The sequence below is a fragment of the Ptychodera flava genome, chromosome 7 (assembly GCF_041260155.1).
Source record: "Ptychodera flava strain L36383 chromosome 7, AS_Pfla_20210202, whole genome shotgun sequence".
Classification (NCBI taxonomy): domain Eukaryota; kingdom Metazoa; phylum Hemichordata; class Enteropneusta; family Ptychoderidae; genus Ptychodera; species Ptychodera flava.
Genome location: NC_091934.1, coordinates 7,130,203 through 7,337,722, shown reverse-complemented (window position 1 = coordinate 7,337,722; position 207,520 = coordinate 7,130,203). Strand labels below are relative to the sequence as shown.

The 207,520-nt window shown below is 37.1% G+C and overlaps 4 protein-coding genes and 1 long non-coding RNA gene across 9 annotated transcripts; 1 reads left to right on the top strand and 4 right to left on the bottom strand.

Moving 5' to 3' along the window:
* Window positions 1-12,854: 12,854 nt before the first annotated feature.
* Window positions 12,855-18,274, bottom strand: LOC139136677 (sulfotransferase 1C4-like). Its single transcript, XM_070704462.1, has 7 exons — window positions 18,041-18,274; window positions 16,096-16,219; window positions 15,129-15,234; window positions 14,173-14,302; window positions 13,679-13,773; window positions 13,348-13,507; window positions 12,855-12,985 (listed from the first exon to the last, which is right to left on the bottom strand). The coding sequence occupies exons 1-7, from the start codon at window positions 18,204-18,206 to the stop codon at window positions 12,879-12,881; spliced, it is 888 nt and encodes a 295-aa protein (XP_070560563.1). The 5' UTR covers window positions 18,207-18,274; the 3' UTR covers window positions 12,855-12,878.
* Window positions 18,275-27,227: 8,953 nt separating this feature from the next.
* On the bottom strand, window positions 27,228-30,376 carry LOC139136676 (sulfotransferase 1C2-like). The gene is made up of 3 exons (XM_070704461.1): window positions 30,227-30,376; window positions 29,910-30,069; window positions 27,228-28,981 (listed from the first exon to the last, which is right to left on the bottom strand). The coding sequence occupies exons 1-3, from the start codon at window positions 30,368-30,370 to the stop codon at window positions 28,872-28,874; spliced, it is 414 nt and encodes a 137-aa protein (XP_070560562.1). The 5' UTR covers window positions 30,371-30,376; the 3' UTR covers window positions 27,228-28,871.
* A 25,297-nt stretch (window positions 30,377-55,673) lies between these two features.
* LOC139136675 (sulfotransferase 1C4-like) lies at window positions 55,674-60,660 on the bottom strand. The gene is made up of 7 exons (XM_070704460.1): window positions 60,243-60,660; window positions 59,712-59,835; window positions 59,009-59,114; window positions 58,079-58,211; window positions 57,501-57,595; window positions 57,178-57,337; window positions 55,674-56,278 (listed from the first exon to the last, which is right to left on the bottom strand). Exons 1-7 carry the CDS (start codon window positions 60,406-60,408, stop codon window positions 56,169-56,171), a joined length of 894 nt encoding a protein of 297 aa, XP_070560561.1. The 5' UTR covers window positions 60,409-60,660; the 3' UTR covers window positions 55,674-56,168.
* Window positions 60,661-72,282: 11,622 nt separating this feature from the next.
* LOC139136673 (protein polyglycylase TTLL10-like) lies at window positions 72,283-184,026 on the top strand. Of its 5 annotated transcripts, none has more exons than XM_070704458.1 (14): window positions 72,283-72,407; window positions 72,758-72,946; window positions 129,203-129,353; window positions 149,085-149,291; window positions 152,510-152,699; window positions 153,428-154,050; window positions 164,856-165,051; window positions 168,695-168,813; window positions 175,178-175,387; window positions 176,168-176,354; window positions 176,848-177,019; window positions 177,423-177,563; window positions 177,871-178,081; window positions 178,784-184,026. In XM_070704458.1, exons 2-14 carry the CDS (start codon window positions 72,758-72,760, stop codon window positions 179,101-179,103), a joined length of 2,916 nt encoding a protein of 971 aa, XP_070560559.1. In that variant the 5' UTR covers window positions 72,283-72,407; the 3' UTR covers window positions 179,104-184,026. The 5 variants fall into 5 exon arrangements, with proteins under 5 accessions (XP_070560559.1, XP_070560558.1, XP_070560557.1 ...); XM_070704457.1 differs by lacking the exon at window positions 168,695-168,813 and adding an exon at window positions 168,314-168,432; XM_070704456.1 differs by having other exon boundaries at window positions 72,397-72,583.
* Window positions 184,027-188,083: 4,057 nt separating this feature from the next.
* On the bottom strand, window positions 188,084-192,619 carry LOC139136672 (uncharacterized). The gene is made up of 2 exons (XR_011553223.1): window positions 192,103-192,619; window positions 188,084-190,375 (listed from the first exon to the last, which is right to left on the bottom strand). It is a non-coding gene; the product is annotated as an uncharacterized lncRNA (long non-coding RNA).
* Window positions 192,620-207,520: the final 14,901 nt, after the last annotated feature.

Sequence of the window (207,520 nt, the reverse complement as noted above, 5' to 3'; positions counted from 1 at the left end):
CGCCCCGGTCACCGCCGTGGCACAAAGGCTACGGGCTGCAGCGAAGCCCTGAGTACTTGGTCTCAGTCAGTGACCTTGCTGCATGCTGCCTAGTAGTACAACAGGCTGCCAATACCTGTGTCGAAGAGGAGTATCTTAAAGATATCTGTGAACTGTCACTTTATTGAAATAATATAGCTGTGCGAGCTTATGGGCTCAGCCCTGAGTGTGACATTAACACGATCGCATTTTCTCTGTTCTTGTCAAAAGCTAAACCGTTTGTTGCTATGCATAGGTATAAGTATCATAGTCGACTACGTACGTCGGGTAATTCGCAGGAAAGAACTCAAGGAAGGGTGTCCTGTCATAGTGGTTGACTGACTCGGAGTATGTAGTGTCCCCCTTGTTCATAATCAGTTGTGTCAATTCTATTGTCCAAAACGTGCCTGGAAAAAAGAGAAATAAGCTGATATCTTCAAATGTTACGCATTGGCACTGCTCGTCCAGACACGCTTGACCTAATCGACCTTCACTTGCCGAATACATTCTTCTCACGCACATATCTTTACCCGCCTGTAAATACGAAAAAAATGAATTTTTCAAGACCAGAATTGTTCCCTTTCCCTTGAATTATCCAAAGTGTAAATGATGGCAAGTGACCTGACAAACTGACCCGTCGATTTAAAGCTGAAGGAAGACGTTTGCTGTATGAGCCTCTGCGTATTGGCACGTCATAACAATGCCTAAGAAGACAAAATGCAACCAGTAGCAAACAACTCACGTTGCACAGGGTCATTGAGCGGATTGTATGTCAGCTACCAAGCAGTGGTAACGCTCTGGTAATAATGGCTTAGGCCTACACCACTGGCATGCCATGACAACATGTAAAGATTTATCATATTTAAAGACGGGGAAAGACATAGGGTTTGATACTATAACAGACGGCAAAATGACGCGTCCAAAATCGTAGTATATTACGCACACATATTGGAGCTTGATTTACATCAAGATTTGGAATATTCGTATATGTGTTTTCCATCTGAGTAACACGACCTGGAGACAGACCTATTCACTCGCTAGTCATCCACTGTGACCTCAATCAGTTACACTCAAATTTCCTTTACGCGAAGTTTTGAATACTGCACTGTAAAGTTAAGTGTTCTAGTATGGAAAGCCATAGCTGTCTTATGATGTATGAGAACTATATGTCACCCCAATTAAACATTACACGATGCAGATATGACATTATGTGATGTGGTTATAGCATTATGTGATGAGGTTATACAATTATGTTGTGAGGTTATAGCCTTGTGTGATGATGACATGCAATTGTGTGATGAGGACATGCCGTTATGTGGTGACATTATAGCCTTATGTGATGAGGTTATAACCTTATGTGATGAGGACATGCCATTGTGTGATGAGGACATGCCATTATGTGATGAGGTTATGCAATTATGTGATGAGGTTAGCCAATCATGTGATGCAGACAATTCATTTCACTGTGTTGTTATTTCATTATGTATGCCAGACAAGCCATTACGCTGTGGTGTTGTATCTTTACGATGTTGACACTGGCCATTACGTTATGGTGACTCTTCATTATGATGTGATGTTACTTCTTTATGATGTGAGGAGGGCGCTATTTACTTGTCATTGAGGGCGCTCAATTTCTAAGTACTAAGTAAAATGGTGGACGTCGACGTATCACGTTCTCTCACGGTCCCTCCACAAAACACAAAACGGAGACATACTAAGAACAGCGAATTTGTCAAGTTTCCTCCCCAGATTTCAGGAGGAAAGTGAGTATTCTTCCAACGACACAACGCAACTGGCTCTGGTACTACCAGTGCCAGTGTTACTGCAAGTACAAGCCGCATCCGCAGGGAGCGATCATTTCTGTTTTCGCGTCATCATAGTCCAGCGGAACGCAGGTGAAATCGAGGAATTCGTGCAAAGACATGTAAAAGGACATGGACTGGACAGTTTGTCCACGTTTGTCTGTCTTGCTGACCGTGACGCCAATCAATAGCGTCCTATCTTCCGAGATAAAACACACTAACTCGAGCTGGGTTGGGACACAGATTAGCCCTGCGTACAGGTCTGTGTGTTCCCGGCGTTATACGGCCTCCACCACCGTATAACGCCGGGAACAAAGAGACCTGTACGCAGGGCTAGGACACAGGTATGTGGAGTTGCCGTCCGGGGTTGCCGTGTAGTATACCCTTTCTATGTGTACTATACGGCAAGTACTCCACGTACCTGTGGGTTGGGACTGAAACGACTAACTTTAGACAGCGAGTGTAAAAGTAGATATTTGATGGACACCTTGATGTCTGATGCTGGGTTTCCGTTGTTGAATATAAATTTTCATCATTTGTGAGGAGAAAGAAAAACTTTATATATATATATATATATATATATATATATATATATATATATATATATATATATATATATAAACAACATGAAGTGTAGAAACAACATGAAGTGTAGGTTGAACTTGATTGGTTGAAAAAAAACCCCAATATGTATAGCAGAGTGAACTGTTGACAGTTCAGAATTTCTTATGTCACAGTGCATTTGTATGTTGTATAGCTTGCTTTAGGTAGGGCTTGGGAGTAGGCAGTTGTGAGATTTTTTAAGGCAACACCAGTTTCATGCTAATAAGGTCAATAATATTCTTGGTTTAAAATTGAAAGCAAATTAAGGACAGACAGAATCAAGCTGAAATATAGAACAACAATTGTGTTTGGTGCCTTGTGATGATGTTTCGAATCATTTTGACCCCTTCGAAAATTGAGTTGTCAGATGTGAATTTGAATCCCATCCAAATGTCAAGATCTGATATGAATATTACTTGTATATGCCTGTTATCAGTAAATGTGTCTAAATTGTCATCACCAGTACGGTTAGTTATGGTTTGGGCAGTGGCGAGGAAAAATGTCCAAATTTTTGTACTTGATTGAGGTTTTCACTCAAAGTTGGAACACAAGCTTGCAAGGTCTTGCTATTGATTTTATCAGATAGATATGCAAAATGTTGTATTTAGTAAAGATTCAAATACTCAAAGCACCCATTTTGATTCAGCCAAACTTGTGTTATTTGCTCTCATATCAGATTTGTGAGACAAGCTTTTAAAACCCAATTAGTGTATTTTGAAATAAATTTAAATTGTTCAGTCTATAAAAACAAAAATTGTTACTTTTAAGGTGTTATACATCAATAGTCAGGTACCTAACCACTCAGCTAAAAGCAATTAGCATTTTTTACTTTTTCTTTGATGATTTCATCACTGAAGGTTTGTTTTGTTTCAGGAATATCATCAGTAAAATACCAGTAAGAGTAATGAGAGTAATTCCATTGACAACAGCTGATTAATTCCAAAACTTTCACACTTCAAATGTATTTCCACCATACATAGTGAACTTTTGTTCTAAAATCTCTGGACAAAAGTCTACATCTACTTTGCACTTTTGAAATGAAGTCTGTCTATAATAGGCTGTCATAGTGGTGATTTCTCTAAGAAAGTGTTTTTGTGGGTCATTTGTCAAGAATAGCTTGGTTACATAATCGGCTGGCAAATGTGCTGTCTCTGTAAGTTGCTATGTTCAGTGGAGTTCCACCTTTTTACTAAGTTTAATAAACGTGTTATACTAACATACTGGTTTTCACTGTGATATGTTTATCGTTGACATTATATAAAGTAAATGTTGTTTGTATTGATGTCTGTGAGTTGAATGCTGCTACGGTAAGGCCACTATTAAACACGGAAGTGACATATTGTGACCATACATTTATACACAGACTTTTTAAAATATGTAGGACAAGACCAAATGACTGTCATACATGCAGTAAACTGTGAAAGTTTCTATGAATGACCTAACTTTGCAACAGTGCTAGTAAGTAGGCAACATAGGGCATTAAATCCCACTGGGTGGAAATGTAAAATTTAGGCCACTTCACTTTCTTGCTTCTGATCACAAATATTGAATAGAGTATAAATCTTTTTTCTAGAAACTGAAAACATACCTTTGAATGAACGCTGTCAAAAAGTGTACTGAGATTCTTATTACAAAACTGAGCGGAGTTGTTATCTTATGATTTTTACATGATTAAGGATATGTGACTTGATCATCAACAGAACCTTTACAGCTTCAATAATCATGATAATTCAGTACTCTAAGTAACACAAATTTGTGCTTAAATTTCAAGCATTACAAATGTACAAACACTGATTTGGTGCTAAATTTCTATTTGATGGATTCACGGCAAAGGGAAATATCAACATGTAGGAGATAGTATACAACAACCGTCACGTAGTCTTAAAGCAGAGGTTCAAAAAAGGTTGACTTTTGGCTCACATGGTCACACCACCTGAGCTGTTGTTGTAGCGCTTTCTGTCTGTCTGTCTGTCTGTCTGTGAATATGATATTTCAAGAAAGGCTGAACAGATTTCAACCAAATTTGGTACAGTGGTTTAAGGTTCCAAGACAAGAAATTTGACCTTTTTAATCTAACAATTCTCTAACGGTTAATAAGCTCAGAACCCCTGTAAAGTATACATTTTCTGAAAGCTTAGATATACGGGAACATTTTGGTAACCACAGTGTCTCCATTGTTTACATAACTATCACGTGACACGGTAATTTGCATAACCTTTCAAAAAACAGTTTTCCCTATGTTTTGTCTCAATGCTTCAAAATATCTGACTCAAACTTGCTGGAATGCAAGCTGTCACAACGCTCTTCCAAAAAGTGTCTCAGATTTTTTATATCTTGCTTAGTTTTTTTGGAGCACAATTTTAAAGAAATCAACTACGCTTAAATTCACTGCTCTGGAAGTTTTTCTGGCATAAAAATTGTTTCAGAAGGTTTAAAAAAAATCTGAGACACACTTTTGAAGACCCTTAGGACAGCTTGCACTCACACAAATTTCAGCCGCATATCTCAAAGCATTGAAACAAAACATAGGGAAAATCGATTTTTGAAAGGTTATGCAAATTACCTGTCACGTGATAGTTATGTAAACAATGGTGACACTATGGTAACCAAACTGTTCCCCTATATCTAGGCTTTCCGAAAATATACAATTTACAGGGGTTCTGATCTTGTTAAACACTAGAGAATTGTTGGTTTAAAATGGTCAATTTCTTGTCTTAGAACCTTAAATATCAAATGGAAGGAACTGACTATATTTTGATGGGCGTGGCTTGAATATTAATGAAGTATCACATTTTTAATTTCTGTTGCATGGTTTTCTATGGGAAGCATGGTAACCGTAGGGTCATACACCAAGATTTACTGCACCAAATACCATGAAACTTACCATATAAGCTATTTTCTCAATAGTGTGAGATAGTCTGATAAGCACCATATCAATTGAATGCGAATTTGCATTTAATGAACTTTTGTAATCAGTGACAGTTTTAAAACTACCGCATCAAACTTTAAGTAACATTGTACAGATATTAATATGAAAGACATCTGATTGAAGAGTGAGACATTTAGCAGTAACATATCAATTAACAGCTAATTTGCACATTTAACAAATGTAAAGGGACAAAGTCACTCTTTTTCGACCTATTTTCGACATCAAAAATCCATTTAATACTTTCCAAAATTCATAGATGATCTAAGTAATGATTATGCATGCCTTGAAGGATACCGAAAAAGATCTTCTTGCTCTTTACACCAATGTTCAATGTCTGTGTAGTCTGCGCAAATTGAATCAACTGCCATGTTTGATTTCCAGCATTTTACGAAGCACGCATGCATGTGCGTGTGGAGCATGGTTGCCATCATCACGATATTCTGCGTACGCTTTGGGTAAGTGGTCACCAAGATGTTCAGATATTGTCAAACAGTACTTTTGTACAGATGTGATTTCAAAGTGCGAAACACGAAGTTGACCTTGAATGCAAGTGGAGCGAACGATTTAGCCGAGCACAGCGTAGCCCCATTAGGCAAGAACTCACAGGCATGCGAAAAAAAGTTCTTGATTTTATGGTACAGACCGATTTTTCCTTTGGCGATAGTTTCATTCATTGTGTCTACGACCTTGATAGAAGTTGTGCATGGTCACCCATTCATTCAGCATCTTTCAACATGTCAAACAACATAAATAGTGTCTTGTATCGTACAAAATTAATGAAAAAAAATGGTAGAAAAAGAGCGACTTTGTTCCTTTAAGCAATATAGCACTGTAAATCAAGAAGCCCTGCTCCAAACTTCATTAAACCTACTGGAGATATTGTTGTCCACATATTAAACTATCAAGAGACTTCACAGTTTTTAATTGCCAAACAGTTAATTTGCATATTTAATAAATGTTCTAAAGTGATATAGAACTTACATTATTGTACCAGAGACGATAAAATGTGGCACAGAATTTGATCCTACAGAAAAGCTCATATTGTAAGATATTTAGCAGTTCCATGTTAATGTTAATTAAAAGCTAATTTGCATATAGAACAAATTAGCACATTTAGTGTAATATAATGCCATACCCTTCTCACATAATGCTGTAACCTCATCACATAATGACATGTCCTCATCACATGATAGCGAAACCTAATCACATAATTATGTGTCCTCATAATATAATGCTGTAACCTCATAACATAATGGCATGTCCTCATCACAAAATGGTATAACATCATCACGTAATTCTACAACCTCATTACATAGTGACATATGTCCTCATCACATAATGACATGTCCTCATCACATAATGGCATAACATCATCTTATAATGGCTTGTCCTCATCACATAATGGCATAACCTCATCACATAATGACATGTCCTCATCACATAATGCCATAACCTCATCACATAATGGCATGTCCTCATCACATAATGCTGTAACCTCATAACATAATGGCATGTCCTCATCACATAATGCTATAACCTCATCACATAATGCTATAACCTCATCACATTATGGTATAACATCATCACATAATGCTTCAACCTCATCACATAATGACATGTCCTCATCACATAATGCTATAACCTCATCACATAATGGTATAACATCATCACATAATGCTTCAACCTCATCACATAATGACATGTCCTCATCACATAACGGCATAACCTCATCACATAATGGCATTACATCATCTCATAATGGCTTGTCCTCATCACATAATGGTATAATCTCATCACATAATACTATTACCTCATCACATAATGGTATGTCCTCATCACATAATGCTATAACTTCATCACATAATGGCATAACATCATCTCTAATGGCATGTCCGCATCACATAATGATATCATACATTATAAGACAGCTATGGCTTTCCATATTCAAGGATAGAACACCAATTAAACGCCTTTTTGTAACACTTTTTGAACGCCTCCAGACGTTCAGAAATTTAACACTACGTGTTCAACCAACGTTCAATTTTTGAACACACGTGTGCAGATTTTGAACGCTACGTGTTCATCAGAAATTATATTGAACACCATGGTGTTCCATATCTGAACACACGTTGCACAGGAAATGCGTTCAAAAATTGAACGCTTTTACGCGTTCAAAGGGCTGTAACACTGTTTGAACGCATGGACGCCGTTCAACGATAAGTGTGTTAAAGGCTAGAACACATGATGCGCGCTTGTTGAACACCTTTAATTTTGGGCGTTCACGGGGTGTTCAAGCCTTGAAATAACATTACAGACCATTGATATTCAGTAAAATTATTTTATTCTAAAAATACACAAAACATTTCGAGAGTAAAATACAATAATTTACTGTAAAATGGGTAATTAACATTGCAACTTTGTATGTAAAGTTTGTCAGACGAAAAAACCAACAGTGTTAACACCTTCCTATCAAAAACATAAGCAATAAAAATCACCATATTGTGGATTACGTTATATTCATACTTGTTTAAAACGTACAAAAATCATCTGAAAAAGCTCAAAATTTGGCTTATTTATTGTCTTGAAAAGACGTATATGTATGAAATGCATACTCCATTTTTGTAAGATGGTTTCTTAAAGACATTTCCTCTTATATAGACAATAGTAAATTTTGAAGAAAAAAGAAGTTAGTCAAGGCTTCTCTGGTGCACATGGTATATAGTTGTCCACACTTAAGTAAACACAGCATGTCAAGTTTTCAAAGTGTCACAGTAAGGCCAACATGCAGAAAGTGGGGAAAGTGGGTCCTTGGCTAGGTAAAACCTATTTTCTTGTCCAACAAAGTCCTTCATAAACAAAAAGGTTTGTTTGTTTGTAATATATTTAAATAAACCCTGAAATAAATGGGTGACATTTCAAAAATATACTTCTCAGAAATTTAAAACATATTCGTAAGACCTTTCAAATTCTGGTGTACCCTGCTATTAATTTTTATACAATTTTTTTACCAAAATGGTAAAAATCACCCTTAAAATGAAAACAATGTACATTTCATCATAACTTGAATATATCACATTTTGGTAATCCCTAATGTCTTAAAAATGTCTGAAATGTCTTTAATGTCCTAGAAATACACAGTTGCAAATTTCTGCATAATTGAACAATCTGAAATAGACTATCAGTAGAGATCTACGTCCTAAATATCAAAGCTGTTCGATTAGCAGTTTTAAAAAAGATTTTTTAAAGATTGTTTGACCAACAATGACAAAAATTGCCATGAAATATAAAAATTTGAATATTTCATCACAACTAGCACAAATTTAAAGAAGGTCATTTTTAGGGACATGTTTACCAAATATTGAAGACGTCAGTAAAAGAGAAGAAGATTTTTGCCAAAAAATAGCAAAATTAGCCTCAAAAATATACATTTGCATATTTCATCATAATTTGAACATATCTGATTAGGGTAATCTCTTGGGACCTGTTATCCAAATATTAAAGGATTCGTACAGGCTGTTTTGAAGAAAAACCTTTGGATGTACAAATTTGAGGACAATGCTACACATCCACCTATTTAGTTGACAGCAAAGCTAAAAACCAGTTGCTAAGTACAAGAGACGTGTTGAGCTACAATACAAAATAATTTACGGTTTGGTAGCAGGCTATGATCAACTAAATGTTACAAGGGCATAAGCTTTCAAAGTACGTGAAGTCTCCTTCATCAGATGCAAGGGGGATGAAAAATTGAAGCAGAAAGTGACAGAAAATTCAGAGTGAAAATTTCAGAAAATCAGTAATTCAGAGTGGACATTTTTACTCTGAATGGTCTGTCGCTTTCAGCTTTAATTTAAATAAGGAAGACTACACGTCTGTGAAAGCTTATTCTCCGGCATTATTTAGTTGATCATAGCATGCTACCAAAGCTTAGATTAATTCAGAACAAAAATACAGAAATTTATCAAAATTCAGTTACTGACCCTTGGAAGTTTAAATCTACATTAGAGATGAACTGAGGTTCTCAAGCTTGTTTCCAGACAGCTATCTGTACACTCAACTTCTTCGTTATCTGTACCACCAGCTTCTATAACAACTCTTCGATTTTCAGTTAAATCCAACTTTTTACATCCTGAAAAAATGCAACAATAGGTAATATGGCGAGATGAAACTTTAAATGAAAGACAAGGTGCTGATTAGGTTAAAGAAAAGGGGAGACTTTCATATACAGTGCCTCTCTCGAATACTGTTACAAAATATTTGCTGCTTCTTGTCATGAACTGATTAAAATTAAAAAGCCAAACTCTCATATGCTGAAACAATACATTGTATACTCTACGATGTTTAACTGATGTTTTACATGCGATTGTGTCTACTAAAAGACATGTGTTAGCTGTGATTACGCAGCGGTACTATGCAAGGCGTATCGATCGCGCTCAGGTCAAGGGTTATCGCTTCAGTTGTGTTGCGATGACCCTCGACCCGAGTGAGATCGATCGATAGGCCATGGCTAAAATTACCACTGCGTAGTCACAGCTAGTTGTTGGTATAGCAGCCACTGAAAGAAAAAAGGTTTCTTCACGTAGTTAAGCTATTTCAAGGTACAATACAATTAATTTCAAAGGACGATAATATAGATGCTTAAAAAAATCTAATACCTTTCACTATATTGGAGAGGAAACTTACCCTTTCTGGTCTTGCTTCCGCACGATCACGACTTCAGGGTGCTCTTTCAAGAAAAATGTCGCAACTTCCGTTTTGATGCATCATGGGATAGGAAAAGACACCAAACTTGAACACCAAGTGTTAACAAGTAGAACGCCTCTTGCACGCCGATGTTAAAATTAAAACGTTCATGGTGGTTTTCTGATTTTCTTTTCTAATTTTTAAACTTTCAACCCGTAATAAACGTGTAAAATTATTTTGTATACTTCCTTATTTAGAAAAAACATGCTTTCAGCAATTATAGGCCGTAAATATTTTTCACTTAGTGTGAAATTCGGTTACACCAAAATCCGTGTACTTTTGCCGGACAGCGAGGCAGTAGTAAATTTAATATACCCATTGTAAAGAAAAAAACACAAAAGACTTAATTGTTTCACAGTATTGTAAAATTTCTGTGATGCTGAGTTTTTGAACACTTGAAGGAGATCGTTGTTAACACATAGTGTTCAGGTTTAGAACATCATTGTTAATATTATGAACACTAGTGTTAACAATATGAACACTAGCCGTTCAAATTTGAACACCGACATGTACATTTTGAACGCGTAAAGACGCGTCTAGCGTCCGCTATTTTTACAGTGTGAACCTCTGTTTTACCAAATACCATTCAATCGCATCAATTTCGAGTTTTGGGTATAGACCATGGGAGTTACCCCGAGGGTCTATTGGTGGAGGTATACGGCCAAAGGTGGCGAATCTTGACTCAGGCCCATTTTAGACAAATTTGCATCGTATAGCCGTCGGGTGAATGATGAGTGCGACCGCTCACAATTATTCATGGAACGAAAAATAGGGCAAGCAGAACGAAGTGGACATATTGCAATGGATTAATCAACAAGTGTCAGACTTGCACTGATGTTTCCATCATCCAATTTGCATTACCCTCATTTTAGATGTAGACCAAATTTGCTGAAATGATGACCTAAAGTACGCCTCGTCTATCTATTGCTCCGACAAATTGGTGAAACGTAGTTTTAATACTCGGACGATTGACTTCCTCCCACTATATGGCACAATGTACAGATATTCCTGACAGCTCAGACCTGACAAATCAGTAATAAAATGAAGGAATTGAATAAACATGCCCTCAAGTATACTTTCAAGTACATTTCTTTTCTACTGCGACGAGTGGTCGACTTTGAACGGGCCCGCCATTTCAAATGCAATCCACTTCCATTTCCACTTCTCGGTCTAGTGGAAATGTTACAAACTTTACATGACTTCTGATGTGTACATATCAGGCCTTACACGAGCAACTTACCAGATTTTGGAAATGACACAACAAAACAATCATCCGGCTTGATCGGGTAGAGATCAGGTCTTTCAAGCGTTTCCTTTCGAACGAAGTCCGCAAGATACACATCTTTGAAAGTAAAATGCCCAGGTACTCGGTGGTAGTCGGAATTCAGCTTGAAAAAGTCGGCCATCTTGCCACAACTTGGGAACTTATGCGTGGAGTGTAGTGTTGTCGGCGCTGCAATACTTTGGGCTCAGCTCTCCTGTACTGCGCATAGGTGGCATCTGTTCATCGGAAAACCGCGTATCTTCAACAGTACTTTACAGGACAAAATCAATCGTGTCGTTTGACGGCGCAAAGTTTGGGTCTATGTACTGCTTCTTTTGTAACACGTGTTGCAAAAACACATATTTCAAATATGCATCTTCGGTTATTCCCAAAAAATACGCAAACTTTTCCTGAGGGAGCTAGAAAAAGAGATAGCCATCGGGAGCCCGGAAAAATAGAGTGGTTGAGTCGAGTAATTGAGTCACTGTCCACTGCCCTACATCTACTTCTCTCATGGTCTTAAGACATTTTCGTTTTGAAATATGAAGCTACTTTGAGTATGCGTGGTTTTCAAAGGGCAGTGTAACCAAAATCACCTTACCGCTCGTCACATAATGAAACCAGGCAATTGAACAATCAGGCGGGAAATAGCTTCCAACCCTTTCCGAACAGACTTCATACTTGGCGCGCAAAATAGAGATTGCCTTAGAAAGTGGTCATGGTACACCATGAGTTCTGGGGACTTGGTGGTCGGAGCGAAAAAAATACGAAGAGGAAAACTTGTTAAAGAAAATATTTGTACGACTAGAAAAGTTAAATGTGAGGAAAAATAATGTAATCTTAAACTGTTTTAGACTGAAAATATCCGTCGCTTGTGGGGGTTTGGCTCTCTACGCTCCCCGTAGAGAGAGCTCTCGAGCGATGGATCTTTCATTCTAAGACCGTTAGAATTTACTGTCGTGAAACTAAGTAATTGTACATCTTAATTATGACAAACTCTATCATTATGATAATATGATTACATTCCATATATTATCACTATCCACGATCGCAATTTAATTTTTTGGACAAAATGTATTTCTATGGTTAATACTTGGCTCAAACCAATTTCCTGTGAGAACTGAACTGTCACGTGGAAGGAAAACAGTCATTGTGAAACTCTACAGCAATTATAAAAAACAACAGCGCCTGAACACGATTAGCCCAACTTTTCACATGGAAATAATCTGATTAGTTGTCACAGAAACAACCGGTTATCAGTAGCTTGGAACAAAGATTTATTGTCTATCGCTATCACAGTAAAAAAAATGGACGTTTCTTAGTGACAACCTTGGTTCACCTATATTGTTGCCAGTGGCCAATCCTCTTGTGATGTTTTGAATTTGCTTTGCTTTGTCTGATATTTCTGAACAACTGGTTTTTGGTGAGATTCTCAGTGAAATTGTAATTTTGAATAACTGACATCATGCAATTCGATTTATTTATTTATTTTTTTTTTTATTTATTTATATCAAAAATATTATCACCATTCAAATGACAAACCAGAATCTTTCATTCTCTCTTCGTATATTTTGTCAAATGCTTCACTTTCAGCAACGGTGAAATGATTTCTCCAATCGCCCTTTTGCCCTGCAACAGCAGCAAAATACATTCAATTAAAATATAAGACAAACTTTGTGTGTTTGTACAATGCCATGTGATATAGCTGACATTTATTTCGATTACAGGAAAGATAGAACACGAAAGAATTGGAATCAAGTGAGGGGTTTAAAACTGAGGGAACGTAGGTTTGTAAATTTCAATATTTTGATGCAATGTGAGAGAGATATGCGACAGGTAAACAATAAAGATTACTCTTACATGTATTTAAGATCCGACTTTATTATGCTATTATCCAAAACGATGCTCATGTAAGAATTTTTTGGCAATTAGTCCGTAAAAATTCATCGAAATCGTTTGCCTTGTTGTAATACATCAAAGTATTTACTAACCTTTCCTGATGAACTCGTGTCCTTCAATCTCCTCAAAGTTGACAACCTTGTTAGCCTTCATCTTGTCAAAGGAGCAGTAGTCGGTGATCCTATCGATGACGTCATCACTAAGATCATAGTTCAAGTAATTCGCAATCTTCATTGTTGCTGCCCTAGGGTTCTATAAGGAATATAATTAAACCAATGATAACATTCTGATTCGTCAATTAATTCTGTTCAGACCTTACCACAACAAATAAGTATGTTATCAATATTATAACAATTTGTTTTCCTCATTTATTTTAGTTAATGCCAAATTCTTATAATGTACAGAATCTTATTTACTTCATACCTTTATCATGTCTTCATACTTTAGAAACAGCACATTATTGTCTTTTATATATTTCCACCAATCTAGCACAAAATCAAACCAATCACCATGAACCACTGAAAATGTAAAATATATGACACGGCTGTAATAAAAACGATGGTATAGACAAAGAACAACAAACATCAAAATATGAACTTAGTTTATCTCCACAGTATATCATATATCTTTCCCATTTCATCAAAGATTACTTGTAGACTTTCCCATGCTTAGGTGACAATACACACTCATTCTCACCCATGTGTAGACCTACAATGGTGCAGATAGCAGGAGAGAGAGAGAGAGAGAGAGAGAGAGAGAGAGAGAGAGAGAGAGAGAGAGAGAGAGAGGTCTGTCTAGGTAGATGAAAACATACGTAAGCACACATGGACTGATTGGTAGGTAGGTAGTTATTGGTAAATAGATAGATAGGTAAATAGATAATGGACTGATAAAAATATACACGAGTAAATATTTACCTTTTTTGTTCATAAACATTTTAAGAAAATCTGAAAACTGTCCTTTATAATCGCCATACTCAGGAACCGTTTGATAAAAATGATAATATGATACAGCAACATCTTTCGGGTTCCGTGCAACAAAGATCATCTGAAAATGTAAGCATCGGAGTTCAGTGACAAGATTATTCTGTGCAATGACAGTAAGCATACTTGATCATTTTCCACTTACAAACATTCGGTGCATTAGACTGTGATCTACATACCACGATATTCAAATACACATTGCTTGAGGGAGTTTGTTGCCCTTATACAGTGAAAACATCCATCCACTCATCCATCCTTACGTCTGTCCGTCCATCTTTAAATCCATTCATTCGCCTATCAAGATACACGCACAAAACACATACATACCTACATACCTACATACCTACATACATACATACATACATACATACATACATACATACATACATACATACATACATACATCCATCCACATCCATCCATCCATCCATCCATACATATATACATACATACATACATACATACATACATACATACATACATACATACATACATACATACATGCATGCATGCATGCATGCATGCATGCATGCATGCAGGCAGGCAGGCAGGCAGGCAGGCAGACAGACAGACAGACAGACAGACACACACACACACACACACACATACATACATACATACATACATACATACATACATACATACATACATACATACATACATACATACATACATACATACATACATACATACATACATACATACATACATACATACATAAGTGTTAGTCAAATAATCATATGATGAATATGAAATAAATCACCGCAAATCAAAACAATGTCTACTCGTTGCATGCCAAATTAGGAATGGATTTGGATTTTTCTGGGAATTTATTTAAGAGGTATTTTCGGAAGGTTTAATATAATATTCATCATAAGAAGAGAATTTACCTTGCATCCCATTTCAAGAGCTTGAGGAGGGAAGAGATGAAGTGGAAGTTGACTTTTCAATAGACGTGGAGATTTCAAACCTTCCATCAGTTTCAGTCCATCCCATCTTTCAGTTGTTAAAAGTAAGAACTACAAAGTGTCAGTGACAATGTATTGCCAAGGAAGTAAATCATACAATGAACATTAGTATCATCATTAAGGTGAGGCGGTCGTTAGAGTTCAGTATTCTTTGCAAGTCACAGCCAAACTTTTACACATCTGAGCTGTTATGAACGACGTAAAGATGATTTAGAGTGAATTAACCATTTAAGCGCTGTAACTTTTCCCACCAAAATTATATAGTGTAACAGTTGATCAATTTTCTGAATTTTTCTGTAATTCGTTTGACAATTTAGGGCCAAGTGAACATCACATTTTATTTGCTCCAGATTTTTATCAAAATTGTAGCAAAATTTAGAAAGAAGTTGACCCATGTATATTTTGATATAGGTCACAAAAATTGACTTTGGCGCTCAAAGAATTAATTACGGGTTGAATTCTGTGACTGTTTTCCAGAACCATTTAAATCAACACAACCTAATATGAAACATAGCTTTAGCTTCTCTACCACACATTGCACTCCAGAATGATTGACATTTTATTTTCAAAGATTCTTAATTTCCGAATACAGAAAACTAAACGATAAGTGCGAGACTACTGCAAACTGTCGAATAGATTCAATAACCAGAAGTTATGGTTGTTGATAGCTAATCCGAGATAGTCTGCCAGGCGAAGAATCGCCAGTCACAGTGATCTGCAAACGGTATTCATGTGTTCATATAGTCCAGTAGGTGGTGTACAGTACGATAAAAACTCAATATAAATCCATGGCAAATAAAAGCATGAAAAAATCATGGTTTGCGTTCTCCAAAGAGCAATAAAACGCTGGTTAGCTGTTTGTTGAGATGAAGGAAATTCGCCTACTTACTGAGGAAACTTTGGATAATAGTATTCAATGTAAGGTACTCTGTCGAAGTGATGAGCAGACTCCGTATGCGAAGTATCACCTTTGTTCATAATCAGCTGTGCCAATTCCAATGTCCATGTCGTTCCTGTAAGATACACGAACGATGCCGAGTGAAGTGTTTGGATATCACATATCAGAGTTTATAACACGCCACATGCTCATTCCATGTCGCGATTCGCTAGAATACGTCACATGACGAGAAAATAGATACGTCTAGTCTCCGCCGGATCGACAAAAATGACGTCAGATAGTATTTTTTGAAAAGTTGTTTCCCTAGTAAAATAGTTCTGACCGAATTTGGAAAAGCGCCCGGTCACGTGACCGTATTGTCGTCTGCAGCTTTGCAACAATGGCGGGTGACTAAAACGTGATGTGCGTCTGGTATAGGTGATGACACATTCTCTAAAACTGATTTTTTGACATTTTCCAACATTCCAACAGCGCAGGAACTTGAACAGCTTATCGACGGAAAAGATTAAAGTGCGACTAAGGATGTCGCTTAGAATATTTTTGAAAGAAAGTGGTACCACGTACAACTGAAACCGCTGTGGAAACATCGCCCAGTAAACTTGTCACAATGGATTGTTGCCGTGCAAAATATAAAAACACATTAAAAAATATATAACAATACGACATGAGCATGTGGTGTGTTATAAAACACCTATAGCCTGGTCTTTATTCGGGCTATAGCCTACGGCCTCGGGGAATAGCGATGTGTTTCTGGTAATACACGGCCCCTCAGGGTAATAGACGGGCGCTATAGCCCTCATATCCAGGCCATAGGTGTCTAGTAGACAATGTCTTTTTGGAATTCCGTTCATTAAGAAATCTCTCAAGAAAAAATGTTAGACTACAATATAATGTATTTAGAAAATTGATGTCCTTGACTACATTGCTTCGGTCGTCCACGCATATTTTGGACCAACAATGCTTGATTGTAATGCTTAAAGTTTGTGATATTTCAAGTCTTTGATCTTGACCTGTATAATGGCCAAATTTAACTAGCACTGCCCCGGTTTAAGTTGGGTCTGTGCTGTGTTTTGTACAATCAACCTTTTCTCTATGAACCGTCGCCATAGCAGGCTTCAACGATCATACAATAAAATGGTCAATGCGATAAGAATTTGTCAACAGCAAAGCCACCATTATGTCAACAAATTGTGTGAGTAGAAATAATGTCATGCTCAACTTCAAACTGTAGTTCCCATTCTCTGGTTTTCACATCAACCATCGACTATTTACGTGATGCTGTCCTTTATTTGTCCTCCTTTCAAAGTTATTTCCAGTCAATGAAAGTGCTTCAGTACCAACAAAGCTGTTTGTGCAAAGAGCCGGTCGAGGGGTATTTTACAATGCCACGTCGTTAATTATTGACATGTGGCCTAGATTTTTCCCTCACCTTTTGGCTTTTGACATATTTTACAATTTCATGTATTTAGCAAATTGATGTCCTTGACTACATTGCTTCGGTCGACCACGCATATTTTGGACCAACAATGCTTGATTGTAATGCTTAAAATTGGTGATATTTCAATTCTTTCATCTTGACATGTGTAATGCCCGGATGCAAACTGTTCGTTCCTGTATATTTAGAGCTTTGCATGTGCTACTATGTGCCTGTTTATCCATGCATTTAAAAAGTACGTTCAACTCCTTTGGATTTAGTACAACATGCATGGAATAAGGACACACCTGTAAACAATAGTAATGCTCTTCTGTAACTTTCCTTTCGTAACTTGTCCAGTGTAGACGTCATAATAATTGGCCATTTGACCTTACGCAATGTCAAGAATGGAATGAAGTACACAATAGTTGTTTATCCGATTTCGAGTTGTCACGGTGCTGTCTGAGGGGAAGTGCCCGAGATTTGACAGTGCATACCGACTGCCGATGAAAATGTACTTACCTGATTTCGGGTAAGACACAACAAAACAGTCATCAGGCTTGATTTTGAAGATATCCGGCCTTTCAAGTACTTCCTTTCTGACGTAACTGGCGTAATATACACCTTTAAATGTGTATTCACCGGGCACTCGATAATAGTCTGAATATAGCTTGAAAAAATCCGCCATGTTGGCCAAACTCTGTGACAAGCATCGCCCCGGGTTAAGTTGGGTCAATGCTGTGTTTTGTACTATCAACCTTTTCACTATGAACCGTCGCCATTGCCGGTTTCAACGATCATACAATAAAATGGTCAATGCGATAAGAATTTGTCAACAGCAAAGCCACCATTATGTCAACAAATTGTGTGAGTAGAAATAATGTCATGCTCAACTTCAAGCTGTAGTTGCCATTCTCTGGTTTTTACATTAGTCATCGACTATTTACATGATGCTGTCCTTTATTTGTCCCCCTTTCAAAGTTATTTCCAGTCAATGAAAGTGCTTCAGTACCAACAAAGCTGTTTGTGCAAAGAGCCGTTCGAGGGGAATTTTACAATGCCACGTCGTTAATTATTGACATGTGGCCTAGATTTTTCCCTCACCTTTTGGCTTTTGACATATTTTGCAATCTCATGTATTTAGCAAATTGATGTCATTGACTACATTGCTTCGGTCGTCCACGCATATTTTGGACCAACAATGCTTGATTGTAATGCTTAAAGTTGGTGATATTTCAATTCTTTCATCTTGACCTGTATAATGCCCTGATGCAAAGTGTTCGTTCCTGTATATTTAGAGCTCTGCATGCGCTACTATGTGCCTCTTTATCCATGCATTTAAAAAGTACGTTCAACTCCTTTGGATTTAGTACAACATGCATGAAATTAAGACACACCTGTAACCAATAGTTATGCTCTTCTGTAACTTTCCTTTTATTACCTTTCGAGTGTAGACGTCATGATAAATTGCCATTTGACCTTACGCAATGTCAAGAATGGAATGAAGTACACAATGGTTGTTTAACCGATTTCGAGTTGTCATGGTGCAGTCTGAGGGGAAGTGCCCGAGATTTGACAGTGCATACTGACTGCCGATGAAAATATACTTACCTGATTTCGGATAAGACACAACAAAACAGTCATCAGGCTTGCGTAATATACACCTTTAAATGTGTATTCGCCGGACACTCGATAATAGTCTTGATTTAGCTTGAAAAAATCCGCCATGTTAATCAAATTTAACTAGCACTGCCCCGGGTTAAGTTGGGTCAATGCCTTGTTTTGTACTATCAACCTTTTCTCTATGAACCGTCGCCATTGCCCAATAGGGGTGGGCCAGTGTGTTTTTGAATTTCGACACAGGCTCATCATTGCCTAAAATGCATCATTCAGTTGCATTTTTCGGCGCGCCCTTTGGGCGCGTAACTTTAATAATCAGACATATTTTTCAGTACGCCTAACTTTAACATATCAGGCATACATATATCAGAAATATCTGTATGTTCAATATTTTTCTGCGTGCTCTTCGAGCGCATTACTTAAATATATTAGACATTTTTCAGCAAGCCGTTCCTGTGCATGACTTTAATATACAAGACATATATATCAGAGATATCAGGATGTTTCATATTTTTCTCCGCGCCCTTCGGGCGCCATACTTTAATAAATCAGAGATATCTGCCAGAGATATCTTGATGTTTGCTAAGTGAAAGTGTACTGTTATGAAATCTGCATTTCATATGAAAGCATGACAAATTCCTGATACTTTTCTGTTCTCTCTATGACAATTCAGTATGAGAAAGCAACATGCACAAATATTTCACAATATATATTTGATACAGTGACTTATTTAAGAGATAGAAAAATGACAAGATATCTTTCGTTCTCATTGATGCAAATGTTTTCCTTTGTGTCTCAGGTTTTCTGTAGAATGATGCTTTTCATGACCAAAATAACAGTTAAAAGGGCAGTTTTTGTCATTATTAGCTGTGATTTTATGGTTTCAATGTTACAAGAAAAGGTCATCTCACACACTGCACACATCATATTTGGCTAAAACGCCTCTCTATGGCTCCTCAGGAGATTTAATTGGATGGCTGGCAAGTCTCAACACCCATCCAAGTTTTTGATTTACTGCTTTTTCCTCTTTGATATTAATGATTGACATCCATTTCTGTACAACAATTCAGGACATCTGGTTAAGCATAGAAAGTGTGAAATACATTCACAGCTCATTCAAAATGTACTGTATTCAAACTTTAAGATTGACACTTTGAAATTCCTATCTTACAACTGACATGTCAACAATTTCATTAAAACACAGAATGACTGTTAAAATATAAATGTATGTAAAATAAATATATATATATATATATATATATATATATATATATATATATATATATATATATATATATATATATATATCGTTTATGTCCACCTTTTACCTTTTGTTTTACAGTTGTCGCATGCAAGGGGGTCATCCTGTTTTTAAAATTTGGAATAGGGGTCACCCTGTTTTCAAAATTTGAAATGGGGTCAGCCACTTTTTGAAGTTGGCAAAAAAAAATCCACCGCCCCCAGGCTGAAGAAACTGACCCGTCCCTAAGATATTGCTCTAGAATTTCCTTGTCCCAACCACATTCTACTCTGCACAGTTTCTGAAGAATGGACATGCTGGTAGAAGAAATGGTGCTGCCAGCCCTAATGGGTCATACACTAAAGCAACTGATGACAACATACCTCGACGTGTTTCCGCCTTTGTTTCATTGTGCACCCTGAAGCTCAAAGTATCCTCTGCCACATTCCATTCAACATCAAGAGCTCAGTCTATTGGCATATCTTCAAAGACTACATTCATCACTGATGGTGCTCGCTCAGCTGCCGGAATTGAAGCTAGTACATCCTTTCAATTTGAAATCCATTTTGTTAAATGAAAACCTCCTTTGGATAAGAGTGTCGTTACTTGTGTGACAAAACGCTTGGCAATATCAACTGAAACTACAGATTTCAAATAATCATCCACATAGAAATTTCTGTAGACTGAATCGATGGCATCTGTTTCAAATTTACTTCTATTGTCATCTGCTGTTTTCTGTAAGGCATAAGTCGAACAGCAGGGTGATGATGTTGCACCAAACAAATGAACGAGCATTTGATGATCAACAGGTTCTTTCGACAGATCTCCATTAGGCCATCAAAGAAATCTGAGTGCATTACAATCTCGAGGATCCACGTGGACTTGATGAAGCATCTGTTTGATGTCCGCCACCAAGGTAACAGGATCTTGCCAGAATCATAATAACACACCAAAAAGTGAATTTGTCAAGTCTGGACCTTGTAAAAGTTGATCGTTGAGAGACGTACCTTCATACTGAGCAGCACAATCGAAAACCACACTCACTTTGTCTGGTTTTTGAGGATGAAATACTCGGTGATGTGGTAAGTACCAGAGTGGTCCCTCACTCGCAACATTTCCTTCTTCAGGCATTTGTCTTGCATGTCTTTGTGTGATGTAGTCTTCTATTGTAGCACTGTATTCTTTAGAAGAACAGGATCTTTGAGTAGTCGTCTCTTCAACAGATTTAGACGCTTTTCTGCAATGTGTCTGTTCTGCGGCAAAGTGGGAGAGTCAAATTTTCAATGAAGCTTTATCTGATAATAACCATTTAGCAGGCAAACTGAACGATCCATAATTGCTTTTGCTCTGCGGTCTTCAAGTGACATGCATTCCTTTGTCTCAACAAGAGATTCGCTGATATCTGCATTATACATCTTGTGTAGTTGTAATCTGATAGATTCCATGCACTTGATAGGAGAATCGCAATTTATGGCTTGGTCTGTGTTGATGAAGTGGATATTAACATTGTCATCTTTATTACCATTAAGTGGCCCAAGCAAAGTCAACCAAGTATAGTGCGCACAGCATAAGGTTGTTTTCGTTTACCACGTCTTTCCTCAAGAACCCAATGAGCCTCGGGGACATCATTGCTGATGAGAATTGTCACTTCCTTGTCCTGTAACTCTTGCAAGTCGATACCATTCAAATGAGACCATTCTTGTGTATCCTTTACGGTTGGAATACTATTTGATGTAATGGGAAGATTGTCAGTTGTCCAAACCTTATTGAGATGTGTGATGTGTTTAAAGCTTGTACGTCCAACTGAACCTCACGACCATGCCTTTTCCTTTCAGTATCTGGAGTTGATAACGTGTAACTAATTGATTTACCTTCGAGGCTAAGTCTGTCCGCCAGAGATCCGAGGCAAACTGTAGTGTCTGAACCACTATCAAGAAAAGCGTTTGTTTGAATTTGAGGTCCGCCATTTGACCCACTAACTCTAACGGGAACAACTTGGAGACTGATACGAGGTTGGTCTATTCTGATCGCTCTACAATTAGATGTATTTCTGGCCCCATTGTAAGGTTCAGATGTCTTTACATTTTCTTTCTCTGCATTCTGATGACTAGAAGTAGGTGTTGAAGAAATGCTACCTTGAGGTGCTTTATTTAGTTGGCTCAATGTGTGCAACAGTGGATGATGGCGTCTTCCGCAGCCAGTAACAGGACAAAATATACCACTTTTACAATTTCTGGCAAAGTGAGGTGGACTGGCTTCCAGACAACAATCACAGAGTCTATGTTTCCGCACAAAGCCCTTTTCATCATCATACGACCTACCAGCAAATTGTCGACATGTCATCAACTTGTGTTGCCCTCTGCAGAAGAGACAGGTTATTTCACTGTTGGATTGCGACTTTGGTATCTCGAACGTTCCTTTCTTTGTTTCACGATCACTGCCCTTTGTAATCAAAGTGGTTGCCTTTGCTGTTGAGGTCAAAGTCTTAATTCTGGACTTTGTTTCTTTGTCATCAGGTTTGGAGCCGACAGGTTTTCCAAATATAGTATTTGCAATAGCAGCTATAGTTTCCAGGAATTGCGTCAAATGAATAAATTCCTGTTCAACACCAGAGCAAACCAACTTTCCGGCTTCTTTGGCCCATTCTGCTTGCAAATATGTCGGAAGACGTTTCACAATTTTCTCAAGCGTGTCCATAGAATTAATATCAGCTGTATATTTCATTTGGATTGAACACAAATGGCAATTCGGGCCAATTGCAGCAATTTTCCTGTTTCTGACGCCTTAATTTAAGATCCTTTGACAACTTTATCTATTGTTGCGTGAACAATGGTGTTTCTGACCAAAGTTGCGATACAGAATTTTTCTGGCTTCAGAATAACATTGTTCGGGAGGCAAAATTACACAGTTTTTAATCGCTTCTTTAGCTGGACCCGTGCAATGTTGGATAAGGTAGGCTAATCTTACACTGTTATCATTCACCATTCGTTCGATATTTACTTCAAAGTGCTTAATAAAGATGGAATACAACACAGGATCACCGTCAAATAATAACAACTCCCGCTTAGGCATATTCAAACTTGATACGAGTGCTTGAGTAGTTTCGTTTTGTTGCCGAATTATATTCTGTAATATTTCATACTGATGATCTTGAAATGGGAACTGTTGAACAGTTGGCTCAATGCCCTCAAAAGGTTGTTGCCTTACACCATCAATCCTTGGGTGCCATTCTGCTGCATCTGGATTCAGTGCAGTAATGTGACATTCTGACGTCTTTTCCGTATCCAATCTACGTTCAAACCCATGACTCTCTTCAGATTTCGGCATGACTGTTTGCATTTTTGATGCAGTGACTGGTGGACCCACAGATGGCACAGGGGGTTACAACCATGAAAAGATTGAAAATACCTGTTAACGGAGTCACTTTGGGTAGTCATCTTCATTTTCATCGGCATTTTAGAACCACTCACGGACCAATTTCCCGCTTCGGCTAGTTCAGCGTCCATTTCTGCATGCTGTAAACTTTGTTGAGCCGCCAAAATCTTCAATGCTGACTCGTGTTTATCTCTTTCCTTTTGCATTTCCGATTTCTTTTCTTCAAGTTCTATTTCTTTAAGCCGGGTTTTCAGTTCTTGTTCTTTCTTGATTCTGTGCAATTCAAGCTGGGCCTCAAATATCTTTTTCTTAGCTATCCATGATGCGTTACTCCTATTTGATGCTACTACAGAACGACATTCATTCTAAGAAGACTGCTTATTACTGTCGGCATGATCACACTGCAATTTCTTACCAGAGTCCACAGAGATTCTACTTGATTTCGTTCTGTGAGAGTGTTGTGAATGTTTAGAAGTCTCTGACCTGGAACGACCTGCTGGATCAAAAACTGTGTTACCATTCGGGCTGTCACCGATAAAACCACCCTTCGGTATATCTGTTTTACTGGAACCATCTGCTAGTGGCCCTAAATCTTGTGGTGAACCCGATAGCGAAATCCTATGAAGTGAAACCCAGTTTTGAAGGCGATGGTCTAAACATTCCTTTCTTTTGACTTCTAATTCATAATCCATATCAACATTTTCTCGTTCAGAAGGGTGAAGAAGCTGCTGACTTTCATTGTACGCATTTTTGTACGAGGTAAAAAGTCTATCCAGAAGCTTTCTTTTGTTCATAACCTGTTTGGTTTCCCAAACAATACTTTCAATGTTGTGTAATACATTTGTTTTACCTCGCATCTCTTTCAGTTTAGAGGTGTGGGGATCTACATACCAGTCATATTTATCAGATATTTTTGTTATTCAAAAAAGCATTTTTGTATCATATCGGGTAGTAGTTATCACGCTCATACTGTCCCTTTATTTAAGGAACTTAAAATTCTTTATGTGTATAAACAATTCAAGCTTCAGGTCGCAATTTTCGTTTACAATGTTCTACATAATAAACTTCCCATGAATTTCAAACCATACTTTTCCCCAAATGATCATATGTACAGTACTCGGTCCAAAGACAAAAATGTTCTCCACCCCCTAAAGTCCGAAGCAATTTAGGACAAACTTCTATCAAATTTGTGGTACTGTAGAATGGAACAGCATTCCAGAGGATCTTAAAAACATCACTTCCAGATTAAGATTCAAACGAGAGCTTAAAAATTATTTATTGGAGTAACTCCAATACAACGGTTGTAGTTTTGTTGATTTAGTAACTCAGACCGTACATTAACTTCCTGTAATATCTGTCACTGTGATATATCGGAATAGTCACCATTTTTAAAAACTGTACAGTTTGGGGCTGACCTCGATTAGTGCCTAGGGCAACTATTTTTCAGTCCTTTTCTCATTGTAACGCTTTAATGTTTACTAAATTATTTTCTTTTTTTCGAATAGAGAATATGAGAAATAAATTATTATTATTATCATTAATTACAGGTGTATGAATACAATATGCTTCTAAATGTCGGACGTAAACTTATTTTCACTTAGAGATTCCCGTATGTTCTTTACAAATGTTCTGTAGCCAAAGTAACTGTTTTCTTCCTGTGCATTTTGTGGAAAATTTACAGATAGATTGTTAAATAAAAATATCACACTGATGACAGACCTTCTTTGCTGAACCGAAGATTACCACATTATTTAAAACTGAAGAAATGATTAAACTTACAGGTCATGATTGTTAAGAGAGGTTAATTTTCTGGGACATCTTTTACAGTGTACACTAAATTTCATCACACATATCACCGAAGATAATTGTGAAAGAAGCCAGCAAGGTAGCATGCCAGTGAAAATCATATTGTCCTTTCCCATAAAACGTCTATAGTTAATGCTCATCTGTTTTTCATCAGCTGATTATCTTTCTGACCGCCAGTGAATGGCTTTGTCACACAGTCAATCATGCAGGTATCACAATGACTTGCACATGTACTATCCCCAATACAACAATATCATCGATCGAACATCAGAATATTATGAAAATACTCTTGGATTGAGAAAATAAAGCTCTCTGTGGAGAAAGACAAGCTAAAGAGTGAATAACTTCTTTGTTTTGGATGAATCTGAAATTCTCCCGTCTATGGTAATTGTCGTCACTTGCTGCAGGTCTGGAAAACACGTCCACTGGCACTAGTAGCTAACAGTAGAATTACTCATGCCTGACTGTTCCTCCTAAATTTCGTCATTTGGCCAAATATATGATAAATTTAACTTCAATTTGAATGGGATACCTTATAAAGTGTACTGTAAAAATACTATTGTCAATAAGTACCATTATAAGTGTATTTCTAGTGTGGGATTGTATGGCTGATGATATGCTGAGATCGGAAGTGGACCCATAATGCACAGAGATGAGGTTTCGATATCAACCAAATCGTTTAAAAATTTTCAAAAATCTCTCATTCGAAAATTATATTTTACAATCCTATTAAGAAAGTTGGTAAATATACATATGCGATTAAATTTTGTAACGTTTAAATTACGGGGGGGGGGGTTGGACTCAAACCTTCCTCCGCGCCGAGGGGTTCAGAGCTAAAAGGGATCTTTCGCATGCTAAATTCTTTACCTTCACATGGTAAAAATATTAAGAATTTACAAGGCCAGCGTTTACGATTGCCCTTCTCGTTCAATACAGGTCTTTCAGGTTGACCGTTTACACTTGCTTGTTCATCACACATGTTTTCTTCTAAAGAATACACATAATTTGTTGATAAGCCAGACATAAACGTTGCCGACTCGTTTTATCTTTGTGTGTGAGTGGTCAATTTGTATGTGTGTGTGTGCAGTCAATCGCCTTTCTGTTTACGTGAAAGAGGTCATAAACTTGCACCCTGTGTTCTGGCAATTAGTGTTCGGTGTCTGCCAAGACCATATAACCCCTGGTATGTTTTTCTCGCAATTTTGAGATACCTCATTAAGGCCCAAAAGATGTTTTTCTACCCAGTGGTTAGAAAATGAGTCGGCAACTTTAATGTCTGGCTTATCAATACATTTTGTGTGTACTTAGAAGAAAATGTGTGTGATGAACATACAAGTATAAAAAGTAAACCTGAAAGACCTATATGTTATATGATTCACACTGACTGATGCAGTTATTTTTCACCGTACCGGTAGTTATGGAGTTATATCAGTGGCTCCGGAGCTCCATTATATTAGCTCATAGCAATTTGAGTTCAGCGGGCTCTGATATCTGAGGCCCTCGAGAAATTGAATTCTACAGTCACGGGTTTTGTTGATAGTTGCACCTGAGAAGGCTGTGTTACTTCTAAGGATGACGTATTTGGAAGCTGATAGCATTCCAAAGATTTATAAAGCTATATATGGTAATAGTTCTCTTGCCTTTGTGCTTGCAGTGCATGTTACGTTTGTATAAATTGCTATGCGCAAACTCAATCAATCTTTATTTTTGAATATAATGTCTACTGATGACTGGAAAAACAATAGGAATAAAAATATTTCACTATATAACCATGTTCAGGACTTGTAAGAGCTTTGGTGCGTGCTATTCAAGCCAAGGGCCGTAACATACGTCATTTAAATAACCAAACGAGAGCACTTATGCATGGAGCGAGGCCACGGAGCTTTCCAGATCATCTACGGTTGGCCTTCAAGTCGAACCTTCTTTATCGAGGTTGTTGTCATTGACTACAATATGGCTTCTTCGATACTTACAAGCTTGACGGGAATATGTACGAATTTCATGCACAGCTAGAAAGTACGTCATTTAGTTTTTGCTTTCTGCTACACTTTCCTGCGACGAAGGAGCCGTGCTCTTGGTGTAGTGTGCCTGTGTACTTAACAACGTGTTTGAGTTCTTGTATCATAAAATATTCGATATAATATTGGACATAATTCTAATTCACACGACTATCCAAATGCCAATAAAAGAATAAAAATAATCATGTTTAATTGTAGCTAGTTCTTCTTAGAGGTTTTCAGTAAATGAGGGATGCAGAATATCTAATTGTCGCATGAAGAAGTGCATGACTTTACATTAAAAAATTTCAACTGGCAGTCAATTATAATAACCTTAGGGCTTTCTTTTTCATCGCCATACGCCCACAATAACGTAGTCATTGATAAGTCAAGCGTGATGCAATACAGATCCTTACAGTCTAACCAACAGGTAAAGACGTTTTCACATTGGCAAATGCAGTATTTAGTTTTGGTGTTGTAAAACGTCTTCCATCTCCCAACGCTCATACATATACTTAAAGATGCTAGATGGTATACTAGTATATTACAGGGCTGGAAATACAACTTTACTGTCAAATTTACACAGGACACAAAACTAGTGAATTAAAAATCAGAGTATCAGTGACTCAAGCTAGAGTACAATTAAGCTTATGCACCTTCTTTAATGATTACGCCTTCTTTTAATGTAATCGTGTTCGACTGTTTTGGAAAACATTTTACCGTATTTAATCATGTTCAAGAATCTCATTATTCATGTTGAATCTGCAGTACTGAACACTCTGTAGCTAGTACAAAATGTAGTAGTGGCAACAGGATAAGAAATAGGGCAAAATGCCAGGCTATCGACCCACAAAAGCCTCCGTAGACTGCAAACCCTAGCCTGAATTAAAATTACAACATTGATTAGTATGGTTTGTGAACATAGTCAAAATTGGAACAGTAGTCTGAATAAGCTTTCTGGTTAAAACGTAGTTAAATATTATGCATTTAGTTTATCTCCAGAAACAACTTTCCTCCACTATATGTAAAAATAAAGATATGCTTATTATGTCAATGTATACTTAATCTTCACCTTCTTGGTGACTTATTATACGAGTCCAATTGATTATCTGATACTGCTATCTCGATCATAAAATGACACAAAATATATTTATATAGGAATAGCAAAAGACCTTTTAAATGGTTATTGAATTGCAAAATAGTGATAAGTGTACACAACGTAAATGAAATATGAATCGCGATAAAATATTTCAGTATTCAAGTCAACTTGATATCATATTCCTCCGCCAACATGCTATTTTTGAATCTCATTGTATTACTCCCAGTCAAATGATAACCCAGAATCCTTCATTCTTTCGTTGTACACTTCGTCAAATGCTTCATTTTCAGCCACAGTGAAATAATTTTTCCAATCGCCTGTTGCACCTGAAAGAGACGGCGAAATTGTCCAGAATCAAAACGTTAGATTCACTGAAGAGCAGGAAAGTTTTCTTTCTGTATTACAACCATTTGCTTTTTAGTGTATCGAAAAAGAGATAAGAAAAACAGTTAAATCGATGCGGTCAACGACTTTTTAATTACATTTTATGAGGAAAGACTGCAGTACAGTTCACTGTCAGCTAGGAGGAGGTAATATGAGTCGATCATAGAGGATTCAAGTCCGTCTGCAAAAGTTAAAACATTGTCGAGCAGGAGGTCAGAGTCGTCAAAACTATACCACCTGATCCACACACGCACCGGCACCGCCTAGCTGATAATTACACCTGAATATGATGACTCCGGGCAAAATATATGTTCAAAACTCAAAATAGATAAATGGATGATAAATTCTCACCAAAAACAACCAACAAACTACCCAAATAAACAAACAACTAAATAGCTTGAGAGATTAGTCGACTGAAACATGTGACGTTACAAAGTACAGTACGATGGCGAAGTCAACACATATTGAAAACTATGATGGGATAGAGTACATTTTGCACAGTGGTGCGAAGTCAGTGCAAATTTATCCTGGTGAAACAAAAACATGCGTAACTAAAATCGGTGCCTACATAGAATGGTGTATTATATCAAACGTGACTGAGAAAGAAAGGACTCGGGAAATTTGCCTGAAAAAAACAAATTAAAGTGTTACTTTACGCCGATATCCTTGTAAACACTCCGAAAAATAGTGTACACTGCTCTCACACTGTACTTTCATACTGACAACGACTGAGGATTATATGGTCATGCCGTTGGAATTACTAAAAAGTACTTTAAATAAGCAAGTATACAAGAAGTCTAAGTTGTATGTGTCTTCAAGTGGTACCTTTTATAATCTTCTCGCAAAATATATATTGTTAGACAGGTTTACCTTTCCTTAGGAATGGTCTTCCTTTAACTTCTTCCAAGTCCATGACTTTGCTTGCCTTCATTTTAGCGAATGAACAACGCTCTGTTATCTTATCTATGACGTCATCACTAAGGTCACAGGTCAAGTACTCCGCAATCTTTACTGTTGCATCTCTTGGGTTCTGTGACCATTTCAAGAAAATCAAAGAAGATGATGACAATCGTCTTTAACATTGCAATCAGGAGATTTCTGCTTGAAATTGAACTATTTTGTCAAGGTTTCTTTTGTGTTCTTTATCCGCCTATGCGGTTACCTTATGTCACGTTGCAAGGTCTTACCTTCTTCATATCTTCGTACTTTAAAAACAGACCATTAATTCCTTTCACGTATTTCCACCAACCGAGTGTATGGTCAAACCAATCACCGAATACAACTAACAAAATCAAACGTAGGGAAATGGAGGTAAGTGAGATGTTATTCATACATTTACATATATTTACGTACCTTTACATACATACATACACACATACATACATACATACATACATACATACATACATACATACATACATACATACATACATACATACATACATACATACATAACACACACACATACACACACACACATACATACATACATACATACATACATACATACATACATACATACATACATACATACATACATACATACACACATACACACACACATACACACACACACATACATACACACACACATACATACATACATACATACATACATACATACATACATACATACATGAAACTCATTTGCTGTTTGATTGCAGTATAACCACTTTGTGTGACAGGTTTCCCCCCCCCCCCGCTTAATTTGGAGATATATCCGTGAGTTTGTAAACTATCACGCTAGATTGACAATGCCCTGTTTTATGATTGTGTTCAGTGCTTATGTTTCCTATTAAATGCATGTTACGGTGTGCTCATTGTACATATAGCCACAGAATGTGTAATGTCTCACACGGGATTTCTAAATTTATATTTTTAGATTCATTTGTAGAACACCAGTACCATTTACCTTTACCATTCATGAACAATTTCAGATAATCTGAAAAATCTCCCTTGTAGTCACCGTATAAAGAAGGCAGAGCTTTGTAGAAATTGTAAAACGAATAAGCAGTATCCTTTGGATTCCGGGCAACAAAAGTGAACTGAAAATATAATCAAAGTCACAGAGATAATTTCATCATTTTCCTGACTAAAGATATTTTTAGAGTGGGGTTTGGTCGAGCAGTTCTGTCTCTTGAGGTGCCGCCAACGAAGCTGTTCGTGCAAAAAGGTGTTCGTGCGAAGTTTTTCAGCGGGCGGGCAAATTTCAAAACTAATCAGCGGGCGGGGAGAAAATATCAATATTTACTGTGGGCGGGGAAGAAATGTCATTACTTCCAGTGGGCGGGGAGAATTTTTTGACAGTGTGCACCAGAACATACTAAGAGGGAGGGGAAAGCGGCGTGCTTAATATAACTTGAGGAGAAATTAAGCGCCTAACTTCGAGGGGAGCAATGTTCCAAGGTATACTGCTAACTGCTCGCATGGTTTTGTGTTGATCTGGGTTGCCTAGTGGGCATCTAGTTGGCAATGGGGAATTTCAGTAGTGGGGAGAGGGCAGCGGGGAGCTTGAATTGTTGTGGGGAGTGGGGAGCGGGCAGACCGTTGATACGGAGGGCAGTGGGCATCAAAATTCAGTGGGAGGGCACATTTTCATTGTATACCAGTGCGAGGGCAGTTACGAACAGCTCTCACTTTCCCCTCCAAATTTTAGGCCAGGGTCAAAAATAAGAAAAATCGGTATATCAGCCTTCAAAACATGTTTTGTGATGATTTTGAGAAATTCATGAAATTTACCAGTTGGCGAGCACTTCTGTCTCTTGCCTTTCCGCAAGGTGACTGGATGCCGAATGTTGTGAGTTCAGGTGCCACCAACTAAGCTACTCGTGCAAAAAGGTGTTCGTGCGCAGTTATTCAGCAGGCGGGCAAATTTTTAAACTAATCAGCGGGCGGAGAGAAAAAAATCAATATCTACTGTGGGCAGGGAAGAAGTTTCATTATTTTCCGTGGGCGGGGAGAAAATTTTTAACAGTGGGTACCGGAAAATACGTGGAAGGAGGGGAAAGTCTTAGTTGATGATAGAACTTGAGGGAAGATTAAGCGCTTAAGGTAGACAATGTTCCAAGGTATACTGAAGCTGCTGGCAGTGTTTCGTGTTGGTTTGGGTTTCCAAACGGGCATCTAGTAGGCAAAGGGGAGTTTAAGTAGCGGGGAGAGGGCAGTGGGGAGCTTGAATTGTTGTGGGGAGTGGGGAGCAGGCAGACCACATATACTGGAGGGTAGTGGGCATCAAATTCAGAGGGGTGGCACATTTTCCGTGTATGCTTATTTACAAAAATATGCACAAGAGAGATATCTGTAAGATTTTTTTCTTGTTTTCGTTAAAAGTGAAGTATTGCACTTGTCAGTTTAAGGTTACCTTGCATCCCATATGGAGAGCTTGAGGCGGGAAGAGATGTATAGGTAAGTGACTTTTCAGAAGACGAGGAGATTCCTTGCTTTGCATTGCTTTAATTCCGTCAAATCTGTAAGTCACGGACAAATTTAAGTCAGAAATCCCACTGGAAAAATACTAGAGGTTAATGGATTACTATTACAGTAAACCGTAGATTATCCGAACAACTAGGGGGACTGGCTTTTTGCTCGGTTGTGCAATCAGTTAAGATATGCGATCTTGAGGCGGGGTCATAATTAGGTCAAGTCTCTATTTACGTACACACGGCACATAGTCACACATCACCTTCTCAGACATCGTGCGTGCACATAGACACTACTCATGCATAAAATGCTCAAACTTTGTTCTACATTTTAATTTTTCTTTAATAATTGTATTGAATAAACCACCGGCAAGACAGGTCTGCATACATCGCCATACTATCTCATAACATTTAAACATTTCATAATTTTTAAAATAACTCCACGTATGCACAATAGTTATGCGTGTCAATCAATCCAGAAATGTGAAGATTGATTGAAGTGAGGTGTTGAATCAAGGAATTAATCAATAATCTGGTGAAGCTTGTCAAATCTAAATTACAAATTACAGGCAAAAGTGTCTCTGAAATGATTAGTTTTGGAGAGAGAGAGAGAGAGAGAGAGAGAGAGAGAGAGAGAGAGAACACTCAATGCTGAAAAGCAGGAATGTACACATAACAATGTGTAATGACAACAACAAAGTCCAAGAATTCCAATTCAGAGGTGCAAATTTTCTCATTTCTTTTCATTTCACTTTAATATCCCTTGATAAGATCAATGTAACGATTATATCATGATGTTCAAAATGTGCATTTATTATTTTACCGAGTATTGTAATATGAATAGATCACAGATGCAGTAATATGAATAGATCACGGATGCAATTTCATTTAAACTGACATTAAATGTTCATGGCAAGAGTAAAAGTCTACAGAAAAGTGGACAAATATTCATTGATTCAAGTGTGCGCATGATGTACACCACTGTTAAATTATAATATGACAGCGCGTACTCTCATCCTTTTAAGGTACTACACGCCTCGAAAGTGAAAGACTTATGCTATCGCGCAAACTTTCCTAAAACAATCTTTCAAACATATTACCAGAATAAAAATCGGTGTAAATTTGGGAACTAGAGGAACAAATTACTCAAAATTTACAGATATTTGAAATGGATAATGGCTGCCATCACTGCATTAATTCTATGGTAAAAAAAGTTAAGATTAGTTAAGATTTTCTATTTTCGAAAAACTAAGACGGTAAAATATTTCCTTGCATCAAGAGCTTTAAAGAGAGCCCCAAAAAGTGGTAGATGAGAAACGAACTGTAAAAGTTTGAAAGTCCGAATATCTGTCCCCAAGGAGCATTGAACCTTAAGGTAAGATATTCGGACTCTCAAACGTTATCAATTCGTTTCTGATCTACCACTTGCGGGGTTCATGTTAAAATTCTTTGTGTCAGAAAACTTTTCACCCTTTTAGTTTTCCGAAAATGGAAATCTTAGTTAATTTGTCCCCTCTAGTACCAACTGTTGAATGATGACCCCTGATTTTTATTCTTGATTTGTTAAGAGAATGGTTCATAGTTTCACTGAGGAAAGTTCTAGCAAAAGTGTATGTCTTTCCCTTTCGAGGCGCAAACTACCTTGAACAATTGAACACTTCGCTGTTTTTATCCTTGTTCGGCTACTTACTCTGGGTTACGCTTAGACTGCAACTCAATGAAGGGTATCCTGTCAAAAATGGTCTCTGAATCAGAGTATGTGGTGTCGCCTTTGTCCATAATCAGCTCTGTCAATGCCAATGTCCACATAGTGCCTGGAAGGAAATAACAATTTTACTATAACCCAAACGGGATTCGAACCCCCACACACTCACGGCAACATCGCCTAGCTGCTAGGACTCACACAAAACCAGCCGGCCACTGCTTCCAACCCAAAAGAGAAGAACGATTAACACGACGTTTTTTCTTCATATAGACACGCTTGACCACAATTTACCTTATATGAATACACTCTTTTCGAGTACACGGCGCCAAACACTCCAGCAAATCGGGCTGATGTGCAGCGTCTCGTAAGCTGTTATCCAAGTGGGTGGCTGAATTTTGCCGTTATAATTGAATAATACATATGGACTCCATAAGTTGCAGTGAATAGTGACAATTGACCAATCTGACATAACCTTCCGAACACGCTGAACATCAGCAGAGCAAAGCAGCTGCACTGCCTCCGCTGAAATATTCGTTGTGCAGAATGTTACACGTAACATTTTGAACAGCTTTATAATATTTAGTGCAGAAGAAAGTACACCGCTAATGGTAAGATATTAACAGTATGGACGTCTTCATTTTGGCACACTATCAACAACGGGCAAAAGTCAATATAAACAATTGGCAGAATCAGGGTTGCATGGCCCAGTTGCATGGTCACTCCTCTATCCTTCACACAGGACATAGACCGCTCTATTGCCCAGGGGAGAACACAATCTCGAAGTGGGAACAGGTGTGTATATGTAGTTCAACGTACACAAAGCACAAAGTCTACGATTTGGTTTTTTGATAATGAAGTCAAATGGTCAGCCAAAGTTGGTTCTGTTGTACCAAAGTTTCTCCAGTACAAAATAAGGTGGGTTCAAAAGTACACAATTTACCAAAATTTTCAACGGTCAAAAAGCTAGTTGACACGAAACAATGGGTCACAATCACCATGAATGTCAGGATACCCTTCTATTAGCAGTGTTTTAGCAGCTTTTAGCAGTAAGTGGTAGAGGCACTTTTATTACACCTCACGTATTATTCAGGTACTGTGATTGGCTGAGTCTCACTCACGTGATATAGAACAAAAAGTGATAGAACATGGCTTAGGTGATATAGCCCTGTCGCGTGCAGTGATATAGCCCGCTACCACGTTATGGAATACCGCCCGTACTTTCTGCACGTACCACATCGTCGCGTACATTTGCTTGGTATTTTCTGTAAAGCAATGACTTTTGGAAAGGCACAAGAAATTAGCTCGACCTGAAGTACACGACGAAGTTTAGTACATTAAACGAGAAAAGCTTGAACAACACTGTGTTTGTTTTTAGACGTCAACTTCATGTAGCATTGCGATCGAGCAACAAATAGAACGTTTCACTGTGGCAAGTCTCGCTCGACACTTGACCGCATTCTGAGCAAATTTTCGAAAACAAGTGTTTGTTCGGTGTAATAAAATTAATATTATATAGGGCTCAGCCCTTGGTGTCGCGCCAGGGGTTAAGATTGGCAATGTTATTTGTATTGATTCATGATGAAATGTAATTAATTGTTACTTCATAAACGTTTATATGACAACTATGCCCAGTTTCCCTCTGATGAAAGCAGTTCACGTACGTACACGACGTCAAACCCTGCAGCAGAGCAGATATAGATTTTCTGTAACGTGTAAAAATTTTGGACAAAAATGGCAATTTTACAATGATAACAGCCTATTGCGTTAAAACAAGGGACGTATTATGCAATCATTATCATTGCAATGGTAACCGCACTGCCCACCTTCCACTTGCAAGCTGAAAACACGGTCCCTCGTGCTGAAAACTACAGCGTTCCGTCTAAAAACTGGCAATTTTGAATCTAATTATTGACACAGGGGGCGCTTTTCTAAAATTAAATCCCAGCATTCTTTGCGTATGCCCCCGTTCATATGCACGACAGTTTTCTCCCTTTATCTATATTAACGATATTTTGTATCGGCGACAAGGTGCATAATAACATTTACTGGCTAATAAAAGAGGTATATTTTATAAATGGCATGTTATATAATGGTAATTTGTTTCGTATTTGTTTATTTACGAGTACTCAAAAAAAAAACATGGCGGCGCCCGTGAAAGAAGGGTACACTTCCGGTTACTCGCATAGTATATTATGAATAAGCGCATGCGTAGTCAGTAAGCCGCTGGCGCGACTAATAACACATGAGAGCTAGGGCAAGATCACGATTTTTTGCCTGCCCTCGGGCTGGTGCTCATGACGGTAATATTGATGATACCCTCGCCTTCGGCTCGGGCATCATCAATATTACCGTCATGAGCACCATCCCTTGGGCGGGAAACAAATCGTGATCTTGCCCTTGCTGGCGTGTGTTATTATTTAATTACATCATCAGACTGATGATTTGATTCTGACATTCTAACATTTTTACATTATCATAGAAGAAACAAGACTGATAGAGAAAGATTCTTCGACGTATTTTACGAAACCTCTGTTTGTCTCAAATGTCTTGTTTCAACCTTTTTTATTAGGAAACACACAACCAGCACCAAACTCCGCACAGAGAATGTAGCGCGGCGTAGATAGTTAAAGTCTAGCTGGGGAGTCTCAGCAGGAACCACACTACATTTGGTGGGGGCGTGCGGTCAACGACTCGAATACCCTCTAGCTTGGTAAGGGGTGGACCATTTGATATCCTGGGGGTGTGGAAGATTTAAGAGGTTGCTTTTTTTTTGGTACCTGATCCACTATTCAATTTTTTTTTCACTCTCTGATTACTGGTAATTTTTTTTCTCGCACTCCTCATTTAGATATTTATTTTTCCCAAAAATATACAGTCAACTACTGTGTGGGGTGTGAAATGTTGATGCACGCGACAAAGGTTAACCAAAAGTTGGAATATAAATTCATAAATGTGTGTGTATATATATATGTTTATATATATTATACACGCGACAAAGGTAAACCAAACGTTGGAATATAAATTCATAAATGTGTATATATATATATATATATATATATATACTATATATAATATATATATATATATATGTTTATAATTTTTGGGTTACATTTTAAACATTCGGTCATTCTGTACGTTAATGAAATTGTTGTCATGTCAGTCGTAAAATAGGAACTTAAAAGTGTCAATTCTAAACTTTGAATACAGTATTTTGAATGAGCTGTAAATGTATTCCGCACTTTTTATACATAACCAGATGTCCAAAACTGTTATAAGAAAAATGTGATTGTGAAATACTAGTGCATGTTGCTTTCTAATGCTGAATTGTCAAAGAGAAAACAGAAAAGTATAAGGAGCTTGTCATGCTTTTCATTATGAACTGCAGATTTCAAAATGTTTAGTACACTTTGCAAAACAGACTTTCAATTTACAGACATCAAGATATTTCTAACGTAAGCTTATATCTCTGTTATATTAGAGTACTGCGCCTGAATCAAATATGGTCTGCCCCTAAGAATTATCCACGCCGCACTGCTGCCACATCGTGTTTCAATCTCTGTGTGGAGATTGAACCCCGGGGGGGTACTTCCATTACTTGCCAATATGTATACGTGCCGCCCAATGGGGTGGGTATTTCAGCAACTTGGTCTAAAATGGGGGTATCAATTCACAGTAAACCAGGGTCTAAAATGGGGTCGAATTTTGAGTGCCACACAAGAACAAATTCCAACCATCAGTTCCCGTCTTCAAAGCACAGGATTTGAGCTGCACTCAGTAAGCATCGATATCTTTGTGTGGCAGGGGAACCATTAAGAGACCCCCTGGCTTTAGCCAAAATAAATGTAGACTTTGTTTTAAAACACTGTCACTAATTGGTCAGAATTCCATATATGGAAGAATTTTGCCCAATAGAAAATATCGAAACAAAGTGGCTCTACTACTACTCTCGTAACAGTCGGACCATGGGAAAACTAGCAGTGCCTTATTGAAGTACGGCGTGGCTGCTTGTAGTTTGGAATTTAAAAACCACAAGTTAGACTGTAACTGCAGAAAGTGATAATTTCAGAAGCTGGACAAAACTTTGGTGAGGGTGAAAGATAATTTCTTTCACTCAATTTTTTAGATTTCCAAAAATGTTTTTGGGAAATCATGGCTTGGCCAGCAACAATATAGCCGTAAATGCAGTATAGTGGTAAGCTCTGCCGGTAGCTCGGTCGCGCAAATGCTTGCTTTTTACCCGATTACGTTTTTTGCAAATTTTGACACTATGACTTTTGACCTGGGTCAAGGTCATAAGGTCTAAAATGGGGTCCTAAAATAACGAGATTTTAGGTCTAAAATGGGCCCCGGGTTTTTACGTGCGGCCCGCACACCCCTACCGCTCCTCAGACCAGGTATCGCCCCCCCCGGGGATTGAACCAGCACCTAACTTATTCAACGGGAGTAAAGCTCATTGGCCTTGATGTGAATCAGTAAATTATCCACGCCGCACTGCTGCCACACCGCGTTTCAAACTCTGTGTGTAGATTGAACCAGCAATTAGGGACTGGTCAGTTTCTTCAGCCTGGGGGGGCGGTGGATTCATGGGGGGGTCACCCTGTTTTGACTTTGGTGATAGGGGGGTCACCATGTTTTTGAAATGCCCAATAGGGGGGGTCAGTGTGTTTTTGAATTTGACACAGGCTCATCATTGCCTAAAATGCTAGTGTCGGCCACAAATTCATCATTCGTTGTATTTTTCGGCGCGCCCTTCGGGCGCGTGACTTTAATAATCAGTCATATTTTCAGCTCACCCCACTTTAACATATCAAGCATACATACATCAGAGATACTGTACGTTCCATATTTTTCAGTGTGCTCTACAAGCTCATTACTTTAATATATCAGACATTTTTCAGCATGCCCTTCAGGTGCATGACTTTAATATACAAGGCATATATATCAGAGATATCAGGATGTTTCATATTTTTCGGCGCGCCCTTCGGGCGCCATACTTCAATAAATCAGAGATATCTTGATGTTTGCTAAGTGAAAGTGTACCGTTATGAAAGTCTGCATTTCATATGAAAAGGATGACAAATTCCTGATACTTTTCTGTTCTCTCTATGAGAATTCAGTATGAGAAAGCAACATGCACAAATATTTCACAATATATATTTGCTACAGTGACTTATTTTAGAGATAGAAAAATGACAAGATATCTTTCCTTCTCATTAATGCAACTATTTTCCTTTTGTCACAGGTTTTCTGTAGAAAGATGCTTTTTTATGAACAAAATTAACAGTTAAAAAAGGCAGTTTTTGTCATTATTAGCTGTGCTTCTATGGTTTCAATGTTACAAGAAAAGGTCCTCTCAGACACTGTACACATCAGATTTGGCTAAAAAAGCTCTCTATGGCTCCTCAGGAGATTTAATTGGATGGTTGGCAAGTCTTAACACCCATCAAAGTCTTTGATTCACTGCTTTTTCCTCTTTGATATTAATGATTGACATCCATTTCTGTACAACAGTTCAGGACATCTGGTTAAGCATAGAAAGTGTGAGATACATTCACAGCTCATTCAAATACAGCTCATTCAAAATGTACTGTATTCAAACTTTAAGATCGACACTTTGAAATTCCTATCTTACAACTGACATGTCAACAATTTCATTAAAATATAGCATGACTATTTAAAATATAAATATATGTAAAATGTAAAATATATATATATATATATATATATATATATATATATATATATATATATATATATATATATTATATATATATATATATATATATATATATATATATATATAATTTATGTCCACCTTTTTTTTTACCTATGTCGCGCCAGGGGGGGGGGTTCACCCTGTTTTCGAAATTTGGAATAGGGGGGTCACCCTGTTTTCAAAATTTGGAATAGGGGGGTCAGCCACTTTTTGACGTTGGCAAAAAATAATCCACCGCCCCCCCCCAGGCCGAAGAAATGACCAGTCCCTTAACTTACTCAAACGGAGCGAAGCTCATTTGACCTGATATGAAACAGTAAATATTGACCCTTTTCTCCACATGTAGTTTCAATATATAGTCACTTATTACAAACACTTAACAGTCGTTTGGTTTCCTTCCCTTGCGTAGACTCTGTCACTTTATCTGTTCCTGTATTCTTAAGTAAGGGATGGACCATTAGACCTTGGGAGGGGGGTGGTCACAATGAAATTGTGAAAATTTTTTTTTTACTATTGTAAATTTCTGAAATTTTTTTTCCAATTGAGATTAGCTGTGCAAATTTTTTTTTCAGAGTAAATTTTCAGATTTATAATTTTTTTTCAGTTCGTCGCTGTCTGAAGATAAAGAGGGCAAAGATGTGGTGCCAAGCACCACAAGCGGCCACGCAAGCGGTCACGGGGGGGGGAGGTCAGGAGAGGGGTGTCCCCCTGCTGCTGTTGGAGCTTTTGAAAAATAGAGATTAAAATGGTGTTATTTGGTGGCACTTGGGGAGTATTTTTGCGGGGGAGGTCAGGAGGGGGTGTCCCCCTCCTGCCGTTGGAGCTTTTGAGAAGTAGAGATAAAAATGGTGTTATTTGGTGGCACTTGAGGAGTTTTTTTGCGGGGGGGGGGGGGTCAGGAGGGGGGTATCCCCCCTCCTGCTGTTGGAGCTTTTGAAAAATAGAGATAAAAATGGTGTTATTTGGTGGCACTTTAGGAGCATTTTTTTCGGATTACACATCTTCCTCTGAAACATGGTCTTCTTGCTCCTCAGTAGCTTCCTATAGTTTTGAAAATTGACTATTTTGGTTTCCTGGCTTCCCTTTCTACTGCGTGGTGAAATGGCTACATTCACCCCACCAAAACATGCATATCTCATGATTTACAATTGATTTTGACAAGCTGAGAAGCTAAATAAGTTAAATAATATAGTTAAATTTGCATATTTGTGTTTTTAGAGCAATTGTTGCCCTTTTTTGATCAAAACATCTATTTCTCTGTAGCAGCATGTCAAAATTGATTGGATGTGTATAGATGTGTTGAAATTTCAATATTTGTCTTTTTAGGGCAATTTATGCCATTCATGGTCAAAAAATCTGTATTCTCTGAAAGGGCTTGTCCAATTTCTTTGAAATTTGCTACACAAAAACGATTATTCATGCAGATTTATTCAGTATTTGCTATCAAGAAACTTTCAAAGTTCAACCCTTTTGTGTGTTTTTGTGTTGGGATTTGTTGGATAGATGGCATTCTACGTAGTGTATTGTTGAATGTTAAAAGTTGTGTTGCTGTTGTTTTTGAAGCTGTTTTTTGAGAAAAAAGAATTGAAAATGCCTTTTAAAAGCAAAATAATACATAATGACTTGATATGTTGTTTTATCATTATTGACGTGTTTCTACTTGTTCACCCATTCTTGCATTCATCATTGCAATAAAATGCTGTGAAAAAAATGAAACTGATGTGGCCTGCATCTGTTTACCTTGATCTTAAAAGGCAAATACAACTTTCTATCTTGACAACCATACCATAGTTTCAATGTTTTACCTAGTGTACCTGCTTGGTTTGTACGCAGGAAACAAGTAGAAAACAGGTTCTATAATTTCATAATTTTCAAGTGATCAGAATACAAAAGTCCTGAAAAGATAAGATAATCACAACTTCCAGATAAGGGATACAGTCACTCTAAATGTATAAATTAAAATTAAAATGTGCCGGGAGGATGTACTATAAAATACAGAAAGTTGCTTTCTGTCGGAAAAATAAAAAAAAAATCAAAATTTTAAAGACTTTTGCAGATTTTTTTTTAAGCCTTTGTCTTCTTATTTATTTTTTTTTTATTTTGCAAACTAGTTTGAAGATTTTTTTTCCTAACTTTCTGCTCTGAAAATTTTTTTTTCTGTTTTGACCACCCCCCCAAGATCTAATGGTCCGTCCCTAAAGAATCAAGAGATTGTAAGTTTGTTAAAATGTTGTCCTTTGTACGGTCAGCACACGTAGCAATTGTACGTCTCATCCGGTCATACATGTACACTACGCGATTGACTTACCAGATTTTGGATATGACACTACAAAACAATCATCCGACCGGATTTGATAGAGCTCTGGTCTTTCAAGTGTTTCCTTGCTGACGTAGTCTGCAAGATACACATCTTTGAACGTAAAATACCCAGGTACTCGGTAGAAGTCTTCATTCAGCTTGAAAAAGTCGGCCATGTTGCCACAATTGAGGAGAGACTGCGCATTCAGTATATTTAAAATGGGGTCATGTCTAGTTTACGTGTACGTGACATCTGTTCGTCAGGAGATTGCATGACTTTAATTAGGTTAACAGCACCAAAACTCAATTAGGCTGTTTGATGAACGTTTCAGTCTTTTTAGTGCTTCTTTTCTAGCACGAGTTGTGCAATGTGTACTAGCTGGTTTGTTGCAAGTGACCTGAATTGACCATTGGAAGTGCAACATTTTATACTGAACAATCATGACCTGACAAAAAGATAGCCAATGGGAAGCCCAAATAATCCTGTTCAAGTGATTGACCCTCCTTTGTTATTTCAGATCATTAAAATACCTGCTCTTCTTCTTCTGTCATGGTCTAATTACGCTTCTTATCTGGATATGTTAAGCTATGTTTCGTATAAGTGGTTCTTCTATGGGCAATGTAACCAAAACGAAATACTCAGCATCTCACGGCCTAAGGCTTAGGCCCATTTTAGGCTGCGTTCACAAATAACGATTAGGGTGGGGTGGGTGCTGGAGGAATCGCGATTGAAATCTTATTTTTTTCAGATCCCCTCTATACCCTAAAACATTTTCAAATGCCCCCCTCTATATGATCAAAATTTTTCAAGTCTCCCCCCCCCCACTATCACAAGCACGCATAGGCCTATTTGTAAAGGATGTGCGCTCAGACAAAATAAACATGTATTACGTCATTCTGCTCACAGATGTTCAGCATTACCTGTTATTAGTACTTTGTAAAGTCATATTTCTAAGGCAAGTTCTCAAATTGATTCATTTTTAAACGCATCAGTGAACTTTTTGGATTTGTCAGTCTACGCCAACTTGAGTTAATCCACATCTGGCAGGTCAATTGCTCCTGCCGAAGAGCACACAAAATGACAATCATGAGAGAGTATGCAAATTGTGAATAATGGCTAGTTGCCATATTGAAAAAAAAATTGAGCACAGTGACCAACCAAAACTTTGTTTCAAAAGTACAAGATACAAATGAATTAGATGCTACTCAAAATTGCCAATTTTGGAAGGTTAAAATATGCCATCAAATAAATGTTTTAATCTCTGAAATTTTGGGTGTAATTATGGCAAATTTGGTTAAAAGATAAATAATTCCGTTTAGTTACATATTTTTTCATTTAGTTTTTACTGATCAAAGTTTTACTTTTGTATTATTTTATGACGTGAATATGAAAATTTAGAAAATTGAACATGGTGACCCCATCTTTTTTTCTTTAATATTATTCTCATATGCCAGAAAGTCTCCTGGTCTTCTATGTGTTGCTCTCTAGCCTAATCTTGTGTACAAGTATGTTTCACTGTCATAAGCGTCATTTGACACAAACTCTTCAACTATCATGTACATCAGGGTCAGAACTCTATCACTGCTCAGGTATGCAGTGGCAGTGACACTGCAGTAGCGGGGCAGTATCTGATAGTGACACTGCCCGTAGGCAGTAGCTGTATTAACTTTGATAATTTTGACAATATTTTTGTTCAGTTTATACAACTGCGTTCCTGTTCTACTCCCGACAGCATGTTGAACTGTCAAATATTCAGCTTGCTATCACAACCGTGTGTATGTGTACCATGCATTTGTATCACTGACAACTGGCTGTCGCTGATTAAATTATCACCTAATACATATTTATATATACAGGCTTTGTCGACAAACTAATAGTGTGTGTTGATTATGCTGTAGGGAGACAGCAAGAAACTGTAGTTGATATATTACATAGAAATATTGCAAAAATCATCAACAGTTGCAGCTTCTGCCCTGTTACTAGGCTCGTTTGGTTTTTATGACAAATCACACGTTTAGATTTTTTCGAGATAAAAGTCATGAAATGTGACAAAATGGTTCTAGATTTTGTTAAATGATTACTAACATTACAAAAATTGGATGACATAAAAATGGTATTCATTTTCATTGAATTACCTACAAAAACTTGGAATTGGAAAATGTAAAACATAAAAGGGAACCAAAAAATGTTCAAGTTCCCCCCCCCCTACAGGCAGAGCAAAATTTTCAAGTCCCCCCCTCTACTACCCAAAAATTTTCGATACCCCCCTCTGAATTCCTCTAGCCTAACCATTTTTTGGGAACGAAGCCTTGCGTACAAAGTTTCAGATAGACAGTTGACAGGAACATGGTGATTATATGAACTTTTAGTTCTAAAAGGAAATTTGAACCATTAACTAATTTATAAACATAATGCGTATTCTTAAACACCCTGCACCACAAATAGTAAGTAAAGTAAAGTAAAGTAAGCCTTTTTGAAATCGTATCCCAGTTGGGATCTTGATCATAAAAGTACAATAAAGGTTTTGCAAAAACAACAATGAAAGAGTATATATAATATATATATAAATATAAATATCTATACATGAGGTCAACATATAAAAGGTTCATAAATAGTTTACTTTGTCTTTTCATTTTGTCTTTTGTCATTTTGTCATAGTATCTCCATTTACAGCTCTTCATATAGGCTCAAACACAGACCCGACCACACTTCACGACCTCGAGAGTGTCTATGAGAAGCCTGACACAACTACCGTCGTTCGAACATTGTGAATATTAAGACTCTTCTAAATCTTTAGTTGACCAGTTCGTATATATGATCGTTGAAGTCATACTATTGCCAATATTTGAGTGTGATATTTTGGCTTTTTGAAATAAACTGGGGAGGGGATCTTTTACACGGATGTACAACATTATTGAAAATCCTCTAAAGGGTCTTACACACGAGCAGGGTCTTATAATCGAACGAGTACGGTAGATGTCGTTGATCTCTTGTCTGGGTTTCATCATAGACAGTGGAGGGAAACACCGCTAAATATAGTGCGGGACAGACATCGTGTCATAATCTCTTGTTGTCATAATCTCAGTGAATTTCCTTACAAATGGTAGATTGAGTAATTTTAATCATGTGAGTCACATCCCGCCTTTGTTTTCTCACCTGTAAACGTAAAGTGCAATATTTAGATAAAGGGGGTATTTTGGCTTACGGTTTCTTAGGTATTGGAGCTGTGACAAATGTCATATCGTTATTGAAATAAGACCTCTAAAAGTTATAAGATGTCCCATCACCTTGATGTCTTTGTTATTTTGAGAAAGGGTCTTACCTAATTGCTCGGGATTTGGATATTTAACCACGCGGCTTTCTTTCCGAAAAAAATCTCTGTCATTTCCTACTAGTTCAGAAGAAGTTTCTCAGTAAAATTACTCTCATGAGTTTAGCAATGTTTCATTAGAGAGTGCATGTGAAAGTATAAAAAACTGGTGTATCCGTCGAGCAATGAAGAGCAAAAATTAGGTGTTTTATGAAGCGCTTGAAAACGCCAGGCAAGATGTCATGCATAACAATGAGAAGAGGTTATGTGTCATTCTGGTCTTGTGCATGCTTCTTCTAAGTGCTGGCGATGTCCAAGCAAACGCAGGGTCGAAGACCAATGCTACAACAAGCTGAACAGCCACAGTCAAGGAGAGACAATCTCATTCTCTATGGCATAGAGGAGATTACAGGACGTGAAACATGGGAAGAATCTGAAGAGAAAGGAAAAGCTGGTGAGAAAAAGGAACTAGGGATTCAAGATAACATATAAATAGAGAGAGGAGCGAGCTCATAGACTGGAAACCGAGTCTTCACCTCCTCCAATTAATGCTAAATTTTCGAGATTGAACAACACTAAATGGTTCTCCAGACATATGACTGAAGCAAAGAAACTCACAAAGCGACTCAAATTTGGGTTTCGGAAAACTTCACGTACATAGTAATGACACTAAGAAAGAAACTTAAACCATTGCTTTACGATGCGAAGAGAAAAGATAAGACATTTATACTGTCGTACGGCAAGTTAATGATTGAAGGTGAAGTTATCGTGTATTATTTAGAACGCGGTGAATTTTTGAAAATTAATAAATAGGGTTCTGGCAAAGGCCCCAATTTACGTCAACACGATGATAGGTCGAAAGGTTCTAAAACGATTATATCAGAATTCAAGACTGTCAATTGTTTAATGCGGAACGTGAAAAGTTTATCAACTAAATGGAATAACCATGAATTTATAGAGTACATTCGAGGTTTTGGTGTCATAGCTTTGGTTCGAACCTTTGCTAATGAATCACAAGTTTTTGCACTTGATGGTTATTGTAGTCACTCAGTAAGCAGACAACCTACACAAATAAGGGTAAGGTAATCAGATGCCATTGTGGTTTTCCTTAAAAATGTCTTACTAACTTTATACAACATTCAGCATTGTCAAAAGACTATATCCTGTGTTGACAACTTGATTTTCCAAACGATGAGGAGCTGATAGGAATCCTTCACATACGCACCTACTGGCTCACCTTACTCAATAGATTATGTTTACTGAAATGTACAGTGACATACTAAGTTAGAAGCTATTGAAATGCTAAATTTATGTTGATGGACGATTTAGCGCCCCATGACCGAGTCGAACGATTTCATTAGCACTGACACTGGAATGTATGTGTAGGTTGGCGAATATTACAACATGAATTTAGATATCTATGATCGTCGTAATTGTGGTAAAGAATAACATGATTTTGGTTACAATTTACTTAATTTGTGTAAAGCATTGTCTGTGGATGTGTGAACGGTCGCAAAACTTCAAACAGGGAGGGACATTATACGTGTATTACCCAAAATAGTTCTGTTCTCATACAAGGCAGAATTTATCCAGAACCTATTCAAACAGAAAAAGGTCTCTGTAGCTAGAACTTTCAGCCTAACATTTAGATACATAAACGATGTTATTTTAATGAATAACTCCAAATCCAGTGACTATCTCACTATGATTTATCCTCCAGAAATGGAGATTAAAGAAACTACAAAAATAGCCTCTTCTGCTTCATATCTGGATATTTTCCTTGAAACGCTGTTTTGCAGGTATCGCAAGCTGGAAGATAAATACAATATCTCTCTACGACAAATGATCGCTTATGGCATTAGTGACGTTGGACCTTAGTTCGTGACCACTACCTATTTGACTTACAGATTGATAAATGGCCGGTGCCACATGTGGGGCAGGATGCGCCTACTATTTTCGAAACACCTGACATCACTTCTTTGCCTTTTGCCGAGAGGTCCATATATCTTACTTTCATGAATTTGACTTTGTTGTGTGCACCGGTGCTTTACTGTCTGTTCTGTGCTGTTTTGTGTCTATGTTTACAACTATTGCATTACGAATTTTGACCTAGTGTTATCGGATTATGGATGGGTATGATTGCGATTATGTATATTTGGGACGGAAACTATCATCAAGGGTTATCTTGTCGAGAGCTGTGGAACAGCTGGCGGACAAGGCAAGAAAGCTCTACATGCGTTAAGGTAGCATGCAAATCGTAAATGAAAGACCTAATCTTTTGCTGAAAGTTTCCTCAAGGAATCCTTAAATTGTGCTCTTTTAAAACCACGAATAAAGTTGAGGGGTCACCTTGCAAATTCTGGTGCTAGAGATCAAATTACCCAAGATTTACCGATATTTGAAATCAAAATGGCCGCCATCCCTGTGTTAACTCTATGGAGCAAAAATAAAATGTTCGATTTTCGTAAAACTAAGACAGTGAAACGTTTCTTACACCAAGAGCTTTAAAATGAACCCCACAAGTGGTAGATTAGTAGGGTTTGGTAGTCAGAATATTTCTCCCCGGGGCGCAATCTACCTTAATGAAACATTTTAAGAAACCAGACCCCATACCTATTCACTTAAGTTAAGAAATACAAGGCTTACATTAAGTTCAGGGGTCTCCGAGCGTCAAACGACTTACGCTTTCTTTCTCTATCATATAAATTTGTATTTAACAGTGCCAAAATGAATGTATTTTCGTTGGCCATTCCCACGGCAATCACATGACGCAATTAACTGCAACACAATTGCTTTCAACATAGACAGCAGAAAAATTGTCCCTCAGTCTAACTATCTATAGCTTAAGTGAAACATATAATATAGGCTAGGTGATGTTAGGCGGCACACCTTTCACTCTGTACAAATAACTATTCAACTAAGCTTTGTTATACTTTCGTGGCTGTATAATGGCTACCACAATATTTCTGAAAAAGCCAATTTACAAATGTATGTCCAAAGCAAAGAAAACAATCATATGTTCTAATGGCCAGACCGATCCACATTTAATTAACTTCACACTTTTTTCTGCATTTCACACTTTTCAAAAAATAGTCAATTTCATTGGGAAAAATCTTTTAAAATGTATCGATGGCTCCACCTAGAGTACAGTTAAACTTATGCAATTTATTTGATGATGACACCTTTTTTAAATGTAATCATGCTCTTATGTTTTTGAAACCATTTACCGTATTTTAGCATGTTCACGAATTCATCATTCATATGGAATCTGCAGTAATGAACACTATGTCGCTAATATGAAATGTAATGGGGCACCAGCGTAAGTATGGGAAACATGATGCAGGCTATCGACCAACAAAAACCTCTGTAGACTATAAAATCTGCTCTGAATCGTATTCACAGACTCTAATGGAATGTTTAATTACTCGAATAATGCAAACAACGTTCTCGGTCCACATTTCAACATTGATTAGTATGGTTTGTGGACATTGTCAAATTAGAACAGTAGTCTCAGTTAGCTTTCGGAATAAAAAGTAGTTGAATCATATGCATTTTATTATCATCCGGGAAGAACTTCCCTCCATTATATGAAGAAATACAGATATGATCATCTTTTCAACATTTACTTAATCTTCTCCTTCTTGGTGACTAATTATAGGAGTCAAACTAATTATCTGATACAACTATCCTTAATCATAATATGGCATGAAATATATTTATATGAGAATATTTAAAAGCTTTGTTAATGGTTACTGCATTGTAAACCGTGATAAGTGTACATAAAGTAAATGAAATATGAATCGCGATAATATATTTCAGTATTTAGTCAGCTGGATATAATATTCCTCCGCCAACATGTTTTTGTTGAATCTCATTTTATAACACCCAGTCAAATGATAACCCAGAATCCTTCATTCTTTCGTGGTACACTTCGTCAAATGCTTCATCTTCAGCCACAGTAAGATAGTTTTTCCAATCGCCTGTTGCGCCTGAAAGAGACGACGAAATCGTCCTGAATCGAAACAGTTAAGATTCACAGTAACAGTAGGAAAGTTTCTTTCTGTATCTTTTGCATATTTAAAATATCGATGTTCACGCTTGCCTGTGTATTTTGATTTCTGAAATTCATGGCTGAGAAATTAACAGTTCAAGTTCGATTTAAAATACTACGTTAATCGTTGTTTTCATATGACTTTGGAACGTTTATTATTTACGTTGTCTGTAACAATAATATATGTTTTATTTAATGGTAGAGGTCAATTATATTCTTCATTCGATCAAATTTTGAATATGATGACTCAGGGTAAAATATATGTACAAAACTCAAAATAGATGAACGGATGATCTTTTCTCACCAAAAACAAGCAACCAACCAAACAAACAAACAACGAATGAGTATGAAAGATTGGTCGACTAAAACATATTACGTTACAATGTACAGTACAGTAAAACAAAAAAAATTAAATTTTGTTGGATGCAACTGTATGAATGAGGGACAAAACTATTTTTGACGAACTTCCTAATTTTGACAGTGTAATTTAATTTTAGTGAACACAATTCTTATTACGAGAACAACACTAATTCTGATGGGCGCAACTCTAACTTTGGCTTAAAAAACTCTCTAATTTTTGCGGGTACAACTCTGACATACCATCCTAATTTTATTTTCAAGGAGAGCACTTTTAATTCTTCAAACAAATATTCTTTTGTAAGTAATCTTTTAATATTTTGTAAGAAGTTATGCTTTATAACTATTAATGTTTAATATTTAAAGCAATGTTTCCTTTTGTATTTTAGAAGAGTAAGTATTAAATACTGAAAAAACAAAAATTTATTTCTGAAGACTGACCATTTAATCCATGACGATATTTTTTTGTTTTTTGAAGAGCAAAACTTTTAATAGCTATATTAAAAGCTGTGTGATTTATTCACAACACACTCCTAATACTTTTAAAATATTCATTTCAGAGAAGAAAAAGGTTAATTTTCAAAAGCTAACTTTTAGGTTGGTTCGTGACTGGAGCCAAAGTGAAAGGTCACACGTTCACGTCGCTCTGAGAAAAAACACTTTCTCTCGACTTATATCTCAGCTACCGACTTCGAAATTCAACTGAGTAATCGTATTTGCGATGGGTCTAGACGTTTGTGCATGGAGAATAAAGATCGGTTGTTTCATTCAGCCGAAAAAAATTGGAGAAATGTTTCCATCGAGTTCTACTGCCCGACAACAAGTTAAACCTATGCAAATGAGCTGGTGTACCGCCTCATAGCATGCTGTTTGGTTTGTACTTTCACTGTGGTTGGTGCGAACTTATTGACATACATCGATCTCTACTTTCTGTGGTTAGAGGACACTGGAAGACTGATACTTACAACCTAACTCAATCAATTAATCAATTAATCAATTAATTAATTGGTTAATTAATTGAATACTTAATCAATTAATAATTTATTTATTTATTTATTTATTTATTTTTTATTTATTTATTTATTTATTTATTTATTTATTTATTTATTTATTTATTTATTTATTTATTAATAAGGACAAATATTATTTACGGTGAATTTGAAAGTTGGAATAGACAGAGATACCGTAAAAGATTCGGAAGGGGATACACATCATGTCATTGAGTTAGTGCTTGTCTCGGTGCCGATCTATGGCCAAGAATAAAATCTTCTTATTAACATCTATTTCAAAAACATGTACAAGAGAGATATCTTTAAGATTTTTGTTCTTAAATCCGTCAAAAGTGAAGTACTGCACTTATCATTGTTAGGTTACCTTGCATCCCATATGAAGAGATTGAGGCGGGAAAAGAATGATGTATATGTAGGTGACTTTTCAGAAGACGAGGAGATTCCTTGCTTTGCATCGCTTTGAATCCATCAATTCTGTAAGTCATGGACAAAATTCATGTTAGAAATCCCACTGAAAAATACTAGAAAAGCCTAATAAGTGCCAAATCAAGACCGTGAGGCACACAGTGAATGGATTACCATTATTTAATAAAACACATGCAAGACAGGTCTGCATAATGCTCCATACTATCTCAGAACATTAAAACATTCTATAATTTCAATATCACTCCTCGTATGCACAGTATGAGTGTCACTCAAAGACAATACATTTCTTCTTGAATATGAATCCAGAAATGGGTAGATTGATTGAAGTGAGGTGTTTAATCAATGCAATTCATAAATATTCTGTGAGTCCTGTGACAAATCACATACAACATTGTCTTTGAAAATTGTGCAAGCATTGCAATCAAAGGTACTAATTTTTCTCATTTCTTTTCAGTACACTTGAATTTCAGTTGATGTGATCATCGTATGGATTATATCATGCTATACCTTTATGATTTCACCAAATATTGTAATTCATATTAAAAGTAGATCACCGATGCCATAGTGTTTAAACTGAAATTAAATTTACATAGTAATTGGTAGTAAAATTGGGAGAGTAGACACATACACATTAATTCACGTTTGCGCATGACATACAAATTATAGGATGACAGGCTGTACTCTGACCCTTTCAAATAATTAAACCCTTTGCTGTTTGTTCGGCTACGTACTTTGGTAATTTCGGATGCTTGAACTCAATGAAGGGTATCCTTTCCAAATGGTTCTTAGTTTCAGAGTATGAGGTGTCGCATTTGTTCATAATCAGCTGTGTCAATTCCTAATGTCCATGTAGTGCCTGGAAGGAACATAGAACTATTAACATTATAACTTTACCCTGATGTGTAACATCCAATAGGCAATAGTCACCTAGACACCTAGACACGGCTGACCGAGGGCAATTTACCTGATATGAATGCATTCTGTTCGAGTAAACGACACCTTTCCTGAAGCACGGGCGTGATTTTTCGGCCAGGACATGAACTTTTCTATACAAGCAGTTTGAATACATGACACGGTCTCTGTTACCGAACTCTTAACTGTCCGTTGACATCATTCACTTTCGTCAACTTGGTCACATTGTCTGTTCCTGTATACTGTAAAGCGTCAAGTCATTATACCCAAAACTCACCTTCCGTTAGCAAAGTTTGTTGAATTGTTGTCCTTGTGTAAGGTCAGCACACTTACGTATTATCCTGTCATAGGCGATTGACTTACCAGATTTTGGGTATGACACCACAAAACAATCATCCGACCGGATTTGATAGAGCTCTGGTCTTTCAAGTGTTTCCTTTCTGACGTAGTCTGCTAGATACACATCTTTGAATGTAAAATGCCCAGGTACTCGATAGTAGTCTTCATTCAGCTTGAAAAAGTCGGCCATATTGCCACAATTAAGGAAAAACTGTGCATTCAGTATTGTTGGCGCTGTTACGAATGGGGTCATGTCATTTATGTTACTTCTCGACCTGTCCATGACATCTGTGCATCAGGCGTTTGATGGTCTTTAATTAGGGTAACAACACCAAAACTCAATTAGGCAGCTTGATGAAAGTCTTTTGAGTGCTTCCTTTCAAGCACAAGTTGGGCAATATGCATATTAATATGTGTCCCAGCTGGTGTGTTGCAAGTGACCTGAGTTGACCCTTGGATGTGTTTCATAGGATAATCATGAACAGGCAATGGTAAGCCTGAATAATCCGGTTCAAGTGGTTGACCCTTCGTTGTTATTTCAGACCATATCAACTGCCACTCTTCTTCTCCCAAGGTCTAATTACGCTTCTGGATATGTAAAGCTATGTGTGGTATAAGTGGTTCTTCTTCGGGCAGTGTAACCAAACTGAAATTTCTTACCATTAGTTCAGGTTTTCATCTAGTAATTCACAGCGTTTGACCCATTATACTACATGCACTAAGTTTCAAATAGACAATCGACAGCAAACATTGTCGATTATATAAACTTTTAGTTGGATGTCGATGATCTCTTTTCTCGATTTCATCATAGACAGTACAGGGGGGAACACCGCTAATTATGGTAGAGCACCGCCATCATCTGTTGTCATAATCTCAGTGAATTTACTTACAAATAGTGGATTGAATAATTTTCATCATATGAGTCTCATCCTGCTTTTGTTTTCTCATCAGTAAACGTAAAAGTGCAATATCCGGATGAAAGGGGTCTTTTAGCTTATGGCTCCTGAGGTATTGGAGCTGACAAATGTTTTTTTTTTTTTCCGTTACTGAAAAAAATTATAAGATGTCCCGTCACCTTGATGTCTTTAATATTTGATACTTAAGGTGATGCTGGTTGTTCAGTTGGCCTAGCTTCTTAAACTTTTTTCATTTTGTTTGCTGATGATCTCGTTTGAATGTCATACAATATAACTGGACTATAACAATTACTCTCGAAACTAAATTGTACAGTAAAATAAGACCAAAGCTGTTTATGTTAGGAATGGTGGAACACCTCAAAGTTATGAAAAATGGTTCTATGGAAACAAACGTTAAAGAAAGTGTTCCATGCTGTGTATATTTGGAGTTGAAAATATCACCAAGGGTTATCTTGTCGAGAGCTGTGGAACTGCTGGCTGACAAGGCAACAAAATCTGTACATGAGTTAAGGTAGTATGCGCCTCGAAAATGAAAGACTAAACTTTGCTTAATTTTTCCTAAAGGCATCTTTCAACCACTCTCTTTCAAAATCTCGAATAAAATTTGGAGGTAACTGTACAAATTCTTGTAATAGAGAAACAAATTATCCAAGATTTACTGATATCTGAAATTATAATGGCCGCCACCCACTTATTAACTCTATGGAGAAAAAGAAACTTCAATTTTCGAAAAACTATGACGGTGAAAGGTTTTTTACACGAAGAACTTTAAAATTAATCCCTAAAAGTGGTAATTTTTAACTTAAGTAAATAGGTATGGTGTCTGGTTTCTTAAAATGTATCAATAAGGTAGAATGATTTGATTTACTTTGATTTTATTAGGGAAATATTCAGGAAAACGATAAAATACAAAATGTTAAAGTAAATACACAAAAATACAAAATGAAATGACACCAAGCACAATAAAAAATGTTACAATAAAAGAAACGCCACTGAATATTACTTGCCGAGGATTGCACAAAAAGTTAAAAACTTATTTCCATTGCGGTCCTAAAAAGAAAACACAAAAATCACATTAAGACAGTGTCACTCCGCTTATCAATTAAATTACAGAATAGAACCACCGGACAAACAAACTGTACACGACAAATGGAGCAGGGTGCAGGTACCTTAGCCATCCAATTTTGTGTACAGATAGTATTTGACCTTCTTTTTAAAAACTTAAGAACAATGGCTAGAGTTGTGATTACTCAAAGGAATGTTATTCCATAACTTAGCTCCTGTAATCTGAAACGAATGTTGACAATGAGAACTAAAGGCTGGTAAACGAACAGAATATGAGCTTGATCTGGTATTATACGTAAGGCAGTTCGTTGTCAAATTGGAATGTTCAGAGAGATAACGGGGTGCAGTATTATTGTCGCTTTATAAACGTGATTCAGTTTTAACAGCTGTACTCTTTGTTCAACGGGCAGCTATCCAATCATTTTAAAATAATGGGTCGAAACATGTATTCGCAGAGGTAAATTTAGAACGAATCTGACCAATTTATTTTGTGAATATTGTAAACTCGATTTCGTATGCTTAGTTAAACTGGCAAACCAAAATGAACATGCATAGTCGTAATGGCATTGAATAAGAGAGGAAACTAATAATTTTCTGATATCTGAGTCTAAATATTGAGATTTCCGATAGAGGAATTTAAGTCTGGCCTCGGGTACATATATTCTGACCCCCAAACTTTACAATTCTTTTCTGATCTATGTCAAAGGCAACTTTACACAATCATCTGTTCTAGTGGCCAGATTGACCCAGGTTTGATTCATTTCAGACTTTTTTCTGCATTTCTCACTTTTCAAAAAACTAGTGAATTTCAACGGGGAAAATCATAAACAATGCATCGATGGCTCCACCTAGAGTACAATTAAGCTTGTGTATTTTCCTTTATGATTACGCATTCTTGTAAATGTAATCGTGTTCGAATTTTTTGAAACCATTTTGCCTTATTTAACCATGTTCACGGATTTCATCATTCATATGGAATCTGCAGTACTGAACACTCTGTCGCTAATACGAAATGTAATGGGGGGCACCAAGGTAAGAATGAGAAACATGGTGCATGTAATCGACCCACACAAGCCACTGTAGACAATAAATTCTGCTCTGAATCGTATTCACAGACTTTAAAGGAATGTTTAATGACATGAATTATGTACGAAAGATTTTTGATACATATTCATAATGCAAACACGGTTTCTTAGGTTCAAATTACAACATTGATTAGTAAGGTTTGTGAACATTGTCAAAATTAGAAGAGTAGTCTTTGTAAGTGTTTTGAATGAAACGTAGTTAAATAATGTGCATTTTAGTTTATCTCCAGCAACAACATCCCTCCATGTAAAAACAAAATTCTCCTTCTTTGTGACTAATTATAGGAGTCAAATTAATCATCTGATACTTCTATCCTTAATCATAATATGACATAAAATATATTTATATAGGAATTATTCCTATATAAATATATTTTATGTCATATTGTTAATGGTTATCCATTGCAAAAAAGTGGTAAGTGTACACAAAGTAAATGAAATATGAATCGCGATGCAATTAAATATTTCAGTTTTCAAGTCAGTGGGTTATCATACATGCTATTGTTAAATCTGATTTATTACTCCCAGTCAAATGATAACCCAGAATCCTTCATTCTTTCGTTGTACACTTCGTCAAATGCTTCATCTTCAGCCACAGTAAAATAGTTTTTCCAATCGCCTGTTGCACCTGAAAAATATGGCAAAATCGTGCTGAATCAAAAGGTTAAATTCACTGAAGAGTAGGAAAACTTTATTTCTGCGTTTGCATATTTAAATATCGATGTTCACGCCCGCCTATGTATTTTGATATCTTAAATTCATGGGAGAGTGGTTTACAGTTAAAGTATGATTTAAAAACTACGGTAATCGTTGTTTTTATATGACTTGAGGACGTACATATCGAATATATTTTCTATTCGATCAAGTTTTGAATATGACGCCTCTGGCAAGATATATACAAAACTCAAAATAGATGAATGGATGATCTTTTCTCACCAAAAACAACCAATCAACCAAACAAACAAACATCGAAATAGCATGAAAGATTGGTCGACTGAAACATATTACATCACAAAGTACAGTACGATGGCGAAACCAAAATATACAGAAACTATGAGACTACATTTTGCACGATGGAATTCAAAGCACATTTAAATCCAATATTCTTCAAACATAATAAGATACACATGAAATATAAAACAAGCATGTATAAGTTAAATCAGTAATCAGTGCAAATTAATCATAAATAAAAAAATATGTGACTAAAATCAGTGCCTCCATAATATGGTTTATTATCGAATGATCGAACGTGACTGAGTAAGAAAGGACACGAGAAATTTGAATGAAAATCTAAATTAAGCTGTTATTTCCAAAGAACAACAAGGCCCGCCGATACCCTTGTAAACACGAAATCTTGTACACTTGTCTCACATTGTACTTTCACTCTGATATCGACTTTGAATAATATATTCATGCGTTTGTATTACTTTAAATAAGCAAGTGAACTAGAACGTCAAAGTTGTGTGTGTCTTCAAGTGGTACCTTTTATGATCTTCTTGCAAAATATATATTGTTAGATAGCTTTACCTTTCCTTAGGAATGGTCTTCCTTTAATTTCTTCAAAGTTGATGAATTTGCTTGCCTTCATTTTAGCAAATGAACAGTACTCTGTTATCTTATCTATGACGTCATCACCAAGGTCATAGTTTAAGTACTTCGCAATCTTTACTGTTGCATCTCTTGGGTTCTGTGACAATTTCAATAAATCAAAGAAGATAATGAAAATCATCTTTAACATTGCAATCTGTAGACCTCTTTGCGAAGTTGAACTACTTTGTCTAGGCTTCCTTTGTGTCCTTTATCCGCCTTTATACGCTGTTACCTTATGGTTAATTAATGCAAGGTCTTACCTTTTTCATATCTTCGTACTTCAAAAACAGGGCATTATTTCCGTTCAAGTATTTCCACCAACCAAGTGTAAAGTCAAACCAATCACCGTAGACAACTTACAATATCAAATGCAGGGAAATAGAGGTAAGTTGTATGTTATACACATATTTACAGACAGACAGACAGACAAACATATAGATGGACGGACAGACAGACGGACAGAAGGGCAGATATACATACGCAGACACAAACACACACACCCATACATACAAACATCCATCCATCCATCCATCCATCCATCCATCCATCCATCCATCCATCCATCCATCCATCCATCCATACATACATACATACGTTAATGCAGCTGTTTGATCGCGGTATGACCCCCTTGTGTGACAGGTTCTCCCTTAATATGGAGAAATATCCGTGTCTCCAAGCTGCATTGACAATGCTCTGTTTTATGATTGTGTTTATGTATAGACGATAGAGTTTCTCTTCTGTCTATGTCGTTATATGGCCACAGAATGTGTAATGTCTAACACCGGACTTGCTAACTTTATATTTTACGATTCGTGTATAGAATGTAAGTAATATTTACCTTTACCGTTCATGAACAATTTCAGATAATTGGAAAAATCTCCCTTGTAGTCACCATACAAAGAAGGCATTGCCTGGTAGAAATTGTAATACGAAGTTACAGTATCCTTTGGGTTCCGGACAACAAAAATGAACTGAAAACATAATCAGAATGATAGTGAGAATTTCACCATTTTAGTGACTAAAGACATTCTTTGAATGTCGACTATTGTGTTACTGCGCTCTTTTTGGTAGTGTCAAGTAAGATGTATATTAATACTGAAAGAAGCTCATTGCCTATAAAGATCTGTCCACAGTAAGAATATCGTCAAATCTTGCATTTAACAAAATAAGAAGGGCTCATATCATTCATGGTCAATTTCAAAAGTTGGAATGGGCAGAGATAACGTAAAAGATTCGGAAGGAGACACACACTATGTCATTGAATTGGTGCTTCATCGTCGCATCACCAAACTATGTCCAAGAATAAGATCCTCTTATTTACATTTATTTACAAACAAATGTACAAGAGAGAGATATCTGTAAGGTAGTGTGCGCCTCGAAAGGCTTAAACTTTTGCTCAAATTTTCTTCAATGAAACTTTCGGTCATTCTCTCACCAAAGCAAGAATAAAAATCACGGATCACAGTGCAAAATTTGGTACTAGAGAGGAAAATTACCTTAGATTTTCCGATATTTATTAGTCAAAATTGTCGCCATCCCTAAGTTTACTTTATGGGAGGGAAATAAAACTTTCGATTTTCGATAAAACTAAGACGTTAAAACGTTTTCTTACACCCAGAGCTTCAAAACGAACCCCAACAAGTGGTAGATCAGTAAGAAGTGTAAAAATATGAGAGTGGGAAAGTTTGTCCCCGTGGCGCATCCTATCTTAAGATTTTCTCCTGGGTTCCTTTAAAGTGAAGTATTGCACTTGTCAGTGCAAAGTTACCTTGCATCCCATATGAAGAGCCTGAGACGGGAAAAGATGTATAGGTAAGTGACTTTTCAGAAGACGTGGAGATTCCTTGATTTGCATCGCTTTAACTCCGTCCATTCTGTAAATAGTGGGCGAATGTAAGTTAGAAATTCCAAGTAAAAAATAAATAAGTGCCACATCTAGACCGTCAGGCACACGGTAAATGGTTTACCATTATTTAAAGCTCCATAAGCTGTATCTTTTGGCTATTTTTCAGAACTTTTTTGTGGTTTCCCTTCACTTTCTGCATTGAATCCCTAAACTGTAATTTAATGCCAAGTATTTAGCATATCAACACAACCTATATGAGTATGATCTACATTGTTATTGCTGAAAATTGTATGCAAGTCCGGACTAGAATTCATTTATAAACTATAAACAATGATCACTACACACATACAAGCTGTGTTGACAATAAGAATACTCAAAATTTCAGCATGACAAACGGATTAGGGTCAGACACGGTAGTTGTTATACAGAAGCAGAATACTGAAAACTTGCCACAAGTTACAGCTTATGACCCTTTAAACTGACACTAACTGTACGAAAGTAGACATATATGCATTGATTCACGTTTGCACATGATATACACCACTGTTAAATTATGAGACGACAGGGCGTACTCTGACCCTTTCAAATAATTAAACCCTTGGCTATTTGTTCGACTAGTACGTACTTTGGGAATTTCGGAAGTTTGAACTCAATGAAGGGCATCCTGTCGAAATGGTTCTCAGATTCAGTGTATGTGGTGTCGCCGTTGTTCATAATCAGCTGTGTCAATTCTAATGTCCACGTAGTGCCTGAAAGGAAAATAGAAACTATTAACATTACTTTTTCCTGATGTATATAACATCAAGTAGGCAATATTCACCTAGACTCGCTTGACCGACAGCAATTTACCTCATACAGGAAATTCTTTCCGAGTACACGGCGCCTCACCTGAAGTACGGGCGTGACCTCGACATGAAACAATAAGCACTGAACTTTTCTTTACAGGTAGTTTGAATGGAAGAATGCATAGCTTCTTTTACCAAACTATTAGCTGTCGGTTGACATCGTTCCCTTTTGCCTACTTGGTCACTTTGTCTTTTACTGTATACTTTAAGTTAAATTCAGTAAAGAGTCGAGTAATTGTTCCCAGAATTCACCTTAAGTTTTATAAGGTCAGCACACTTATGTATCATCCCGTCATAGGCAATTGACTTACCAGATTTTGGATATGACACCACAAAACAATCATCCGACTTGATTTGGAAGAGCTCTGGTCTTTCAAGTGTCTCCTTTCTGATGAATTCTGCAAGATACACATCTTTGAAAGTAAAATTCCCAGGTACCCGGTAGTACTCTTCATTCAGCTTGAAAAAGTCTGCCATATTGCCACGATTGAGGACACAGTGCTGCTGCGCATTCAAGATATGATGGCGCTGTAACGAATGGGATTATGTCGTGTTTTTACTTGTTGACGTGTACGTGACATCCGTTCATATCCTTAATTAGGTCAACAATCGTACACCAAAACTCAAATTAGACTGTTTGTTGAAAGGTTCAGTCTTTCGGGTGCTTCCTTTCTAGCACGAGCCATGCAATATGTATTTTAATATATGTACTATCTGGTTTGTCGCAAATGACCTGAACTGACCCGTGGAAGTGTCTTACATTGAACGGCCATGAACTGACGAGTGGCTGACCCTTCGTTGTCATTCAGATCAGTGCCCCTCCTCTTCTTCTTTCATAGTCTAATTACGCTTCTGGATATTAAAAGCTACATTGGGTATAAGTGGTTCTTCCGTTCCGTGGGCAGTGTAACCAAACTAAAATTACTTACTAGTAGTCGTAGTGCAGGTCTTTATTCAGCAATTCAACGTCTTCGGCCCATTATACTACATTTACAAAATCCCAAACAGACAATCGACAGGAAACATTGTCGATTATATAAACTTTTAGTTAGATGTCGTTGATCTCTCCTCTCCGTTTCAACATAGACAGTAGAGGGGGTAACACCGCTAATTATCGTGCACTGACATCATCTGTTGTCATAATCTCGGTGAATTTCCTTAGAAATGGTGAATTGAATAATTTTAATCACGTGAGTCATATCCTGCCTTTGTTTTCTCACATGTAAACGTCAAAAATTGGTATTTTGGTTTATGGCTTCTTAGGTATTGCAGCTGACATATGCCAGAGTCTTATCGTTATTGAAAGAGGACCGTCTAAAAGTTATAAGATGTCCTATCGCCTTGATGTCTTTGGTCATTTTGAGAAACAGCCTTGCATAAATGCTTGAGGTTTGGATATTCATTGTCCCCGAGGCTGTTTTTTCAGAGAATTATCTCTCATTTTCTACTATTTAAGAAGAATTTTTTCCGTAAAACTACTCTCATGAGTTTAGCAATGTTTCATTAGAGAGTGCATGTGAATGTATAAAAAGATGGGAGTTTCCGTCGAGCAATGGAGAGCAATATTTAGGTGTTTTTGCATCGCCGGAAAGCGCCAGGCAAGGTGTCATGCATAAGATGAGGCTACGTATCATTATTCCTGAGGCTGGTCTTGTGAATGCTACTTCTAAGTGCTGGCGACGTTGAAACAACCCCCGGGCCGAAGGCCAATATGGTCAGACTATGGAACCGTCTATTATCAATGCCACATGATAGGATAACTTAACAGGTTTTCTTATGGGAATATAGGCTCAATTCAAAAAATTGGGCTCAGGATATTTTGAAATTATTAACAGAATTCTAGAAATTGGCTTACAAGTAGTTTTCATAACATCGAGACATGTAATCTTGTACTCGTCAAAGAAAAACTAAGAAACTTCTATAATAATTGGGAAATTAAGGTGAAAGATAAACCCAAGTTATAAACATACATTACATTCAAAAAACATTATGGTCTGGAAAATTACTTAACATGTAATTTATCACGTTGTAAAAGATCACTTTTAGCTCAGTTCAGACTCGGTATTCTTCCTTTAAAAATTGAAACAGGTAGATTTTTCAGATATAGATAGGGAGGAAAGAATATGCGATTTCTGTAAAGACGCAGTTGCAGATGAGATGCATTTTCTTTTTCACTGTGGATTGTATCGTGAACTTCGAGAGTTTTCGTTTTCAAAAGCAAGGAAATATTCCCACATTTTGACATAAGAGGCGACAACGAAAATCTATAGCTTTCATTTAAAGTCATGCCTGTAGACCTAGCAAACTTGGTAAGTACTGTTTTTGTGAGAGAAGGGAATTTATGTATAATGTTTAAGTATGTTTATGCTTATTTATTCATACCTTAAAGAACTGTATTAATCCAGTGTATTGTAAGCCCTAGGGGATGGGTGTGGCAATATACGTCCACACATGAGACTTACATAACATAACATAACATAATCAATGCTACAACACACAGACCAGCCACAAGACAAAGAATGAAAGCGTTGTGAAATCAGTGTTGATACACCGGAAACATCCACTCCAATGTTATTAAACTCAGATGTAGAGTACGGCGACGTCTATACTTACGGTTTTCTCTTGCTGTCGCCTCTCACTACATCTGACCAACTCCCATGGAAGGTCGCGTTCAAATCTCGTACTCTGGCCATGCAGAACAGCCGACCTATCAGAAGGCGCCTTACAGAGAACAATAAGTAGGGGAGTCGGTCTTACAGTCGATGACTGTGTGCTCGCTGTCGTCGAAATGTCATCTGGGCGTTTATAATAAACTTACGGTGATGACGGTGGCATCGAATACGATGGATATTTTTTATTTATTTTCATTTATTTATTTTGCATAAAATAGTAAATAAAACACTATAAAACAATACTAACACAGATTAACAATAGCAAATTATAACAACTCACAATTAAAAGCTATATGTGCATAACGCCACTGCGGTCCAAAATAATACAAAACGTCAAATGACAGAGAACAAAACACACGCATCATTAACAATAAACAGAGAACAAAATAATACAAGAAAGGATACCAAAGCACGGGACAAAGCTAACAGAACTCATTGTTGGATCTTGCGACAAGAACACACAATTTGAGACAACATTCCTGATGTTACATGGTAAATTATTCCAGAGTTGTGATGTTGAATAATGAAACTCATTTTGAAAGACTTTAGCTCAAAATGGTATATAGACAATCCACGACGAGTGTTATAGCTATGAACATTTTGTCTCATGATTACAGTTGAAGACAAATAAGACGGTCCCTGATCATGAATTACCTTAGGCATCAAGTTTACTTTTAAATATGCAACTCTCTGTTCAACTGAAAGCCAACCTAATTTAAATGAGTGACATCATTGTGCGCACGGGGATGCAAATCCAAAACAAATCTGATAATTTTGTTTTGTGTCGTTTGTAAGCGTTGGTTAAAAGTTTGCCAGTGTCAAAATCAAGCAAATTACGTTTACGGTAAAGGAATTTGAGCGAAGAATTCGCTTTCTGGATAACACGTCTGGCCATATTGTCACCATCCAGTCTTTGATCTAAATCAGCCCCCAGATAACTAACAACGTCTTTGGCAAACAATACTAGTATTACTACAGGTGATATTTTGTTTAGAACAGCTTCTTTATTTGTGGCTTGACCCAAAAAGAATCGACTCGGTCTTACCAAGGTGCAAAGATATTATATTGTCGATCAACAATTCGTTTAAACTTTGCAATTCTAGGCTCAAACTAACCTGAATTTGTCTATGATTGTTTCCAGAGACAAGTAATGTAGCATCATTAGCATACAATGAAAGATGACCATTGACAGCCGAACACATGTCATTGACATATATTGAAAATAGTAGAGGACCCATATTTGCCGGAAGCTGTTGGTAATTTTTCGACCATGGAGTGGGAAACATTGCAAAAAAATTATTGAATTTATCAGCAACTCTCTGACCATCAGAACATACTCCTTCATCTGTGACCAAGCCAATATTTGCTAAAAACAGTCTTTCACTGGCATCCCCAAGATTTTCAAGTTTTTCCAAAGTTCTGCATTATTCTTCCCAGAATCGTTGATTTCTGATTTAAAGTGGTCTAATTTTGCATTGTTCACGAGTCAAGCAATTTTGTTCCTCAACGCCTGCTTATTGAAGCAGAGATGTATCACCTGTTGATTTCACTCTCTGAAGGATATCATTCCTTTCTCTGATACCATCCAATATCTCACTAGTAATCCATGGCATGGCTCTCTGTTTAACCCTGATCTCTTTGACAGGAGCAATTTTATCGATCACATCTAAAAACAAGGACATAAAGTTGTTCAAAGCTTCGTCACAAGAAACCAAACGATTCCTTTGAGCATTGGTGTGAATCGTTCAATAGAATAACCTTCCATCGATCTTATCTTTACCGAATTATGAGAACCAATCTGACCTTCACACACTTTTTCTTGTACAATGCGTAACACAGTGGTCACTGATACAATATTCAAAACACCAGATTGGCAAATCTTATCCTTATCCGTGGTCAAAGTAAGATCGATGATTGTGGAACTCCCGGTAGTGACTCGAGTAAAGTCTGTAATAAATTGTTCCGAATCGAAAATGTGTAAACTTCCTGAAAAGAAACCCATCATTTCATTTGTCGACATTACAATTGAAATCGCCTATTATAATTGATTCCCATACTCGAATTCCATCAACTGACGTTCCATCAACGTTATTTTCTAAACAATTGAAAAAGTTATTATATTTCGGAGGTCTGTAACACATGCCAATCAAAACTGGCTTTGATTTTGGTAAATACAGGTCAATCCAAATTGCCTCAATATTTCATTTGCCAGATCTAATCTTTGATTGAAAGCATGAGTGGACTCAATGTACAAACATACACCGATCTCTTCTTTGGACAACATATCCAGGTATATCAACCTCATTATCCGATACTGAATCATCTAACCACTGACTCCAACTATTGCCGCTTTAGTTTTGTGGGCTAAAATGTGTACTTCCCCCAATTTTGACAACAATCTACGAGCATTGATGTGAATGGTATGTAAACCCCGTTTGTTGAAGCAGTCGTGTTCGTAAGACTCTTCTGCACTGCTGAAATAATTTTGAATAGTTATATCATGATCAACGTCAGTATTCAAAATTTGGTCAACTATGGGGGGGTTTTCGTTCTCAAAGAATGAATCGATGAATGGTGGAGTGAACAAAGTGATCATGTTCATTGGTCATTTGGATTGTCGTATAATGTAGCATATATACAGCAAGTGAAATGTTCTGACATCTAATGTGAAACACTTTCTCACAGAAAAAAACCACAATAACCCATACTGATTTGATTTAAGTGGTTTACAACAGTCGCCGCATGGGAATTTAGTTTGTTTTGCGTACCTCATCCTGTCCCTAATGAGGCAATGCTGTTGGATTATGGATATTAAAATAACAGAGTTAACATTGTGCATGTCTATAACGCAAAATGAACATACGAACATCTATGAAGTGTCGAATCAAAGAAACTGACAGGCTTAAATCTGTTTTCAGGGTCCATGATTACATATATGGTGGATTGTTTATGAAAGCGCATGGTTGATAGCATCTTAGATCCATAGAACAAAGAATTTTGGGATAATTTGTATCTCTCGCTCGTACCAAGTTTACACGATGGGCCCTGATTTTATCCTTGATTTTAGGAAATGGTCTGAAGTTTCCTTTCGAGAAGTTCGAGAAAAATTTTAGTCTTTTAAATTAAAGACGAGTCCTACCAATACTAACAATACTAGAAACCCTCACATCTCTTTTGGAGAAGTTTAGTGATTCGTATCGGCTTGCACGCAAAGTTCATCACAATACTGACTCTGAAAACTTGTGCGCATGCTCTGCGAGAATCAAGTGTGAGTCACTTATATAGTATTGAGGCTAATAATGCTTGTACGTACTGTTTTTCGGTCTATCCTAGCCCTGCGTACAGGTCTGTGTGTTCCCGGCGTTACACGGCCTCCACCATAGCCCTGCAACGGTTCATAGAGGTAACTGGCGAGATTCGAAATGGCGACCTCTATGGGTAAACAACTTTTCGAGTACGTTATGTTTCGGAAAACGAGCGGTTTTGGATGTTAGGAGAAGTTAATCGCATCATTTCTGGGGTCGGTTAGGAGGTAAAAGTAGGCATGGAAAGGATTTTTCCGCGATAGAGCAGAATTTCGGCCAAAAAGACCGTTTTTTCGTTGCGGTCCGGATCCGGACCGCAACGAAAAAACAATCGCCAGTTATCTCCATAGACCGTTGCAGGGCTGTGGTGGAGGCCGTATAACGCCAGGAATACACAGACCTGTACGCAGGGCTAGGTCTATCCATGCTATCAAGAACATCACCGAACGAAAAGCAGTACATATTATACCTCGGTATTGAGGGCGCACTTTGAAGAGGCCGACTGAGTGGCTCTGCCGTTGCTCGACACGAGCACTAGTACTCTCATCAATGTCTCTCCACACCTACAGGTCTTTGAAGTTGCTAATGTGGTATAAGAAAAGTGAATGGAAGGTATGACACGGTTTTAATCTTTTACCTTATTCTACACTGAACCACAGACAAGGAGAAACTTTTCTGTGACTGAACACTCCCGGCACCTGTGTCCACACCGGGCACTCATAAGCAAATACACGCCAAAGCATCAGGAAAGACGGGGCTGTGACTTAGCGGTTGAAAGAGATGTGCCTGTCACAAACACGAATCATCGTTGTGCGTGAGTCCGACAAAGTGCGAATGAAAGGTCAAGATGCTGTATTCGTCAAGGTACGCAGTGTGAAAGGATAAGTTTATAGCTGAAAAAAATTCAAATTTTACCTGAAACACTTTTCATGCATGACCAAAAATCAACGTCATTGGTGATTTACTCCAGGCTCTATGGAATGCTGCTTTGCCTTGGAGTTGTAGAAAAAGAAATGCAGGGGAATATTGATTTGCGTCCATTAGAATGATTCTACACCATCCAGGGGCGTTTTCGATGTTTATGACACTGACACTATTTTCGTCCCCAAATACTTGTCTTTTTGTCAGATATTAGTTCGGCAGGGAGGTGTAATATTAGTTTGTCAAGAACACAAATGAAAATAATCGATCACGTTTAACAACGATACGGTAGATACTTGCAGAATGTGGGTTCATGGCAAAACGTTCTCGGTGTTAGAGCGCCATCTAGTTGTCATTCAAACTTTAATCAAGGCGTGACCATGGAGCAGGGTACGTTGGCTTACACTAACCCAGCAATTCCATATGGCACGAGTTTCGCCATGTGCATCAGTAATCGGTTGTTCTGCTTAATCCTGGGAAATAAAAGTAGTCACGTGATGTCACGTATACAGTCTCGTGCGTGATTGGACTCATTCCTTAGAAAACTGAGTAACTTCAATGGATCAGCACTTGTAGTTGGGAAACGGCTACAGTCTGCCTTTTTGCATTGATGTGAAACGTTGCGTTTTTATCTGTCATTTTGGGCTTAATCTTGCGAGCCCATTCGCCAACTGTTTTCAGCATTGAAAAGAATCCGCCGCTTCCGAACAATGCACCTACTACCACATCAACGTCCCTAAATTTTATTTTAATTCGTAAGAATTTGTCTAACAGTTATTTCTAGACATAAATTATCTGATGATGTCAAAGCTATTTAATGTTTCCCCTTTTTCATCATATCTGAAAAATAAACGTTGCTATGTCGGTTTTTAATATTATCGGCTTTTTTGAATGCCACAATTGACTATAAGCAAACACGATGTCATAAATTGAATATATATTACTGGTAACATACTGGTAACATATTGCGAATTATCATTTGCATAGATTGTGTTTCTGTTATCTTTAATAACCATAACTATAGGCTACTTATTTGTCATAGATACCCCTCTCCGTTTAGAAAATGCATACAATCACGTCGACATAACGAACCGGTTTTGACAGATCAAATTCGTCAATCGAAGAAGTCGCGGAGACGCGAATAAACCCCAACTAACGTTGTATGTGTATAAAGTTGTAGTGTCAGGCATTTGGTTTTCAAAGCCCTATTTATATTCGACGATGATAGCAAATTACACGACTTATTGCGACTACTATTCTAGTACTGGAAGAAAAGAAACGTCCATTAAAACGTACATCTATGCAATCGTTGTGCGCGAGCACATCTTTCTTAACTACGGCAACAGTTTGTTGACGTGGAAGTCACGTTTCGCCTAGAAACTGTTTGTTGGGTGCAACACATAGTTTGTCCCGATGTCGGCAGCGAACTGACCGTTTGACTTGGCGTATCAATTTCACAAACTCCGAGGTCAAGGCTTGGCTGTCGGCATTTTTTGTCGATGATGATAGTGACGACGATCATGCGGAATGTGTACCTTACGGGACAGACCTAAACTTGGATTCTCTATGTGGCGAGAGCAATTAATAACCGGGTGACGTGTTCTCGATGAGGCACTAATTGTTGCAAGCAAGTTTTGTCTTCCGCTCCATTGACAGTTGGACGCAGCAACGAATCACTGTGTCCCTACTTTTCACCTGTTGATTTTCCCTTGTTTAAGAATCAGTGCCGAAAAATCTGCTGTATCAACTGATCTTTCTGAATTTTTTCACATTCTATTGACATATTTGCTTTTTAACCAAATTACAGTTGATAAAAGCTATATCGCGACAGCGATGGCGCAAGATATATATATCAGAGATTTGATGTTTGAAACCACTACATTTTCAACATATTTTCAGCACTGAACAATTGCTTTCAAGAATGATGACGGAATTATAAGGCTTACATTAAGTTCAGGGGTCTCCGAACGACAAACACTTTACGCTTTGTTTCGCTATCTGATAAATTTGTGGTTTCGTTCGCCATTGACTCGGTCATCACATGATGTAAGTAGCCTCAGCACAATTGCTTTCAACATAGACGGCAGAAAAATGGTCCCTTACCGTAACTATCTATAGATTTCTGTGCATTGCTTCAGTGAAACATATATAGGGGGCCTATATATATATAGGCTAGATGATATTTGGCGGCCCATCTTTCACTCTGTACAAGGCACTATTTAAAGAAAATTTTGTTATTAATACATTTGACAAAGCAAATATACAAATGCATGTTCAAAGCAAAAGAAAACGATCATCTGTTCAAATGGCCAGACCGATCCGGGTTTGGTCCATTTCATCAGATTTTCTGCATTTACACTTTTCTTAGTTTCTTTCTTTCGTTTTATTTTAGTAATGCTGTTTATTGTCCATTTTGCACAAGCCATAGAAGTGGTGGCAAGGAAGCTACATGTATTGTGAGTCACAACCTGTGTCGACAAAAAATAAAAAACGTGAACATGAAACACAATTCAGTATATATGTCAGAAACGAAAACATTAATACAAAAAAACGTACATATGCTTTATGTTCTTTGTAAGAAACTAAATGCTGCTACTCAATGAATGTATAAAGGGGAAAATCAGGACAAAAGGAATCTTTCAATCGAACTCTGAAAAAACAAAAACATCGAAAGAAAAAATACTGACCGACCTATTTAAGCTCAAAACAATCTTGCCTGTCGAACAGAATTTTTCCTCCGCCTAAACTCATATATTTCGAGTTTATTTTGCATTTGAAAGGATTTAGATTGTTTTTCACATGTTGAACTTTGTGCTGCCAAGTTGTATTGTTAGTTTGAAATGTATGTACACTGCGATCTGCGATAGTAGTTTTTATTGGAAGGAAACGATGTATAGTCGGAGTGGATATCATGATCGTGAAACGCGGCATTGAATAAGCCTTTCCAATACCTTACTATCAGCAGCGAGCGACACGAGGCCTATGACATGGTGGACGCCTAAGCTTATATGCTATAAGTAGTCGTAGGTCTACAGTCTCGTTTACTCGACCCAGCTTGAAAAATTCAACGTTGTAAACAAATGCACAACGAAATAATATACCTAAAAATATCTACCTGATTACCTGATTGATTCAGTGTGAGCTTTTTATGGCAAAGGTAGTAATGGTATAAAAACACCCCTGATGAAAAAATTTAAATAAGGTCCCGTGATTAAAGCGTTGGCATAGGCTTTTGTCTATATCGACGCTGTCGCCTAGGTGATGAAGTAACAGACGTGTCTGCATGAAATGTTGCCTCGAGACCGTAGATACTAGGAAGTAAAATATCTAACCAAGGTCGCGCCTCGTGGTGTCACAAAATGGCAACCTTTGTGCAGGCTTAGACTATACAGCAACTGTACTTTGTTACATGTGTTACCGCACGGGGACTCTAGGTCTTTGTTTGTTTGTTTGTTTGTTTGTTTGTTCGCGTGGTCGTGTGTGTTTTGCTACATACGATTTGTTCATATGTAACAACAGATTTAATAAAGAATTTTATTTCTGTTCGTGTTTGTTTATGAATAAAAAGCTGTTTTTGTAGTATATTTAAGAAATGATATTTAAAATCAATAGCGCTGATTGCAAATGACGTCATTTTTTCTCTCATTAGGGCCTAACATGCATAAATAAATATATTGTCCGCATTTTCCGCATAAACGACGAAAATAAAACCTGCGAGTGTTAGAATGGCTATTTAGCGGCACACTTATTCGTATGAATTGATGACTGAGACTACAAGTTGCGACAAGGGGCCTACAACGACAAAATTTGTCCGAATTTCAGCATATTTGTCCGAAAGTCGCGCGCGTGCAGCTATGTTTAGTAACAAACCCGAAATCGCGATCAACGCTATTCAATCCCACAAATGAAATTAAAAGCAGACCCTTGCTTTGCTTCAAATTAAGGCCTAAGCACTGACATGTGCAACACTCTTCCAAAATTCAACTCCCATAAGTGTGCCAGTATTTCGAAAGAGTTGGGGACACTGTAGGCCTAGCCTATAGTGTTTACTCTTCATTGCAAAGGAAGGGTCTACTTTATTTCACTTGTGGGATTGCATGCCTATCAGATATTTTATCAAGTATCGTTTCTTGAAAATTCTTGTAAAGAGGCATAAACAAACAAAGACAAACAAGCGTCGACAGAAGAAGCTTACAACTCTTTTTTAACCTAATAGCCTAGCCCTTGGACTTCGGCTACACTGAACAAATCATATGTAGAGCTAACTAAATAAATTAACACACGCGCAAACAAACAAACAAAGAGGCTAAGTCCCTGTGGTATTAGGGCCTACTGAGGCCCCGGAGGAGATCATTGCAGGCCCTTATAGGATTAGGCCTTGAATAGGGCCTAAAGCTAACTACTTTTATTCACAGTAGGCCTAAGGATACTCTGAAACAGAAGATGACGTAATTAGGCTACAGTTAGAACTTACAGAAAATCCTAAATATCTCGAGATCCCTTCATTCATTGTCCTTTCGTTCATATTCACACATGACGGATGTTTTTAGGATAATTTAATTCCGATAGGAGTAGGCCTAGCCTATAGTTCTGAGTTGCATGGTGACTTTGGTGCTGTTGGCAGAAAACTTGCATCAGTGCAATAGACCATAGTCACCTGTGGTCTATCTGCGTCTACGCACCCCATAAGCTTAGACGTGTAGGCTATACCTAGGGCCTATATGCCTATGGGGTGCATAGACGCGGAGCGGAATAGACCACAGGTGACTGTGAATAGACCTACCTTAGTTGCTCTAGATGCTTGATGGGTAGGAGGGGGTACCCCCAATATTTTCATACGAGCTAGGTGTGGGGTAGGCCTACAACACAAGTTGAAACTATAGGCCTAAGCTTATGTAGGCCTATCCATGAATATTCCAAAAGTATGACCCAGTGTTAAGGATTTTCTTGACATCTGTTTTGTTTTTGTTTGTTTTGTTTTTTTTTTGGGGGGGGCGTTTTGTACCGTTTATTCAACTGCTTGCGAAGATTTTCCTAAAGCACGGCATATGTTTAGATTTTTACTTGATGAAAAATTGACCTATGTTTAGGATTTTTTTTGTTAAAAAGTTAAAGAGATGCATTCAGGCGGCACTCCCTCCCTCCTACTCTACTCTAAGCTTACTGTGTGCCCCTGTAACCGAAGCCGGTGAACGCGTGTAGGCCCTAGGCCTACAGTTCTTCTACTGGTTTAGTTTTAAATTAATTCGGCCTTTAGTGCATTTATTGTTCTTGTTTTACCCTTTGAAATATCGGTTTATAGGCAGGCCCTGCCGGGGATGACGCGTGACGTTATTTTCTCGTTATTCAGCGTACCTGTTGCCTAGGAAACGCTTCCTGCAATATTACTTGGTCACCTGACAAAGGTGAAAGGTTATACGCAAGCGCAATATTAACCAGAGTATCGACGTTTTTAACTTGTCTGTTATTGGCTGATAGTCAATAGATTTGTTAAGCTGCACCAATCGTGAAAAGCGTAACGAAACCGTTGTTTCGAATTCTCCTAGGCTCCATTCAAAACAACGGCCAAACAGTGCAGGTATTTGAGATATTAGGATATTCAGCACATTTATTAATCACTTTAGCTTCCTTTCGTTTCCACGTATTCTTGTGAGGGAGTGCCTTCCTCCTGCAAGCGATGGACACAGGAGTTTGGACTATGGAATGGTGAAGCTGACAGAATCAAATTCCCCAAGCTGCCGTCTGCAGCTGCAGGTATTACGATGTAGTGCGCTGATATGATGTCAAAAGTCAGTGTGAAAAAGCGCCAGCATTGGTTTACCGAAACCCACTTTTGCTGCATTTTAGTTGATAAAAGGTTGACCACACTGTTTTTCCCTCGTAAAATGTGTCCGTGTCTTATCGCTCCCTCGTTCTTTCCTTTCAAAGATGGCGGATGACAGGTTAATTATGAGGGCCGAACAGTGTTGGCAAGATACGTCGTACCCGCCGGTAGCGAAATCCAAGGCGGAAGTCTTTGAGGTCGATTTCAGCGACGGGAAGAATGAGAAGAACCGAAGAAATGGCAAGAAAGCGAATCTACAGGAAGCATTTTTAAAGTTCAAGAAGGAGAGACAGGCAAGTTTTGTGTTATTAAATGTCAGTACGTCCTCGTGTTTTCCCCTGTGCAGCTGGTGTACATGTGCTAAAAGTTTTATGACAGGTTCCATTCAACTACGATGCTACATATTTTATGAGTTGTCTTTGCCAGCAAGGTTTCATTTGCCTGTAGCATGGGGTACAGTACACCTCCATGCCTGTAGAGTGTCTTAACTTGTACACTCGCTGTGTTTCACGTTTGTATTGTAATGCCCGTGCAAGCCGCAATTGATTACAGCATGTGCTACATCCGTGATGTTTGTTACTGCTGTGTGCCGGGGGTCTCCATAGGTAAGTCATGTTTTGATGTTAAAGTTCATTGCCTTCCGCTCGCGCTCTTCACCGAGTAGGGGTGACTTTCCCCGCTTACTTATCGAGGGGAATGGGCGGACACTGAAACACGCCAGTCGTTGAGTTCGGCAACTGCTCAGCTGTTCAGAGCACCGCGAAGACTGCAGTGCTGCGTCATGATTGGCAAACAGAGCACAGGGAAAGCGTATGGTACGTGTGTTTGCTTTCCAGTGAGTTGTCAAACCGTAACAAAGGGAAGAAATACGAACACATTAAAGTGAAAAAGACTGGTTCGAGATTTTCGGGTTTGCTGACATTAATGAAATAACATTGTGCAATTGTTGCATTAAGAAATTGGATACTCCTTGGTGATGAGGTCCATTGTAGAGCTGAAAATTAACAGACCGTCATCGAAGTCCCTGAAGCTTTTTTCCATTTACTCCGAAAAGGCCTATTTTGTTCTTGCCTACAAGCAGTGCAAACCGTGATAATAGGATTGATGATGAAACGAGAAGCGACACAAAAAACTTGATATGTTACCATCTACACAAATATTGCACTTAATGCAGACTCTAATATAATCAAATTCCCCTTGCAGGCCATAATTTTTTTGCTTTGATCATGTATGTCTTTTCCTTGTTTATCAGTTGACATTTTCAAGTCAACGATTTTGCCAACAGGTCTGTAGCTCATCTATATAAGATAAAGTAAGAAATCTCTGGGGTGACCGTGTAGTAATGTCTGTCTCTACTTGACAATGCATATTCGTGTGTAATAACTTGGGAGTGCTTTTTTGGGAGAGTGAATGTATGTCTGTGGAAAAGATATTGCTAAGATTTTAGGTCTCTTTATTATCCATTTTATTTCTATACCACTACTGGTATATGGATTTCAGTGTTGAAACATGAGTAAGGGTCACTAATTAACTTCAAATTGTTAAATTGCAGACACTCTGATGATTTGAATTCTACGGGTACGGTAATAATGTTTAAATTGATTTCTGCAATTGGTACATTTGTAGTGTTGCGTGTGCCAATCACTTATCTACGCCATCCGAAGTCTGATTGTCATATTGATGTTTTGTAGTAAAATTTGCTATATTTTTCAACATCAGAACCACACACACACTTGAAATTTAAACCCTTGGTTGAGTCTGTAATCATGGTTATTCTGTACAACAGTCACTCCCCAATTCCGTGTAAACAGATCATCGGCAATCACCATTTGATTATTAATGATGGTTTTGGGCCATACCAAGGTGGTGGTGAAAAGGTTTATGAGAGACTTTCAAAACTCTGAGTCCGCAGGTACATGCTACCTGGCGGCCGCAGAAAATGCTACACAAATGAAAATGCACAGTAGATGTATAAACATTCATGTTGTAACTATGATAAAGTAAATGAGCTAAAAAAAAGAGAGTTTCTCGTCTTCGAGTGGAATACAAATCAGAAACAGAATCGAAAATCATCTGAAATTTCATGAAAGTAGGGCTGCGTATGATGAAACAGTGCCTATACAAATTAGGCTTTACCATTTCCACTTTCTGTACAGTACTTTGATAGTAATCAGCTCACACTGATTAGGAAAAAATGCTTCCATCATCATCTTTAGCCTTTGGCCTTGGTAAATCTGTAATCTTGACAGAATGTTCACTGATGATTTTGTCTTTCAAGTGCGGCATGAACCAACCACTGAAAATTGAAGCCGTGAAATTGCACAGTGTACTTGAACTGTCTGGTATATTTAAGAATCAGAATTTAGGGAGTAACATTCCATATTTTAAATTCCAAGAACCATTTAAATGTATACCATGTTTGCTTTTCAAAATGGTCATGGTTTTATGGGAAAAGGCCATTTGAAAATAACCATTATTTGATTTAAATGAGATTATCGCAGTTTGTATAATCTAGAATAGGAATTTGCTTTTAACCCGAGTCTTCTGTGAAAATATGTTGATACATGATATAAAATTCATATCAAAATTTTTGTCACCAAGTTGAACACATGGCATATTTTAATTTATTGAAGGTATGAACAAATTGAATTTTATTTTCTGTTATGCTGTGATTAACTTCAGAGATTTGTGATTGTAAGGGTAGTTTTTGTGCATTTTTAGCTTTGATTCGAACAAATGTTCATCAAAACGTCAATTCCATCCTCAGTTTAGGGTTTGAAATTTATAATGAAGGAATTAATTAATTATAAAATAGTTCTGACAAGCTCTCTCACAGCTATCGGTATTCATCTGTTGAGGTCAGAAAACTATGAAAAAGCTAATTACTCTGTATTTACTTATCTGTCTACTTTACATATTTACAGAAACCTATACGCAAATAGTATCACTGAGGAAAAATTAGTCAGTATGTGCATTGGGCACTCAGTTATGTTTTATCTATTCACCTAATCAAACATGTCTTAGGTTATTGTACTAGCAATGCTGGCAGGTGAATACAGGCACAGTGTAATGACACACACATATTGCTTGATCGGCAGATAGAAATTTGCATAGACAAGTTGAAAGGGTGATAATTGGCGTGTGCGGTGGACTGACATGCTAGATCTGTTTTCAATGATTACACAGGCTACATAAATGACCCTAGTAACACTGCTGTGATGTACTCTATGCAAAGCCGGATCATCATGGCTCTCAGCTATCATCACCCGAAGAATTCAGAATAGAACGAGTTACAAATGCTGCATATATACATTTGTAATGATTTCTGAGGGAGAAAAATCAGTTAACAAATGAAAGCCACCTGAATTCTTTGTATTGAATTTATGAAATATGGATTTTTTTCTTCAATCCAGCAAGATGGAGTAGTGTGTGTTAGATGAAATACTCAGTGATTGCTTGTTTAATGTCTCTTTGAGTCATTGTACTGTTTGATTGATTTTAAACCACTCTGGATTTGCAGGAATTTCTCACAGAATGTCTTCGGAAAGTTCCAGTGTCGTTAAGATTACTCTGTATTGGCTTGGTGGTAAGATAATTCACAGACATAAGAAAGGAGAATAGAATTTTGAAAGGCTTAAGATAATCAGTGGTGCAGTATGATTACCATGTATAGATTGCTACCAACTTCTCTGCTTGAGGTGGACACAAAATTTGTCATAGAAAAATCTAAAAATTTTATAAAATACAAATTGGATCTACTTTAATCATGTAAAATTTTACTGCTGTAATGTACTTATAATATCCCCAGTGATTGTATAATTTGTAACATTAACCCTTTGAGCACCAAAGCCAATTTTTTGTCGCCTTTACAAAATATATACCCCTGGCAAATTTTTTCAGATATTTGCCAAAATTTTGATAAAAAACTGTAGCAATTGAAATGTGATTTCTATTTGCTCCAAAATTATCAAAACAAATACAGAAAAATTCATAAAAATTGGTAAAATGTTGCACTAAAATTTTGGTGGGAAAAATTACAGCACTCAAAGGGTTAAGGTGTTCTGTCAACGACAGATTCAGTACGGTTTCTGACATCACCACAGCCTTAAATATAATATGCCTAACTGTTGACTGTAAGCCTGCAATATTGATGCCATGTGTAACGGTACTACATCATGTCCATTGATAGAAGCAGTTAGGTCAACATTGCTGAAAGAACTATATGGTACTAGAGAATAATCAACCCCCTGCTTCTTTTGATATGTACAACAGATGTTGATAATGAATTTTCTGTTTTCAAATGTGTTTCAGCATTGTGCATGTCCTACTAAGGTGTGGTTTAGTTCTGTTCAAAACAGAGTTCAAAGTTCAGTCAGAATGTGAAATAATTAGCAAGAATGGATTTGTTTCCCTGTAAACATTGGCAGCTTTTTCCACAGACACAAATCATGGTGAAAATGAGCAAAGTTGGTTTTCTGTAAGTTTTATCAGTAACTAATGCAATGCAGCATACATAAGACCTTAAAACTGAAAGAAGGTTCTGGCAGAAGAAAATTTTGTTCATCGATAAAAGTCCGATATATACCATTTACGATGTATAATTTATATAAAATATGCTACTTTGTCACTAAAAATATGGAATATAGATCAAATCTGAAGTGCCCAAAACCAGGGTCCCTACACAAAAACATGGAGGACTGTGCTAAAATAAAGTTTCATTGATGTGACGGAATTTTTACGCTTCAAGCATTACCAACACACAAATGTATGTCGTGCTTGTTTATTCACACACATCAGTGCTTATGTGTACATATTCTTAGTGTGAAGAAAATTCCCAAATGTAGATCAATCGAGAAATAAGTGTATCATTTCTGTTGTTTTTCTCCAGGGTCTATGTTCTGAGTAACATTGATTTCTGTAGAGTATACACTGGTAAGCAATAAACTTGGGAAAGAGACATAGCCTACTCAGTGAATGAGTTGCTGTGTTCTGTCAACTCTGTGCTGAAATTATTCAAACATGGTCCGATAAAATGTTCACTGGAGGAAACAAAAACCAAACAGTACCCCACCTTTATAAAACTGAAGTGAGCTAATAAAAAAAATCAAAAAAAGATTTATGACTTTGCTCAGTGTGTTTTGTTTATCATCACCATACTCTCAGGAACCGTGAATCTATCAGGTACATAGAGCTTGTTACCTAGGCTACCATTCATGACATCATTATGGAATGAAATTCAAGCCCTGTTAAAGTTTGACCCATTTCCCCAATTCCTGATAATTACCGTGATAGCGTTCATCGGCATAGCGATGATACTAAGATGATCATCATGCAGTAAACTAACACCCAGCTGCCACATTTTCATCGTTAGAAACAAAATGTACCTGTACATGCGTGACACGTACATGATACGTACATGCATTTTCTTAATTAGCCAGAGGAATGCTTCAATGAGCTAAATATAAAATAATGAAAAAGCTGTGTTTCAGGTTGGATTCAGTTTACAGGACTTGCCTGGTTTAAACTTTTCATCACCTGTAGGCTGAAAATATACAGTACCCTTTCCAAAAGGAAATACTCATATACCATATCAGATCATGTTTTAGAAAGCTGTAGTTTTGATTTCAGCTTTAACTCGAACCAAACAGGATTAGCCCCTTGGTTGTTCCTGCCTGCCCATATCCTGTTAAACCAGTTTGTACCGCGTGGTCCAATGTTTCGTTGCAGTGCAGTGATGGGTGGATACCAGTTTCAGTTGGAAATCGCTGTGTTTACTCTGCATGCAACTGATACTAAGGATGTGAGTGATAGAAACTGAGCAAACACAAAGGTAGTGTTTCCCTTCCTGCCAGAGGAAGTCCCTCATAGCACCAGAGGTATCCCATAATTCATTCTGATTTGTAAGGCATGATACAGGGGAATCTCCCATGTGTGGTCAAACTCCTCCACTTGTTAAGTGAATTCTAAAGAGCATTTTTTTGAAAATATTTTCATTTCCAATTTTAAATTTGGAAAATTATGCTTGTTTGCATGAGGCAATTGAGCAATTTTGTTAATTATCACAGTACATCCACACCTTGTGAACTACAATGTGGCCAATTGTAGTGAATAGTTTACAGGAAAATGTTCAATCTAGCCATATAGATTTTTTCCTGTGGTTTAATAGCAAAAGATATTTACAGTGGTAACTGTTCAACTGAGGATGACCACCTTTCTAGGTTATAACTTAAAAGCCTCATAAAAAATATGGCATTTTTTGGATAATTAATATAATTCCAATATCTAAATGTACTTTCATTAAATATCGTGAGAATTTTTGTGTCCAAATTTTACAGTGGAAAACAGTTGGATATACCAAACCTTCAAGTGACAGGAAGGTTGACCCTTATACACCCCTACCAGTTGGATGAACCCATTAGTTTGTATTGTTGATGTTGGGCTCCCTAACAGGGAAAATAGGGGTGTAGCAGGTACTACATGCGTAAGTGTCACAAACAGCTGGTGCTCTCACATCTACTGTATCAAAAGCTTATACCAGCTAACACATAATGTATTGGTGTATGTGTAATGTATATCAGAGCTAAAATGCATACAAATACAGTAGTTTATCAAAATGTTCCAAGTGTCTGATAAGGCTGTGTATCAGATATGCCTTAAAAAGATTGGCATCGGATAAAAAATACATCATATAATCTGAGCTTGAATTTCCATGCTGCGGATTTTAATTTCAGATAGATTCTGTTTAACATTCATTTTTCAGCAGAGTTCAAATCTTGGAATAAAGCCCTGGTTAGTACTCAAAGATGAAAGTTTCAAATTAATATGTTAGGGTTTCAGGCAAAAACTTGTGGATTAAGGTTTTTCATCCAATGTTAAATCTTGGATGTTGTCCACAAAGCATGCAACATAAACATGTGCTGTCAATGTCTAGAGATACCTTTCATTTGGAGTTGTATTTGAATTTGATGATAAACAATGCCACATTTTTTTTTTCTTTGTTCGAAACAGTTTTTGCCAATTTTAGCTGTCTGAACAAAAGTATTATGTAGAGTCAAACAAAACAGATCAGACTGATGGCAAGACAATAATAAAAGATTTATGAATAGTGTTTTGCCTTTTAAAATCAGCATTTTGAACCCACATGGGAATGCATAATTCTGTCTGATATATGTGATTGAAAACATACAATGGTGTCTCTTATAGCTCAGCAATTTGAATCTTGCAGGGGTGTGAGGGGGTGCATCATACAGTTACAGTATTATCACTGCACATTTTTTATCAACTTGTACAAATTTAATTCAGCTAATAAACACTTTTGTAATATTTCAATCAGGACTGCTTCATGTTCTAATGAAGGAATTTTATTCACATTCGTATAAACTCTAGTTTCTTGTCAAGAAACAATTTGAGAGTTATACTGTTCTCCTGAAACTTCCACAAATTTTCAAATGTTTTTCAATTTGCCACAAGTACAAGACTTATAGTATGCCCATCATAGATAAATTTTGTACATCATGAAGTTCTCGGTTCATAAATGTAAAATATTTGAATTGTACACATGTACTTGTACGTTTTCACTATGGTGTGAGTGCAAATTGGAAATGCTGACTGTGAGCCTCTGTAATGACAGATTTCTGTCAGAACTGGATTTTCCATGTTTTTGTTTGAATTTGCTGTTCTCAAGTCAGAGCTGGAATTTCACCCAAAATGCTGGAACAACAAAGTAAGAAGGAATCAGAAGCTATGAGTTAGAAATTACTATTATCAAAGGAGTGCGCCATGTTATTTTGTCGGGTGTCACGGATAAAGATCTCTCCTTTCTGATCCTTTAGCACTGAAATATTGTAAGTCGAGTTTGAACAATCACATCTTTGTTTGGTTCAAAAGGATTAACTACATTTATTTAAAGACTGTCCTGAGACTTAACCCTTCATCACGGTATTAGGGCTGGTAATTAATGGTAGTCCCAGGTCCCAGGACAACCAAACTATGCCATGGGACTACTAATTTGTGGAAATGGTTGTCCCATGGGACTTCCACTTATTCACATGTGTCATGGAATGAAGCTGCAGAGTACAGATGATTAGGGTGTGTTGGCTCTAAGCTAGCTAGCAGGCTTTTCCAAACAACCTCGGCGACCTTGTCTAAACCCGGTGAAATTTGAACAATGATGCTCAATTGATCATCAGCCGTAAGTTTTGCATGCTAAATCTTCTGTTGCCATTCAGGATGATAAATGGTGTATACCTTGTTGCCTGGTGTTTGCTTTGCACTGTGTGAGGCACAGTTTTATGTAACGTTCTGGTTTGCCAGTGTGTTCAGTTCTGGTTTGCCAGTGTGTTCATGTTGCCTGGCTGACTGTATGAAAATTAAATTACATAAGAGATGATGTTAAAGTATATTTGCCAGATTTGAAGAAATGCATGTCGTAACCATATGATTTAAACTTTGCCATATGGGTAGGATAAAAGTAGACTACCATGTTTTCTTGGGACAACTAATTCTCAGAAATGGTTATCTACATGGACTAGTACCACATAATCATAATGAAATGGTTAATTTTTAGCCCTAACCATGGTTTGACCCAAATCCATAGTCAGCACTGGTGGATGTGGATCTGTGTCAGGGAATTGGGAACTGAAAGGGATGTAACCATCTTTTCTGAGTATCAAAAATTGTATGCAAAATTACAACTGAAAATATGGGAACTCTTTGGTCTCTATAATGCTTTTGACAGTATAATTTACCATTTAACAGGTGTATGGTTGGCTCAGCTCTGGTTAGACAAAATTCAATACCTCTGTTCAAGAGAGAAAGAACGTATCAAGTGACATAAGTTTTTTCCCCTGAATTTTCAGGTTATTATTAAACACACCATATTTTATTACACAGTGTCAATAGTGTGGTGCAAGTTGAGACATTTATGTGCACATGCAACAAATAAAAAACTGAATCTAAGTAATGAAAAGTAGAATTTATTTCCATCGGAAGAGAATGATATAGGCTTTCTACATGCCTGTACACACACTAGAGATTTATGATATGATTATGGGGTTTTTTTTTGCAAATAGAAAGAGATTTTCTTGTGATTTAAGAGACCCAAGATGTGGAGAACACTCATGGCATATTTGTATTTGTTACAGCATGATTTTCATAAAAAAATTACAATACGAGCAAATTTACTCAAACACCATGAATACTTAGTGAAACAACTTCTGTGATCATGGAAGTACTAGTATGATTGTTTCAGATCAACTGACCAGATATTCCATTAGCATCATAAATTTATGATGAAGACCTGGTTACGATTTGCTCAGAAAAGAAATTTCTTGAATAACAAAAAAGTAAAATGCAAGCCTCAACTGAAGTTGATATATCTTTTGCTGAAATTGGAAAATGGTGTTTTGTCCCCATGGAAAAGAAAGGTTATCTACCATATTTATAGTGCTCTTGTTTGATTTTCAAGTACTAACTTTATGAAATTTTGGTGCTATGGCATTTTCCATCTTTCCTTGGCATGTAATACAACCAATTATTGGGCAGTCATTGTATTGCGGTGGTCTAATAGTGGTTCCTCAAAACCACCCATTTTCAACACAATGAAATTAAAAAGGAGAAAGAAAATGTATACGTGTACCAATGATCTCCAGAAAGAAATTCTAAATTTGAAATTTATGACAAATCCATGATGTCAATTAACAATCAAAGAATTATTCAAGAGTTGCAATCAGTCATCAGGGATGTTCAGATTCAAACATATAATGAGGTGAGACAGTGTGGAAATCTGTAAAATTGGGCTTTCAGTCCTATACGACAAGCCAGCTGGTTTTTCTTTAAGTTCTGAATGTGAGGATGGCATTTTACCTGCTGATGAAAAGGGCAAAAACTTGTTGATGAGTTGGAAATTGAGCAATTTATTTGACGTCGCTGGGTTGTCATGTTGTCAATTATGCATGATAGTGGCTTTTGTGTATACACGGGGACAGCGTTGAAGACGTGTAATTTCTGCCGCAAATTGCGCGACAATCTTGACTGATAATTTGGCCGCTAGTTTAGGGCTTCTGTATGCAGTGGTGCTCAGCGGATGTGAAACACACACACACACACACACACAAAACACTAATCTGAATAGAGCTTGTAGGTTGAGGAAGAAATGAAAATCAGATGTGAAAACTGATGGATTACAGCCAAGCAGAGAATAGTAAAGCCATCGCAACTGGCTTGATAAGCTTAAGAAATCAAGTTATTCAGATTTGAAAAAAAAAAATAGAATATTGAATCAGTACGGAACGCCTCTGCTCTGGTGAGAACGTAAAATGCATGCAATTGCAATCTGAAATTGGATGAATGACAAGCAAGGTTTATCACAACGCAGAGATTTGGTGAATCTTTCCCTGCACTGAATTCTGTCTCACCCGGCAAAGTCTCCCAATCTCATTAGCTTTCCCTGGTTACCCAGCAAGGGAAGCCAAGTGGATATTTTACGCGAACGAAAAGGCTTCATTATTTGTTGGTTACGGCTTCATCAGCCGCAGTAAATCTCGCAAGCCATCAACTGAAGTGTAATTCCACATTGTCATTTCAACCAGCCCTCTGTGTGGATTACGAGCATAGCTTAGAATGTCAGCGTTTGCCAAAGTCTCGCTTAGACAGCCTGTCACAAGAAAATATTAAGTGAGCTACAATATTAAAGTAAGCACATCGCTTCCAGTGTTATATTATTTCACGTTTTCATTCATGTATTAAACATACTAAAGTCCTGTGCAAGGTTTTTTAAATTGACTTCAGATATATCATTGTTTCTGACTTGGTGCTATTCTTTTTGTTTATCTCACAGAGTTGAGAAAAATGCATTTTTTTTCTTCTTTCAGTTGAATGAAGTCAGCCTTGAATTAATAACCATGCCAGTATTGATTGCATGTGAGATGAATTTCCAATAAATTACTCCGTATATGGATCCCGGGTGATGGAGAAAAGGAGTCCAAACAAAGGGTTGCCATACTCCAATCACTAAATGTGACCCCACAGTATTGACATTGAAAACATCCAGCCTTAATAGCATCTCATTAGGCACACGTTTCATACAATCTTACCATTTTTTGTGTGACAGTGATAAGTTCTGGCAAGTGCGGGGGACTGTTGCCATGGCCACCGGTATACAATGGGACCTGCTAACATCCAAGAGCCATTAGAGCTACCTTTCAGTTCTGCATGAACAGCGGATAAGAAACGGTCAGTTGCCATGGCAGCATGTCAACAAACCTTGTTCCTGGCAAAGAAACACACCTAAGCCTGCTAAGTAGAGAATAAACCTCATTTCTTGCTAAAGAAGTGGCATTTTTCTCATTGTTACTGTGCAAAGGTTCACAAAAGCATGTGGTTTTTTTATGAAGCAAATGAAACTGCCACAATAAACAAAAAACCCATAGCTGATGCCTTCATGGCTTGCATATTAATATCCACACCTTTTTTCATACATTTCAACCATTATAAACACACACCCCCTGAAGTAATACAGCTTTTAGCTAATTTCCATTTCTATTTTCAATTGATCATTTGTCGGAGCAATTTTTTTTTCTCCTGAGTTCCCTTCCATCAGCTATACCCTCATAGCAGAATATGAACAGTTGAGTTTTCTGACTAACTGTCCCTTGGAAATCACTCTAAGTGAAGGAATCCTAGAGCAATGGATGCGTGAATGTCAAAGTCTTTTTGTAGTTGTGATTTCTATGGCTAGTTCTCTCAACTCATTTTGAGCTGTTTTTCCTTTTATATCTGAAATCATCAAATTTTAATTTAGACACAATAGTAAATGCTTTACTGTTCAAACAGTAATAAAATATCATGTTCACTGTTTGTGAAGGTTAAAACTCTTGTTTTGTGTAGGTAGTGAAAATATGCCATGGGGCACTGCGGTAAGCATGAATCCTTGTTGATTGGTTTCAAATTTGAAAATTATTGAAATAGAATTTGACAAAAATTACTAATATTGAAATTGAATTTTTCCCAACATTGACTGAAATTAACAGCAAGCAGCCTGCCAAAACCCGCAGATTTGCAATAAATTGAGGCATACTCCGTTTTTGTCATCTCCCTCAATCACAGCAACGCGATATTAAAACATGACAGATGACAACATAATGCACAAAACAATATTAATACAAATCTACAGAGCATACATTTTAATTTATAAATGCTTTTAGTACGTCTATGCAAGGGTCCATCCATTAAACCTTGGATCCAAAATGATAAATAAATGTTAGATATTCAGTCCATAAATATCAGCAAGTCAGTTTTTCATATTCATCAATTTGTTCTGTTCATAGATGTGTGTTATTTAGAGGTTTCGATTGTTTCATCTGGCCAAACATGACCTCATATTTCACCAATCAGCGTCAAAAAAGAGGTCGGGAAAAATTCAATCAGTGTGTGGATACAATATAGAATTGATGTCATAAAGCTGAATGCATAATTTGAATCAAGCTTCAAGGCAAATGTTATATTGGTAATATGCTTAAATTGTCACACTAAAACCATTTGTATAATTTCATCAGATGAACGTATATATTGAATGTGGTGTATTGTGTGCTTTATTTGTAATATATTCCACAACATTTTAATGGGGTGGTTCTGCCCTTTTTTCACACAGGAAGATCACAAGTATATGTAATTAGCTGAGTTGTGTCTATCACTGCAGTTGATGTGGTAAATCCTTTGAGTGCTGTATTTTCCCACCGAAATTTTAGTGCAACATTTTACAAATTTTTATAAATTTTTCTGTAATATTGTTGATAATTTTGGATCAAAATCTCAGGTGAAATTTCTGTTCAAAAGTGACTTTCACAGATTTTTATAGACCATTACCACAGTCTGAGCTTTGTGGCCAGGTACATTGTAAGCTCAGTTAGCTGGCATGGTTTTGCAAAAAAAATGCGGACCAAGCTTATAGCACACCATTTCTACTGTTTTGAAGGTAGCACATTGAAATTTCATCAATCAGATATTTGACAAAAACTTATCAAAAAAGCATGAATTTGAAGAAAAGCAGGAAAATGACAAATGGAAACAGAATATCTCTTTGAAATGTACAGGTACTGCCAATGGCATTTTATTGTCAGCCAGGCAACATCCAGAATCAACGTTGTTGCATAAGTACATGTATGCAATATGTGTGGTATATTTTTGAGTAAAATTTTCTATTTCTCAACTGAGAATTAGCATCATTTGAAATTCAAAGTATTATGAGCCTTACAACCAAACTTATAAACTTTTCAGAACTATTCAGATTTTCTTCCAGGATAATTTCAACCATTCTCTTTCAACACCAAGAATAAAAATTAGGGATAGCCACATAAATGTTGGTAGTAGAAAAATATATGTCAGCACTTGAAATTCAAAATGGCAGCCATCCCTGTGTTGACTATTGGAAAATTGAATTTCGATTTTCACGAAGGATGATGGTGACAATTTCATTTATGTTGAGAGTATCAAAAAGAGCTCACACAAGTGGTAGACCGGTAGAGTAATGTGAAAATTATTTAATAAGTCTGAATGTATGTCCCTGAGGTGCAGTCTACCCTAAGACATGAATTCTACAGGTATGATGATTTTTATCAATATTTCCATTACAGTACACATATATGTACAGGACCAGCAAATCAGGAAACGGGAAACTCTAGTTCGAGAAATCTGAATTTTTTGAACTGTTTCTAAATTTGCACATGTGCTGCACTTGTTACTATCATGTGGTAGTGAACACAAATTCAATTTAGAAGAAATGAAATACTGTTATGGATTTGTATGATTGCGATTATTTTATTATGCATGCATGAACAGTATGTCCATGCACCTTGTATCATCATATACAAAGTGAAGTTATGGATGAATTCTGACCAACATACTGGTATGCTCAACTGATGAAGTACCGTATGCATTCCATCAATTACAGCTGTAATATGCAAATTGCATATTGAATTAAGTCAATCTAATCACGCCTTTTCATTATTTCACTGTGATGCTTGTTAATGATTAATCGTTCTAATTACCGTAAACTTTGGTAGAAAACATAATTAACGAAAGTTATCATGTGAAATAGTCGTTTATTGAATGTCAACTTGACACTATGGTGAGAATTTTGATTTCAAACTTCATGACAGATACATTTAAGCATACAGTGTTAGATAATGACCTCTGCCCCTTTTCCTCTGACAGAAGTGACCTTTTAAAGCGCAGGTTACACTTTTCATGTTCAACTTTTTCCCAGCGGGTCAGAGGGTAACATGATGTCAAGATTGTGTGTTGCAAATTGATTTTGGAAAAGTCGTTTGCTACGGAGAGTCAGAGCTTTCGTCAGAAAGGCCGAGGGATCCTTTCTGGTTTTGAGGGAATACTTTGCAAAAACGAAGAGAAGGCTGTTTGATATTTCCTAATGATAGGCTTACAGTGTTGCCTTTAGATTGGGATTAGCGATCTGTGGTGATGCATAGTAGCTTGGTTTGGTGCCCATCAGGTCAAGAGGCCAAGTTACAAAATGAGCAGCGGAGAGAGAGCTGCGTATCATAAATATGTAGATGTATGGCAAGCATCGCTGACAGCGACGGCTCATTTCCATTGGTACTGCCGAGGTCCCTACAATAGGGCTTCGTGTAATTGGAGTAACAGACAGCTTTCACACACAGATGAAGTGATTGGGTCGGATCCAATCTGCCGGAATGCTGCCGGTCATTTAGCCGGTGGCACTTCCATGGAAGATGAGCAAATAAATGGGAAAATACGGGAGCTGTCACTTGCAGTCTTTCACGGATGCTGGCTTGTTAAAAATACCTGCTTGCATCCATAGACGTTTCAATTCTTAGCTTATTCAGAAACCTGCCAGTTGATTCTGAAAGACAGGACAAAAACAACATGCACAAAGAAATTTGATGTTTTGCTTTCCAACAATTTTTCGAAATGGAAAGAGGACAGCTCTATACAGTCAGTAATTATACTGAAGTTACCTTTCACAATGTTTTTTCACAGAAGTTTATGAATGTAGGACATTCCCGTAACTGAAATTACAACTACTCAAGCAGTTATTGGTTCGGTATAAATGCACATATATAGGAATTGCTTCTTGCTAGTTGTAGCCGTCTATTAAAGTTTCAATAATTGAATGTAACTTTAAGATTACGTAAGATTTACTTGTCTTAAAGCGCAGTGGTCGTCGCGCTGCGCATCCTCCTGAGGGGGTCCCCCTCTGTTGTAAACAAATCCAAGAACGCCGCACATGTTACGGCTTGATTGTAATGTTTGCGATATTGCCGCTTGTTAAAATGGCGGCTGATCTGTCACAAGCGTACCAACTAACCAAATGTAACACGCAATAAAAGGTCAATTAATCTTAGTTGAATATCTGCTGAATATTGAACAATAATTGCACGCTGGATTGAGATCACATTTGCTCATGATTTTCTTGAATCAGTTGAATGGGGCTCGGCTACTTTTATCGCTCGAGCCATAGAGCTAGACGTACGCATGTATACGCCAACAGACTATCAACGACCGGGCTCTAGTTTTCGACATCGCAAGCAAGGACGAGAGCTTTCATTTCAAGAGGCCTGACAGGAGTACAAAGACAACAACCCAAACTACAGAAATCTACAGCTCGCAGAGCAATGCCCGCTGCAGCAAGAAGCATCTCTGCATCTGTTCCGTTCCGTGGTCTGTATGAACGTCCGTGTCAAACCGGTAACCGGGTATATGGCGCGCTACACTCGGCTGTGGAGAATCCAACTCAACACAATGTTTACCCCGTTTGGGGGTGCAAACGAGAATTCCGAGTACAGGTATCAAGTCAAGCGAAGGACCTTTCATAGGTCTTCTTGTTATGTGGGGGTTATCTCACTTGAAAGAGGATTCAGACCTACCCGGCAATCAGGAGGTACAACAACGAAGTTTGCCCAGCACCGCTAGGCCTACACCCAGTAGCGGTTGGATCACTGCCATGACCGTGCACAGGACCGGGGCACAGGATCTCTCGATACGTCTATGCACGGTGTAGCCGTGCAATTTCCTGCCAAATGCCGCGAAAACCCGCTCGTTTTGTCTATTGTTTCCTGTCATTTTAGTATTTCTTACCACGTAATACTAGGAGAAGTAAGACATGGTGATCAACAGTTGGTTGTGGGCCAAGTCGTCGCGGGCCGGTACGTTGTGGGACCGGATTCTCTATATCCGTGTATACGTCAACGCGGTGACCGTCTCCCAACAACATCTCCCGTGTCCTGCTCTGGCTTACCGATCATGGTCTTGAGTGTAACTTTTGTGTTAGGCATTGTGCTTGTTGCTGGTCTACATATATAGGCAATGTTGATCATTTTAGTTATGTATTTTCACTATACTGTACATAGCATTGTGTACAACCAGCGTGATCGCGCGCGATCAAAGCTTTTTGTTCACTGTGTCTGCGTGCAGTAAACTCAGCGACATAATGTGCTGAGTGTAGTGTCCCAATGTTCGTAGCTCTACACGAGTTTATAGATAGAAATACACCACTGAAGTTCGTTTCCGATCTTAATATTTTACTATGTTTAGTCTTACAAAGGCCTTAACAAAGTGGGGGACGGACTGCTCCCATCTCACTCCTATTGAAGTTGAGAAGACTTATGTTTACAAAAATTTATGTTTATCAACAAAAAAATCACGCACATGCAGCGCGACGACCACTGCGCTTTAAATAATATCAAAATCAGTTTACCCAGCCTGTGCTGTGCTTAACTTTGATGTACACATCAGTGAGAATTGAAAACAAAAACTTGAACATGTTCACTCAATTCTTCACATCCCCAGGTTCCAATGTATCGGTCCAACCATACACTGTCGGAAGAAACCAAAGTAGCAGTATCAGTGGCAGTGAGGTGTGGTTGTGTGGGGGGGAGTCGGGTCATGGGGTTAATAAAAGAAAAGAGCTTCAACTCCAAAACATTTATGTATCAAACAGAAGTTACATTTTATGTCTGCAAAGTCGGCAACTTTTGACATAAAATTTTGGTGAAACCAACCTCCTCTGAATAAAAATGGGAAATATGACAAGGGATGAAATATCGAACTTGGAATTAAAATGTACATGATGGTTGTGATGCTACACTGCAGAAAAATGTTTTGGGAATGCAAATGGGACATACAACATGGCTTAATCACCCAGGTGTTAGAAGATAAGGCAATCATGAACAATAGAAGAGACAGGGAAAAAGACCATTAGAAATGAGATGACCCAGCAATGCCATCTGAACATCACTTGAGGAGATGCTAGAGATTATCTTAATTCAGTTTTGAATGGGATGCAGTGACGTCACCCCCGTGCCGTAAATCATTACCCTATAAAATCACAAAACCTGAGACTTCTTCCCTGTCTCTCGTCTTTTTTTTTTTACATCACATGTTACATTCTCATTTGGCGGTTCTGAGCCAGTGACTTGCCTGTCAGGCAATTTCTGAAAAGCTGTAATTGTCGCGGTACATTGCGTGAATAAAAAGTAATTGGCCGTAATGGTACTCCAGGGCCAAATGCACATTTTTCATTTGCTTTCTTGCAAGGAGGACTCAAATCATAGGAAGGATAGTGTTAGCTCTACTGCTGCGGTGCCCACGGATATTGATTTTTATGGAAACAAAGCTTGTGTTTCAATGCTCCGACCGAATTATCAGAAAAAAAAGAGTCTGTTTTGCTTTAGAAGTCAATTTAGAATTTCCTGCCTATTCAGGTTCAAAGGAGTTGTGTTTGTCTTTCAATTGGACTAGTTTATCCCCTGTATTCATAATTTCTCTTTTCAAAGTTCCTATACTATTGCATTTTATTTTTCATTTCACACAGTAGCTGCTGGCCCATTTTAACGATCTGTTCAAGCAGCTGAGTGTCAAAGAAATTGTGCAGTTGAGACACAGGATATGCATGCTGTATATTAAAATAGAAATTGTTCCTTTCAGGGGTAAACATATGTCTTTCAGAGGCAAAATTTGAAATATTTCTATACCCATGTGACAGTGCCCTGCGACTTTTTGAAGTGATGTACCAGCGAATTCTGACTTTTTAAGAACACATGAACGAGTATGTGTGGACAAGAGTGTGTGAAAAGTGTCTTTTTTGAGTTTAGATAAAAACAAAGAAACAGTGAGTAGTACAGTAAAGAAAGCAATGAAGATGACGGTGGTGGTGGTGGTTGTGATGATGATAATAATAATGATGATGAGGAGGAGGAGGAGGAGGAGGAGAAGAAAGAGAATAATCTACATTTTGTTAAGACAAACAGATAAACAAAAAATACGGATAGTAAACAAGTAATGATACAGCTTCTAACAATGGCAATGTATTATTCAGACATTCAAATTTTGCTGAAGAGTCAAGTACAGGTATGTTTCTGTAAGACAGCATCAGTAAGCCCTCTAACTTTTTAATTTTTTGACATTTTTTGAAGCAACTTTGATATTTCTTGAAGTTTTTTTTCAGTCTGCTGTGGAGGTAAACCATGTATTAGAATAAGAGTCAGAGAGCACATTTTAAGTGTGGCTGGCATGTAAAATGGACAAAAAACAGTTATAGCTTTAACTAGTTCAATCCCAATTCATTGACATCAAAGTGTTTGGGCCGAACCACAGTGGTGAAAAGGTTGTCTGACTGTGAATAAATCACTGGTTCAAATTATCTGAAGGCATGTCATGTTTGGATTCCCACTTTATCCAAATGTGATTGGAAATTCAAACAAACCATAAACTTCAGTAAAATTCTAATTTTTGGTGAATATTATCAGCCATATTCAGGAAGTTTGATTTTATAGGCTTCACAATGTCAGCAGTAAAATGATGAATTTAGGATCTATATATGAACATATGCATGCACTTTTAGCATCATGTACTTGTTAGGTTTAAAGCCAAAGTAGCTGCGAATGTGTGATAAACCAACCTCAAAATATCCTCAGTTTTCCAAGAGTTTTCTTTGAATAAGACCCATTAAAGACTGAAAAAGTGTATAACACTGTCATAAGTGTCGGAAGTGGCATGTAAATTCAAACGTTTTACCATCATTTTAGATTTCTCGCCATTTTCAAAAATTAATCACGTGACTGGGAAAATAAAGATTATGACAACAAAATGTCGGCCATCATGTAAATGGCATCATGCTTGTTTCTTGTATGATCATGATGTGTGTGTGCACAAAATACTGCAATTTTTGTACTTTTCCATGGGGGCGCCATTTTACAAGTGTGGCACCTGTTAACCTGTTAAAACAGAAGGCATGGTCCAAATCAGCAATCAGTGATACTTCTATACATGTCCTTCAGTTAGCACATTTACACAAACCAACTTTGGTTTGAAAATAAAATCATGAATTTCAATAATGCAAAAAATTTGCAGCTATTATGCCTTTATGACTTAGTATCATTTTTATCACAACTGGAAGTTGTGATATAGAGGTGGTTTCAACCGGTGTTTGATGTCGTCCATTTCCGTAAACGACAAAAAGTCAAAACTGCTGAACAGACTGCGTTGATATTTGATACCGATACATAGACTGGTTCCAAGGTTCCAATTCGGAAAAATGGAGCCAAACGGAGCGCCGGTTAGATAGTTTTGGGAAATTTCTAACCCCCCTTTTTATCTAATTGATTTTAGGGGTCCTTCATATATATGTAGTTTTGGAATGTACACCAATCCTGCATTGTGGACGTTTTTGTTTTATGATTGTGAACAGAAATGAGGTTTTGATGAATGTTAGAAATATGCAGGATGGCTGATTCGAAGTATAAGAGATTTCTATGGTCTTTGGGGCATCAAAAGCATTAAAAAAAACATATTTCATAGTTTAGATTCTCACTTTTGAGATGACCCTAGGCATTTGTTAAGTAAACATCCTTGAGTCAATATACAGACTTTGACTTCCAGAGATTAAGTATCCACAACCTCACATGTTACAGTCTTTCACTACAATGGTATGGCCCAAACCCATTGTTATCAATGGAGAGTGTGGACCTGTCTACAGGAAATCGAGGTGAACAGGTTAGACAATGACGTTACAAGTTGTAGGTTAGTTATCAAGGTAGCACCAGCATACAGTCCTGAGCATCTGTCCATGTGTTCTCACAGCAAATTACAGGGAAAAAAATTATTTGAGAAGTTTCTCTCCTTTAAATAGAAGTATATTACAATTTAAACCTGTCATGGATAGATTGCTCTCAAATGATCTGAAACACAGTTATTGCCCATTAGCAACAAATCTATAGCAAGATTTATGTAAAGTTCAAGAACTTACACAAGGTATTAGGCAAAAGATGACCATGACTTTGCTACTTTTCAACATTTATTTCAATCAGATTTCCCCAGCTTAGTGTATAATTTTGTAATCTTAATTACTGTCAACTTAGCTTTACTAACTTATTCATACCTCATTATTCTTACACTACTGTTATACCTTATAACCCACAAATTTCAAGAGATGCATATATAATTGTCACTTGACAAACAATTTACAAATATGTCTTCTGCTTTTTCTCCATATACATATACATGTCTCTTTTCTCATAAAAATGAGCTTAAAATCGCAATGTGAAAAATAGTCTTTCAGCTATATGTTGCTCATTGACTTCGTGGTCTGTCTAATTCACAGTGAGTGTGGTTGTTGATAAATGCCGATAATACTAGGCGGTCATTATGTCCAAGCGCCTTTGGCGGTATTTTTTAACATAATGACCATAGGTCATTATCACATCTGGAAGTTGTGATATAGGGTTAGCTTCAACCGGTGGTGGACAGTGTCCATTTTCCGTAAATGACAAAAAGTCAAAAACCGCTGAACAGACTGCATTGATATTTGGTAGAGATATTCAGACTAATTCCAAGGTTCCGATTCTGAAAAATGGAGCCAAACGGAGCAGCGGTTAGATAGTTTTGGGAAATTTCTAACCCCCCTTTAACTAATTGATTTTAGGGGGTCTTTCATATATGTAGTTTTGGAATGTACACCAATCCTGCATTGTGGACTATTTAATGAGTTGTGGAACAGAAATGAGGTTTTGATGAATGTTACAAATATGCAGGATGGCTGATTCAAAGTATCAGAGATTTTCATGCGCTTTTGGTAATAAAATTGATAAAAAACAACATATTTAACGTTTTAGATTTCTCACATTTGTTATGACCCTTAACATTACAGACTTGATGACATAACTAGCTGCTGGACCTGTTTACTGCGGCGCATTGATTTAAAGACAAAGATCGTTTTATTTTGTAATAAGGATGTGTGATTTCGTAAAACATAGTCTATTAGCCTGGAAATGTGATTTGTGCGAATATTGCTTACCCCACTGACAAACAGTGTGGTTTGAAAATGGCTGGAATTCGCTACTTCAGGACTTTGTTTTCTGTGTGCATTTACTGACAAACTCCAAACCCGCAGACCTACCCATTCAGTATTTCATGTACAGGTGTACCCAGAGATAGAGTAATTTCACAATGTGCCAGTTGTGATCAAGTGCCATTGGCGCTATTTTTTTCAGTTGACAAGTTGGTGTTAAATTTGTTGACAAGTTGGTGTTAAATTTGTTGACAAGTTGGTGTTAAATTTGTTGACAAGTTGGTGTTAAATTTGCCAAGTAGGAAAAGACAAGCTGTCTGTCACAACTGTTATCAATTCAGAGGTCTACCAAAATTGCTCGGTACATCTTGATGTTTATGAAAATTGGACTCAGTGTCCTGAATAATCTCATTTATTGACCATTCAATGATTTTTTTTTTTTATATTTCAAATGCAAACGTTATTGCTCAGAAACTGGTTGTGTGTCATTGTGAAAAAATTTGGTATTTTTTTCCTTTTCAAACTGAATTAGATTTCAAAGGGAGGATAATCGCAGCATTACATCTTCTTTTGGATTCAAATTCTTTCAATTACCATGTGCAAACATATACCGCTGACTAGTTTCCCTGAATTGAAATCTGACTCTGACTTGAAAGATTCCTTTGATGCTTGGCTTTATCAGATATTTGTCATTTGTTACTGATTGCTCCAATCCATTTATGGCCATTGTGTTTTGCCTTTTTTTTCCTGTTTATTCAGTGAAATAAATTTTCCCAGTCATTTTTATGGCTTGCTTTCATCCTTCATCTGAATACTTCTGTGATGAATCGGGTTTCATTACAATCCCCGTCGTTGCTCCGAGCTATCTGCCTTGATGGAGTTCATTTATGAGCGTTTACTCCATCCGCTGTTTCTCCTTTCTAAACGTTGATTTTGGAGTTCAGTTTCCATAAATGTTACATGCCTGTTCAGGTGACCGCATTCTTAAGAGGACGCAGTCAACAGCCCACATCAACCATGGCTGTAGGCTGAGAAAGACATTCTAGTATTTCTACATGCATCAGATGTCGCCCCCGAAAATAAATTCACCTTTTACAGTCATTAAGAAGCACGATATAACTACCCTCCAGATGTTCCTTTTGTTAGTTGCTGCCATGGCAACAATTCCAGAGGAAATCTGTCGCCACGACGGTTTAGAGTGTCACATTTCTGTTGTGCTGGAAATTGAGGGGTCAAATGAAATCATTTAGCAATGAGCTATCACATGTCTACAGACTTTTCTGTTGTTGAGATCTTGAAATCCTGTTGGTGGGTGGTACTAGGATAAACTTTGATACTGAGAAAGCTGACCAATCCTGTGATTAATCATGCTTTGACAAGATTCATGCTCTGTGGTGTGCCAAGTTAGTACTCTGGTTCATAGTCTATGAGATCAAAGTTTTCACATACTCTGTCATGGTTAGGTATGAGTATACAGGATGTTGGCTTCTACCAATGCAATTATTTTTGTAATACGTCACACCGTTTGAATAGCAACAGTCACTTCATGTACAAGACAGATGTGGAAATATTCTCACTAGCGTGTGCATGCTTGTTATCCATAGGATGTGATGCACACCTTTAGTTGACAAATTTTCATGCGATGTGTGCATGAACATTACTTGAAAGAAGTGCATGTAGCATGATACAAGCATTCTGTAACTACCGGTAATCTAGTAGGGTACAGTGTACTGATAAACTTTTATATGAATACGATTAAAGTAATCCACAAATATGAATTTGATGCAGAATCATAATTCCTGATTGAAAAGGGGTTCACAGGTCCCAACCTGATCCTCAAATCGCTCCCCGCGTTGACCTCACGGCAGTAAGTCCATCCTGGTCGACAAAGTTGTCAATCATCAACAATTACTAAGTCCCACCCATCAATTGCCAGTGTCCAATCTCCTGCCACATGTACTCCCAATAGCCGCCAATCATTGGCCATTATGTGTTACTCTGTATCACAGAGAAAAGTGAGAAGACATCAGCCATGCCTCATGACACTTCTATGGTATCTTGCTGTCAAATTTGTTTTGGCCTCAGGTAATTTTTTTTCCCACGTTTCCAAATGCGTATAATGGTTTCATATTCTGCCAGAGTACACCATTGTATCATTTTGAAACATTATGACAACAAAAAAATTGACAGTTACATGGACTTGATCCAATTATAATGCTATTTCATTTCTGTTCAAAGGGAGTATGGTTTCTTATGACAATTGTTCTGCAATCTTTGGGAAGTGAGTGATTGCATGGGGGTTTTGGGATGGGGGGCTGTTTCAACTCTCTGATTTCTCATTGGAAGAAGTTACTTGCTGGATCATGGCTACATGTATGATAGCATATAGCATATTGGTATTTTTGAATGAATCCCTTTACTGGTATACCATTACTGTACTGTTTGTACAAAAGCTGTGTTAGCAATAGCACCTTGGGAACTTACAGGTTTCTAAATGAATGGAATTCCAACAGCTGTTGTCAGAGTCGGCTACTACATGTAGGTGTCAATTTATGATAAACCAGCAGGTTGGTTACTGGGTGTGTGGCAAATCAGTGTCATCGTCTGAGAACAATTCTGTCCAATTTGCTCCCAGCTAAGACACTTTGATGAGAACACAGAGACAGCTCTGTGCATGCTAATTGTATGGTATTTGTGAAATGTCAATAGAGAAGCTACATGTATGGTGTCACTGGTGCATTGTGCCACACCGAAGCGAAATGATTCGGATAACACGTAATTGCTAAATTTTTACTAGAAATACATCTTTTGCACTAAATTCTGAGTCCATAACACCAGTACGCCTTTGTTTGTAATTTTCCAGAAAATTTATGCAAAGAATATCTAGTGACATTTATAAGTGAATATCTCCTCTGTAAATCCCATAGCCTGCACATACCACGCTACCAGTATTCCTGTACCAGCGTCAAGACAAAGTTTTGACACTTGAAAATTGTAAGTGGCACTTTGTACACAAATATTTTCCTTGAATTGACGGACATGCTCTGTTGAGAATCTCAGAGTGCCAACTTAACATTTCAAAAGCAGCGCACCACCAATTAGAAGAAGCAATACTGCAAAATATGGCATATCACCTTGTCACATGACATTGGAGACCCAATCAGATTGGAGCTACCAAACCACATGAGGCGGGATTGACCAACTGTGTCTGACATGTGCACAAAAGTAAATTACTCTTTTGAAAGTAAACTGGATTATAGTAGACGTGAAAACCGCTTTCACTCTGCTATTGTCCATGGTGGGATTTGATGTGTTTTGTACGACCAGTGGAGCATGAATGGGCAACGTGCTTTATTCTGCAGCGGCACTGGGTTCTCATAACAAAATACTTTCCCATCAGTAACCTTAAAAATCAGAGAGGCTTTACCGGTTCAGTACAGGGAAGTAATAAACGTTTATAACCGCTGTGATTTAAAAAGCAGCCTTTGAACTGTCTTTCTTTTCATGTATGAACTTTTTTTCTGAAGTTTCTTTTGTTTCTTCAGGACTCATTAAAGTCAGTTACCTCATTTTAACTGGTAGCTGATCTGTCTGACTCTCAGTTTGGCTTTTTATTGAAATTTTTCACAACCTTTGTACAATGTCATCCACAGCTGTTGGTGGTTCATTGACAGCAATACAAAATACATGCAACTACCTGCATCTTGTATGTGGTACGCGTACTGTACAGTGTTATATCACAGCACAGATGTATCCTTGCCGTCAATGGTTATCTTCCCTTTTCTTGAACTGTTTGTGGCATAATAGGTAATTCCAGCAGTTTGATTAATTCCCACCGGTTCCATACTCTATAAAATCCCTTTACCCCAGTTTCCCAGTTTCCTCTGTAAAAGTTTAAACACCAGATACCGGTAGACACTGGAAGTGTGGTAGTCACAAGGTGTTAACATCTGGCAGGATGCATATATGTGCTGTGGGTGTTTATTTAGAGGGACAGGTTTTTAACCAGCTTTATCTCTGAGCAAATTGATAAACTCTGCACAACTTGCAAAACAAAGGACTAAAATCACACGAACAGTCAATATCAATAACCACTGATATAAGAACCAGGGATTGAGGACTGCCCCTTTATTACCCTTTATACTGATGCATACATGCAGGCAACACATGTAGCAACTGAAACGATAGCAACTGTACATCAGTGTACATAAATATTTTCAGTAGTTCATAATTTCACACAGGGAAGTAAAAAATACCCCAATAGTAGACCCACCAATATATGTCAGTAAAAATTCATTTCATTGTTCTTGTAAAGAGGTGCAAGCACGACTTCCAGTAGATCTGTACCCATCCAATGGTCACTCATCAGTACATGCTGTGCCTGACCAGCGTCTGTTCTTTATTCAAAGTGTCAGTAGACTAGTCCTCACAAAGCCCAGAGTAGCCAATGACCTTGCCAGTCCGTCCTAACCCAGATCATCCTCAATGACAGTCTGCGGTTTGCCTAGTGCCAAAAGAAATGGGTGTTGGCCCTTCCGATGTGCTCACAATACCGGTATTATGCTCAGGTACTTGAGGTGAAAATCGGAAAACAAACATGGCCGCCAGCTGTCACACTTAACTCTCGGTTTTAACAAATGCAACAAGAGCTTGTACTGATTTTGTGGTAAGTGAATATGTAAACAGAAAATGATTGAAAAAATTGTGGAAATAAATATACTGATCTTTGCCACTTCTGTAAACTAAGTTACCAGAAAAAAATTATATAGCCTTCAGAATCAGTACACTTGATTGACCATGTAATAGTAAAAGTAAATTGGATTGCAAAGCTGTAGTACAATATTTATTTGGATTTCTCATGTTAAATGGTGTATCTTATTAGGAAATAAAGCAAACTGCACTCTCTTCTATTTAACTTTCATCATGTGAGATTTAATGAGTTTTACTTCATTTGCACCAATGGAATTTTGTGAACTTTGAATTGAGAAATTTGTGTCTTTGTTTCTTTACGAGAAGCAGACATCAAAGTCGATTTGCAAAACTTACACATCACTGTTATCTTATGCATTTTATTTCCACCCGTGTTTGTTTTAATACAGTCAAGGGTAAAACAATTTGAAGAGCACTTTTCTATTAAGTGAAAAGGTGACCAGTGCATTTATTATATAAACTCTTTCTAAAGTCATAAATATTTTTTGTTCTGTTTTTTGGCTCTTTAGTGAGAAAATCAGAGTGTTTCAAAATTTGCATTGAGGGCATTTACAATTTGTAGTGGTGGTTTTCAATTACGATTTCCAATCTGCGCCATAGTTGCATATTTTTCCTTAAATATGACAAAACAAGTATTCTGCTTCTGATATCATACAATGATGAAGGCAGACATGCACCTTGAAAATTATTATTTTCTCTGGATGTATAGTAAGAAAATCTAAGGTTTAAGTTGTGTTGTATTCAGTGTATTTAGTATGCAATCTTATTGTGATATTTCTCAACTGGCAGACATCAGCGGGAGATCTGGAGTCACGTCGACTATCATGCTGTAAGATTTAACAGTGGAATAGCGCCATTCAGAGTAAAATGGAATTTTCGTTTACATGGTCAACTTTGTACACAAATAAGACATACAGATGTTTATACACCTTTACAATCTCAATGGCTTTATGCTCTAAATCTGCAGAGATAAAAAAAAGGGCTTTAATCAGTTTCATTGTGTTCATCTCTACGGAAACATGTCTAGTTGTTTGTTTCTGTTGTCATGGAAACAGGTTTAATATTTGGAAGTATGAGGTAATTGTTTGCCTTAGCGTCTCGCTTCTGCTTTTTTATGTCATAATAGGGACAAAAGTCGAGTGAATGGCATGGTCTATGCTGAGACAATGCCTTGTGTTTGACAGCTGTGATGTGTTGGGCTTTTCTTTCCATGAGCGGACGCCGCAGATAAAGCTGTTAGACCAGCTAGGATGTGAATCAAGCCGTTGCTGTGGTGTAGATCAGTGCCGTTGGAGCGTCTGACCGGCTCTTTGTCTGCAAAATAGCCGGGCTAGGACCAGGAACATGTCAGCTAACGATGCAAAGTTCAGGTCGGGAGAATCAACTGCTTTGAGCCGAGACAAGAGAGAGTGTCAACACCCATTTCACAAGTGTTGAAGAGCGTGTCGCCTGAGGGAGGAATTGTTTAGTTCCCCTTAGTAGAGTGGTGAACGCCCTTTACTCCCACCTATGGCCTTAGCACTTCTAACCACTGGACTAAAGCATTCACCGATAAAAACTTAAATGAGCCGGGTGATAACAAAAGGCCGGGTCCGAATGCAGAAAAGAAAGCCATTGGTGCAGGGACAAGTTAGGAGTGTCGGCAGCTGTGTGCGATGTGTTTATCGTCCAAAACTTTGTGCTGGTATGGTAACGATGTCAGGGTGTGTGCTAACCTGAATGAATGACCCAGGCTTTTAATAGTTCAGATGGAAGCCGACTGTCAGACGCGTTGCTGCGGTGCTAATCGTGTGACGCCCTGAACCATGCTGCCGCATTGCCGTCACTGGTAAAAAGAAACTGAATTTAGTGTCAAAAAGACTTTTATGATGTCATCCGTGAGAGCTGGCATGTGCTGTCATTCAGGTACATGTATTGAGTCTTACATATCAGGGTTAAGTCGCAGTGTTTCCAGTGGACAGAGGTCTGGATTTGGGGGTTTTTTGTGTGACCTCCTACCCTTCTTCTTTAACAAGTGTTAATCAGATAGTTGAGTGGTCCATTTGCCTTTATTCACGTTTGCTGTACTTCTGAACATATAACTATTGCACCTAGCTTTTACACAGGATTATCAAGCGATACTCACTTAATATTCAATCAAAGGCATAAATATTCAAACCCTTGCCTGTAGTTCTTCTTTTGGATATGCTGGAGTCAGCCTCAAAGTGTGGATTTTTTGTCGTTTTGGTTTCTGTGAAAGGCTGTATATGAATTGTTCAGTTTGTTTCAAGACGTTTTTGCTTTTGTGTTTTGTGTTTTTACAACGCTGTGTTTATGGGTGGTCACCAGACACAATGAACAGGGTCAGACCAGGAGAAAAGATATTTTTGTCAGCGTTTGGGTGGAGACACCTGAGGGCAATGTCCTTGTAATGACACAGTCACGTAAAATTTTATGTCTTTTTTTTTTCGCTTTGTAGAATGCCGGTTCATCATTTTTCATTCTATTAATAATTCATAAATTTACAAATATTGATTGTCTCCAGAGCTAGTCTGAATGGCAGTGGCGTTTTATACAGAATGCTGTCAAATGTACCTGAAATGTCTGGATATACAGTGGACTATATCCTTTATTAGCACAAGCGGTAATATTCAACGATGAGGTAATGAAACATTTTGATGGATAGTGTTGTCTGGAGTGTGAACCACTGTGAATACATCATCCTGGTTACAGGTGAATGTTTAGTTAACAATACCAGATGCACACACAGTTGCTAGGGTAAATTTCTCAAAGATGTCACACTTGAACCAATATTCCAAGGTATACCTAACCCAGTTTTTAAATTTTTCCAACCTCAAATGTCATATTTGAACCAACACTTAGAGGTATATCCAACCCAGATTTGGAATTTTTACCTTTAATATATCAAGAACATGCTGTACATGTAGTTCCCACAGTACCATATATATAGGGACTCTGCTCTTAAAGTTTACAGCGAAGTTTTTATTCAGTTTTCAAGAAATATTTTCTGGGTGACCTAATGTGTCCTGATCCATATCCAGAAAATGTCTTTTCTACAGGAGTTTTTGCTGGAAGTACATGTACTACTGTTCCAGTATGGTATTTTAAATTTTGTACATTCAGTCCAAATGTAAACCCTTTGAGCGCTGCAATTTTTCCCACCAAAATTATGCTGTGCAACATTTTGCCGATTTTGTGAATTTTTCTGTAATTTTTTTGACAATTTTGGATCAAATTAACATCCCATTTTATTGGCTTGAGATTTTTATCAAAATTTTAGCAAAACTTAGAAAAAAATTGACTGGTGTATATTTGGATATAGGGACAAAAATTGACTTTGGCGCTCAAAGGGTTAATGACAGAACAACTTAGGCTTGCAGGTCTCAGAATCCCGAAAACTCTGGCAGAACTTTTCCAAGGTTTTATCTGATTTTTGTATTCTTTTTGGTTCATGCATACACTCTGAATCCCAAATATCAACATTTTGCTCTCAAAAGCAACACCTGTACACTGTTTATGTGGACATTGGTGAAATATTAGGGCCTTAAGATAGAGAGAGATGATAGACATGAAATATTCTGATCGATCAGGTGAGAACAAATGTAGTGTAGTCTGCTCACCAAGGAGATAGAATGAAATCATTTGCATATTGTGTTTAGTGATGCACCGATACTACAGAGTTGGGCAAGCATAATTTTACAAATAGGAATACAATATAACAGACATATCTGCATTCTGGTAAAAACATGAAAGTTTTCCAGGTGTTTTAGAACCACCATAGATGTTATGGTTGTCACCATGATACCTGTAGACATGGCATATTCTTAATGCCAAATTAATATGCAGCTAATAAATTAATTAAATATGAAATTTTATCAAGGTAGTCACAAGGAACTATCATTTTTTTAATCTGACAACCAATATAAGCGATTACATGTATAAGATCTCTTTACAGTATTTGAGAAGAGAAACTTTGCTGCAGAAGGCTCTAATGGAAGTGAGAATATGAAATTGAAAATTCAAATTTTCTCTGCAAGTATCAGGTCTTAAAATAATTAATGTATGGATCAGATGAAGTCTGGGAGCGTGGGTTGCAAACAAACTCTCAGTCACAGATGAGAAAGCAGAAACGTCTTTTAATATTTCAAGAGCTGAAGATTGGCTGGCAGGCATAGCAAAATAGCATTTTGTTATGAGGTACCTGTGATCGCAAGTATCTCTGAAAATGTTCCAACTCACTGTAGTAATCTAGTCTGATGCAACATGGAGTGAGACACTAGATATGAAAATATTATGCCGTGTCTGAAATTATGCCATTTGTTTTTCCTCGGGAGTATGGTAATCGATCTGTAAAATTTTAATGATTTTATTGGCATTTAAATGCAGCGGTGTTGGTTTGGTATTGTTCCGTTAATGTGGTTGTATCTCTCCCGAACATCAAAGACATCGCAGTATGACGTGGTTTGTGGATCATTAATTTAATTCTATTTGTGGTGGAATGAAAATGATGACTTTTTTTGTTGCCCAGGTAATAACAAAAGTGGAAAATTGATTGCTCGAAGAAAGATAAATATTGGAACATGATATAGGGCCTGATAAGCTGATATTGAAAGTATCCGTGCGCGAATCATGCAAAATTATTCCATCAAGCATCTGAATGTGGATATCATTAGGCTCAATGTCATGGATTTTTTATTACCAATTAGATGCTGATACAGAAATAGCTCATCATACTATCCTATTAGGGTTGGATTTCCAAATGAATGTCGCAGTTTGAAGGTCAACCAATGGGGAGATTTCTTTCAATAGGTCAGCCAATGGGGAGCCTTCTTTCATCCAGTTTATCTGACTCGGCTTTCTTTCGGCACTTTTTGAAATGATGGACAGAGAGTATGTGCATAGGAATTTTTGATAATGGATTTTTCCTTGCTGTTTTTTCATGCCTGTGGAGAAAGCAAAATATATTTAAGTGCTCTGAGTAAAAGCCAAAATGATAGCTTAATGCCCCACAGGAAATGATCACAAATGGACGTTTTATAGTGTTAAATGTTGTGTGCGAGCATTTGGCAACCTTGACTTGCAGCAGGCCACACTGAAACCAAGACGAGACTGTGATATAAATTAATAGGGAGATGCTAACGGTGTCATTAGTGAGGGCTAACAGTCAAGTAGTGTGTGTGTGTGAGTATATTGCTAGCTCTGCTTCTGAGACGATATCTTCTATTAGATCTGGAGTTTTTTTGTCTGATCAGCTCTGCTGTGTGATATTGGCATGACGGTCTGGTTATATTGCTCCCATGACATGTTGGACATTCCGTGGTGAGTCAAGGATCATTTCTTACGACTGCCCGAGCCAGCACGATGGACTATTTTAGTGAGTATAGCGCAAATTTGTTTTCACTGAAACACATAAAATACGGCTATCACCAGCATTTATGTGTCTGCTTTCTAGAAGGCTTCCAAAATATCATTTCTCTTGATATGAATGGAAAATAATTGAAATTTATGACGCTGAGTCAACCATAGGGAGTAAATTTCTGTTTTGTTTTATCGGTGGCAACTCTCCGTGTAATTTTATTTTTTACGTGTTGTGAATAGATGTGATTTGTGATAGGAAAATATTGTTACAGTAGTTTTTTCTGTCCGACGCTGAAACGCTTCTTTGACTTTAATTTCGACTTTACTCAGCTGCTTTATCCAATGTAAAATCATATTTGCTGGTTACATTTGTAAACTTTGGCCAAGATTTTTCAATCAAATGCCATGTAGCCTTAATAAGGAATTTATATGGCACACAACTGTCTGATGATAGAACCCACAGTTTTGTTGAAGAGAACCAAAACTAACAGTGTATGAAAGATTTCAAGTTTATGTAAATTTTTGAGAAAACATATCTTTTGATAAAGAATTGCCATGATGACATGCCTGTTTTAACAGGGATTACCTTTTTATTACATACCTCACTACGGGAAACCAGTCCTTGGCATTTAAAACCTGGTGACATATCTTTTTATCTCAGTGATATGTTTATTTCATATTGTTACTGCCCCTGGGGCATGATAGCACCGTGGCCTGTAAAACTTCTGTACGGCGGCATGGACTCAAAGGCCACTCATTTGTGACGTGTCTATGTGATCTGTGCATGGGTGTGTTCCCAGGTTACAATCAGCAGCTCACATTTTATACTTCCCTACTGTACTTTTCAATGTAAGCGATATTTCTACAGTAATGGTGCCTAGAAGACACCATTGACTGGGGACGATGAAACAACGTGATTAGTCTTCAGGAAGTCCGTTAATCTACCGATTCGTTTCCATTGCAAAGTACCTGATCGGCGACAATTTACTTTCTTCTTCTAGCAGAACCAAAGAAAAATTTAAATTTTTGTCAGAGGCGACTGTTTACTTCATTTTTTCTCCCCTTGATGAGGAATGTAAGCTGTTTTTTTCCTAGACATGAATGAAGTATTTTGTTCATGGTTGGTGTGTGGGCGTATACTGAATGCAGCACAAAAGTGGGTGTTGGTGTGTTGTCCAGCACATGGGGATAGCAAGTGGCGTTCTCTCGTCCCTGGATTTGCAGTAATTCTCCGCTTTTGAACGGTTGGTATGCAAAGAGCAGGTACACCCAATGGGTGTTTACGATGACCACTTCAGAACCGGGTTTCTAAGCTCCACTTAGAAACCTGAGGCTTGGTTCACTGATGTGGCATTCCTCAGACACATACATCTACAGAGACGGCTTCATCTCCCAGTTATTCATTAATTCTGTTTGTATTCATTTATTCATGAGGCGCAAACATGTCCACTTTTGATTGGCTGATATGATTTTGAAATTGATACCTCTGAACTCAAACTAGGTCGTGTCTTTCATGTTGCTCTTGAATTATTCATGACCGTTAAATTATGGGATATTCACTTTTGATTTTGAATTTTGATTTGTCATGCTCCACTTTTTCAATTTCACTTGCAATACATGATTGATCAGTACATTGGTTAATCAGTAATCAATATACCATACCGGTATATTGGGTTTTTTTCCAGAAGGGTTCTCATCTAAAAAGTTACTCAAAGTATGGCGATAAGGATTGTTAGGTGATAGAAACATTAATGGAAGAGGTAACTTGTAGGGTTTGTTGAAACTTTGTCAAATTGCAGCTGACTTTATTTACAAATGGTACTTTTTATAAAATTTATTTCAAATTTTGATTAGTTTTTTTGGCTGTTTTTATGATAACTATTCTGTCACAAACCAGTTTGTCAAAATATATATGCTGTCAAGTTTCTGTTTGATATGACTTGATTTTCAAGACAGTCTGACACAGAATACTGTTATGTGAGCGTTCTTTCAGTCCATCAAACTTTCATTCATATATAAATCATAGTAAAGAAATTGCTCTTTCTTCATTATTTTCTGAAGGTTGTACTTAACTTACAGTTCTGTGTATCTAGCATCAGTATGGTCAATGTTTTGTCAGCTTTCCACACACTCAATCTTTCTAAACCAAAGCCTTTTTATTTTTCAAACTTCAAAATTAATGTTTCAATCATAGAAATATTCCATCTCTTGTAATCCTTGCAGATGTCATTGTCAAAATGACCCCTGTATTTAACCATTAGTGCAAAGCCGATTCTCTGGCGTCATAGGTCAGTCTGAGCTTCGCAGTACATTGACATTTCAAAATTGGGTCCCTAACTCAACTTTAACCTTTATATTTTCATCCTCTGTAGCTGACACTGCTCAGTGGTCCAGTGTTTTCTCTGTTCCACTTTCAAGGCTGTATTCCTTTTCTGAGACTTTGATGCTAAGAGGACAGAGTGGTATGTGTTACAAGACCATCTGCGTAGCAGTTTTGGTGGAGGCATGCAAATCTGGAAATTAAGATGGCACTGTAGTCATCATGGAAAAAATGTTCAAACTTCAAAAAATATTTTCAATCTTTTCTTGAAATCTTGAAACTTCCCCATAAGGAGAGATAGAGTTGGTTCAATACACTGTGGTGTGTCTGTCATGACAAAAAGCTATACAACAGAATACATGGGAGCTGGAGACTAATCTAGCTCTTTCCTATTATCAGACTATTACATCAGGGTTTCTGACTCGGCAGGTCACAAGTGATCAGTGCTATGTATGATAACATAACACACACAATAATACATCGAGAGTGCCAGATTTCTCCTACTCTCATTTACATTTTGATAATCACTATTTATGATTTGGTTGTGGCTTCAGCATATACCGCGCACCATTGGCAAATAATCCTGCCCACAGATCTAATCTGTAACATTAATCACACACACAAGATATCAAATTTAATTTATCCCATCATAGAATGCATGAAAATTGATCTTGATATTTTTTTCTGCTTCGCCATGGAAACACCAATCGATGTTCACACGTGTTAAATTGGATGGGTTTTTCCTATCAATAGTGCATTGTGGGAAGAGTTATGAAGTAAGCAGAGCACAAAGACTATGCATAGAAATTTATAAGTAACTATCTGGAGGAGGAAATGATATCACTCATATTTTGTCTCGGGAAAGACACTTATCAGTCAGCTAGAGATAAATATTCATATATGATGAATGACTCACAGTTGGGTAGCAATTCAGATCTCGGCAATTCTCAGCAATTTCACAGCGGGAGAAAGAAGATCACTTATTCACCAATGTATTGATCAGTTGTTAGTTTTCTCTAGTCCTTTACATGGGTGATCCACATCAGTTTATATTTGCAGGTTTATAATAATAATCAGACAGAGTCAGAAACTGGACGGTGTAGGTTCACTGTTTTGTCCTGTGATTCCACTACTTTTTGCTTTAAGGAAATCTTTTGTAGGGCATTAGATTATCATGCTTACGATAAAAAGGACCTGCACAGTACTTTACACCAGATTTTTGATTCACTTTGTGTTTCTTAAGGCTGTCTGTTTCCCATTCAGAGTGAGGTTTACATAGATTTAGTGTGGTAATACATGTAGAAATGCCGGAGCCATGGAAATCAGAGGACCTATGAGAAACATACAGATGTAGATCATTTCATTTGTAGACAGTTCCTTGGTAATTCACCATCAGTAATCAAGCAGACAAGGTACACGCAAGCAGTGAGTTCACTAAGCTAATTTGACATGCCATCGGCTCATCAGTATTGTCTTTCACATAGAAACCTTTTTCATATGATGTGCATTGTTGCGGGGCTCAGGCAAAGAAACTTCAGAAAAGCCTACTTTGCTTCAAAGAGTTTGAAATCTTGAACGTCAGAAGGTCACTGTCTGTAATGCATGCTTGTTTGTAGCTCAGTCCATGGAGGTACTAGACCTCCATGCTAGGTTATAGAGCTACCGTTTGTTTGCCATATCTCCTCATAGTGTTAATGGAGGGGGTTTGAGTTCATACAGTATGATAGACTACATATTGCAAAGATACAGAGATCAGTAAGTAGATACAAACGAAAGATATACTGTAGAACCATATGCTGACAGCCAAAAAATTTCACTTGGAACTAAATAGCAAAGAGACAGCCAGATACCAAGTACCGAGCTTAGCACATGTATTGATATACACGGTCAAGAAAAGTTAGCACAAGGTCGAGGTACATGGTTTAGTTTCTGAGATTTGGATCTTTTTGACTCAAGTGCATGCTTATAATGACAATAATAACCTAGCTGATAGGTACATGCTGACCATTGTATATCTGTTTGGGGATTAGTGGAGCAAAGATAACATATGGACCTCACTGACCAAACAAAGATAGAGTATCTGCAGCTGGTCAGTGGCTGTAGACGTGATTTGTCCCCAGATGAGGATCGTATCAAAGCAGTAGTTATTGGTGACATCGTAGAGGTGTACATGTACTGTACCTCCTCAATTCCATCATAGAAAACACAACTGTGTGGTTATTTTGTAATGGTCAACTTATGTAATGAGTAGCTCAAAAATGAAGGAGTATTGCCTGTAAAGCTTTCTTGACAGGTCTATCGATTTCACAACATGCAGGAGAAACATGGAAGAATTTTATACTTTTCTCTCTCATTTGGATGTGAAGATAGACAATTGCAATCGCAGCATATGTAAGGACCCTGACCAAAATGAAAAACTCAGTGTAGTATTACAGAAAAGTAGGATATTGACTAAGGTTAAATGACAGTACATCATAGTCAAATTAACAATTGTGAGATATAGAGATAGGCCTATTTCATAAATTCTAGCCGCAGGCAAACACTATTGAACAGAAAAACCGTTTCTGATCACTGTCAAATATTAAAGATATAAACACCGATTCTTTCACAAACATCTCAAAAAACCTAATGGATTTAGATTTTTAGGATAAATTAAAATTTTTCAGAAAATGAAATGGTAGGATAAAATTTAGTCGGCCATCTTTGAACATAAAAATTGAACAAGATAGGAGAAAGCATGAGATACATCTAGGAAAGTTGATATGAATGTGTGTAGATCGGTGACTACTGAATTGCAATCCTGCAACCCAAGGGCAGAAGTTAAAAAAGCTATTTTGATCTGAGTAAACCTCGCATAGTTACTCAGGCAAGTATTGCCAGCAGTTCGGTGGCTTTGAAGTGATCTGCAAACATATCTTATTCATGGCAAATACATGCTCTGACTTATGACCATTTATTAACAAATACTGTTGATGTCCACACTTGCTCCGCCAATTTGTTCAGGTTATCAATAGTGCACTCTAATTTTTCAAGGGTGGATTTCAAGTTTAATTTAGATTAAAATTGATTGGAATTTTCAAATAAATGTTTCGTCGTTGGGCTTTTCGTGTGGTGTAAAATGTGAACTGTGTTCATGGTTTATATTTACGGGTACAGCTGAAAAGTTAGCGATGTGTGTATACGTGCATTTCAGTGTTGACCAATACAAGGGTGATATCGTGCAAGCTGAGGCCACCACCATATACCATCTGTAGCAGGTGTATACAGCAATGGTGAAAGACAGATAGCAAATTTTAGATTTATTAAATACGTGATTTGGGGATGAAATTGACACCAGAGTAATGAAAGTGCCACATTTCTTGACATCGTTCACCAGTTGTTTTTGTGTACCTATCTAACTCTTTGCATTTACTTTATTTTTAATTGAATTTTCAATCAGATTCTGTAGAAACAATTTGTTTGTTCAGTCTCGTCAGGAATATGCCTCTTTGAACAGTACAATGTACCGGTACGAGTGGGAAGACAACGGCCGGCATTTTTGTCGCCAGGAACCAACACAATGGTTTCAATATTTTTCGACCTCATGTGGCTCAAATGGCACTTACGGTATATGTAGCCAACAAGTATCATCAGTCAACAGTGAATAGTATTCTTGCTTAAAAGTGACAATTATGCAAAGAAAAAAATTTTCAATAAAAGCAAAAAAATAATGAGACACCAAAAGGAGGATAGTGATCAGTGTTTTGATGTCGATATTTATAGGATGACATTTAATGCAATTTCACCGGAAAAAAAAATCTATTGAGATATTGAAAGATGTTGTGTTCGATGCGTAATTACGTCTCAGAATTGCTTGTGATGATTTGATAGATTACCATGGAAACAGACCTGTAGAGATAAAAGTAATCAGAGTGGGGTGATCTGAGGATTGAGAAAACGATACCATCAATGTCTTCTTTGAAAGCACGGTGATATTTGGTTTTGTTTGTTGAATTTCTTCATTACCATGGTACTACCCTCACTACAGACTCTTCTCTTTGAGGCTGGCTGTTTGGGGAATATTACGCCGTGGAAATGCAATAATTGAGGTATTACGTTTCATCGCTTTTTTTTTCTTCTTCTTGAGAGCACATTGAAAAGGATCGGTGATTGTGTTGAGTTCTGTAGCTACTGTCTTGTTTGCACACATGCAATGCAAGCACTTTGTGCAGATGAATGGTCGCCGGAACATGTACTCCTGAGAAAGTTGATACATTCTTCGGGTATCAGATTGTCAAGAACGAGGAAAATATTAAACCTGTAGGGTAGGTGGGGTACGGTGTGGTAGTCGCACTGTTTTACCATCATTCATATTGTGGCGTCATTGATGTTTGATGAGGATGAGTCCAATACATGTAGGTAAAGAGCAAATTAAATGATCTGATATTTAAGTGTGGTACAAATGTCGTTTCTGTTTTCTGTTTGCATAATCATTCTCTGTGAAATTACCTTTAGACATCTTTGGAAGAGCATTGCTTGAGACAAGAACGTATTCCCCAAAATCCACGAAAATTGTTTTTTTTTTCTTTTTGCCCTATATGCATAGATTTAATGAAAGCCGTTTGCAAAGTACAAGTGGCACCCAGTTTGTCCGGTGATTCACGTCTATTGATTTGACCTTTGTATGGACTCTGAGAATGTAAGTGGGGAGGTAAGAATATTGTCTGCTATGAATTGCCTTGTGAGTAGTTGTATAAAATGGTGCTTGAAAATTTATGAATGGAAGTTCAAAACAGGCACTATGGGCGTGCCCGTTGCCACCTAGGTTGATCAACAAACTGTTTTTCATAGCTTTTTTTCATTCAGCTGTGTGGCGTGCGCGTTGGTATAGTTGGCATAGAGAAGACTGGATTGTGAGGCCAGTGTTAGCAAAATAGCAGAGTTGAAGGTAAAGTTCAAGTCAAGGATGAGAAGTTCAGCTATGGGAATATTTAGGTACACACCATATGCAAATTGCTTGCTAAGGACGCATGTATCCACAGCATGGTATTACAACCGCATTGAGGTCAAACTCGGCAAAGGTTGTTTCCATGCAACATAACACAGTTTGATTTGTCCTGTTGCATTTTCTACAATTTTCACATGAAAGAAGTAGATGTGTAGATGTTTAAACTAATGTCTGAACTGTCTTGTCATGTAACATTTGTGGGACACTTTTTACTGGTATAATCTGTAGAATCTTACCATTAATGTGGATATTTCCAAAAATTTATGATCAAATATTCTCAGATGTAACCTGGTAGCAGTATTTAACATTGAAATTTAGGGATGTGTATATTGTACTGCATGTTGATGATGGGTATGTGCCTAGGGAACGGACATATAGTAGTGTAAGGGCAATGGCCGTTCTGGTTGTGAGATTTGCGGAAGTACACATTAACCTTACATGTATTCGTGAAATCATCGGCAGGATACAGAACACATTGTCAGGATCCTAACACTCATTGTTTGCCAAGCTAAAAGCATCTTAAAGCAATGGTGAGCAGCAACTGAAGATTCTATCAGATTATCTGTGAAACAAAACCGTCTTTGGCTCAAGCTGTATAATGCTTTTATAAAACCAATTCATCCCTAATGAGACCATGATAACCTAAATGAGGACGTGTGTCCTAACATAATCATCACTTTCATCCTTCGATGGACTTGAAAAGCCAACTGCCTTGTTAAGGTGCCTTTGCTGAGCAACCACTGTGGTGGGGAAGGGGCGTGAGGGAGCAATTTGGGTGGCTGTAGATTCCTCTTTTGTGTGGAACCAAGCATTTGGAAAATTCCATTGTAGTCCTATCTGCATTGTGTTCCCTTGTTGAGGTCACTGGGTGGGGTTGTGTGCAATGCAACGCTTTGACGTCATCACCACTGCATCCCAAGCTTTGCTTATTTCAGTGATGGGCGTCGGCAGGTTCTTCTATCACTCGCAGGTCGGTCAGCTCTTCAATGCTGACCCGGTCAGCGTGAAGGGGAACTTCTCCAAATCAGAACCCATCACCGTCCCGTCTGTATTACCTCTGAAGAGAAGCACAATACAGTCACCGGGTCCGTGCATTTCTGCAAGTACGGTCACATGTTATCCGTCCGCGGTACCAGTCACAGATACCATGGACTGGATAGAATCAGCTTGCTGCTCATCAGTGTCATTTCTGATACTGTAACCTTGAACTACTCCAGAGTGTTGGTACATGTATCGACAGTTTTCCGGGAAGCAAGACGATTGGTAAAAGTGACCGGTATGTGTAGATGGAACATGACTGAACAGCTCCGAAGATATTTCAAAGCAAAGTCGATAGCCTGTAATGGATCCTCGGAATGAACACTAATACCATTTTATGAACAGAGTGTTTCATCCCTGTTGTGCATTCTTTATATTTGTAATTTTGATTATTTTAATACGATTCGTGGTTCCCTGTTCATGATTTTGTAATTTTAACAAAGCATATTGAATTGCGTATCACAGCATAGATGCGATTTTTGATGCCGCGCTTCCATATTGGATCTAGAGAAGAGGTGTGATCCTATAGATCTGCACATGCTCTTAGGTGGTTGAATGACCCACGGTCCTGAATAATTTTGAAGATCGGGGTACAGAGTATGCAATTCTGCATACGTAGATGTGTCCTGTCCTCGACAGTTCACCGGTCATGCCCAAACCATTCACTCAACAAGTGGCGGCAAAACTGTTCTGTCCTGAAAAAAAATCTTTTGAAGGATGCAATTATATTAGGGTGGAGTCACAAAGTGTGATCTTCCCTGTGTTGTGGAGTGCCTTTATGCATTGTGGGTTGTTTTGTCAGCCCCTTAACGGTGTCTGCATGTCAGTGCTTGACCAGACCTGATATACAAGTGTGTTCTTGTGCATGGAGACCGTTAACAAAGGTGCAGTCTCGGAGTGAGGGATCTGATGTCTGTCTTACATTATGCAGGAGAGGTATAAAAAGTACTGAAGAATCTGAATTGTTCATTGTGATATTCGGTGGGTTGCAGAGAGGATATCGCGTGCTGTCTGTCGGTTATTTTAATTCAGGATGAGTCACATGTATTAACGTGGCATTACTCACTGCGTGGCGTCTCGGCTGCAGACAACTGTGCAGGGTTCGGTGGAAAAACTGCATGAAATTTGGTGTATCGGATAATTTTGTGATCAAATCTCCACTAAGCATTCATTTGTATGAGTTTTGAAACTGACACCAAAACAGGAAAAAAATTGCGGTTACACCAACCATCATAATACAGGACAAGCTATTTGCGACGGGATGGCGTGATGAAACAGGCGTTGGCCAAGATATGAAAAATCTGCGATCAACAGCACATCAGAAAATGGAAGTCAAGAAACCAGCAGGTGGGAACACAGCAACCAGGTGAGACTACGGCAACCAGAGAGACTGGGGCAGTGAACTCTCTGGTTCTGATGACATTGACCTCTTGGGCATGAACTTTGACCTGTGAAGATTTCTTGGGTTGATGTGGTGTGAATTCAATTGACATCTTACTCGACAGCATTAGACTTGTTATGCATTCTCTAATACTGTCTGGTAATGATGTTAATAGGTTTCACCATCTCATCAATTATTAACAACTACTGACCTCCACTACTAACCAGTGATAACCAGACACAACTGCTCATCCAACCCATCTACTACTAACACATGCGTGTGTGTGTGTGCAACCAATCTCAACTTCACTGTGATGCAAAGAAGATTGTAGGATTAGTGCATCTGGATGTGTTTCTCATCGAAGAGATTAACCAACTAATGAATTGTGTTTACTTATTTGCAGAGTTCTACAACTTTCACAGTGATTGGCTAAAAAATGAAACATTTTGAAATAAAAAGTGAAGGTCCTAGGGTTTGGATTAAGTCTGACAATGGAACGGATAAGCTGTACGGTATAACACATGAGGATTTCAATAACATTTCTGTAGATGCAAACTCACAACCTATCTTTTTATTCTGGAGCCAAAAGTCAGCATCTAAAACCACATGACTTCATCCCTACATACTGTAAAACTATGGTTCAATAGCCTGGCTGAGTTGTCACAATTCCGAATCTGACCCCTTCTAAGTCTGATGCTTAAGTCAATGTTTGACTTCATACTTGAGACCTTTTTGAAAGGGACATTATTCCATCAAAGAAATGGATTACCCTTACTGACTTTCATGATGTGTGTACATGTATGATTAATGAATTCGTCAATGTAACATGAGGTTTAATATGAGTTTCTTTCAAACAGATGGATAAGCGCCAGTCTGTATTAGCACCAAATCAGCTTTGCCCTTTTCTTTTTCTGCCGGCTTCAAAGAAGGTGAAATAAGAGATGGTTAAATTCATCGAGCACTTCTTGAAAAAAGCATTGATTATGGAAGACCGCTGCAGGCATTGATTTAGAAGATGAAGATAGAAAAATGGAACGTACAGGGAATGGTTTTGTCTTGGGATGGAAAGGCATTAAAGTGTTGAAACTTACACCATCTTTGACAGCTAGGTTGTTATATGCCACACTTTAAAAATCCCAAAGTCATTAATTTCCATGCTGCTGGCAATTTTCTGCTTCTAGAAAGCTTCTTCATTTGGAGACTGTTTGTGAGGTTGACAGTCTCACTCTTTGTCAGTATCTGTCTGGAATTTATTACCATGACTTAAAAGGATGATTTTTCTCCTGAGCTCGTGTGTAGATTATAAAAGCAGACAATTAGGGTGGCTTCCCCTCGTCTGATGGTCGACGAGAGTAATGACTTTGATGCTACTTCCAATGGTTGATGCTCTGTGTCAATCATTAATCACGTCCATTTTTTCTCTCTGTGTGTTTGGTTCATTTCAAGCCATGCTAGTCTGTGTGTAATTTTCTGTTCCTTAGGTCCCCTTGTTTTCAGATATGTCAGTGATCAATGTGCACGAGCTGACACTTTGACTTATGATCCTGCGAATGTTAGCCTTCAGCTTCAGAAGATTGGTGGAAATGATGGTGATTGGTCAAGTAGTTTAGAAAGTTGGCGGATGCAATTTCCGTCCAGTAATGACAAATTTTTTTGCTGGTTGATTGAAAAGGATGTGGTAGGGTTAATGTTGTGTTTCTGCCTCGTGCGTATCTTGAAGTAGTTTCCGGTCGTTCCTCAGTAATGTTCAGTTTGTCTCACTTTGACATGTAAGTTTGCTATCCTGTTGCAATTCCATGTATGATCCCCTCACATATAACACGTTACATGCCGTGTATGGCACGAGTACGATGTAAGCCTGCAGACACAATAATATGAGAGTTGATGATTCAATACCCAGTCGATCAAAATCATGGTATTTGTTTCCCAGTATTGAATATTCTGTTCTGAAGGTATCAGCAAGACATTCAAAAGTGCGCAAGGCATTTCATGCGTTTATGCTGATGTCAGAATCCACAGTAAAAACCAGCTGCTACAGACGATATATTCTGTACTGTCTCTGTACAGGGTTCAAATAAAGAGAACACAGATACATGTATTGTGTATGTATCACTGCTTCTACAGGATCTTGTAATGTTGTTTGTATTCTGTTGATAAATATTCTGTTGATTTTACTAATAAAAGTGAAAATGAACAAGCGGACTTAATATCTGTTTTTGTGTTGTCACTGTCTCCTCAAGATTGAGTTGCCAGATTACAATTGTAATCTAGTCAGTAAATCTAGTTTTACAAAGGGAAGAAACGGTAATTTCTTAAAGTGTAAGATTGAATCTCTGATTGATTTTCCTGTTTGTGTAAATGTATATCAAATAGTGTGTATATACACCAGCATGTGTGTACCATTGTCAGTGACTCCATGTCTCAGACACTGCATGTGTGTGAAATAACAGTGCTGCTCACAAAGTGACTAATTATGTTAAGTTGAGATGACGATTTTCTGTATAGGTAGTAACAGTAACTTTAAGTTGTGCAATGTCTTTCCAGAAACAGTATTCAGAGTAAAATGGATGATATGAATCTGTATGAGACCACTACATTACTTTATTACATCTATCCTAGCTCAGAGCCATAATTGCAGTTGGTGTTGATGTCGGTCTGGTCACCATTGTCGTAAGTTGTCCACACAAATTAGTTTCACTTGTACTTTTAATGTATTTGGAAAAGATATGGACGGACATTTTCATAAGGAATTTTCCTTATAGAACCATAGAATAAGATGCTCCTTTCTGCAAGTCCTATCTACAGTAGAGATATTCTGTTTCACTCTGTTTGGTCTGACCTATTATTTTCAAAAGACCAGCAAGAAAAATTGGGATAACAGCTTACATTGAAAATGGCAGACCTGTTCTCATTAGTATTTTGTTGGTCTATAATGCCAGTATTCTACATTCAGTATCTTCTGTGATGGTAGACTATGCCAGCTGCAACCATATTTTATTGGTGTAGCATATTGTATGGAATCAATGTACTATCTATACATTGCAATATTGCATAATTTATCATTTGACAACGATTTTGCTTTTTGTATAATGTCTTGAAAACCAAGTATCAGTTGATCAGTGTTCACAGAACAGGCCAAAGGAATTTTTTCTGACCTACAAATTGCTTCTTTCTTCCCTTTTTCTGCAAGTATGTTTCAAAGTGGGAACTATTGGCTAGACAGAGAAGTTTCTTTACGCTCGGCGTGCTTTGACCAGAATGATTTCTTTTGTGAGAAATTCAATGTCTTCTCTTGGATGAAATAAACTGGAAGCTCTGTATACAACTCGTGTGTTGTTTGTTTAGCAAGTGTCATTGAGAAGTGATGACAGAACGAATGAGTTCACACTTTGAAAGGCTGTAAGACAATGTGTATGTTCACAGAGGGGCAAATAAGCAGTGTGGATATGGCGATATGCAAATTAGATGGAAAATCCAAGATGGCGGATACTGCACATGCCTCGTGTAGATACCAGTTACATTGGATGGTGCATAGTGAAGAAAACTCCTGTGATGGTGTGTGTTTAGTACACTATAAAAAGATCATGCTCCCTTCTCCATTAATGGTGATCTTAATGCCATCAATATGCACAGCACGATGGTATAGCTGGACCCGAATAGATATTGCAGGGCGTTAACAAGAAGTATGGACCACTCCACACAATAGAACCCATGCAGCTGGAGACTGACACTCACTCAATAAAAAAAGAAGAAAAATACTGGGAGCTGGCTGTTCAAATTAAACACTGATGTAATTAATAGATCTTTCCATATTCTCCATCAAACAAAAGACTCTTTCATTCTGAAGATACTGAGATGCTGTTCATTGTAGCTGGGCATGATCAAACTGAGGAAAAATATCAGTTCATTATTTGCTAAGGCATGTCCATACCCGGGCTCTTTGTGTTGAGAGTGGTGTTAATTCAGTCAACTCTCTAAAGAGAAAAAAAAAACATGATTGCCAGCACTCATTATAGCAGACATGTAATAAATTAGTCTGTGGACATTATTGAGTTTCTTGAGCAGAAAAAGATTCTCAAGTGGGTTTTTTTGTGTTGGCAGTGTTTACTTGGCATGGCATAGCAGATCAATATCCTAAATCTTATTTGTACCAAGTGGTATGTGGACATGCTGACATTTTAGTTGAGCTGAATTTTGTCTGTATCACAAAGATAAAATCATAATTTCCAAACCATTTTGAATACCAACACAATGAAAAAAATAAAATATATGACACATTTGTTTGGCAAATTGCATTAAATAGTTTCACAAACAAATGTTAAGCATAACTGTTGTCTGTGTGTTTGTATTTGTCTGTCGGTCTGTCTGTCTGTCTGTCTGTATGTATGTATGTATGTATGTATGTATGTATGTATTTAGTAAACATGGAGCATTTACCTGCTTCTTTCAAACAAAACCTAGCTTATGACAATCTCATCTTTCTTCTCACACACAAATGTTGGCAAGCCCCCTATAATATTTGCAAACCATGTTTAGGCCATGTTGATTCTACCTACCAACTCTTGTCACACTCTATCATGATAATTTTGAACAGCAAATGTTATTAGATACTAGATCAGCATCTATTGAGTTAATCAAGTCTATAACCAATAAGGAAAACCCCGCCAGTACATCGGATCACAGCATGTATTCCCATCCACAAACTTTACACCCACCTCTTAAAAAGCGTTACTAAAAAGTAACAGGTAGTGATCTCTGCGACAAAATGGTATAGTTTCATTAAAAAGATCTGATGTTTCATTATCAGGACCCCATGTAGCTTTTCCTTGTGACATATTATTTTATTAAATGAAGCAGCCGCTTGTACACCACATGGGCTTAAAGCATTCAATGATATTGAGTTGGGAGCATAAAATGAAGGGAAATCTTTACTAATCTATGGGCTATGGTACAAACAAGTCTGCTGAGATACCGAGTAGGAATATTGGGACAGGTATGGAAAATAGAACAGGAATGGTAGAATAGGCCCTCAGTCCCTTTAGACAGGAATAGGGAGTCAGAATGGGAATCAGTTCAAATACAGATCTCAGACTGCCCACATGTAGGCGATTTGAAAACGCATCCCATACTTCAAAAAAGGAGTTGTCCCCATGACAACACAACATAAACAATTTTGGAAAGTCAGTTCACTGTTTAAAGGTATCCTTATGTGAAAGTAGCATGAACGCCAACTCAACAGCGACGGTTCATTATCTAGAGGAATTTACAGTGTGGATAAAATGCTGTTGCAGTGGTACCGCCAAAACAATTTTCTCTACTCTTTATAAACTAACGCTGCAATAAAAAACGGAAGAAGTATTCAAGTGTCAGAATGCGAGATAAGCCTTGGGAGATATTTTTACAATCATTTGTTTGCATTGTAGGTGGAGGAAACAAAAATACATGACATATTCTTTCAAGGTCTATTCAAGGTTTATTGAAAGACCATGTCATGTACCTCACAAAAACACACTGCTGAAAAAAGGTTGAAGCTATAAAAAGTACTCATAGCTCTCAGTGGTGCTGTGTAGTCTGTTTGACTTTTCTTCCTTCAACCCATCCATAGGCAAACCATGGTATGACCCTAGTGTTTTCTTAGGCAGTGTTGGACCTCTTCACGTGGAATAGGGGGTTAGTGGGTACAAAATACTGACATGAACAGCCAGGAAAAGAGCTCTGTGTCTTTACATCCAGTACAATCCTCAATAATGGCATACACAACTTCAGTGTTACTTAAAAGTAACCAACGCCTGGATGAAAACTCAAAATGTGCAAGTTTCATAAATGCATTTCATCAGAGATATATATCTAGCATGTGGAAACTACACCCTTCCTCTCCCCTGTTTAATTGTAAAGAGGCCCAGTTTTGCTATGTACAGGAACCAGTGAGAGTAGAGAGTGGAGTATGTAATTGTGAGTAAAAATGGTTGGACTGAACCGGATTGAAAGAAATGATCTGAACCAGAAGGAAGATATGGCCTCTGTTAAATACATGTTATACTGCTGTGCCAAATGTGGCTACATGAGTTATGTAAAACCAATATATTAGTTTCTTCAAATACAGTAAATAATTCAATATATGAAGAATAAAGAATAGATGAAACAAAAATAATTCAAAGATGTTTCCTAATTAATTATTTATCATTGCGAAAGAATTCATCTGATGCACTCATGCCTGTGCACACTCACATACATATTAATTCTTCCTACCAGGCTCCGTAGAAAAATCATAGATTGAAATAATTACAACTTGGGAGAAAGAGGATTATACTATGATATTTTCACACACCTACCAGAAAGAAAAATTGGTGAGAAAAACGATAATTGAAAGTTGACAGATCAGGTCATGTATGGTTATTTGAATGTCTTGTTCTCTAATTACCCTGAAATAAAATGCAATGTGCTTCAAGGATGAAAGATGCAATGACCTGATATGATAAAGGCTGATGCAGACTATATTGGTTGTGATATTTAGCCGACACAATTAGCGGAATACACGTGTACCTGCATATGTAGCATGCAAAAGAGGGAATTAAATATTTATCACTGATATACCAACTGACCTGGAAAAAGTTACTGAAATAGACAACTGAGTAGATTTCATCACATTGGAAATCAATAGGGAAATCAAACAAATTTGAACAAAATGCAATGAAAAGAACATTTTGGGAACATGTAGCGATCTGTTCAAAGGGCAAACACTGGACATCTGTTTTCTTGGCTTATTGAATGTGAAAAGATAGTTTAAGTGTTTTATACATGGGAGAGACCTATAGATTTCTGTGTAAGCCAATAATTGAGATGGGCTGAGCCCTCCGAAGCAAACATCATAAACGGCAGTACATTGTGATGAAGGTTTTCAATGGGGTAGACGCCAACCTGGTCTGTGGAATACATGTATGGCTGGATGGCATAAAGGAAAGAGTGAATGACCTAGAAAATGAGAGCTCTGTGAGTGATCTAGTGTCAAAATGTGGAACTCCACCCAAGGGAATAACCTCTCTCTGAACCAAACAGGTGATTGACCAACCAATTTAATATATATCAATGATTTTATGTTAGCCCTTTGAGCACTAAAGTCAGTTTTTATCACTTTTATAAAATGTACTCCTCTCAATTTTTTTCAGATTTTTTGCCAAAATTTTGATAAAAAATTGTAGTCAGTGAAATTTTATGTCCAGTTGGTCCAAAATTATCAAAAAAATTACAGAAAACTTCATAAAAATTTGTAAAATGTTGCACTCAAATTTTAGTGGGCAAAAATTACAGCACTCAAAGGGTTAATTGTCTCTTTCCTCACTTAATATAATTATTAGAATTGATGAAGCTGTTTATAGATAAACATGATATCAATTTTAAATTATACGGCCTGTCAAATCACAAATGATGCTTGCTTGCTGAAAGAAAAAAGGGAAAATCTATGAACCGAATAACTCATGCAATTGAAATGACCTGAAATCAGAAATTCAAATCTATAATTTTCTTGTAAAACAAAATAAAAAATAATTTTCTGGAAGTTTAATGTTCATGGGCTGTAAGATTTTCCATTTTTCAATAGACTGTTGAATTGAGATAAATGTATAGGCAAACAAGATGGTTGAGGTAATCGGAAAGCTCAACAGGTGGCAGTGTTAATCGTACATGAGATTTGTATATGCAGTATTTGTTCTAAAAATTATTTGCTGTGGGTGAAACAACAGTTTATTTTCCTAAAGAGACTCGATTTAATGAGAAATCTACATTAAGTCACTGCTCAACAGGTCAAGACTGGCTAATGGCAGATTTGAAGTTTAGAAAGTCGATTACAACCCTGCTATTGTTTGCCTGTTACGACAAAACGCCCAAGCAGCAAATGGTGATTGAAAATATCATAGGTAGACACTGCCTACAGGCAAAGAAACTATTCTTTGATGTTGGCAATTTTGATCTGGGATATAGTGAGTGTGGTATTAACAGTTTGAATGAGGTACATTGATGCAAGGGATCTACAGACCAAGGATCAATTTGTTGAGGACTAGGAAAGCGCTCTGACGACAATGGATATGCTTTTCGTTCACTCCCACGGAGAGGCCTATGACTTCAACCGTTCCTGAGCTCTTTGCGGCTTTGATGGTCTTGCGTAGATGTAATTAGCATGATGCTTTGTTCAGTCAGGGCCGCCATCATAACTTACGCAGTTCTAGATTGATGACTTCTTTGTTGTCGAAACCATTTCTGCGTTAGCCTAGTTTTTTTTACGAGGCTCGCAGAAACGTCATCAAATGGCATTTTCATTACAGGACACAAAAGCGTGCGTCATCCCATGCAGCTGGGACAGAAATTCACATTTTATGGCCATCTTATTTTTCTTTGAGTGAGATGATAAAACCCGAACAAATTGGAATTATTTCTGCTTTCTAAAAAGAAAAAAAAAGCCAATTACTCCTTGGCAGGAACTGTTGGTGGCATATTAAGGGAATGTTGTGCAGGATTTATAAGCTGAAGGCGATATCATGGGAGTTTTCTCAGAGTACAGACAGAGATTGGCTTCCTCTGACTTGGTATAGCTAGAGGCTAGCATAGGGCTAGCTTGGCATATAGGGTGGTTACTGATCTTCTAATCTGCATTATCACTGACACCTAAATGATACTAGGCTAGTACCTCATTTGCACGTAATTAGGTTAACAATATTACCAAAGTATCAAACCAAACAAGAAGGCATCTACTGTATCGTAATTGGTTTTGAGAATGAAGCAACTGGTTGACTCAATTCCAACTCCTTTGCATTTCTTCAGACAACAATTTCGGTACAGTCCCTCAATTATAGCTTGTGTGGTGGAAAGACTGTATAAGGCTAATAGCAGACTTCCATGCTATTGCATGCAGATGGTCCCCTACATCTGACTGGCTCGCATCAACCTTTCTTTTGAAGTTAAAGTTTGGTTTGTACCAGTTCCGCTCTTTCATTAAATTACTCCTTTTCTGGACACTTGGAGTCTTCAATACTATTTGTCTTTGTTTTTCATTAGTTTCAAAAATATTACTTTTGGTGCTTTTTTGAAACCGTGCTATGTTGATCAACATTTCATTCCACTAAGCATAGCTCTATGGCTTGGCTTAAAAGCCCCTTTGTGCATGCTGGGAGGTTTATCTGAGTGAAAAATATAAAAAAGTGAAAGAAAAGAAAGCAGTAAATCAACACAAACTAAGAAAAAAGGCATGTTCAAATAGATTGAAGATGTAGATTTGGATACTTTGTTTTAGCTTACTCCATTTCAATTGGTGTGATGACACAGCTTATAATAATCAGTGAAAATGAGTTTTAGTCAACAAAAGTGCCTAGAAATTCCAGTGTTGCAATGAAACCTTGAAATTACTGGTGCCGTTCTCTTGTGAAAATTAAGCTATGGAACCAAAATGCAGAAGGTACTTGAATTTTTGTTGTTAAAATTTATTTCTTGGATATAATAAGATGAACAAGGATATGGAGATTTTGAAATTAGAGTGTTTTTCACCTGAGTGTGCCGATTTCAAAAATACATTAAAACAGAAAGAAAACATGAGTGTGCCGATTTCAAAAATACATTAAAACAGAAAGAAACATGTTGGAATGAAGTCAGAAAAAATAGTTACAAGAGCTCACTAGAAAAAAAGATGAGTATTTAGGTCACAAAAATGTGTCTAGAAAAATTAGCACCAACAGTCTGTCAGTTCTCAACAGCTGTGGTACCTGTCTAGGATATGTAATTTTAACTGTTACTGATGTACACCCAAAATAGCAATACAATGTGACAACTGACCAGAAAATTTGTTTGTACTGCAAGGGCTTTATCACCAGTAGAGGTGTGTTTGGCAAGGATAAATGTTGACATAGGTCACTCAGTGTGGACTGGAAAGATAAAAAAATCATAGTTTAATGCAAAATTTTTGATATATTGATACTGTGTGTCCTGAATTGACCCCGACTTCACATGATCATCCACTGTATATGGTAATACAATTCACACGACAGATGTGCAAATCTAGAATGCCAAAGGTCTATGACCACCTCTTTAACCTGGGTGTGTGAGTTTGTCCATGTTTCAGACAGATAAGTGTATTTTCATGTCCTTGTGCACTTGAACAGAGAGAAATTTCACAATAAAATGAAATTTTGTTAACTTTTATGGAAATTGAACACAGTAAAAACAGACGAATCACAAACTCAAATAAAACAGACCAAAGTTACATCTTGTCTTCCTTCAAAACAACTTTGATTTGATCAAATACAGAATGAAGTGTGAAGGTCAAGTGTTCAATGAAACGGTGCTTAAAGACTGCTTATCAGATACTAGACTTATTGTTAAATCCCAGGGAATTGGCCCTAGGGATTAAGTTTGTCCTAGCTGATAATTGGATTATTGGAGTGTGCCAGGGTTTTATCCTCTATCTAAATTGCAATCTGGTAAACAAATTTCCTGCCTGGTTAATCTGATAGATGTAAGGTAGACCTTTCGGGAAAGTGCTGTTCAAAGTATCAGGGTTGGTCAGTGGATTGGTTGGTGATGGTCCTGCAATACAGTACATTACTGTGTACAGTCCAGGCACCAACCAGCTACAAATGCCACTAAAAGTGGTCTTCAGTATAAAAGAAAAAATATATAACATGACTGAATTAGTTTCAGAAACTGGTTTCAGAGAAATCCTTGCATCAAATATAACACTATCAATTTAAACAAAACAACACTACACACCTTATCTAGAATTTGACTTTTACTGAGGAGTTCACGCGTACTTTTCCGCAGACAGGGTTAGCCAAGCCATTTCCGGCACAGGGCCATGCAGACGAGCCCAAAGCTTTAAAATACACCTATACAATACATAATGTAATGTATATTCAGGATACTTTATAACTAAATAGACCAACAATCTGAAAAGTACTGATGACCTATAGCACACTCCTCAACTTGTAATTTAAATGTTTCAGAATATATAATTTTGAATAATTATCATTAAAAGTTTCATATATTTTTGAAGTGAAACAGATAAAAAGCATAGATCAACAAATATTACATGGTACCTGATGTCAAATAACACAACCAGCATTTTCTGAAATAAAGTTCTGTCGTTCAAAGTTCTGACCAATGTTGTAATTTCTTTCTGTAAGGGAATATGGAACCAGCAACTTTCTGTGGACCGAGACATTTTATTGGAATCGGCCTAAAAGCAGCCTTGGTTAGGGAGTTAATTTATGCTCCATGCCCACTTTAGCAATTCAAGTGAGACAGAAACAGCCTTTGCAAATTGTGTGGGCGGTACTGTCCCCATCATCAATGTCAGTCTGGTATTGTTAGCAATGCTTGCAGCTGGAGGCTCACCTCACAATAGATGCCCAGGTCAGGTGAGATGTTCTTTTCAGTTGGTACTAAGCTGGTAGGTGACCTATGCAAAACATGACACCGACAATCACCAGTGGCTTAGGGGGTGTCGGGGGATTCGGTTGGCCAACAAAACTATGCCAGGCCCACCCTTGTTGTACAGTGACCACGCATTGCATTATGAATGCAGTGTCTGCTTGCTGTGTCACCATTGAGGAAGCCAGTTCAATGTTCCAAGGGCCAGACCCAATTTCTGAGTCTTGAAATAGCCTCAATGAGTCACTATTTCTCATTACAGATGTTTTTCAGAAATGTATGGTAGATTGGTAATAATTCTTCTCCCATATCCTGAAAAAACAAATAACTTCATTGTAAGATCTAAATTAATTATAATAACTTTTAAAAACATTTCAATGAAACAATTTATTACTATTTCCATATCAAAATAAAGTACCTGGTTTTATAAATGAGGTTGGAAGTTGACTGATTGTGATATCATTTTCTTGATGAAAATTTGCAAAACTCTGCCTGTTTTGAAGTTTTTCTAATCAATTTCAAAGAACATAAAAAGGAAAATAAAAACGATACTTTAGGATTAATGATAACATTTTCAGCTATCTTCATATTTGATCTATATAACCCAGAAGCATTTACTGGTTATCCCTGAACAAAACAATGGCTTTGTTTTATCATGATAAGGAAAGCCATCCCTTTCAGATATAACAGCTGGTATTAGAAATGTTATCTAGGAAATGTATCACAGTTGACAAATGTAATATTCAGTGTTGTGTCTTCTCAGCGTAGTTAATGATGGTTGAATCTTTCAATGCAATCAATCAATCATTCTGTATGGTAAAGTTGTCATGTTTTTTGCCGCAGTAATGAATTATTTTTTTCCTCTGGAATTGGTACCATTGAGCAGCAAGATAACGGCAGTGCTTTAAATTTGAAAGGCACTATGCCTTTCACAGCAATGTGTACTTCTCCATAACATGTTCATATGAATTTAACAGCATGTGTACTGCCCTCTCACATGTTCATATGAATTTAACAGAATTGATACTGGTCTCATCACATGTTCAAATGAATTTAACAGCATGTGTACTGCCCTCTCACATGTTCATATGAATTTAACAGAATTGATACTGCTCTATTACATGATGTTCATATGAATTTCACAGAATGTGTACTTCTCCATCACATGTTCATATGAATTTCACAGAATTGATACTGCTCCATCACATGTTCATATGAATTTCACAGAATGTGTACTGCCCTCTCACATGTTCATATGAATTTAACAGAATTGATACTGCTCTATTACATGATGTTCATATGAATTTCACAGAATTGATACTGGTCCATAACATGTTCATATGAATTTCACAGAATGTGTACTTCTCCATCACATGTTCATATGAATTTCACAGAATTGATACTGCCCTCTCACATGTTCATATGAATTTCACAGAATTGATACTGGTCCATCACATGTTCATATGAATTTCACAGAATGTGTACTGCTCCATTACATGTTCATATGAATTTCACAGAATTGATACTGCTCCATAACATGTTCATATGAATTTAACAGCATGTGTACTGCCCTCTCACATGTTCATATGAATTTAACAGAATTGATACTGCTCTATTACATGATGTTCATATGAATTTCACAGAATGTGTACTGCCCTCTCACATGTTCATATGAATTTCACAGAATGTGATACTGGTCCATCACATGTTCATATGAATTTCACAGAATGCGTACTGCTCATTACATGTTCATATGAATTTCACAGAATTGGAACTGCTCCATCACATGTTTATATGAATTTCACAGTCCGTGTATCCCTGCTAACTGCCAGTGAATCTGCTCAGGCAACACAAATGTCCATTTTAGCATTTCTTTTTTTCTGTTAATTGTCTTTTTTGATATTGTCACGCTGAGGGATTGATTTCATCTGTCTGTTGATCTAAAAACATGATGGCAAGTAAAAGCAGACACAACTCATCAAAAATTTATATGAACTGGCACAAATATGCTATTTGATGATAGTTTTTCTTCATCGCTTATTCACATGTCTCATACTGACTTTACAGCTTATGGAAGACTTTTTTCCAAGAATTTCAGGTACCACTACACCTGTATCCAAGCACACGTGGGTGTAAATACGTATATCTGACTTTCAAAATGAAAAAAGCATGTCTGTTTCTTTCAGGGTGTTCTCTTTTGATCGTAAATTTATATTTAGAAGCTTAGAGTTTTAGCTGTTTAAACATCATCTATGATTTCAAGAGTAATCAATTCTGGCAAGTTTTTCATCGGAAATATCGCAGGAAAGGAGCAAGACATCAAGTCTGTAGAAGTTTCCGTTAAAAACCACTCCGTCTATTTTCCTGTTTAAAAGTTCCCTGAGCTACATGTACCCCTTGTTGAGTAAAGGGGGTCTACTGAAGACTGGCTTTGAAAGTCATTATGTCTTTAATAACATTTTCATACACTGGTAACAAACCAACCACTCCAAGAAAATAAAAGTAACATCAGGTCCAGGTGCAGAAATACCAGTAGTCAGAAACAGTTAATGCACAATTGTTACTTAAGACTGATGAAGATTTGAATAGAATGTGAATTTGTGGACCTCTAAAATTGAATCAAGTCTGTGTTGATATACATTTTTTATGTAGACACACTTGCTTGACAGGCACAAACTAGAAATTCAAAGATTGTGTTTTATTAATGATAACTTTTGGTAAAAACTGCTGTTGATTTAATATGTGATACAAACATTCATTTTGTGACAGAAACCAACTGTAATGCACAGTTTCTTTTTGAGGAAATTTAAAATGGAAGTATGGACAATCAAAGGTAAAAGGGTAAAAGCCCTGCAGAGGAATCCATTACACAGTGTACTATTTGATCTTTATCTGATATGTTTGATAATAAGAACAATAAAAAACTTATGTGGTTTCATGTATTATGCTTTCCAGTGGCTAATCAATCTTTCTGTGGAACTTGAACAAACAAAGTGTTTGGAAACAGAGCACTTAACCTTTGACCCCCACGGTGTCAATCGGTGAAACGCCCGGTTGGATGAAACTATGCGTAGGATAAGCCCTTCCCATTTCGTGTCTAGAAAGCTGGGTAATGGCTATAAGCTGATGTGACGTCAACATATCACATTGTTAATGGAAGCTCTACAGAATTTTGAACCTCTCCCTGGAACTATTTGGTGATGATAATTGTTGATGTACATCAACTGCAATTAGGAATATTATTGACTTTTATGGTTCTTTTTACATTACCTATAACAAAAATAATATTTCAATGGTTTTAATGGTAAAATGAAATTTAATTTGCACATGATTTGTACATACCGGGTGACTGTATAATACATGTGAGTAAATTTTGACAAAATATACGATCTGACCCTCTGAATTTCTGTGCATTTGGTCACGTCACCAAAATTCAAGTACAATCAAACAGGTGGCATCATCCATTATCTTCAGTGATGGGGTATTTATCGTTACAAGTACATTTTAATAAATTAGGCCATTTCATTTGTCAATTCATAGTTTTGCCTCCATGCGCGTAGGTTTGTAGAGTTTTTCAGGGTAGAAACAATTTTTTTACCGAATTGTCCATCATTTGCTACATTTGAGATAAAATACTTCTTTGTAACAGTCATAATACAACAAGTTCACCATGTGGTAATAAAAAATGATACACTCTACAAGCATGTGGTCAGAAATGTTTGAGAAATATCAGACATACCGTATGAGAAAATTTATCAAATAAGGGAAGATTGCTTTTATGTTCAATGTTTTGTGTGTATTTTTTCACCATGCGCTGCGCACCCACCTACCTACCTTTGGAATTTACAGTGGACACACATCAAAGTATAGACTTTGGCCTTGAGGAGAAAGCTGACTTCCAATTCCTTAACCGCCTCAAGAGATTTACAATCATGTACAATGTCATGAGCATATGCCAGATCTGCATTGCCAGCAAAGCTTCTGACGTGAGATCCATTATTTGTACATTTGCCAACAGAAAGAATACAGAACAGAACAGCTGATGAAGGAGAGGGCTTTATCATTAAAGCTGGACACAGAGAGGATGTGGACATTGAGAATGAAGTTTCTAGATACTGCCAAGCAATACTTTGGCGTTCCCTACGCACGGAGATACCATGCGCCTGGAAGTGAGTATATCCCGTATTAAATTTATTCCCAAATTCTCTCCGGAATTGAGTCATTCCAGAACTGAATTTTGGTGACGGTCTTTAGACATTCAGCGTGTATGGGCCTTGGGTAATTGTACAGATGTTACTGCGTCGAATGAAAACTGAGTGAACGGAAAATCCACCCAAACATTTTCCCAACTCAGTTGCCATCACGGTGAAAATAAACCAGGGATGAGAATACCTTGGTCCCAGTTTGATCAAAAGGTTTGTACATTGTTCATAGGCATGCCATTGTGGTGGTCCTGACAACAACTTGAAGTGAATCAGACCTGATTAAATTGTTTCGATACCATAAAGAAGTATGCAGCACCTGTATAGCCACAGGAAGATCATTGGCTTTACTTTGCTATTAATCCTGGCAGGCCGTCAAATACAAAATAGATTTGCCCATCCCTGAAAGCAAGATGGAAAGTGCAGATCAGTATCTTAATACAAGTTATAATGAATAAGATGTTTCCTGGTTGAGCTGAATGAGACATCTCAAGTAATACATCAATTGTAGCTTGTACAGCGCTGGTCAAACCTCATTTGATAATTGTCTGCGAAAAAACATGAGTATGACTGGACACAGACATGGAGGTGTCATCATTGGTTTCCACTCACCATTATTTTTTGCACCTGCTTGAATCAGTGTTACAAATTCAGGAATGTGGCAAATTTTGGTAACAGGTGGCAAAAATAGAATAAGCAGTTACAAGTGTCAAAACTCGGAGTATTGGAAATGTCATTTTGGCTAACTCACAAGGTTGATTGTTGTAGCCATCTTTCCTGTCTCAAAATCTCTAGGGAAAGTTCATGTTGATTTTCTGTTTCTCTTAATTTTGTGCAAAATGTCCTTATTTTTTCACTCAACTTATAATTTTCACAGCCGGCAAAGTTTAGCTGACAGCCACTTCTTTCTGCTGGCTGCTGGCTATTCTCTACATCCCTGACAAATCAAAGACTGAAAGAAATATTGCCTCCAATAGCCCTGATTGCAAATGACATCATTTTTTCTCTCATTAATATGCATAAATAAATGTTTGTCTGCATTTTCCGCATAAATGACGAAAAATAAAAACTGCTAGTGTTACAATGGCTACTAAAAGTTACACTAACTTGTATGAATTTGTGGCTCAGACTACAAGCTGCAACAAAGCCGCGCATGCAACAACAAAATTTGTCCGAATTTTACGCAGCGTTGTCTGAAGTCACGCGCGTGCAGCTATATTTAGTAAAAACACCTGAAATTGTGATCAATGCTATTTTGAAGACTTAACTGCAAATTATCAATTGAGATCGTCAAAGTAGTCTATTGAGCATCCAGGCATTGACCAGCATTGTTTTAATTTTCACCAATATCAAGAACACATCATAATGATGGAAAAAGTATGAATATTATCACTAGTTTGTAACATCCTAGGGCCTGGACAGATATACCGGTACATAATTGTAGAACAGACGAGTTGGCAGTGAGAGGTACAGTACTGGTATATCTACATTTGCTATTACTTTGAATCTGGCACATTCAGATTGAGGTTGATAGATAGATACCGGTAGATACCTGTATTGATACAGTGCTTATATCCATCATGAATGTAACAGAAAGCTCTCTGAGAGAGTGCAGGTTTTAGGTTTTTATATTTAAAGATTTTAACAGTTGGTTCAAAACAAATCGATCAGTCAATAGAACTGATACTTAGGCTGTGAAACGTCAATTGAAAAATTATCAACAGAAAAGGAAAAAATTATCAGTGAATTTGATAAAAACATTTGCTAGAATAATGATTCATAACGGTGAAATTATGCCATTCATGTTTGCAAGTTTAATTTAAATGTATGATGTGGTAGCTGCTCCAATGCCAGACTCAATTTCAAAGCACCCAGCGTGAAATCTCCGTATATCGGTACTTTTGTCTCAATTTTCTAATTATTGAATGGCGTCTGTGTTATATTGCTCGCAATATTTCAGTCTCCAGCGCAGTGGCAAAAGATAATAAAGTATAGAGTATACAGGGCCTTCGTCTCATCAGTTTTATCAGTTCAGAGCTTGGAAGCTCTTGCTGGGAAGAGAGTGTGTTTCATTGTTGTCATGGTTACTGCAAACTGACAGGCCAAGACACCGTCTCTCTTTCTTTCACAATATGCAGGCTTTGGTTCTCTCTCCTTTCTCGTTTAGAAATGTCAATCAAACCCACTGTATTCATTAAGTGTATAGAATTTTCTTTTCTTCACAAGGGTGCATTCGACTGTTAAGGAGTAAGATAATAGAGCCTGCAGACACTCAACATGACAAATATCAAGGGGTAACTAACAGATCTCTTCATAATCTACGGAGAAAAAAAAGAGACTGAAGTAGAAGTGTGGTTTGCAGGTCTCAGTGTGCGTCTTAATTACAAATCAGATCTCCCATTGTGTTGTCTATGGTTGTATTCCTACTGAGAAGATGACCATCAGAGATGTCAAATGTGGGATAAATGTTCTCCTTTTTTCAAGGGAAGTGTTGCATATGTACCTGGTTACTGTTGAGGTCTGTTTCTTTCATGTACAGGTTGAAGCTTTCTTTCCCTCTATGTACCCTAACCAACCTTTTCACCGCCATGGTTTTGCCCAAACCCAATTTTATCAGTGGTGATTGCGGACCTGTTTACAGGGACTTGGGGTGAACAGGTTGAAAATGATGGGGTTGCCCGGTATACCAACAATGGTGAAAGGATTTATACAGCAAGTTATTGGGGCTGATGTAAAGCGTCTCGGAAACTGTTATCCAAAGGGGTGGCTGAATCTCACCGTTATAATTGAATAATACAAATAGACTCCCTAAGTTGCTGTGAATGGTGACAATCGACCAATCAGATATAACCTTCCGAGCACGCTACACATCAGCAGTGATATTGAGGAAAGAAGTGTGACATTATGATGATAAAGCATCATGTCTGATGCTGATCTGCGGTAGATCTCTAAATGAGAATTTTAGCTTCACAATATCCAATAATTTCGTTCACACAGGCATATTGAGTATTAAAATTGTAACATGTTTGAGGAAACTACTTTATTTAGCACTGAAAAATATTGAGAAATAAATTGCACAATTCTTAATTTCATGAATGATAACATTCTGTGTACATTAATTAAATATTTACTATTGAACATTTCTTGTCATTTTCATGTTTCATGTGATAGTAATCTGGAAATTACCAACTCGTACTGATTTGTGGGAATAAAACCTGTACCAATATTTTCCAACATTCTACGAGTGTGAGCACCCTAGAACATATTTCTTTTCAAAGGTCTGTATACCTTTTTTGTTCTCCTGTTTGGCAATTACATTTCAACATGAATTTTATGTTGCTTCATAGTACTTTCGTCCATAAAGCAAGCCCACACATGTCCATTATTGCATCAGGGATGTTGAGCCAGTTGTAATGAGGGCATTGTGGAAATTATATGTTACAGCTAGAGTATAATGCTTCTGATTTTTGTCCATCGTTTTTGTGTAATCAAGATCTTTCACCAACTCCTTGTAACCTATTCACCCCTGAATTCACTGTGAACAAGTCCACAGTTACCATTGAAAACAAGATGAATTTGGGCCAAACCATGTGGTGAGAGGGTTCAAGAATTGGTGCATTATTCCACAATAGTTGTAATACAGTTGAGACTCTCCATAATGTACAGTAGAAATCTCCTCAGTGCTTTTTTCTAGTTGATAGTAAAATTTCATGAAATGACCTTCGATCTGAGACTTAAAGTTTGTTATTGTTGATGTCATGGTTACCTTTGCTAATAACATCAAATTGGCGGTGAAAATACCCCATCATTAACAGGAATTCCCAAGCAGTTTCACCTCACAAAGTAAGTTTCATTTCCTGTTGGCCGTTTCAAATAGCGACATCACTTATGGGAAAGAGATCCCTTCAGGACAAAAACAGAATCCTGCAGGAATTGTCAAGTCTCATTGCCAGCACATTTGCATGTAAACAGTCTTTGACACATGGGAGTGGCCTTTTGTGTAGAAGACTTATGAGCTCGAAGCATATTGTCTCTGGTAATTTCAAGTACATTATAGCAACAGAATACACAAACAGAACATATCTAAAGATCAATTCTTCTGTAATTGCTACTTTTTAAATCAGAAAAATTACTTCTTTTTCATCCAAGCATGGTATTGAAAATATTCCGAGGAAGTCTTTGGTTGGCACGATGGGCTCTTTTATTTTGGCATTACAACTGCTTGCACTATGTCAACATCATTTATATGTCTGTGAAAACTATTTTTGATGGAGATCATTGTTTCTTTCAGATGTTGATTTCAAATTTTAGATCTAAGGTAATAAGAAAGGATTTTCTACAATGTCATGTAATGGTGAGAGTTTATCAACAATTTAATAACTGGTTGTTGTAAGCTGGGCGAGAGACTGTGTCATTTTTAACTCCTGGCATGTCTGTCTATGCTGTCTGCGGAATTCATGAAAACAGAAATGTCAATCAGAAATTTAGCTGGTGATCTGTACCCAGCCATGTAATACTCTATAATGTGTTTTTATAATATTTGCTGGGTAGTGGTGAACTACAAAAGATTATACTCCTTGAAGTCAATTTCCACAAAACTATGATATTATGGTAGATCATACCGAGAAACTGATACAGAAAGACTCTAACTTTTGCTCAATCTTTCCTCAGTGAGACTTTCAACCACTTTCTTTCAAAACCAGAATAAATACCACGGAGCACCATGCACATTTGGATGTCAAATTACCCAATATTCATCAATGCTTGAAATTCAAAATGGCCACCACACTAGTAACTCTATGGGGAAAAACAAATTTTCTAATTTCACAAAAGTAGCCAGTGAAAACTATCGCTTTCAAGGAAATCTTCAAAATGAGCCCCACAATTGGTGGACCAGAATAACTTTGTAAAAGTTTGAGAGTCTGAAAATCTGTCCCTGAGGCACTTTCTTCCTAAAAATAAAAAAAATTTCATCAACACTTCAGCCTGACTCTCAACTCCAGATACATTGTGAGAAACCAGTGAATACTAAGCTGAGAACACTTCACTCAACAAGTCTACGTTTTGACCAAGATGTATTATGAATGACAGCGGAGCAATTTGAAAACGTATATGAATTATGAAATGTATAGCAACACGCAACACAGCAATCTCACGTTACTCCTTTGCTTTCCTGAGTTTATTAATAACTCAAAATGTTACACTTCATACCACTTAACGATAAAATGTTCCATTGAAATGTAAAAAAAAGGAATTCTGTGAAAAAACCCTCACTCGCACTGTAATCTATTGAAAATGAAAGAAAGGAAAATCCCACTTTAATCTAAAACAGTTCGTTAATATTTTATGTTTGCTGTGTTTGTTTAAACCATGAAATGGGTTTGAATGCGCGCACATGAAAGGTTTATAGCTTTTCAGTTCCAGTTACTGCCTGTTATGGCAACCATTTACTCATCCGAAAATTGTAGAAATGAATTATTCACATCATTTCAATGAAAAATCAACAAAATGGTGATGTTTCCATCCCCACCCATTATATTTCTGTCAATTTGTGCATTATTTGGAATTCTATTATCATTTTAGTTTCTTTGAAGAAGCTGATCAATATAAAGATGGATAAAACATGTCACCTGTTCCAAATAGAGGAAGACAGACGACAAAAATTGCATAACGTTATGGTATCTTTCAGAAATGTGCCATATGGTTTATGCTAATGAGCTAGTAGCAGCTCTACTGCACAGCAAACTTTAGTGTGAAGTGTGGCTAGGTATTTTTCACTCCTAATTGACAAGTTCAATGATTTCAAGGTTGATGTTGGAGTTGATTTTACATTATTTTGACATTCAGGAAAACACCCAACAAGTTTTGTCCTCCTGATTGTTACATGTATGTTGGTATGCATGTGAACTCACAGCATTTGGAGCATAGTCTAACGCATTGACCACAATGTCATCCAGTTATTTGAGCACATGTTTTGCCAAAACCATGTCATTTCCGACATCCAAAGTAAAAAACTGCTTTTAATGTGATGTGTTACATTTGGGTCACTGACTGATAAGTCCAAGCAACACAGCTCTGCTGTTTGATGATGAAAAATGCTGGGTGATAAATTTGCTGAGATTTGAAGCTGTCACCCCTGACTTAGCCCTGATTACGTTTTCATTTCGTTTTATTACGCAGCCGGAGGGCAATGATTTGTCTGTGTGCATTTAATAAAGTCAAATCTTGCCTGTGTAAGCTTGACAAACAGCCCGTGTTTGATCAGCTCTGGAGAACATTAGGTTTGAGTTTGTAATGAAACGTGACTGTGCATAATTTTGGGGCCAGTATCACTGCACAGTGATGGAGCGTTATGCCCACTGAGATCCAAACTTTGAGCCTGATTTCTCACACCGCATAGATGGTTGATTGAACAATTAACACAATAAGTGACACTGTCAGCCTATGTTTTTTGATACATGGTATCTTGAGATTTTCTACTGCTACGAGTGAACACTTGTTGATTCCGTCACAGACCGGAGTCTGACTGAAGTATAGTTCTTGAGTGTGTTATGGGATCAACGGATTGTTCTTGCAAGTATTAAAGCTGAAGAACCCAAGCGATACTGGGATAATCCTCTCTGTTGAAACTTCACGGCAGTTGTCAAAGTGACTTTGTTACGTTATTTTTCTTTCATTTTAAGAGTGATTAGCTTTGTTCTACTGATTTTAACCATAAAGTAATGATCAGAGTCATTGGATGGTCAGAACCCCACTTTTGCAGATGTAGTATGTATTGGTAAAATTTCTGACCTATGGTAGTATTACCAGATATGATGTCATCAATACATTTCATGATGTGATAGCAGGGCTTGTGTTGACATTTTAAAAATGATCAATCATGATAAATTAAGTGAGAGGAGTAAAAAATTTACATTTTGTAGAAAGAAAATTAAATTTTAAGTTAAGTCAGTACGCACTTTGAAAGTTGAAAACTTAAATTTGTGCTCAAACCTTCCTCAATGAAACTTTCAGCCACTCTCTCACCAAATCAAGAATAAAAATCAGGGGTCACAATGCAAAGTTTAGTACTAAAGAAACAAATTACCTAACATTTACCGATATTTGAAATTTAAAATGGCTGCCATCCCTGTGTTAACTCTATGGGGAAAGATATAAAATATTTGATTTTTGAAAAACTTTGACTATGAAAATTTTTATTACACCAAGAGCTTTTGAAATGAACCCCACAAGTGGTAGATCAGAAAAGAATAAAAATCTTATGGAGTCCGAATATCTGTCCCTGAGGCAAATTCTACCTTAGTGATAAAGTACTGCTACCATTTGCCCTTTAACTTTTTGATAATTATTTACCCCTGTCGCATAGCATGACTTGTGGCTGACACCATAAAAAAACACTGTTGAAACAATTTTTGAAAACTCCAGTTAATACATTTTCACCTAAAATCATAGAAGACTGATTGATAGAATCTTGGGTACGCACAAGATAGTACACAGATTGTGTATTCCTAGGGAATCACCAGCAAGAGTGAAAACAAGGATTATGAGGAAGTAACTGCATTGTTCATGGAGAAATGTAGAGTATAATGTAAGATACGTTTTAGGGAAATGTTTACTGACTTGCTGCGCTGGCAGGGTAGCAATTTTAGAGCTATTTCCTAATCCATCACAGATCACCTGATCAAGGCACGCGTCCTGAAGGCTTTTCATTAGACAAGTCTGGTGTACCATAGGTACCAATTTTGCGGTGCTCGCACAATGCCCCAGAGGTCTCACATTGTTAACAGCAGATGGAGCAGAGAATTTCAGGAGAGATTGGTCTTTCTCTCCGGCTGCTGTGATCATTTTTAGCTGTACTGCTGCACGTTGTAGGAGTCCTTCACCTTTGTGTTTTGAAACGCTGGTCATATTTTTCAACAAGCTGTTACAAAAGTACACAGTACACAGGTACTTACTTTGTGCCATATTCATATGAAAATCATTGTCCTTTTTGTACCTAAAAAAGACAGGTCACAATTTCCTATTGAATTTACTTGTACTTTAGGAATTCGCCATCCAAATATCAACGGCAACTAAATTTTGGTTTCATCTGTTATCCATTCAATGCTCAAAAATAGACTTGGTATAAATACAGACACTTATTCATTGAACATTAAAATGACACAAAAATATTGCTAGTTGTGTTGAACATGAATTTTGTAATATATTTTGAGATGTTATGAGTAGAAATTTGAAAATCAACAAAAGGATTAACCTATGTCAACCCTATTCCCTTGTAAATGTTACCAACTAACCGTGTTCAACAAAGGGTCATGTGAAATCCTAACGGTGATAGGGATTTACTTTTGAGAAGTGTGAAACAGAGAATAATGTTTTGTCACAGTATACGGAAGTACATGGTTACATGTGAATTGTAACTTCCTTGATTGTTTTTTTACCATAAGAAAAATTTCAGACTGAAAAATTGCAAGCTGACTCTTCGCTAGTTTAAATACATACTAGGATTAATGGTACTGTACAACAAGTGTATGACATATGGTCTGGCTGGTGGGAAATTGATTTTTTGACTGGTGGGCAGTTGGAAAAAAAACATGAGCTGAAGATTTTCCAAGTTTCTGTGTCACTGTTACCAATTTGAGAAGTTTGCCATTTCACAGATGTTGCCAGCTAACCCACTCACCACCCACACACACTGTAGTCAAGTCAGATCATACAATATCAGATTATGGGCAAATCTGAACCAGGAGTTCAATTGTTAATGTGTCCAATTAAGTCTGCCAGGCTGTTCTGCATGCAGTCGTATCTTCATGTCTAGCAGCTAGCTCTCCATCAAACACTGAACACAGCCAAGTCATTCAGTGTCACTTTGTAATTTTATTTATTGCCAAGCATCCTTCAACATGTTCCCTTCAGGCAGTGATTCAAACTGCCCTTTTGAGAGAGATGAAAGTCAAAAAAGACCCCAAAAAATGTAAAAGAAAGTGAACGAGAAAAAAAAAATGACAGAAAAAATGAAAGAGAGAGAGAAGGAAAGTTTATTATGTCTTTGTAATTGCGCATCAATTTATGGCATGTTAGTACTTTTCCATGAAATTGAAAAGCTTTAGTTTCTTTGTAACATGCACCTTTCCTTGTGAAATCAGTGACCCTTTGCAAAACAAGTCAAAAAGGCTGACAAATTGGCCCATGCCAGCACTCTGCAGCGGTAATGAGGGCCCTAGCTACTGAGATCTGTTAGAAGCCAGAGTCGTGTCTCGTCATGCAGAACACATTAACAAGGCAGAGCACATCTGATCCTAGTCTGCTAGTCTGTATCGGGAAGTACTAGCGTTCTCATATAGCCTCACAAATGGAGCATTTTTCTTTTGCTCAGGTCATAATGCATTTTTCTTGATTGCCAAGCTATATACTAGTGAGTTTATGGTGGCCTAAAATATTATAAACTGGCAATGGAGGGAGAAATTGGAGACCGCAGATTGTGATTGCTTTTGAAAGCAAGAGAATTTCTGATCTCACCTCAAAGCAAGGCTAAAGCCGGTCAGGGATGTATGGGACAGTAAAATTAGCACAAACCGCAATATTTGTGACATCAAGTACTTATACAGCCCTGACCAATAATAACAAAATCTGAGTGGGCAGGATGGTCATGTCAATATTATAAAAAATACACTACCTCCTTTCTTGTGTAGTATTCTAGTCATGATATCTACATACCATTGTTGTCCACATCAGTCCACTGATATGCACCTCCATTGCCCTTTGGTTAGATCCAACCACACCATTGAAGGCAAATGGTTTCTATGGACTTTCATTTTTGAAGGGTAGAAAAGGTGGTGTCAATCACTGGAGATGAGTGTAAGATTTGGCAGCATGATTCAAGAGATACGAACAGAATTCGTCTATACAACATCAAACTGCAAAAATGAGTCCAGGAATTTTGTATTTCATGTGGCACACTGGTATAGTAGCAATCTTATAAAAAAGATAACAACAAATATTAGACAATAGTGCAAGGGGTAATCAGTCGTTTTGATAACAAACTACGGCATTGTGAATCTAATAGCACACACTGCTGGGGTGTTGCAAATTTGAACAGAAATGTGCTGTTTCCACTCAGAAATATTCTGTTTTATTCACCATGTTAGTTTAACATTTCCAAAGTGTCCCCCAGTATTTTTGTAAATTTATTGTGTCAGAAAAGAATGAATGATTAATAGCAAAATTCACTGAAGTCCATGAATGGATACATAGATGGAAAGTGTGTAACAGAATACACAAATACACTGTAAAAGGTAATGGACTTAAAAACAGCTGTGAATAAATAACCTTGTTTCATCTAACGCTGTTATTTTTACAGTAAAATAGAAATCTATTATGTTAAGCACAGAAAATCTCTGGAGTTTTTCAGATGGCAATGAATTGAAAAGAATAGATGCATATACTCATGTGATTCGGTTGCAAGTTTTTCTATGACAAATATTAAAAATGTAGTACCGAAAAGATCTCGCTGATATTGAAAGGTTGAAGATTTACAGGAAAAGAATTGAGGTGTTGAGTTGCTGTCAACTGTGTAGGAGTAGAAGTCATGCACCATCTATTGAGATTAGCATTGCGTATTCAGACCACGTTACTTGTACATCAAATATTGACTTACTCTGTGGCAGGTGGCAGATTTTTTATCGCTTGGCATTTCATATTCTTCCTGCTAGACATCTGACAGGCCTTACCGGTTCCTGATTGTGAACATTCAGAAAATCCTACTTTCACTTCATATGAAAGGGATTATCTATCATAAACCGTGCTCAATCACCTTTCTTAATCTAGCCAAAGAACTGCTGATTGCCAGATTCAATTCTCGTTATTCTCTGCAATCTTTTTGTGATTTTCCCAAATTTACTGGATGCAGTCCCCACGTTATCCATTCGTAGCTTGCAGAAATAGTGTCACTTATTTGCTTTGAGATTTTTGCCCATGTCCTGTTCCTAGATTGGTAAGAAATATGATATCTATTATGCATAGATATGATATTGTAGTCATTATTAGAATTTTGGATTTTAACAACTATTGCCAAAAGATCAACGTGATATGAAAAACATGTTCTTTTGAATTTATTAGATTAGATACAAATGGGACATAGACCCTCGTATTTCATTCCCTGTGGTGGGATAAATCGTAAAATTTCTTTCTCAAAACAATCCAAATATTCCTAGTTAACTGCACCTTCAGAACACCCAACACGAACCATATATTACCCTTTTAAGATATACGGTAGCTTGTACCTCAGAAGTTGTTTGAAGTTATACCGGTTTATCAACGTGTCAAGAAATACCCAACATAGGTAAGACTGGTTACTGACTTGTCTGTTGCCTTAAGAAAATCAGTTTGATAGTTATCTATCCTATACCTCTACCTCAGTTTCAAAATCACTTCATTTGTGAACAATTTGGTTTTCAAATGCTGCTAAATTGAATCTGATGTTCAGTGAGTGTACAAATCACGAAATAATCACTTATTTTCTACCGATGTTTTCAAGTGAATTAAGATTAATTCACTCTACTCAGGTTACATGTAGAACATTGCAATGCTGCAGGATAAATGAATTGTAAGTGTCAGCAATGGTGATTGGCAGATACCAATAAATGTTCTCTGGCTACTGAGTGATCCAGCCAATAGACACCACTGAGAAGTATGCACATGCAGGATAAATTAATCGTAAGTGTCAGCAATGGTGATTGGCAGATACCAATATATGTTCTCTGGCTACTGAGTGATCCAGCCAATAGACACCACTGAGAAGTGCACATGCAGGATAAATGAATTGTAAGTGTCAGCAATGGTGATTGGCAGATACCAATAAATGTTCTCTGGCTACTGAGTGATCCAGCCAATAGACACCACTGAGAAGTATGCAACATGCAGGATAAATGAATTGTTAAGTGTGAGCTATGGTGATTGGCAGATACCAATTAATGTTTTCTGACTACTGAGTGATCCAGCCAATAGACACCACTGAGAAGTATGCACATGCAGGAAAAATGAATTGTTAAGTGTGAGCTATGGTGATTGGCAGATACCAATTAATGTTTTCTGACTACTGAGTGATCCAGCCAATAGACACCACTGAGAAGTATGCACATGCAGGATAAATGAATTGTTAAGTGTGAGCTATGGTGATTGGCAGATACCAATTAATGTTTTCTGACTACTGAGTGATCCAGCCAATACCATTGAGAAGTACACAGATGCAGGATATTTTTGGGCAGGTCCCTTTATCACAATAAATTCTAATTGATTCCATTGTATACAATGGTTTAATATGGGCAGTAAATTGAAAGATAGGGATGACGAAATTCTAGTAATAATTTATACTTTGATCAGTGATAGTATTTGTTGTTAAAATGTCCAAGACTTTAGGATAACCTTTTGAAAAGTATCTATATGTCAATAGATACCTTGGTTAGGTCATGATACAGTTTCAAATACTGCTGAATAACACAAATAAATATGCAATACTTGTTTTTCCCCGTTCTATCAGGGAGCAGCCATATTCTTGCAGGGGCTTCATAATTGTTGCTCACTTTACGGTATGATGGCTAGTGTTCAGGCTAGTGTACAGTACAGGTGGCATCTGTTTGAAGACCAAAACTTTTCAATCAATGGAATTTCAAATTGATGACAAGAATTGTAAAGATCACTGTTGCCATCCATCTTATGATAAACCCTGACACCGTAGTTTTCAATTGCTTGAGTGCATGGCATTGATTTCAAGGAAAGTTCTGATAAAAATTAGGTTAATAAACTTGGTGAGGATGTTAATCAATTTCAGCAGGTGATTTTTGATTTGTCGTTTGTTTTACAAATCTCATGAAGACATTATATTAAACATTTTCCTTGGTGAATAGGGATTTGATAACCTATTTTGATTTCAACATTCATGGCAGACCAAAGCCAATCAGTGTTGGGTACACTCCGTGTGCAGCTTTTACCATTATGACTGTAGGGTAAGGCAGTCAGGATCATTGGACTAATCAGATAGAATTTGTGTAAGCGAAAGTAAGTGATCCTAAATGAAAGATTGATGTGAAAATGGTAAATTGAACTTTTGGTGAAGCTTCCCTTTGTAGCAGTCATGCATTTCAAACTACATCTCGGGGTTCAAAGACTTCAGACGCCCTATGGGTTACCTTTCTACGACTGTATACTATTTTTGGAATATAAAAGAGAGTAAAAAGCTGAGTTAATGTGCTACTGAGTCCAGGTGGCTTTCTTTTTTCTTCAGAATATTTCAAAAAAAGTGTTTCATGAATCAAAGTGCTTGTAAATAATTCAGATACAATTATTCAGTAGTGGACGTACGGCTGCAATTTTCTTTTTTATTTGAACCAATGAGGGCCATTCTGGGAAAAATTTTGTTTCTCAAACAAGTTGGCTGAAAATCTGACATGAAACATCAAGTGAAAATTTTTCTAAGTTTAGTGTCACTTTTATTGAATTTATTTAATAATACCATTGAACTTCACAATGGGTCTTCAGGTGAAGTGTAAAAAAACTCTCTTTCTTTCAAGTCTACCAATTGTTTTTTTGAAATTTTGTTTAAAATAGACATGTTAGTTGGTGCAATGTGTATTTGGGTGAGGAACACTGAATAGATGTGTCCCTTTCAGATACTGATAGATCAGACATTAATCCCGGACATAATTTTTTTTCTTTTCACTTCAATATTAAATATTAAGTTTCACGTCAGAGAAAGAACATAAAACTGATTAAATCACACAGAATAAGCAGATAGATCATTGTAATGTAGAAACACATATCGAGAGATTTTATTTCATAACTACACCTGGATGATAATTTAGATACCTAAGCATCAACAATTGTCACCCCAGGATACTGGAATATATGTTTAATCGCTTTACCCCCTCTGTTTGGTCTAGTTATTCTTTTCAATTCATCAGTAGGGCATGTTTATTCTGATTTAGGGGAGTACAGGATTGTGAAATGATATTTTATGGATATACCGGTACAGGAGAGAATTCCAAATGCCAAGACAAAATCAAATCCGACGGGTATTCATGATTTGCCTGTATCTGGCCATTTTTCACTTTCCCTTTTCTCCAAAACAATAATTTGCTTTTGTCTGGCCAAACAAATTGCTGAAATAGATAATTATCGAATAAAGAATGGGTCGTTACTTCCACTGAACTTTTCACAGTGACTGCGATGCACCGTAAATGTTAAAAGAACATGGTAGATTGCCTCCATCATCCCGCGGTACCTCAGAGGGATTACCTACTCCCTAGATATGGACCAAATTAATGATATTGCCAAAGTAGACGACATTTACACAGCAAGACTACATCATCATGGTGCTAAATTCTCTTTTATCTGGTACAGTAAACCACTGTCCTTAACTGTGTTCTATACAACATATACCATAATTTGTAAGCGTTATCGTAGTACCACTGGGCATGTGTCTGAGTCAATTTAACTCTGTTGCTGAATATATGAGATATGAAATGCATAACTAGTGCTAATTTCATTTCTTTACCGTCAGAACTTGGGATTTTTTTTGAAGGGAGATTTTGTAAATAAGGAAATAAGTTTGGACATGGGATAATCTTAACAAGCTTCAAATGGCTTTTGTGGACTGAAATTAATGGCCTTGGAGTCCAATATATGGACATCAGGGCCTTTGAGACTCTGTGACTAAAGGCCATAAAAATTCATATCCGGTCCATAAAGATTTTATCATACACTGCTAGTAAACCCCAAGCGTATTTGAAGCCCCACAGAATTAGGGTTTATGAAGCTGAGGAGAAATATTAGAAGAGAAACTGTAACCTTATCACCATTTTGATTCAAAAAAACTACCTGACAGGCAAAGCTGACGTATTACCTCACCTGGCAAAACTGTGGATGAATTTTGAATATCGTAGTGTTTTTATATCAAATCAAACACTTTAATAGCACGTCAGACCAGAATAAAAGAAGTTCACTGATCTGCTTAAGGGATTTCATTCAGGCAAAGATTTTAGAATTTGGTTGTGATAATGGAAAATTGTACATCAAGCCCAAGTACTTCTCCCATACCATTGTATATATGGGGATGTTTGTTCCGAAATTTACACTCTGCTCGTGTCATACGAAAAAAGTAAAACAAATTTACAAATCTCAAAAGAAACTGGCATGTATCAGTTTGCCTGTAATTGAGTTTAGCAATGTACATGACAGTACAAAATGTGATCCTCAGAGAAAGCTCTGAATTGTACCCTGCTAACCCTTTTGAATGGCCAGTTTTGGTTTTTGCCCAGTGATCTTCCTCAGTAAAGTTGAACCTGTGCATCGGGAGATGGGGGTGACGAGGTCAAATGTTGGAAAATCGGACATACTGTAATTTAATTTTCATGGCTTTGAAAGTGACTTGCTGCAAAGAATTACTGTTGAGGTAAACACTACATTAACTCAGACATATTCACTTTAATGCTAAAAAACCACCTGTCGGTCCCAGAAAATGGTTTCCTCTGTGAAATTTTATTTGTGCAATCACTTTTAATGGACGTTTATCTCAACTGCATTTGTCAGGAATGAGTTACCATGCAGAAATGATGATCATCAGCATTGCCATGGTAACACCATCTATTTGTGATTGGTTGAGTGATCAATAAACTCAGAACAATCCAAGTGCATTGTGGGAAATGTCTACCTCACAATGGAAACTTCATAGTGCTTGTCAAGAAGATGCAGTTCTTGGAAATTTATTTTTGCTCTGAGTTTTTAATTTCTTTTGAACCCACTTACGTGTTTCTGTACCCAGAGACATACAAAGTGCACAATTGCAATATTGCCTATGACAAGTGTTTCCCAGAAGTCAAAGACACCCATCTGGAGAGACCGGAATCCAATTATCATTATTAACTTATTTCATTTCTCAGAATGTCATAAAATGATATCAGGTCCCCTGTCAGTGTGGCTGTTTTCAAATTCAATTGAATTGGAAGGCAAAACAAATGTGACAGCCTTGTAGTGGGGCATATGATCATGTAGTTTGAATATAATGGAGAAATGGATTTGGCCCGTAGGTCTCCCCCTCTGATAGTCTGTTCTGCATATCATTGAAGAGTCAAACCAGAGTGATTAAATTTTGAAGAGAAGTTTGCACAGGCTACAGAAAAGAAACGAAATTAATCCAAGCATTGGGAACTGTCTACATCTTGCAAGCTGGCAGCTTAAGCAATGATTTTATGTCAAATTTTTTGAGAAAGAGTTGTTAAAAGTAAACCAAGAAACTCAACGCATTGTACTGAAGCTGTGAAACGTTTTGTGTCAACAGTTTCTGGTAGAATGTTATCAATTTTAACCATGATTTCTTTGTAGGGTCTTGGTATAATTTTGCAATGTGGTTAGATAAGTATGATAATTCCATTGCCAATTTTACTACTCTTCATATGCTGTGTATTGTTTTTTGCATACAGGATTTCAAATGTACCTGATTCGAACACTCTAATATGTTCAGGAACTCAAGATGTCACCAATTCTGTAATCTGAATACTAACATTTCTATCACAAATTTCAATATTGTGTTACTTCCTATTAACTAGATACCGTATTTTGTTTGCCTTGACGTTAATTGTGCAACTAAAAATTGTGATGCATCTTCAAATGCAAGCCCTAGCAGCTACAAACTGAGACAGTTTTTGCAGTTTTTTTTTTGTTTGATGCATCAATTTCACTTTCTCCGTCTACTTTGCAGAACATGGCAAATATTAAAATTCAACTAGTGAAGACAACTTTATGTAAACCAAAGTTTACTGGATGTGCAATGAGACTGCTGATAATTATATGTTAGTCTTTATAGAAATTCCATTGTCAATAACAAATTATACACTTGGCAGTATTCAACACTATACATATTGACAATGACAGGTCAAATTTTGGGTAATTTCCAAATTCTCCGTTCCCCATTGAGAATTAAAACTGAGAAACTGAAGTAGAAACATGAAAATGTAAAGTTTGAGGGTTATATAGAAAAAACAAACCTGTCAAGCTTACTGTAACTGTGGGCGTAAGGTTACGTGAGAAATCTAGCACTTCCTGGAAAAATCATGTGGATTCCTCAAATTGAATTATTTTTGATCAGGCAGGATAGAAAGAGTTTGGATTTGAATGCACTCTAGAGTTTTACAAAGAGATGTGGGAACTGAATTATTTATCTACAGCCAGTCTTCTCCATCTGTTGTAAGGGTCTTCTCCTGGGAAGGGAGACCATTGCTTTTAACAGGAAACGACAGAATAAGAGAATTTACGTGTCAATGCTGATTTAGTCAGTGCCTCATGAAATTCAGGTAACTGCATACTGACATGTCCGCGATTTCTGAGTACTGCACCCAGCTAAGCCCTTGAGAGAAATAGTTCTGATATTTTTGCAAGGATAGATTGCAATGTAGATAGGTACCTGAGCTGGACAGTGGTGTTGCATCTGTGTACGCGAGATTTGGATAGGAAAATGTGTTCATTTCCGAGAATTTGCCGATTTAGTATGTACATATAGTATATGCAAATGATACTACTCCGTCTTGATTTCAATGAATACGAATTCAATATATTGTTATGAATCTCATCGCAGTAATGTTTAGATAGTGAGGACATATGCTCCTCGATGGTCCATGAATACATAATATTTTCTTATGAATTCAGTAACAGTTGGACGATACGGATATGCTCCCTGAGACCTCTAAATTTGAATGTAGTGTGGAATCTGGTTAGGATCACATGGAAATGATGTGGTTATTTCCTAAAACAGGATGTGTTTGTAGCTGATTTTGTTTTAAATGTCACCCACCCAGCAATGACTAGAGCTGTTAGTTGTATTACCATATCCCAAAATATTTTGAATGACGATATTACGGAGTCATGCAATTCAAATGGCAGTGATGGTATACTCCCTCAGAAGGCCTGAGTCTGACATTTCCCATGAAGCCTTGATAACTCAGGCATAACTTGTATTACATCTCTACCACCATAGTCTTGGTAGAGTTGTATACCTTGTACCACTACTACCATTCTAAAAGTTTACAATGTGAAATAACAGTATTGTACAAAAAGGTATCTTCCAAGCCATAAGAAGTCAGACTGTCTTCAAAGTTCTCCAATTCATTAGCCCTTTCACCCCCAGTTCCCTGTATACAGGTCCAACTTTACCATAGAAAACAATTGATTTGGGACAAACCAGGTGGTGAAAGGGTTAAACAGAGATCATCTTCCTGAGATAAGTCTACATTTGCAAAATAGAAATCCATTTTGAAATCGACAACTTCAACTGCAGTAAATTATGCCTATACTGCCTGTAATATCCACAGAATACCTTTCACATAGGATATCACCATGGTTCTTTTTACATTACCCAGTCACTGTGTTTGGAGATCACTGCCTGGGGCCAAGGTGAACGTGTTCATTACTTTCCCATTCACAGTCTTTGTGGTATTCTATCCCAGAATTCATCACTGTTACAGTGACATTTACGCGCACAAGTCAAACATCCCCGAAGTAGCGGCAAAGCCACAAACTGAGTCTGAGTCATCAAGTGTAGCATCAAGTTTTAATGAAGCGCTTCAGATCGATGTCTACCAATGATTTAACATTAAAAACAGAAATGGAACTTTCACAATGACAAGTGCTCAATATTCAGATTATTCCTTTTTGATGGAAGAAGAAAGGATGACATCTTTGCAGCTGGTGCACCCTGGGATTGAAAGGTTGTGATTTTAAGTGCAATGCCAAATTAGATACTGATATATATAGCTCAAGTGTATGCGACCTTAAAAAACATTGAGCATGTATCTCCTTCAAGTTGTTACTCATTTTCTCTGATGGAAGGCATAAATGAGAAGCTTGAGAGAATGGAGGAAAATCATTTATTCTCTTTGAATGACCCTTGGAGTTTCACTCTGCATATACCGGTATACCGGGTATATCCATACACCAGTGTGGTTCAAGAGGCATTCATTTGGGCGTATTAACATGCATGTACCGATGGATCGTCAGTACATCTCTACAGAGTTTTGTTGGACAGTATTTACATGCCCCCTCCCGATGCAAATACATGATAAACATAGGCGACTACTGTATTTCTTTACACTTAGTAGGTTTCAAGTGTGTTTTGAATCTTGCCTCATACCGTATGTGAAGATGCTTCTGGATTTCTTTAATTACAACTGAACACAGTACTTGTAAATGTTTATCAATTTTCTCATGATTACTGCAAGGGAACTATTGCAATTACTTAACACATCAGTCTGTTTTACTTTTACCTTATCCTGCACTGAACCACCAAAAACAAGGGTGTAACTGTACCGGTACGTCCAATCAATGTGCATACGGCTAAACACTACAGTTACTGTACGTTGCACATTTGGCCAGGTGGTATATTTTAGTATGCAAATTCAACTCTTGGTTTCTTAGAGACAGTGTACTGGTATTTGTTATTATGCTAATAAGTATCCATGGCTCAATCAAACTAAAATCTCCAAACATACATTATCATCCTCATCATTAATTGAAAACTTGTTTCAGATCTTTAATTTTGAAAATACATACTGCACAAGAATAATTGCCATGGACAATTTGATATGATACAAAAATAACATGAACTAAATTCCCTATTACAAGTTTCCTATATGTTTTTTCCTGTCTTCTGTACAGCACCAGATTATGATGCCCCTTTCTTCCTTGACTGCTGTGGTCTGACAAGACGAGTGCTCCGAGACTTGAAGGAGGACTTTGGCTTTGTCGTTGGTCCATGGAATCAGGCCTACCAATATGACACGTTGCCAATCACCATAGAAAAAGAAGAAGACATGAAGCCCGGTGACTTGGTCTTCATATCAGCAGTATTTTTCAATCCAAAAGGTGAGAAATCCAACACTCTACTCATTTATATGGATGCTGTGTCTTCCAGGCTCTAAATCTTATCAGTGGCTGCCAATTACGGCCGTATATTCTTCAACCTCAGTGAATTTCCCCTATTTTTTGTCTGTAAATTATCAGCTTGGTTTTGTGTGTCAGTTTATTCAGGATTCTCAGGGAAGGTAGATGTGGGTGTAGATTGTGATCAGTTTGTGTCACTATTGAGGCCTGGTTGTCTTTTCAATGATGAGCTATTGTCAGGTCCAATTTGTTTGACATTATCTTGTGAGTTGTACTCTGTGAGTCCTGATAATGTGACCAGATTGTCTCTCAGAATCAATGCACTTAGAAAACCTCTGTATTCAAGGGTATTTGCAAGCTTGTCAAAGCAAAAAACAAGCCATCGGTACAATTGTGAGCACTGCCTCTGAATACTAAAATCACACATTTCTTACTAAATGGCTACTTAGCAATAACTTTTGATAATACTTTCACAATTTTATAGAATTTTTGTCTTGAATATCTGCAGGTTCTCGTTCTACTCGCCAAAGTATACTGAAACACCTATTTTGCTTGTCCGCTCATGTACCGGTATGTGTATACCGGTACATGAAAAATGCCCTGTTAATATCATCAACATTTGAACTCTAGTCTGTACCAGAATTCACTTGTCAACAGTAACGATGCAGTCTGTACAGTACATGTACAGGCTGGTTTGACAAGCTCAATACCTCAATACCGTACCTCAACATGCTTCACGGAGTAGAATAAGAAACTGTAATTGACAACAAAATCAGAGAAAAAAAATCATCCAATTTACAGCTGTATAAAGTTGTACAAACATTTATCCCTGTCACAAGCAATAGAAAAAATAGAAAGGCAGATATTTATGTTCAAGAATTTGACATCATCTTATGGCTGCATGCACTATCTGAACTCCTGCCAAGAAAATAAAATTGAGAAAATGCAGATGAATAATGTATGTTTGCTTTTTCCAGCTGACTCTAAACAAAATTTAACACAGAAACAAGTGATGACAGAGACTTTAATTTTCTCAGTACATTGCAAATCTGTCTGCATGATTCAGTCTACGTGGGCAGGCTTGTAATCCTGAGAAGAGATAATTTCCTTTTTCAATACTTTTGTTGGATAATATATTGACTGCCGGCTCTTAGTTTATTAAAACATGTTGAAACAATTGTGTGGCATTTGTGAACACAGCCTTGAAGCAAAGGGCCAGCTCTTTAATTTACTGTACCATATGTGTACACAAAATTATGAGTCAAGACAAAAATTCATTGATCAACAATATTGAATATAGGGTACATCTAAAGGTTTGTTTACAAGTTGAGTACTGGGTATTTCAACACGTGTTTGTGGGAAATAGACCAAGAAATTAGAGTCTTTACATAAACAGAATAGATGCAGCCATAGATACAGCTGTACTGGCTAAGTACTGGTGATTAAACATTATGTATGGTACATCTTGTGGATTTTTCATATAATCTATCGATCCTCGTTCACTCATTCATCCATTCATTTATTCATTCTTTCTTTCCTACACTCATTCATTTATTTTGTTTATTCATTCACTCATTTATTCATTAATTAAATAGGAAATTTCCATTCATTCATTTTTGCGCACCATTTTTGAAAAATGTCTAAAACTGATTTCATAAATCTGCATTGGTAGTGACATACCATTTTTTGCGTCATCAATTTGTCTGCTAGTCAAACCGAAAGCCCCCTAGATCTAGGTTTTCTCAGCATTTTGTAGTCTGACAAAAACTCAAACGTTACACACATTTGTATAGGAGATTTAGCATTGTAAATCTTCACTATAGGAGGCTTAGCGTTGTAAATCTTCAATTCCAGACAAGACATAAGCACTAGCATTCTCTCCACTTCTATCTTCTATTTGACCTAAGGGTGTGCTATCATTTCTCAGTACCTGCCTGTTGCAGAGCCTTAGTGTGGGCATCAATCATATTTTGACAAAACATGTGCATTTCAATATGACACTATACCCTGGGCTACATATACATCAGAAATACATTATGCAGACAAGTTCTATTACTTGTCAGAGCTGTCTATACTTTTCTATGGACCGTTTTAATACCTCTTTAAGCTGTCAGTTTCAAGTGGTAATACAGTAATGTATTACAGAAATTAAGTTTTTCATGACCACAGCTTACAGACATATGATGTTAACAACATATTATACTACGAGTATGAAAAGCCTTACATCAATCAATGTTCAATTTTGACATATTTTATTCCTAGTTTTACAAATTTGTGAACAGCCTTGCTTGAATGTCGCACCTCAAACTGAGCCATAATTCCATGTTTGTAATTCAGATGTTTAATTAGTTTCTTTGGTTCCCATGCAGTTCTTTCACAAAGAGTAGTGGCGATAACGTGTTTGATAAGGAAAAATTCAAAACTGTGCAGTGTATACATTTATACATATAGTGTGACATTAAACAGTCTTCTTTGTCAAATTCTACGCACTCTTTAAATTCTCAGACAACCAAAATGATAAAATGTTTGTATATGCTACAATGATCTGCTGTGCTGGTAAACCATCTAACCACTGTATCCTCTATTTTGTAGTCAACCAAAATGATAAATGTTTGCATATGTTACAATGATCTGCTGTGCTGGTAAACCATCTAACCACTGTATCCTCTATTTTGTAGTCAATCACATCTCCACAGCTCAACAAATATAACCCCTCAATATATAAACAATTGTTTACAATATCAGCAAAGCATAAATGAAAAAAAATCAAAAATTGTTTATTGTTGTCACAGAGATCACATTGCAAAGTATAAAAAATTCATATTTTAATTCTGACTTGAATTTGTCACCAGATTGCTTAAGAAAGTAATAATTTCAAACAGTAGCTTTCTTATTTACAAGAAACTTTAAACCCATGATTCTTTTACCAGCAACTTTATTGAGTTGCAATAAGATGATGAATCGTGCCACGGTACATGTCAACTCCAAGAAATATTGCTATGGAGATTTTCTAGGATTCATATTGTCAACGACTCCTTCTGAAAGCCTTGTAAATTACAAATTTCCATTTTGAAATTGTTTAACATTGTCATTTTCAATTATTTAAAGGTATATTTGACTCATTAATCAAAACGACTTTGATGGATTTGTGTAATAGATTATATTTGTCATTAAGTTCTTCCATTTTTGTATATGTACAGCTCGCAAACAGCGTCACAATATGGTTCACGTTGAGATCTGGGCAGGAGATGACATAAAGACAGTGGGTGCAAGATGGCAGAAGGGGCATGTACAAGTGTTTGATTCCTACAAATTTGTGTCCAAGAGCTACCATAGTATGGTATATCACTTCAAATCCATCGATACTTGGCTGCAAGGCATCTGCAAAAGGTAAAAGTCCTCAACAATGCAACTTCTCAACTCATTGTTCACTTTTGCTTTACTATACTGCGTTGGCTGTCAGAAATCTGAAAATAGGTCTTTACAATTTCAGCTTCCTTTTTCGTTGCAATTCAGCTTTTTTCTTAGACATCCCTGTTGGCCGGGGCTTCCATTGTACTTTATTTCATCATCTGTGCACCAAGTCACACTTCTTGATTTTGTTGTTGACAGAATGCAGTATAGTTGCTAAACTTTACAAGGTTATATATGTGTGTATGCAATTTGGTCAGTAGGTGCTTGTACATGTAGATTCTGCGCGACTGACACCTTTGAAAAGATAATATACTGGTTAAATGTATTAATGTTGCTCTCAGTTTGTTTTAATAAACAAAATACAAATAAATACAGCCTGTGCAGGTATGTATGGCATAATGGTTAATACGTGGATATAAACTTTGATAAGGTATTCATTAGATTTTAATTTAAAAAACTAATTAATAGTAGCTTCTTGAAAGTAAAAGAAATCAAGTCAGCTTGTTATGGAGGTACCTTTAAGTGGTATTCACATAATAAAATGGCTTTGAAATTCCCAGATACGAAAACCTTCCCTACCAATGGTACATGTCTTAGCTCTGTCAATTCTCACTTAGAAGTTTAGTATTACAATCGCAAAATATTTATCATAACATAGAATGATCAAAATGTGATGCGTTCATGCATTTTTTTGCCCACTCCAGTTACTGCCCGGAGCATCCATGGCGCAAGTCCAAATATGAACCTGGAAAGAAGTCAGTTTTTGCTCTGGAGGATTCAGACATAGAGGAAGACGAAGCGGCAGAAGATTTTGATGATGGGGATTACGTGGGAGATAACGCCACAGAGTATTGTCATGACAACAAGGAGGACATCTCAGGGAACTCCAGAACTTTCTTATCAGGTGAAGTAAGAAGTGATGCAGGTGACTTGATTGACATGACGACACAGAGTCATGAAGGGGATGTTGTAAATGAAGTTTTAATGCATGAGCAAAATAACGAGGTGCCGGGAGTCCTCTCCACGTCTGAAGATGACACAGGCAAACACAATAAAAGGACTGGAGACAGCGTTGAGGAGGACGCTGTGTGCATCAATGAGACCGAAGACGATGACAATTCCTTCAGTGACAACTGCTCAATCTGCGAGATGGGCACCAGCGATGATGAAGATAGGGACGTTGATTGTTGCTGCGGCAACGGCGGCGAGGATGAATACGTCATTGATAGTTACTATGGTGAGATAGAGGATGAGAGTGAAGATGATGATGAACCGTGTGACGGGGACGACAAACAAACAAGTAAAGGGTCTTCAATAGGCGGCAGGGGTTAGTATATTGCATCTTATTCAGTTTGCAAACCATGCTGAGATATTTTACACGAAATTTTTTGTTTGGGATATTCTTTTGCCTTTTTCACATTATCACATCCACATTTTTCAATCTGTAAAATCTGAACTTTAAGCAGAACTCTGCGTAGATTTTGCACCCACCTGGAGATGCTGAAACAATAGAGAGAGACATGCCTGACAGACAGATAGATATGAATAGCAAAAGCACTGATGCAATAAACGTATTTTCCACATCACTCACTGATAGCAATACAGAAATTTATTTTTGATGCAGCTATTAATGCTGAAAAGTTGAGGAGGAAAACAAAAGATTAATGCTCCGATGATTCCTGCCCTTATCATAAATAACAAAAGTGGATAAAGAAGCTTACTCACAGACAATCACAAATTGCACTTCTTATCATCCTGTGTCAAGTTCTTATCAAAGCCGAGTTGAAGTTTCCATTACAAGTTTACAGATAAGTCCTCTCACAAGGGAATTGCAAACAGGCTTTGTCTTAAGTGTGAGGAGATAACCACATTAGCGTATAATGTGTCAGGGGAGAGTTTTTTGGATGCTCAAATTTTCAACATACTTTTCTGATCAGCTGTTTGAGCGAAGTCATTTTGAAGACTGTAGGGTTTTCACTCTCTCTCTTTGAGCCATAGAATGTGACTGTGGCAGCCATTTTGTATTTTCAAAAATTTGAAAATTTTAGGTATAAAATGTTCCTCTTGTCTCAAATCTTTTCACTTTGATTTCTGTTTTTTATACTAGAGGGCGTGGTTGACAATGAGTTAAAGTCACCTTGTAGAAAGTTTTGGCAAAACTTTAAAACGTCCTGTTTTGAGGCGTGTGACTTGTCCCATACTTTAAACCATATCATCAGTTGTTTTGTGTCGACGCACAAGTTCAAGTTGTTCAAAATTTTCCATTATTGACACTGCAGAGTCACTTGCATGTAATGAAAGTTTCAATGGCTTGATGTGGTCAGAAAACTATAGTTAGTAGTAGTGTGAGCATGTTGGCTCTGAAGATACTGTATGCCTGTGCAGGATTTTCTTAGTCTTTTAGTTATGCCTCTGCAATGGCAGTCAATACGGTATACCTTTTCAATCTACCAAACTGTTCAGCAAATCGTTTGCTTTGAAAGAGAAAGACTGTGCAATATTTGGCAAATTGTAAAAAACTTGCCATGACATCGAAAAGTGGAGAACATTTTTACCCTGGCAGGGAAAATATTTTTGTAAAGTATTGTATTTCATGGCATGCGTCATAGGTGGACTAAGGATGTTGGAAACATCTTTTTAGAAAGATGCAATATTCTTCTTGTGAAAGGATATCATCCTTGGTGATGATTGACAACATCATCTTTACAAAAGAGAAAATTGTCATTACTACTTAGATGAAGTCATTAGTCCAGAAACTACAGGTGCAATTTCATAAATAATCCCTCATCGGAGAACCAGATTAGTGAGAGATCTAGACAGACAACCCTCTCTGAAGCAAATTTCAGGGTTTTTTTGGCGAGAGAAAGAATAAAAATTATAAAAATAAGGGGAAGCTGAGATGATGCGTGCGTTTGGAAAGGAAATGAAGACCGTCGGGATGGAATTGACAGATTTGCTCAAAGCTGATTGATGACTGCGGCTTTGAGTCGTGATTCTCTGTGTAATTCATTATTGTGTGAAGAGATTATAATCAACTATGGGATTACAGAAAAGTTTAATAAAAGGAACAGCCTGACGTCCGTATCCTGCAACTACTAAATGAAGCCGTGGTTTCTTTTTGCTTTCTGCAGCCATTTGGGAACTGATTCCATCGGTGTTATTTCTCACTTTTCCTTAACACCAGGGTCTGGTTTCTGATGCATATCACATTTGCATATAATTTCACCACCACAAAATATTTACACAATGTTGGACTTCTGTTGAAGGGAAAATGAATTTTCTTCGAAAAGGTGAATATTCCGTGAATACTTAATTAAGACTGTGGAGACATGTCTAACATGATTGACTACAGAGAGGGCTGTTTTTATCTCTTAATTCTTCATGAACAGTAATTCACAGTGAACAGCTCAAGATAATTTGTGTAAATTCTTTTCCCTGTTGATTTAAGAGATAGACAACCATTTAAAGAGATTTTGCTCAAACTCCAATCATTTTTGTCACAAATGTGGCCAGACCACATCCAGTTAGTGATGACGTTCAGTGCCAAGATGAGCTTACAAAAATCAATTCTAACTCTAAATCAAATTATTTTTGTACATGTTTCTTTCATTATTTTTCCCATATAACAGTGAATTTGAAAGATAGTAATAAATGCTCAACGTGTTTTTTTGGCAAGGAGGACTATTGTTGCCCCCTCCCCATCCCCCCCCTGCAAAGGTCAAAAGCTCAAAGACACAATTTGGAGGACGCTTCAAAACTTGCTTTCTCCTGAAAAACTCTCACTTCTAATTTCCTCACAAAGAGAATAGTACTCTCTTGTCTCCTCCAGTAACTGTCCAAATCAAATTTCCCGGAGCAAACTTCACTCACCTTGTTACGACCAAATCAAATTTCCTCCGAGGCACGTCCTCGCTTACATCTTCAGGAAATAGAATCTTCATCCCATGTCTCACTTGGCAAAACGGAAGTCAGAATTCCTGTGTTACGGTAGACTTAAGTAGCTATTTCAGTCTTAGCCTTGCATGCTCAGTCTTTGTCGCATATTGCTTTCTTGATAGCCAGGAGATAGATGCTATGTCATGGCTAATTAGTGGGACATTTTTATGTAAAATTGTACTTTTTAAACTGAACGCTTCAATTAGATCTAATACAGAGCTAATTACGTCCAATCTAGACCTGAGCACCTTATTATTGACACAAAAAGAATTTAACTCAAGTGAAGAAACCAAAACAAGCTGATAATGATTGAATTTCTTATGGAAAATAGAAGTGACCTATGAATAGTTTCTTCTTGTGTCTTTGAGCTGTCGTATATACCTGAATGTACTGAAAAATAGTGGCAAAAGTTGATATAAATATCATTGAACACTAGTACAAATTAATACCAGTAGACAGACTTCACATCACTGCCAATGATTTATCTTTGTGTTCAATTTATGTTGATACATGATAACATTTTTCGGAGCTTGTGAGTGTAAATTTTCTGATTAGTGTACCTGTCCTGACAAACTACATAATGTCTGCCTTGTTTATCATTTGTAATCATATTTAATCTGATAATCTCCAAACATCATTTCTCAGTATTCTCTGAATAGTAGCACCCTATGAATGGCTCTCAATAGTGAAAATACGCTACTTCCAAGATGCTTTCTCATAAACACAAGCTGGTCTCCTGAGAGACAATCTAATGAATGGCTGAATTGAAAACTCCCAGCTCTTCTTGTACAAATAAAGCTAATAAAAACACCTTATTCAACCGTTGAATATGTTTAGAAAAACTAATGTTGCAAAGGCATCATCAAATAAACCTTTTTTTGCTGTATTTTTTTTTTGATATTGTGAATAAAAATTTGAGTAGGACATACCGGTACAAACATACCGCTTTGAGTGAAAGAGGATATTTGTTTTGCAGTGACTATATCCTCTGACAGAACAATAGACTTGATTGTGTGTGTGTGAAATTAATTCTTGGAATTAGGTTCAGCTACTAGTAATTCCATTCAGGATTGTGTATTTTCAGCTTGCTAAAGCAATAATTAGAAAACTTGATGAGGAATTTGATTGCAAGAAATTCTGATTACAAGAAAACTATGAGGGTTGTGGAAATTCATCGACAAATTGTACGGCAACTGATGGAACAAACATCTATTAATCTACAGTGTTTTTGTTGTGTACATCTTTGAAATTGAAATGTAGGAACTGGAGAGAGACAATTTCTTGAACAGCTAAAACCGAAGGTTAGTACAGAGACAGCAATAAACCATGATGATGTCATCATAAACTTAGATTTGTTGGAAATATTGATATTGTACAGTGTTTAATATGAGTACCTGGAGGAATTTTAAAGATCAAAAATGATGCCTAGTCTTTTTACATGAATGTGACATTTGTTGTAATAGAATAGATGAAACGTGGAATTTGAATGGGCAGTCGTAAAAACAAATTACAGGATAACTGAGTATAGAAATAAGTTGATTTTGACATTTATCTATAGACATTTTTGTTTGAACTGCTATCACATAATTTCGCTTTGCTTGTTTGAAATGAACTATACAATAGCCAGTGAGTATCATCTATTTTCCAGCAGATCCACTGATTTTAGATCAGTAGAAACAGCAGAATATGATAAACAATTTTTGAAGTTTTAATAATATCATACCGGTATATGAAATTTGCGCAAGTGGACAAAGCGAAATATATTGCAAAATGTGTGTCATATATGACAACACTGTTAATCTTCACAACATATCAGGGGAAAGTGAATTACTTTGTGTTTGTCTTTCTTAAATCAGGATTAAAAATTGCAAGCTCATTTGATATAGTTTTTGATATGATGAAAGAAAATCACCCTTAGGCCAGAGCATCTTGATATTAGGAGAAAATAAATCCGAGATATTTCTAGAGATGCACCTTATGCCTATGTTCCGTTACAGGGTATTGTAAAACACCAAATGTTAACAGAAGGTGTCATTTGAAAATGTATGTGTACCGTGTAGTCTTATTTTGTTTGTCCTGCTATGACAGTGGATCTGTACATCCAATTGGTAATCGTGTGTATTGAAAGTGACACAGATGGACATGAGAAGTTGATGATCTTCCTCTATTGTTATTGAAAAATAATTCTGCTTTCAATATTACCGTGGCAACTCCTTCCATGCCATGCTGTCAAGTGAAGTGAGATGGTTGGGGCTAAAGAAATTGATTAAAATGAGGTCTTTTGTGAAAAAGTTTTGTGAAAAATGGGACGTTGAAATGATGTGAAATGTTGAAAATGAGTTTGCGTAGTACGTGTCGGTTGTCTGTTACAGAGCATTGAAAAGCTGTAAGACTTTGACAGGAATCATCTGGGCCGCGTATTCAAATTGTGATGTACGGCTATTATTGAACTGGGCTGTTTTTGATAGGCTACGTCAAGCTGCATTGGGGCTTGCACAAAATGCATACAGGCGCAGACATCAATAAACCACTCAGAGTGATAAGAAGGGGACTTGACAGTTTTCACATTGGAAATGTCAAAAGTTAGCCGAACACGCTAATGCGCAAATCTAATTTGGCACGTGGTGAAATTCTGCCTGGTGTCACATGCTATATGTTTACAATGGCAGCGGCTTAGCCTGACACCGCTTGTGTCTTATCAAGTGGTTTTCCACAAAAGTGCCAGGATATTGCCCTGGGGGAAAGTGAATTTCGAAATGTGTATCCTTATAATTGGTAGAATTAAAATAAAATTACTGGTAATTTTCATGGTGAAATTACTGGCTCGACTTGATCACTTCAAATCTTAACCACGAATACCATACTACCGGTACATGTATGATATTGTTGATAATATACCGGTAGCTACGTATTCTTATTCTTTAAAGTCAAATTTTTCTCTTACAAAAAATGCAACTCTTATTCAAAATTCATTTGTTTCCAAAACATCAGTACTTCATAGTCTTCATGTATCTTTTTCTTTCACAATATTGAAACCACTGTGTTCTGAAAAAGATTGATAAAGATTCACCTCAGTAGCTTACGTAAATATCATTATTTGTATGCTCCTAATGAACACATATCAGATGGACTACCTTAAATTTCCAAGAAAGTAAAAAGCATGTTATCTTCACAGACTGCTGGATAATACTCTTGAAGTCCCTAATGAAATCAACTGTACTTTTTAATGTTATTACATGCATTGTCGTCTTGGATACCATAATTCTGTCAATTTCCGTATTGTATTTGCATATCATTAGGTATAGTTTGCAAAAAAATACTAATGGGAAGATGACAGAAACCAGTTGAATTGAAACCTTAGTGTCCACACTTGAAGTGAGATATTTGACAGGTTATTGTTGTGGATTTGAAGTACCAATTATCATTAACTGTTAATATTTTGTTTTCAATTACACACTGATAATGGCTGAATCCCACAACTCAATCAATCCACTTGTACAGAGGATGGTAAATGTGATACACTTGATGCTCTTCAACACACTTGAAATATGAAAGTCAAAAATTTTTAAAGAGCACATTGCCATTCTAGAAAGTTAATGAGATATGTTCCAAAGCTACAAAATAAAATACAATTTGTAAAGTGAAGTTATATGATTGATATAATTGAAAATGGAAGAAAAAGGAATTTTCTCATCAATTCATGTTTTTAAACATTTTGGTTTTTACAAATTTGCATTTTGAAACTGTAAATTTGCATAATATTATAAGTGATCACAGATTATGTATCAATTGAACTTGTTAACTTGCAGAGTGTATCCAACCTCCTGTGTTGTCTATGGTTTTCTATGCCTGCTGTAATGACACGTATCAATATACTATATAGTATCAGAAATACCCATATCAGTTTCTGTATATTTCTGTTAAATTTTGATACTTATAGCTGAAAACTTCCCCCACAATGTTTCTTTCTCAACTCAGCATCAGTCTTATCATTGGCCAGCATTTTATCATTGGCCAGCCTTTTTTCATCGGCCAGCATTTTAACTCGACAACACAGAGCAGTATCTTTGATAGATGCAAATAGCATTTTTCCCTGAGACATGTCAGTTGCAACGCTGTCTTGACAGCAAGATTTATGGTGCAATAATCATTGGAAAATTCACATCTCTTAATGCCCAGATTTTTATCGAATTTGAAATGGCTTCCCTCAGAGCCAGCTGTATTTGAAGAGGACAGATTGTTCATGTACAAGGGTTTTACTCTAATCTTTCTTTAAGGGTATACCCGATCCTACTTCTCTGATGAAACCATAAACTTTGTATAGTATATATCAAGGGCAAATACGTCAGTTCTTTTCCAGTTTAAACTTTTATTTTGTTTGTTGTTTTGTTGATGTTCTGTACGTAACCCAAAGCTAATCATCTTGAGAGTTAGTTTGCTGTGAACATCATTTCCACTCGCAGAGATCAAAACCATCATGTCACAGATGACGATGGTTACTGCAGAAGCAAGAGTGACATGGTAGTGAGAAAAATTTGTGTTTTATCACTACATTTACCAGACTGTTTCACTTATCCTAGATTCTTTCAACGTTTATTTGTAGTTGTCAGAGGAGAATATGCATTACCCTGGTAGTGCATTTTTTATACAATTTTAATTTCCTCAGTAGAAATACTGTAATTTTCCACTACTGTAACAGTGGATTGACAGAATAGAAGATATGTAAATGACCGCATACATAATGAAAGACTCTGATTACCTAGAACTGCTGGTTTTGGTTGGGTTACAATACAAAAAGTGCTGTTCTCACAGTCACATCTATGCTGGAGTTTGAATCCACTGTCCTTCAATCACAGCCTTGTCACTCTTTCCACTGGGTCAAGCAAGATACCTTTTTAAATCCACAGGGTTTCAATGTACACTCCTGGAAATTCCTTGAAAGTCCTTGAATTTTAAAGCCTCCTGGAAAGCTGTTGAAAAGTTCTTGGAAATGAAATTGAGTACTGGAAAGTCCTGGAAAATTGATAATCCACCCACAGTTTTCAGAAATGACAAGATTATCAGTCATGGTATCGTAAAAACTATATCTAAAATGTTTTGCATTAATAATGATACCGGTACCTGGAAAATGGTATTTAGGACCTCGAAAAGTCCTTGAAAATTGCTGAAAAAGTCCTTGAATATTTGATAAATGACTTTTGAGTGTATGGACCCTGAAGCCATTAAAAAATTCTTTTTAGAATTTTCTAATGGTGCAAAGTTAATCATCAGAACATTGTTAAGAATATGTAAACTGCTTCTCATTATGTAGCGTATCAAAGCTAAAGATCACTTCCTTAATCTTTTACATTTATTTATTCATTCATTGAAAGCTCCTACTTGTAAGAATGTAAAACTTTTCTGTAATCCTGTAACCTCATACTGAGAGACAAAGTCAGATATGTTTACAATTAATGTAAAAGGTTTCCATCAAATGTACAAAATGTCGAATATATTTTCTTGATAAATGGATTCATTAATGGAATGTGTATCAAAGAACATTGTTTGAATATGCAAATTAACCTCTAGTTATTCTCAGAGAAGAATATCTATGGGCCTAAAATCCTGCACGATTTAAAATTACAGACATAAAACTTTTTTGATTTTCAACAGAAATATACCTTATGATATGCAGTAAAATCTATTCATGAATCAGCACTAACAATCTTTGCATGTCATGATCTATTTCTATCCAAAATGGAAGCTGTATCCTATCGGAGTGTTTAGCTCCATAAAGCTCTATTTCTGTGTTCTCAAGTGTAATGTATGACGCAGAGCAGTTGACACATATGATTCAATTTATCAAATATTGTAAGAAGACATAATGCAAGCTTATAAGTATCATTTGAAATATGTTTTGTACATTGTATGACATGGTAATATTCCCACATCAGGGAAGGCAAAGAGCCTGCTAATGAAATGTCAGAATTATTGATTATTTCATTAGGAGGCTTGGAAGGTCAGCCAAGTTTCCATTAGTGACCCTTGAGTCATTAAAGTATAGGATAAAGCCCGAGTACGAGGGCTCTTCTGGTATATAAAGTCCAAGCCAACGATAAAATGTCGAGGCCGCAGGCCGAGACATTTTATCGTAGGGTTGGACTTTATATACCAGAAGAGCCCGAGGACGAGGGTTTTATCCGACTTAAAAAACTATCGCCCCTAACTGATATATTTTCGTTTTCAATGTGTTTACGTCAACCGTCCCTTTGTCAATGTAACATGTTTGGGATATGAATTAAAACTTTTATTTGTTAAATAGCCTTCCAATGTAATGGAACATCCTATAAATGCCCTAGGGCACATACATAAATGCCCTAGGGCACAGCAGATTTTGGTTGCAGCTGGTTTCCGCTGTGTTACCAAATTTGAATATTAAAACGTACCAGATGTCTATAGAATATGACATGTTCACTTTTGATTGGACAGTACTTTACTACGGCGCTGTCATTCGTTTCTGGAATTTGGTGACCAAGGCTTTATGAGTAAATAAAACACCCTGAATTGAGCACTCTGATTGGTCAATCAACAGTAGATAGATTTTAAGTTGCTGCATAAGACACACTTTATGATGAAGGACTGTAACATTGGGAACGGTTCATGCAGACTACATGCTTTTTACCCCTAAATAAATGAGTAGAAATCATACTGTGAGTGTGAAAGAAGAAAAGCCATGTTGAATGTCATCTACAGTTCTCTGTGTGGTTGATGCTTTATCAAATCGGCTTGCATTGATTGGCTGGTTTTTAATAATCATTTGCAGTGCCAAGGTGACTGTGTAAATTATATATATATATATATATATATATATATATATATATATATATATATATATATATATATATATATATATATATATATATATATATATATATATATATAATATTCACATACACTGTATGTGTATATATGTATATTATATATATATATATATATTATATATATATATATATATATATATATATATACACACACTCACACACACTTTATGTATTTATGCATACAAGTATATAATACACATGTAAGAGAAGGATGCATAGACAGTTAGATATAGATAGACAGATATATAATATAGATACCTATAGATACAGCTGTAGATAGATAAAAAGCGAGAGCTGCCATTAGCTTATTCATACATAAACTATTTCTTCATTGACAATCATGCCAGTAATCATGTCATTTCCTATTTATCCACACTATGTGTTCAAGTTTAGCCAGTGGTCTGTATGCCTTTCACAACATACATGTATAAAGACACTGTACCAATCTGATAATATAAGCAAGACTGACCTCTCAGATTTCAAAATAGTCCAAAAACGTACCCTAAGAGTCCAAAAATGTTGTCGTAAGAGAATTACACACATCACTGTCAAGAACATACAGGAATTCCTGGTTTGGTTATCCAAAAGAAATTTGTCAATTCTGTTTTGTGAGCTTTTGATAAATCATTCTTGACAACAGATGTAATAAACAAGGTCTGTATGTAAACTCCTCAAAATATTTTCCAGAAAGTTGCTCATCTATTCCGACCATGGACATCTTTTCAGAAATGATGTCAGCTTACGTCTGATCAGCTTGACATCTCTTATGAGATTACAGCCAATTAGGCGAAGCATTTAGCCAACTGTGCTTTTCCATTCCACGCATTGGTTTGACTCAAGTTTCACTAAACTGTGTAGACAACTGCCTCGGGGAAAAACTTACTGTGCATTGAGTCATGTCTCTCTGTCTGCATTCATTGCTATGGAAACTTAGAATGTGCCTTTTGTACATGCAAACATGTTAAGTGTTGTTCTGTTTTGGCCATGCTATTAAGACACATGCCTCTCAGTGTATGTGAACCCTACAAAAATGGAAGGTCACCTCTAATAGTGTACCCTATGCTATCTAAGTTACAATGGAACATGTAACTGCAGAATAGTGGACCCTTCCTCTTGGATCAATCAGCTTTTCTAAGGCGTCTTATAGAGTAATTGTATTGAAATGTACTCCCTAGAATAATTATAAATAGTGATATGGCTGATTATTGACCCAGTATTCTCCAGTTCTTTCTACATTATGGTTCATTTACCATCTTGCTCTTACTATTGCTCTTACTGTATGTTGAAAATTGTGAGTTTTCTAAAATCGTCCAAAACTGTTTTCTACTTTTCGCAGGAGGTGAAAGGGGTTCTTCCAACTCCACTTCCAACAACAACTCGGGGCAAGGGAACCGAACACCAGGCGGGAATCGGTCATCCAGTGGAGGAGACCAAAACGAACAACCGAACAATCAGAACAGTACAGTGAAAAGTGGCAAAAGCAAAGAGTCCGGGCCAGCCTTCTACATCGGTGGTGGCAACGGAGTGTCTCTGTAAGTGTCATCTGAAATTATCAGATCAAAAGTGTGACAGATTTAACTTTGATCAATCGTATCATGACAATTTAAAATATTTGAGACTAACAGTATTTACACAGAACAAGCACAGACACTATCATGTACACAGCAATATGCCTAGAGTGACAAGACGAGTACATTATGTAAATTACACATGTTGAGACTCAAACATGATCTACCACATGGAGAGTGACCCATATTAGTATATACTAACAAACACAAAAACATACTAGGTTAATGACAGAAAGACACGGATATTAATTAACCCTTTGAGTGCCAAAGTCAATTTTTGTCGCCTTTATAAAATGTACCCCAGTCAAATTTTTTTCAGATTTTTGCCAAAATTTTGATGAAAAGCTGTAGCCAATGAAATGTGAAACCCGTTTGGCCCAAAATTATCAAAAAAATTACTGAAAAATTCATAAATACTGGTAAAATGTTGCACTAAAATTTTGGTGGGAAAAATTACAACACTCAAAGGGTGACACCATTGATGTTATTTTCTGGCATACACATCCAATGACAGTGTGGATTGACACCAAGTTAGACAATAGTTGCACAGCAAGCTGTGCATAGTCAAAGTGACTTCACACCTCACAACATTATAAACTACTGCATAACAGAGTTACTATATCTCACAAGATCTGTGACATACATGATTCAAGATGTGAAATAATTCAGCCTTGTGAACAGATATTTTGAGATTTGAAAAGTCTCTCAAGACATGCCCAAAAATGTTATTTCGGCAAATATTATATCTGTATCCTTTTCCTACAATGAATATTTTATCACTGGAAAAAGCAAACATATTTTCATTATGGAAGCAAACAGCCAGATTGTATGCTTCTTGAACTGTTTCTGTATACCAAGGCTTGCATTCCCTGTGTTATGTGGTCTGAAAATGTTTTTAATGAGCAAAAATGAAAGTGAATTTTGGTATGTAGAACGTTCACACACACACAAAATGTTTTTCTCTGCCATTAATCTGAAATGAAGATGAAAAATAACAATAAACAGAAACAATACCAAAATGCAAGGAAAAAAACCAATACCAATAGTTGTACGATTCACGGGAAACACACTTGGCTGGTGAAATCATGTATGTCACAGAACACACTTGTTTTTTGATATTCATGTTCTATGATAGTGTTCTAACAAGACAAAGGGTTGTCTAAAGTATTACAATGCCCCATGTTAACATTTCATAACAAAACATTCACCATCCCATTTCTGCTGTCACACAAGTTTCAAAACCCCATGAAAAATAATCCACTGATAAATCAATCAGTCAATATCATTACCGATACATTCACATTCATTTCCAATACCATTTCATCAGCTTGCCATCACTGTATTTCCTCTGCACCGCTCCCCCTCTCTACCCCAGCTTTGCTGTTTTCTTTCTCCTTGGAAATGAGATAACTACCGGTAATATTGTTGCCAAGTCAACGATGCTCTATCTTTTGAGGCATATCATTGCTACGTAGGAAGCCTAGATTTGTAAAACCCACCATTTTATCAGCAAATTGCTCACTGGCTTCAAGCAATAAATATTTGATGCAAAATTGTATTTCACTTAAATATCTACAATTGCAATCTTATTCAATCACATTTCCCTTTTTTGAAATTGATACACATCCTAAATCCTGTCTTAACAGTTGAAAATACATGTTGTAGAGTATACTTTCACTAGTGATGTTACCTGTTATCTTGCCAAATTACAAAAATGCCATTTACGAATTGCTGTACTGTTCTAACAAACGCACTACATGAAAAGGCAGTGTTCAAATATTTAATAATCCAATTTAGAAACAGAGATTGAATCGTAGAATCAACTAATCCTGGAGAAGTAAAGTGCCATATAATATCCTGTTTAAATACTAAGTATGGTGCAAATATCAAGGAAAAATCTCTGCGTTGAAAGAGATTTTTTTTTTCTTTTTTCTTCCATTAGCAAACAAATTATTCATTTAACAATGTTTGGAGAGTATTTCTGTAACACAAAGCAACAAATGAAATTCTATAAACAGAAGATATCTCTCCTTTTAATGAAATTATAATTGATAAATTGATAAGTCAAACTTCTCAAAAATATGCAGATTTTGCATAAAATGTCGTTTTGTGAAAATATTGAGCAAATCTGAATATGTATGAATGGCTTTACTCAAGGTGACTGTAAGGTCTATATTCTAATAATTTATATCCATGAAATGTCAGATTGTTTGTTTGTCCTGGTATTAAAGTTAGTTATCTCATTTCCTATTAATGTTCATTGTCTGCTCAATCTTGAATTCCTCCTTGTCCAGTGTGTGCTGATATGCTTTGATTCTTGTCTTGCTCATGTCCCTGGATGCAGTGTTACGTTAACAACCGATAACTGAATAAACAAAAAACTCATCTAATCTGTGTGTCAAATTTTAACATATCCTGATTTATCCAGGAGCCATTTGTAACAGTATTTGAATGGAAATCTTTCTGTTTTGACGTTTCATATATTGAACAATGATGTGTAGTTCTGCATATAATCTTCTGCAAGCAGTCTTTCTTATCAAAAGAATCAGTCCCGCCTGTGTACCGTACTGTTACAAAAAGTGTGAAATATCTTAATCTTAGCAATTATCCAGGGGAAAAAATCACATTTCGCAAACTTTTGTCTGTCAAATATTAGTACCAAATAATATGGACATGCAATCAGTTGAATTGGAATTTCGAAACACACCACCTCAGAAATTGTTGGAGTCTTTGTAATTTCCAGTGACATTAAGATATACAGTCATTTCATTTTACTAATCATGAAACATGTCACAATTAATTCTGTGTGTCATTAATTTATATTACTTTATTATGCTTTTGTAGCCGCAGGGATTTTCCATTTAATGGAAAAATAGGATCGTCAAATTATACATGTTTTTAGCTCGGTTGGAGGTTAGATCAGTTTGGCCCCGTAATAACCCAGATACAATCAGAATGTCAAGGTCATCAAAGCGACAGAAAAAGCAGGCCATAGTCAGGAGAAAGTCAGATGTTTCAAATAAACAAATGAAATTTTCAAAATGAACACATTTTTGAAAACTCTGTATGTTTTATGTCAATTTGTTGATGTTCACACAATCACTGCATGAAATTGAAATGTAAAATGTCAGTTGCGTAATGTCACGTGCCTATTCTTTCATAGCCTATCATTGTTTTCTCCTTTTTTTTCTTTTTTTTCTCCTGCTGTGTCTTTTCCACTCAATAGAGTTGAAGAGCCTCTCTTAGCTAAAGGCTGGAAGCGCATTTATGACAGATACAGTCATGGCTACAAGCTGAAATGGGTGGAGCTTAAAAGTCACATCAACTTTTCCACTTTCAAAGAAGGTATGTCCCAGTGTGCATGCCAAGAAGCGTGTTGCTTTCCCTACCACCTCCCCATTCCCCCCCAAAAAAAAAAAATTTGCATACATCCGTTCCGCAATACCGTCCCCTATCACTGTCACAAAATCGCAAGACCAAATTTGAAATAAAACCCTTTCTCTTACAGAAGCATATTCTCATTAACCCCCCTACTATCTACTAATGGTGAATTCCATTACAACCGGCAGCCAATGACTGACACTCATTGATTGTTTGTCTTTATCAGAGTTGAAACGCCATTATTGGCTCGGGGATGGCGTAGGATACGAGATAAGGCTAGCGACGACTTCAAACTGAAATGGGTGGAACTCAAATGCAACATAAACTACCAGTCATTCCGTGAAGGTTGGTTTTCCCGATAAGGATATCTTCCGGGATGTGCACCAGATATTCCCCGGGATGTGCACCTTATCTCATCTGATATTACATTAATTTGGTATAATTATGCTCCATAACTGCACCCTATCATTGGCACTCTTCTCTTTCATACTCAAGTCTTGTAGAATAGTTTCATCTTCCCAAAATCCTCACAACTTCCCCATCTTCCGTAGTTATCATTCAGTTGTAACTCCCAGCAAAGCTTAATCAGTTGCTTTATCAGCCAAGAAGTGAAAAAATAATTTGAAGAAGGGTACATCAGACCTGAATTTCATTAGTTACAAAGTTTATGCTCATCTCAACCAGTTGTCACCATGACAACAAAGCATATTAATTAAGTAATTAGTTGATACATTTATATATTTTATTATTGTCAGTATTTTCCTGTTCATGAGTGTTTGTATACAAGGATGCAAGAATGATGGAAAATAAATAACGTCATACAAGATTGGAACCATTCTGTTGGTAATTTGCATCCCAGACAAGTTTCAACATTACTCATGTCTTGACGCTAGCCATAAACTACTTTGAAATTGCTTTTCAAAGCATTAAACGCAGAGTCACGACATGTTCTTTCATTCCCCCTTTGTGACCATTTTTTAGCGGTGAAAAATATTTGTTTTGAAAAAATTGCGTGGGAAGCAGACAATGGAGATACCGATTAAAAGTAAACTCCTGAAGGGCATTTTGTCTTTCACTTCAAGAAAAAGATCGAGGTCTTTGTTCTGTGTTTGTTCCCATGGATACAACTATTCCCTGGGAAAAATGAATGACTTTATAATTAGAGATTGTGTTTTGCTTGCAAAGGCTACAAATAAATTTATGATGACATCACTTGCCCATGGTACATTCCAAATGGGAAGTTATCAAAAAAAGTACCATTCTAGTCATGTAAACCGATCGCACAAATTTTCAGAACTTTTATAGGAGCATTTTATTTTTTCCAGTGACTGTCCTTATTTTCACAGGAAATACTCATTTGATGGTAATGACAAAAAAATGATGAAAATCCCCTTTGATTTATGTTGTGTTCCTCTCAGGGATACTGTCGTAATTAATTGTGTTTGGGATGAAAAAGGAAAATCCTTTCCAGCTAGCTGACATTTATTTTGTGTGAAGTCACTGATTCATTCACGATTTGATGACGGGGCTTACGGGATGAGTCAGAACGTAAATTACTCCAATCACACAATGGTAATATTTGGTTGATTCTCTTTTTTATGCTCGTGCAATTGCCGCGGAGAACGCCATCCTGGGGCCATTTATGATTGACAGCGACGGCTTTCATGATCTGCCAGTCGCCGGCGATGGAGGCCAAATGATGGCTTTTCTAATTTCAGTCACAAAACATACTGACTCTGGCAATCTCAATATTTGATATTACTGTTAGCGGTCAGATCAGCGGGGAATGCAAGCTACCAACAGGGACAACTCCACAAAGAGGAAAATTTAATTGTAGATGTCATTCTGTCGGCTATGCTTGCCGCAGTGTTTGCAGGATTCATAAATTTGCATATTAATGAAATGGCTGCTTCACATTCACCCGCAAGCTTTCATCTTTTTTTATAACTTTGACCATAAAAGGTAAAAGTTTTCACCAAAATTTGAACCAGAATATGTAGTTTGATTTTATGATATGGGAAAAATGTCCCATAATGATACAAAATGTGAAGTATTTTATCGAGCGATCAAAAACCATAACAGCTGGAGCAGAAAATTGGAAAGTTACTTGTACAAAATGAAATTCATGAATTATAGTGAACTCCTAGATATAAGGGTTAACCAAATCGAGAAGTTGTAGAATTGTGATTATAAATATGGAAAGTGAGGGCGCAAATTCTTTTGTCAGTAACTGAGAATAATTTAACCTTTCATGATTGTAGAATATGAAGGCTAAAGTTTAATGATACAATTCTGTATATCATGCAAGAAACCCATTGGAGCCCAATCTTGTAACTCTTCCATAACACATCCAAATATGAAACCAAATTTTTTGTCATTTACAATAACTTGAAAGCAGGTGACCGTTCATGTATGTTTGGTTATGAATTGATAGCAATTTGAGTTTTATATCGTTCACATTTTGTTATGAAAATTGTGTTAGGTTAGACTCCGGGATTTTAATGGTTTTTTGATACTTGACAATATTGACTTATTGAAGGCAGTCAGCCAATAAATGACACCCAGGTTTCCCCCTAGTTATTTCACAAGGTTGGTATTCTATGCTGTCAAAATATGGGAACAGTAATCAGCAAGGATAAAAAATGAAAGATTTTCAGATGATTGATTTGGTATGCCAGTACCAATGACATGATATGGGTCATTTGAATTCATGACATTGTTGTCACTGAATGACAGTACTGGTTGCTAACATTGCCTAGTTGATGGAGCGAAATCAGGGTACAACAAACTTTGAGAACCCTTTTAAGTCAGGATTGAAGATGTTTTAAATCAACCTTCAGTAGGTTGTGGGATTAACAATCTAAAAAAACATTATTGAATTTGTAAAATGCTATCATCATAGTATTTTGGGTAGTGCATAAAATGTTTAAGGATGTACGAGCGGTACGCGCGTGTGGAATTTGTCACTTCCCATAGGATTACATTGAAATTTGCTGGAAAATCAATTTCTACTATTGTCATTTCATGAAAATTTGCACAAAGCTCAGTCTAGAGAAATAAATAATAGTGATCAAATAAAACGATATAGTCACCGTGCCAACTTTTGAGATAAACAGCATTGAATTATTTCGTCCATAGAAAATGCATTGGTGAAAAAATGCTGACTCAGCATTTGTTTTCTCATAAATAGCAAAATTCATGGTCATGTATCTCAAAAACGAGCGCGGCGACCCCTATATTTTATCACACATTTTGATAATACTTACAAAGGAGAATCCAAAAATCGACAATTTAGAGACATGACATTACTTTTAATTTCATCGATCGTACATCCTTAAGTCGCATCATACTTAAGAAAGCTAGAAAGTTCATATACCTGTAGAGGCGGCAAGATCTTGGACTCTTTACATATATTCTAACACTAGAATGCATGACATATCCTTGGCGTTTGGTGTGGACGATGCCACATTGGCCAGATTTTCTACTCCTGTAATTATAAGTGGCAGTCTGTAAGTCTGGTTTGGTTTTTCATTTATTTAAAAACTACACCCCCATTACAACTGTCACTTGGTACAGTCCAAAGGTTTCACTCCGATTTTATGATGGGACCTGCGCACAATGATTAGGAAAATGTAATAGTTGTGAAAAAAGATGGATCACACTGTATGTAGTTGCCATTTTTGCCCAGACCACTATTTCCATAGAAACTTAATGATGTTATTGTGAAGAATTTTTAGAAAATACATACTTTCAGCCATAAGAATATTCCATAATCAGTGTGTCCTGTTATCCAATAAGGCATGAATTTAGATGTTCATAAGTGTTTCTTGTCTTGCTTGTCACGCAATCTGCCAATCTATATGCAACATTATTCATGGAGAGTAGACAAGGAGAAATTTTCAAAATTTCTAAATGTACTCACAGAACTCAGAAATATTGGGCATAGGGTTGATAATTCTGACTTGCACAAAGGTTTAAAGTGTGTCCATGGCTGTAGGTTAGTGGTTTGTGATCTGCGTGAGTGAGCTTTTTGTTTCAAAGGAAAACTTAGTTAATATGCAGTTATTTTATTCATCAACGTTGACATGTATACCGGTAATACAAGACAGACAGGCTGGTTAAAGTCATGGGGTGTCAATGCAGTTAGGAATTAAAATGGCTGCTTACCATCGATGTGTTTTGGTAAAGCAACACACTACAGGTGTAAAAAAAAATTAAATACCAAAGAAATTAATATTATTATCTGGTCATAAAAAGAAGTCAAAACTTAGAAATAGTATGCTTTGTTCAAAATACTGTTGGAAAAGTTATTGAAGCATTCAGTAAGCTATAAATTTGTTTGTTTTTTGATTTCTATTTTATGATCTCTTAATAGTCTTTGAAAAACAAGACAGAATGATATGCATCGTTATAAAAATTTCTATAATTTTGATTGACAAACATGTACATGTAGATTTTATGATACATATCGTATACAAAGTTTTACCTTTCACCTTTCAAACAAAAACCCAAACAACCCCCCGAGTAATCTCTGCTATATTTGTGTAGCTCGGAGCTTTACTCCTAGATTGATGGTCCTGACATTTAACAGCAAATTCACCTAATGGTTTCGGCTTTGTCTACGCAACAGAAAATATCACGAAGCCATGCACTTTGATTTTTATCGTGTCAGCCATTATGTCCTGGGACAATAGCAGATAAGCTAATTGTCCCACCCCCTCTCATTCAGTAAAATGTCTTCCTATCCCAAACTGATAAATGATTGAAATATAAAAATTCAGTGCCATTTCCAATTTATTTCCAGGCAAGCCGGGTTTACAGTGTTCCGTATTTATGTAGAACCGCTGTCATATTCATAAACTTCAAGTTTGTATCAAAGATCCAAGGATTGCCCCGTGAACTTTCTATCATGTATTTTATGTGAGAAGCCAATGTAGAATCCTTTATCGTAAATATCATTCCATTCAACCTTGAAGAAAACATCAAGAATTAATGTATTGATGTATTTTATTATTCTTTTATTTGTTTACTTTCAAATATCATTTTTCTCGTCAATCTCTTAGCATCCTGTCAAATGAGAAATCGTGAACCCTCTATCAGCTAGCTGACTGCGCTGTGTGACCGCATAAATTAATCATGTGATTGTGTAAAGAGATGATGCTATTGGCTAATCAGTGTGAACAGTATGGTAATGTTTTGCAAATTAACAACAGTAGTAGTGGGATCCAAAATGGCGAGTTTTTTTCTCTCAGAAACGATATCAGAACAGTGAAACTGAGAGTTGAATAGTTTAGTTTTCAGTGAGTCATTTTATCATTGCAAGGGGCATAGCCAGACATAAAACGTTGGCTGTGTTTGAATTATGGTCATTGAGAAGCAATCATCAACAGAGTTATTCCCCATTCCAGGATGAACAGAAGGTTGCTTCAACACAGATGGATATAAGAATACCTGTACATGAAATAATTATAGTAGTCCTCCTAAAAGAATATTTTGTGTGAGATTGATAGACCACATACTCTGTAATTGTGCACATTTAATGTCTGCAAGATTTTTCATTGATTCAGACTAGCAAAATAAAATCACATTCAGTGTCAGTCAGCTAAAAATAGTCATGTTTTTTTTCTGACGAAACTTTCATACATGAACAGTATATGTAACTTTGCTGCTTGTTTGGATTCAATTCCCTCTACCCACACAATATCCCAAATATATCCAATGCCATTGCTGTAGACTACGGTTTCCAGTAGCAAGCAAATTTACATGATTCCAATGTTACGAAAAAGTATTGGAAGTCACAGAAGAAATGAGCCATGTTGATCCTGAGTGGGAGAAATAAATATGATCTAATGTTGCCCCATGTTACTATCACTGAAGCCATGCAGACGGATTTCAGTTTCTGCTGTACAAAAGTCTGAAAAATGCCTCAATGCAAACACATTCAAATATTGTACATTGGGTTTTGATCAAATGATAAGACACTAGTGATAGGTACTTCAAAGTTTACCACATTATCTGGTTGTAAAGTCTGGTGTGGCAAGGCAGTCTAATCTGGGAAGTAAAAGCTCTGCGGTACATTATCTTGACTGAAATGGTAGTAAGCCTACTTAAATGTTATACTTGTATAAATATTTCATAGAATGCCCCGTCAAGGAGAAAGGACGGGGGAGAAACGCATCAGAAATGAGATAAAAAATGAAGATATCACCATTGCAGAAAGGATTTATTCCATTCTCAGTAAATTTTGTATTAGTTTTTGAAAGCAACAAGGCATTTTGTGCATTTGCCATTTCCCAGGGGGCCAACGAAGCTCAGGAAACAAGTTCTGATAAGACTTTGATCTTTTCCTGATTATATCTCCTTACAGAAGGTTTTAAACCATTTCCAAGTATACAAGGTTTCCTCAGCACCTTGTATGATTGTGATCTGTTAAGCGTCAAATGCATCTTGGCTTGAGTTTGCCTGTCATGTATGAATATGTTTTTTCCACCGAAACGACTTGCCAGTTTGAAATTTGGTCATTTGTGACCACAGAGGGCGCTGTGGAGTAAACTCCAGCAATTGATCAGATTGTGTTTGTTTGAGAATAGAAGCAGAGTGCTACACAGTAGTATAAGAAACTGTCTAAAATTCAATAAAGCAGAAAATCAAATTCAAAGTACACAACCAGGAATTTGTTTCCTCAAATTGTTTCTCTGAACGTTTCCAGGGGAACAGCTTGTGAACAGGATACCAAACAGCAGTCTCCTAGCAACCAAGGTTGGCTTGATAACTAGCCTACGGGAGTATGAGAGAGTGATGGACCGTGTGAAGAAAGGAACAAAACAACCTAGGCTACTCAAGATGGAAGAGTTTGTCCCAGAGTCCTATATCCTGGACTATAAATCTGACAGAGATGCGTTCTTTGGAACTTTCAAAGGTGAGTCCATCGTACATTTTGTCCATGCATGGAGTCCACCGTACACTTTTGTCCGTGCAATGTAACCAGTGTTAGACAGTTTAATCCAACAGTTTGCATGTATTTTGGTTTGACCAGTCTGTAAGCATTATATGAGTGGAAGGAAGAAGAGGTTCGCAAAATGCAAATATCACAGAATGCATTATAGGATTATACCCTATGATTGGTATGCTGATGCATGTAACACCAAGTAGTCTATGTTTATCTATTCAATAACAAATTTTCATGATGTTTTTTGAAGTTTATAGTACTCTGCAAAATATTGAAAATTTCATCTTCTTTCATGAAATCCATTCCCTTGCCCTTGACAATTTAAATGGAAAACTTCAACCAGCGCTGCAATGGTACATCCTTTCGGTAAAGTTACATTACAGTATATACATGTTACTAAAGATGCAAAAAAACTGAGAAGTTTTACTCTCATATTACTTAAGATAATGCCTATATTTTCATGTATAACACAAACACGCTATCAGGAAGATTTGAAAATTTCATTCTAATTATTCCAGAAACTTTTCATTATAAAAAAGTCAGTTCTGAGAACTTTGTGATATTTATGATATTTGAAAAAAATTGACAGATGATACGAAATGTTTGTATTTTGTAACGCAATACTGCTGATAATATTTGAGACGCTAGCAAAATAGCCTAACTTGATTTCAGCCATACACTCCTGTTTTCTGTCCTTACCAAAGCTTTTAATATGTCAATACTATTCCCATTTCTATTTTTTTGTCACAGAAGGTGAGACGTGGATCTGCAAACCCACTGGTATGAACCAAGGGAAAGGTATCTACTTAGTAGATGACATCACTGAACTCAAGAAGAAGTACCTACCAGCTGATGAACAGGAACACAGTGCTGCACCACCAACAACGCAACAGAAGAAGAAATCTAGGCTTCCACCAATGCAAAGACTCATACAAAGGTTGGCAAACTTTGACCTTTGATACGAGTCATCTGAAAGAAAAGCTAAACTCCCGAGTTCTAACTGTACTGAAAGCATGTTGAAACACCCCACTATTCAGCTTGTCAACACAGCATGTATATGTGTTACATGCACAGTTATTGTTGACGTTTTGAATTGCAGTCCGGACCAGAATTCACCTGTCAACAATAACAATGCCGTCTATACATGTACGGACTGAGTTGACAAGCTGAACACTGTGTATCTTAACATGCTTTGGGGAGTAGAACAAGAATATGTAGTTGACATTAAAAAATAGAAATAGTGAAACAAACATCAAAATATACAGTTGCTGTCCCTTTAAAGTCTCTTTCACAACTCGTACATGTTTTATAGGATTTGTGCTTGTGCATTATCATTTTCGTTTAGCCATCAAGAGAAGGATTTTCAAACTTCACAAGAGATTGCAATTTTTTTTTAACCATGTTGCTGTGTATTTCTATTATTTTGATAGATATGTTCCAAACCCACTTCTTCTGAATGGTAAGAAGTTTGATGTGAGGGCGTACATGTTGGTTGGCTGCACCAATCCACAGATGATTTTCTACCACAAGGGCTACCTTCGACTCTCTTGCAAAGACTATGACCCCGAGGACAAAGACCTTGTGGCACATCTGACCAATCAGGTGAGTGGAAACAGCACATCTGACCAATCAAGTGAGCTGAAACTTGATTGACAGGAGGGATGATGAATCAAGCTTACTCAACAGTTCAAGATGATACACAAAGTTGTCATGTATTGTAGAAGAAAACTGGGGGTTTACAAGCAAGCTCAAAATTGTGTCATGTATTTTAGTCATGGCTCTGCATTTAAACAGTTGTTTGACACAAATAATTCACATAAAACACATGCAAGAGTAGAAATACTCTCTATTTCTGTTCTGGAAGTGCACTAGGAGGATAAGAATTTGGGCCAAAAGGAATTCATCTTTAGAAGTAAGCTGATGATTTAGGATAAAATATCTTGCCAGTTGCCATCAGAATGACACACAGACTTACTAAATTTCAACACACTTACATTGCCCACAGTATGTCCAGAAGAAAGACCCCAGTTATGAATCTGTGAAGGAAGAGACATGCTGGAGTATGGACAAGTTCAACGACCATGTAAATACGAACCTTGCCGAAGAAAAGGGATTGCCAGAGAATTGGGTGTATGGCTTCTTTACAGTAAGTGATACTCCCCTCCCCCTGTTCTCCCCTGTATGTAGATTTACCAGGATAATGAGTTATAAGTTGTTCAAATCTGCATTATTTACTTTGTTGCGAAGGGGTTAATACTTGTTTTTATGTCAGTATTCAATATAAAAATACAATAAGACTTGTGTGAGTGAATTGCGGAATATGAAAAAACAAAAGTCATACAACTTTTTTGTCACAGAGGGCAGGCTTCATTTTCAAGCTCCTATTTTAAAGGGCTTTGACTCAACAGGTTGTTTGTAGCGTAACACTTTTCCCATTTCTTTTGTTACCATAGAAACGAATGAACCAAATCATGCTACAGTGCTTCCACTCAGTCAAGAATAAACTGCAATGCAAGCTGGGATTCTTTGATCTCTATGGCTTTGACTTTTTGCTGGATACAGACATGAAAGTTTGGTTGCTTGAAATCAATGTGAATCCGGCCTTACATGTCAATTGTGAAGCACTGATGGAAGTCATCCCAGGTGTCATTGAGGAAACTTTAGGTAGGTACATTTACAGATTAAATGCTTAGTAATCTGTCACTTTGAACACCACTCTAATCAAAAGCCTGGTATGGTAAGTTTTCAAATTTGATAACAAAATGTCAACAGGAAGTACCTTTTACACAAAAGACACATGGTCTATAAGAAGATGCTTCCCCAAACCAAGTGAGAGATTAATATTAAACACTACATACCAAAACCAATCCCACCCCTCCAATCCAATCATAAAAACAAAAGTTCACTGTTTATGTCGTAGAGGGCGCAATTAAAAATCTACAACTCTTGCAAGAGAAATATCTTGAAGGAAAGGAGGTGTTTTTTTGAGGGCAATATAATGGAACATCTATTTTAAATTTCTGAACGTTTGACATATTACCCGCGAAGAGGAGAAACAGCTTACTACAAAGTAAAGAATGACTGAAACCTTTCGTCTTTTTTTTCTTTTCTTTTCTGGTGACGTGAAAGTTTCCACCTCAATATAATGAGTTGATGTCCATATGAAAGTAAACCATGCTTTCACCTTATTAGCCCAGGGAATGAATATAGGTAGCAACATTGTTTATTTGTTTGACTTGATGGACACATAATTATATAGTTGATATTGTTCAGTTTTAGGGCAGTTGTGTGGAAGTTCATCATACATCAACTGTTTTTTTGTCAGATGGTTGTCTGATTTCAATGTCACTGTTATTCCCAACACAGATTTAACCCTGGAAATCTTTGAGAAAAGTCGGAAAGGAAAGCCAATCATGCCACTGAAGGCATTGAAGGGTTTCAAACTACTCTACAATGGCTCAGGCAGCGGGGGAGGTGGTGGAGGAGGGCAGTCGACTGATAATGCCGTAGTCCCCCGCAGTGCCCGTCCACGCAGCATGGCCAATCAAAGGGCCAGGTCACAATCACCAGTCAAGCGGCGACCTGGCGTGTCACCGACGAGAAAGAAGGTGTCACCGTATTTAGCACCGACTGAAACACTAGTGAAGTCATCGACTGGAAGCAGATCATCAGGGGCAGCATCATAGCTTCAAAATCTCTTCCACAGATAACATGTTAACCTTCCCTACCTATCCTGTAATCCCAAAGACCCTGTTATACAGGTTCAAGCACATCACCGACAATGGTACAAGCTGTACCATAAGTTGTTTCTTAAGGGGTGAAAGTAGTTCTGATATTCTACAGTATCATTCCATTGATTTTAGCTTTACCAGAATCTTCTCTGAAATCTCAGTGAATTTTATATGCCTGGTTTTTTTTTTATGTTTTTGTTCCCAAAATGGTTCATTCCATTGTTTTACCAAAGATAAGACTGGGAGGATGAGATAAACGTCATTCCAGTTAGAAGTTCAACAGCACATTTCAATAGCAACACAGTCTGTATTTTGTATGTCTATGCGGTCTTCCCATGTGCTAGTGTCTTTCGTAATGACATTTCAAGATGACAGCTAATTGTGATTTACACCCAAATAACTCATTGTATTGCCAAAACAAGCAGATGATTCCAGGCACATTGAAAGATCCTTTACATGGGGGTATTGCACTAATGTCAATTCCACTGTGGATCAACTGATCCACCATGACAGAGAAAGATCAGCATCAAATTAAGGTAGAACACGCCTCTGGGACAGATATTCACTCTCAAATTCTACAATTCTTTTCTGATCTACCACTTGTGGGGCTCATTTGAAAGCTCTTGGAGAAAGAAAACTTTCATCATCTTAGTTTTATGAGAATCCAATAAATATTTTTCTCCATAGAGTTAACACAAGGATGGTGGCCATTTAGAATTTTAAATATCACAAAATGTTGGGCAATTTGTTTTGCTAGTTCCAAACTTTACACTGTGACCCCCAATTTTTATTGTTGATTTGGTAAGAGAATGGCTGAAAGTTTCAGTGAGGAAAGTTTGAGCAAAAGTTTTTCACTTTCGAGGGGCATGCTACCTTAAAAAGACATTGTGGAGATTTTGATTCTATGTCAATCAGGGTTTCTAAAAGTGGTAAAAGAAAACTGCTTTCAGAGATTTTTAATATTTGATAATGCTGTCAGAAAATCTCAATACTTTATTTATCTTCCATCATAGAAGATGATATTGTATTCACTTTGGTTCATTCCACTGAGTACACAAAAAACTTGGATGAAGTATTATTGATTTTGTGTTTGAGATTTACCTTTGAACTGTAGAGGCATTTTTTGTATATTTTGACAATTTTATACAATCCTTCACATTTTTATGTATGTATTTATGTATGTATTAGATTGCTATTTGCCAAAGTCAGTAAATATTCAAGAAAGTAACTTCCTTGAGGGGAGGAAAATATAGTGTGCTCTCTTACACCTAGACCCAGTCAGCTTCCCCTCCCTATAACTGTGCTTTAGTGCTAGTCTCATTGATAAAACATGCCTTGATCTGCTGGTATAATATGGACAGCAGTGAGTGCTTTGCATACTGTGTTCAGGGATGGTAGCTTAGTCCAATCTGGATAATATAGGCTTGCTCATCCGTGTATCTTCCAATTCATGGATTTTACTCTGTGTATTATCTAATCATTGAAAACAGGTCTGATTTAATTTAACATTTACAGTTGATGTCATTCCATTGTTGCAATTCAGGTGTAAATGCAATCAGGTTTGCCTATCAGACACGGGGAACTTTATGATTTTTGTCAGGGTACTTTCAGTCTGCAATGGTCGTCTGCCAAACAGGTGTTTATCCCAAATAGGTCTGTGTGGTATTGTCGATCACTTGGTAGACTGGGTAGGTCAACAAGGCTGGTGTTTAGATGTTGAAAGACCAGACGCAGCAAGTGCTATTAATCTAAGAGGTTTCTTGATTGAGTATCAAGCTGAAGTCTGATTCTGATACATGTGGTAGATAGATAGATATACATAGTCTTTGAATTAGTAAAGGCACAGCATCAAGTCATATTGATTATGCAGTATGGGTGTACAGTGTTCTTGGCTGATTTAGTATCTGTTTGATCAATAATTTTATTAGGATACAATAAAAATGAAGTAAAATTAATTCATAACTAACTAACTGTGATGTTTAAACCCTGTTTGTCCTGCAGATATATTTTAATTAATTGCAATTCATGATCGGGGATATTTATAGGTTCTTGCATCAGAAACTGAATCTGAATCTGAATTTAAGATTTAAGCCTAATTGAATCGACCAATCAGAATAAGCAAATCACCCATGCAGGCTTTTATCAGCCAATCAGGGACACCATATTGATCATTCCAGCTGCCATTATGATCTCTGCTATGACGCTGTTTTATTAAGAATCTTTCATGAAAAACATTTTTAAATGCCAATGTGGGTGATAGAATTATCTCGGTGATCTGAAAATGTGTTTCACACTCATAATGAAAATGATCTAAGGTATCTTTAAAATATATCAGTGAATCAAAATGTATATTTATTATCACAATGTGATCAATGTTCAACACTGAATCTTTTCACCATACCACATAACCTTTATTGTACTTGTGTCATTTTGACAACTAGAGTCATTTCAAAAATTTGTTTCTCCTACAGACTAAGCAATAATTAACCCATCATCAACAATGTGACATGCAATCTTACATATTTCATGTGTTTATTAATATGTATAAATATTTTACAAAATCAAGGACCATCTTCAAACCTGTTGTGGAGGCAACATATTGCTCAGAAGATTTGAAAAGGCTTTTGATATTTCTGACATTTTCATGTAGAGAATCTTGATTTTGACTTTATAACCAGAATTTACTACTCATGTAGTTGTCAATCAGATTTTAATATAAATCAACACATGTAATGATCAAATAATATGAAGATGACCTGATATGCAAATTTCCCTCCGCCAATGGGCAATCAGTATACAATTCTATGGGTAGTTATATAATTTCTGATTCAATATCAATTCTTTGTGATAAAATTATCTCTGAAATGTCAAGGTATATATTTTCTTGTCAGTGAATTACAACAAGGGTAGGCAGTAGAGAAAGAAAAAAGGCCGTCCATTCAAATACCATGAAAACAAGGTCAAGTTGAACGATTTTTGACAGTATATTGCAAATGTTCAGGTTTTACAGAATATTGGGTTTTTTTTATTTTTAATTAGGTGCTTTCAAGTTGAAGTGTTTTGAATGTAGCAGAAAGGTTGAATTTACAGTGAAGTTTTCATAATGAATTGATTGTGAAAGTTTGCTTGAAACTGAAATAGTATTCCTAGCTTTTACAAATAGTACATGCTGCAGTTGTCTTTATCTGTGGTATACCGGTAATGTACCGCTGTAAGTTTCAGTTTGTGTCTTGTTTTATAAGTCCGATAATATTCAGGTAATGTCACAACTTACAATAAGATGATGGTTTTCAGAAATCCATGACAGCCAGGCTGCTGAAAATGATCGATGAGATGAAGAGATATTAAACATGAAACAGTCTGTTTGTGGAATATTTCCCATTTCGGTCAGATGTCATATTCCTGCCCAAACTTTTAGGACATGATCATGTAGTATTGATGTCACACCAATCTGTATTCCATCATAAGGCTCTCCAGGTACCCAGCACTGTGTAGCATAGGCTGAAATGGTGAAAAAGATTGAAGAGAAAAACAATAAACAATGCCTTGACATGAGTCTGGCTTCATTGTTTGTTGAAATTGATGAGACAACAAAATGAAATCCCAGAAATGTCCTTTTCATTAGTTTTATCAATGCGTGTAATCAATGTCATTGCCCTTTCCAAGATCTTCAGCAAATCAAAATATTCTCTCCTTGTCTTCCTGCGTATTTGTTTTTGGTCTCGTTAGTCATTTTGCCGCACCTCAACAGACATCCAGGGATGGTAACTCGCCTCTAGCAACAGACACCAACAGACACCAACACATTGACACATGGTCAGTTTGTTACTTGCTACACTACAATACACGACCTGCTGATATCTTATGCCAGCGTTTTCGATGACATCATAGAAATCAGTGCATTGTGGGATATATTTTAAACACTGGTTCATATTCTCGACTTTTGCTTCATACCTTGAGCAATACTCTTGACCCAGTCACAACTTCATTAAGTAGTCCTCTTTCAAACTCACTGAACCAAGGTCACTTAGAGTGACCGTGATTGAACACAGATAAATATTGGATGATGTTTGTCAGTTGCTGTTCAAATGCACTGCTTTATATTTGAGGTCCATGTAGGATTTATGAGAGTGCATCTGCTTTCTTGTTTTTGGCAGCTGTACATATGTTTCATTGTAATGCTGTGTGTAGCGGCAGCTCCGTAGCTGCACTTTGATTGGTAACTTTCCCGTTTGCAAAAATGACTGTCAGTTATGTTTCAAATGTCACCTGCGTAGGTGTCTTCACAAAAACGAACAGAATACTCAACATGAATATCATGATTGCTCAGAACAAGGTCCTTGCATAATAGTTGAACTGGAGCACATGACTTCAAAATTATTCTGTATTTTGCATATACCTGTAAAATACCAAACTTCTATCTAACAAATTTCTCCAAAGTTAAACAATGCTCAGTGGCACTTTGAATGATAATTAAAATGTTCTCTGAAAGACGAAACATGAAATTGTCTGCACAAACGTTAACCAGGTCACATGATGTGATATTTGCATATATGGAAATTAGTAATTAATTATGAGCTACAGACCTGCAGCACCGTAACACACACATTGCGTTTATCAGTATTGAGACAATATTTACCAAGTGTTACTTGTATGGTCTTTCAATATGTAATTGGAGACATTTGTACCTTACATAGTATTTCTGTATATTTTGTCATCTTTACATGTACCATTACTTTAATGTCTTCACTATCCGTCCACAGATCTATTATGATATAGAATACAAAAATTGTACGAAATCAGTATTTGAAGTTTTTATCTGACAAGAGATGAGTATTTTCATGATTGATGAATAAATTCATAATCTCATAATCAAAATACTTTCTTGTTATTTAATCTTTTGTACCACCCACTTCCCCAAATTTTAATTTTGTTTACACCTTTGGCCTATACCCTTTCTATGGTTTCCTGTTGTCAAGGGTACAAATGCAAGGGGTAGTCTCTTCTTATTTCTGGCCATTTCGCACAAAGTGACCATAAAGCTTCCACTAGTTTTGTTTTCAGATTTCATTGTTTGCAAAGCACAGTAGATACACATACTATTGTAACAGGCAGTGCCTTTATTCCATTATGTTTACATCACTGAAACTGTATGGAAAGAAAGTCACAGGCAGGTAGGCTACAAATAACAACAAAAGTGAACATTGGAAATGAATGGATGAGCAAAAATCAAGCTGTACTACTCTGCCTCACAAACCTGTAATCATAGGCAGCAGAAGCGAGACTGTACTGTGTGACCAGCAAAACTATATCTGTATAAATTTTATGTAAATATTGTTTACGAAACTGAGGTGAAACACCTTTGCATATCCACATATGCAAGATCTAGTAATATATGAGTTCGCTTACCCAACACTAACCTGTAAACACTAAGTGCCATACATTTGTATGTGTATTAAAATGCCTTATTTCGACGAATCACAAATTGACACAGTATTGCCAGTCGCTTGGCTTCTCTCGTCAGAGCAGTCTCTATCCGGCAAGGCGTTCACCCCAGGATCTACGCAACAGGCTATCACCTGGCTGTGGGTCCATAGCTGTGGTGTTTTCAGACGGGATTCCTGCGTTTTACATGCTGGTTTTGACTTTTGCGATGTGGTGGCGGGGTTAAAAATCGTAAAAGTCAAAACCAGCCCGTAAAAGGCAGGAATCCCGTCTGAAAACACCACAGCTAGCTATCACCAAGCCTGATAGTCTGTTGAAGCTCATTGCTTCAATTTTATTCTGTTTTTGATATTCATATGTCCTTAGACTTGGAGCAAGGCTGTATAGGATGTAATATCTAGTTGTGGAAGATGCGACTATGCAACGGTATGACGGGATTGTTTTTTCCTGGTGGCTAAAACGAAACAAACAAATGAGATAAAGAATAAATTAAAACCAACAAAAAGGGCACACTCTTCAAGTTACAAAGGCGTAACTTAACTTCACAAAAATAACAGAGAAAAGTCGACAGTGGTAATGAGAACCTTCACTCAGGTAGCTTAAAAATTAGTCATGAAGGAAACTGAGATGAATGTCTACCAACAATCACAGAAATGACGTATTATTATGAATGTTGCAGATAAATGATAACAAGATAACTGATACTTCTTTCAGGCGTTGCAGCAGAAATTAGAATAGCATGCATGCAACATGAATCTTAATATCATTTCATTTCATTACTTTTGTAAAATCAAAAAACTAGACTGAAGAAGAAGGACACGTAAAGTCACAATACAGCTGTATGCCTGATAAGTTTAACGCAACGACAAAAACATTGGCAATAAAAAAGGCAGCATTACCTCTTTCGGTCAATCACCGTGACATTTATTTTCTCTCAACAAGTTGATTTTTTCAGCTATTCAAATTTCATCCATATAAATGATCCCATATTCTTGGATTTCTGTATAAGTCAGTACATTGTAAGTTATTGAGGAAATCAAATTCTGTGATAATCGATGGAGAGTACGTAAATTTAAATTTCTTTCTAGTCATTATCAGTGATTCAGAAAACTTACAATGGAGGAAGATCAATTCTCAAAACTTTTCGACGGTGGCAGAAAGTTCGGAAAAATGGTCGAGCAAGATGATCCTAGAGGACACACTTGACCTCCGGGACTGGGCAGATAAACTTCAACTCTGACAGGGAGAAATGCGAACAAATTTCGCGAAACGCTTTCTCGCTGGCATAGACACCGTAGTTAGACATAACATTTAGGGAAATGGTATGGATTGTATGTCGTTAGAACAAACCCCAGAGACAGTCTTTCTGAACCAAGTCTTGTTGTTCACATCCGAATTTTATTTACATAAACCTGAGCAGACGGAACAGTTAAAACTTCTTAATTGTTCACATAATTCCCCAATTTTATCTGCATCGTTTCTACTTTATCTGGCCTAATGACTTATTGCAAAACGGCTTTGATATGCACGATGGTAGAAAAACTGATAGGATCTGTCCACAACATGATGTAGTTCCCGACAACTCAATAGCGTTGATCGCGATTTCGGGTTTGTTACTAAATATAGCTGCACGCGCGCGACTTTCGGACAAATATGCTGAAATTCGGACAAATTTTGTTGTTGTATGCGCGGAAGTAGTTGCATAGTGTAGTCTCAGTCATCAATTCATACAAATAAGTGTGCGCTAACTAGCCATTCTAACACTCGCAGGTTTTATTTTCGTCGTTTATGCGGAAAAAGCGGACAAATGTTTATTTATGCATATTAATGAGAGAGAGCAGTGACGTCATTTGCGATCAGCGCTATTCGGGAGCGATGAATGAACTGTAATAACCTTGAGATAGTTCGCGCCTCGAAAATGAAAGACGTCAACTTTTGCTCAAACTTTGCTCAGCAATTTTTCAACTTTTCTCTTTCAAAACCACGAATAAAATCGGGGGGGGGCATAGATACAAATCACTCGATATCTACCGATGTATGCAATTCAAAATGACCGTTTTCTCTGTGTTATCTCTAGGACGGGAAATAAAAATTTCAAATTTTCGCAAACTAAAGAAGTGAAAAGTCTATTTATTCCACAAGTTACAAACTGAGCCCTTTACAAGTGCTATAGGCCTAAAGAAAAATGTAAAATTTAGAAAGTCCGAATATCTGTACCCGGGGCGCTGCAAGACCATACCTGAGCTGTTACAAAATAGAAGGGTTCTCCTCTTTCCCTTAAACAATTTCTTCTCCTTACTTCAATTTCTTTCCCAATAGTTCAGCATGACGCGTCTAAGATATAATCTGATAACTTCTCTCTTTCAAAAACTATGTAACATAAAAGTTTTATGAAGCTTGTGCTAAGTCATTGTTGGCATGTATCTCTTTTCGATCAACCTTATCCACCCGACACTCCAAACTTTGAATTGCTGCATCTAAGTCGTTCTCTAGTTTATTCTTGGTATTTCACTTTTCTCGACTCCCCTTCTCCCCTGTTACATTTGTATTCCTTTATTCCGACCCACCGTATCTACTTTATATTGTAACTCACTAACATTGATTAATTAAGGTAGTACGCGCCTAGAAATTAAAAGACTTAAAATATCGCTCAAATTTTCCTCAAGGAATCTTTCAACCATTCACTTTCAAAATCAAGAATAAAAATCGGGGGTCAACGTGCAAATTTTGATACTAGAGAAATAAATTACTCGAGATTTACCGATATTCAAAATTTAATATTCCACCCCTGTGTTAACTCTATGGAGAATAATAACATATTGATTTTCAAAAACTAAGACGTTGAAAGTTTTTCTTTCTCAAAGAGCTCCCAAAAGTGATAGCTTAGAAAAGAATGGAAAAGGTGTGAGAGTCCAAATATCTGTTCCCGAGGGAATTGCCTCTCCAGAGGGCGCCGTCTATGACCTTTGGCTTTCCAGAGACGCGGTCATAGAAGGCGCCCCCTGGAGAGGCAAAAGGTGGAATACACGCCTCGGGAAGAGGTTTTCGGACTCTCGGGACTTTTACAATACTTTTTTAACTACCAATTGTTGAGACATTTTTTTGTAAAAATCGAAAACTTTAATTTTCTGAACAGAGCCTATTTGCTATTTTAGAGAGTAAGCAGAAATCATATTTACCCTTTTTATGGAAGAATATTACTGACTATGATATAAACAGGACAAAACAATGGGATATTTCAGTGTTATAAAAATCACACGATGCAATTACAACTTTCACTTATTTTGTCAGAAACACTTTGAAGAGAAGATAAATTGATATCCAGGTGATTTATACAATTACAACACAAGGATTCAGATACCATGATCAGCAACAATCGAATTTCTATAAATTATTACATACGTACTGTCGCGCTCGTAATTAGGGGAATACGAGTTGAGGTACCAGTTTATGGCAATGCTTTCAGTAACTGAAGCTGACACACGAGGTGTTGATTGTACCACAACATTATATCTTTATTTACAAGGTGGCAACGTGACTCTCCATGTCTCAAATTCTCATCGTTAGCGTACATTCTCTACAAAGCTATACACTTTTCTAAACTTACATAACTACAAAATTATCATCATTATACAATGGTCATCACATGGAAATTTCCGTCGGTCTTTGATTGTTTCTTCAGATTAAACAAGATTATACCGTTCTCGATTGTTCTCGTTGAAATCTTTACCTATAATTAATTAAAAGCATGGCCCTATTTCTTATCTCCTTCTCATCCGATCTTGAACCACCCTTTCCATGCGAGGGGCAAAAAATCTTTACAAGGGAGGGCGTTACAGTACCACAGTTTACTTCAACCGGAGTTCGCATACTACTGATATTTGTGTTGCAGTGCAATTACACTACTGAGCACAGGTAACCGGGTAGCAAAAAACAATTATGCCGATTACGTTAATGAGCGCAAGTGTGTGCTTTCGGTTGTCGGTCACGATAACAAAACCCCATGGTGAGAATCGAAGCGCGCCGTAACTCGGGGTATTTGTACTCGCACTTGCACTACTGTCCCCGCAAGAGAGGGGGGTAATAGCCGTAGAATCACCATACACCACAAGCCCGAGTGCAGACACCTTTGAGTGCGGCGCGCTTGCAGTGTCTCGCCATGAGGTTGTCACGCTTGTATCATAATTTATATTCAGTCACCATCGTCAGGAAAATTACAAGCAAATTATTTATAATTCTGATCTCTCGCTAACCATTTATAATTCTCTTAACATCTTCTCAATTTCATTTTTGTATAACTTGGCCGTGTTGGAAGACATCACCTCAGTATCATACTGTATGATAATAATGAGTTTATCGCTTAACAAAAATGTTAAAAGCCGAAATTCCAAGTAGTTCCAGTATTCCCTACAAAGAGGGATTCAAGTGTGAAGTTGCGAAATTCAGGAAATTTCCAAGATTCATATGCCATACTCGAGATGTAAAGATCAAGCGGGTTTCGTTTAAAGTTGTTGATGTCTTTTATCTTGTTCAATATTGTTTTGATGAACACGTTAAAAGACGCCTTTTTTATGCTTGATAAGCCTGGCGTCTTGTCATTTAATTGTTTCCTAATATCTTTCGCAATCTTGTTTGCAAGATTCCATACACCTTTACCTTCCAACTGATTTGTCGCAATATCAATGTTAAACCAAAAATCACATGCGTACATACCTAAATCTGGAATGTCTCTTTCAGTGAAATACCTTTTGAGAGAAGCGGCAAGGCCAACAGCAAGGGACTGACGATCGGTAACTTTTGCGTAATTCATCACTTTGATGTAAGCTAAACAATACACGGCGATCAAAGCAGAATTTAAGCTTCCGCCATGTTTGTGTGACGTGTTCTTTAGTCTCTGCATTAACTCTCTTGGTATCTCTATGTTCATGTATCTAGTTTCAACTGATGCGTTTTCAATGTCAAAAGGAGGTGATACCTCATCATTCACTTTTCTTTACCCTGGAAAACAAAATCAGCGTCTTCTCGGGACAGCAAAGATTGGATAGGCCTTGGAAATGGTGCACTTTCAAAAGGAATGGTTTTTGGGCACTGGCTTGTTTCCAACAACTTCATCGAGTTTTTGTAGAAGGAGTTGATTATATCGTATGAATCCCAAACCATCAACAAAAGCATGGTTCATCATCGTAATGATCCCGGTTTTTAAACCTTTGAACCATTATTTACATCTCGTATCCACTGCCCCTTCAGTAGAATACAGCGCCAAAGAGCATTTTTATTGCTCTTTAACGGGAATTTCCCTTCTTCGCACATGGCAACGTTGATTTCGTCGCTCGTTGCACTTGACGTCTTCACATCGACGAAACCACCATTTTCCATTTCTACGAAGTGACGGCCAGTTTCTTTGCCATCTTTGTCGTATGCAATGTCGATTTTTGATCTCAATGCTACATGCTCCTCCGTAAGGCGATTCATAGCTTCTCGTAGCATGTCCTCTGTAATTTCTACTGTCGATTTTATGGGTAAGCCCGCCATTGAATTTAAGTAACCAAGCTCCGTTGCCCTGTCATACGTTAATTCCGCGTAATTCAATTTTCGAATATATTTCGATAGATCACTACTGGTGGACATACAGAAATTTCTTACTTCCGGCCGTCTGAATGACTTTGAAAGCACAGACTGCATAATACTCCACCTTCCTCCAATAAGTGGCACTTTTTGACCTCCTACCCGACAGCTGAATTCTTTTATTTTTAATAAGTTGCGCATCGAGGTTATAATCGACCTGTCGAAGAGAATATAAGTATATTGCAGCAATGAAATAGAATATCAAGAGTCATGTCAATGAAATGTCTATACGGGTTAAAGGTATACTGTCACCTGTTCCAATTTTGCCATAGTTACCATGGAAAGAGAAAATCTAACCAATCACAGATTTTAAGCGGGTGGCCGCCCTTTAAAAACGGCGCCCTCACATGATCATTTTTAATACCAAGGAACGCCCCTTTGACCATATATGGGCATATTTAGATCACAGGTGACTGTATACCTTTAATATGTACACGGTCATATTTTGCGTTTCTGGGATTGTGATCTGATTTGAATTGTACGAATTCTAACTGTAATTATATATAATTGTGAAATGTCAAATCGAACTACATGACAATCTGTAACCCCTAAATGTTCACTTGATACTACAGTATCGCATACTTGTACGCTACTCTCATACAACCATATAAGAGAATTTCCAAGCTTACACAATCACAAATAAAATGGAATGTTTGAGGTGTCAGAACCTCAATGGTTCTAAAAGACTGAATACTTTTGGTGTTTTTCATGATGTATAAGACGATGAACAGCTCAAAGAATATTGGATGGGTGAGTTGATCCTGACACAAGGAGCAGATGGGAATATGCATGTCAAAGTGCAACTGAGTATATGTGGCGAAGCCATGTTTACAAAGCTTTAGGGGAAGTTCACCAAGGCTATATGTACTTGCTTTGGGTTGCTTATTGCGTAAAAGCCATTTTCGTCGTTCATAACAAGATTTTTTTTATAAAAATGGACAATAATAGTGGGGAAGTTGCAGTTTAGGACTTTATCAACTTAATGTATTTCCAATCATGGGAAAAAGCGCCAAGCTTGGCGCTTTCATCACGTGATATGGCAGGTGCCATCTTCTGATGGGTTTGGCACTCACGTTTACGTCAGACTGTGCGCTTATCATAAACAATAGTTATGCAAATACACACAGCCTGATGTGAACGTAAATGACTATGGCAATGCCATACCCATCAAAAACTTAGAGGAAAATATTTTATAACTCAAAGAGCTTCAAAATGAGCTCCGGTGAGTGGCAAATTGCAAAAGTATTGTAATACGTTGAAAGGCCTCAATTTGTCACTGTGTCGCGTTATACCTTAACGATTAATCTTTACAACGTGTTGGGCGGCGTTCAGTAAAATTGCAACAACTTGGCTCTGTTAGAACATTGGTTTTGACTCTGATGATCAACCTGGTAAAAATCTGTGTTTATAATAGCGGCGTTTGACGCAAAACAATGACAATGATAAAGTGTTTACTGTGTGGAGCATCCACTATAATGCTAGAACTGGGGTTGAGAATTATGGGTTCAACTTGACAGAACACCGTGCTATCCTCGACAAGCACATCGAGCGTGGTTGTAACCCTATAGAAAAATGGAGGTGGAGGTGGCACCCGGGTGGATCACGTTTTTTCACGAAAAAATCCCTAAACATTCGTAGATTTTTAATCCGAAAAACACCATTAGCATCGGTGGAAAACAACGCAAAAGTCAAAGCTTTAAGAAAACCTTCGTATGCGACAGAATAAATTCCCAAAACTTGTCAAGCAAATCCCTAACAATCGGTAACAATTTTGGAATATACGTCCCCTTTGGTAGATGTTTTCGACTTGGGCGGCTCACCCCTGTATGCCACTACCAGGACTGAGTACCTCTCCCGGGACATCGAGCTGTATACTGTACTTACCTTTGTTGTAGCATCGAGGTAGCACATGAGACATACAATTTTGCGGAACGGTGATAGCAGAGAAGATGATTGAAATACATGGCTTCAGCGATTACTGTGTTGATGTAATCGATCTTTTCGCAATTGACAACAATTATTAATCAGGGTCTTCAGGGCCGTCTCAGATTGACTAATACATTCACACACGCAAAGTCGTATGCCTTCTTCTTCTAAATCGGACACAGTGTGTGAAATGGTCTATGTCGTTCCCTTTACATGCAATGAGCATTGAATCCGAACTGAATTTTCTGTATTGTTTCATCAGCCCTATGAATAATGAGTTTGTTGTCAATGCTTATCTTCTTTCCATTCTCCTAAATATCCATCGGTGATATAACACATGTTGTCATGAAAATGAGAGTTATTGTTTTCTTACTGCCGCGACTATGCGCTTCATAATCTGCTCTGCAATTTTAAATATAAAAGAGGTCATATTTGAATATCAATTCATCGATATCCTCGTCAATGTCACCGTCTTCCTTACATTTCCGCTTTAAAGTACGGCACGTGTATAGGTTGTGGTAAAATTTCTTTGTTCTCCAGAATTCGCTTCTTATGTAACGTTACATAAGAAGCGAATTCTTTCTGAATTTTCAAAGAACAGGTTCTCTGTTTTTTTATTCATAACTCTAAACTTTAGAATTTTGCGATCCCTTCACACACACACAAAAACTTTCACTAACTTTCCTTCGAAATCAAGTTTAAAAATCGCGCTCGTACCACAAACTTTGGAATATTGAAACAAATTACCCAAAATAAATATTTTATATTCGAGATGGCTGCCATCTTTTGCCAACTCTAAGGGAAAATAAAATTTCCGATTTAAACCATAGTAGTAAACCACAGATAAGTATGAGGGTGGGGTCAAAGTAATCTTGTATATTATGATTAAACTTTAGAATTTTCGGTAAATCATAAATACCTATTAGAGGCTGGCGTTCAAAGCGTCTCGTATATTATGATAAAACATAGAATTTTCTGTCATATACAAAAATTACATGGGTATTATAAATGGGTAACATTATTTGATAAATTCAAAAGTGTTCAAGATATTAAACTTGTGAAACACGATTTCAGAATAATGAGAATGAGCTGAAATATGAAAATGAGCTAAAGTTAGGTTATAAGCCTGTTGCCCCAGATTTCTGCACACTAAGATAAATGAGTTACATAAAAAATACTTTCGACGCACCAATTTTAGTAGTGCGCTTTGCTACGAAGGTAGTTATTTCACACAAAGGTTAAATCTGCAGGAAAATGCGAGTCTGAGGTGAACTAAAAGGCCAGATATACGCGGTTGTTACTGACATTTTCAGTCATAAACCGTTATTTAACCGCGTAACATAACTGGCACGTACATGTCGATATGCCGCGCCAACGGCACTTTCTCGGGATTTGTATGAGTTGTAGCCGACACATAACACTAGAGTGTGTCACATATGTCGTCGCATATCATACCACGCACTCATACCTAAAGCTCAGTCCCTCTGTAGATAGAGGGACTGTGCCTGCAGTGGGGAACTTTCATCGCATTCTCCAATGAGTTACCCGGCAAAATTAGACATCGAAGCATGGTCAAACCAGGTACTTCACCAGAAAACAGAAAAGCTTGACATAAAACGAACCTTCAGAAATGTCAAGAGTCTTCAATTGAGACATCTGTTTGAAACTTTCATTTTCATGACACAGGGTGTTATATAAACTATGAATATTTAGATGAAAAGAAAGAAGAGAAGTGCAGACAATGGACTTATAGATACCATTGATTGACCCTCATTATTCATAGGGCTGATGAAACAATACTGCGTCATTCACATTTTGCGTACTTCACACTTCCTGCCTCCGAATAAAGCAAATGCCCCTGGAAAAGACATAAAAATTACCTAAGCTGCAAATAACAGAAGATCGATACAACGAAAGCAAAGTTTTGAGAAAAGTTTTTTAAATGTAGTATATATACGATTATCTTTGATTTACTCCCTAGTGAAGTTTTCACACGGTCATGAAATGGAATTAAAGTCTGTCAAGAGGAATTTACTGATGCGAATATGACAATTCGACTGTTAAGTTTAAGCATACTTTTGGCTCGACATCTAATATTTGGTTGCCTTCTCTCTAAATTACCTTCGAGATGCAGGTATTTCTGTTCCTTTAGGAAAGTTTTACTTACGGGTCTTTCCAGACAAGGCAATGAAAAACTAAGTAATTAACGTCCAGCTTGTCAACAAGGCCGTTGCAGACTACAAAAGTACTACCAAAGCGCTGTCAAACCGCCCGAAACAAATCTTGTCAAAGCTAATACCAAAGCTGATCAGACTGATAGACGAAACATTGTTACATTAATGCAAATTGTGAGAATTACGGCTGAACTTTTCTGCTGTGCTAAAATATGAAGCAAAAGAAGGTGTGTTATTATGACAAACCGCATTTCAAAGTGTTAACTGTACTGACGTATACAAGGTGTTCTTACCTGTCACTGTTGCTAAGTCCTTTCCGTCAGTGAGTCACAACCTTGTTTACTAACATTGAAAATCGTATATATATATAACTTTTGAGGCTGATTTGTCACTATTTTACACTACGACGCCGCGCGTAAGACAAGAATTGTCACCATGGCTGCTTATATTACCAATAGACATTTTAAACCTAGATTTATTTGTCATTTTATTACTTACCTGCAAGTAAATGGAAATTCCTCTCACTATTACAGTCAGAAAGTCCAAACACTTTAGAAAACCTAGGAATGTATGTCTTTTATTCTTTCAAAAGACGCCAGAATCTTCTAAATGAAAATAGTTAATGTTTTTGATAACAAAAATGTATTTGCTTTATTTAAGATGTCATCTCAAGTGACTACATGTTTTTTCTGTAAACTATGGAGACACACTGTAAATGAAGGCCAGTGGCCTGGAGTACTGAATAAAATATCATAAATGAATGAATATACATTTTAGCTTTTAAATTTTGACACGATAAGGAAATGAAGGGTATTTAATTTTATAGACGTAAAAACAGCAGCCGTGAGTCAAAATGTCCTTTGACGGACCTTACATCTATTTTAATATGACAATATAACTATTCAGAGAGTCGTGTTTGTCATTGAACATATTTGTTGATTGGGTGACTTCCATAACAATGTGTGGAATAGAGTCTGCAGCAGCAATGATCCAACTGAAGGAATGTCCTTGGTAGTGTATAAAATGTTAGTGTCAAACATATCCGTGCTAGAAGTAATATGACATATCAAATCAATTCCAGCAATTGTTTTCATTCAAGGCAAGTAAATCACCAGGTCCAAGAAAGAATACAAAAATACCAAAACAGAAAATGACCCCACTGACAAAATTAATAATGCAATCTCGAACCACTAGTTAAGGTTCCGAGACAAGAAACTGACCATTCAAGCTAAATGAATTATATAGTTTCGGAAAGCCTAGATATAGGGAACATTTTTGGTTACCATAGTGTCACAATTGTTTACATAACTATCATGTGACAGGTTATTTGTATAACGTTCAAAATCAGTTTTCCCTATGTTTTATTTCAATGCTTGAGATATGTGGCTGAAATTTGTGTGAGTGCAAGCTGTATACTAAGGATCTTCAAAAGTGTGTCTCAGAATGTTTTTAAACCTTCTTAAACAATTTTTATGGCAGAAAAACTTCCACAGCGGTGAATTTTACCCTAGTTAATTTCTTTAAAATTGTGCTCTAAAAATCTAAGCAAGACATAAAAAATCTGACACACACTTTGGAAGAGCGTTGTGACAGCTTGCATTCAAGCAATTTTGAGTAAGATATTTTGAAGTATTGAGACAAAACAGAGGGAAAACTGAGTTTTGAAAAGTGACGCAAATTACCTGTCACGTGATAGGTATGTAATAGACATCAAATATATCGAGAATGATAAAGGCAATGGGGTCATCTTGAACCACGAAATAGTGGTGGTACCAGGTGTCCGGAATGGGTAAGCGTACCCTGCCAGCTAGCTGCACCCGTCAAGATTGACCCAAAGCGACAAATCCATTGAATTCACCAAATTACTTTTGTAAGTCAAAATTTGGTATGCTGTCATTCATCATTCGAGAAACAGACAGGTCATATTTTGATACAACATCTCCGTATCTACCATAGAACTTCTAAAATGAGTTTCACTAATCTACTTTCTGAGAATCATTGCCTCACTAACTTTTGAGCTAATAGGCTGTGTCTAACTCGAAAGTCTTCATATGAATTGCATGCTCTACTGTATCTAAGGAGTTGTGAAATATACACACCATAAGCTGGAGATGATGGTATATTGCTTGACAAAAAGGGAAAGTTTATGATTTCAAAATTGAAATCGTCTCTTTTGTCATACAGCTTAGTATATAGTGTATTTTGTCTAATTTCAAAAAAATACGTCTAGGTATGATGCCGAGTCCACACTTTCAGTTGTTTCTTTTATTTCTAAATCATCTGGGTAGATGTGGTGTAGATAATTGGATATACCAGGATTGTTTAAACTGATGAGATCATCAATATATCTGTGGGTGTTGTTAAATCGCTTGGCAATCCTTTTACACCAAGATTTCTGAAGTGATTGCATGAACTCTGCTTCATACGAATACAAAAATAAGTCTGCAAGAAGTGGGGCGACATCTACATATATATTCCACCCGATGCTCTTTGATCATAGTTTCAGCTACTTTTATTTTCCAAAGTAAACCTATTACTCTCACTGCAGCTCCGAAGAAAGGAAGCTTAATACTTTCAAGTGTGACATCTTTAAAATACAATTTTAAACATTGCATTTTTTAGATAAACATGTCTCATTCAGAGTATAAATTATATGCATTTATATATGCTGTTATATGTATATTGTTAGTGTTTTATCTTCTGTTTTGCTACCTCATGTTTTATCTGTTATTTACTTCGCACTGTCATGTCATATCGTTTTGTGTTATGTTTTGTTTTTCTATAATGTTGTCGCATTATGAAATACGTGTAAATCGTTTTAGTCCGTGTGTTTATGGAAACTGAATGCCTAAATATTAACAAAACCAATAATGCAGTAGTATTAACACATGCCAATTATCTTATGCATGTGTATTCAGCTGGTACAGGTGGTCAGGTTGCATACGAAGGATGGTGCTAAGAGTATTCCACTTCCAAGGGTACATATTTCAACTCTCGAATAGCGTGTTTGGCGGCTTTGGGAGATGTTCCAATGATAGAGAAAAACGCCGATCAGGTGTTTCTGGCTGGTATTCGTGATCCAAGTTACATCTACTAGGTCGGTCTATACGACAGCCTTGAAACTGGCGTTTACGAATTGGTCGATGAAAGATTACTGTCAAACACTGGATATGCGAGCTGGGCACCTGGGCAACCTGGGCCAGAGAGTTGTGTAGTAATAGACAACAGTGTCAGTTTCAACTCGATGAAACAAAATTGCGTTACTGAACTTCATGCACTGATTTGCAGGGTTCCAGATAGGTATAGATAATACAAGACGTTTTCGAACACGTCCGCCTTTCCTGAAATGCAGTCTTGGACATAAAAAGATCTTGAAAAGTATCAAAATGCAGATACAGCATGTTTATTTTGCGATTTCATTTATCGTTAATCTTTTAATACAATAATTGCATGAATCTTACTGTATTGTATTGTAATCACAACCAGTCTGCCTTCCTGTGGGACAATTAGTAAAACGCAACTGCATTGCAAACTGTTGCCAGCTTCGGCTATTTTCAATAGTCAAAATTGAAACTTTGTTGGATGTAACAAAATTAAAAGGTTATCTCAGATCCACACGTTAAAAGGAAAACCGATTTCTATTATCAACACAGGGCAACCTACGACGCCAGGGGCTGTAGTACCAACTACTGCTGCCATCACAACAAATTTACCATCTACTGATTTGACCACAACGGGACCAATATAGACCACCGTTACTACGACAGATCCAACAATGACATCTTTCTCCACTAATGAGTCATCAACGACCACTATAATCACTGTTGAGCAACCAACAACCTTTATATATTCCACCAACCACCGTTGTCACTTGTGCAGAGGCGCCAACTACCACTGTTGCTACCGCCGAAACACCAAATACATGCAGTACCCAAACGAAGCCATCGGATTTTGATGTCGCCACTCCGTCAGCAATCAACACGTACAATAATTGTAAAAGCAGGAACAACAACCAAAACGTCCGTAGGAGTACTTCTCAGGCACGATACACTGTCAAGAGATAATAAACCGGGAACAAATGAAATCATTCGTAGCTTGCCATCGTATATGTTTTCATCCTTGCTGATCGCAGTAGGAGCGGCTGCTGTATCATTGCTGCTATGAGACGAAAACGAAATAAGGAGAAAAAGGAAAATGAAAAGGAGGAGCAACTGGAAAGAGAAATAACAAAGCTTCGTCGAGAATCAGAGTCTTCATTGTGATCGACATTCATTGTATTAGATAACAAATCGGATGTATTCATTGTATTAGATAACGAATCGGAAGTATTCATTGTATTAGATAACGAATCGGATGTATTCATTCAAAACTGAGGTTAAATTTTTACGGCTCAATAATTACGAGAAGGGTCAAAGCACAGTCCCTGCACATTGTGGACGGACTGTGGTTAAAGAAATCGTTACCGGTTTCTTTCATACTTCGCCTGTGTGTCCGTTATTCCTCTACCAAAGAAATACTTTTGGTTCCGAGCCTTACATTGATTAACTCACTTCCTTATCTCTCTCTCTCTCTCTCTCTCTCTCTCTCTCTCTCTCTCTCTCTCTCTCTTCTGTTTGTTTGTTTGTCTGTCTGTCTGTCTGTCTGTCTGTCTGTCTGTCTATGTATATCTAACTATTTGTTTATCTGTCTGTCTCCCTGTGTATCCATCTAGCTAGCTATCAATAGATGTATATATTTTCTATTTATTTATTCATTTTCGGGAGGGGGTCCAGTGGCTCAATCGACATATTACCAATATACCCGGGGGGGGGGGGTAACTCCATGGCTAATAGTACGGGGGGGCTCCGCACGAACATGGAAACCCAAACTGTTGTGATACCAGTTTTGAGCAAAAAAACCTACCCTTTCTGATACCTAGTTGTCGAAACGCAGCTATCTCTTGGCGGGGTAGCGTGGGGTTGACCTTTGACCCGCATAGCACTCGCGCTACTCCGCCAACATACAATACCATACGTATACAGATACGACTCACTCGCCTTGCGTACCAGGGGTACCAACAGTCAAACCGACAGATCGGAAATATTGATGGTAGATCTGGGATGTAGATACATGGGTTTCCAGTGTTGACAGCATGATTTTTTAACAAATGTCAGTTTGTGTTTAAAACCGGACCCTTTCTCATACCAACACCTCGTGAAAAGTATACCCTTTCTGATACCAAACAGTGCAAAAAAGACCCCTTTCGCGCGGACCCTCCCCGTATAGCCATCTGTGGGAGTTACCCCCCCGGGCCAATATATCTACAGATATTAATAAAAATAGGTGATAGGCCCCATGCAATCTTTATATGAAAGACAAGAAGGTACCAGCACATCATGACCAAAGATACAAAAGAGCATAAACAGATAACGAAACTAACTGAAAAGATGTGTCGTCCTTCGAACGATGGAACATCGTGACAGGAATACAAAGTTCAAACTTGGCCTGCTTAAATGCAGATCTTTACCGTAAAATTAGGAACAGACGACTGGTTCTTTTCACCACTAAACATTTGGAGCGCAACGTCGATTACAGTGTAATTATTAGAGTTCCGACACACATAGAACCAATAAATATCAAAACAAGTTTAGGAATTATGGACATTTGAATCACGGTGACGTCACTATTTCATGAACGCTGGCACCTGAATAATGTTTTGTATTCCTGTAACGCGTTCATGAGGTGAGATACTGCACAATAATGCAAATATAACATATTATACAAAGCAAAATGTTATAAAATGACTCAACGTAAAAGCAATGTGTACATTGCATATATCGAAACGCTTAATTAAAAATATCTGTGATTCTTAGTCCATTTGAGTGTAGCTTTATCCTAATTACTGCTAATCCATTTCCCCTATTTTATAATCAATGATCTATAAGTCGATGAATGTTATTTTCATGTTCACGTGTGTGTATCGACTACCGCTGTACAAGCATGCCAATTACACATATTGAAAGTTTGCGTACGATATGAAATGATACAAATCGATTTAATGAAACTTGTATCGCAAAAAGATATATGGTTAAAATATTAGGTGTATTTCAACAACAAATGAAAAATATATCCATTACAGTGTCCCTTTATCAATGCCATGATCTCTGATAGTGACCACTGCACTATGACATATTAAATTTGATGGTTCCCGCCTGAGCATGCGGTCAAATTTTGATCAGTTTTGAGTCGAGATGTTTGCCAACCTCTGCTCGATAAAATGCTCGATCGCAACATTTTACGGCAATACCTGTTTTTTTCAACAGCTTTGAATGAAATGTTAATATGCTTTCCAGAAGATCTGAAATTTCACCGTGCAGAGCTGTTTAAATTCATGTATTGTTACCATGTGTGAATGTATAATTTATGACAATAAAGTTACTGAATGTTATTTGCACTCTCTTAACATGTGGTCTAAATAGGTTTCGTAAACTTATCAAAACGATGGATGCTAAAGAGAAGTTTTTCATCAGTTGAAGGGACTAAGAACTTGATTAGTGAATATGACTGAAATATTCTTACTATAAAAAGGAGGTACAAAACCCCAGTAAGCGCCACCAAAAGGAACATAGTAACTTCTCTAGAAATCTGAAAATATGCATATGTTAATTTACTTTGTAGTATTTCAATGTCTGATGTGTTAGAAATGTTTCAGGAGCTTTGGCAATGTACCTAAAGGAACCTTCTTGGAAAATGTGTCAGGTACCAAATCTTTTTTATACACGCAGCAAGCTTTTAAAATTGCCCCATGCAAGTTACCCAATGAAGTGCTATATATAAGTTATCAATCTGGTGTTAGTTCAAAACCAATATTGGTACGACGTATTACGAATTTATTGCATTTTAATATGATGTGCAACTTACATGATAAGTGGGAAAGACAGGAAATAGAAGATGTTAATTCTTTTAAGAAAGCCGTTGTTCAGAAGTTTAAACAAGTATTTATTTGATGAATGGTATACTAAACCTTGTTCACTAGATATGATGTCATGGCGTAGACGATTTAAGTTTTCCATTGAGCCAGAAGAAATATATATTTTCTGTAAAAATCACAAATAACGCGCGCCTGCATGCTTATAAAAGCTCGTTATTCTTCCAAAAACTTGTGGGTTGAGTTACATCGAAAATGTGGAACTGATAGAGACCAAAGGTCCTGTTTGTTATGTGATCGTAACAAAATTGCAGACAATGTCAATACCACAAGAGAAAATTAATGTATTCCTGAAAATTATAATAATCCACCTTCTGAAAGCAAATTTATTCAACTGATGGTCGCCTATGATGAAGCTACTATTCAACGTTTTTTATTTTATGTATTTCTTTCGGTGTGATTGAGAGAGGAGCTGAACGACATGTAAATGGAAAGTAAACTGCTCACTTTCCTGTCATTTATTTTGCTGTAATCAATCTGTACATTACGATATCATTGCATTACTAAATGAAGACGACAACGACCCGCCAGCGGTGGTGGTTCTCAACAAAGTCTCCTTGTTCCTATTGGAATTGCGTTACGTTAAAGGTATACAGTCACCTGTAAATATGCCCATGTATGGTCAAAGGGGTGTTCCTTGGTATTCAAAATGCACCTGTGGGACGCTGTTTTTAAAAAGTGGCCACCCGCTTAAAATCTGTGATTGGTAAGATTTTCTTTTTCAATGGTAACTGTGGTTAAATTTGAACAGGTAACACTATACGTATACCTTTAACCTCTGCCGGGACAATTGCGACGTCTTATTTGTTACGTGTATCGTCTAATACTCAGTCTGTCACAATGGCTTCATTGCAAAACAACAATAAAGAGTGTTTTAGAATCATTCATATGTTTATAGGTGCAAGATGGCACAAAACTGAGTGTTTCTCTCTGCAACACGATTTCAGGCATTATGCTGTTAATGAACAAAATGTTCTGCTGAAGATACTTTAATATCATTCTTAGCATGCATTATGAAAATTTAATAATTTGCTTTGGTTTTCTGTTTCTCAGTCCTCTTCTGGTTTCTTTGTTCGTATTTCTCTTTTTCTCGACTTCCCTGCCTATTAATTACGTTTGTGTGCTTTTTTGCAGGCTTACAATACCTAGGTTGTTTATAATCAAAACCACATTGATCAATGAATGCGCGATACACCTGCATGTTCTATTTGAGATATTTTTTTTTTGGTTTTCTATCTATCGATGGTTCAATTGAATGGCGTTTCCGTGTGGTATCCTATCAATGCGGAGATTATGCACACATGGTAATTTGTTCGTTTTTCCACAAAGAAATCGAATTCTTCATAATTACCTGGCGTTCCGCTACTCCATCTTTAAGTGTTTTCTCTAGTTTATTGATTTCTTTTAGATATCCCTCTTGTTCAACGGTCAAGGGTGCTGCGAAACCTTATTTTGCGAAGGGTGCTCACTACGGATCGTTTGTCTTTACTGTAAAATGCGCCTGAATCTCATTTTTTCCAATATTTCGCTGGAATGTTACTTGTTGGAGCTCATTTCAAAGCTTGTGCAGTAAAATTTAGTTTTCACCATCCTGTAAAAGGTAAATGGAAAACGTAATTTTACTTATTACATACTTTAAATGGGTAAGTGGCCATTTTAAATTTTAAATATCAAATATTGGTAAATTTGGGTAATTCGTTCTGCAACCCTTGAACTGTCACCCATTGATTATGAAAAGGAATAATTCAAATTTTCTGAAGAAAAATTTTCAGTTTTGTGTTTCGAGGCACGTGATGTCATAATATCAAATTAAGTTATCAGTATCGGTCTTACATTATGTTTTAAGAGCGAATTTTGTCCATCTTAAAAATCTTAGTCAAGATCAGTGAGACATTGTCTCCTTGCAATTTGTCTTTCACTTCTGTTCATCAATATATTTTTGCGTGTATGATACTCTTCGGACAGTAAGTATCGTCCAATAATGGTTTTAATTTGCAGAAGGCTATGAAGGAATAAAATCGCGTTGTACGAACTAACCATCGTAACAAGCCTAGCTCTCTGTTAAAATATATCCATAATTAGCTTCGGTTTGAGTTGTATGTTATGTAGGTTCGCTCTTTGAACAAGAAGTTACGTACAGTGTTGTCGTTGATCTTTGTGTAACTGCCAGTATTATTTTCTTCCACACAGTATTGTTTGGTAGATTTTATCCAGTTTTGCCCGGCTGCATTGAATTCGCGTGTATATATGTGACTGGGTGTCGTGCGTTGTGAGTTCCAACCCGACTGAAAGCACCGTATTTCATATGCTAATGGAGAATAGGATGTGATCACAGAGAACTCTAATGTGACTTCTTCAAGTAAGACAGACCATCCTGAACCACTGATAAGCGGTGGTACCATGCAGATGTCTCAAATGAGTAAGCATAGTCTGCTGGTATGCCACAACAATCGGAATTCTAGAAGTCCAAAATTATCAAATTTGGAGTGATACGGGTAGCTGGGAAATACGTTTATTATGTCACAGTTAGGTACGCTATCACTCATCGGTTGAGTGACGGCAATCTCACATTTGGCCACAGGATCTCAAAATCTACCGTTGGGTTTTTTGAAAGACCTCATCTGTCTTCTTGTCGGGTATCGCCGAATGGCGCGTATAATACGTAATGTTCGGCCATAATTCAGAGCCACAGGATCTGCCAGCCATAATCCCTGTCTCACTGCTTTTGATGCCAATGAAGTGTGCTTTACTCAGAAATCATCGTACGAATAAAAATCCCTAGGGATACAGTATCTCAGAACCTGAAAGACAATTATAAATGACTTTATTCTGTACGTTATCAAGGAGAAAGTTTATTTTTGGTCAGAAAACATGGAAAATGCATGATAAGTTATCCACTTGTTAATGAAGTAGAGTGAATGTGTGTTATTGATTCCTAACAATGAAAACTATTATTATGCTTTATAAGGCAAAAAATTGTGCTTTTCCGATAACATGGTTTTCAAAAATAGGGAAGGTAGGTCGGCAGGGATTTTTTTCCCAAAATATTTTTATCTTGTAGTACGCATGTTTCAGGGGTTCAGGGCGATCAACACACAACAAGTTACCAGAAAAACGTACTATACATGTAAAATGAATAATAACATAAAAGACATCCTCGTTCAAGAAAAAATCAAATGCCAGGTAATGAATGTGTGATTTTATGGGTTTTTTCTTTCTTTTTTTATTTCCATTTTACGTATAGCTTTAAACTGTTTAGGGTCGGCGGGCAAAAATAGGGTAGATTGGGTTATCGGCAAAGCACAATTTTTTTTCTCGGCCAAATAACTTACATTATCCATTAGATGTATTTCGATCAAAGTGTTACATCTATGGTACATTTTCCTAATGTTAACGAAGCAGAGTTTTTGAAACTATATTTAGTTTGAGAAATATACATTATAACAATAATTCTGACAAAGAAAAGCTTTACCAAGCCAAAGCATTGTATTGCATTCTATTATTGTCCCACTACATATTGTAGATACTAAATTTATCTATAAACTTGTTATATTTTACCTTGAATGGAAATTATTATTTCACCAGTTTTGATGTTATGTTATTAAAGAACATTCACCCCGTCATTATAATGATCCATATACTGACACTTTTGATATTGTTTTACCTCTACAATTGTCGATGATAGAGTACGGAAAGTTACCCAACCCTACGCCAAACAATGGTGTCAGTTTTCAAAGTCTGGCGATCAGCTGTGTTCGTTGTCTCTGTCCATCTTTAGCACGGTATCTATGAACAATTGCAAAGTAAATATACTGGGAGAAATCGGACGTGTCCTTTGTTTCACTGCTGTCGACTTTGTCACCTTTCCGAAGTGTTGCTGAAGTCGTTTATGTCAGAGGTCACTCGTTGTATGCCCTCTCTACACGCGTGGTTCACTTTGTCTGCGGAGAGAATACTCATCTAGCGCTATGCTCCTCAATGAGATGTCACAGCGTAATGACAAGCTAGCAAGAAAGATACCAACCACAGACTGTAGGAGTTCGTTTCTACGTACTAACACAGAGTAACATATAGACAGAGTCGCAACACTTGCATGTCTTTGTTCCATGGTCGTCTCGGTAGACTATTGGCTTTTCATATTAAAATGAGCTCCAAAGGTGTTAAACTTTTTGGAGGCTTTGTTTGTGGTTGATAATTACACGAGATTATGCGAAAATACGACGAGATGGCATCGTACTGCCAGTCGCGTAGCAACCATAGTTACTTCGTGAGCTCTCAGGCCAGAAACACTTTTTCACGCCAATCAAAACATAACACGCCAGCAGTTTCATAAACATGTCCTTCCTTGACGCACGTGTAAAAGAGGGTATGACTGACCGTAAACCATTGAGTAAAACCAGTCAGTATCGATAAAAGACTTTCAAATTTGGTTCAAACACACTCATTATATATTCATAAAAATATGAGAGGAATTTTTAAAACGGTAAAACTCATTTTCCTGAAGCTCAAAACACTCCCGTTTTCGCCAGCACGTCAATTCTGCTCAGCACCACACGACAACAACAACACAAACTTTGCCGAACATACTTTCGCTTAACAATTGGCGAAAATCCGAAAATTACCGAAGGATTCATGGTCGGCACTCTTCGGAAAAGAGAGGCGAGAGCAACCTGAGGCGAGGCGAACATGGATGGGTTACGTAACCGCTTCACCCTTAAACAATACCTGTTGCCACTCTATCTATCTTTCTCTATGGTACTAAGTAGTGCATGAACATAACAAATTTACTATTTGCGCAATTTTGCATAACAGAACGCTTTCAAATGAATAATAAGGCTCTTCTCAAAAACCGCCTCTTTTTCATATATCAAATAAAAACACGATAGTTAAATTTAAAAAATGAATAATTTCTTAATTAATGCTCTAAATGTGTATATGATAAGTGCCTATGTAAAACGTCCCTTTATGATGATCACGTGCTCAGCGTGTAAGAAAAAAGTTGACAGTTGAATTTAGAGAGTGGGGAAATTTAGCTAAATAAACCAAGCGATCCGAGCGCTACAGTATCCCCTACATGTGAATTGAAGTGTTTTGTGAAGTAGAGGTTCAAGAACGACGGCTAGGTAGACTAGGGTCAGGTCAGACAAGTTTACACCAATGCAAAAATTGCAATGCCGGAAAAACGGTGGATAAAAACAGTAGGTGTAGAGGATAAAAAAACAGTCACTGACGAAGGGTCGTACCGGTATCTGAAACGTCTGTTTTTAAGCCTCTACACCTAGCGTTTTTATCTGCCGTTTTTCCTGTATTGTAATTTTATCTACTTTAAATTCACACCAGTGCGGTTTTAGACCTTTTTTTTACCTTTATGAAGCTTTAAGATTTTGAATTTTATTTCACCAGGCGGTTGCAAGTCTAAATATCTGAACATATTCTACCGAGTCATGTTCAAAGTGTTATAGTACAGGCGCACGTTCCCTTGGTAGTCTGCTAGATCGATCTATTTTCTGCTCGATCTATCGATCCCATACTCGATTTGCCCGCCACTGAAACGAGTATTTAGGTTTCAGTGGCGGGCAGATCGAGTTATAGCTAGCACGTTATTTCCGCTCGATGCAAACACTTAAATTGTCAAAATAGCCTTAAAATAGCGTTTTTCATGCAGAATTACAATCTGTTACGTAGCAGGGGCAATCAACCAGCCAATTTTGACACACGTAAAAACATGGGATTTGTTAGTGTACATAGGCTATAATATCGTATGAACAAATTGAAATTTCAAGAAGTAAGTAAAAACTGTTCGTAATCGCTACCCTCTATATACGACCTGGTAAAATTTCCCATCTAGAAAATATCTCCTCTTGGCCCCTTCTTCCCACTAAAAACTGTCACCACTACCTCTGCCGATTGCACAAGTTCAATTTGTCATCCTTTACCACATGCTTTACCCGAAAACAACCGAATGGTACTGCCAGTCAGCCAATTGGGCCTTCTCAAGTCGCCCCTCAGCCTCCCGTCATATTATGCTTTTCACCAGGCCTGCAACAGAAACTTTACATGGTTAACTCAAGTTGAATGCCTCATGATCGGCTTCTGTTGTAAGTAAACCCCAAATCAGGTCTGTTTCAGACCCTCTCCCTCGATGGATTTCAAAAAGTGGCACCTCAACCCCCCCCCCTTCCCATATCCCCCAGATCCACTCCGCTCGTAATCAGAGAAGGCTCCCTCAACGACA

What these genes read in the sequence shown, in the direction of transcription:
- LOC139136675 (XM_070704460.1), bottom strand. Translation starts at nt 60,408, where the DNA reads ATGGCAGACTTTTTCAAGCTGAATGAAGAGTACTACCGGGTACCTGGG. An exon ending in CTCTTCATATGGGATGCAAG is followed by an intron (nt 58,212 to 59,008) that starts GTAACTTTGCAC and finishes TTATGTTTTCAG; the next exon opens with TTCATTTTTGTTGTCCGGAA. An exon ending in AAGACCATTCCTAAGGAAAG is followed by an intron (nt 56,279 to 57,177) that starts GTAAAGCTATCT and finishes CATATTTTTCAG; the next exon opens with GTGCAACAGGCGATTGGAAA.
- LOC139136677 (XM_070704462.1), bottom strand. Translation starts at nt 18,206, where the DNA reads ATGGCGGATTTTTTCAAGCTATATTCAGACTATTATCGAGTGCCCGGT. An exon ending in AGTATGAAGACATGATAAAG is followed by an intron (nt 13,508 to 13,678) that starts GTATGAAGTAAA and finishes TATTCCTTATAG; the next exon opens with AACCCTAGGGCAGCAACAAT. An exon ending in ACACGAGTTCATCAGGAAAG is followed by an intron (nt 12,986 to 13,347) that starts GTTAGTAAATAC and finishes CTGCTGTTGCAG; the next exon opens with GGCAAAAGGGCGATTGGAGA.
- LOC139136676 (XM_070704461.1), bottom strand. Translation starts at nt 30,370, where the DNA reads ATGAATAACATCTCACTTACCTCCATTTCCCTACGTTTGATTTTGTTA. An exon ending in AGTACGAAGATATGAAGAAG is followed by an intron (nt 30,070 to 30,226) that starts GTAAGACCTTGC and finishes AAATGGTCACAG; the next exon opens with AACCCAAGAGATGCAACAGT. An exon ending in AAGACCATTCCTAAGGAAAG is followed by an intron (nt 28,982 to 29,909) that starts GTAAACCTGTCT and finishes CGTCTCTTTCAG; the next exon opens with GTGCAACAGGCGATTGGAAA.
- LOC139136673 (XM_070704456.1), top strand. Translation starts at nt 72,533, where the DNA reads ATGGTGAAGCTGACAGAATCAAATTCCCCAAGCTGCCGTCTGCAGCTG. An exon ending in GAGATACCATGCGCCTGGAA is followed by an intron (nt 129,354 to 149,084) that starts GTGAGTATATCC and finishes TCTTCTGTACAG; the next exon opens with CACCAGATTATGATGCCCCT. An exon ending in TGGCACATCTGACCAATCAG is followed by an intron (nt 177,020 to 177,422) that starts GTGAGTGGAAAC and finishes CATTGCCCACAG; the next exon opens with TATGTCCAGAAGAAAGACCC.